Source organism: Macrotis lagotis, chromosome 1 (assembly GCF_037893015.1).
Source record: "Macrotis lagotis isolate mMagLag1 chromosome 1, bilby.v1.9.chrom.fasta, whole genome shotgun sequence".
NCBI classification, from domain to species: domain Eukaryota; kingdom Metazoa; phylum Chordata; class Mammalia; order Peramelemorphia; family Peramelidae; genus Macrotis; species Macrotis lagotis.
Window position 1 is genome coordinate 930,930,624 of NC_133658.1, and position 267,110 is coordinate 931,197,733.

Below are 267,110 nucleotides of genomic sequence, written 5' to 3' on the forward strand. Positions count from 1 at the left end.
ATTCTTTGCCGCCACAAACAGGGCTGCTATGAATATTTTTGTACAAGTGATGTTTTTACCCTTTTACATGATCTCTTCAGGGTGTAGACCCAGTAGTGGTATTGCTGGGTCAAAGGGTATGAACATTTTTGTTGCCCTTTGGGCATAGTTCCAGATAGCTCTCCTGAAAGGTTGGATGAGTTCACAGCTCCACCAGCAATGTAATAGTGCCCCAGATTTCCCACAACCCTTCCAACAATGATCATTACACTTTCTAGTCATATTGGCCAATCTGAGAGGTGTGAGGGGATACCTCAGGGAAGCTTTAATTTGCATTTCTCTAATAATTAATGATTTAGAGCAATTTTTCATATGACTATGGATTGCTTTGATCTCCTAATCTGTAAATTGCTTTTGCATATCCTTTGACCATTTGTCAATTGGGGAATGGCTTTTTGTTTTAAAAATATGACTCAGTTCTCTGTATATTTTAGAAATGAGTCCTTTGTCAGAATCATTAGTTATAAAGATTGTTTCCCAATTTACTACATTTCTTTTGATCTTGGTTACAGTGGGTTTTTCCTGTGTAAAAGCTTTTTAATTTAATGTAATTGAAATCATCTAATTGGTTTTTGGTGATGTTTTCCAACTCTTCCTTAGTCATAAACTGGACCCCTTTCCATAGATCTGACAGGTAAACTAGTCCTTGATCTTCTAATTTGCTTATAGTATTGTTTTTTTATGTCTAAGTCCTGTAACCATTTGGATCTTATCTTGGTAAAGGGTGTGAGGTGTTGGTCTAATCTAAGTTTCTTCCATACTGACTTCCAATTATCTCAGCAGTTTTTTTTATCAAAGAGGGAGTTTTTATCCCAATCACTGGACTCTTTGGGTTTATCAAACAGATTATGATAATCATCTCCTGCTTTTGAACCTAGTCTATTCCACTGGTCCACCACTCTATTTCTTAACCAATACCAAACAGTTTTGATGACTGATACTTTATAATATAATTTGAGATCAGGTAGGGCTAAGTCACCTTCTTTTGTACTTTTTTTCATTAAGCTCCTGGCAGTTCTTGAGTTTTTATTTCTCCATATGAATTTACTTACAATTTTTCTGACTCATTAAAGTAATTTTTTGGAATTTTGATTGGTAGGGCACTAAACAGATAGTTTAGTTTTGGTAGAATAGTCATTTTTATTATATTAGCTCTACCTATCCATGAGCAGTTGATATTTGCCCAGTTATTTAAATCTGATTTAATTTGTGTGAAAAGTGTTTTATAATTGTTTTGAAAATGTTTCTGAGTCTGTCTTGGCAAATAGACTCCCAGGTATTTTATATTGTCTGAGGTTACGTTGAACGGGATTTCTCTTTCTAGCTCTTCCTGCTGTATCTTGCTAGTCACATATACAAAAGTTGAGGATTTATGAGGGTTTATTTTATAACCTGAAACTTTGCTAAAATTGCTAATTGTTTCCAGTAGTTTTTTGGATGATTTCTTGGGATTCTCTAGGTAGACCATCATGTCATCTGCAAAGAGTGAGAGTTTTGTCTCTTCCTTCCCAGTTCTAATTCCTTCAGTTTCTTTTTCTTCTCTAATTGCTGAAGCTAACATTTCTAATACAATATTGAATAGCAGTGGTGATAATGGGCATCCTTGTTTCACCTCTGATCTTATTGGGAATGCCTCTAGCTTCTCCCCATTGAATATAATGCTTGTTGATGGTTTCAGATAGATACTGCTAATTATTCTAAGGAACTATTTATTCCTACACTCTCTAGTATTTTTAGTAGGAACAGATACTGTATTTTGTTAAAAGCTTTTTCAGCATCTATTGATATGATCATATAATTTCTGATAGGTTTGTTGTTGATATAATTGAGTATACTAACAGTTTTCCTAATATTGAGCCAACCCTGCATTCCTGGGATAAATCCTACTTGGTCAAAATGTATTATCCTAGTGATAACTTGTTGTAATCATTTTGCTAAGATTTTATTTAAGATTTTTGCATCTATATTCATCAGGGAGATAGGTCTATAATTTTCTTCCCTGTTTTAACTCTTCCTGGTTTGGATATCAGCACCTTATTGGTGTCATAGAAAGAGTTAGGCAGAGTTCCATCTTTCCCTATTTTTCCAAAGAGTTTATATAGAATTGGAACCAATTGTTCCTTAAATGTTTGGTAGAATTCACTTGTGAATCCATCAGGCCCTGGAGATTTTTTCTTGGGGAGTTCAATGATGGCTTGTTGAATTTCTTTTTCTGAGATAGGATTGTTTAGGTATTTAATCTCCTCTTCATTTAACCTGGGCAACTTATATTTTTGTAAATATTCATCCATTTCACTTAGATTATCAAATTTATTGGCATAGAGCTGGGCAAAATAATTTTGAATTATTACTTGAATTTTCTCCTCGTTGGTGGTGAGTTCACCTTTGTCATTTATGATACTAGCAATTTGATTTTCTTCTTTCTTTTTTTAAATCAAATTGACCAGAGGTTTATCAATTTTACTGGTTTTTTCATACCAACTTTTGGCTTTATTTATTAATTCAATAGTTTTTTTGCTTTCAATTTTGTTAATTTCTCCTTTAATTTTTAGAATTTCTAATTTGGTATTTAATTGGGGATTTTTAATTTGTTATCTAATTTTTTTAGTTGCATATTTAGTTCATTGATTTCCTCTTTTTCCAATTTATTCATGTAAGCATTTAAAGCTATAATATATCCCCTGAGAGCTGCTTTGAGTGAATCCCATAGGTTTCAGTATGTTGGTTCATTATTGTCATTATCTAGGATAAAATAGTTAATTCTTTCTATAATTTGTTTTTTGGTCCACTCATTTTTTAAAATGAGGTTATTCAGTTTCTAATTGGTTCTGGGTCTATATCTCCTTGGCCCACTATTGCATATGACTTTTATTGCATTGTGATCTGAGAAAGATGTATTCACTATTTCTGCCTTTGTGCAGTTGATCATTAGGTTTTTATGTCCTAGTACATGGTCAGTTTTTGTATATGTTCCATGTACTGCAGAGAAAAAGGTATATTCCTTCCTATCTCCATTCAGTTTCTTCCATAAGTCTACCATATCTAGTTTTTCTAACAATCTATTTACCTCCTTAACTTCTTTCTTGTTTATTGTATGATTCGACTTATCTAGATCCAAGAGTGGGAGGTTGAGGTCTCTCACTAGTAGAGTTTTGCTGTCTATGTCTTCCTGTAGTTCTTTCAGCTTCTCCTCTAAGAATTTGGATGCTGTCCCATTGGGTACATATATATTCAGTATTGAAATTACTTTATTGTATATGGGACCTTTTAGAAGGATATAGTTTCCTTCCTTATCTCTTTTAATGCTATCTATTTTTGCTGCTGCTTTGTCTGAGAAAAGGATTACTACCCCTGATTTTTTTACTTCAGCTGAAGCAAAATATATTTTGCTCCAACCTTTTACCTTTACTCTATATGTATCTCTCTGCTTCAAATGAGTTTCTTGTAAGCAGCATATTGCTGGATTCTGGTTTTTAATCCACTCTGCTATTCGCTTACTTTTTTTTTTAGGTTTTTTTTTTCCAAGGCAAACAGGTTAAAGTGGCTTGCCCAAGGCCACACAGTAAGGTAATTATTAAGTGTTTGAGACAAGATTTGAACCCAGGTACTCCTGACTCCAGGGCCGGTGCTTTATCCACTACGCCACTACGCCACCCCTTCGCTTACATTTTAAGGAAGAGTTCATCCCATTCACATTCAAAGTTATGATTACTAATTCTTTATTGCCCTCCATGCTTGCTTCCCTCTGTTTGTATTTTTCCCCACCCCCCACCTTATCTGTATTCCCCAGTATTTTGTTTCTGAATACTACCCCCTTCAGTATGTTTGCCCTCCTATATCACCCCCTCGCTTTCCCTTTTCCCTTCCCTTCCTTTTGTTAGTTCCCCTTTTTTCCCCCACTCCCCTTCACTTTCTCCATCCCCCTCCCCTTTTCTGCTTTAAATACTTAAAAGGTTAGATGTTTTTTAAGTTAACTAAGTATGTGTAAGTTGACTTTAAGCCAAGTCTGATGAGAAGAAGATTCAGGTGTTTCTCATCCCCTTCCTTCTTTCCCCATTACCATAGGTTTTTTGTACCTCTTAGTGTAATGAGATTTACCCCATTCAATCCCTTCCCTCCTCCTGTCTCCTTCCTGTCCCCCTTTTTAAGGAGGTAGTGTTTTTTAGATCATTCTATCTGAGTCATAGAAAATTCTGAGTATCTGTCACTTCTAGCTACTTACATTCTATCTAATAGAGTTAAAATTCTTGAGAGTTATTAGAGTCTTTCTCCCAAGTGGGGTTAAAGCCAGTTACATCACACTGGATAGCAGTCTCATGGATAGGTCATGAATGTCCATCACATTTTTCTAGGTATATCCTATCTGTTGGAGTTACAATTCTCAAGATTTATGAGAATCTTTTTCCCTATGCTGGAATATAGCCAGTTTTAACTTACTGGATAGCAGGTTTTTTTTTCTTTTACTGCCTCCCACCCTTTTTTTTTTTTAACTTTTTCATGTGTCTCTTGAACCTCCTGTTTGATGTCCAAATTTTCTATTTAGCTCTGGTCTTTTCATCAGGAATTTCTGGAATTCTCTTTTGTTAAATGTCCATCTTTTTCACTGGAAGAGAAGGCTCATCTTTGTGGGATAGTGGATTCCTGGCTGAATCCAAGCTCCCTTGCTCTTCAAAATATCCTTTCCAGGCCCTTTGATCTTTTAATGTTGATGCAGCCAGGTCCTGCATAATCCTTACTGTGGCTCCTTGATATTTAAATTGTTTCTTTCTGGCTGTTTGCAGGATTTTCTCTTTTATCTGATAGTTACTGAATTTGGCCACAACATTCCTTGGTGTTTTCATTTTAGGATCTTTTTTCTGGAGGGGATCAATGTATTCTTTCAATAACTACTTTGCACTCCGATTCCATGATATCAGGGCAGTTTTCCATCACTATATTAAGTCCAGGCTTTTTTCCCCTCTTCAACATTTACCGGAAGTCCAATAATTTTCAGGTTGCCCCTCCTTGACCTATTCAGTGGTTTTGCTGATGAGGTATTTTACATTTTTTTCTATTTATTTTTTAATTTTGTGTAACTGGCTCTTGCTGTGTCATGGAGTCATTAGTTTCCGCAGACTCCATTCTTTTTATTGGGGAAGAGTTTTCTTTTTACAACTCCCTTTCCAATTGGTCAATTCTACTTTTTTTTACAATTCTACTTTTGAAAGAGCTTTCCATTTGACCACTTGAGGTTTTGAGAGAATTATTTTCTTTTTGCATTTTAAACTCCTTCATTATTTCTTCAAGGAAGTCTTTCTATGCTGAAGACCAGATCCTGTTCTCCTCAGATGTTCTAGGTCTCTCTGAGTTAGGGTCTTTCCCTTCCAAGAATTTTTCTATGGATCCACATTTCCTCTGACCATTCTTCATTTTGCTAATACCTTGAGTTGGGGAGGGGCTGGTTCAAAGGGACTTGGGATCAATAAAGGCTTTGCTCACTGAGTGCTATTTCTCTGGCTGGCCAGTAGGAGGTGCTGGCTCCTTTCTCTGGAGTGTCTGTGACCTTGATTATGGCTTTCTCCTTTACCTTGAAGGGAGGGGTTGCAGCTAATGAATCCTTTTGCCTTCTATCAATGGAGGGCTTTGCCCTGGCCTGAGGTCTTCTGCTCACACACCTGTGCCTGAGGCAGTAGTCTGCTATTGTTTGTTCTGGGAAGAGGCCTCAGCTGCAATGGAGGCATGGACTCAGAGTTCCTTAGACCAGAGGAGCTGAGGGATCGTGTCCTGCTGCTGTGCTGCACTGGAACTCTCCTCCCCAGCTGTCAGCAAACTCCAGAGGGTCAGCTCACCTCTGTTCCCTAGTTGGCTCAAGCCCTGCCATCTAGCCCCACCACTGATACACCTGATATAGCAGGTCCAGCTCTCGGGCCCTCAGACTTCTTGGCTCCAATTCAGCCTCTAATCTGGCTGATCCAAGGCTGATCTGCCCTCTGCACCCAGACTCACCAGCCCAAATTCATCCAATGCTGCTGAGGTAGTTGTTCTTTTTCCCAGCTTTTCTGGGTTGGATTTCTGTTAAGAGGTTTGTTTCATATGATAGATGGGGAAAGATCAGGAGACTTTAGAACTGTGCCTGTCTTCTCTCTGCCATCTTGCCTGGAAGTCCATAATTCCCCCCTTTTAATATAAGAATTTGGGTTCTACACCTTATTATGATTTCTTTGTTAAATCACAATCCTCCTTATTGACAGGACTACTGACTTTTTCTATTAAGATCTCACTTGCTCATTACCAGACATGGCCCCATCCTGTTTTCCAGGTTTGCCAACTTTCTGCTTATTTCTTTTACTTGCCTAGCATTGTCTATCTTTAGACAGCAACTTGATAGAATCAATTTAACACAAACTCTATCCCCAATCAAAAGATTGTCTAATATAACCTATGTTGACTAACTCTCTCTTGTTTGCATGGCTAAGCCAGCCACAAGTCCAGGGCCCTAGCTTTCTAATTGGTCATTGTTTCCATTACTGCTTAGATTCTAAGCAGGATATTAAATTGGGGTGCCATTGGCCTAAATCCCATCCTGTGCCCAGGTAGCAGTCCCATAAGTCTGGATAACAACTCCCTGACCAATCCTGGGCAGATGGGTATATGCAGGGATAATCACAATTCTCCTTACTTTAATACATCCTGACAAGGGATCCAGATTCCATCATTCCACCTCATGTGAGTCTCAGGCCACCTGTCTCTTTAAGTTGTAGAGTCCAGAATATGTACCCTGCTTCTGGACATAAGTCCCAGACATTTGCTACTCCCTAGGGGGGAAAATAATCTTATCCAGAGTAGTATAAACAATAGTCACCCTGAACTGACAGTCATTTGCCATTGGTCTTTCTGTGCCCTGGATCAGAATCCTGCCACAGCGTACCTCTGAACAGGAATTGAGAATCTAGACCTGACCCAGGGGGACTTGCACCAAGGCCAGTTCTCAAACTGCTGTGGAAATTACTACAAATCCAACAGCCACACCAAAATACTTCCGTAAGCTAGATCCTTCCCCCACCATTACTAGTACCTTGTTTTCTGAATTAGAAATTAGACTCTCCCTAGATGGGAGATACAGACTCATGTAAGATTTAATCATGCCACTCAGTAAACTTGATTTCCTTTTCTGAAACCATAAGTAGATCGTACACCATTTCTGAGCCTCAGACAGGTCTCATTATATTAGCAATACCCCAAGTCTTGGAAATAATGACCTAACAGTAACAAAATGTTTTGGGCACATTTCTGTGATTCCAGAATTGGAAGTTAGACAGGATGTTCCAGGTAATGCTTTATTACTGTATTATAGCACTATAATTATTAGAATAGGATATTTCCATCCATCAATAAGAGAACTCTGTACTGGGAGATGAGATGGACTGTTGTTTACAAGGTAATGAATGGTGACTAGTGTCCATGGATTACAAAGTAGGAAAAAAGGGGAGTACAAGTATTGGAACACTGGAAAAGTATGAAGGAATCAAGTGTACATGTGCCTTAAATATCAAAGAATCTATTCATATTTGTTGATGTAAGAGAAATTTAGATGTTTTATTGTATGGAATGTTTTGTGGGGGTAGTTGTCATGGTCAGACCTGTAATATATTCTTATAAAAATTGAGTGATGAATGAGTAGGAAAACAGGGCAATTTGTAACAGGGAACCTAAGCAGCTATTCAGTACTCGCACTTTGAGGTTGTGAGTGTGATAGTGTGACAACTGCAGATGAGAGGTGGGTGCAACTAATCCACTGGAAATATGAAGGGGCTTAGTCCCAGATCAGATAGCCTGGTGAAAGTAAGGGAGACTTCTAGGAGAGAACTGCTAGGATTCAACCCTAGATAACATGAAGTTAGTAAATAACCATTTCCTGTTCTGATTAGAATGGTAATGAGGTGAGATACAATTTCACTGAAAGTTTATTTCACTTGTACTTCTGGCCAAGATGGCAGAGAAACCAAGCCCTATTTTAAGCTCTCCTAGCTTTCCCTCAGAACAGGAACCAAGCCTCTTAAGAGATACTGGATCCGGAGAACTGAGAGAAGAACTGAGGAGAAAGCATTATTCTTGGAAGATGTTAGAGTAATAGATCATTGCAATAGTTATTCTCTTATACACTAGAAATAACTACTAAAAACATGTGGCCCTATAAAGTTACAACGGCAATTATTTTTGTAAGGGTAAACTTCAAAGCATCCTCCATGACATAATTACTTGAGGATAAATAATTGAAGGCCAACATACCAACATCATAACACTGATGTTGCCATTGCTCATCCTTTTAGAATGACCCAATTTATTAATCCTTTGTTAATGAAAATTTTGTGCTGGTTACTTCAGATTTTTTTTTTATTATTTTATTTTGTTTTTATTAGAAGAATAAGATTTTCTTTTCGAAAAATGTGGTGGAGCACGTAACTCCTCTATATTTCAATTACTACTTGAAAACAGTACTTGTGACAACAAAATAATACAGATGAATAAGACAGAGGTGATTGTTTTCCAAAATTCCAATCCAGTAAGCAACAAAAAAGACACTAAGGCTCTCCAAGTCTTTGTTACTTATTGATGATTTTGGGGTCTCATTGATTGGAAGCACACATCCATGAGACAAGAAATAGGGAAAACTGTGTGGCTGAGCACAGGTTCGTCAGTCATCAATTTCAATATCCTTTTGAGTCATTAATTCCATATCAGGTTTTCTGCAGGCAAAAATAGGATTCCACTTGCCACCTCAATAGAGGTTTTCCTAGCATGGCAAGTTTCTGTTGATTTGGTCAGCAATATCCTAGTAGTTAAGTAAACGAGGATCAAAAAGAAATGTCAAAAGGTAGCGATGGTGATGATTCACAGGAGTGAGGGGTGTTTGTACTGCCATAAAAACTCCAAATTGAATGCAATATAATTCTATTTAACAGCCATATTCACATATTCTATAATCTACAATGATATCACTAACGCTTAGCATCAATGACACTAATATAAAAGAGGTTGTTTGGTGCTATCTTACAAAACTCTTTTTAAAAGATATATTTAGATTCAGATTTCACCTGAAAATTTCTCAAGTCAAGAGATAATGTAGACTCTTCCATAAATGTCTGTCTCTTCTGAGAAAAGGGAAAACGTGACCCAGGGAAGGCAGGTCTGCTGGAAAGGCAATGGGAGGCTCTTAGTTGCAGCACAGTTCAGGTCCCTGCTCAGAAAGGTAGTGGTGCAGCAAGGCAGCACTGAGGTTCCTATACTAGATGAGAAGTCTAGGCCCTCGGGATGCTGTGCAGATGGGACTGGATTGGGAATGAAGATCTGCAGAGGCAAAGCCTTGGCATAAAGGAGGAAACAAAACTCTGCATTAGCAATGCCTGGGAGTCATAGGCAATACTTTGGAATGCAATCAGCCAAGGACTTGATCCTGACCCCAGCACATAAAGCTTGGACTCTGCCCTTTTCTTTGTCAAGAGAAAATTCAGACTAAAGAAAGGTTTGTTTCCCTCAAATGGTATTGATATTGAGACAAACACTGCCTAGAGCATAAGTCCTATTCAATATTAGATAATTTAATAAAGAGTATTTGCAATAAGCTTAGTGGAAATGGATTTAACCTATATTTCCAGGTTTTATTTTGGCTGTTACCATGAGACAATGTCACAGGAGAAAAGGCTTATAAAATTTGATGGTTGTCCTTTCTGGAGGACCAAAATGACATTAGAGACAAGTTGCAATGTATCTGTGCTGATTAGACCAATATAAGTTTGTAATACTCTCAGGTTGTGCACAAAAATTCATGGAAACACCTGGGATGGAATCTCTAAGCATGAGCATCTTGAGCTACGTTTATTTTTGAGCTACTTCTGATCAGATTTTATGACCTTGCCCGAAGAGACGGTTCCCAAAGCATTTGTTTAATTTTCAAAGAACTTCCCAGATTAGAACTTAGAGATTTTTGTTTCTTTTCCAAACAGTAAGTTATTGTTATTATTATTATTTTTGAAGCAAAATATATCCAGTTATTTAGCAATTTTTAAAGTTTAGAACCACATTCTCTACCACTTTGATTCTTCAAATCACAGCATCCAGTTGAAAAGAGGAGTGGATTTGCAGGAGTGGCTGGACTTCAGAAAAGCCTGGAAAGACCTGCATGAACTGAGGGTGAATGAAGGGAGCAGAAGCATTGTATATGTTAACAGCAACACTGGGTGATGATGACCTCTGGTGGCCCCATTTTTTCCCAGCAGTTCAGGGATAAACCACAATCTGTTATGGAAAATGCCATCCATACAGATCCAAAGAAAAAACTATGAATGCAAAACAAGGCATATTTTGTCCTTTTTATTTCTTTTTCATGTCCCTGCCCCCCTTAGTTCACATTTCACAATATGATTCATATGGGCAGTGGTGAGAGGACTGACTTAGGAGAATGGGAGTTCTAATGTGACCTAATGTGACACTTACTAAGCTACATGACCTTGGGCAAGTCACTTAACCCTGATTGCCCAGCATCCAAGGACATCTCCAGTCACCCAGATCCATATCTGGTCATTGGATTCAGATGGCTCCGGGGAAGAAAGTAAGGTTGGTGACTTAGCACAGCCCCCCACTGAAATACAGTTCATGTGTTTGTCATGGCCTCACCTCCCTAATGTCATAGTCTTCTTCAAGAAAGAAGGACAAAGATCATCATCAACAAGGAAGTACTTTAAACATGACTGTACATATACAACCTACATCAGATAGCTCACTGCCATGGGGAAGGGAGGGTGGTGGAGAAATGTGGAATGCAAAAGTTTACAAAAGGATGAATACTGAAAATTATATTTGTATTAAACTGGAAAAAATAAAAAGAAATTGATTTAAAAAAAAGTGGAATTGATTTCCTAAGAAGACAATTGCATCATTCTAAGTAATCATTTTTTAAATTAACAACATTTCTCATAAATACCTCCCAAAATCACAAAGAAAAGGGGCACCTAGGTGCTGCAGTGGATAGAGCACTGGCCCTGGAGTTAGTTAGTACCTGAGTTCCAATCCGGCCTCAGATACTTAATAATTACCTGGCTATGTGGCCTTGGGAAAGCCACTTCACTCCATTTGCCTTGCAAAAACCTAAAAAAAAAAACACAAAGAAAAACCTGAAACATAAAAGCAATATTACAGATTTAAAACAAAACCTATTGCTTTGACAAAACAGATTTGAAACAAAATCTTGCTGCCAATCAGCTCACAGTCCAACTGAATATATTTTTCAAATTATCTTACATAGAAAATACTTAATCCAGCTAACACTTCAGACTAAGCAGTTATATTTATAACTAGAGCTTTTTGTGCCATCAAAGAAACAAAGTTGAGTACCCATCAACTGGTGAATAGCCGAAGGAATGACAATATGTGAATTCAAAGGATTATTACTGAAGAGTAATAAGAAACAACAGGATTTCAAGGGGAAAACCCGACACCTTTAGGGGTTCATACACAGTGTGAAATTTGGAATTACTGATGATTTCTCTTATAATGGGAAATCAGATGAAATCCATAGTAGAGCAAGAGGGCTAATGTTCATATTTAGATCCCTAGGTTTTTCTCCATTGTATAGTCAAGATGAGTTTGAATCCAAGCCAAACCATCCAACAGCACAGTAACAAGTCTGTCTTCTACCCAGTGAAAGCAAGGAGACCAAAGTCTATCTTCCAGTGAAAAGGTCAGAAATGGAGAAGGTTGTATACAATCAGCTTAAATCTGGAACTGGGTGATGGTCTTATTTCAATTTTCAGACTGAAATTGAAGAAGGAAGGAAAACCATCAGATTCTAAAAGATATTATCTAAATAACATTGCTTAGGAATATGAGATAGAAGTGATGAAAAGATTCAAGGGATTAGAATTAGTAGAGAGTGAAGTACAAGGTTAATGTTTGTGAAATTCCTGTATAGAAAGGGGTGCCTGACATCCTTCTGGGCCCTCAGAAATTCCTCAGAAATATAACTTTGGCTAAGTGCCTTTGGGTCTGAAAATATTCTGACAGGACCCAGGGGGGGTCATAGATATACCATAAAATTGTCTAAAGACTTACAAAGCACCCTTGTTAGCCTAATTATCTTGCTTTATCTGTAAGATTCCTGCTTCTTCCTAGGACTGCCTCCCCCTTCCCCAGTAAATTCCTGACTCCCTCCACCTCAGAAAATATATTCAAACATTACACAAAGACCCTGACCCATTCTCACCCCTATCTATATGGAACCCTATGTTTACATATGTATATGTCAAGATAATATATCTAACTGCTGTCTTTGCTTCTCTGTATCTAGCTTGCTTTCAGTACCCCCCCTCTCAAAACACTATAAAAATCCTATCCCCTGAACACTTAAGTACTGTTTGATTAGGGTACTCAATCCCCAGACAGTCCCTGGGAATAAAGATGTCCAACCTTATCAAATTCTGGTCTCCCTCTCTCTCTTTTGTACAACTATAGCATACCTGAAGAATTATCAATTCTAGAAAAGTATTCTACAGGAAGCAGCAACAGAAGCTATTTCAAAGAAAAAGAAGAGTAAGAAAGCAAAATGGTGGTCTGATGAGAATTTACAAATAGCAGAGGAAAGAAGGAAAGGGAAAGGTAAAATTGAAAGGGAGAAGATATACCCAACTGAATTCCAGAGAAGACCAAGGAGAGATTTCTTAAATGAGCAATGAAGAAAAATTGAAGAAAAAAAATAAAATGGGAAAGATAAGAGACCTTTTCAAGAAAATGAGATATGAAAGGAATAGATCCAGTCCAAAAAATGGGCATGAGGACTTCCAGAGCCAAGATGGCAAGGTGAGGCACTAACTGGGTTTTCACAAATTCCCTTCCAATCAACCCTGCAGTAAGACCTCAAAACTAATTTTGGAGCAATGAAGAAAATTACCAACTTAGGACAGCTTAGAGGGTGAACACAAAAGGTCTCTTTAATGATGGTGGGAGGAAGTGTCGTCAAATGAGTGACTCAGTGGCAGGCCCCATCCTAGAGAGCCATGGAATATTTTAGGAGAGCTGTGAGAAACCTTATGATTTCAGGAAAAAAAAAAGGCCAAACCATTTTTAGGACTTTTTGCTTTGAATGTGAAGGCCTTCCCAGAATTCTGAGTTTTAAAAGACTTCTCTTTAGGGTGATTAGTTTGATGTCTAGTGACCTTCATCTTCCAGAGAAGGTGAGACCTCATTAAGTGTTTTATGTCTTCTCTCCATGATGAATCCTTGAGCTAAAAAGATGATCTTAGGCTGAAGGTCTTTCCAACAGCATCCATGTGGAATTTCTTCCTCAGTTTGATGTCTAGTGACCTCCATCTTCCAGAGAAGGTGGGACCTCATTAAGAGTTTTATGTCTTCTCTACATGATGAATCCTTGACGTAAAGAGATGATCTGAGGTGGAAGGTCTTTCCAACACCATACATGTGGAACTTGTTCCTCTGAAGCCTAATAAACTTTGTTCTCCATTTGTATGCCTTTCCACATTCATTACAGGAGTATGATTCCTATCTCATGTGAATTCCTGGATTGGAAATAAGGGAAGACTTTAGTTTGATGATTTTCCATAGTGATGATATCAATGAAGTTTATCCTCCAGAATGAATTCTCTGATAGGAGATCAGAGCTAAAAGGTAAAGAGATTTTAATCTAGGTGAATTTTGGTCCATTGTGTTTTAGTCAGACAGGTTCAAGGGGAAGTGGATTTCACCTTTTCTCTAGATGACCTTATTCAAGAAGGGTCTGGATATAAATTTCGGTGTCTACATTGAGTGATGAGTCACGTCCCCAAACCCTCATTAGAATAGTCATTCTCATAAATTTTGAACTTGTCAGAATTGATCACCACCTTTTGGGAACATCCACTCATCCAAGGGCATATAAGTATTGGGAGGCTTCCATGAGTCATCTCGGGTTCACAAGAGATAAAATTGTCCATTTCATCAATAATTTTTGTTATACTTAATTTGTTATCCATGAATGAAATGAATACCCAGAAACTGTCCCAGGAATTGTCACAGTTGTTTGGTAAGGTGGAAGTGTTTAGGGTAAAGTTTTACATACTAACCCCACTCATAAAGCTTCTCTCCAGTGTGGATTCTCTGATGTCGAGTAAGATGAACGTGTATATTAAAAGCTTTGGAATGTGATCCATACTTCTCAGGTTTCTCACCAGTGTTCATTCTCAGACATGGGGTAAGACTTCCCAAATTGATTACATTCATATATTTCATTCCAGGCTGCATTTTTTGAAACCTACAAATTTGGTTGGGCATCTTAAAAAGCCTTTCCATATTGTTTACATTCATAAGGTTTCTCTCCAATGTGGATTCTCTGATGTACAGCAAGTCCAGAGTTCCGTGTGAAAGTCTTTCCACACTGATTACATTCATAAGGCTTCTCCCCAGTGTGGATTCTCTGATGTACAGCAAGTCCAGAGTTCCGTGTGAAAGTCTTTCCACACTGATTACATTCATAAGGCTTCTTCCCAGTGTGGATTGTCTGATGATGAATAAGAGCGGAGCGTTCTCTGAAAGCCTTTCCACATTGATTATATTCATAAGGTTTCTCTCTAGTATGGATTCTATGATGTACAGAGAGTTGGGAACTTGTTCTGAAAGACTTTCCACACTGATTGCATGCAAAAGGCTTCTCCCCAGTGTGGATTCTCTGATGTACTGCAAGACTGGAGCTCAGTGTGAAAGCCTTTCCACATTGATTACATTCATAAGGTTTCTCTCCAGTATGGATTCTCTGATGTACAGAGAGGTGGGAATTTGTTGTGAAAGACTTTCCACACTGATTGCATGCAAAAGGCTTCTCCCCAGTGTGGATTCTCTGATGTAATGCAAGACCGGAGCTCCGTGTGAAAGCCTTTCCACATTGATTACATTCATAAGGCTTCTCCCCAGTGTGCATTCTCTGATGAACAGCAAGATGGGATCTCATTGTGAAAGTCTTTCCACACTGATTACATTCATAAGGCTTCTCCCCAGTGTGGATTCTCTGATGTACAGCAAGTTCGGAGCTCTTTGTGAAAGTTTTTCCACACTGATTACATTCATAAAGCTGCTTCCCAGTGTGGATTCTCTGATGATAAGTGAGAGAGGAGCGATGTCTGAAAGCCTTTCCACACTGATTACATTCATAAGGCTTTTCCCCAGTGTGGATTCTCTGATGACAAAAAAGAGAGGAGCTCTGTGTGAAAGCCTTTCCACATTGATTACATTCATAAAGCTTCTCCCCAGTGTGGATTCTCTGATGATAAATAAGAGAGGAGCGTTCTCTGAAAGCCTTTCCACATTGATTACATTCATAAGGCTTCTCCCCAGTGTGCATTCTCTGATGAACAGCAAGATAGGAGCTCTTTGTGAAAGTCTTTCCACACTGATTACATTCATAAAGCTTCTCCCCAGTGTGGATTCTCTGATGTACAGCAAGTCCGGAGCTGTTTGTGAAAGTTTGTCCGCACTGATTACATTCATAAGGCTTCTTTCCAGTGTGGATTCTCTGATGATAAGTGAGAGAGGAGCGTAGTCTGAAAGCCTTTCCACATTGATTACATTCATAAGGCTTCTCCCCAGTGTGGATTCTCTGATGATAAATAAGAGAGGAGTGATATCTGAAAGCCTTTCCACATTGATTACATTCATAAGGCTTCTCCGCAGTGTGGATTCTCTGATGTACAGCAAGTCCATAGCTCTGTGTGAAAGTCTTTCCAAGCTGATTACATTCATAAGGCTTCTCCCTGGCGTGCATTCTCTGATGAAGAGCAAGATAGGAGCTCTTTGTGAAAGTCTTTCCACACTGATTACATTCATAAAGCTTCTCCCTAGTGTGGATTCTCTGATGATAAATGAGAGAGGAGTGTAGTCTGAAAGCCTTTCCACATTGATTACATTCATAAGGCTTCTCCCCAGTGTGGATTCTCTGATGATAAATAAGAGAGGAGTTGTCTCTGAAAGCCTTTCCACATTGCTTACATTCATACGGTTTCTCCCCAGTGTGGATTCTCTGATGGACAGTAAGATGGGAGCTCTGTGTGAAAGCCTTTCCACATTGATTACATTCATAAGGCTTCTCCCCAGTGTGAATTCTTTGATGATAAATAAGAAAGGAGTGGTATCTGAAAGCCTTTCCACATTGCTTACATTCAAAAGGTTTCTTCCCAGTATGGATTCTCTGATGGGCAGCAAAACGGGAGCTCTGTGTGAAAGACTTTCCACACTGATTACACTCATAAGTGTTCTCTCCAGTATGGATTCTCTGATGATAAATAAGAGAGGAGTGTTCTCTGAAAGCCTTTCCACATTGATTCCGTACAAAAGGCTTTTCACCAGTATGGATTCTTTGATGGACAGCAAGAAGGGAGCTCTTCGTGAAAGTCTTTCCACACTGATTACATTCATAAGGCTTGTTCCCAGTGTGGATTCTCTGATGTACAGCAAATACAGAGCTCCATCTGAAAGTCTTTCCACACTGATTACATTCATAAGGCTTCTCCCCAGTGTGGATTCTCTGATGGACAGAGAGAGAAGAACTTTTTCTGAATGTCTTTCCACATTGATCACATTTATAAGGTTTGTCCCCAGTGCGGATTCTCTGATGTATAGCAAGTTTGGAGCTAGGAAAGAAATTCTTTCCACATTGATTATACTCATAAGGTTTCTCTTCAGTGTGGATTTTCTGATCTTCAGTGAAACTGTCACTTCTTTGAGAAGTCTTTCCATATGGAGTATACTCATGCTGTTTCTCTACAGTGCAGATAAGCTCATGGTTACCAAGATGAGTTCTCTCTTCACCAGAAGCAGTAAAGCCATTCCAAGGGGTCATTTTCAAATTTGCACTCATCTCAGCACACTTGGTTTCTGCATCTGATGGAAACAAACACACACATATATGTATGAGTATATCCTCTTCCTCCTGGCAGATAGCTTCCCCACTCAAAAGAAAGACTTCAAACTTAAATGAGCAGAATCAATCATTTGAACATACTATAAACTTACACATAAGTCAATTTAATGAACAAAAAGTTCCACACACAAGTGCCATGGATACTCACCACAAACGTGTGACAAATGCAGAGCCACCTTGTCAGTATGTGTTACTTTTCCGGTCATGAGTTGTGAATGGCTGAGTGACCTAACCCAAATCTCAGCACCAGAGGGTAGAACTCCAACCTGGTGAAGGATTATGCTCTGGCCACTGCACTGGACAGATGTTCTTTTTTATTTTCCTTTGCATCAAGAGCATTTGGTTGTTGACAATGCTATTTTTTTATGTTCAGGTAATTGCCCAACTGTTCTGAATGGACCAGTTTTGATGCTTTATCCCTTGGCCATTCTTTGTAAATTTTATGATAACCTGAGAAATAAACTTCCTCTTTTTTACTTGTCCTGTCATAATTTTCAGTTAGATCTGCTTTTCTGATCATTTATTCTGATGCATACATATTATGTCATGGACCTTTTTGCAGCCTTGGATACTGTCAATCACCCACTTTTTGTTGATACTTTTTTCTTTTCTCTAAGTTTCTTGGATATTACTTTCTCTTGGGACTCCTCATTTATTCTTTCCCACCTATCCCATGCTATCTAATGTTCCTGTAATCTTGCTTTGCTACTACTATACAGGACAAAAACCTCACAGTCATTCACGGGCCAAATTAGGTGTCATCCACAACTCATTATCACTCCCACACCCCTGCCCCAACATTGAAGCAGGTGATTTCACCTTTGTAACCTTGCTCAGATACTTCCCTTTCTCCACCATCATTGCCCCTTTTTTGCTTCGGGGTCCAAATGCCCTCATGTTTGAGGTATTAAAAGAACTGATGTCTCTTCCCAGGTCACTCAATCCTCCATCACCTGTTAAATTCATCTTCCTCAAGTTCTTTGCCTGATCATGGCACTCCCTACTTGATTCCAGGGGCTCGAAGACCAAAGACAAAATTCTGGGATAAAATTCATCTTCTGCCCCCTTGTCCATTTCTAGTCTTCTTTCACCTGCCCTACCCTCCACATAGGCTAGGATACAGTGGGGCAGAGGCCTCTTTGTTGCTCCAACAGTGTGAGTTTTCCTTGGCCGGTGCTCCTACCTAGAACTCTTACCCGTGCTTTTCTGAAGTACCACAGATGTTTCTTTAAGACTGTTTCAGGGGGCGGCTAGGTGGCGTAGTGGATAAAGCTTCGGCCTTGGAGTCAGGAGTACCTGGGTTCAAATTCGGTCTCAGACACTTAATAATTACCTAGAAGTGTGCCCTTGGGAAAGCTACTTAACCCCATTTGCCTTGCAAAAACCAAAAAAAAACACAACCAAACAAAAAAAACCTGTTCCAGCCTTCTTTAACCTTAGTGCCTGACCACCATGTCTTAATGGGCTGCAACAGCAGTTGTGTCCATGCTGTCTTTCTCACCAAACTGTGGGATCCTGGAAAGTGTTATGCTTTCAGAGGATGAGCCTTTTACTTCCTTATATACACTTGTCACTTAGCAGATTCATATTGACTTATAAAGAACTCATATTTGACAGCCTAAGCACTCTCTAGAGAGTCAAAGGTCATGCCCCCAAATCCCGAACAAAGACCCCTAATAGGATTACTGAGGCCTCATTAGAAGAAAAATTGAAGGGGAGTTGGGTGGCATAGTAGATAGAGCAGCAGCCCTGGAGTCAGGAGGACCTGAGTTCAAATCTGGACTCAGACACTTAATACTTACTTTAGCTATGTGAGAGTGAGCAATTCACAACCCCATTGTCTTAAAAAAAAAAAAGAAAACTAAAAGAACCAGGACAACATTGTACATTTTAACAAAAACACCATAAAAAGACCAATTATGATGAACTCAGTTCTTCTCAGAATTTCAGAGATCAAATACAATCTTCAAAGGCCTGTGATGGAAAATGGTGTCCAGAATCAGATGAAAAAATATGAAGACTGAATGTAGAGCAAAGCATACTCTCATTAGTTTTTCCAACTTCCTTTATGGTTTTTCTATCTTTATCATGGTCCCCCCCGCCCCCAGTGCCAATGGAAAATACTATGGAAACACGTTAACCTGATTGTACATGTAAAACCATTATCAGATTGCTCATTGCCATAGGGAGCAGGGTGGAAATGGAGGAAGAAAAATGTGGAACTCAAGAGCTTGCAAAAGGATGAATTTTGAAAACTATCTTTGTGAGTAACTGGAAAAAACAAATTTAAAAGAAGGGAACTGAAAGTCCAGGGAATTCAAACCCTCATATTACAGATGAGGATACTGGAATTCAGAGAGCCTTACCCATGATCCCACTGGTGAAAAGTGTCTGAAAAGAAATAACAAGTCAGGTCTTCCTGAGTCTAACCCTTCTTTACTGACACATCCAGAAGCCTCCTGGGATCCAATCCACACCCCTCACTCCTCACTCACCTGGACAGGAGGTCCTTAGACCCTCTTGCTCCAAGTGGGGGATCAAATCTTCTCTGGAAACTGGAAATCCTAGGTAGAGGGGATGAATTAGACATGAGGATGGAAAGAAGTTTGTAATTAATCCTTATTAGGGAAGGCAGGGGTGATGGAAAGCAGAGCGTCATTACTGCAAGTAATTTGGAATCAGAAAATTCCAAATTTGCTTGTCTCCTTCATAGAAAAATGCCCAGTGGGGTGGCTAGGTGGCACAGTGGATAGAGCACCGGCCCTGGAGTCAGGAGTACCTGGGTTCAAATTTGGGTCTCAGACACTTAATAATTACCTAGCTGTTTGGCCTTGGGCAAGGCACTTAATCCCATTTGCCTTGCAAAAACCTAAAAAAAAAAAAAAAAAAAAAAAAAAAAAAAAAGCTATCCACATTTCATATAGCTTCCATGGCCTAGAAATTAGAGGCAATGGGACAAGAATATACTGGGCTGGAGTCAGTATCACTTGACCTCAGACTCTTACTGACCTATGAATTAGTCCCTTAATTTACTGGCCTCAGTTCCCTCAATTATAACATGGGATCATAACAGAAATCCAAGACAAAAGATAACTGTGGGGTGGCTAGGTGGCGTAGTGGATAATGCACACACACACACAAAAGATAATTCTGAGGATCGAGTGGGATTACATGCATGAATAAAGGTCTTAGTACAGGGTTTGGCTCCTAGCAGATGTCTATAAACAATTATTCCCTTCCCTTTCTTTCCCTGCATCTCTACTGGACTTGGGCAGCATATAAAGGAAGGACAAGGGCACTCTTGCTATGCTAGAAATCTATGATTAACACCAAGAGCAGTGAGTTACACATTTGTCCCTAGTAACAAAAAGAACATTCTAATGACCAAACACTTCCCAAAGAGGAAGGGTAGCCTTGGGAGCAAGGGGATCCCGCTCACTGCCCATCTTCAAGGAGAAGCTGCAGGATCAATGTTTGGAGACTTTGCAGACTTGTGTCTAGCTCCCTATCACATGGAACAAACGTCTCTCTTAGGAAAGCTACGTAGCAGAAAACTTGGTCTCTTGCATGCAGGAGGCCATCACTTTGGCCTTTCTAAGAGGTGATCAATGGCCCAAAAATTCCTTTATGGAGAGAGTTGAGGACACTCCTTTTAATGGAAGATTCCCAGTTACCTGGGGAATGGTCCTTACCCAGGAAAAGAAAGTTTTGAGCATTCTCCAGCATGACGTCCTTGTGCAGCTGCTTCTGAGCACTGTCCAACAGGTCCCACTCCTCTGGGGTGAAGTCCACAGCCACGTCCTTGAATGCCACTACCTCCTAAAATATCCACATACAGAGAACTTAGAGTTGAAAAAGGCTTCACAATTGATCCAGGTCAATACTCATCAATGTACAGAAGGAAACTGAAGCAAAGAGAGGAAACTGCCCAAAGGTTGCACCCTTTATAACCAGAGCCAGCACAGGGAACTATAATTTTGGAAAGTCCAAGGAAGCATTGGAAAAAGCAATGGATATTTTCAGTTGAAATAAAACAGAAATATTCTTCTATGGAATGCTAATCTCTTTAGAAGAAGGAAAGTGATGTTCTCTCAGAAAGATATGAGGATTTCTGGGGGCAGCTAGGTGGCGTAGTGGATAAAGCACCGGCCTTGGAGTCAGGAGTACCTGGGTTCAAATCCGGTCTCAGACACTTAATAATTACCTAGCTGGGTGGCCTTGGGTAAGCCACTTAACCCCATTTGCCTTGCAAAAACAACCTAAAAAAAAAAAAGATAATGAGGATTTCTAAAGACAGTTATTTTAACTGTCAGAAATTATTAAGAAAATTCCAGGAAGATCTTGTGAGGGGTAGTTACGTGGAGTAGTGGATAGAGCACTGGCCCTAGAGTCAGGAGGACATGAGTTCAAAGACACTTAATAATTGCCTAGCTGTGTGACCGTGGGCAAGTCACTTAACCCTGTTGCCTTAAATAAATAAAATTTTCCAAAAATGGGTTTGTGAGAAACTGTAGTAAGTGCTGTGTTTTGGTCACTAGAGAGAAAAAAAATCAAGTTGTTTTCCTCAAAGTGAGAAAGTCTGAACAATATGAAAACATGAGGAGGATTATTTTGTTTTTCTTTTTTGGATCTTTGCAAGGCATTAGGGTTAAATGAATTGCCCAAGTTTGCACAGCAGGGAAATTTTATTAAGTGTCTAGGCTGGATATGAATTCAGGTCCTCTTGACCCAGGGCTAGTGCTCTATCCACTGTGCCACCTAGCTGTCCTGAAAGGAGTGTTTTTATTAATTTTTTATTTATATATTTTGGTAACTACAACCAAAGATAGCTTTCAATGATGATTTTTTGTAAGGTTTTGAATTTCATATTTTTCTCCCTCCCTCCCTTCCCTATCCCTCTGATGGACAGAAAACAATCCAATATAGGTTATAATTATGTAATTATGTTAAACATAAATCCATATTAATCATGCTGGGAAAGAGAAATCAAATCAAATATGGAAGGAAAAAACATGAGAGGGGAAAAATCTTAACACATAAAAAATTTTACAAATTGAAAACGGTAAACTTTCATCTGTACGTAGACTTCGTAGTTCCTTCTCCCAAAGCGGATGGAATTTTCCATCACAAGTCCATTGGAATTGTCTTTGAGCACTGCTCTCTGGAAGAGTTGGATCAGTTCACAACTCCACTAACAGAATTAGTATTCAGTTGTCACTCATCCCAACCAACTGGAATCCTTTAACTTTTTAATTGCATTAGCCAATTTGATGTGTGAGGAGTATTGCCTTGTTTTAATATGCATTTCTCTAATCAATTAATGATTTAGAGCATTTTTTCAAATAATTGTAGTGTTAACTTCTTCATCTGAGAACTGCCTGCTCATGTCCTTTGACTATTGATCAATTGGGGAAGAGCTTGTATTCCAATGAATCTGACTCAGTACTCTATAAATTTTAGAAATGAGTCCTTTATCAGGAACACTAGCATTAAAAATCTTTTCCCAACTTACTATGTTTGTTGTAATATAGGTTGCATTTATTTTACTTACACAAAAACTTTTCAATTTAATGTAATTCAAATTATCTATTTTACATTCTGAAATGTTTTCTCTCTTCTTTGATCATAAACTGCTTCCTTCTATTGAACAGAAAGATAAACTATTCTTTGTTGTCCCAATTAGCTAATGGTGTCACCCTTCTTGTCTAAATCCAGTACTGATTTCTACCTTATCTTGGTACAGGATGTGAGAGGTTGATCTATACCTCAGGGTTTTTTTTTTAGTTTTTTTGCAAGGCAAATGGGGTTAAGTGGCTTGCCCAAGGCCATAAAGGTAGGTAGTTATTAAGTGTCTGAGACCGGATTTGAACCCAGGTACTCCTGACTCCAAGGCCGGTGCTTTATCCACTACGCCACCTTACACCCCTTATACCTCAGTTTTTATCAGTGAGTTCTTGTCCTTGAAACTGAAGTCTTTGGGTTTGTCAAAGAGTAGATTACTTTAGGCATTTACTACCATTTCTTTTGTACCCAATCTATCCCATAGATCCACTTCTTTATTTCTTAGCCAGTATCAGGCAGTTCTGATGACGGATACTTTACCATAGAATTTCAGATCTGGTAAACCGAGGTCTCCTTCCTTTGCATTTTTTTCCCCATGAATTCCCTTGATATTGTTGACCTTTTGTTTCTCCATATGAATTTTGTCACTATTATTTCTAGTTCAATAAAGTCATTTTTGATAGCTTGATTTGTAATGCATTGAATAAGTAATTCAATTTAGGTAGCTTGCTGGGCAATCCTGAGCAGGAGCCTCCCATGTTGTGCAATCAATAATAAAATCCTTCAATGAGACCTTCAGGGTGCCTCGGTATCACTTCTTCTGATACCCTTGTGGGCACTTGCCCTGGGTGAGTTCTCCATAAAATAGCTTTTGTTTGGGAAGCATACATGTGGCATCATAACAATGTGTCTGGTCCATCGTAGTTGCATCCTGTGCAGTAATGTTAGAATGCTTGGCAATTTACCTGAGAAAGGACCTCAGGATCTGGAACCTTCTCCTGCCAGGTCATCTTCAGAGTCTTCCTAAGACAATTTAAATGGAAGTGGTTCAGTTTCTTTCCATGGTGCTGGTAGACTGTACAGGAATCACAGGCATATAGCATTGAGCACAATGGCTCTGCAGACCTTCAGTCTGGTGGTCAGTCTACCACCTCTTCTCTCTCTCACATTTTCCTTCAGTCTCCCAAATACCAGGCTAGCTCTGGCAATATCAGTGTCAACCTCATTGTCAATGTGGACCTCCCTGGAAAGACACCATTGGCTTTAATCAGTAATTGAACATCTGGATGGTGTGGTGGGGCTGATGCAGCACCTGGGTGTTCCTGGTGTTCATTGTTAGACCAAAACTAGGACAAGCAGCAGAGAGTATTTCCATACTTGTTGCAGCTCAGCCTCAGAGGCTGCACGGAAGCATCTTCACCTGGAAACAGAAGATCCTGCACCAACCCTGCCTTGTCTTTGGTCTTGGCTTATAGCCTTTAAAAGTAGAAGATATGGGGCAGCTGACTGTGAGGCCGTGTTCATCCTCAGTGAAGGAATGTGATAACATGCCTGAAAACATTGTGCTAAAGAACCTGGGAGCAAGGACAGCCTGGTTTCACTTCATTCATGACCAGATGGGCTCCAATAGTTAGTGAGCTCTTAAAAGGCAGGGATAGTCTTTGCCTCTGTTTGAATACCTCTAGCTCAGCATAGTGATTGGGACAAAGTAGGCTCTTAATAAGTGTTTACTGATGGATTGATTTCAGCTCCCAACAACCTAGAGAGCAGTGGTTCTGTTGCTCCTCATTCTTGAAGATGAGGAAACTGAGACAAAGGTTAAGTGCCTTGGCCCATGTTGGGGTAAGGGAGGCAACTTTTGAACTCAGGTCTTCTGGACTGTAGGACCAGCTCTCTCTAAGACCCACAGAGAATAGACAGAAGGTGTCAGTCCATGGGGAAAGCACTGGCTATTTAAGGATCAGAAAAGGTTCTTAGAAAAGGTGATTTTGACTTAAGACTTGAAGAATTCTTTAGCCTTTCATTCTTATTCTTAACTTGATGAAGATCTTCACAAGGCTGAACATTTCCCTAAGCAGAATAGAGGAGAAAAAGGTCCCAGGTGAAATCATGAGTTGTGATAATGTTGGGTTGGCTTGTTAAAAGTACAGAGTCATTGCTCACATGGCTGCCCCAAACTCCTCCTGGGCATTTTAAATTAAGTTGAACAACTCTCTTATTTGTCTGTTTGCTTGTTTATTTTTGGTGGGGGAAGATTATTCCTTGTTAAAAAAAAGCATGGACTCAGAGAATAGAATCCTAGACCTGGAATCTGGAAGATTTGATTTCAAATCTGATTTCACACACTATGTGTGATCATGGGCAACTTACCTACCCACTCTTTGTCTCAGTTTCCTCACCTGTGAAATAAGGATAATAGCATTTAATTCAAAGGAGTCCTTTAAAGATCATCAAAAGTCGATTTGGAGAAGAGCTTAAACTGCTTCCATTTTATCTGTTATGTCTTGGACATGCCCTGGGGACCTCTTTGGGCAGTTGGTGGTACAGTGGACAGAGAGCAGACCCATGAGTCAGAAGGATGTGAGTTCAATTCCAGACCCAGATACTGCTTAGATGGGTGACCCTGGGCAAGTCATTTCACCTAATTAGCCTCAGTTTCCTCATCTATCAAATGAGTGGAGAAAGGAATGGTCAACCACACCAGTAGCTTTAGCAAGAAAACTCCAAACAGGGTCAAGGGCAAGAGTGAAATAATGGAACTAGAAAAACAAAAAAAAAGGAGTCTTGGAACACTACCTTTCCTCCTGGGACTGAATAATTCCAGAAATTTCCTCTTTCTCCCCAATCTTCTCTAATTAAGCAAGCAGCAGGAGCTTAACAAATGCTGATTAAATAGCATTCTCATAAAGAAGATGCTGATTTGCCTTTGTGATGGTTATGGTTCTGCTAAAGGTCTGGGAACCCTTTAAGCCAGCTCTTCAGGTTTTTTTTTTAATTCTCTTTTTCTGTATCTTTTTTTGCCCAAGGGTCTTGTATTTCAGGGGGTTGTTGGATGTTAACCAAAGCTTCCTGCATGTCCAGCAGCTCAAGAAGAGAGAGAGAGAGAGAGAGAGAGAGAGAGAGAGAGAGAGAGAGAGAGAGACAAAGAGAGACAGACAGAGACAGAGAGACAAAGACAGAGGGAGCTAGAGAAAAAGGGAGAGAAAGAGGTAAAGGGGGGAATACTGAACAAGCATGGAGAGAGCAAACACAGGACCCTACAGAATAGAGAGGAAAGAATGAAGGCGTCATCCCTGCAAATCAGGAAAACAAAAAAAGCGGGGAAGGGGTGGAAATTTGGGGAGAGGGGCCCTGCAGGGACATAGAGCATGAGATGCTAAACTTCTAAAAAATCGGTTTAAAACACAGAAGGAGGGAGCAGGGTAATGCTGTTACTTCTGTATTAAATGTCCTATCTATTTTTGTAAAGAAATGACCCATAGGGGTAGCTAGGTGGCACAGAGGAGGTTCAGCCAGGTGGTGCAATGGATAGAGCCCCAGTCCTGGAGACAGAAGGACAGGAATTCAAGTACTGCCTCAGACAGTTAGTAATTACCTAGCTGTGTGACCTTGGGCAAGTCACTTAACCTCATTGACTCACAAAGGCAACAAAAAAAATTAATTAAAAAAAAGAAATGACCCATAGGCATGGTAATGCCAGCCTCATAGACAATGCTCTAGGTCTAAGGAAATGCTCTCTTAGGCTGAGAATGGACTGCATTCACCTGGGGTGGGGGTCTGGAAATTTTCTGAACTGAACAGGTAGTTTTCAGATAAAGGAATTTAAATTATTCCATAGTCATAAGAAAAAATGCTCCAAATCATTTTTAGTGATATTTTTTTATTTTCTCCAATTTGCCCTGTTCTAAAAGATTTTCAACATTCGTCTATATTTAGAAGTCCCACAAGTTTTGTGCACCCTCCCTTCCCAACAATGTCACCTTAGTAGCAGTCTAGCGAATGCTATATATATTTATGTTTAACATATTTACATATTAGTCATTTTTGATATGAAGAATTAGGATTAAGGGAAAAGAAAGAAAATCATGGGACAGAAGGAAAAACAAAAGAAATTTTAAAAAAGTTAACACAGTGTTCATTCAGATGGACGAGAGAGCAGCTGCTTCCATGAAGGTTGTTTGTCTCACACCCCTGTTGGTAATGTATATACATGTATACACATTGCTCCCTTGGTTCTGTACCCTTTTCTCATCTTCAGATCCTGAAATCCATTCCATGCTTCTATAGAGTTCACGATTCCTGGTTTCTTAAATAATGATACTATTTCATAACATTCATATTCCATGACTTGTTCAGCAATTCCCCAAAGGATGGGCATCCCCTCAATATTTGTTACTAATACAAAAAAAGCTCAAACAAATATTTTGGAACATGGAGGAATTTTCTCATTTTTTATAATTTTCTTCTGGATGTAAGTCTACTATTGGTATTACTAGGTCAAAAGGTATGCTCAGTTTAATGTAATTAATGCTGTCTAGGCATAATTCCATTTTGCTCTCCATAAGGTTTGAATGATGTCACCACTCTAGCAACAGTGCAAGGGGCGGCTAGGTGGCGCAGTGGATAAAGCACCAGCCCTTGAGTCAGGTTCAAATCTGGTCTCACACTTAATAATGACCTAGCTGTGTGGCCTTGTGCAAGCCATGTAACCCCATTTGCCTTGGAAAAAACCTAAAAAAACCAAAAAAAAAATATAAAGGTTTAACAGTGCACTAATGTTCCAATATTCCCACAATCTCTGCAACATTATTTTTCCTTTTCTTATCTTAGCTAATCTGAGAGTTATGAGGTGGCTCATAGTTGTTTTAAACTGCTTTTTCTCTAATCGAGAATGATTTGGAGCATTTTATATTTATAATTATAGATAGCATTAATTTCTTCATTTGAAAACAGCCTGTTCATATCCTTTGACTATTTATCAATGATTTGCACTGTTACAAATTTGGTTCAGTTCCCTGTACATTTTAGATATGAGACCATTCTCAAAACTCCTAGTTGTGAAAATTGTTTCCCAACTTTCTTTTTTTTCCAACCTTGGAAGCATTGGTTTTATTAATGCAAAAACTTCTTAATTCAATAGAGTTATAAAGTCAACCATTTGGCAATTTTTAATGTATTCTTCTTCTTATTTGGTCAAAAATTTCTCCCTTTTCCATTGACCTGACAGAGGATTTCTTAGTCTATTCATTTATCTATGATGTGGCCTTTTATGTCTAAATCCTATATCCGTTTTGACCTTATTTTGGGATAGGCTGTGAGATGTGGGGCTATACCTAGTTTTTGCCATACTATTTTCCAGTATTTCCAAGAGTTCTTGTCAAATAGTGAATTCCCAGGCTAGAAGTGAGTCTTACAATTTCTCAAACAGGAGTCATTTATTAGTTTCTTTTGAACCTATCCTAATCCACGGATTCATTACTCTGTTTTGTAACCAGTAGCAGAAGTTTTGATGACTGCCACTTTATAGTACAATTATAGGTCTGGTAGGGCTAGTCTACCTTCCTTTACACTTTTTTCATCAGTTCCCTCGCTATTTTATAACTTGTCTTACTCCAGATGAATTTTGTGACTACTTTTCTAGTTCAATAAAAGCAATTTGATAGCTTGATGGGTTTGGCACTGAATAAGTATTTTGATTTGGGAAGACGTCATTTTTATTATATTAGCTCGGCCTATCCATGAACAATTAATATTTTTTTCCAATTGTTTAGGACTGACTTTATTTGCATGAAAAGTGTTTATAATTGTGTTCATACAGTTTCTAGATTTGTCTTAGGAGGTAGAATCCAAAGTATTTTATGTTGTCTGCAGTTACTATAAATAGTTCTCATCTCTTGGCCTTCAGCATTGTTGTTCGTATACAGAAATATTGATGACTTATGTGTGACTTACATGTGTTTACTTTATATCCTGTTATTTTACTGAAATTATTATAGTTTTTAGATGGTTTTCTAGGGTTCTCTAAGTATACTGTCATAGGATCTGCAAAATGTAATGTCTTCACATTGCTAAAGCTAACACTTCTAATGCTCTCTCTCTCCATATATATCTATATCTATATCTATGTGTATTTTTTTTTGAAAAGGCAAATGGGGTTAAGCGACTTGCCCAAGGTCACACAATTAGGTAATTATGAAGTGTCTGAGGTTGGATTTGAACTCAGGTCCTCCTGAATTCAGGGCCAATGCTCTATCCACTGCGCCATCACCTAGCTGCCCCTCTAATGCTATACTGAATAATAATGGTGACAATGGGCATCCTTGTATTACTGTTAAACTAACTGGAAATGCTACTTAGCAAATCTCCAACACATACAGTATTTGTTCATGGTTATAGATAGATACTGCTTACTATTTTAAGGAAAACTCCATTTATCCCTATACCCTCTAGAGTTTTTTAATATGAAGGGATCTATTTTGTCAAAGACTTTTTCAGCCTCTGTTGAGATAAGTTTTCTGTTGGTTTTGTTATTAATATATTCAATTTTTAAGTGTTTTCCTAACATTGAACCATTACTGTGTAACTGGTATAAATCTTACCCAATCATGATGCATTATCCTAGTACTAATGTGCTGTAATCTCTTTGCCAAAATTTTAAGATTTTTCCTTTAATGTTCATTAAGGAAATTAGTCCATAATTTTCTTTGTTTTGACTTTTTCTAGTTTAATCAGCACCATAATCGTTTCATAGAAGGAATCTGACAAAACTTCTATTTTTTAAAATAATTTACATAGAATTGGAATTAGTTGTGCCTTAAACGTTTGGTAGAATTCACTTACAAATCCTTCCTAACCTGGAGATTGTTCCTAGGAAATTTACTGATGGTTTCTTTAATTTCTTTTGGTGAAATGGGGTTAAATATTTCATTTCCTCTTTTGTTAATTTGGGTAGTTTGTATTTTTGTAAATATTGAAGAAGTTCCCACAGGGTGTTCAAATGGATTGGCATAAGGTTAGGCAATATAGCCTTGAATTCTCTCTTTAATTTCCTCCTCATTGATGGTAACTTCCCTCTTTTCATTTTTGAAACAGGTGATTCTAGATCGTTATTGAGTAGAGAAATTCAAAATAAAACAACTCTGAGGTATCACCTCACATCTATTATACTGACTAAAATGACAAAAAATGGAAAATGATGACTGTTGGAGAGGATAACTGGGATTCCAATGCTATGTCCAAAGAGCAACAGAACTATTCATAACCTTTCAGCCAAATGTATCATTATTAGGCCTATATCCAGAAGGAATCATGAAAAATGAAAAATCTCAAATACTGAAAAATGTTGATAGCAGCTCTTTTTGTAGTGGCAAAATTTAGAAATTGTGGGGATGCCCATCCACCGGGGAATGGCTGGACAAGATAGGATACGTGAATTTTGTGGAGTATTATAATTCAGTAAGAAATCATAAGTGGTCAGACTTTAGAGAAGCCTTCAAAGATTCGTATGGGGAGATGCTAAGTGAAGGGAGCAGAACCAAATGAACACTGTGTACATTAATAATTAAGAATGGTTCTTGAGGATGGAGGTGGCTCTTCTCAGCTGTCCAATGAACAAGGATCCTCCTGAGAGAACACAACTGTGGAGTCTGCGGGTAGAGCAAAGCAGACCATGTTCATGATTCACAAACTTCTTTTTGATTTTTCCTTTCTACCTCTTTGTTTTTCCCCTTAGTTCTAATTCCTCTTCCACAATAGGACCAATAGGGATATATGTGGGACACAAAGGACCTTGTACAACTTTTACCAGACTCTGAACCTTCCTGGGGAGGGGGAGGGAAAGGAGGGTGGAAGAAAAATTTGGAAGACCTTAAAACAAAAGAAAACAGGAGAGACCAGGGCAAACTTTCTCCTCTACCTCCTCTCCACTTTTGTAAGGAAAGGGTCCTTCAGAAAGGTCCTGCCAGTCTCCTAGACAAGGTGCTCTGTGGCTGGTCTTTTTTAAACCCAAAATTGAAGGGCACTCACCTGGTCTGGGGGGCTGGAGCTCCCAGGGGCCATTCCCTCAAATTCCAGGCTCCCTGCTTGATCCGGCCTGGGTCCTCTGCAGACTGAAATGGAAATGGAAGATCCTAGAGGGGCAGAGGTCTGTCCTTCTCTTCCTGAGCAGGGGTAGACCTAGAGAGAGTTACAGAGTGTGAGACCCCACAAGGGTCAGAGAGAGAGTCCAAGCTAAGGAAGGGAGCAGCAGGTTGGGTCCCCTCTCCCCTTTTTCTCCCCACTCTTCAGGAGACAGAAGCAGTTTTGGGATTCCAGAGGGGATGAGGACAATCAGAGGCCCAGGACTCCTGTCACTGACTTCCTGTAGGCTTTCTATCCCCTCCCCCAACACACCCCACACATATGCAGACACTATGCAGACCACTGCTTGCTTGCTCCAGGAGGGAGGGACAGCTGGCCATTGGGAGGGTTCTGGCCCTCTGGCCCAGGAGTGAACCACAGGAAGCCTGAGACTGAATCCCTCCTGGGAACCAGCTCCTGGAAGGGAGCTGAGGCTCTGGAAGCCGAGAAGGCAGGGACCCAGGAGTCTGGGGAAGGGGAGCAGGGGAAGGGTCTCAGAGGACCCCAGAAGGACATTGATCCTGGGAAAGTTGGAGGACCTTATTCTGAGGTCTGACTAGGAGGTGGGGTAATTCTTGGGACCTCCTGGGAGAACAGAAGCTTGCTCCCTCCAGACACACACCTCTTGGTCAGAACAGTAGGATGAGAACCCAGACCTAAGGGCAGCCAGCAGAGACCAGGAGGTGGGGGTGGGGGGGAAGGGGAGTGGGCTCCAACTCACTTGAGACCTGCACCCTCCCAAAGCTGCTTTCCAGGAGTCAGACCTCAGGTAGAGGAAGGCAGAGAGATCTGGGCTCCAAGGGAAGAGGGCAGAGGTTTCTCAGCCAGACAAGTTCTCTAAGTCCCCAGAGCCCCACTCAGCCCAGGACCTCTCCTCCTCTTCTCCCCAAGCCCTGGCCCCTCCCAATCTTCTGGAAGGCCTTCCTAGAAGTCTCTCCCCACTGGAAGGAGCACTTCTCCACTCCAGACTCCACACATCCTTAAAACTCCACCTAAGACTCCTGGTCTACCTGGACCCACCCACCAACTACCTTGGAGAACTGCTGCATCTGTTCCCCCTTCACTGAGATTTAGACCTTCCTCCTCCTAGTCAGTAGCAGCAATGTCATGATCCCCTTTGGGCAGCAGACTGAGGGGAGGTCTTATAGTCTGAGGGTAAACTGAGGGTCCCTCTGTTACCCTTAGAACTAATGGTCATTTGTCCTCAACTCAATTGGGTGCTGATCTAGTAGGAGTCTTCAATTTTCTGAGCTTAGAGAGGGAGGTCAGAACTGGGTGCAAAATTCACCTAAAATATGATAAGAAGGGTTTTTTTTAAGAAAGTGTAAGAATCCTAAAAGTGTCATTGGAACAAGATGTCCCAGGTCTCTGAATGCCAGGATTGTTGAACTGATCTACACAGGAAGGGATTTTCTATGGATAAAATTTGTAAATACAGGGAAATGAGCAGAAGGGAACTGAAGGCAATCATTTTAGTTCCTGATCCAAATCCAAAGTATTATTCATTTTATGCTCATATGTCTTCCATTTGAAGTTTTCGGAAACTCTTGTGTATAAAATGCTGCTAATGAAAAGCCGATTTCTAGAGGGTGATGCAATGAAGCCCTCACTAAATTAACCTCTTTAGATTTTTGATGCTGTGAAATGGTGAATTTAGCTATTTGAGAGTGTGGTACAATGTTTACAAACTAAGTATATTTTGCTTTAAACCAAATTAGGAAAATTTGTTCTTTGGAAACAGTACCAAAGATCTGTTAAATTCTCAGTATCTAGGAAGTTTATTGTGGGGTTTACAACAGGTTTCTGGGGACTTTCTCTGAGAAAGGTCCTAAAATCTTCCCAAGTCCTTGGGAAGAAGCTCCAATTGTTCAACTCAGATCGAGTAACTCAGTGCCCTCCCAGATCCCAGGGGAGGGGTTAGAAGATTGGTTTGGAGAACTTTGTTTTTAATGAAGAAATGGTTTTGATCTGATAGATCCTCTGGCCATTGATGAATTATAAAATTGAGGAAGGAATAATATTGAAGGAAATGATTATTTTTCCTTATTCATAACCAGTTATTAGTAGTTTAGTTATCAGTAGGTTTTTCCTCTTTTTCCTTCCTCCTTCAAAGACCTCTCCTTGAAGGTCAGGTAGTCTGGAGCTGAGATGGGATTAACCCAGGAAACATTCTCCTGCCTTTTTGGGCAGGACTGACCCACCTGGGAGAGGTGATTTCTGCTGAAATGGGAGAGAATCTACTCCAGATGAGCAGCACTAAAGTGACTTGGAATGTCCCCAGTCATGCTGGAAGGGCCTTCAGGGCAGCTACTGGCCCTTTGTGACCCCTCAAGTTTGGAACCATGCCTGGGCCAGAAGAGTCACCTGAGAAAAGGTGCCTGAGAGGGATTCAGAGAGGAATGCCTGTGGGAAGGCTCCTGTCACATGAGCACAAGCAGGGAGACAAATTTGCCTTGCCTCACTCAGGGACCAGAGCTGGGGCAGCTTCAGGGCTCTCTCTGCTCCAGAGCCCTAGAGGAAGAGACTAAGGGTGAAAAGCCCAAGCTGGTCAAGACACTGGAAGGAGGGAGAAACTCAGAAACAAACCAGGGAGGGAGTAGTGGGTAAGGAGGGAAGAAAAGGTGGAGTACGAAAAACTGACCTCATGTTTCCATCATTTTTATTTCTTTTTTTAGGTATTGTAGAAGTGGTTGACATTTGGAATTTTCTGGCAAATATACAGCTTAGTTACTAGATGAAGAAACTGAGGCAGCTAGTGAGCATCTGAGGTTGGATGTGAACTCAGGAAGATGAGCATTTCTGATTCCAGGCTTGGCCCTTTACTCATTGCTCCTCCTGGCTGCCCTTTGACCACCCAGCTGCCCTGATGCCCCCCAAAACATCAATATTTAACTTCTATTAATTAGCTTCTTAACAGGAAACAGTTTCACAGTCCATTCCTATTTGAGAGATCCCCAACCAAGGTTTATGAACTTTCCTTTCCACTCCTCTCTGAAGTCACTATTCTCGGGTTTACAATTGAGAATCAACTATCCAGAAAAACTGAGCATCCTCTTTCAGGGGAAAAGGTGGACTCGAAATGAAACAAGGGAGTTTCAAACCTCTCTAATGAAACAACCAGAGCTGAAACGAGTTTGATCTTCAAGTATGGGACTCAGTGAACCAGAGAAGGGGTGGAAAAGAAGGACTAATTATGAGAAATGATGTTGAACGGTTTGTATTCCTGCATGGGAAGAAGATGCTGATAACTCACATGAACTTTCTCATTTATCTCTGTTACAAGGGGCATATATAGACAAGGAGCACAAGAAGGAGCTGCTTATAATGGGATAATACAGAATGGTATAATATAGTCGAAAGATGGAGTCAATGGGTGATAAAGGAAAGTGCTGGAAGGAAGGGAAAGGAGAGGAAGAAGGGGCTGAGAGATTTCACATAAGAGTCAAGAAAAAAGCTTTTTCAAGAGAGTGGAAAAGGGGAAGGCAAGGGGGGAATGAGAGAGCCTTCATTCTCATCAGAAATGGCTCAGAGAGGAAATAACATACACACTTAATAGGGTGAGGAAATGTATCTTACCCTAGAGAAAAATGAGAAGAAAGGGAAGATTGTGGCCCTCTCTGATGGGGCCATGCCTTGCCGGGTGGTCCTGTGCCACTCTCCCGGGATCAATCAGTCCCAAGGTTTTTAACAGAGACCTTCCTTCAGAGTGCTCCCATCTCCCTTCTTCTGACCCAGCTGTGGGCAGTTGCCTTGTGTGAGTGCTCCACAGAATGGACTTTCTGGCAAGAATGTGTTGGGCATGTGAACAATGCAGAAGCCTAGCAAGAGCACATTTCGAACCAAGATGATGATATCTGTCCTTTGTTCTTGAAGTAGACCGGGATGTCAGGGAGTGATGCCACGACAACCACATGATTGGATTTGAGTGAGGGGACACTGTGCTATATCACTAGTCTCACTTTTTCTTTTTTGTTTTTACATAAATTATTGCATGTTTTAAAATCTAATTTTTATTTTGCTTTTCCAATTATATGCTATGACAGTTTTTCAACATTCATCCACATGTATATTTATGTTACATGTTTTCTTCCCTTCTTCCTTCCCACCTCCCTCCTTTTAGTGGTGAACAATCCACTAAACATTATCCACATGCATTTGTGTTCAACATGTTTGCATGTAAGTCATTTTCTGCATGAAAATTAGGAACAAGGGAAAAGAAAAAACCACAGAAATAAGAAAAACCATAAGAAGTTTTTAAAAAAAATAACTGAACATAAGTCATTCAGATTCTGTTCAGTTTTTGTTGTTTTGGGCTTGTTTTCTTCATCTGGATCTGGATAGTCTAACTCTGGACTTCTGAGAGGAGTTGCATTCTTCAAAGCTGATCAATTCTCAATGTGGCTGTTAAAGTATAGAATGTTCTACTCCCTTCACTCTGCATCCATTTCTGTAATTCATTCCTTGCTTCTCTAGAGTCCGACCCTTCATAGTTTCTTATAGAACAAGAGAACTCTATAATTCATATACCATAACTCATTTCCCCAATTAATGGGCATTCCTTCAATTTCTAATTCTTTGCCACTACTTAAAAAGCTGCTATGAATATCTTAGAATATGTGGAACTTTTCCCATTTTTATGCTATCTTGTTAATATAATAGGCCTAGCATTATTCTGTCAAAGGGTAGGATCACTTTTATTGCTCTTTGGATATAGTTCCGTACTGCTATCCAGAATGGAAGGACTAGTTCACAAACTCCACCAACAGTGCATTAATATCCCCAAACGCCTACAACCTCTCCAACTTTGGTTAAGATGACAGAAAGGGAAAATGATCAAACTGAGAGGTATAAGGTAGTACCTCATAGCTGTTTTAATTTGCATTGCTCTAATCAATAATGATTTGGCGCATTTTTTCATTTGATTATATATAGCTTTAACTACATCTGAAAACTGCCTGGTCATATCTTTTGATCATTTATCAATTGGAGGTTTTCTTATCTCATCAAATTGATGCAATTCTCTATATACCTTAGAAATGAGACCTTTATCAGAACACCAGCAGTCAAAATTGTTTCCCAGCTTTCTGTTCCCCTTCTAATCTGGGGAGCATTGGTTTCAGAAGTACAAAATCTTAAATGTAGTATAGTCAAAATCATGCATTTTGTAGTTTTTAATGTACTCTCTTCTTTGGACATAACTTTCTCTCCTTTTCATAGATTTGACAGAGTATTTCTTGATCTCTTCAGTGGTCTATGGTATCACCCTTTAGGTCTAAATCCTATGCCCATTTTGAATTTATTATGGCATAGGATGTGTGAGATGTGGGTCTAGGCTGAGTTTTTGTCATACCATTTTCCAGTTTTCTCAACAATTTTTTGTTGAATAGCGAGTTCTTAACCCAGAAGCTAAACATACTATTACAATCTCCTATTCTATTGTATCTTTTGTACCTATGCTACTCCACTGATCCATGAGCCTATTTCTTAACCAGTACCAGGCAGTTTTGATGACTGCCACTTTATAGCAAAGTTTTAAATCTCATAGTTAGGTTACTGTCTTTTATTATTTTTTTCTATCAGTTCCCTTGATATTCTTGAACGTCTCTTACTCCAGATGAATTTTGTGACTATTTATTCTTACTCTGTAAAATAGTTGTTTGGTAGTTTGATTGGAATGGCACTCAATAAGTAATGTCATTTGCGTAGAACTGTCATTTCTGTTACATTACCTTGTCTTAAGCATGAACAATTAACACTTTATTCCAGTTCTTTCGATCTGACTCTATTAGCTGTGTTCCTTCTGGGTCTGTCTTGGGATACAGATTCCCGAGTATTTAATGTCGTCTGTAATAACTTTAAGTGGAATTTCTCTTTCTATCTATTGCTCTTGGACATTGCTGTTCATGCACAGAGAATGCTAATGCCTTATATGGGTATATTTTATATCCTACTACTTTGCTGAATTTGTTCCGTATTTTGAGTAGTTTTTTTAGATGGTTTTCTATACTATCAGATCATGTACAAAGAATGAAAGTTTAGCTTCCTTACTGCTAATTCTAATTTCTTCAATTTCTTTTTTCTTGTGTTGATAAAGCTAACATTTCTAATCCTTTACCGAATAATAGTGATGATAATGGGCATCCTTGGTTCACCCTGATCTTACTGGAAAGGTTTCTAGTTAATCTTCATTACATATGACATTTATTGATGGTTTTAGATAGACCCTCTTTGCTATTTTAAGGAAAACTATTCCTCTACTCTGTAGTGTTTTCTTAAAAATTTCTTTAATTTTATTTATGGCAATGGGGTTAAGTGACTTGCCCAAGGGCACACAGCTAGGTAAGTGTCTGAAGCTGGATTTGAACTCAGGTCCTCCTGACTCCAGGGCCAGTGCTCTATTCACTATACCACCTAGGTGCCCTCTCTATAGAGTTTTTAATAGGAATGGATATAGTATTTCTGTCAAAGGCTTCTTCAGTAACTATTGTGATAACCCTAGGATTTCTGTTGGTTTTATTATTGATATGTTCAATGATGCTGAATGCTTTCCTAATATTGAACCATCCCTGCACACCTAGTATAAATCCTATCTGATCATGGTGTAGTATCCCAGTAACAACTTGCAATAATCGCTTTGCTAAAATTTTCAGAGTTTTGCAACAATGTTCATTAAGGAGAATAGTCTCTCATTTTCTTTCTTTTGACTCTTCCTGGTTTAGGAATCAGCACCATACTGGTATAATCAAAGGAATTTGGCAGAACTCCTCATATTATTAAAAATGATTTATGTAGAATTGGAATGAATGGTTCCTTAAACGTTTGGTAAAGTTCACTTGTGAGTTCATCTGGCTGTGTACAATTTTTTTCCTTAGGGATTTTATTGATGGTTTCTTCAATGTCTTTATCTGAAATGAGGTTAAGTATTCTATTTCCTCTTATTAAACTGTGCAGTTTCTATTTTGTAAATATTCATTTTACTAAGGTTATGAAATGTATTGCCATAGAGTTGGACAAAATAGCTCTGAATCGTCTTTAATATCCTCCTCATTGGTGGGAAGTTTACCCTTTTCATTATTGACACCAGTAATTTAATATTTTTCCTTTTTTTGAAAACATTAACCAAAGTTTTATTTTACTGTTTTTCTCAGAAATCCAACACTTAGTTTTCATTATAAGATCCTTGGGCAGCTTGCTTTCCATTTCATTAATCTCTCCTTTGATTTTCAGAATTTCTGATTTGGTATTGAATAAGGGAACTTCACTTCATTCTTTTTCAGCTCTGTTAGTTGCACACCCAATGCACTGATCACTACTTTCTCCACTTTATTCATGTAAGCATTTAGAGATTAAATTTCCCCTCAAAACCTTTGACTGAACCGATAAAATTTCACGTGTCTCTTTGTTACCATTTTTTTTAGAGAAAATGATTATTTTTATGATTTGCCATTTGAGCAACTCATCCTTTTAAATAAAGGTATTTAATTTCCAAATAATTGTTGGTTTATCTTCCCACGGCCCTTCTTTACAAGCAATTTTTATTGTGTCATGTAGTAAAAAGTAGGCATTTTTTATTCCCGTCTGTCTGCATTTGATTGTAAGGCTTTGATGACCTAGTACATGGTCAATTTTGGCATAAGTACCACATACAGGAGAGAAAAAGGCTTATTCGTTTCTATCCCCATTCAGTTTTCTCCAGATGTCTGTCATATCTAAATTTTCTAAGATTTTATTGACCTTACCTTCCCTGTTAATTTTGTGGAAAAATTTATGTAGCTCTGGTCCCCCACCATTTATAGTATCACTGTCTTTCTCCTTGTAAGCCATTCAGTTCCTCCTATAAGAATTTGGATGCCCCATAAGTAGGTGCATATATGTTTAATAATATTAAAAATTCATTCCCTATAGTGGCTTTTAAGAAGGCTTAATTTCTGTCCTTATTCCTTTTAATGAAATCCATTTTTGCTTTTGCTCTGTGTGAGATGAGGATCTCTATCCCGTAATTTTGGTAATTCTGCAGAAACTTCTGGTATTTTGCCCCAGCTTTTTTGTTTTACACCTGTTTATTTCACCGCTGCAAATGTGTTTCTTTAAAACAACATATTGTAGGATTATCGTTTTTTAATCCAGGCCTTTTGCTTCCATTTTATGGGAGAGTACATCCCATTCACATTTAAGATTACTAATTCTTTTTCTATTATCTTTCCCCCTTGGTAATTTTCCCTGTCCTTTCTTTCCCCTTCAATGTTTTCATTCCTTTCCCCTTTAAGTTTCCTTTGACCTATACCTTTGCCTTCCCTTTTCACAGCCCCCTCTCCCCTCCCCTACTTCCCTGCAGGGCAGGATAGATTTTGGAATCCACTTGGGAACGGATAGGATTCCCTCTCTGGGCCAAATCTATAGAGTAGGAGTTATTTCCTGTTCACACCCTCACTTCCTACCCTCTGTTATAAGAGGTCTCTGTCTTCCACTGGTATCATTTAATCACCAATGCTGAGGATCTTCCTAGGATATTTCTTCTATTTACGACTTGATCGTCTTCACCCTGATCTTCACTTACGTGCCCTTTGTCCAAACACACTGCTTTTATCTGATCCGGTCAAAGCACTCTCTCCAAAGGCTCAGTGATCCAGAAGCAGCACTAGCTATACTCATGTCCTCACACTACAGGTCAAGAACCAAGCATGCCCATATCTTCTAAGCACTAAGTGCTCAACTCTGTTCACACCCGAAGACAAACAGAACTCTCATGACTTACGAGGGTGATTTTTCCTTCCACGTTCTATACAAGTTACAGTCATGGACTCACCTGGTTTTCCTGCTTCCTGTCTGTCCTGTCAGGCGTCTCTTGGGTCTTGTATCCAAACACAGAATTCGGGTCTGTGCAATCAGGAAACCTCGGGAGACGTGGTGCCAACGAACACCGAACTTGGCAGGGCACCACGTTGCTGCCTCTAAAGGAAGGTGCTTTCGCCTGTGGGAGGCAGGGAGGCAGGGACTGAGGGAGGGAGGGAGGGAGGGACGCACGGACGCACGGACGTAAGGAGGCAGGGACGCAGGGACGGAGGGACACAGGGAGGCAGGGACGCCCGGAGGTAGGGACGTAGGGACGTAGGGACGCAGGGACGCAGGGACGCAGGGACGCAGGGACGGAAGGACGCGGGGACGCAGGGACGCACGGACGTAGGGAGGCAGGGACGCAGGGACGGAAGGACGCAGGGACGCACGGACGCAAGGAGGCAGGGACGCAGGGACGCACGGACGCAGGGACGGAAGGACGCACGGACGCACAGACGCAGGGAGGCAGGGAAGCAGGGACGCAAGGACGCAGGGACGCACGGACGCAGGTGGTCGAGATCTTTAAGAAAATGAAGACCATTCACTGGGAAAGAATTTGATTTTTATGCCAAAACAGAAAATAGGAAAAATCACCAATCTCCCACCATGGAAGGTGCACAATCTGCGTGGAACTTTACCCACGTTTTGTGATTTCTTCTGGCCATGGGCCTAGTATTGGTATATCTGGGTCAAAAGGTATAATCAAGTTTATTGCTCTTTGTGCGTGTTTCCATGTTGCTCTCCAGCATGGTTGGATCAGTTCACAACTCCTTGTACAGTACTCTCTTGTCCCCTCCTGGCAGGACCAGCCTCCCAGCATCCTGATCATTGTCCCCCGGAGTTTGTAACTAAGATAAGGTAAGGTACCTAGGAGTCGTCATTTCTTATTAGTTTGGATGAGTACTTTCTAAAGAAGCCTATCTTTTAATCAGAATTATAGTTTTGAGAATCTTATACTCAGGCAGGATATAATTCAATTCGACAAGGCTGGTTGAGGTTAGGCTGGGTACCTCCTGAAGCATGTTGGTATACCTTGGGATCATTGCCAGTAATTGAAGTGTAGGCACATCTAGGAGATATGGGACATTTTTAAGATGTGACCACTACTAAATCTAACGTTCTATTGGATTAGGACCTATGCTTTTCATCCTGCCTGACAAAGTGAGACAGCCTTACAAATCTTGCCCGTCAGAAAGGTATTTATGCTTAGGGAAGGTGCTGTTAATGAGACATTGAATTTATGCACTTTCTGGGAAGAGGATATTACTTCAGGGAGCTAAAGAAAAGCAGAACTTATTCAGTGAAACTGAAAACCAGAAACTTAACCTTTAGGAAAAGCATCCTATCATTAAACTTAATGCAGCAAATAATCCTCCAAAGGTATGTATAGTCCAAATTAGCCACTATTATGTAACCATTGCTAATAAAGCGTCAGTAATCGGTTAATTTTTTCACTTCTCATTCTCAAGTTATGAGTTACCTGTGAATGATGTCATGAAAAGACTTTCTTTCCCAATGGTTTCCCATTTTTTTTCTCATGAGCAGTATTATAGTACTATAATTATAAGAATAGGACATTTCAATCCATCCATAAGGGAAGAACTCTGTACTAGGAAATGAGATGGACTGTTGTTTATAAGGTAATGAATGGTGAATAGTGTCCATGGATTACAAAGTAGAAAAGAGGGGAGTACAAGCATTGGAACACTGGAAAGGTATGAAGGAGTCAAGTGTACACGTGCCTTAAATGCCAAAGAATCTGTTTATATTTGCTGATGTAAGAGACATTTAGATGCTTTATTGTATGGAATGTTTTGTTGGGGTAGTTGACATGATCTGACCTGTAATATAATATAATATTATCAAAAGTAGTGATGAATGAGTAGGGGAACAAGGCGATTTGTAACAGGGAGCCTAAGCAGCTATTCAGTACTCTCAGTTTGAGGTTGTGAGTGTGATAGTGTGACAACTGGCAGATGAGAGAAGGTGGGTGCAACTAATCTAATGGAAATATGAAGTCCCAGATCAGATAACCTGGTGAAAGTAAGGGAGACTTCTAGGAGAGAACTAGTAAGATTCAACCCTAGGTAACATGAAGTTAGTAAATAACCATTTCCAGTTCTGATCAGAATGGTGATGATGTGAAACACAATTTCATTGAAATTATATTTCACTTGTACTTCTGGCCAAGATGGCAGAGAGAAGCCAGTCCCTATTTTAAGCTCTCCTACCTTTCCCTCAGAACTAACTCAAACCAAGCCTCTTAAGAGATATTGGATCCAGAGAAACGAGAGAAGAACTGAGGAGAACATCTACCAACAAGGACTGTCACAGGGGAGGGAGGGTGAGCCAGGGGTGGAGAGCAGAGACATTGCACAGTGGGGTGAGGCTGGGAGTTCACCTGAAAACCAGGGCAGAAGTATTCGCTATGTGCAGGGTGGGCATATAAGAGAAGTCCCACCCTGCAGCCTAGACATCTATCTGGTCAGCTCAGCTGGTCTGGAAGACCCAGGTATCTGGCCCCCCATGTTTTCAGTGGAGTCCCTGTGTTTCCAGCTGAGTCCCCTGGCCAGTTACTCTGAGAGGCCATGAGTCTCTCCAAAACAAAAACACACAGTTGAGTTTAGAAACTTATCTTACCTTTCAAGGATTAAGAGGGAAAAGGGAGAAGGGGGAGAAAAAGTGGAACTGATGGAATGGAAGGAAGAAGGAGCAAGGGGAAAAAGGAAAGAAAGGCGAAAGGGATTGGATAGAAGGGGGCAAACACACTGGTGTTCAGAAGCAAATACTGGGGAATAGGGATAAGGGGAAAAAAGGGGGAAAATACAAATGGAGGGCCAAATAAGGGTTAGTAATTATAATTTTCAATGTGAATGGAATGAACTCTCCTATAAAAGCTCTCCTATAAGTAGATAGCAGAGCAGATTAAAAACTAGAAGCTCAGAATATGCTGCGTACAAGAAATGCATACAGAGTAAAGGTAAAAGGTTGGAGAAAAATATATTATGCTTCAGCTGAAGAGAAAAAGGGGAAGCAATCCTTATCTCAGACAAAGAGATCTCATTACAAGAGAAGGAAGGGAACTATAGCCTCCTAAAAGGTACCGTAGACAACTGAGTAATTTCAGCACTAAATATGTATGCACCAAGTGGCATAGTATCCAAATTCTTAGGGGAGAAGTGGAATGAGTTACAGGAAGAGACTACCAGTAGGAGACCTCAACCTCCCTCTCAGAATTAGATAAATCTAACCATAAACTAAACAAGAAGGAAAGTAAGGGGGCAAATAGAATGTTATAAAACTTAGACACAATAGACCTTTGGAGAAAACTGAAAGGGGAAAGAAAGGAATATAACTTTTTTTTTGGAGTACGTGGCACCTACACAAAAATTGACCATGTACTAGGGCATTAACGACCTCATAAGCAAATGCAGGAATATTGAATACTTCCTTTTTAGACCATAATGCAATTAAAAATCATGTGCAATCATGGGCCATGGAGAGATAGATCTAAAAGAAATGGGAAACTAAATAACCTCATTTTAACGATTGAGTGGATCAAGGAACAAATCATAGAAAGAATTAATGATTTCATCCAAGGGCTAACAACAACAAGACAACACAACAAAGCTTATGAGATTCAGCCAATGCATTTACTAGAGAATATATTATATCCCCTAAATGCTTGCATGAATAAAATAGAGAAAGAGGAAATCAATGAACTCACTATACAACTAAAAAAAGTTATACAAAGCACAAAATAAAAAACCGCCAATTAAATACCAAACTAGAAATTCTAAAAATTAAAGGAGAAATTATTAAATTAAAATTGAATAAAAAAATAAATTATTAAAAGCAAAAGCAAGAAAACCATGGACCAGATAAAACAATCAGTTAAACAGATAAACTTTTTGGTTAATTTGATTTTAAAAAAAAAGAAAGAAGAAAAGAAAATAATAGTCATATTTGGCCATTTTCGCCACCAATGAGAAGGAAATTGGGCTAATAATTCAGAACAATTTTGCCCCACTGTATGGCAATAAAACATCTAACTAAAATAGATGAATATTTATTAGTATAAATTTCCCAGGTTAAATGAAGCAGAAATTTAAAACCTAAACAATCCTATTTCAGAAAAAGAAATTCAACAAGCCACCAATGAGCTTCCTAAGCAACACTCTCAGGGTCAGATGGATTCACAAGTGAATTCTAAAGAATTGGTTCCAATTCTATATAAAGTATCTGGAAAAATAGGTGAAGACAGAACTCTGCCTAATTCCTTCTATGACACCAATATAATGCTGATAGCTAAACCAGGAAGAGTCAAAACAGAAAGAAAATTTTAAACCAATTTCTCTAATGAATATGGATGCCAAAATCTTAAATAAAATTTTAAGGGAAGCAATTATAGCAAGTTATCACTAGTATAACACCCTATGACAAAGCAGGATTTATTCCAGGAATATGGGATTGGTTCAATATTAGAAAAATTGTCAGCATAATTGACTATCTCAATATCAAACCTAACAGAAGTCTTACAATCATCTCAGTTGATGCTGAAAAGACCTTTGACAAAATACAGCATCCATTCCTTCTAAGAAGACTAGAGAACATAGGAATAAATGGATTGTTGCTTAAAATTATAAGCAGTCTCTATCTGGAGATATCAACAAGCATTGTCTAAAATGGGGATAAGACAGAAGCCTTCCCAATAAGATCAGGGGTGAAACAAGGATTCTCATTATCCCCTTGACTATACGATATTGTATTACCAATGTCAGCATTAGCAATATGAGAAGAAAAAGAAATCGAACGAATTAGAATTGTGAAGGAAGAAGAAAAATTCTCAGTCTTTGCAGATGATATACCTGGAGAAACATTAAAAAATCATCCAAAAAGTATGGAAACTATTAGTAACTTTAGCAAAGTCACAGGATATAAAATAGGCTCACATACTCTGGATCATTTCTATATATCACTAGCAAGATTCAGCAGCAAGAGTTGGAAAGATAAATCTAATTTAAATTAATTTCAGACAAAATAAAATACTTGGGAGTCTACCTGCCAAGGCAGACTCAGAAACCCCATGAAAACAACGTTAAAACAGAAATAAAATCAGATCTAAGTAGGCAAATAAAAATTGCTCATAAATGGGCTGAGCTAATATAAAAAAATGACAATTCTACCTCTATTGAATTCTACTTATTTAGTGCCATAGCAATCAAACTTCCAAAGACCTTTAGTGAGCTAGAAAAAATGTAACTAAATTCATATTAAGAAATGAAAAGTCAATAATATCCAGGGATTTCTTGAAAATAATGCAAATTAAGGCAGCTGAGCCTTACCAGAGCTAAAATCAAAACTGGTACCAAATAAGAAATAGAGTGGTGGATCAGTGGAATAGATTAGGTGCAAAAGAGACAGCAGGAAATGATTATAGTAAACCCAGAGAATCCAGCTTCTGGGATAAGAACTTACTTTTTGATAAACTCCTGGAAGAACTGGCAGATAATATGGCAGAAACTAGCATTAGACCACTATTTCACACCCTATACTGATAAAATCAAAATGAGTTCAGGGTTTAGACATTAAAGCAAGATAATTAGGAGAACAAGGAGTAGTTTACCTGTTGGGATCATTTTTGACCAAGGAAGAGATAAAAACACTATAAAATTACATAATTTTGATTACATTAAATTAAAAAGGTTTTGAACAAGCAAAAGGATTGTAGCCAAGATAAAAAGAAATGTAGTAAATTAAGGAAAAAATTTACTACTAGTGTTTCTGACAAAGGACTCATTTCTAAAATATATAAAGAACTGAGTCAAATTTACCCAAAAAGAAGCAATTCCCCAATTGACAATTGATCAAAGGATAGGCAAAGGCACTTTTCAGGTGAGGAAATTAAAGCTCTCGGTAGTCGTATTTAAAAATTGTTCTAAATCATTATTTTTTTTTTAGGTTTTTGCAAGGCAAATGGGGTTAACTGGCTTGCTCAAGGCCACACAACTAGGTAATTATTAAGTGTTTCAGGCTGGATTTGAACTCAGGTACCCCTGACTCCAGGGCTGGTTGTCTATCCACTGCGCCACCTAGCTGCCCCCCCGATAAATCATTATTGATTAAAGAAATACAACTTGAAGCATCAATGTTGGAGGGGATGTGGGAAATCTGGGACACTAATGCATTATTGGTTTAGCTGTGAACTGATCCAACCTTTCTGGAGAGCAAGTTGGTATTATGCCCAAAGGGCAACAAAAATGTGAATGCCCTTTGATCCAACAATACAGGGCCTATATCCTTAAGAGATTATGAAAGAGGGTAAAAATCCCACATACACAAAAATATTCATAGCAACTGTTTTCTAGTGGCAAAGAATTGGTATTTGAGGGGATGTCCATCAATTGGGGAATGGCTGGCCAAATTGTGATACAGACACACACACACACACACACACACACACATACTTTGTCCTGGGGAATGGCTGAACAAATGAAGGATAGGCTTTCAAAAAAAGCCTGGAAAGACTTGTATGTATTGATGCTGAGTGAGTTGAGCAGAACCGAAAGAATATGTTGCACCCTAACAACAACATGATCAAACTTGATGGAGTTGCTCCCTCCATCAGTGCAATCAATGATCAGGGGCAATCTTAGGGGATTCATGATGGAGAAAACCATCCAGAGAAGAAAGTATGGAATTTAAACAAAGACCAAAGATTATTTTCTTTAATTTTTAAAAAGTTGTCTTATGTATTACATAATTTTGCCATCTTCTTCTTTGCTAACTTCTGTTTTCATCGTGGATATGTTTTTTTTATCTCAACTTATTCAGTTTTGATCGATGCATATCATAGAAACAAATGTAAAGACTTTATATCAGATCGCCTTCTTTTGAGGGAAGGGGAGGGAAGAGAGAGGAAAAATGATAGAATTCAAAATCTTGCAAAAATGATTAGTGTGGAAACTATTATTGTATATAACTACATATTGTATATTATTGTATATAACTTTATAAAAAATTTATTTCACTTGTAAGGACATTTCTAAATTCTTCTTTGTGTGGTCAGTATTAAAAGACTAAAATGAAAGGCAGTTGCCAATTCAAAGGTATAAACTTTAATCTTTCAGGTCAACTGGATTCATGACAGAGAAGAAAGGAAAATTATGAAAGAGAATTTTTCCCATCAGTACATCAATAGAAGTTGATGAGAAGCAAAGCTGAAGTGATTCCTGGAAATAAAAGGGTGATGGTGATGGTGGGAGGACTAGGAGCTGTAGAAATAATATTGCTGGGGTGGCAGAAATGAATATTGTTTAAAAGGATTAAGAATGTAAAAGTGATAATGAAAACATGATTAAGAAATGGAGGCAGCAACTTACAAAAGGGTAGTAGTGGTCATGGAGGCAAAGGAAGAGCCCTGAAAATGGACTTGTTTGGATGAGGAAATAATGGAGACCCTGATGTGAACAGATATCTAACCTCAAATATGAGTTAGCTATTTTTTTGAAGACAGTCATATTTCTAGGAGACAGGAGGACATGTTTTAGAATGATGGCATCCCATGGCATACGGTTTAGGATTTATCCATTCCCGAGTGCTCCTATGTGGTCTCAAAAGGATCACATAGCATTTGGGAATGAAATTGCAGACAAGTATGCCACCACTTGAGCTCAAGATGGAGAAGACTTCCACAGCTACCATCGCTTCCCCCTTGGTGCTCTGGTATATGGGCAAAAATGACATCCAGACACTGCAAAACACTAGCATGTGGGAGCCAAGATGGCAACAAGAACGGATTACATCTTAGGCACTCTCTCATAAAACTCATAAGCTAAGGACTCTAAATTTTCGAGAGATAGAACCCACAGAGGGACCCAATGAGGTAGTTCTACTCAAGGTAACCTGGAAAAGAGAAGAAAGGCTCTGCTTCCTGGGGTTGGAGGGGCAGCCCTCCAGAGTGAAAGAACTTCAGCCTTCTGGAGGCAGCCCCAGGGCTTTGGGAGCCACAGCTCACAGCAGCAGGGGAGTTTCCTGAGCTACGCCCTGGGGAGCACCAGGCACAAATTAGGGGAACAGCAGTGGGACCTCGGCCAGAGCCAGCATGTGAAGCCCAGCCCCCCAGGGCACACACAGAGCAGCCTGGCCAGCATAGCCGAGTTCCAGGAAAGAGACAGAAGCCAGTGCATCCAGTAAGCAGGAGCCTCCAGGGCATGAGGCCATTGAACATAGGGAGGAGAGTGAAGAGAGAGAGACTGCCGAGCTCTGTCCTCTACCCCTGGTACAGGAATCTGGGGCTCTGACCACATTCATATCCTGATTGCAATCTAGGCCCCCTCCCCATAGAAGAGCAGCCCCCCCCCACCTCAGACCAGGAGGGAGGACAGAACCTCACACACTGAAATCCTTTTGGGAGTGTTCCCAACAGCTCAGGAAACACCCCCAAAAACCAGACTCAGGCTGGGAAAATAAGCAAGCAGAGAAACAAAAGGAACATCATTGAGAAATATTTTGCATATGAGCCCAAGAAGGATCAAAATACTCAGTCTGAAGATGAAGAAGCACAAGCTACTGCATTTAAAGACTCCAAGAAAAACAAATTGGGCTAAGGCTATGACAGAGCTCAAAAAAGACTTTGAAAATCAAATGAGGGAGTTAGAAGAAAAACTGGGAAAAGAAAGGAGAGAGATGCAGGAAAAACATGAAAATGAAGTCAGCACCCTAGTCAAGGAAATCCAACAAAATGCGGAAGAAAATAGCATGCAAAAAACCAGCTTAGGTCAAATGGATAAAACAGTTCAGAAAGTTATTGAGGAGAAGAATGCTTTAAAAATCAAAATTGGCCAGATGGAAAAAGAGATAAGAAATCTCTCTGAGGAAAACAAATCCTTCAGACAAAGAACAGAACTCAGGGAGATTGCTGAATTTATGAGAAAGCAGGACTCAATACTTCAAAACCAAAAAAAAAAATGAAAAATTAGAAGAAAATGTGAAACATTTCACTGACAAAACAGCTGAAATGCAAAACATACTTAGGAAAGATAACTTAAAAATTATGGAATACCTGAAAGTCATGATCAGGAAAAGAGCCTTGACATCATTTTCAAAGAATTACTACAGTAAAATTGTCCTGATATCCTAGAAGCAGAGGGCAAAAATAGAAATGGAGAGAATCCACCGATCCCCCCGAGAAAGAGATCCCAAAAAACCAACCCCTAGCAATATTATAGCCAAGTTCCAGAACTCCCAAGTCAAAGAGAAAATATTACAAGCAGCCAGAAGGACACAATTCAAATATTGTGGACATAGAGTGAGGATCACACAGGCCTTAGCAACAACTACATTGGAAGCTCGTAGGGCTTAGAATATACCAGAAGGCAAAAGAGCTTATGCAGCCAAGAATGAACTACCCAGCAAGGCTGAATGTCCTCTTCCAGGGAAAAAGATGGACTTTCAATGAACCAGGGGAATTTCAAATGTTCCTGTTGGAATGGCCAGAGCTGAACAGAAGGTTTGATCTTCAGATATAGGACTCAGGTGAAGCATGGAGATTGGAGGAGAAGGGGAAAATATGATGGACTTAATGATGATGAACTGCATGTATTCCTGCATGGAAAAATGACACTGATAATACTCATAGGAACCTTCTCAGTTAATAGAGGAGGTAGAGGGAGCTTTTATAGTTGAAGCACAGGAGAAAGCTGAATTTGAAGATAAAATCTGGTGTAAAAATGGAGTCATTAGAAAAGGGAATTGAAATGGGAGAAAGAAAAAGGAGAGAGGGAATAGGCCAAGATATTTCATATAATAAGATTTTTCTTTATTACAATGAGCTATTGCAATGATATGGAAGGGGGGAAGGCAAGGGGGAATGAGGGAATCTTCACCCTCATCAGACATGGCTGGGAGAGGAAACAGCATATATACTCAAATGGGGTATAGGCATCTGGAGTAAGAAGGGGGGGACGGGGGAACAGGGGTGATGTGAGTGATGGAGGAGAGGATGGACCATGGGGGGAGAGCGGTCAGATATAACACATTTTCTTTTTTACTTCTTGCAAGGTGCTGGGAGTGGAAGGCCTGTCCAGGACCATAGGGCCAGGTGGATTCTGGGCCTAAGGGTTGGTATGGGGGCTCAGGGCCTCTTGGCCCCAGGAACAGGGATATGTCTGCTGCGCCACTCAGCTACTCTACAGCAGAGTCAGAGTGAAAGGAGAGAGAAAATATAGTACATGGTAGTGGAGAAATAAGACAGGAGGGAATTGCGATCAGCAGTGGCAACGGTGGGAAAAATATGGAAGTAAGTTGTGATGGACTTACCATAAAGAATGTGATCCACCCACGACAAAGTTGTTGGTGTTGGAACAAAGACTGAAGCACATATTTTACTATTATTATTTTGGGGGGTGAAGGGCAAATGGGTCTGGGTGCCCTGCCTGGGGCAGCATAGCAGGATGATTGTTGGGTGTCCGAGACTGGATTTGGACCCAGGTGCTCCTGGCTCAAGGGCCAATGCTCTGTCTGCCACCCAGCCACCCCTGCTATTAATACCATTTTATTTTATTTTATTCTGGGTCTTTTTTTTTCTTTTTTTGGTTTTTGCAGGGCAGCGGGGTTTGGGTGGCTTGCATGTCACATGGCTGGGTGATTGTTTGGTGTACAGGGCCGGATATGGGCTCGGGTGCTCATGGCTCCAGGGCTGGTGCTCTGTCCATTTTACAACCTGGCCATAACTTCAGTTATTACTATTATTTTATTTTAAATTTTAATTTTTTTCTCTCCCCTTTATTGCTCAAGAGAGTCTATAGGGAGGGAGGGGGTATTTTGTTTACTCTTAAACAAGAATATTTTATTAATGTATAAAAAACATTTGTACAAAATGAGAATAAATATTAAATAAAAAACAATAGCATGCTAAAAGTGATAAACTTGGTATCATTAAAGGTGTCAGGAAGGTGTCTGGCCAAAAAAGCTACAGTGAAAGTCCCCAGGGCCAAGAACCCCATGTAGCCCAGGATAAAGTAGAAAGCAATGAGTGAACCTGCATTGAACTTCAGGATGATGTGCTCGGGTTCTGAATGAGGGTCTGTGTCTGGGAATAGGGGAGAAACAACAGCCAAATAGCAAAGAATATCACTTCAATCAGGGAGCAGATAAGAATAATAGAAATGGGTGTCTTAGAGCCCATCCATTTTCTGCTCCAGCTCCCTGGTCTTATAACTTTGAAGGTTAGAACTACTGTGATGATTTTAGCCAAAATGGAGGAGACGACCATTGTGAATGTGATTCCAAATAATGTGTGTTGGAGAAGACGTGGCTGAAGTAGGCTTTCCAATGAAGAGCAGTGAAGACAGGAAGCATTGGCTTAGGGAGAAGAGCAAGATGTAGCTAATAATAATGTTGGCTTTCACTATGGGAGTGTCCTGTTACTTCAGAAAGACCCCAATGATCAGAGCTGTCAAGAGACAGACTACCAGAGTTATGCAGGTCATAGTCATGCCCAGAGGTTGCTCAAATGTCAGAAAGATCTCCACCTTGAGGAGGCAACGATTTCTCTCCTTGTTTCAATATCCATCTTCGGGACAGATAATCCATATCTGTAATCGATGAAAACATTCTCAATGTTTGAAGTTGACCCCAATTTTTTTTACCCTGGCGGGAGAGCAATAAAATTTCTCAAACTGAACTTCTTGTCTGCAAAGGGAGGCCCCCCAAGATCTGATTCAGTTTTTCAATTGATATCAGCCTTGCACTAAAGGAGAAGCTCGAATGCATCATCACTGTTAATTCAGACATATGGACCCTTCTAGATCAGAAATAGATTGATATGTAAGATGTCTTCTCTCAGATTTCATGGCTATGAAGATAATAGTTTCTCATGAAATAAGTATGATGTGACAGGTGGCAGTCAAGAAACATTTACTAAATCATTACTAGTAGATACTGTGCTAAGATCTTGGCCTAAGATCAGCATCAAACTGATGACAATCCTTCCCTTCAAGTTACTGTCTGCTGATGTGAAGGGTAAGGGAGAAGGACAATCTTTACAGTAACAATTGTGTAGAGGGGAAGGAGGTGGCATGGTGTCATGCCCTTGGTGGTATGGGGTCCAAGTCTATAGAGTCAAAAGCAAAGCCCCAAGGAGAAGGAATCATGGAGAAGAAAGACACAAATTGAGACCCTGGATGGAATTCATGTATGGTAGCATGTGACTAGCACACCAGAAATCACAGAGAAGAGTTGTGAAAGCCATCTTAGTCAACCTATTTAATGACTCATGTATGGCAATAATATAGGGACCATGCAGGACTTCTTAGTCAAGATGGAGGGCTGAACATGTTCTATAATTCACACAACCTCACATGTCTCCACAGTAATTGTTGCTTGCAAGATATAGAAGTTATTTCTACTTTGTTTATTTGCAAGATATGAAAATCATTTCCACTCCCTTTACTCTTCAGGACAGAAGACCTGAAAAAATCTTGATTGTAACCAGATAAAACCTTTAGCCAAAGAAGTAAAAATACTATACAACATTTGTAATGCACATTTATGATTTTTCTAAGTAAATATACACCAAAATGGTCTGTTTCCCTTAAGGGAAAACCACTGGACTAAGACAAAAAAATTAAAATGTGATGAATGAAAAGTAAACAATCCTTTCTATCTAAAACGTGTTTCTAAAATAGTTTCTGAATTGTGCTGTGTGGTTCTGGGCATGTCACTTAGCCCTCTTTACCTCATTTTCCTCAATCTGAAACTGAAAGTCCAAAGATTCCATAAAGCATTTTGAAGAAAAGCAAAACAAATGAGTTAAATCATGTTTTCTGTAAACTCAAGGATAAAACTGGTAAGATTGAAAAGTTCCTATGGACAACTGAGAGTTCCTGAACTTACAATATAAACACATTGTCAAATATAAAGGAACATTCTCTATCGATATCAGATAGTGAGAACTTTTTTAATGACTCAACTTTCTATTTTAATGTGTTTGGACTTTTAACTCAATTACTTTATTGGTAACTTACGGGCAAGAGGTATTTTCTTCCTGACCTGAAAAGATTTTTATCATTTTATGATCATTTATCTGCATCAACATCACCACCACCACCATAACCACCATTAATCAATCATCACTTAATCAACAGCATCATGAAAAATAGGAAGGAAATGAGCATAAGAGTGGCAGGATATATAAAGATGATGAAACACATAACAAGAGAATGAAGAAGTTTTCTATCATATTCTATAAGTTTAGACCTATATCTCCTGAAAGAATTCATGATTTTGAGAGTGCATCATAATTAAAAAATGACCAGTTGGTCAAACTCTAAGAGAAAATAACAGAGCAATATATTCAAAGAGGAAAATCAAAATATGGACATTAAGAGTTTTGATTCTGTGAAGAAAATGAAGACTTACAAAGGAATAAACAAGTAGACAATGTTTCTATTAAAGCTTTAACAATAAAGGAAAAAGATTTCATGAAGAGAATAAACATCATTTTATTAAAAATACAGAGATGATAAAATATAAACAATCCCCATCATTGATGGGAATAATTGGCAGCAAGAGAAATGAAGAGGTAAGTATGTAAGCAGAAAAAGGATAGAAATGATGACTTCATAAAATGCCAGAATCCTTGGAAACTGTCAGAAACTGGTTCAGGAGCTTGGAAGGGAAGGGTAGGAAGCTGTTGACAATAAGAATGCCTTAACATGTCTAAGTGAAAATAATTGAAAAACCAAAGTCCTATCTTTAATGAAACAGAGTTTTTAAAAAATCCTAATTGGGGAAAGAAAAGAAATATAAACAAATGAATCATGATATAAACAAGAAATCTAAGGTAAAATAGGAAGAGATTAAAAGTTCCAAATTTATATTATATTAGTTTATGCTCCATAGTTTGGGTGATGGTGTTAGCATATGCTCTATTACATTTTTATAATGTATTATACCATATCAAATTACTTTGTAACATTATTTGCATCATATATGTCCTACCTGAGCACCTTAAATTATATCATATTACATTATATATCTTAAATTATAATATGAATGACCTTTTTATAATCAAATGAGCTTAATGAATTAGATTGTTACCCAGAAAGTAAAGAGTAGCATATAGGATAAGGAAATAAAATCTCTCAACCTATTTCTTACAAGAAACATCTATAAAGCAAATACCTCCACGTAATAAAAATGAAGACCTGAAAAAATTATTATACATGAAGCAAATTAAAAATTAGCTACTATCATGTAAGTTTAAGGGAAATTTTGATATAAAATTCTATGAGAAAATAAATGCTGTTATTCTAAAATATGGACAATACAGCAAGATCAAGTCAGTATAAACTTATTTAATAATTTTGCATCTAAGTTCATGAAAGAAATTGTTCCAAATTAATAGCAAAATAGACTGTAATGTCATAATCATGAGAGAATTAAAAATTATTCCCTCTGTTTTGGAAATATGTAACAGAATGATGAACCCAAAAGGACAGAACAAAATTTTGAATAAACTAGAACAAAAGAAGATATAATTTTAATTATTCTATTAAGATTTGCAATTTTTTCAATTATAAATATATATGTATGTACTTAAGTTATGTGTACATTATTGATATATATGTATAATAGACAATATCATAACAAGAAAAAAATACCAAAGCTAACATTCTCCAAAGACAAAACACCAAATGTATTAATGACAACATGAGTATTCCAAATCACTAAAACAGACATTAAAAAATGAAATGAAAACTACCTAAATTTTCTTAGCTGTCCCCAGATCTGAAACACTCCCTATTACTGTTTTGATTACTGAGCTCTGTGGATTCTTTTTAAGATTCAACTAAAATTCTATCTTCTACAGTATACCTTACTTATCACACAATCTGAGTGAAAAATAGAATATGTACAAGGTTTATCATAAAACTAAATGCAAAAAAATAACAAACAAGGATTATTTTAACATAAATGGTTTTTTAAATTTTGTTTTTTTTGGCAAGGTAGTGGGGTTAAGTGGTTGGTCCAAGGCCACACAGGTAGGTAATTATTGTCTGAGGCTGGATTTGAACTTAAGTACTCCTGACTCCAGGATAGAGCAATGGCTCTATCCACTGTGCTACCTAGCCTCCCCTACTATGAATGTTTAAAAAGTTCAAAGAACAAATGTATGGTCCTAATGACAAAATATGAGTGGAAAGTCACAGCCTCCCTTTTGGCAGAGCGATGAGGCCCAAAGATCTAAAAAGAGCTCAGCATTCAGTTTCTGTTTTATTTGGCCTATTGATTTCTTTTACTGGTTTCTCTCTGTTTCTCATTTTCTCATTTTCTTTTACCAGATTTCTCTGAAAATAAACTTTTGTATGATTTTTCAGAATGCACATGTTATAAGCCCTACCCCCAAATTAAGCTGCAATTAAGATCCTTAGCTAGATGGTCAGATTTGTTATGTCCATTGCAACACGAATTGGACATATTGAAGTATAAAATAATAATATAATTCTATCAATATATATAAATAAATATTGACAGTAATGCTTAAAATATACGACAATAAGAATAATAATTCATTATTTGTGTACATGTTGCAGCAGGAAGTATAGATCAAATGGTGATTTCAGCAGGATTGATTGCCTGACTCCAGCCTCTTCATATTACAATGAAGAAGCCATTCAAAGATCATTTGTGCATGGAAATCCATGACACGGAAAATAGGATGGGGAGAAATCAGGGTGAAAAATGTATGATGCCTAGTCTGCAGGAAATTCTGACTTGGGGGAAGAATTCATGGGATAAAATAACTGACAGCTGTGCTGCCAATGCACAATGAGCAGGCCATGTGGACAAGAAGTGGTCATTTAAGAACTCTGTTGCTGGACAGGAGAGATTGGGGCTAATGGTTCTATAGATAATGGATTCACAAGAAATACAGGGTAGAATTTGGGGTTTGGGGAGAGTTGTAACAAAGTTCCAGAAGTGGATGAAATGATTGCATTTGAATAAATTAAAATTTTTTTGTACATGGGGAAAAATAATATCCTTTGAAAATAAATCCCAGTGTATCCTTTGGAGCAAAAAATTAACATAAGACCCAATCTTATTTGGGCGGAAATATAGTATCTTATTAATTAATCATTCACTTAACCCCATTGCTTTTCAAAACCTAAAAAACCAAAATCAGTCTTGTTATACTGAATAACCCATTGGAACAGAAGAATATGATGGATAATGGGAGAAATGTGGTAAATGAATTTATAAAAATACTAACACATCTAAAAGGTTGATGAAGGTTTAAAAATGCATTACTACCCACTTTACAGAGGAGATTGACACACAACCACATTTATATATCTATATCTCTCTACCTTAACTACTGTTTTCTTCACTTTGGGAGAAAATTTCTGCATTCATATATGTTCTTTTATTTGACTTGGGGTTCATGTTTTCATCTTTCTCCTAAGTCTCTCCCAGAACATTAGGGACATAAACATACATTAAAGGCTTTCATCCCCCCCCCCCCAAACTCTCAGGGTCCACATCAGTATTATGATGACACTGATCACTATGAGCTCCTATGCTGGTTTTCCCTACCTCTGGTATTCTTCCACTCATGTCCTCACATTTGCTTCAATTGATTTATGTCCACAGAACCTATGAATCCTCAAGAATCAATTCCAATTATTTATCCAACCCCTGTTAAAAGCCTCTTTCTTGTGTATCTTCCTATACTTAGCAGTCTGGTTGGAAATCTCCCCCTCTGGGCAAGGGATACAGTCAAAGCAACAGATGGCATCTCCTTCTCGGACTGATTTCCAAAATCCAGAGCCACAGCTCTCACTGCACACAGAAGAGGGAGTCTGGACAAGAAGGGAATTCTTTGAAAGGTCTTGGTATTTAGATACTCTAGAAGGTATGAGATTTGAGGATTTTTTTAAGGCATTAAGTATTTTAGAATTTCTAGTGAAGGAATACCTGATCTAGATTTCTGAGGACACATTCAATCAATTAACAGGCTTTTCTAAATTATTTTCTGTAAATCATATGCTATATTAAGTTCTAGAAAATACTAACTTAGGAGCAGCTAAGTGGCTCAGCGTATGGAACAAAGACCCTGGCATCAGTAGGATCTGAGTTCAAATATGCCCTCAGACACTAGATCTTTACTGGCTGTCTGACCTTGGGCAAGTCACTTCACCCCATTGATACACATTTAAAAAAGAGAGAGAAAAAAAGAACCAAAAATACTAAGTAAATGAAATACAATTCTAACTTGGAAAGCACTGCAAGAAAGTCAAATAACGATCAAGAAATCCCAAATGAATTTAAATATAAACTACAGAATGCTAACACAAATAAACATGTCACATTTTTTCTATTTAAGAAACCACATATTTCTATTTCATAGTACATAGGTACAGGGTGTTTGACTAAAGATTTCCCTTGAAATGGTTCCTAAAAGATACTACAGAGCTGACTATTTTCTGAAGGTGCTGCTTTAAGAGTAGTTATAAGCTCTTAGTAACAAAAAAGTACCATCAAGTAACATTTCTTATATAGATTCTTTTAAAATATTAATAACAGGTAGATTTATATAGCACAGGTTTTTAAAACACTTTGCAAACATTAAGTCAAAGCAAACTTGAGAGGTAGGTGCTTTTATTCTCATTTCTAATGAAGTTTAATGGGAGTTCTAATGCCAAAAAATTGTGAGATCCGACAGAGAATTCACTGTAAAATCTTAAAGATGAAGATGACTGGAAAAGAAAAAAGGGAAAAACATGAAGAGAGTCTTTGTTTTGCCTCATAATTATTGGAAACAAAACAGAGTTTTAAAGGTCATTTAGAATTAATGATAAAACAAGATATATATGTAGAGAAAGTTTAGAGAGTGAACCCAAGAGGTGGAGAGAGATATGGTTAGGGTAAGAATTGACATTAAATGACCCAAAAGGATGTTGAATAGATATCTCTAGAGTCTTCTCCCAATTTTACTTTAAGGGAGACTTTAATTACTTCATTAGGGGAAGCAGGAAGTTGGGCTGGGTCATTTTGTTTTCCTTAGAATAAAGAATGCCATGCTGCAGCCTTACTCGAGGTTATGATCACATTCAATCAAAATTCTTAGTACCTGAACTTTCCTTAAATGTCTCCTCTGCTGCACCCTCTTGCAAAATGTACTTTCTGCCTATCAGTGACCCTCAGGGATTTTTCTTGGATCCTCTTGTCTTCTCTCTCTGTCCTACTCACTTGGTGACCTCATCGGCTTCCATGAATTCCATTATTACCTCTATGCTGAATTTCATCCAATCTAACTGTTCTGCTCTAAATCTACTGCTGATCTCCAGTCTTTGATCTCCTATTGCCTTTCAGACATTTCAAATTGGTTGCCCAATAGACATCTGAAACTCATGATGTGAAAAACTATGATTACTATCATTCCCCCTAAACTTAACCCCTCCTATCCCTGAACCTTTGATCACTTGGGAGAAGGAAAGAACAGCCAACCTCGATATCCAAGGCTTGAATGCTTTCACCCTATATATCATTTCCACCATGACCCCCTAGACTGTGAAGCACAAAAAACATAGCAAAAGAGAAATCAGAGAATGTATACAGAGGAGAATATATGGAAGACAAGAAAGAATGAAAGCTTTCCCCTTAAGAATGAGATAATGGGGCGGCTAGGTGGCATAGTGGGGCGGCTAGGTGGCATAGTGGATAAAGCATTGGCCTTGGAGTCAGGAGTACCTGGGTTCAAATCCGGTCTCAGACACTAGCTGTGTGGCCTTGGGCAGGCCACTTAACCCCATTTGCTTTGCAAAAAAACCTAAAAAAAAAAAAAGAATGAGATAACAATGTTTGTCCTTCATTTTTGAAGAATCCCAAGACCTCAGGGAGGTGATGTCAGGACAAGTACATGAACTGGCTTCGAGTGAGTGAGTGATGTGCTAAGTCACCAGTCTCACTTTCTTCTCCAAAATCATCTGGGTCCAGTGAACAGATAGGAACAACGTCAATTGGAGATGGCCCTGGGTGTGAGGCAATCAGGATTAAGTGACATACCCAGAGTCACACAATGAAAGTGGCTAGTGTTTGAGGCTATTTTCAAACTCCAGTCCTCTGGACGCCAAGGCCAGAGCTGCTCCAGAATGAGGTAACAAAAGTTAACCAGAAGAGACTATCCTGGGGCAGCTAGGTGGCATAGTGGATAAAGCACCGGCCTTGGAGTCAGGAGTACCTGGGTTCAAATCGGATCTCAGACACTTAATAACTACCTAGCTGTGTGGCCTTGGGCAAACCAGTTAACCCTATTTGCCTTGCAAAAACCTAAAAAAAAAAAGAGACTGTCCTCATGTCATGCAAGAGGTAATTCCCTATCATCTCTCAAGTGCCAAGTTGAATAAGGACATTGTGCAGATGGCCAGTTCCTTTAAAGTCTTCTCAGAGTATTTTCATTTCAGCAACTTGAAGAAGGGCTTGCACCTTCCATTTCTCAAAGCTAGAAACCAGATGCACTGGAATCTCCTGATCATTTTAGGTCCTAAAAAGGAGCCTTCTTTTTGTAGATATTGTTTTTTGCTTAGGGGAAGGGATAAACAAAGACAGACAGACAGACAGAGCAATAGCCTAATAAACTCCAATTATTTATCATCCCTTCGGGAATTTCAGAATGCTAAATATCACTTCAATGCTCTCCAAATGAATTTACTGAGATTTTTTCCCCTATTTATCCTCACATTTATGGTGGAAGGCAATGAAAAAGTTTGATTTCTATGAGGAGATGGGGGAGAAAGGAGGGAGGGAGAGAAAATGTAAAACTCAAAACCCAGCAAAAAATGATTGGTAAACACGACTGCTGAATCTACTTGGAAAAACAAATAAATGAAACATCTTAATTTTAAAGAAACCAATAAAACTTCTACACAGCTATCTTCTCCTACTTACTTTTTAAATTCCTTTCATGCTAAAAATACCCAGTACATTCACTGGAGTCTAATAAATAATGAATTCAACACTTTTTGTAATCTCCTTTAATTATCTTCTGGACAGACATACATCTTATTTATAGTCATCTTTATGAGTATGAAAACGGAACGCTATGTACCCTTCTTAGCCTTCTAAGTTGAGGGACAGATTTTGACCTGAAGCCTTTCAGTGCTATCCCTGCATGACCTAGGTCTTCTCACAAGTTTTATTTATCCTCAGTCCCATCACCTTAGTGCCCTAAATATATTCCTGCCAGGAAATTCTTATGTCATAGATGCAGTCATGGCAAAGATTACTTTGGATGCCTGGTGAAACCTTTGGTATCCATCTTAGGTAGCTGTGGTACATATTATGAATGGGAACTATCCAGGTCCTGAGTCCTTTCTATTTGAAAACTATCAAATGTGAATATAGCAATAGAGACTGAGTCTGCACAGGCCTTAGGGATCCCTTTTCAATACTCATTATATCATCTCTCTGGATCAATGTAGGAATTAACAGTGAAGCTATATAAACTAGAGTTCAATTTCCCATCACTTCCTGTTGATTTGGTCATGACTGAGAGTGCCCTCTACAACAGCTCTGACCAGCATAACTATAGAAGAAAAATACACACCTGGTTCCTAAGGGATTCTAGTTGAGAAGTCATTTAGTTGAGTGGATCAGTCATTTCTTGCTTTGTACATATAACTATTTCCTAACCTTTCACTCCACAGAAACTCTCTAGTTCTCTCAAGGGAAACTTACCTTCCAGGGATACACTGGACTGCCTTCATCTCTCAGGTATTCCATTTCTGTGCTAGTTGGGAGTAGTTGATGAAGAGCCCAGGCCGCGGCATATGCTGCATTGTAGATATGGTAATTCTGACTTGACATAGACATGTCAAAATACCGCAAAGGGAGCATCTCTAATGAAGCATTGTGTGAACAAATTTCTTGTTTCCATTTTGAAGAGTCAAATGGACATTGAAATGCTGAGTTCCAAAATCTATTAAGGAAAATATCTTCTGGATATTTAGCAGGTTTAACTATCCTTAAGGAAGTTTTGAAACTTGGAATGTCTTTTCTCTGACCAGAAAATATCAGAGCTGCATTGAAACTACTAACGTCCATGTCATGGGGTCTGATGGTGACATCCCAGTGGGAAGTGGTAATCCACACCATGCTCAAGATCAAGTAAGGACTTTGTGCATACTGCAATGTCCTTAGTGAACTGGCATCTCCATAAATAATGATGACATTGGCAGACAATCCAGCGATTTTTGGCATGATTTCACTATGGGAATTAATAGTGTATTTCTCACTGGGAGGAATCCTCTCTATGATATACAGACATCCTTCCTGGTCATTTCTTCTCTTATATCCAAGAGGAATAATCCCCCCCCCCCCCCGTATTAGCTGTGATAACCAGTCCCACCCATGGCCAGTTGAAATGCACCATTAACTGGACCATTCCCAGGGCAAGGAAGGAATCCTTAGGTACCAGTTGATAAACACTTGAAAAATGAACCTTGTCAGTCAGGATGGGATCAAATGGGCCATACGTTATCTGAACAGGAAAGAAAAATTTTCTCTGTTGAAACTGAAGTATGGATCAGAGAAAACCATATAATAACAGACCATGAAGCTACCTATTATCCTAAGATGCCATCATTTTTGTCATATGTTTGCATAGACCAAGCTGCAATCTCACAATTTGCTTTTCTCCTTCCTACTGTATCCCTTTTCATTTTTAAGATCTCATCTCATCTCTAAGGAAATTTCTGGTATCTGTGACTAGGTTTCACATCCTCCAAAAAATTTTCCTCAATGAAACCTCCTTAATTTCTTTCTTTTTTTGATCTACACACTTTTGTGAGATAACTTTTTCTTGGTATCTCACAGCTTCCTTTGTTTAAATGAGATTTTATGATAATTTTGGTGATTTCTTTTAATTTTTTCTCTGTGACATAGTTTGCCAATTCCATTGCTCTGTTCAATTGTGTAATAATCATTTCATATTTAAGAATTCGATAAGTGCTCATTAATTTTGGTTGAAATACATTTCTACATACACATTAATACATAAATACACATTCAAATTCATCTGAAAAATGCACCCACAAAATATTGCAGTAATGCTATAGTAAGTTGTAATGATTACAATAGTGCATAAATTTATATTATTATTTTTCAGTCAAGTCCCTTTCATCACGATTCCATCTGGGTTTTTCTTGTCAAAGATACTGAATGATTTGTCATTTCTTTCTCCAGTCTATTTTACTGATGAGAACCTAGGGACATGTGACTTTTATAAGGTCATAAAACTAATAAGGGTCTGAAGCCAAATTTGATCTCATGAATATGATTATTCATGTTTCTTAATCCAAGTATTTATAGATTGTGCCATCAGGTTTTCCATATAGATTTTTGTATATGTGTAAAATATATGAAAAAGAACATGATACACACACACACACACACATATATAGATAGATAGATAGATAGATAGATAGATAGATAGAGAGAGAGAGAGAGAGAGAGTAGATAAACATCTGCATTCTGCGAGGGGTAAATTCTAATAGAATAGCAATGATGATAACTCATATCAAAAACTTATCTTTGTATATTTCTGGCCCTAAACATCAGCTGAAGAATATTTCCAGAAGATAGGATTTCCCAATGTTTACCATGTCACATATCCAGCTTAAAATCCTTGGGGTTTTTTCCTTCCAGACATCAATGTTTTCCTAACAATGCAGACTGTTTTATCATGATTCTTACCTGTGGAAACTTGTAGAGTCCAAGGAGGGAAGCCATTTGGATGGACAAATCAGAAGAGGCTACTCCAGTGACCGCCAGGGAATTACCCTTCTTCTGAACACAGTGGTAATTTGGAATAGCCACTTCGTGTCCTGACAGCCACCTTAAGAAGCTCTCCAAGGTGTTGGCATCATTGGGAGAGGAGTTATAGATGTGGAAAACTAGAGTATTATTCGGTAACAGATTGGGGTCCCTGTTGATTTCCTCTACAGTAAACACCAAAGCCAGGACTTGATTGTAGTGTTTCTTGTGAAACCTTATCCACAAAGAAGATAGTTGGTTCTCAAAGACAATTTCAAATAGCGATTTTAATTTTAGAGCATATAGTTCATTGTCCTTGGGTGCTATGCCAATCAAACTATCAAAAAATTCCTTTATCATGGTAGAAAAAAAGTAACTAAACTGATGGGAGGAATTAAATGTCAAGAATCTCAGGGGAATTAAGGAAAAATGCAAAAGAAGGTGGTGTATCCAAATGAGATCTGAAATTATATTATAAAGCATCAGTCATCAAAACTCTTCGGTGGATCAATGGAATTGATTTGGAGCAAATAAACAGTTACTGGCTATAGTGATCTGCTCTTTTATAAACCCAAAGATTCAAACTCATGGAATAAAAACTCATTCTTTGAAAGAAACTGGTGGAAAAGTGAAAGTTAGGAGGACAGAAACTAGACACAGATGAATATCTCACCTACAGAGATATGGCTGAAATGGGTTCAAGATCGAGACGTAAACAGTGATATCATAAGCCAATTAGGAAAACATGGAATAGTTTCCCTGTCAGATTTATGAAAAGAAGAAGGTTTTCTGAACAAAAAAATGTAGAGAATATTATAAAATTCATAATGGTTAATTTTGTTACATTAAATTCAAAAGGTTTTGGACCAAAAACCCAGTACAGCCAAGATTAAAAGGATGACATTATGTTGGGAAACAAGTTTTCTAAGTAGTGTTTCTGACAAAGGACACATTTCTAAAGTAGAGAAACCTGAATCCAATTTAAAAGAAATCAGTCCCCAACTGATAAATGATCCAAAGAGATGGACAGGCAATTCTCAGATGATGAAATTAAACCTATCAAGAGGACTATGAAAAAATGCTCTAAATTATTAATGATTAAACAAGCTCTGAGGTACCACCTCACTTTTATGAGATTGATCAACATGACTAAAAAGGAAAATGGTCAATATTGGAGGGAATGTGGGAAAACGAGGACACTAACGGATGGTTGGTGGTTTTGTGAACTGATCCAACCTTTCTGGAAAGCAATTTGGAATTATGCCCACAGGGAACTAAAACTTTTGATACAGAAAAAACACTTCTAAATCTGAATCCCAAAAAGATAACAATAAAGAGTTTGCAAATCCCATATGTACAACAATATTTATAGTAACTCTTCCGATAGTGGTAAAGAACTGGGATTTGAAGGGACGTGCATCAGTTGGGAAATAAGCGAACAAAATGCAGTATATGAATGTGGTGGAATTCTATTGTTGTATAAGAAGTCATGATGAATGGGACTTCATAAAAGCCTGGAAAGCCTTGAAGCAACTAATGCTAAGTGAAGAGAGAAGAAGCTTAAAAACTTATTACACACTGACAGCAATTTGGGGTAATGATCACCTCTGATGGACTTGTTCACTTCAACCATGCATAACTGACAACAATTTCTTAAAGATTTATGATGGAAAATATCATCCATATCCAGAGGAGGACCTGTGCAGTTCAAATGCAGATGACAGCTTACCATCTTCAATTTTTAAAAGTTGTCTTAATTATTATGTTTTTTTCTCTCTCATGTTTTTTTTCCATTTCAATTGGAGTCTCTTTCACAGCATGATTCATATAGATATTTAACAGGGTCACATATGTAACCTATTACTTTCAGTGAGGGAGAGGGGGAGGGAAGAGAGAGGGAGAAAAAATTTAAAGCTTCAAACTTTGGAAAAAATAGCATTAAAACTATTATTGTGATTTATGAGAAAAATTAATAAACCTAAGTAGTCATTATTCAATCAATTCTTAACATACAATGAAAAGATATAGCAAATTTAAATCCCACAAAATGGCCTTATTCCTAATAATACAGAATAAATTTGGTGTGGTATAGGAAGCCATAATGGGGGAAACAGAAAAATATCGAATGAGTTTGATTTATTTCATTATCATGTAATCTCTAAAACTCACCAGACAGTTACATTAATGTGTATTTTTCAGTTCACTGATTTCTTTCGGCCTGGTAACTCTCACTTATTTTATACATTTCTTAAATCATTTTCGGTCAACACCTTATAGATCCACAGTTTCCAAGACACTAACAAATTAAGTGATTTGCCCATGACTATAAAGTAAGGTAGTAGCTATTGGTGGTAGAATTAATACTAAGTCATAACTTCTCCCTTTCCCTCTCTCTTCTTTCCCTCTCTTGCTCTCTTTCTCTCTTGCCCCTTCCTTTTCTCTTTATGACTCTTCTAAGTGTTTCCCTTTCATCCTTTTATCTCTGCTTCTCACTGTCTCTCTCTATATACATAATTCTGTTATTGTTCACTCATTTCTGTTGTGTCTGATTCTTTTGAACCCAGATGGTCTTTTCTTGACAGAGACACTGACAAGGTTTGCCATTTCTTTCTCCAGATCATTTTATAGTTGAGGACCTGAAGCTAAGTGGGTTAAGTGTGTTGCCCAAGCTCACATATCCAGTAATTGTCTGGGATGAGAATTGAACTAAGGAAGATGAACCATCCTGACTGTAGACTGCAACCTATCTGCTTTACCACCTAATTGCCTCACTACTGATACAGAGTGAATGAAAATCAATAGATCTCTATACAGGTAACCAATATAATGAAAATAAGAAGCTACTGCTTTTCTAAATAAAATTAAGGAAATAATATATATTTCAGAAATTCTAATAGAGAACGGAGGAGTTACAGCTCATATGGACCTAAGAGTTCATCTACACCAATGTACTGATTTAACATAAAGTGAGAGTGTAATCTGCAAAATGGTTTGACTTAGCAAGGTGATAGCTGGAGAATTTTGAAAAACAGAGAGCACAAAAGAATGAATCACTCTTTCGAGTAATAGAAAAAACGTAGAAGTTGGACTACAATAAAAAGAACTTAAAAGTCTATAAAAATATAAATATTCTGAAAGAGACTAAGAGCCAGACATTTAAAGAAAAAGCTTTTAAGGATTTCCTATGGGCTAAGGATTGGGGTAAACACAAGAGTTATAAAACAAAATAAAGATCAAAACAGTAAGGTTCTGAATCCCAGTTGCTCACAACATAATGGGAAATATAATAAGAAAAAATAAAAAGAACAAAAATATGTGCAATATTATTATAAAAACAGTTCCTTAAAAATACCACTAACATTAAGCTGACTAACAAAGAATTTCTTGCTGAAGGTTAGATTTTAGGTGGGGCAGGAAGAAATTCAGTGAATTCAAAACATTAGAAGGAGAAGGGAGAGCTTTCTGAGAATGAGAAGCAATCAGTGAAAAGAGAGGACTAGTGAAATGGAAAGTCTTATATGAGGAATGTCACGTGGACTGGGGGAGCTGGGGTCCTAGCATCTATGAAAGTGAACAAGGTATAAGAAGACTATAAAGACAGTAACGTGATGAGTAGTGATGGGCTTTCAATGCAGATGAAGCATTTTATTTTTGATCTTGGACCTAAGGAGGAGGTATAGGAATTCATAGGATGAGTGGGTGACATAAATATGACTTAGGAAGATCATTATAAGAACTGAGAGGAGGATTTGCCAGAATAGGAAAGCAGACCACCTTTAGAAACTTTCATTAAATCTAATTATAAAGAAGGTGGACAAATCAAACATAAAAATGACTTGTAAATTTACAACCAGATGGGAACAAATTTGAAAAGTGAATGATGAGCAGAGACTGGGGAAGCCAAGTGGCACAGAAGATTCATTTTTGAACTTAAACACAAAGCTGGAATTAACATATCATCTCAGACATTATTTTTATGAAATAAAGGATATTTTCCAAAAGCTTTCTGCCTCAGTTTCCTCATCTATGTAAGATGGGGTATAAAAACATTTCTGCCAAGAAAAGTTATGAAGATCAGCTACAATAAAATATATAAAGTAATTCACTAACCTGATGCAGGTCGATTAGGAGAAAATTCTGTCTTAAATTTAATGTGAAAAACAATAATTTTAAAAACATAAAATGTTGAGAATGAATTCAATCTACCAGACTAATTATATCAAAAAATTATTGGCCTTAGCCCTGATAATGGAAGCATGAGTGAGAAACAAGGATATTTATATATATGGATATATATGAATATATATGAATAATGAATATATATATATATATATATATATATATATATATATATATACACAGTGAGAGAAAGAGAGAGAGAGAGAGACAGAGACAAAGACAGAGACAGAGACACAGAGAGACATAGATAGCAGCCTGAACAGAGAATCAGGATAATCTGAGCTAAAAGTCTTGACTGAAAACTCCCAGGTGTCCAACTATCAGCAAGTCATTTTTCCTCTTAGTTCACCAGACAACACTAAGAGATTAAGTTATTGTTATGCTCAGAAAGACATGTCTATTTTTCCTCTGAGACCAGAATTTACATGTCATCTAGAGATATACATTAATGCTATATGTTCACAATAATGATATATAAAATATGGATCACAACTATCATATAGTGTAATTGGGAGATATGTAATCGGTAACAATTATAGCTTTCTGCATATAGCCATAAGATCATCTGCACATACATATAAATCATAAGTGACTCTCTCTCTCTCCATGTATTATAGAGATCAGACGTAATGATGCAGCCATAATGAAAGTCATATATTATGCCTTCCTTAAAAACAATTCATATGGGGCTGAAATAGAGTTAAATGATATATTCAGAGGGAGTTGCCAGATCTTCTCTCAAAACCTTTTATAAATAAAAACATAGGGGGGCGGAGCCAAGATGGCAACAAGAAGGGATGACTTCTTAGGAGCTCTCTGATAAAATTCATCAGCTAAGGACTCTAACTAAACTTTCGAGAGACAGAACCCACAAAGGGACCCAGTGAGGCAGTTCTCCTACTCAAGGTAACCTGGAAAAGAGCAGAAAGTCTCTGCTCCTCCAGATCAGAGAGGCGGCCTGCCAGAGGGGTGGCCCGCCACAGCCAAAGAACTTCAGCCTCCTGGGGGCAGCCCCAGGGTGCTGGGAGTCACAGCTCACAGCAGCGGGAGAGTCTGCTGAGCTGCACCCTGAGGAGCACCAAGCACAAAGTGGGGGAACAGCGGGGGGACCTCTGCCAGAGCGAGCATGTGGAGCCCAGCCCTCAGGGCACACAGTGAGCAGCTTGGTTTTTCAGCAGCCCTGAACCCAAAACAGAAGCAGGCGGAGCCAGTAAGCAGGAGCCCCTAGGGCATGAGCCCATTGAGCTGAGGGAGGGGAGTGAAGAGAGACTGTGAGCTTGGTCCTCTGCCCCTGGAAAAGGACTCTGGGGCTCTGACCACATTCAGATCCTGATCGCAGTCTAGGCCCCCCCATAGAACAGCAGGTCCCCCCACCTCAGCCCCATGGCAGAGGGGGGCGCTTATGGTCATTCACAGACCAGGAGGGAGGACAGAGCCTCACACACTGAGACCCTTGTGGGAGTGTCCCAAAAGCTCAGGAAGCACCCCAAAACCAGGCCCAGGCTGGGAAAATGAGCAAGCAAAGAGCAAAAGGAAGACTATTGAGAAATATTTTGCAAATGAGCCCAAGAAGGATCAAAATACTCAGTCTGAAGATGAAGAAACACAAGCTCCTGCATCTAAAGACTCCAAGAAAAACAGAAATTGGGCTCAGGCTATGACAGAGCTCAAAAAAGACTTTGAAAATCAAGTGAGGGAGACAGAAGAAAAACTGGGAACAGAAATGAGAGAGATGCAGGAAAAACATGAAAATGAAGTCAGCAGCTTAGTCAAGGAAATCCAAAAAAATGCTGAAGAAAATAGCATGCTAAAAACCAGATTAGGTCAAATGGATAAAACAGTTCAAAAAGTTATTGAGGAGAAGAATGCTTTAAAAAGCAAAATTGGCCAGATGGAAAAAGAGATAAGAAAATTCTCTGAGGAGAACAAATCCTTCAGACAAAGAATAGAATTCAGGGAGATTGATGAATTTACCAGAAATCAGGAATCAATACTTCAAAACCAAAAATTGAAAAATTAGAAGAAAATGTGAAATATCTCATTGAAAAAACAACTGATATGGAAAACAGACTTAGGAAAGATAATTTAAAAATTATTGGACTACCTGATAGTCATGATCAGGAAAAGAGCCTTGACATCATTTTCAAAGAATTACTACAGGAAAATTGCCCTGATATTCTAGAAGCAGGGGGCAAAATAGAAATGGAGAGAATCCACCGATCCCCCAGAGAAAGAGATCCCAAAAAACCAACCCCTGGGAATATTATAGCCAAGTTCCAGAACTCCCAAAGTCAAAGAGAAAATATTACAAGCAGCCAGAAGGACACAGTTCAAATATCGTGGAGCTGCAGTCAGGATCACACAGGACTTAGCAGCAGCTACAATGAAAGCTCGTAGGGCTTGGAATACAATATACTGGAAGGCAAAAGAGCTTAGAATGCAGCCAAGAATGAACTACCCAGCAAGGCTGAATGTCCTCTTCCAGGGAAAAAGATGGACTTTCAATGAACCAGGGGAATTTCAAATGTTCCTTTTGGAATGGCCAGAGCTGAACAGGTTTGATCTTCAGATACAGGACTCAGGTGAATCATGGAGATTGGAGGAGAGGGGGGAAATATGAGGGACTTAATGAGGATGAACTGCATAGAAAAATGACACTGATAATACTCATATGAACCTTCTCAGTTAACAGAGCAGGTAGAGAGAGCTTTTATAGTTGAAGCACAGGAGAAAGCTGAATTTGAAGATAAAATATGGTGTAAAAATGGAGTCAATAGGAAAAAAGGGAAATGGAAAGGGAGAAAGAAAAAGGAGAGGGGGAATAGTCCAAGATATTTCACATAAGATTTTTTTTTATTACAATGAGCTTTTGCAATGATATGGAAGTGGGGAGGCAAGGGGGAATGAGGGAACCTTTGCTCTCATCAGAGATGGCTAGGAGAGGAAACAGCATATATACTCAATGGGGTATAGACATCTGGAGTAAGAAGGGGGGGGAGCAGGGGGAAGGGGTGGGGATGTGAATAAAGAAGGAGAGGATGCACCATGGAGGGAGAGTGGTCAAATATAACACATTTTCTTTCTTGCTTCTTGCAAAGGGCTGGGATTGGAAGACCTGCCCAGGACCATAGAGCCAGGTGGATTCTGGGCCTAAGGGGTGGTATGGGGGCTCAGGGCTTCTTGGCCCCAGGACCAGGGATCTGTCTGCTGTGCCACTCAGTGACCCTACAGCAGAGTCAGAGTGAAAGGAGAGAGAAAATAGAGTACATGGTAGTGGAGAAATAAGAAAGGAGGGAGTTGTGATTCGCAATGGCAACGGTGGAAAAATATGGAAGTAACTTTTGTGATGGACTTACCATAAAGAATGTGATCCACCCACGACAGAGTTGTTGGTGTTGGAACAAAGACTCAAGCACATTTTTTGTTATTATTATTTGGGGGAGGGTGCAGGGCAAGTGGGACTGGGTGGCCTTCCTGTGGCCACATAACGGGGTGATCTTTGGGTATCTGGGGCCAGATTTGGACCCAGGTGCTCCTGGCTCAAGGGCCAATGCTCTGTCTGCAACCCAGCCACCCCTACTATTATTACTATTTTATTTTATTTTGGGTCTTTTTTCTTTCTTTTTTTTGGTTTTTGCAGGGCAGTGGGGATCAGGTGGCTTGCATGTCACACGGCTGGGTGATTGTTGGGTTTACGAGGCTGGATATGGTGCTCGTGGCTCCAGGGCTGGTGCTTTGTCCATTGCGCCACCTAGCCATACCTACAATTATCACTATTATTTTTTTTATTTTAATTTTTTCTCTCCCCTTTACTTTTTTCACCCAAGCAAGTCTATCTATATTCATGGGGGAGGAGGGGTATTTTGTTTACTTGTAAACAAGAATATTTTATTAATGTAAAAAAAAATTTGTACAAAATGAGAATAAAAAATAAATTTAAAAAAATGGGGCGGCTAGGTGGCGTAGTGGATAAAGCACCAGCCTTGGAGTCAGGAGTGTCTGGGTTTGAATCCGGTCTTAGGCACTTAAGAATTACTTAGCTGTGTGGCCTTGGGCAAGCCACTTAACCCCATTGCCTTGCAAAAACCTAAAAACAAAAAAACAAAAAAAAAACATAGGAAAGAAACCTGTTTGATTACTCTATAGTTCAGAGAGTGTTTCTATGTGTGGCTTATTGGAGAAAAGTTGCTTCTTATATAAGATTTTAAAGAGAAATCTTGAGACATTAAAGGAAAGGCAAAAACAGTTAATTTCTATGTTGTTCACACAAATGTGTTAAAAGTGACTTTTTAATCAGCCTCTTCTCCCTCCCCTCCCCAAAAATTACTTCTGAAAAAGAAAATTAAAAAAAAAACTTACTGAAACTCATTCAGAAAATACTCAGGAGTGTGGAAATGTATCCCAAGATGTACATGGTCACTTCATATATAATTAAAAGGAAAAATCCTCCCACAATAAGGTCCCCATCTCTATAATGGGTGGGACCCAAATTTCTCTTGAGGAAGCAGAGGGGAGTTTCTTTATGCTCCACAGACTGAAGAAGGTCCAGCATCAGAAAGAGGAAAAAATGCAAGAACACAAGAGACATCTCTCTGAAATGCTTAACAAATAGACAAATAACAGCAAGAGAAAAGTAGGGGTTCACTGCAAACCAGACCTGGTCACATTCATACTAGGATTGTGAAAAACTTCTAAGGTGAAACTGTTCTGCAGGCAAATGTGGATTTCCTCTGCAAAATCTGAATTCCTCTTTTCTTCCTTCACCTGTGAAGACAAATGGAAAATGATTCAAACCCTTGCTCAACACAAGGGCAATGAGAAAGAATCAGGGGACATTCATAAGGATTTGCTAGTGCTTAATTATTGCTATAGGCATCTTTATTTTAAGGATCCTTACCACCTTCCCCTCCCACCCCAAATGGAATCAGAATGAGCCAAGTAAATGGGTGCTCTGAGGCCATCTCTCTTTGGGGCTTGGCAACCACACCTGAGTTCCCTTGTCTCAGTGATAAAGATTTTTTTGCTATTTTCTCTTTCCCTGTTCAGGTATTCTCAGCACAGTGGACTAGAAAGGAAGGGAAGGATGCCAAGGGATTTTTCTTGAGTTGTGCTTGTGTTCAGGACTGTGTGACCCTGTGTCAACAATCTGGGTCCCTGCAATGACTGTGGAATTGATAGAAGTCAGTGTGAGATGACAAAGTCAGAATATCAATGACAATGACAAAGGGGAGGATTTGCTCAGCCCATGCTTCACACATTGTGGCACCAGGAAGCATGGAAATCTTCAAGCTTCAGGGTATTTATCTGCCAAATCCTTTCTTCAATCTAGATCTAATACAGGGACATTTTCAGTTTGTCCACCAGCCCACATAGACTGTTCCAAGTGATGCCTTTCTGAGAAAGAATTCAAATTGACAGACGGCATGAATGGGCCTTTCTCATAATACTTGGATGAGCAGAAGCAGTCTATCTATTGACTTTGTTTTATTATTACTTGTGTCTTAACATCATTAACTTCACCCTTTCCGATTTTAGTTTAAAAGCAAGAATTTTCTTAGCTTTTGGAATCGCTTCTTTCATTTTTTGACTTGATCATAAGTTTATTTTTCACTATTTTTCTCAATCTCTCATATCATTTTTAAGGTCCCTTTTATGCTCTTCTAAATTTCTTTTGGAAATTGAGAGCATTTGACATATTGAAGCTGAAAGTGACTTTTTAAAACTTTACAATCTTCTTCAGAATATGAACCCAGATCTCTCCCAACTGGTCTACCTTTGGTCAGATTGCTTCTCTTTTGTTTACTTATTATGATCAATTTTACGTTGTTATTAAAGTTGGGTTCTGTCCCAAGGTGTGGGAAATTACTTCTCAGGCTCTAAATTGTTCTCATTGCTGCTTTCTGAGCTCTCTCTGTGGTATGAATCTCATACCTTCTTCTCTACCTCTGAGCCATGACTAGGGCCTCCAATCATGTTATCACTGCAAACGCTCTGGCTGCAAGCTTCAGTTCAGTCTTCTCTAGAAACAAAATCAGGGAGTCTACTCTCCTGCAAGGGTCTAGGGCCAAGGGTTTTGTTCCCTGCTGCTACAATACTTACTGGGCATGTGTTCACATCTGCTTGCTTACACCACAGCTCAGGACTATATCTTTTCAGAACTGGCTCTGGAATCTAGTTCCATGCCAGGGGAGGATCGCTCAATCTATCGCTGCTCTGCAGTAGCCAGAGAATCATTACTGGGAGATATAAGGATGAAAAATATTTGCAAGGAGATGTCAGAATGGATTACATTTTCTCATGTGCTGTTCTACTCAGGCCAATAGTATATGTAAATGATATTCTTCAGAGTTTCCAGATTGCTGGGACTAAAATTTTTATTTTTGAATTATTTATTTTAATTTAGAAAGAGAAAGCATTATTCTTGGAAGATGTTAGAGTAATAGACCATTGCAATAGTTATTCCCTGATACACTAGAAATAACCACTAAAAACATCTGATTCCATAAAGTTATGATAGCAATTGTTTTTGTAAGAGGAAACTTTAAAGCACCCTCCATGACATAATTACTTGAGGATAAATAATTGAAGGCCAACACACCAACATCATAACATTGATGTTCCCACCTTTGCTCATCCTTTTAGAATGACCCATTTTATTAATCCTTTATTAATGAAAATTTTGTGCTGGTTACTTCAGATTTCTTTTATTATTTTATTTTGTTTTTATTAGAACAAGAATAAGATGTTTTTCTTTTTGAAAAAATGTGGTAAAGAGAGAGCCTAGCTCCTCCATATTTCAATTAATACTTGAAAATAGTACTTGTGAAAACAAAATAGTGCAGATGAATAAAACAGAGGTGATTGTTTCCCAAAATTCCAATCCAGTAAGCAACAAAAAAGACACTAGGGCTCTCCAAGACTTTGTTATTTATTAAGGATTTTGGGGTCTCTCATTGATTGGGTCCAAGATCTTTCTCAGAATCAGTGATTCTTCTCCTTGGATGAAAGCAACTTTTATGACTTTGAGAGAACACTAAAAATAGAGTGAGGCAGTACATGTCCATGATTGATAGAGACGAGAAATAGGGAAAACTCTTTGGCTGAGCAGAGGTTCATCAGTCATCAATTTCCATATTCTTTTGAGTCATTAATTTGATATCAGGTTTTCAGCAGGCAAAAAAAGGATTCTACTTGTCACCTTAATAGAGGTTTTCCTGGGATGTCAACTTTCTGTTGATTTGGTCAGCAATATCCTAGGAGTTAAATAAATGGTGATCAAAAAGAAATGTCAAAAGGTAGCAATGATGATGATTCACAGGAGTGAGGGGTGTTTGTACTGCCATAAAAAGCTCCAAATTGAATGCAATATAATTCTATTTAACAGCCATATTCACATATTCTATAATCTACAATGATATCACTAACACTTAGCATCAATGACACTAATATAAAAGAGGTTGTTTGGTGCTATCTTACAAAACTCTTTTTAAAAGATATATTTAGATTCAGATTTCACCTGAAAATTTCTTTAAGTCAAGAGATAATGGAGACTCTTCCATAAATGTCTGTCTCTTCTGAGAAAAGGGAAAATGTGACCTAGGGAAGGCAGGTCTGCTGGAAAGGCAATGGGAGGCTCTTAGTCGCAGCACAGTTCAGGTCCCTGCTCAGAAAGGTAGTGGTGCAGCAAGGCAGCACTGAGGTTCCTATACTAGATGAGAAGATGAAGTCTAGGCCCTGAGGATGCTGTGCAGATGGGACTGGATTGGGAATGAAGATCTGCAGAGGCAAAGCCTTGGCATAAAGGAGGAAACAAAACTCTGCATTAGCAATGCCTGGGAGTCATAGGCAACACTTGGGCACGCAATCAGCCAAGGACTCGATCCTGACCCCAGCACATAAAGTGTGGACTCTCCTTTGGTATAGGGGAGTCAAGTTTACTTATCTAAATGAACAAAAAATAAACAAGAAGAATGCCAGTGAAAGAAAGGTACATTCAGATAGAGTCCATAAAATGCTATCTCAGAAGAGAAAAGCAACGACAAATTGAGTTCTTGTGAAGCCTCAAAGGAGTTTGTGGAATATACTCAAATCCAAAACCTTTTGAAAGAGCTCAGAAAGGATTTTAAAAACCAAAGAAAAGAAATGAGAGCACATTTGACACAAATGTATATGTACAATATTCATTAGATTGTCCTTTGCTTGGGGGGGGGGCAGGGGGAAGGTTTAAGAAAATATGCAAGTTGGTTGGTTTTTGTTGTTCTCTATTTTTTTTTTTTTTGGCTTTTGGCACAGCAATGCAGCAATGGGGTTAAGTGGTTTGCCCAAGGCCACACAGCTAGGTAATTATTAAGTGTCTGAGACCAGATTTGAACTCAGGTACTGCTGACTCCAGGGCCAGTGCTCTATCCACTACAACACCTACCCGCCCCACTTGTCGTTCTCTATTTTAGAAGACCACAATGACATCACTATGCTTGAGACAAATTACAGTGTGACCTACAGTGACTTATAAGTTCAATACAAACTCTGAATTCTCTACCACAGGTTGGACACAAATAGTTCATGTGAACACCTGGGGTGGGTAATCTAAACTTACAGATGTCACATATCCTTTGAGCTGCTTCAGTTCTGCCCTCCTCATAGAGTGCAGCCCCCTCACTGATGACGCTGTGCCATGCTGGGAGGTCCTGTGCCAGTTTCCCATGCTGTTCAATCAAGTTTAAAGTTCTTCATGGAGACATTCAGGGTGTCTCGGTATCCCTTCTTCTGACCTCCCCATGTGTGCTTGCCATGTGAGAGTTCTCTATGAAATAGTTTCTTTGAAATCATAAATCAGGGAAAAGTCCTACATGTTCCAAAATATGCATAGTAGCTCTTTTTGTAGTGGCAAAGAATTGGAAATTGAGGGGATGCTCAGTGATTGGGGAATGGCTAATTAAGTTATGGTACATGAATACTATGGGATACTTTTGTTCTATAAGAAACCATAAATGGTCATACTCTAGAGAAGCATGGAACAACTTACAGGATCTGATGCTGAGAGAAGGGAATAGAGTCAAGAGAACAGCGTACACATCAAGAACATTATGAGATGATCAACCTTGATGGAAGCAGCAGTCCAGAGCATTAGGAGAACTGTATTAGATTGGCTAAGGACAATATTGTAGCCATCTAGAGGAAGAAAAAGAAACACACACACACACACACACACACACACACACACACACACACACACACACACACACAAAAACAACCCTTCTGAATCTGATGAACACTTTATGAAAATTATCTCTTATACATCTTTTTCACTTAATCCTAATTCCTCATACTGAAAATTACTGAATTGTAAATACATTTATCAAAATATATATGTACAATGCTAATGTGACTGTTCACCACTGAGGGGAGGGCATGGGAAGGGAGAGTGGAAAGATATTTTGTAACTTAAAATATATATATGAAAATATATATATATATATATGTGCACATGGATGAAAATAAATAAAAAGTTATTAAAAAAGAAAAAATAGAAAAATAGTCTCTTTGGCAAGTGTACATTTGGCATTCTAACATTGTATCCAGTCCATCACAGTTGCACTCTCTCTAGTAGTGTTGGAATGCAAAGCAGTTTAGTTTGAGAAAGGACCCCAGTGTCTGGTATCTTCTCTTGCCAGGCAAGGTGCAGAATCTTCCTAAGACATCTTAAATGGAAGAGACTTAACTTGCTGACATGATGTTGGCAGGCTGAATAGGTTTCACAGGCATATAGCAATGAGGTCAGCACAATGGCTTTGTAGACCTTCAGTTTGGTAGTCAGTCTAATACCTAGACTCTCCCATACTTTCTTTCAGAGCCTCCCCAATATAATGAGCTAGCTCTGGCAATGCAAATGTCAACCTCATTGTCAATGTGAACATACTTGGAAAGGACACTGCCAAGGTAAGTGAATTTGTCCATAGTATTCACAGCTTCATTTGCCGTAATGGATGATTACACATATGGATGGTGTTGTGCAGGCTGATGGAGCACCTATGTTTTCTTGGTGTTCATAGACCAAAAGTAGCAGAAGCAGCAGAGAAATGATCCACACTTTGTTGCATCTAGGCTTGAGAGACTGCACTGAAGGCACAATCACATGCAAACAGAAGATCATGCACCAACTTGATCCAGTCTTATAGCCTTTTCATTTTTACAAATTTTCCATCACCGGTAACTGACCTTGAGGCCCCTTCATCCTCCAAATGAAAGTATTTGATAATATGGTTGAAATCATCATACTAAAAAGTATGAGAGCAATGACGCATCTGGTCCCCCAACAGTGCCCAGAGGTGGTCAGTGCTGAGGGGTGGTCAGTGCTGAGGGGTGGTCAGTGATGAGAGGTGGTCAGTGCTGAGGGGTGGTCAGTGCTGAGGGGTGGTCAGTGATGAGAGGTGGACAGCGATGACAGGTGGACAGGGCTGAGAGGTCGTTAGTAATGAGAAGTAGTCAGGACTGAGAGGTGATCAATGGTCCAAACTTCTGTCTAGGGAGAGAGTTGAGGACACTCCTTTTAATGGAAGATTGCCAGTTACCTGGGGAATGGGCCTTACCCAGGAAAAGCCAGTTCTGAGCATTCTCCAGCCTGATGTGCTTGTGCAGCTGCTTCTGAGCATTGTCCACACTCTCTTGGGGTGAAGTCCACAGCCACATACTTGAATGCCACCACCTCCTAAAACATCCACATGCAGAGAACTTAAGAGTTGAAACAGGCTTCAGAATTGATCCAGGTCAATACTCATCAATGCACAGAAGGAAACTGAAGCAAAGAGAGGAAATTGCCCAAAGGTGACAGCTTTATAAGACTCAGAGCCAGCACAGGGAACTACAATCTCCTAAAGTCCAAGGGAGCATTGGAAAAAGCAATTTTCAATTGAAATAAAATTGGGAAATATTCTTCCATGGAATGCTAACCTCTTTAGAAGGAGGAAAGTGATGTGTTCTCTCAGAAAGATAGGAGGATTTCTGCAGGAAAACTAAGAACTGTCAGAAATGCTAGATTAAGGAAATTCCATGAAGCGCTCATGAGGGGCAGCTAGGTGTTGCAGTGGATAGAGCACTGGCACTGGACTCAGGAGGACCCGACTTCAAATGTGACCTCAGAAACTTAATAATTCACTAGCTGTGTGACCTTGGGCAAGTCACTTAACCCCATAGACTTAAAGAAATAACATTTTCAAAAAAAAGTTTCTGAGAAGCTAAAGCAATGCTGTATTTTATGGGGTTAAAACATTTCCTGTGGTCATTGGAGAGAAAAAAATCAAGTTATTTTCCTCATAGTGAAAAAATTTGAACAAGATAAAAACATGAGGATTCTTTTTTTGTTTGTTTTGGGATTTTTGCAAGGCATCGGTTAAGAGTATTGCCCAAGGTCACACAGCTAGGGAATTATAAAGTGTCTGAGGCCAGATATGAACTCAGGTCCTCTTGACTCCAGGGCTAGTGCTCTATCCACTGTGCCACCTAGCCACCCCATTTGGTGGCTTTCCTGAAGCTAGGTGATGCAGGGAAGAGAATGGAGGGCCTGAAGCTAAAAAGCTCATCTTCCTGAGCTCAACTCTTAGTCTCAGACACTCACTGTTTGCCTCAGTTTCCTCATCTGTAAAATGAGAAAGAGAAGGATATGGCAAACTATTCTGGAATCATTGCCAAGAAAACTCCAAAAGGGGACATGAAGAATTGGATATGATTGAAACAGGTGAACAATAATCAGTTATCAGTATCCCATTTTGAGCTATGAGTTAGAGGCTGGGAGTTTAAACTTGATTTCTACCAAACCCACTTTCTAGTCCCCCCCCCCCCCCCAGGTCTTTTTCAAAAGGAAAATTCTTCCCCTGCATGCTTATTTTCTTGAGTTTATCCAGTTCTGAGTCACTGCATTCACTTGCTTCTGTTATTTTCTTATCTTGTTTGCTCCCTTTCATCTTACAGAACCTGGAGAACCACTTGCAGTATGTATTATCCAAATGCAATGATCACATTAAGGTAAAGATGAAGCAAGCAGCTCAATGAGTAACGATCCCAAACAGCAGGTGTCTCTGGTACAGGACAATGGAGACCTCTCGCATCACCAAGAGACCTTGGGGCCTCACCGCTAGGATGGAAGGTGGTCTCCATTAACCACGGGCTTGTGGGATTGGACTCCTTTTCCTAGTTATTTTTCTTGGTCTAAAGAGAAAATTCAGACCAAAGAAAGGTTTGTTTCCCTGTGAAATGGCATCGATATTAAGACAAACTTTGCCCTATTCGATATTAGATAATTTAAGAAAGAGTATTTGCAATAAGCTTAATGGAAATGGATTTAACCTATATTTCCAGCTTTTCTTTTGGCTGTTACCATGAGACAATGTCACAGGAAAAGAGCCTTATAAAAATTGTTGGTTGTCCTTCTTTCTGGAGGACCAAAATGACATGAGACAAGTAGCAATGTGTCTGCGTTGATTAGACCAATATAAGTTTGGAATACTCTCAGGTTGTGCACAAAAATTCATGCAAACACCTGGGGTGGAATCTCTAAGCGTGAGCATCTTGAGCTACATTTTTTTTGAGCTACTTCTGATCAGATTTTATGACCTTGCCCGAAGAGACGGTTCCCAAAGCATTTGGTTCATTTCCAAAGAACTTCCCAGATTAGAACTTAGAGATTTTTGTTTCTTTTCCAAACAGTAAGTTATTATTAGTATTCTTTTGAAAGCAAAATATATCCAGTTATTCAGCAATTTTTAAAGTTTAGAACCGCATTCTCTACCAGTTCATTCTTCAAATCACAGCATCCAGTTGAAAAGAGGAGTAAATTTCCAGGAGTGGCCGGACTTCAGAAAAGCCTGGAAAGACCTGCATGAACTGAGGCTGAGTGAAGGGAGCAGAACCACTGTATATGTTAACAGCAACACTGGGTGATGATGACCTCTGGTGGCCCCATTTTTTCCCAGCAGTTCAGTGATAAAGGACAATCCTGAGTCTGTTATGGAAAATGCCATCCATACAGATCCAAAGAAAAAACTATGAATGCAAAGCAAAGCATTTTTTGCTCTTTTTATTTCGTTTTATGCCCCACCCCCCCAGTTCAGATTTCACAATATGATTTATATGGGCAGTGGTGAGAGCACTGACTCAGGAGAATGGGAGTTCGAATGTGACCTAATGTGACACTTACTAAGCTACATGACCTTGGGCAAGTCCCTTAACCCGGATTGTCCAGCATCCAAGGACATCTCCAGTCACCCGTGAGGTTGGTGACTTAGCACAGCCCCACCCCCCGCCCCCCACTCAAATACAGTTCATGTGTTTGTCATGGCCTCAACTCCCTAATGTCATAGTCTTCTTCAAGAAAGGACAAGGATCATCATCAATAAGGAAATATTTTAAACATGACTATATATATACACAACCTGTGTCAGATTGCTCACTGCCACGGGGACGGGAGGGTGGTAGACAAATGTGGAACCCAAAAGCTTGCAAAAGGATGAATATTGAAAATTATCTTTGCAAGTAATTGAAAAAAATAAAAAGAAATTAATTAATTAAAAAAAGAGAGGAATTGATTTCCTAAGAAGACACTTGCATCATTCTAACGAATCGGTTTTTTTTTTTACTTTTTGTACAAGGCAATGGGGTGAAGTGGCTTGCCCAAGGCCACACGGCTAGTTAAGTGTCTGAGGCCGGATTGGAACTTAGGTCCTCCTGTGCCACCCTGCCACCCCTAACTAAACATTTTTTAACTTTTACAACATTTCTCATAAATACCTCCCAAGATGACAAGGAAAAGGGGCAGCTAGTTGGTGCAGTGGATAGAGCACCAGCCCTGGAGTCAGGAGGACCTGAGTTCCAATCCGGTCTCAGACACTTCATAATGACCTAGCCGTGTGGCCTTGGGCAAGCCACTTCACCCCAATTGCCTTGCAAAAACCTAAAAAAAAACACAAAGAAAAAACTGAAACATAAAGGGAATATTACAGATTTAAAACAAAACCTATTCTTTTGACAAAACATACTTGAAACAAAATCTTGCTACCAATTATCTTACACAGAAAATACTTCATCCAGCTAACACTTCAGGCTAAGCAGTTATATTTATAACTAGAGCTTTTTGTGCCATCAAAGAAACAAAGTTGAGTACCCATCAACTGGTGAATAGCCGAAGGAACGACAGCATGTGAATCCAAAGGATTGTTACTGGAGAGTAATGAGAAACATCGGGATTTCAAGGGGGAAACCCCGACATTTTTAGGGGTTCCTACTCAGTGTGAAATTTCGGGTGATTAATGAGTTCTCTTATAATGGGAAATCGAATGAAATCCACAGCAGAGCAAGAGGCCTAACGTTGATATTTAGATCCATAAGTTTTATCTCCAGCAAGATCTATCCACTGTATAGTCAAGACGCATTTGAATCCAAGCCAAGCCATCCGACAGCACAGCAACAAGTCTGTCTTCTACCCAGTGAAAGCAAGGAGACCAAAGTCCATCTTCCAGGGGCAGAAGGCAGAGATGGAGAAGGTTGTACAGCCCCCGCCCCGCGTCCTCTCGCTGGTGACGGCGGCAGCGTGGCCTTAGAAGAGCGGGCGGCGCGGGGGCGGAGCCGGCACGGCGGCGGCGGGCGGAGCGGGCGCGGCGCGGGGGCGGCGCGGGGGCGGAGCGGGCGCGGACTCGGCGGCGGTGGGCGGAGCGGGGGCGGTGGGCGGAGCGGGGGCGGAGCGGGCGGCGCGGGGGCGGTGCGGGCGGCGCGGGCGCGGCGCTGCGGAGCGTCCATGGCATCCTCGCGCCCTGGGGCGGAGGCGCGGGGGGCGGCGCGGCAGGAGCCGGGGCGCGCCCCGGCCAAGGGAAGGACTGCCAAAGCCCTGCGGTCTTGCAGTTTGCAAATCCAGGAAAGCAAACTGAATTTACTCCAGAAACTGGTAAGAGAGAAAAGAGGCGGCAAACCAAGGCCACCCATTCAGACAGGCAAGTGATTCCGCCAAAGAGCAAAGTCTATGACAGCCGGGGCCTCCTGACACTCAGTGGAATGATCTCTGCGACGCCTGTCCCAACTGTGGCTCTACCAAGCGTGGAGCCGAGTGTCGCTGGGACAGAAAATGGCTTTATGAGCAGATTGAAATCGAAGGAGGGGAGATTATTCATCATAAGCATGCTGGGTAATGTGAAAGGGTGAATGAGCTACTCTTATTTCCTTATAGGCTCTAAAATTCTACTGTAGATATAGTCAGAATTCACGCATGATAAAAAAAATTGAAAAAAAATGGTATTACGTGAGTGTTTTCTGTTAGATGTTTCAGAATTCATTGTTTTGTATACATTGTAGATGGACTTTTAAAAAAAAGCTTTAGTTTATTGTGGATAAATAAGCAAGTACAGACTCGGGAACAGTGCTTGACACCATACAAGGAAAATCAGTCTTTTTGTACAACTAGGAACCATTTTGGCATCAGTCACTAAATTAGGGGCAAAATCTTGAAAGCACTTTATCAGATGACGTTCCCTTTGAGTAAAGAAACAAAAGAAAATAGAATTTTTTTTTAAAGACTACCCGAAGAATTCTTGCTCCTTTCTATCTATCCAGTTTTTGGTCAAATTAGAGTCTTAATATTTTAAAATTTAAATAGTAGTCCACTAAGTTCTAAACCAATGTAGCCCACTTAATTTTAAGCACCTGGCCTGACCTACTTGGAGCTACAATAATACTCTGTGATGTACATTCACTAGTTTGCACAACCTCTCTCTTCTCCCCACCTCCCACTCCCAGTCCTTTTCCAATTCAAACCAAATAAGTCTCTTCACCGAACAGAATCTAGATTTCCTGTCCTATCAAGAATTGGGCCTGTGTTCCTGTAATCTTTCAAAGTTACAGCAGTACATTCCTTAGGTATAGACAAACATGAGATTTTTTTAGAAGAGATATTTTTCTCAGAACAGTATATCTGAAATCTCAAGTCATACATTGCCTTCATAATTAGCATTGCATTTCAAACATACAAGTGCATTTGCACTTTTGCATCCTTAAGTTGAAAGACTGGTTTTGTAGTTTTATTTGACTTCTTCGGTTTTAATGTTAATTAATAGCTGTACTTCGGCAGTTAATATATTAGTAGAATCTAGTATTAGAGAAACTAGTTGTAATCCCCAAGTCCTTCATGAGACTTTGCATATTAGGGCCCACAGTCCATCCTAATTTTGTTCTGTTGATGTGGGCATGTTCAATTTTGTTGAGACAATCCTTTTTAGCATTTGTGTACAAGTCCTCACTTTCTAATTTCTATTCTGCTGAGCATAGTGTTTATATGAGTAAAATAAGTACTATACACATAGGTATTGTATTTTGTTAGGAGTATATTAAATGTTAAAATATTTTAAGATTGCTGTATACTTCAGGAGGGAGGTGTTGAGTTCTTCCTAGGTGAAGGCTGCAGAAGATTTGTCAGTGTAGTGAAGAGAAACTGGAAGTAGTTATGATGATTTGCAGAGAAAAGAATTACTTTGGTGGGTACAGCTATTGTTCAGGAAGAACTAATTAAAAATTATCTTCATTAGATCATTTGTGTGAGTACTTTATCCATTATATAGATTCTACACATTCTATCTTTGTACACTTTGTCTCTTCCACATAGTGTCTAAACTATACCGTTAACACTAAGGCATAAATACAGTAGGAGCAGTATTTTCTTTGTTAGGCTACTTTAAGATATGTAAAACATTTTGGGGGCCCCAATACAGTGCCCTTGTCCCTTTGTAGTTTTCTTTTACCTACATTTTTACTTTATGTAAAAGTAGCTTAATTTTGATTATATTGTAATATTTTGGCTTTATTTGAATTTTCTAAGTTTTTGATGACAGAATACCACTGAACTATTAGAGCAATTCTGGTTTCCTTTTATAGTTACTTTGCTAAAGGCATTTTGTTCTGTTAAAGCTTGTTTGTAATTTGTTTTTTGCTGAACTACTGGAATTGAAAGAAATAAACCAAACTTCACATCCAAAAAAAAAAAGTTGTATACAATCAGCTAAAATCTGAAACTGGTTGACAGTCTTATTTCAAATTTCAGACTCAAATTGAAAAAGGAAGGAAAACTACCAGACTCTAAAATATATTCTCTAAATAACATTGCTTATGAATATGAAATAGAAGTGATGAAAAGATTCAAGTGATTAGAATTGGTAGATAGTGAAGCACAATGTCAATGTTAGTGAAATTTCTGTATAGAAAGGGGTTCCTGACATCCTTCTGGGCCCTGAGAAATTCCTTAGAAATATAACTTTGGCTAGGTGCCTTTGGGTCTGAAAATATACTGATAGGACCCAAGGGGTCACAGATATACCATAAAATTGTCTAAAGATTTACAAAGCACCCTTGTTAGCCTAATTATCTTGCTTTATCTGTAAGATTCCTGTTTCCTCCCAGGACTGCCTTCCCCTTCCCCTGATGCAGCTGGAACCATAAGATAGTAAATTCCTGACTCCCTCCATCTCAGAAAATGTTCAAACATTATGCAAAGACTCTGACCCCTTCTGACCCCTATCTATATGGAACCCTATGTTTACATATGTATATGTCAAGATAATATATCTGCTGTCTTTGCTTCTCTGTACCTTGCTTACTTTCACTACCCCCCCTCAAAACACTATAAAAACCCTATCCCCTGAACACTTAGGTACTGGCTGATTAGGGTACTCAATCCCCAGACAGTCCCTGGGAATAAAGATCTCCAACCTTATCAAATTCTGGTCTCCATCTCACTCTTTAGGTACAACAATAGCATACCTGAAGAATTATCAATTCTAGAAAAGCATTCTACAGTAAGCAGCAACAGAAGCTATTTCAAAGAAAAAGAAGAGTAAGAAAGCAAAATGGTGGTCTGATGAGAATTTACAAATAGCAGAGGAAAGAAGGAAAGGGAAGGGTAAAAATGAGAGGGAGAAGATTTACCCAACTGAATTCCAGAGAAGACCAAGGAGAGATTTCTTAAATGAGCAATGAAGAAAAATTGAAGAAAAAAATAAAATGGGAAAGATAAGAGACCTTTTCAAGAAAATGAGATATCAAAGGAATAGAACCAGATCAGGAAAGGGGCATGAGGACTTCCAGAGCCAAGATGGCAGGGTGTGGCACTAATTGGGTTTTCCCAAATTCCCTTCCAACCAACCTTGCAGTAAGACCTCAAAACTAATTTTGGAGCAATGAAGATTACCAATTTAGGACAGCTTGGAGGGTGAACACAAAAGGTCTGTTTAATGATGGTGGGAGGAAGTGTTGTCAAATGAGTGAGTCAGTGGCAGGCCCCATCCTAGAGAGCCATGGAATATTTTAGGAGAGCTGTGAGAAATCTTCTGATTTCAGGAAAAAAGTTCAATCCATTTTTAGGACTTCTTGCTTTGGATGTGATAGGTGATATCTAATAAGGTCTGTGCTGAAGGGACAGGCCTTTCCTCATTATTTAGATCCATAAATTTTAACCTCAAGAAGTCTTCTCCACTGTATATACAGTTATAAGATTTGGGCGAAGGCCTTCCCAGAATTCTGACTTTTAAAAGACTTCTTGTTAGTGTGACTAGTTTGATGTCTAGTGACCTCCATCTTCCAAAGAAGGTGGGACCTCATTAAGTGTTTTATGTCTTCTCTCCATGATGAATCCTTGAGGTAAAGAGATGATCTTACGCTGAAGGTCTTTCCAACAGCATCCATGTGGAACTTGTTCCTCGGAAGCCTAATAAACTTTGTTCTCCATTTCAATGCCTTTCCAACTTCATTACAGGAGTATGATTTCTATCTCATGTGAATTCCCTGATCGGGAATAAGGGAAGACTTTAGTCTGATGATTTTCCATAGTGATGATATCAATGAGGTTTATCCTCCAGAATGAATTCTCTGATAGGAGAGAAATGATTATTGTTCTCATATATTAATAACCAGTTACTGAATTAGGGTTAAACTTCTCTTCACATTTTCATTTCCTCATTCAGAAATCAGCCCCCTTAGATTATTTAGTTAGTCTTTAAGGGAGGGCTGATGATGAGATGAAATCTTAGGGCAAGCCTTCCCCAACTTGAAAACTGTAGATCAGAGCTAAAAGGTAAAGAGATTTTAGTCTAGCTGAATTCTGGTCCATTGTGTTTTAAGTCAGACAGGTTCAAGGGAAAGTAGATTTCCCCTATTCTCTAGATGACCCTATTCAGGGATGGTCTGGATATAAATTTCGTTGTCTAGATTGAGAGATGAGTTATGCCTCCCAAATGCTCATTAGAATAGTCATTCTCATAAATTTTGAACCTGTCAGAATTAATCACCACCTTTTGGGAACATCCACTTCATCCAAGGGCATATAAGTGCTGGGAGGCTTCCATGATTCATCTTTGGTTTACAAGAGTTAAAAATGTCCATTCCGTTGATAATTTTTGTTATACTACATTTGTTATCCACGAATGAAATGAATACCCAGAAATTGTCCCAATAATTGTCCCAGTTGTTTGGTAAGGTGTTACATACGAACCCCACTCATAAAGCTTCTCTCCATGAGGATTCTCTGATGTCGAGTAAGATGAACATGTATATTAAAAGCTTTGGAATATAATTGATACTTCTCAGGTTTTTCACCAGTGTTCATTCTCAGACATGGGGAAAGATCTCCCAAATTGATTACATTCATACATTTCACTCCAGAGTGGATTTTCTGATACCTACAAAGTTGGTTGGGCACCTTATAAAGCCTTTTCATATTGTTTATATTCATAAGATTTCTCTCCAGTGTGGATTCTCTGATGTACAGCAAGTCCAGAGCTTCATCTGAAAGTCTTTCCACACAGATTACATTCATTAGGCTTCTCCCCAGTATGGATTGTCTGATGATAAATAAGAAGGGAGCGGTCTCTGAAAGCATTTCCACAATGATTACATTAATAAGGTTTCTCTCCAGTATGGATTCTATGATGTACAGAGAGGTGGGACCTTGTTGTGAAAGTCTTTCCACACTGGTTGCATTCAAAAGGCTTCTCCCCACTGTGGATTCTCTGATGTACAGCAAGTCCGTAGCTCTGTGTGAAAGTCTTTCCACACTGATTACATTCATAAGGCTTCTCCCCAGTGTGCATTCTCTGATGAACAGCAAGTTCGGAGCTCTTTGTAAAAGTCTTTCCATACTCATTACATGTATAAGGTTTCTCCCCAGCATGGATTCTCTGATGTACAGCAAGTCCAGAGTTCTGTGTGAAAGTCTTTCTACACTGATTACATTCATAAGGCTTCTTCCCAGTGTGGACTCTCTGATGATCAATAAGAGAGGAGCGTTCTCTGAAAGCCATTCCACATTGATCACATTCATAAGGCTTCTCCCCAGTGTGGATTCTCTGATGTACAGTAAGACGGGAGCTCTGTGTGAAAGTCTTTCCACACTGATTACATTGATACGGTTTCTCTCCAGTGTGGATTCTCTGATGTACAGCAAGTTTGGAACTATGAAAGAAAGTCTTTCCACATTGATTATACTCATAAGGTTTCTCTTCAGTGTGGATTTTCTGATGTTCAGTGAAACTGTCACTTCTTTGACAAGTCTTTCCATATTGAGTATTATCATACTCTATAGTGCGGATAAGCTCATGGTTACCAAGATGAGTCCTCTCTTCACCAGAAGCAGTAAATTCATTCCAAGAGGTCATTTTCAGATTTGCACTCATCTCATCACACTTGTTCTCTGCATCTGATGGAAACAAACACACACACATATACGTATGAGGATATCCTCTTGCTCCTGCCAGATAGTTTCCCCAGTCAAAGGAAAAAGACTTCAGACTTAAATGAGCAGAATCAATCATTTGAACATACTATAAACTTACACAAAAGACAATTTAATGAACAAAAAGTTCCATGCACAACTGCAATGGGTCCTCACCAGAAACGTGAGACAAGTGCGGAGCCACCTTGTCATTATGTGTTACTCTTCTGGTCATGAGTTTTGAATGGCCAAGTGACCTGACCCAAATCTCAGCACCAGAGAGTAGAACTCCAACCTGGTGAAAGAGTACGCTCTGGCCACTGCACTAGACAGATGTTCTCCTTTTTAGTTTTCTTTGCATCAAGAGCATTTTGTTGCCGACAATGTTATTTTCTTGTGTTCAGTTAAATGCCCAACTGTTCCGAAAGGACCAGTTTTGATGCTTTATCCCATGGTCATTCTTTGTAAATTTTATGATAACCTGAGAAATAAATTTCCTCTTTTTTACTTGTCCTGTCATAATTTTCGGTTAGATCTGCTTCTCTGATCATTTATTCTGATGCAAGGATATTATGTCATGGACCTTTTTGCAGCCTTGGATACTGTCAATCATCTACTTTTTCTTGATACATTTTTTCTTTTTTTTCTAAGTTTCTTGGATATTACTTTCTCTTGGGACTCCTCATTTATTCTTTCCCACCCATCCCACACAACCCAATGTTCCTGTAATTCTCCTCTGCTACAGGACAAAAACCTCGCAGTCATTCATGGGCCAAATTAGGTGTCATCCACTCCCCATTATCACTCCCTCACTCCTGCCCCAAAATTGAAGCTGGTGATTTCACCTTTGTAAACTTTGTCACATACTTCCCTTTCTCCACCATCATTTCCCCTTTTTTGGTTGGGGTTCCAAATGACCTCATGTTTGAGGTATCAAAAGAACTGAATCACGTCTCTTCCAAGGTCACTCAATCCTCCATCACCTGGTATATTCATCTTCCTCAAGTTCTTTACCTGACCATGGAACTCCCTACTTAATTCCAGGGGCTCAAAGACCAAAGATAAAATTCTGGGGTGGGCTCTTCATCTTCTGCCTCCTTGTCTTTTTCTAGTCTTCTTTCACCTGCCTTACCCTCCACATAGGCTAGGATGCAGTGGGGCAGAGAGGCCTCTTTGATGCTCCAAAAGTGTGGGTCTTCCCTGGCTGGTGCTCCTGCCTAGAACTCTTACCCGAGCTTTTCTGAAGTACCACAGATCTGTTTCCTTAAGACTGTTCCAGTCCTCTTTAACCTTAGTGCCTTCCCACTTTTTCTTTTTCTTTTTTTGCAAGGCAATGGGGTTAAGTGGCTTGGCCAAGGCCACACAGGTAATTATTAAGTGTCTGAGGCCAGATTTGAACTCAGATACTCTTGACTCCAGGGCCGGTGCTCTATCTACTGTGCCAACTAGCTGCCCCTGCCCACCTTGTCTTGATGTGCTGCAATAGCAGTTGTGTCCATGCTGTCTTTCTCACCAAACTGTGGGATCGCGGAAAGCCTTATGCTTTCAGAGGATGAGCCTTCTACTTCCTTATATCCACTTGTCACAAAGCAGATTCATATTGATTTAGAAAGAACTCATATATGATAACCTCAGCCCTCTCTAGATAGTCAAAGGAGAGCTTCATGCCCCCAAATTCCCAACAATGACCTCTAATAGGATCGCTGAAGCATCATTAGAAGAAAATTTGAAGGGGAGTTGGGTGGCATAGTAGATAGAGTACCGGCCCTGGAGTCAGGAGGACCTGAGTTCAAATCTGGACTCAGACACTTAATACTTACCTTAGCTATGTGAGAGTGAGCAAGTCACAACCCCATTGTCTTGAAAAAAAAAAGAAGAAAACTAAAAGAACCAGGAGAACATTGTACATTTTAACAGAAACACCACAAGAAAACCAGTTATGATGAACTCAGCTCTTCTAAGAATTTCAGAGACCAAAGACAATCTTCAAAGGCCTGTGATGGAAAATGCTGTCCAGAATCAGAGGAAAAAATATGAAGACTGAATGTAGAGCAAAGCATACTCACATCACTTTTTGCAACTTCCTTTATTGCTTTTCTATCTTTATCATGGTTCTCCCCCCCCCCACCGTGCTAATGGAAACTACTATGGAAACACGTTAACCTGATTGTACGTGTAAAACCATTATCAGATTGCTCATTGCCATAGGGAGCAGGGTGGAAATGGAGGAAGAAAAATGTGCAACTCAAGAGCTTGCAAAAGGATGAATTTTGAAAACTATCTTTGTGAGTAACTGGAAAAAACAAATTTAAAAGAAGGGAACTGAAAGTCCAGGGAATTCAAACCCTCATATTACAGATGAGGATACTGGAATTCAGAGAGCCTTACCCATGATCCCACTGGTGAAAAGTGTCTGAAAAGAAATAACAAGTCAGGTCTTCCTGAGTCTAACCCTTCTTTACTGACACATCCAGAAGCCTCCTGGGATCCAATCCACACCCCTCACTCCTCACTCACCTGGACAGGAGGTCCTTAGACCCTCTTGCTCCAAGTGGGGGATCAAATCTTCTCTGGAAACTGGAAATCCTAGGTAGAGGGGATGAATTAGACATGAGGATGGAAAGAAGTTTGTAATTAATCCTTATTAGGGAAGGGGGGGTGAGGTGAAGCAGAGCCACATTACTGTAAGCAATTTGGAATCAGAAAATTCCAAATTTGCTTGTCTCCTTCATAGAAGGATGTCCACATTTCATAATTTCCATGGCCTAGAAATTAGAGGCATTGCAAGGGGACAGGAGCATACTGGGCTGGAGTCAGGATCACCTGACCTCAGACTCTTACTGACCCAGGAATTAGTCCCTTAATCTATTTACCTCAGTTTCCTCAATTATAACATGGGATAATAACAGAAATCCAAACCAAAAGATAATTGTGAGGATCGAGTGGGATAACATGCATGAAGAAAGTTCTTAGTACACGGTCTGGCTCCCAGCAGATGTCTATAAACACTTATTCCCTTCCTGCATCTCTACTGGACTTGGGGGTCATATGAAGGAAGAACAAGGGCACTCTTGCTATGGCAGAAATCTATGATTAATGCCAAGAGCAGTGAGTTACACATTTGTCCCTAGTAACAAAAAGAACATTGTAATGACCAAACACTTCCCAAAAAGGAAGGGCAGCCTTGGGAGCAAGGGGATCCCTCTCACTGCCCATCTTCAAGCAGAAGCTGCAGGATCAATGTTTGGAGATTTTGCAGACTTGTTTCTAGCTCCCTGTCACATGGAACAAACGTCTCTCTTAGGAAAGCTAGAAAGCAGGAGAACCTAGTCTCTTGGATGCAGGAGGCCATCACTTTGGCCTTTCTAAGAGGTGATCAATGGTCCAAACCTTCTTCTAGGGAGAGAGTTGAGGACACACCTTTTAATGAAAGATTCCCAGTTACCTGGGGAATGGTCCTTACCCAGGAAAAGAAAGTCCTGAGCATTCTCCAGCATGACGTCCTTGTGCAGCTGCTTCTGAGCACTGTCCAACAGGTCCCACTCCTCCGGGGTGAAGTCCACAGCCACATCCTTGAATGCCACCACCTCCTAAAACATCCACATGCAGAGAACTTAGAGTTGAAACAGCCTTCAGAATTGATCCAGGTCAATGCTCATCAATGTACAGAAGGAAACTGAAGCAAAGAGAGGAAATTGCCCAAAGATCGCACCCTTTATAAGAAGTAGCACCAGTACAGGGAACTATAATCTTGCAAAGTCCAAGGGAGCATTGAAAAAAGCAATGGATATTTTCAGTTGAAATAAAACTGAGAAATATTCTTCTATGGAATGCTAATCTTTTTAAAAGAGGGAAAGTAATGTGTTCTCTCAGAAAGATGTGAGGATTTCTGAAGGAAAAATAACTGTCAGAAATGATTAATTAAGAAAATTCCATGAAGACCTGGTGAGGGGCAGCTAGGTGGAGTAGTGGATAGAGAAATGGTCCTGGGGTCAGGAGGACTGGAGTTCCAATGAGTTCCAAGACACTTACTAATTGCCTAGCTGTGTGACCGTGGGCAAGTCACTTAACCTTATTGCCTTAAATAAATAACATTTTCCAAAAATGAGTTCGTGAGAAACTGTAGTAAGTGCTGTGTTTTGGTCACTAGAGAGAAAAAAAATCAAGTTATTTTCCTCAAAGTGAGAAAGTCTGAACAATATGAAAACATGAGGAGGATTATTTTGTTTTTCGTTTTTGGATTTTTGCAAGGCATTGGGGTTAAGATAATTGCCTAAGATTGCACAGTGAGGAAATTATTAAGTGTCTACGCTGGACATGAACTCAGATCCTCTTGACCCAGGGCTAGTGCTCTATCCACTGTGCCACCACCTGCCCCCAAAGGATTGCTTTTATTAATTTTTTATTTATACATTTTGGCAACTAGAAGCAAAGATAGCTTTCAACAATGATTTTTTTGTAAGGTTTTGAATTTCACATTTTTCTCCCTCCCTCCCTTCCCTATCTCTCTGATGGACAGAAAACAATCTAATACAGGTTATACTTGTGTAATTATGTTAAACATAAATCCATATTAATCATGCTGGGAAAGATAAATCAAATCATAAATGGAAGGAATAAACATGAGAGGGGAAAAATCATAATACATAAAAAATTTTACAGATTGAAAACAGTAAACTTTGGTGTGTATGTAGACTCCATAGTTCCTTCTTTGGAAGTGGATGGAATTTTGCATCACAAGTCCATTAGAATTGTCTTTGAGTACTGCTTTCTGGAAGAGTTGGATCAGTTTACAACTCCACTAACAATGTGCTAGTATTCAGTTGTCACTCATCCTATCCAACAGGAATCCTTTAACTTTTTAATCGCATTAGCCAATTTGATTCGTGAGGAGTAGTGCCTCGTTTTCTGAGGTCTCCTTCCTTTGCATTTTTTTTCACCAATTCTCTTGATATTCTTGACCTTTTGTTCCTCCATATGAATTTCGTCACTATTATTTCTAGCTCAATAAAGTCATCTTTGATAGCTTGATTTGTATGACATTGAATAAGTAATTCAATTTAGTCACTTTTATCATATTATGAAGAGGATTCTTGGGGGGTCCATAATTGCAATCTGCATTGAAGTAGTATGAGTCTGTTTCCATCAAAAGACAGAAGTTATATCTATTGTTATATTAAGGGCTTAAAGAGGGTGTGGGGGTGATGTGCCAAAGAAAAAAATCTTATGCCTTGGCTTATTTTTGCTTTATTTTATTAATGATATGTTTTCATTAATTTGGATGTTTATATAGAAATAAGATTGAGTGCAGGGGTCCAGCCTTCGCGGGGTCCTTGGAACTTCACAGGAGGGATAGAGTCGGCGAAATGAGTTGCGTCAATAAGTGGGTAAAGGCAGGAGCAGGTTGACTGACTGTCAGCTGCTTAGATTTATTTTTATAGTCTCAGAATCATATGAAACAAGCAAACTAAAATCATTTCCTTGGTTACAAAAGTATACAATTTTCATCATTAATCACATAGTTCATATGGTTACAAGTTTGATCATGTAGTGGTTACAAGTGTGATTATCAATCATGTAGTTAATTTTCTTGTCCCTGCTCAGACTGTGACGACCTCAACCTGACTGTTGCCTAGTTTGTTGCTGCATAGTAAAGTTATTGATTAAACAGAACTTTCCTTAGAATAATCTTTGATATAATTTGTTTAATGGAATGCTTTTACGTTTTTGTGCCGCATATGTAATGTTTTTCGATATGCTCCCTTGACAACCTGTAGTGAGGATAGCTATGTTTGTCCACCTGTCCGTTGACTGCTTCAATAACTAATTTTCCTTTCAGCCCTTGTTGGTAGATGCTACAGTTTCTATGACTTTTTATTCTTTCCCAATAAACTAAGGCTGTTAGAGTTCACATATTGGTCACCTATACTAACTATTCTCTCACCATCTTTATCATATATTCCTGTGTATGATAAAGGGGGCAAAACTGACAATTTCCCTGGAATTCTATCTGACCCATCTTGTATCTGGTTTCCCTATATATATTCTGACATCTCCCTGGAACTCCCAGTGCTGTGTCTTCCAAAGATTTCATAATGCTGAAGCCTTTTGTATGTCTCAGGGAGAGGCAGTCCTGTTAAATTTGGACAGAGTTCACAATCTGTTTTATTCAAGGAATTTCTCTGAAATCCTTCCTTTATAAGTCATTCCACTATAAGAATGAGTAAGTTTTGCAATCAATAATAGACCTATAAATATGGGTATACATGGAATCCCTATATATATATTGAAGAAGGAAATGTTGTTCTATCAGGCAGTGTGACTGCCCTGAGTTTTCTTGCCGCAACTGTGTCAAACAGCTTAGAGACCCTGGCTCCCAACAAATGAGCACCATGGGGACAGGAAAAGTTCTTTCACACTTCTTTAAAATAATTTATGCCCTATTTGGAACCAATATTTTGTCTTTAACTTCCTTTATTTCTATAAATTCACCACTGAACAGAAACAAATATAATAATCCATTCACACTTTGGGAGATCCCTAAGCTTTTACAAGCTTTCCCTTTACATCAGGGTCTCTTGATTCACTATTCTTCATTGTAGAGTATTTATGTATAATATGTTCATTCAATATAGGATGGAAGTCACTTTTTATTGATTAGCAATTGATTCCAGATTGATCTCTAATGCCAAGAGAAGCCATTTCCAACTTCTTTCCTCCTATATCATTGATCACCCTGAGGCTAGATTGTGATTCCCTACCTCCATTTTAGAAGGAAGCTCAGCTCAGATAGCATTTCATTTGTTACCTGGCTTTAGCATGTGGGAAACTTCTCAGACTCACTTCTCTATCCTCCCTTCCAATTAGACACTTTCTCCTCTCCTCCAGCTTCTGCATTATTGGGGATGTTCTCTTTCATTGCTAGAATGCCAGTTTCTTCAGGTTATGGACTAAATATATCTGTCCATACGGTTGTGCTTAGTTCTTTTTTTAAAATTTTTATTAAAGATATTATTTGAGTTTTACAGTTTTCCCCCAATCTTGCTTCCCTCCCCCCACCCCCACCCCACAGACAGCACTCCGTCAGTCTTTACTTTGTTTCCATGTTGTACCTCGATCCAAATTGGGTGTGATGAGAGAGAAATCATATGCTTAAAGAGAACAGAATTCTCAGAGGTAACCAGATCAGACCATAAGACATCTGGTTATTTTTTCCTGAATTAAAGGGAATAGTCCTTGTACTTTGTTCAAACTCCACAGCTCCTTATCTGGATACAGATGGTACTCTCCTTTGCAGACAGCCCGAAATTGTTCCCAATTGTTGTGCTGATGGAATGAGCAAGTCCTTCAAGGTTGAACATCACTCCCATGTTGCTGTTAGGGTGGACAGTGTTTTTCTGGCTCTGCTCATCTTACTCAGCATCAGTTCATGCAAATCCCCCCAGGTTTCCCTGAAATCCCATCCCTCCTGGTTTCTAATAGAACAATAGTGTTCCATGACATACACATACCACAGTTTGCTAAACCATTCCCCAATTGAAGGACATTTACTGGATTTCCAATTCTTTGCCACCACAAACAGGGCTGCTATAAATATTTTTGTACAAGTAATGTTTTTACCCTTTTTCCTCATCTCTTCAGGGTATAGCCCCAGTAGTGGTATTGCTGGGTCAAAGGGTATGCACATTTTTGTTGCCCTTTGGGCATAGTTCCAAATAGCTCTCCAGAAGGGTTGGATGAGTTCACAGCTCCACCAACTGTGTAATAGTGTCCCAGATTTCCCACATCCCTTCCAACAATGATCACTATCCTTCCTGGTCATACTGGCCAATCTGAGAGGTGTGAGGTGGTACCTCAGAGAAGCTTTAATTTGCATTTCTCTAATAATTAATGATTTAGAGCATTTTTTCATATGGCTATGGATTGCTTTGATCTCCTCATCTGTAAATTGCCTTTGCATATCCTTTGACCATTTGTCAATTGGGGAATGGCTTTTTGTTTTAAAAATATGACTCAGTTCTCTGTATATTTTAGAAATGAGTCCTTTGTCAGAATCATTAGTTGTAAAGATTGTTTCCCAATTTACTACTTTTCTTTTGATCTTGATTACATTGGTTTTATCTGTGCAAAACCTTTTTAATTTAATGTAATCGGAATCATCTAATTGGTTTTTAGTGATATTCTCCAATTCTTCCTTAGTCATAAACTGTTCCCCTTTCCATAGATCTGACAAGTAGACTAGTCCTTGATCTTCTAATTTGCTTATAGTATTGTTTTTTTATGTCTAATTCCTGTAGCCATTTGGATCTTATCTTGGTAAAGGGTGTGAGGTGTTGGTCTAATCTAAGTTTCTTCCATACTAACTTCCAATTATCCCAGCAGTTTTTATCAAAGAGGGAGTTTTTATCCCAGTGGCCTGACTCTTTGCATTTATCAAACAGCAGATTACTATAATCCTCTCCTGCTTTTATACCTAGTCTATCCCACTGGTCCACCACTCTATTTCTTAGCCAATATCAAACAGTTTTGATGACTGATGTTTTAGATCGGGTAGTGCTAAGCCACCTTCGTTTGCATTTTATTTTCATTAAGCTCCTGGCAATTCTTGACTTTTTATTTCTCCATATGAATTTACTTAAAATTTTTTCTAGCTCATTAAAGTAATTTTTTAGAATTTTGATTGGTAGGGCACTAAACAGAAAAAATATGGAATGCTTCACGAATTTGCGTGTCATCCTTGCGCAGGGGCCATGCTGATCTTCTCTGTATCGTTCCAATTTTAGTATATGTGCTGCCGAAGCAAGCACTGTGCTTAGTTCTTAATAAAGATTTAGGTTCACAAATGCCATTTAAGAAATTATTGACTATTGATAATTCCACCCACTCTTATTCAGTTACTTCTTATTATACTTAAAAAGCTGAGACCATTCACATTGAGCCCCTTTTCCTTCCAACTGCCTTTTAGACAGCCTGAACTATGAGGTTAATTCAAGATGTCTTACATTCAACATGGGTACAAATGAACTCATTTTCTTTCCCCTTCTAGTCCCTATTCTGGTCAAGGACCACACCATCCTCCAGGCACTCAGACTCCCAAGTAAGGTGTCGTCCTCCTACCCTCTCATTCTAGCAAATTAATGTTCTCAATATCTCTGAAATATATCACCTTCTCATCACTGATTTTTTTTTGCAAGATAGGGGAATTAAGAGACTTCCCTGAGGTCCCACAGTTAATAAAGTATTACGTAGGGCTAGTGCTCTATCAACTGTGCCACCTAGATGCCCCTCCACTGATGTTTTAGTCTTGATAACACAGACCCTTTTCACCTCACTTGGACTATGGCAATAGCTTGCATGTGGTTTGGTCTGATTCAAGACTGTCCTGTTTCTCTAAAGTTCAATCTAAAATTTATCTCCTTTAGAAAGACTTCCCCAATGTCTCTTACTTGTAGTACCTTCTCTGTTGTTTATTTCCTGGTTATCCAGTATATGACTTACTTTTGTATGTGTTTATATGATGACCCTCCAATAAATTGGTTGGAAATTGTCCTTTGTTATCCAAGAAGACCAAAATAACATTACCCCGTTTGAGGAAAATAGCAGTGTGTCTGTCTGTGATTGACCAGACCAATACGAGCTTGGAATGCCCTACCACAGGTCAGGTACAAACAGTCCATGGGAACACCTGGGGTGGGTATTCTAAACTTGTGGATATCACGTTTTCCTTGAGCTCTTTCCATTCTGCATTCCTCATAGAGGAATCCCCTCAGTGATGAGGTCATGCCATGCCAGGCAGTCCTGAGCAGGGGCCTCCCATGCTGTACAGTCAATTATAAAATCCTTCAATGAGGCCTTCAGGGTGCCTTGGTATCACTTCTTCTGACACCCTTGTGGGCACTTGCCCTGGGTGAGTTCTCCATAAAATAGCTTTTGTTTGGGAAGGGTACATCTGGGTGGCTTGTTAAAAGTACAGAATCATTGCTCACATGTCCGTCCCAAACGCCTCCTGGGCATTGTAAATAAAGTTCAATAACTCTCTTGTTTGTCTGTTTGCTTGTTTATTTTTGGTGGGGACAGATTATTCCCAGTTAAAAGAAAGCAGGGACTCAGTGAATAGAATCCTATACCTGGAATCTGGAAGATCTAAGTTCAAATCTGATTTCACACACTATGTGTGATCATGGGCAACTTACTTACCCACTCTTTGCCTCAGTTTCCTCACCTGTGAAATAAGGATAACAGCATTTAATTCAAAGGAGTCCTTTAAAGATCATCAAAATTGGATTTGGAGAAGAGCTTAAACTCACTCCATTCTATTTGTTCTGTCTTGGACAAGGCCTGGGGACCTCTTTGGGCAGTTGGTGGTACAGTGGACAGAGAGCAGACCCAGGAGTCAGAGGGATGTGAGTTCAATTCCAGCCCCAGATACTGCTTAGATGGGTGATCCTGGGTAAGTCATTTCACCTAATTAGCCTCAGTTTCCTAATCTATCAAATGAATGGATAAAGGAATGGTAAACCACACCAGTAGCTTTAGCAAGAAAACTCCAAAGAGGGTCAAGGGCAAGAGTGAAATGACAAAAGGGGTCTTGGAAGACCACCTTTCCCCTGGGACTCCAAATAATTCCAGAAATTCCCTCTTTCTCCCCAATCTTCTCTAATTAGGCAAGCAGCAGGAGCTTAAGAAATGCTAATTAAATAGCATTCTCATAAAGAAGATGCTGATTCACCTTTGTGATGGTTATGGTTCTGCTAAAGGTCTGGGAACCCTTTAAACTAGTTCTAGGTTTTTTTTTTTTAATTCACTTTTTCTGTATCTTTTTTTGCCCAAGGGTCTTGTTATATTTCAGGGGGTTATTGGATATTAACCAAAACTTCCTGCACATCCAGCAGCTCAAGAAGAGAGACAGACAGACAGACAGACAGACAGACAGACAGACAAAGACAGAGAGAGCTAGAAGGGAGCTAGAGAAAAAGGGAGAGAAAGAGGTAAAGGGGGGGGGGGGATACTGAACAAGCATGGAGAGAGCAAACACAGGACCCTAAAGAATAGAGAGGAAAGAGTGAAGGCGTCATCCATGCAACTCAGTTTTCATGAAAGAAAACAAAAAAAATAGGGAAGGGGTGGAAATTTGGGGAGGGGTCCCTGCAGGGAGATAGAGCATGAGATGCTAAATTTCTAAAAAATCGGTTTAAAATACAGAAGGAGGGAGCAGGGCAATACTGTTACTTCTGTATTAGATGTCCTATCTATTTTTGTAAAGAAAATGACCCATAGGGGTAGCTAGGTGGCACAGGGAGGTTCAGCCAGGTGGTACAATGGATAGAGCCCCAGCCCTGGAGACAGGAGGACAGGAATTCAAGTACTGCCTCAGACACTTAGGAATTATGTAGCTGTGTGACCTTGGGCAAGTCACTTAACCCCATTGCCTCACAAAGGCAACAAAAAAAATTAATTAAAAAAAAGAAATGGCCCATAAGGATGGTAATGCCAGCCTCATAGATAATGCTCTAGGTCTAAGGAAATGCTCTCTTAGGCTGAGAATGGACTGCACTCACCTGGGGTGGGGGTCTGGAAGTTTTCTGAACTGAATAGGCAGTTTTCAGATAAAGGAATTAAAACTATTCCATAGTCATAAGAAAAAATACTCCAAACCATTTTTATTGATATTTTATATTATTTTCTCCAATTTGCCCTGTTACAAAAGATTTTCAACATTCATCTATATTTAGAAGTCCCACAATTTTCGTACACCCTCCCTTTCTACCTCTCTCCCCTGAATGGCAGTCTAGTGAATGCTGTACAAATGTATTTATGTTTAACAGGTTTACATATTCATCATTTTTGATATGCGGAATTAGGATTAAGGGAAAAGAAAGAAAATCATGGGATAGAAGGAAAAACATAAGAGAAATTTTTAAAAAGTGAACAGTGTTCATTCAGATGGACCAGAGAGCAGCTGCTTCCAGCAAGGTTGTTCATCTCACAATGTTGTTGGTGATGTATATACATGTATCTACATTGCTCCCTTGGTTCTGTTCCCTTTTTTCAGTTTCAGATCCTGCAACTCATTCCATGCTTCATGATTCATATTTCTTATAGAACGATACTATTTCATAATGTTCATATTCCATAACTTTTTCAGCCATTCCTCAAAGGATGGGCATCCCTCAATTTCCTATTTTTTACTACTACCAAAAAAGTTCCAACAAATATTTTGGAACATGGAAAAATTTTCCCATTTTTCATAATTTCATAATTTTCTTCTGGATATAGGTCTAGTACTGGTATTACTAAGTCAAAAGGTATGCTCAGTTTAATGTAATTAATGCTCTCTGGGCATAATTCCATTTTGGTCTCCAGAATGGTTGGATGATGTCACAACTCTAGCAACAGTGCACTAATGTTCCAATATTCCCACAATCTCTCTAATGTTATTTTTCCTTTTCTCATCTTAGGTAATCTGAGAGTTATGAGGTCGCTCATAGTTGTTTTAAACTGCTTTTCTCTAACCAAGAATGATTTGGAGCATTTTATCTTATAATTATAGCTTTAATTACTTCATTTGAAAACAGCCTGTTAATATCCTTTGACTATCAATGGTTTGCAATCTTATAAATTTGGTTCAATTCTCTACATATTTTAGAAATGAGACCATTATCAAAACTCCTAGTTGTGAAAATTGTTTCCCACCTTTCTTTTCCTTCCAATCTTGGAAGCATTGGTTTTATTAGTGCAAAAACTTCTTAATACAATAGAGTTAAATTCAACCATTTGGCAATTTTTAATGTATTCTTTTTCTTATTTGGTCAAAAATTTCTCCCCTTTCCATTGAACTGACAGAGGATATCTTAGTCTATTCATTTATCTATGATGTCGCCCTTTATGTCTAAATCCTGTATCCATTTTGCGATAGGCTGTGACATGTGGGGCTATACCTAGTTTTTGCCATACTATTTTCCAGTATTTCCTAGAGTTTTTGTCAAATAGTGAATTCCCAGGCTAGAAGTGAGTCTTTCAATTTCTCAAACAGGAGTCATTTATTAGTTTCTTTTGCACCGATCCTAATCCAGTGATCCATTATGGTTTTGTAACCAGTAGCAGGAAGTCCTGATGACTGCCACTTTAAAGTACAATTATAGGTCTGGTAGGGCTAGTCTACCTTCCTTTACATTTTTCTCATCAGTTCCCTTGCTATTTTAGAATTTTTCTTACTCCAGATGAATTGTGTGACTACTTTTCTGGTTCAATAAAAGCTTTTGGCACTGAATAAGTAATTTAATTTGGGAAGACGTCATTTTCATGATATTAGCTCAGCCTATCCATGAACAATTAATGGTTTTTCCAATTGTTTAGGTCTGACTTTATTTGCATGAAAAGTGTTTATAATTGTGTTCATACGGTTTCTTGGTTTGTCTTAAGAGGTAGATTCCAAAGTATTTTATGTTGTCTGCAGTTAGTTTAAATGGTTCTTCTCATCTCTTGGCCTTTGGCATTGTTGTTCGTATACAGAAATATTGATGACTTATGTGTGTTTATTTTATATCCTGCTATTTTACTGAAATTATTATAGTTTTTAGATGGTTTTCTAGGGTTCTCTAAGTATACTGTCATATCATCTGCAAAATTTTAAAAATTTGTTTCCTCTGTACCTTTAATTTGTCTTCATATTGCTTAAGCTAACACTTCTAATGCTCGCTCTCTCTCTCTCTCTCTCTCTATATATATATATATATATATATATATGTATGTATTTTTTTTTGAAAAGGCAAATTGGGTTAAGCAACTTGCCCAGCATCACACAACTAGGTAATTATGAAGTGTCTGGGGTTGGATTTGAACTCAGGTCCTCCTGAATCCAGGGCCAATGCTCTATCTACTGTACCACCTCCAAGCTGCCCCTCTAATGCTATATTGAATAATAATGGTGACAATGGGCATCCTTGTATTACTGCTAAACTAACTAGAAATGCTACTTAGCAAATACCCAACACCTATAGTATTTGTTCATGGTTTTAGATAGATACTGCTTACTATTTTAAGTTAAATTTCCATTTATTCCTATACTCTCTAGAGTTAAATATGAATGGATTTATTTTGTCAAAGACATTTTCAGCATCTATTGAGATAAGATTTTTGTTGGTTTTGTTATTAATATATTCAATTTTTAAGTGTTTTCCTAACATTGAACTATTCTTGTGTAACTGCTATAAATCTTACCCAATCATGATGCATTATTCTACTACTAATGTGCTGTGATCTCTTTGCCAAAATTTTAAGATTTTTCCTTTAATGTTCATTAAAGAAATTAGTCCATAATTTTCTTTGTTTTGACTCTTCCTACTTTAATCAGCACCATAATCGTTTCATAGAAGGAATTTAATAAAACTTGTATTTTTTAAAATAATTTATACAGAATTGGACATAGTTGTGCCTTAAATGTTTGGTAGAATTCACTTCCAAATCCTTCCTAACCTGGAGATTGTTCCTAGGAAATTTATTGATGGTTTCTTTAATTTCTTTTGCTGAAATGGGGTTAAATATTTTATTTCCTCTTTTGTTAGTCTGGGTAGTTTGTATTTTTGTAAATATTCAAGCAGTTCCCACAGGGTATTCAAATGGATTGGCATAACATTGGGCAATATAGCCCTGAATTTTCTCTTTAATTTCTTCCTCATTGGTGGTAAGTTCCCCCTTTTCATTTTTGAAACAGGTGGTTCCAGATCATTATTGATTAGAGAAATGTTAAATAAAACAACTCTGAGGTATCACCTCACATCTATTATACTGACTAAAATGACAAAAAATGGAAAATGATGACTGTTGGAGAGGATAACTGGGATTCCAATGCTATGTCCAAAGAGCAACAAAACTGTTCCTAACCTTTCAGCCAAATGTACCATTATTAGGCCCATATCCAGAAGAAATCACGAAAAATAGAAAAATCTCACACGTTCAAAAATATTGATAGCAGCTCTTTTTGTAGTGGCAAATTTGGAAATTGTGGGGCTGCCCATACACCGGGGAATGGCTGGACAAGATAGGGTACATGAATGTTGTGGAGTATTATAGTTCTGTAAGAAATCATGAGTGGTCAGACTTTAGAGAAGCCTTCAAATATTCGTATGGGCAGATACTAAGTGAAGGGAGCAGAGCCAAATGAACACTATGCACATTAATAATCATTAATAATGGTCCTTGAGGATGGAGGTGGCTTCTCTCAGCTGTCCAGTGACCAAGGACAGTCGTGAGAGGAAACACTGAGAGGAAACAACTGTGGAGTGTGGGGGCAGAGCAAAGGAGACCATGTTCATGTTTTACAAACTTCTTTTTTGTTTTTACTTTCTACCTCATTGTTTTCCCTTTAGTTCTAATTCCTCTTCCATAATAGGTCCAATATGGAAATATGTGGAACACAAATGACCCTGTACAACTTTTACCAGACTCTGAAGCTTCCTGGGGAGGGGGAGGGAAAGCAGTGTGGTAGAAAAATGTGGAAGACCTTGAAACAAAAGAAAACAGAAGTAGAGACCAGGGCAAAATTACTCCTCTACCTCCTCTCCACTTTTGTAAGGGAAGTCCTGTCAGTCTCCTAGACAAGGTGTTCTATGACTGATCTTGTTTAAACCTGAGATTGGAGGGCACCCACCTGGTCTGGGGGGCTGGGGCTCCCAGGGGCCATTCCCTCAGGTTCCAGGCTCCCTGCTTGGTCCGGCCTGGGTCCTCTGCAGACTGAAATGAAGAGGGAGGATCCTAGAGAGGCAGAGGTCTGTCCTTGTCTTCCTGGGCAGGGGGTTGACCTAGAGGGAGTTACAGAGGGTGAGACCCCACAAGGGTCAGAGAGAGACTCTGGCCTTGCCCTCTGGGAGAGACTCTAAGCTAAGGAAGGGGGCAGCAGGTTGGGCCCCCTCTCCCCTTTTTCTTCCCATTCCTGTGCAGGTGAAAGAGGGAGCTTTGGGATTCCAGAGGGGATGAGGACGATCAGAGGTCCAGGACTACTCCCACTGACTCCCTGGAGGCTTTCCATCCCCTCCCCCAATGCACTGCACATGTGCAGACACCATCCAGACCACTGACTTCTTGCTTGCCCCAGGAGGGAGGGACAGCTGGTCATGGGGAGGGCTCTGGCCCTCTGGCCCAGGAATGACCAGGGGAAGCCTGAGACTAAATCCCTTCTGGGAACAAGCTCCTGGAAGGGAGCTGAGGCTCTGGAAGCCGAGGAGGCAGGGCTCCAGGAGTCTGGGGAAGGGGAGCAGAGGGAGGGTCTCAGAGGCCCCCAGCAGGGACATCAGGATGGCCAGAAGGACTCCAGAGGGACATTGAGCCTGGGAAAGCTGGAGGACCATGTCCTAAGGTCTGACTAGGAGCTGGGAGAACTCCTGGGACCTTCTGGGAGAGCAGAAGCTTGGGGTCCAGGAGCCAGGGCTAGGAGGGGGGCTGCTCCCTCCAGACACTCAGCTCTTGGTCAGATGATCAGGATGAGACCCCAACTCACTTGAGACCTGAACACCCCCCCCCCCCCCCCCAGCTGGTTTCCAGGAGTTGGAGACCTCAGGTCCAGGAAGGCAGAGAGATCTGGGCTCCAAGGGAAGAGGGCAGAGGCTTCTCAACCACACAAGTTCTGGCTTCTTCTCAGGCCACGTTAGAGGGTTCTCCAAGTCCCCAGAGCCCCACTCAGCCCAGGACCCCTCCTCCTCTTCTCCCCAAGCCCTGCCCCCAACCTTGTGGAAGGCCTTCCTAGAAGTCTCTCCACAGTGGAAGGAGCCCTTCTCCACTCCAGACTCCTCCCATCCTTAAAACTCCACCCAAGGCTCCAGGTCTACCTGGACCCAACCACCAACCACCTTCAAGAACTGCTGCATCTGTTCCCCCTTCCCTGAGATTTAGACCCTCCTCCTCCTCAGTAGCAGGAATGTCATGATCCCCTTTGGGCAGCAGACTGAGGGGAGGTTTTATAGTTTGAGGGTCCCTCTGTTACCCTTTAGAACTAATGGTCATTTGTCCTAAACTCAGTTGGGTGTTGATCTAGTAGGAGTCTTCCACTGTCCGACCTCACAGAGAGGGAGGTCACAACTGGGTACAAAATTCACTTAAAATATGATAAGAAGGGGATTTGTTTAGAAAGTGTAAGAATCATAAAAGCGTAATCGGAACAAGATGACCCGGGTCTCTGAATGCCAGGATTGTTGAAGTGATTTAGGCAAGAAAGGATTTTCTATGGATAAAATTTGTAACTGCAGGGAACTGAGCAGAAGGCAACTGAAGGCAATCACTTTAGTTCCTGATCCAAATCCAAAGAATTATTCCATTTATTCTCCTATGTCGTCCATTTGAAGTTTTTGGAAACTCTTGTGTATAAAATGCTGCTAATGAAAAGCTGATTTCAAGAGGGTGATGCAATAATGCCCTCACTAAATTAACCTCTTTAGATTTTGATGCTGTGAAATGACTAATTTAGCTATTTGAGAGTGTGGTCAATGTTTAAAAACTAAGTATATTTTTCTTTAAATCAAATTAGGATAATCTATTCTTTGGCAATAGTACCAAATATCTGTTAAATTCTCAACATCTAGGAAGTTTTTTTGTTGAGTTTACAACAGGTTTCTGGGGACTTTCTCTGAGAAAGGTCCTAAAATCTTCCCAGATCCTTGGGGGAAAAGCTGCAATTGTCCAATTGTCCAATTGAGATTGAGTAATTCAGCCTCCTCCCAGTTCCCAGGGGTGGGGTTAGAGGGCTCTTTTGAGAAGTTTGTTTTTAGTGAAGAAATGACACTGATGACCTGAATTATAAAACTGAGGAAGGAATATTGAAAAGAAGTGATTATTTTTCCTTATTCATAACAAGTTATTAGTAGATTTTTCCTCTTTTTTTCCTTCCTCCTTCAGAGACCTCTCCTTGAAGGTCAGATAGTCTGAAGTTGAGATGGGATTAACCCATGAAACATTCTCCTACATTTTGGGCAGGACCCACCCACATGTGAGAGGAGATTTCTGCTGAAATGGGAGAGAATCTCCTCCAGATGGGCAGCACTAAGCTGACTTGGAATGTCCCCAGTCATGCTGGAAGGGCATCGAGTGCAGGGACTAGTCCTTTGTTGCCCCTGAAGTTTAGAACCATGCCTGGGCCAGAAGAATCATCTGAGAAAAGGTGCCTGAGAGGGATTCAGAGAGGAATGCCTGTGGGAAGGCTCCTGTGACCTGAGCACAAGCAGGGAGACAAATTTGCCTTGCCTCCCTCAGGGACCAGAGCTGGGGCAGCTTCAGGGCTCTCTCTGCTCCAGACGCCTAGAGGAAGAGACAAAGGGTGAAGAGCCCAAGCTGGTCAAGACACTGGAAGGAGGGAGAAACTCAGAAACAAACCAGGGAGGGAGCAGTGGGCAAGGAACGAAGAAAAGGTGCAGTATGAAAAACTGACCTCATGTTTCCATCATTTTTATTTCTTTTTTTTTAGGTATTGCAGAAGTGGTTGACATTTGGAATTTTCTGGCAAACATACAGCTTAGTTACTAGATAAAGAAACTGAGGCATCTAGTGAGCATCTGAGGTTGGGGGTGAACTCAGGAAGATGAGCATTCCTGACTCCAGGCTTGGCCCTCTACTCACTGCTCCTCCTGGCTGCCCTTTGACCACCCAGCTGACCTGATATCCCCAAAACATCAATATTTAACTTCTATTAATTAGCTTCTGAACAGGAAACAGTTTCATAGTCCATTCCTATTTGAGAGATCCCCAACGAAGGCTTTATGAACTTTCCTTTCCACTCCTCTCTCAAGTCACTATTCTCAGTTTCAACTATCTAGAAAAACTGAGCATCCTCTTTCAGGGGAAAAGGTGGACTCGAAATGAAACAAGGGAGTTTCAAACCTCTCTAATGAAACAACCAGAGCTGAAACGAGTTTGATCTTCAAGTATGGGACTCAGTGAACCAGAGAAGGGGTGGACAAGAAGGACTAATTATGAGAATTGATGTTGAACTGTTTGTATTCCTGCATGGGAAGAAGATGCTGATAACTCATATGAACTTTCTCATTTATCTCTGTTACAAGGGGCATATATAGACAAGGAGCACAGGAAGGAGCTGCCTACATAGGATAATACAGAATGGTATAATATAGTCAAAAGATGGAGTCAATGGGTGATAAAGGAAAGTGCTGGAAGGAAGGGAAAGGAGAGGAAGAAGGGGCAGAGAGATTTCACATAAGAGTCAAGAGAAAGCTTTTTCAATGGAGTGGAAAGGGGGAAGGCAAGGGGGAATGAGTGAGCCTTCATTCTCATCAGAAATGGCTCAGAGAGGAAATAACATACACACTTAATTGGGTGAGGTAATCTATCTTACCCTAGAGAAAAATGAGGGAAGATTGTGGAGAGAATACTCAGATACAAGACACTTCTGAACAGGGCCAGGATGAAAGGAGACAGAGAACAGAATGAATGATAGGGGGGGAGGACTAAAGTGGAGGGAAGTACAGCTAGTAATAAAAACTGGGAAACAATATTGAAGCAACTTCTCTAGTAGCCTTATTAGGCTTTTTTTTTTTGTTTTTGCAAGGCAATGGGCTCAAGTGGCTTGCCCTAGGCCACACAGGTAGGTAATCATTAAGCATCTGAGGCTGGATTTGAACTCACTCCAGGGCCAGTGCTCTATCCACTGCACCACCTAGCCAACCTTCTATGGTAGACTTATGATAAAGAAGACATCTCATCCCAGAGAGAGAGCCATTGGAAGCTGAACATAGACTGAAGAAGACTTTTGTTCTCCTCTCTCACTATTCTTCAGGTTTCTCATCTTAGGGGTGGGGGAAGATTTATGTTTACTCTCACAACAAGATTATTTCAATAATATAAAATAAAAATGAAAGAATGAACAAAAGAAATGAATATGAAAATCATAATGAAAATTTATAATTTAAGAATTGATGCAGCAACTGGCAAAAGGGTAGTGGTGGGATAGAGGTAAAGGAAGACTCCTGACAAAGGACTTGTTCAGATGAGGAGATAATGGAGACCCTGATGAGAACAGATATCTAACCTAAAACATGACATTTTTAGGAGACCAGAGCTCATGTTTTAGAATGATGGCATCCCCTGGCAGAGGGTTTAAGATTTGCACATTCTTGAGTGTTCCACTGTGGTTTCAAAAGGATCACAAAGCATTTGGGAATGAAGATGCAGACAAGTAAGCCACCACTAGACCTCAAGATGGAGAAGACTTCCACAGCTACCATTGCTTTCCCCTTGGTGCTCTGGTATGTGGGTAAAAATGAGATGCAGACACCGCAGTACACTAGCATGCTAAAAGTTTCATTAAAGGTGTCGGGAAGGTTTCTGGCCAAAAAAGCTATAATGAATGTCCCCAGGGCCAGGAACCCCATGAAGCCCAGGACAAAGTAGAAAGCAATGAGTGAACCTGCATTACACTTCAGGATGATGTGCTCGGGTTCTGAGTGTGGGTCTGTATCTGGGAATGGGGGAGAAACCAACAGCCAAAAACCACAGAGTATCACTTGAATTATGGAGCAGATAAAAAGTAACAGAAATGGGTGTCTTAGAGCCCATCCATTTTCTGCTCCTGCCCCCGGTCTTGTAGGTTTGAAGGCTAGAACTACTGTGATTGTTTTAGCCAAAATGGAGGGGATGGCCATTGTGAATGTGATTCCAAATCATGTCTGTTGGAGAAGACATGTGGCTGAGGTAAGCTTTCCAGTGAAGAGCAGTGAAGACAGGAAGCATTGGCTTAGGGAGAAGAGCAAGATGTAGCTAATAACAATATTGTTGGCTTTCACTATGGGAGTGTCCTGATACTTCACAAAGACCCCAATGATCAGCAATGTTAAGAGACAGAATATTAGAGTTATGCAGGTCATAGTCATGCCCAGAGGATCCACAAATGTCAGAAAGAGATCTACCTTGGGGAGGCAACAATTTCTCTCCTTGTTTGAACATTCATCTTTGGAACACGCAATGCACTATTCCGTATCTGTAAAGAATGAAAACATTCTCAATGTTTGAAGTTGAGCCAAATTTTATTAACCCTTGCGGGGCAACAGTAAAATTTCTCAAACTGAATTTCTTATCTTCAAAGGGCCCCTCATGATCTGATTCAATTCTTCAAGAGAGATCAGTTTTTCACTAATTAAGATCTCAATTTCATTATCACTAATTATTTAGACACCTAGACCCTTCTAGGTCATAAATAGATGGATTTTTAAAGAGTCATGTCTTAGATTTCATGGCCACAAAGAGAATAGTTTCTCATGAAATAAGTATGATGTTACAGGAGACAGTCAAGAAACATCAACTAAATACTTACATGATAGATATTGTGCTAAGATCTTGGCCTACACATAGTAGCGTAATGATGACAATCCTTACCTTCAAATTACTGACTCCAAATGTGAAGGGTAAGGGAGAAGAACACCCAAGGTGGTTGAAAGTAAAGGTTGGGTGGAGGGGAAGTAAAGGAAAGGAGGGGGTTTGGTGTCATGCTACCCCCTTGCTGGAAAGGGCTCAAAGCCTATGGAGTCAAAAGCAAAACCCTAAGGAGAAGGAATCATCGATAAGAAACACACAAATTGAGGGCCTGGAAGACATTCACATAGGGGAACATGAGGCTAGAATATAGTAGAAGGCCTGAAAAAGTCGAAAAAGCAAAGTGATGCTTTAGTATAAGAAAATGACCTTGTCCTGATGGCAAATTCCAGAGAAGAGATATAGTAGATGTCCTAGTCAACTGATTTAATGACTCACAGATGTTAATAATACCAGCACTCTGCCAGACTTCTTGTTCGAGATGGAGAGCTGAACATTTTCTCTAAATCAGAGCCTCACAGACTGCTCCATAGTAATTATTATTTGCAGGATATAAAAGTCATTGCCACTCTCATAACTCTTCAAGACCTATACAAATCTTGGATGTAGCCTGAACCAGATAAAAATTTAAGCAAAAGAAATAATATAAATTAAAATTTATAATGCCTATTAATAATTTTCTAAGTAAAGATGTATCACAAAATGATCTGTTTTTGCTTCAAAGGAAAACCACTGGGCTAAGACACCACATACCTAAACAAAATTAAAGTGAGATGAATAAAGAGTAAACAAGGGTCATCCCCTGTTTCTGAAATGTTTGCTCAGCTCCTCTTCCCCCATTTTGGGCAACTGTACTTTTGCCCTAATTAGCACTTTTTATTAGGCCATTTTGTTCTTGTTTCTGAATAGTCTTAGCTGTGTGTGCACACACTAGCTGTGTGCTTCTGGTTAAGTCACTTCACCCTTTTTGCTTCATTTTCCTCATCTGTAACATGAGATGGAGAAGGAAATGGTAGGCCACCCTGGTGTGTCTTTGGGAATAAAACCCCTTGTGGGATCACACAAAAAAAATGTGAGTGGAACAAGTGGACTTAACATTGTTATTTTTACTTTATCTAAAATCATGTTTGTTCCCTCCGTCTTTTTAGAAATGTAACTGAAGTGTATTAAGACTGTGTGGCTGCTCTTTACTTTAAGAGTGTGTGTCTGTCAACTTTTAGTACCCCTCTTTTAAGCCACATTTTATGGAGTTCTGTTTTCTCATCTATTTGACTTTTCACTTTTGTTTATGCATTTGCCTATCCAAAAAAATAACCAGGAAAACATAAAGGCAGAAATACAGGGATGGCCTAGGTGCTGTAGTGGATAGAGCACCGGCCCTGGAGTCAGGAGGATCCGAGTTCAAATTTGGCCTCAGACACTTCATAATGACTTAGTTGTGTGGCCTTGGGCAAGCTACTTAACCCTATCTCATTGCAAAGAAACCTAAAAAAATAAAATAAAATAAAAACAGAAATACACTTGAACTAAATTAATTCAACATAACCCAATATTAAAAAAACGAATCTCTCATGCAAAGTGGACACCAACTTCCCGAGGGCTCCTGTAACTGCTAGAAGTTGATTCCCATTTAAGGGAGAAATAAGAATCATGATACTTGAATTTATGTTTGTCAAAGGAAGAAATAGTTGGAAACAAAGAAAAAGTCTGAATTTGCAGTGATATATTTCAGTGAAGACACTAAAGAGAATAACTTATTAGATAAAGAGATATAAAGAAACAAGTAATAATGTTACAAAAATTCATGATCTCTATTCAGTCAAGACATTTTAATTTCCAATTTAAAATGTATCCATGCAATTTCCCCCAGAATAACATTACATACCAAAATCTGAATAATTTAATGCAAAAAATAAACCAAAACTACCATGCAGTATGTCAAAACACAAGAAGAAATTGAAAGTCAAAGCACAAACAAGTTCAATCATGTTTTACTATAAACTCAGACAAAAACTAATATTTTTAAAATTCCAATGGCCAACAGGAAGTTTACAAATTTAGAATATAAAGAAATTGTCACATATAAAAGAAAGAGGCTCTACAGATATTAGATATTGAGAACTATTTTAAATAACTCATCTTTCTATTATGATGTATTTTGACTTTTATCTCAATGACTTTTTGGTAACTTATGGAGCAAGAGGTAGTCTCTTCATGACTTGCATAGATTTATTATCATTTTATGATCATTTATCTGCAGCAACACCTCCACCACCATCACCATCATCACTGACTCCAATCATCACATAATCGTCAGCATCATGAAAAATAGGAAAGAAATGATCAAGAGATTGGCAGTTGCAAGTATGAAACACATAATGAGAGAAGGAAAAAATTTTCCCTTATATTCTAAAATTTTACCTATATGTCTCCTGAAAGAATTCATCATTTGACAGTGAGTCATAATTTAAGAAAAAAAGGATCAAGTAGTCCAAATCTAAAAGAAAGTAACAGCAATATTTTCAAAGAGGAGAATCAAAATATGGACATTATCAGTTTTGATTCTGTGAAGACCATGAAGAAAAGGAATAATGCAAGCAGAAAGACAATGCTTCTATAAAATATTTACAATAAAGGAAAAAGGAGATTTCAAGAAGAGAATTTAAATCATTTTGGTAAAAATACAGAGATGATAAAACAAACAATTCCCATCAATTGATAGGAATAATGGTCAGTGAAATTTTATTAAATATTTTACTGGATGAGAGAAATGAAGAGGTAAATACATAATTAGAAAAAGGATAAAATGATAATGACAATAAAATTCCAAAATCTTTGGAAATGTGAGAAACTGCTTAAGATGCTCGGAAGGGTAGGGGAGGAAGCCTTTGGCAACAAGATTGCCTTAACATGTTTAAGTAAAAAGAATTGAAAGACTAAAGTTCTATCTTTAATGAGACTTTTGTTAAAAAAGAATCCTAATTGGGATAAGAAAAGAATTAAAAACAAATGAATCATGATACAAACAAGAAATCTAACTTAACATAGTAATTGATTGAATAATCTAGGTATATCTATATCTATATCTATATAGATATATTTTCTTATGCAGCATTACTTTGTATTACACTGTTAGTTTGTACTACATTCTATTACTTTCATGTATTATATCATATTAAATTACCTTCTTACTTTGTGTCATCGTATCATATACCATGTAATAGCATCTTGTATATCACATATTACATTATTTAATTTTAAATTCTGTTAGGTATTACCTTGTTATAATTAAAGAAGCTCAATTAATGAGATTGTTATTCAGAAAAAAAGTGTGGCATGTTGGATAAGGAAAAATAAATCTGTTGATCTATTTCAGGAGGATGTGACTTCAAATCTGGCCTCAGACACCTAATAATTAATTACCTAGCTGTGTGACCTTGGGCAAGTCACTTAACCCAATTGCCTTAAATTCACATACTTATCTGTCTGATTGGAGATCTCCCCCACTGGGCAGGGGATACAGTCAAAGCAACAAATGCGCTCTCCTTCACAGAATGATTTCTGAAATCTAGAGCCACATCTCTCATTCCACACAGAGCTGGGAGTCTGAACAAGAAAGAAACTCATTGAAAGATCTTGGTATTCAATCAGTCTAGAAGGTCCATAGAGGTACAGGGATTGAGGATATCGTGAGGCTTTAAATAATGTAGAATTTCTAGTGAAGTAGGTTTCTGGGGATGCAGTTGATCAATTGACAAATTTTCCTAAATTACTTTCTGTAAATCACATACTGTACCAAGTTCTACAAAATGCTAAATTGGGCACAGCTAAGTGGCTCAGTGTACAGAGCACTGGTCTTGGGGTCAGTAGGACCTGAGTTCAAATGTGGACTTCGACACATGATACTAACTGTGAGACCTTGGGCAAGTCACTTAAACCTATTGTCCCCTCCCTCAAAAAAAAGAAAGACCAAAAAGAACAGAAAATATTAAGTGAATGAAAAGCAATTCTACCTTGGAAAACACATCCAAAAAGTCAAATGACAATCAGAATTTCCAAATGAATTTAAATATAAAAACAACAGACACACTTACACAGAAGATACACTTATGTGTCAATTTGAATATATAAGTAAACACATATTTCTGTTTCTTAGATCATAGGTACAGCCTGTGTGGCTATCTAGAGATTTTCCTTGAAATGGTTCCTACAACAGAAGGCAGAGTTGGGCAGTTTTTGAAGCTGCCTGCATTAGGATTACTTCTATCTAACCACTCACAAAAATCACAGCTTTAGTCAAGTAGCAAATTGTCCAGGTCTTCATAGACTCTTTTGAAATACTAATTTTAGGCAGTTTTATATAGATATGTGTGTCAAACATTGTCATTTTATCCTCACAACAACCTTGAGAGCTAAGAGCTATTTTCTTATTTTTAACGTAGTTAAGGGCTATTCTAATGCCCCAAAATTATGAGACCTAGCCAAGAGAATTCATAGTAAAAAATTAAAGATGAAGTTGATTAAAAAAGAACAAAAGGGCGGAAAAAACCCTTTAGAGAGTCTTCCTTTTGCCTAATAATCACCGTAAACACGACAGATTCAAACCGCTTCAACGTTATGAAATCTCTGGAAAACCCAACACGGAGAATTCCAAGGAGATGTCAGAATATATACAGGAAAAACAGATACAAGATGGGTCAGCTAGAATTCCGGGGAAATTAATAGTTTTGCCCCCTTACCATACTCAGGAATATATGAAAAAGATGGTGAAAGACGTTAGTATCGGTGACTGATATGTGAACTCTAGCAGCCTTAGTTTCATGGGAAAGAATAAAAAAAGATCACAGTAACCATGGTTTCTACCAACAAGGGCTGAAAGGAAATTTGGTTATTGTAAGACTTAACAGATGGGTGGGCAAGCAAAACAACCCTCACTATAGATTATTAAGGGAGTGTATAAAAGGACATTACTTACACAGAAAATATAAAAAGACTTTTCATTAAATGAATTGCTTATTTAATAACTGTAAATGAATTAACAATTATACAATGTAGTAATAAACTAGGTAACAGGTTGAGGTCATCATGGTCTGAGTAGAGATTAAAAAAATCAATTAACTACATGACTGATAATTAAACTTGTAATCACATGATTAAACTTTTAACCAAATGAATTATATGATTGATAATGAAAATTGTACACTTACATAACCAAGGATATGATCTTAGCTTGCTTGCTTGATGCTTACATGATTCTGAGACTATAAAAATAAATCTGAGCAGCTGACAGTCAGTTAACCCCACAAAATCCAAATTATTTAAATTTTTAAAAATAATCCTTTACACACCTATCATTCATCTTCCCCCCTAAGTACAGCTTTAACTCCCTTCATGCTAAAAATACCCAGTATATTCATTCAAGCCTAATAAATCATGAAACTAAGACTTTTTAACAATATCCTTTATACTTTTCTGTACCACATACATCTTATTTCTATTGAGCTTTATTTATGTGTATGAAAAGTGAACATCATGTACCCTTCTTAGCCTCCTAACTATACAAAATCAATGAAGGGGCAGATTTGACCCTCAAGTCTTTGAGTTGTGTCCCTTCCTAACCTGGGTCTTCCCCCAACTTTTATTGATCCTTAGTCCCATCAGCACATATCACTGTCAGGAAATTCTTGCGTCATACACGTAGCCATGTCAGAGATCCCTTTGGCAGCCAGGTGAAGCTTATGGTGCTCATCAGCCAGCTGTGGCACATTTTGTGAATGGGAACTAACTAGGTCTTGAGTGATTTAAATTTGAAAACTATCAAATGTGGATAAAGTAGCAGAGACCGCGTCTGCACAGACTTCAGGATCCTTCTTCAAAACTCATTTGTTATTCTCTCTTGAGCAATCTAGGAATGAAAACTAAAGCTATATAAGCTAGGGTTCAATTTGCCATCTCTTTCTATTGATTTGGTCATGATTGAGAGTACCCTCTAGAACAGCTCTGATCAGCATAATTATAGAAGAAAAATACACACCTGGTTCCTAAGGGATTCTAGTTGAGAAGTCTTTTAGCTGAGTGGATCAGTCATTTCTTGCTTTCTACATATAACTTTTTCCTAACCTTTCACATCAGACAAGGCACTCCATGGGAACTCTCTAGTTCTCTCAAGGGAAACTTATCTTCCAGGGATACACTGGACTGCCTTCATCTCTCAGGTATTCCATTTCTGCTCTAGTTGGGAGTAGTTGATGGAGAGCCCAGGCCATGGCATATGCTGCATTGTAGATATGGTAACTCTGACTAGACATAGACATGTCCAAATACCGCAAAGGGAGCATCTCTAATGAAGCATTGTGTGAACAAATTTCTTGTTTCCATTTTGAAGAGTCCAATGGACACTGAAACGCTGAGTTCCAAAATCTATTAAGGAAAATATGTTCTGGATATTTAGCAGGTTTAACTGTCCTTAAGAAAGTTTGGAAATTTGGAATTTCTTTTCTCTGACCAGAAAATATCAGAGCTCCATTGAAACTACTAACATCCATGCCGTGGGGTCTGATGGTGAAATCCCAGTGGGAAGTGGTAATCCACACTTTGTTCCATAGCATGTAAGGACTTTGTGCATACTGCATTGTCCTTAGTTAATTGGCATCTCCATAAATAACGATTACATTGGCAGAAAAATCCATCAGTTTTTTTTCATAATTTCATTATGGGAATTAATAGTGTATTTCTCACTGGGAGCAATCTTCTCTATGGAGGCCACACAGAAACCCTTCCTGGTCATCTCTTCTCTTATATCTAGGAGGAATGTTTCACCCCTATTATCTGCAATAATCAGTGCCACCCATGTCCAGTTGAAATGCACCATTAACTGGACCATTCCCAGGGCAAGGGTAGAATCCTTAAGGGTCAATTGATAAACACTTGGATAATGGGCCTTGCCAGTCAGGATGGAATCAAATGGGCCATAGCTGATCTGATCAACAAAGCAAAATTCTTTTTGTTGAAACTGAGGTATGGATCAGAGAAAACCATATAATAACAGACCATGAATCTACCTAATTATCCTAACGTATCATCATTTTTGCCATGATTGCATAGACCAAGTTGCAGACTCAGAATCTGAGCCTCCACCTACTTTCCTACTTATTGCATCACTTTTTAAGGACTCATCCAATCTCTAAGCAAGTTTCTGGTACCTGTGACTTGGTTCCATATCTCCCAAAATCTTGACCTAATGTAACTGGCAGAGTTTCTTTCTTTTTTTTGATCCACAGACTTTTGTTAGATAACTTTTTCTTGCTACCTCACATTAATTTCACTTGAGATTTTATGATACTTTTGGAGGTTTTTTTTTAACTTTGTCTCTGTCACATCAGCTTGGCAATTATAATATTGAATACAATTGAGTAAGAATTATTTCACGTTTAAAGATTGTATAAGTGCCCAGTTTGGTTGAATTACATTTCTACATATACATTTCTACAGATATACACAATATAAATTCATGGGTAAAATGTGTGCATATATGTTATAATAAATGTATGCATTTTACATATATATAAATAACTACAATAATATAATCGTAGTTTGTAATTATGATTCCATTTGGGATTTTCTTTGTCAAACATACTGCGTGATTTGCCATTTGTTCCTTTAGTTCATTTTACTGAGGAGAAACTTGGATCAAGTGACTTGCACAAGGTCACAAAGCTAATAAGGGTCTGAAGTTGGTATTCATGAATGTGAGTATTCATGCTTCCTAATCCAGCCATTTATTCAGCGTTCCATCTAGCTTTCCATTTATATATTTGTATCCATGTAAAATATAGTTCCACTTAGACATTTATATAGAACATGGAAATACTATGATGAATGCAATCATTGAAATGTAATGTAATGTTTCCATTAATGAAATAGAATATGATCTAGATAGAGAGATGGATGCTAGAGAGATAAAGCAGTTAGAGCCATCACTGCATTCTGGCAGGGTAAATTCTAATAGAACAACAATGATGATAACTCATATCAATATCTTATCTCTTTATAGTCCTTGCCTTAAGCATCAGGTGAAGAATAATTCCAGAAGATAAGATTTCTCAATGTTGACCATGTCACATATCCAGATCATCCCCTCCAGGCATGAACAGTTCCCTAACAGTGCTGGCTGTTTTTCTCATGATTCTTACCTGTGGAAACTTGTAGGGTTCAAGGAGGGAAGCCATTTGGACGGACAAATCAGAAGAAGCTCCTCCAGTGACAACCAAGGATTTGCCCTGCTTCTCACAGTGGTAATTCGGAATGGCCACTTCTTGTCTGGACAGCCACCTTAAGGAGCTCTCCAAGGTACTGACATCATGGGGATAGGAGTTATACATCTGGAAAGCTAGGGTAACATCGGATAACAGAGTGGGGTCCTTGTTGATTTCCTCTACAGCAAACACCAAGGCCAGCACTTGATGGTAGTGTTTCTCCTGAAACCTCAACTGAAATGTCAGGACTCAGAAAATTGTTTTATCTGTAAAGAAGATAGAAATTATCTTTGCAATTGAATTTTTAGTGTTTTTAATTTTAGAGTCTATAGTTCATGGTACTTAGTTTAATTCTCTTTGCTAACTCTCAAGTTCTCATTAAAATACTACTTTATGGTCTTCTGGTAATATCACCCTCATTCTTGCTTATATTTATACACATAATATATACATGTATGTTCAATTTAAATATATATATACATTATATATACTTCAATTTGGATACATATATAAGTATATATATATATATATATATAAATATTCTCATTATGATACTATTTTACCCTCTTCTAGCAATATCAACCTCATAGTACCTTATATAAACATCTATATTTGACATTCTATATATTTGTGTAGTTATTTACATATCTAACTCTTTATCATCCAACCCTAGATATTACCAAATCCACTAAACTTTGACAAGAAAAATACATTAAAAAGGTGAATTGTGTGTCATATCAGTCGACTTTTTATTCCACAAATTCAAGAATTGTTATCTAAGTCTTAAAGAGCCAGGTCATGTACACTTTTGCATCAAGAAAGTATAACATGTAATGCTGACAAGCAGGACTGGAAATTGGGTAGCAAGGGGCTAGTTTGATTTTAAAGCTTAGGGGGAAGTATCATTATAATGGTGTCCATTTCTATACTACCAACAAGAAAGCATACAACTTACCTTGTGAAGAGAGGCAACTACAAATCAAGATCAAAATTCCTGGACCTGATAGACTTGAATTCAATGATCTACATTCTTCCCAACAACCACCAATCCTGCTAAGCAGTGGCTAGAATGATAACGGTACCTTCTTTGAAGGTCAATCCAGAAGGTAAACTTGCTTTTTTGTGCTTGCCTTTATATGATTTCTTAAGAGGATATTTTTTTCATCCTTTAAACAGTTTCCATAGCCTGCTTTTGTTGAATATTATTAGTGAATATAACTGTCCTGTGTTGCACCGGACATCAATAAGTATTTATTAATTGTTTTTCCACTTGATACTGTGCCGACCCAGAAATGTGAAAGAGTGTGTTGGTATCTAGCTTGATATGTAGGAAACAGAAGATTAGATCATGGGATTATACACCTATTCTAAAGCAAGATAGGGTTTGTCCTGACTCTGAAAGGATTCTATCACATGAAATTTGAAATCTCAGGCCCAGAGTTTCAAGAAGTCATTAAAAGGGTTGGTTCAAAATTTGAAAAGCATTAGCTTAATAGAGTAAATTAATAACAAACCTAACAGAAAACATGATTGTTTCAATGGGTGTTAAACAATCTTTTGTCAAATTATAGCACCCATTCCTATTAAAAGCACTAGAGAGCATAGGAATAAATGTAGTATCTAAAGCCATCAATATGCATGATCTGTAATGGGGATAAGTAACAAGCATTCACAGTATGATACAGGGCAAAACAAGAATGCACATTATCACCATTATTAATCAATATTGTAGTGAAAATGTTAACTTTAGCAACAAGAGAAGAAAAATAAATAGAAGGAATTAGAATAGCTAATTAGGAATCAAAACTCTTACTTTTCATAGAAGATATGAAGGTATATTTAGCCAGCCCTAAAAAATCATCTACAAAACTACTTCAAGCCAATAACTTGAGCAAAGTTGCAGGATAGAAGATAAGCCCATATTAAAAAAAACAGTCTTCCTATATATTACTGATGAGACACAGCAATAAAAGATAGAGAAATTCCCTTTAAAGAAACTGTAGGAAAACTGAAACACTTGCAAGCCTACCTGCAAACTCAAAATATATATGAAAACAACTATAAAACATTTTTCACACAAATAAAAGCAATTTTAAGTTACTGGGCAAATGTCAGTTGCTCGGTTCTGGTAATGTAATAAAATTCAATTACTTATGCAGTGCTGTACCATTCAAGCTACCAAAAATGACTTCATGGGTAGAAAAAATAGTAACTCAATTCAAAAGAAGGAACAAAAGGTCAAGAATACCAAGGGAATTAATGAAAACATGCAAAAGAAGATGGTGTAGCCATAGAAGATCTACAAGTATGGTATAATGTGTCAGTCAGCAAAACTGTTTGAGACTAAGAAATAGAGTGGCGGATGAGTGGAACAGACAGGAGGAAAACAGCAGTAAATGACTACAGGAATCTGTTGTTATATAAAACCAAAGATCCCAGCTTCTGGGATAAGATACCACTCTGACAAAAAAACCTGCTGGGCTAGCTGGAAGACAGAAGGGCAGAAACTAGGCATAGACGAATATCTCAGATTCTCTACCTAGAGAAGTTCAAAATGTTCACAGAATTTTGACATAAAAAGTGATACCATAAGTCTTTTAGGAGAACATGGAAGAGTGTACTTGTCAGCTCTACACAAAAGGGAGACATTCATGAACAAAAAGGAGGTGGAGAATATTATAAAATGCAAATTGGATGATTTTGATTACACTGAAATGATAAGTATTTTACCAAAAGCCCACAACTTGAGAAACAATTTTTACAATTAGAGTTTCTGACAAAGGACTAATTTCTAAAGTATATAGAGAGTTGAGTCAAAGTTATAGGAAGCCATTCCCCAGTTGTTAAATGATCAGAAGATATGAACAGGCAACCTTCAGATGATGAAATTCAAGTTACAGAGGATGATGATAAAAGGCTCTAAATCATTAGTGATTAGAGGAAAGTAAATTAAAACACCTCTAAGGTTCCACCTCACTAGTATCAGATTAGTGAATATAGACTAAAAAGGAAAATGTTCACTGTTGGAGGGGACATGGGAAAATTAGGACACTAATGCATTGTTGGTGCTTTAGTGAACTGATCCAACCTTTCTGAAAAACAATTTGGAATTATGCCCACAGAGCAATCAAACTTTTGATCCAACAAAACCAATACTAGTTCCGAATCCCCAAGTGATCCCAAAATAGGGTTAAAAACTCATTTGTACAACAATACTTACAGCAGCTCTTTTCATCATGGTAAAGAAATGGGCATTGAGGGGATGCCCTTCAATTGGGAAATGAGTAAACAAACTGTGGTATGTGAATGGGATGGAATACTATTTTTGTATAAGAAACCATGATGGATGGGATTTCCTAGTAGTGTGGAAAGCCTTGCATGAACTAAAGCTGAGAGAAGTGAGCAGAACCCAAAAAACAATATACACATTCACAGCAACTTTGGGCAATGATCAACTATGATGAACTTGCTCACTTCAGCAGTGCATCAAAGACATTTCTTAAAGACTTAGGATAGAAAATTCCATCCAGAGAAGGAACTGTGGAGAGTTCAGATGCAGAACAAAGGTTACTAACTTCAACTTTTAAAACTTGTCCTAAGTATCAGCTTTTTGCTCACTAAGATTTTTTACAATTCAATTTGATTCTTCTTTCACATGATTGTGTTGATGCAGCCAGGTCCTGCATAATAATCCTTACTGTGGCTCCTTGATATTTAAATTGTTTCTTTCTGGCTGTTTGCAGGATTTTCTCTTTTATCTGATAGTTACTGAATTTGGCCACAACATTCCTTGGTGTTTTCATTTTAGGATCTTTTTTCTGGAGGGGATCAATGTATTCTTTCAATAACTACTTTGCACTCCGATTCCATGATATCAGGGCAGTTTTCCATCACTATATTAAGTCCAGGCTTTTTTCCCCTCTTCAACATTTACCGGAAGTCCAATAATTTTCAGGTTGCCCCTCCTTGACCTATTCAGTGGTTTTGCTGATGAGGTATTTTACATTTTTTTCTATTTATTTTTTAATTTTGTGTAACTGGCTCTTGCTGTGTCATGGAGTCATTAGTTTCCGCAGACTCCATTCTTTTTATTGGGGAAGAGTTTTCTTTTTACAACTCCCTTTCCAATTGGTCAATTCTACTTTTTTTTACAATTCTACTTTTGAAAGAGCTTTCCATTTGGCCAATTGAGGTTTTGAGAGAATTATTTTCTTTTTGCATTTTAAACTCCTTCATTATTTCTTCAAGGAAGTCTTTCTATGCTGAAGACCAGATCCTGTTCTCCTCAGAGGTTCCAGGTCTCTCTGAGTTAGGGTCTTTCCCTTCCAAGAATTTTTCTATGGATCCACATTTCCTCTGACCATTCTTCATTTTGCTAATACCTTGAGTTGGGGAGGGGCTGGTTCAAAGGGACTTGGGATCAATAAAGGCTTTGCTCACTGAGTGCTATTTCTCTGGCTGGCCAGTAGGAGGTGCTGGCTCCTTTCTCTGGAGTGTCTGTGACCTTGATTATGGCTTTCTCCTTTACCTTGAAGGGAGGGGTTGCAGCTAATGAATCCTTTTGCCTTCAATCAATGGAGGGCTTTGCCCTGGCCTGAGGTCTTCTGCTCACACACCTGTGCCTGAGGCAGTAGTCTGCTATTGTTTGTTCTGGGAAGAGGCCTCAGCTGCAATGGAGGCGTGGACTCAGAGTTCCTTAGACCAGAGGAGCTGAGGGATGGTGTCCTGCTGCTGTGCTGCACTGGAACTCTCCTCCCCAGCTGTCAGCAAACTCCAGAGGGTCAGCTCACCTCTGTTCCCTAGTTGGCTCAAGCCCTGCCATCTAGCCCCACCACTGATACACCTGATATAGCAGGTCCAGCTCTCAGGCCCTCAGACTTCTTGGCTCCAATTCAGCCTCTAATCTGGCTGATCCAAGGCTGATCTGCCCTCTGCACCCAGACTCACCAGCCCAAATTCATCCAATGCTGCTGAGGTAGTTGTTCTTTTTCCCAGCTTTTCTGGGTTGGATTTCTGTTAAGAGGTTTGTTTCATATGATAGATGGGGAAAGATCAGGAGACTTTAGAACTGTGCCTGTCTTCTCTCTGCCATCTTGCCTGGAAGTCCATAATTCCCCCCTTTTAATATAAGAATTTGGGTTCTACACCTTATTATGATTTCTTTGTTAAATCACAATCCTCCTTATTGACAGGACTACTGACTTTTTCTATTAAGATCTCACTTGCTCATTACCAGACATGGCCCCATCCTGTTTTCCAGGTTTGCCAACTTTCTGCTTATTTCTTTTACTTGCCTAGCATTGTCTATCTTTAGACAGCAACTTGATAGAATCAGTTTAACACAAACTCTATCCCCAATCAAAAGATTGTCTAATATAACCTATGTTGACTAACTCTCTCTTGTTTGCATGGCTAAGCCAGCCACAAGTCCAGGGCCCTAGCTTTCTAATTGGTCATTGTTTCCATTACTGCTTAGATTCTAAGCAGGATATTAAATTGGGGTGCCATTGGCCTAAATCCCATCCTGTGCCCAGGTAGCAGTCCCATAAGTCTGGATAACAACTCCCTGACCAATCCTGGGCAGATGGGTATATGCAGGGATAATCACAATTCTCCTTGCTTTAATACATCCTGACAAGGGATCCAGATTCCATCATTCCACCTCATGTGAGTCTCAGGCCACCTGTCTCTTTAAGTTGTAGAGTCCAGAATATGTACCCTGCTTCTGGACATAAGTCCCAGACATTTGCTACTCCCTAGGGGAAAATATTTTATCCAGAGTAGTATAAAGAATAGTCACCCTGAACTGACTCAGTCATTTGCCATTGGTCTTTCTGTCCCCTGGACCAGAATCTTGCCACAGTGTGCCTCTGACCAGGAATTGAGAATCTAGACTTGACCCAGGGGACTGGCACCAAGGCCAGTTCTCAAAATGCTGTGGATCACCACAAATCCAACAGCCACACCAAAATACTTGTGTCAGCTAGATTCTTCCCCCACCATTACTAATACACTGTTTTCTGAATTGGAAATTAGACTCTCCCTAGATGGGATATACAGACTCATGTAAGATTTAATCATGCCACTCAATAAACTTGATCTCCTTTTCTGAAACCATAAGTAGATCGCACACCATTTAGCAATACCCCAAGCCTTCGAAATAATGACCTAAAAGTAACAAAAGTTTTGGGCATATTTCTGTGATTCCAGAATTGAAAGTTAGACATGATGTTCCAGGTAATGCTTTATTACTATAATATTATTGTACTATAATTATTAGAATAGGATATTTCCATCCATCCATAAGAGAAGAAATCTGTGTTGGGAGATGAGATGGACTGTTGTTTATAAGGTAATGAATGGCGACTAGCGTCCGTGGATTACAAAGTAGAAAAAAAGGGGGCGTACAAGTATTGGAACACTGGAAAGGTATGAAGGAGTCAAGTGTACATGTGCCTTAAATATCAAAGAATCTATTTATATTGGTTGATGTAAGAGAAATTTAGGTGTTTCATTGTATGGAATGTTTTGTGGGGGTAGTTGTCATGGTCAGACCTGTAATGTAACATAATCTTATAAAAAATTGAGTGATGAATGTGTAGGAGAACAGGGCAATTTGTAACAGGGAACCTAAGCAGCTATTCAGTACTCGCACTTTGAGGTTGTGAGTGTGATAGTGTGACAACTGCAGATGAGAGAAGGTGGGTGCAACTAATCCACTGGAAATATGAAGGGGCTTAGTCCCAGATCAGATAACCTGGTGAAAGTAAGGGAGACTTCTAGGAGAGAACTGCTAGGATTCAACCCTAGATAACATGACGTTAATAAATAACCATTTCCTGTTCTGATTAGAATTGTAATGAGGTGAGACACAATTTCACTGAAAGTGTATTTTACTTGTACTTCTGGGCAAGATGGCAGAGAGAAACCAAGCCTTATTTTAAGCTCTCCTAGCTTTCCCTCAGAACAGGAACCAAGCCTCTTAAGAGATACTGGATCCAGAGAACTGAGAGAAGAACTGAGGAGAAAGCATTATTCTCAGAAGATGTTAGAGTAATAGATCATTGCAATAGTTATTCTCTTACACACTAGAAATAACCACTAAAAACATCTGGCCCCATAAAGTTACGACAGCAATTCTTTTTGTAAGGGTAAACTTTAAAGCATCCTCCATGACATAATTACTTGAGGATAAATAATTGAAGGCCAACATACCATCATAACACTGATTTTCCCATCGCACATCATTTTAGAATGACCCAATTTATTAATCCTTTATTAATGAAAATTTTGTGCTGGTTACTTCATATTTTTTTATTATTTTATTTTGTTTTTATTAGAAGAATAAGATATTCTTTTTGAAAAATGTGGTGGAGCACGTAACTCCTCTATATTTCAATTACTACTTGAAAACAGTACTTGTGACAACAAAATAATACAGATGAATAAGACAGAGGTGATTGTTTTCCAAAATTCCAATCCAGTAAGCAACAAAAAAGACACTAAGGCTCTCCAAGTCTTTGTTAGTTATTAATGATTTTGGGGTCTCATTGATTGGAAGCAACTTTTATGCCTTTGAGAGAGCACTAAAAATAGAGTGAGGCAGGACACATCCATGAGACAAGAAATAGGGAAAACTCTGTGTGGCTGAGCAGAGGTTCATCAGTCATCAATTTCCATATTCTTTTGAGTCATTAATTTGATATCAGGTTTTCTGCAGGCAAAAAAAAAGGATTCTACTTGCCACCTTAATAGAGGTTTTCCTGGAATGTCAACTTTCTGTTGATTTGGTCAGCAATATCCTAGGAGTTAAATAAATGGTGATCAAAAAGAAATGTCAAAAGGTAGCGATGGTGATGATTCACAGGAGTGAGGGGTGTTTGTACTGCCATAAAAAAACTCCAAAATGAATGCAATATAATTCTATATAATAGCCATATTCATATATTCTATAATCTACAATGATATCACTAATACTTAGCATCAATGACACTAATATAAAGGAGGTTGTTTGGTGCTATCTTAGAAAACTCTTTTTAAAAAGATATATTTAGATTCAGAGTTCACCTGGAAAAGGGCAATAAAAAACTCTCAAGTCAAGAGATAATGAAGACTCTTCCATAAAGATCTGTCTCTTCTGAGGAAAGGGAAAACACGGCCCAGGGAAGGCAGGTCTGCTGGAAAGGCAATGGGAGGCTCTTAGTCACAGCACAGTTCAGGTCCCTGCTCAGTAAGTTAGTGGTGCAGGAAGCCAGGACTGAGGTTCCTATACTAGATGAGAAGATAAAGTCTGGGCCCTGGGGATGCTGTGCAGATGTGACTGGACTGGGAATGAAGATTTGCAGAGGCAAAGCCTTGCCATAAAGGAGGAAACAAAACTCTGCATTAGCAATGCCTGGGAGTCATAGGCAACACTTTGGCACACAACGAGCCAAGGACTCAATCCTGACCCTAGCACATAGAGCTTGGACTCTGCCTTTTTCTTTGTCAAGAGAAAATTCAGACTAAAGAAAGGTTTGTTTGCCTCTGAAATGGCATTGATATTAAGACAAACACTGCCTAGAGCATAAGTCCTATTCAATATAAGATAATTTAATAAAGAGTATTTGCAATAAGCTTAGTGGAAATGGATTTAACCTATAATTCCAGGTTTTATTTTGGCTGTTACCCTGAGACAATGTCACAGGAAAAAGGCTTATGAAAATTGGTGGTTGTCAGACAAGTAGCAATGTGTCTGCACTGATTAGACCAATATAAGTTTGTAATACTCTCACGCTGTGCACAAAAATTCATGCAAACACCTGGGGTGGAATCTTGAAGCCTGAGCACCTTGAGCTACATTTTTTTGGGTCTACTTCTGATCAGATTTTATGACCTTGCCCAAAGAGAAGGTTCCCAAAGCATTTGGTTCATTTCCAAAGAACTTCCCAGATTACAACTTAGAGATTTTTGTTTCTTTTCCAAACAGTAAGTTATTGTTATTATTATTATTTTTGAAGCAAAATATATCCAGTTATTTAGCAATTTTTAAAGTTTAGAACCACATTCTCTACCACTTTGATTCTTCAAATCACAGCATCCAGTTGAAAAGAAGAGTGGATTCGCAGGAGTGGCTGGACTTCAGAAAAGCCTGGAAAGACCTGCATGAACTAAGGGTGAGTGAAGGGAGCAGAACTATTGTATATGTTAACAGCAACACTGGGTGATGATGACCTCTGGTGGCCACATTTTTTTCCCAGCAGTTCAGTGATAAAGCACAATCTGTTATGGAAAATGCCATCCATACAGATCCAAAGAAAAAACTATGAATGAAAAACAAAGCATATTTTGTCCTTTTTCTTTTTCATGCCCCCCCCCCCAGTTCAGATTTCACAATATGATTAATATGGGCAGTGGCAAGAGCACTGACTTCCATATCTGGTCATTGGATTCAAATGGCTCTGGGGAAGAAAGTGAGGTTGGTGACTTAGCACAGCCACCCTGCCCCCCACTCAAATAGAGTTCATGTTTTTGTCATGGCCTCAACTCCCTAATATCATAGTCTTCTTCAAGAAAGAAGGAGAAAGATCATCATCAATAAGGAAGTACTTTAAACATGACTGTACATATACAACCTTCATGAGATAGCTCACTGCCATGGGGAAGGGAGGGTGGTGGAGAAATGTGGAATGCAAAAGTTTACAAAAGGATGAATATTGAAAATTATCTTTGTATTAAATTGGAAAAAATAAAAAGAAATTAATTGATTAAAAAAAGTGGAATTGATTTCCTAAGAAGACAATTGCATCATTCTAACTAATCATTTTTTAAATTAACAGCATTTCTCATAAATATCTCCCAAAATCACAAAGAAAAGGGGCAGCTAGGTGGTGCAGTGGATAGAGCACCGGCCCTGGAGTCAGGAGTACCTGAGTTCCAATCCGGCCTCAGACACTTAATAATTACCTGGCTGTGTGGCCTTGGGCAAGCCACTTAACCCCACTTGCCTTGAAAAAACCTAAAAAAAGAAAAATCACAAAGAAAAACCTGAAACATAAAAGCAATATTACATATTTAAAACAAAACCTATTGTTTTGACAAAACTGATTTGAAACAAAATCTTGTGGCCAATCAGCTGACAGTCCAACTGAATATATTTTTCAAATTATCTTACATAGAAAATACTTAATCCAGCTAACACTTCAGGCTAAGCAGTTATATTTATAACTAGAGCTTTTTGTGCCATCAAAGAAACAAAGTTGAGTACCCATCAACTGGTGAATAGCCAAAGAAATGACAGCATGTGAATTCACAGGATTATTACTGAAGAGTAATGAGAAACATTAGGATTTCAAGGGGAAAACCTGACACCTTTAGGGGTTCATACACAGTGTGAAATATGGAATCACTGATGACTTCTCCTATAATGGGAAATCGAATGAAATTCATAGTAGAGCAAGAGGGCTAATGTGGATATTTAGATCCCTAGGTTTTTCTCCATTGTATAGTCAAGATGAGTTTGAATCCAAGGCAAACCATCCGACAGCTCAGTAACAAGTCTGTCTTCTACCCACTGGAGCCAAAGAGACCAAAGTCTATAAGTCAGAGATGGAGAAGGTTGTATATAATTAGCTTAAATCTGGAACTGGGTGACAGTCTTATTTCAATTTTCAGACTCAAATTGAAAAAGGAAGGAAAACCATCTAAAAGGAAGGAAAACCACTCTAAAAGATATCATCTAAATAACACTGCTTATGAATATGAAGTAGAAATGACGAAAAGATTCAAGGGATTAGAATTGGTAGATAGTGAAGTACAATGTCAATGTTTGTGAAATTCCTGTATAGCAAGGGGTCCCTGACATCCTTCTGGGCCCTGAGAAGTTCCTTAGAAATATAACTTTGGCTAGGTGCCTTTGGGTCTGAAAATATTCTGATAGGACCCAGGGGGGTCATAGATATACCATAAAATTGTCTAAAGATTTACAAAGCACCCTTGTTAGCCTAATTTTCTTGCTTTATCTGTAAGATTCCTGCTTCCTCCTAAGACTGCCTCCCCCCTCCCCAGATGCAGCTGGAACCATAAGATAGTAAATTCCTGACTCCCTCCATCTCAGAAAATATGTTCAAACATTACACAAAGACCCTGACCCATTCTCACCCCTATCTATATGGAACCCTATGTTTACATATGTATATGTCAAGATAATATATCTAACTGCTGTCTTTGCTTCTCTGTATCTTGCTTGCTTTCAGTACCCCCCCCCCCCCCCAAACACTATAAAAACCCTATCCCTGGAACACTTAGGTACTGTTTGATTAGGGTACTCAATCCCCAGACAGTCCCTGGGAATAAAGATGTCCAACCTTATCAAATTCTGGTCTCCCTCTCTCTCTTTTGTACAACTATAGCATACCTGAAGAATTATCAATTCTAGAAAAGTATTCTACAGGAAGCAGCAACAGAAGCTATTTCAAAGAAAAAGAAGAGTAAGAAAGCAAAATGGTGGTCTGATGAGAATTTACAAATAGCAGAGGAAAGAAGGAAAGGGAAAGGTAAAATTGAAAGGGAGAAGATACACCCAACTGAATTCCAGAGAAGACTAAGGAGAGATTTCTTAAATGAGCAATGAAAAAAATTGAAGAAAAAAATAAAATGGGAAAGATAAGAGACCTTTTCAAGAAAATGAGATCTGAAAGGAATAGATCCAGTCCAAAAAATGGGCATGAGGACTTCCAGAGCCAAGATGGCAAGGTGAGGCACTAACTGGGTTTTCAAAAATTCTCTTCCAATCAACCTTGTAGTAAGACATAAAAACTAATTTTGGAGCAATGAAGGAAATTACCAACTTAGGACAGCTTGGAGGGTGAACAGAAAAGGTCTGTTTAATGATGGTGGGAGGAAATGTCATCAAATGAGTGAGTCAGTGGCAGGCCCCATCCTAGAGAGCCATGGAATATTTTAGGAGAGCTATGAGAAACCTTATGATTTCAGGGGAAAAAAAAGGTCAAACCATTTTTAGGACTTTTTGCTTTGAATATGAGAGGTGATATCTAATAAAGTCTGTGCTGCAGGGTCAGGCCTTTCCTCATTAATTAGATCCATAAATTTTAACCTCAGGAAGTCTTCTCCATTGTATATAGAGTTATAAGATTTGGGTGAAGGCCTTCCCAGAATTCTGACTTTTAAAAGACTTCTTGTTAGTGTGACTAGTTTGATGTCTAGTGACCTCCATCTTCCAGAGAAGGTGGAACCTCATTAAGTGTTTTATGTCTTCTCTCCATGATGAATCCTTTATGCAAAGAAATGATCTTAGGCTGAAGGTCCTTCCAACAGCACCCATGTGGAACTTGTTCTTCACTTTGATGTGTAATGACCTCCATCTTCCAGAGAACGTGGGACCACATTAAGAGTTTTATGTCTTCTCTCCATGATGAATCCTTGATGTAAAGAGATGATCTGAGGCTGAAGGTCTTTCCAACACCATACATGTGGAACTTGTTCCTCTGAAGCCTAATAAACTTTGTTCTCCATTTGTATGCCTTTCCACATTCATTACAGGAGTATGATTTCTATCTTATGTGAATTCCTGGACTGGAAAAAAGGGAAGACTTTAGTCCGATGATTTTCCATAGTGATGATATAAATGAAGTTTATCCTCCAGAATGAATTCTATGATAGGAGATCAGAGCTAAAAAGTAAAGAGATTTTAGTCTAACTGAATTTTGGTCCATTGTGTTTTAGTCAGGTTCAAGGGGAAGTGGATTTCCCCTTTTCTCTAGATGACCCTATTCAGGGACAGTCTGGATATAAATTCATTAGAATAGTCATTCTCATAAATTTTGAACCTGTCAGAATCAATCACCACCTTTTCGGAACATCCACTCATCCAAGGGCATATAAGTACTGAGAGGCTTCCATGAGTCATCTCAGGTTCACAAGAGATAAAATTGTCCATTTCATCAATAATTTTTGTTATACTAAATTTGTTATCCATGAATGAAATGAATACCCAAAATTTGTCCCAGGAATTGTCACAGATGTTTGGTAAGGTGGAAGTGTTTAGGGTAAAGCTTTACATACTAACCCCATACATAAAGATTCTCTCCAGTGTGGATTCTCTGATGTCAAGTAAGATGAACGTGTATTTTAAAAGTTTTGGAATGTAATCCATACTTCTCAGGTTTCTCACCAGTGTTCATTCTCAGACATGGGGCAAGATTTCCCAAATTGATTACATTCATATATTTCACTCCAGGGTGGATTTTCTGATACCTACAAAGTTGGTTGGGCATCTTAAAAAGCCTTACCATACTGTTTACATTCATAAGGTTTCTCTCCAATGTGGATTCTCTGATGTACAGCAAGTCCAGAGTTCCGTGTGAAAGTCTTTCCACACTGATTACATTCATAAGGCTTCTCCCCAGTATGGATTGTCTGATGATGAATAAGAGGGGAGCGTTCTCTGAAAGCCTTTCCACATTGATTACATTCATAAGGTTTCTCTCCAGTATGGATTCTACGATGTACAGAGAGGTGGGAACTTGTTGTGAAAGACTTTCCACACTGATTGCATGCAAAAGGCTTCTCCCCAGTGTGGATTCTCTGATGTACTGCAAGACTGGAACTCCGTGTGAAAGCCTTTCCACATTGATTACATTCATAAGGCTTCTCCCCAGTGTGGATTCTCTGATGTACAGCAAGTCCGTAGCTCTGTGTGAAAGCCTTTCCACACTGATTACATTCATAAGGCTTCTCCCCAGTGTGGATTCTCTGATGTCCAGCAAGATGGGAGCTCCTTGTGAAAGTCTTTCCACACTGATTACATTCATAAGGCTTCTCCCCAGTGTGGATTCTCTGATGTACAGCAAGTCCGGAGCTCCGTGTGAAAGTTTTTCCACACTGATTACATTCATAAGGCTTCTTCCCAGTGTGGATTCTCTGATGATAAATGAGAGAGGAGCGTTGTCTGAAAGCCTTTCCACATTGATTACATTCATAAGGCTTCTCCCCAGTGTGGATTCTCTGATGATAAATAAGAGAGGAGCGATCTCTGAAAGCCTTTCCACATTGATTACATTCATAAGGCTTCTCCCCAGTGTGGATTCTCTGATGATAAGTAAGAGAGAAGCGTTCTCTGAAAGCCTTTCCACATTGATTGCATTCATAAGCCTTCTCCCCAGTGTGGATTCTCTGATGATGAATAAGAGAGGAGTGTTCTCTGAAAGCCTTTCCACATTGATTGCATTCAAAAGATTTCTCCGCAATGTGGATTCTCTGATGTACAGCAAGTCCAGAGCTCCGTGTGAAAGTCTTTCCACACTGATTACATTCATGAGGCTTCTTCCCAGTGTGGATTCTCTGATGATGAATAAGAGAGGAGTGTTTTCTGAAAGCCTTTCCACATTGCTTACATTCAAAAGGTTTCTCTGCAATGTGGATTCTCTGATGTACAGCAAGTCCAGAGTTCCGTGTGAAAGTCTTTCCACACTGATCACATTCATAAGGCTTCTCCCCAGTGTGGATTCTCTGATGACAAGTAAGAGAGGAGTGTGCTCTGAAAGCCTTTCCACACTGATTACATTCAAAAGCCTTCTCCCCAGTATGGATTGTCTGATGTACTGCAAGACTGGAGCTCCGTGTGAAAGCCTTTCCACACTGTTTACATTCATAAGCCTTCTCCCCAGTGTGGATTCTCTGATGTACAACAAGTCCGGACCTCTTTGTGAAAGTCTTTCCACACTGATTACATTCATAAGGCTTCTCCCCAGTGTGGATTCTCTGATGTTCAGCAAGATGGGAGCTCTTTATGAAAGCCTTTCCACACTGATTACATTCATAAGGTTTCTCCCCAGTGTGGATTCTCTGATGGACAGTAAGACTGGAACCACGAAAGAAAGTCTTTCCACACTGATTACATTCATAAGGCTTCTCCCCAGTGTGGATTCTTTGATGATAAATAAGAGAGGAGCGTTCTCTGAAAGCCTTTCCACACTGCTTACATTCAAAAGGTTTCTCCCCAGTATGGATTCTCTGATGGACAGCAAGATGGGAGCTCTGTGTGAAAGTCTTTCCACACTGATTACATTCATAAGTCTTCTCTCCAGTGTGGATTTTCTGATGATAAATAAGAGAGGAGTTTTCTTTGAAAGCCTTTCCACATTGATTCTGTAGAAAAGGCTTCTCACCAGTATGGATTCTCTGATGGACAGCAAGATGGGAGCTCTTTGTGAAAGTCTTTCCACATTGATTACATTCATAAGGTTTCTCCCCAGTGTGGATTCTCTGATGTACAGCAAGATGGGAGCTCTTTCTGAAAGTCTTTCCACACTTACTACATTCATAAGGCTTGTTCCCAGTGTGGATTCTCTGATGTACAGCAAATCCAGAGCTCCATCTGAAAGTCTTCCCACACTGATTACATTCATAAGGCTTCTCCCCAGTGTGGATTCTCTGATGATAAGTAAGAGAGGAGTGGTCTCTGAAAGTCTTTCCACATTGCTTACATTCAAAAGGTTTCTCCCCAGTGTGGATTCTCTGATGTACAACAAGATTGGAGCTCTTTGTGAAAGCCTTTCCACACTGATTACATTTATAAGGTTTCTCCCCAGTGTGGATTCTCTGATGTACAGCAAGTGCAGAGTTTCGTGGGAATGTCTTTCCACAATGATTACATTCATAAGCCTTCTCAGTGTGGATTCTCTGATGATAAATAAGAGAGGAGCGTTCTCTGAAAGCCTTTCCACATTGATTACATTCATAAGGTTTCTCCCCAGTGTGGATTCTCTGATGGACAGAAAGAGAAGAACTTTTTCTGAATGTCTTTCCACACTGATCACATTTATAAGGTTTGTCCCCAGTGTGGAATCTCTGATGTACAGCAAGTTTGGAGCTAGGAAAGAAAGTCTTTCCACATTGATTATACTCATAAGGTTTCTCTTCAGTGTGGATTTTCTGATGTTCAGTGAAACTGTCACTTTTTTGACAAGTCTTTCCATATGGAGTATATTCATACTGTTTCTCTATAGTGCGGATAAGCTCATGGTTACCAAGATGAGTCCTCTCTTCACCAGAAGCAGTAAAGCCATTCCAAGGGGTCATTTTCAAATTTGCACTCATCTCATCACGCTTCGTTTCTGCATCTGATGGAAACAAACACACACATATATGTATGAGTATATCCTCTTCCTCCTGGCAGATAGCTTCCCCAGTCAAAAGAAAAAGACTTCAAACTTAAATGAGCAGAATCAATCATTTGATGCTTTATCCCATGGCCATTCTTTGTAAATTTTATGATAACCTGTGAAATAAATTTCCTTTTTTTTTTACTTGTCCTGTCATAATTTTCAGTTAGATCTGCTCTTCTGATCATTCATTCTGATGCACAGATATTATGTCATGGACCTTTTTGCAGGCTTGGATACTGTCAATCACCTACTTTTTCTTGCTATTTTTTCTTTTCTCTAAGTTTCTTGGATATTACTTTCTCTTGGGACTCCTCATTTATTCTTTCCCACCCATCCCACACAACCCAATGTTCCTGTAATCCTCCTTTGCTACTACTATACAGGACAAAAACCTCTCAGTCATTCATGGGCCAAATTAGGTGTCATCCACTCCTCATTATCAGTCCCACACCCCTGCAAACATTGAAGCCAGTAATTTCAACTTTGTAAACTTTCTCAAATACTTCCCTTTCTCCACCATCATTGCCCCTTTTTTGATTGGGGTTCCAAATGACCTCATGTTTGAGGTATTAAAAGAACGGAATCATGTCTCTTCCCAGGTCACTCCATCCTCCATCACCTGTTAAATTCATCTTCCTCAAGTTCTTTGCCTGATCATGGCACTCCCTACTTAATTCTAGGGGCTTGAAGACCAAAGACAAAATTCTGGGATAAAATTCATCTTCTGCCCCCTTGTCCATTTCTAGTCTTCTTTCACCTGCCTTACCCTCCACAAAGGCTAGTATACAGTGGGGCAGAGGCCTCTTCGTTGCTCCAACAGTGTGGGTTTTCCTTGGCTGGTGCTCCTGCCTAGAACTCATACCTGAGCTTTTCTGAAGTACCACAGATGTTTCCTTAAGACTGTTCCAGGGGGCAGGCTAGGTGGAGTAGTGGATAAAGCACTAGCCTTGGAGTCAGGAGTACCTGGGTTCAAATCCTGTCTGACACTTAATAATTACCTAGCTGTGTGGCCTTGGGCAAGCCACTTAACCCCATTTGCCTTGCAAAAAGCTAAAACAAACAAACAAACAAAAAAACTTGTTCCAGCCTTCTTTAACCTTAGTGCCTGCCCACCTTGTCTTGATGTGCTGCAATAGCAGTTGTGTCCATGCTGTCTTTCTCACCAAACTGTGGGATCCTGGAAAGCCTTATGCTTTCAGAGGATGAGCCTTGTACTTCCTTATATCCACTTGTCACTTAGCAGATTCATATTGACTTAGAAAGAACTCATATTTGAAAGCCTCAGCACTCTCTAGAGTCAAAGGTCATGCCCCCAAATTCCCAACAAAGACCTCTAATAGGATTACTGAAGCATCATTAGAAGAAAAATTGAAGGGGAGTTGGTTGGCATAGCAGATAAAGCACCGGCCCTGGAGTCAGGAGGACCTGAGTTCAAATCTTGCCTCAAACCCCTAGCTATGTGACTGTGAGCAAGTCACAACCCCATTGTCTTAAAAAAAGAGAAGAAAACTAAAAGAACTAGGAGAACATTGTACATTTTAACAGAAACACCATAAAAAGACCAATTATGATGAACTCAGCTCTTCTCAGAATTTCAGAGATTAAAGACAATCTTCAAAGGCCTGTGATGGAAAAAGCTGTCCAGAATCAGAGGAAAAAATATGAAAACTGAATGCAGAGCAAAGCATACTCTCATCACTTTTTGCAACTTCCTTTATGGTTTTTCTATCTTTATCATGGTCCCCCCCTCCACCCAGTGCTAATGGAAAATACTGTGGAACCATTAACATGAATGTACTTGTAAAACCATTATCAGATTGCTCATTGCCATAGGGAGCAGGGTGGAAAGGGAGGGAGGAAGAAAAATGCGGAATCAAGAGCTTACAAAAGGATGAATTTTGAAAACTATCTTTGTGAGTAACTGGAAAAACAATTTAAAAGAAGGGAACTGAAAGCCCAGGGAATTCAAACCCTCATATTACAGATGAGGATACTGGAACTCAGAGAGCCTTACCCAGGATCCCACTGGTGAAAAGTGTCTGAAAAGAAGTAACAAGTCAGGTCTTCCTGAGTCTAACACTTCTTTACTGACACATCCAGAAGCCTCCTGGGATCCAACCCACACCCCTCACTCCTCACTCACCTGGACAGGAGGTCCTTAGACCCTCTTCCTCCAAGTGGGGGTTCAAATCTTCTCTGGAAACCGGAAATCCTGGGGAGAGGTGATGAACTGGGCATGAGGATTGAGAGAAGGTTATAATTAATCCTTATTAGGGAAGGCAGGGTGATGCAAAGCAGAGCCTCATTATTGCAAGTAATTTGGAATCAGAAAATTCCAAATTTGCTTGTCTCCTTCATAGAAGAATGCCCAGTGGGGTGGCTAGGTGGCACAGTGGATAAAGCACTGGCCCTGGAGTCAGGAGTACCTGGGTTCAAATCTGGTCTCAGACACTTAATAATTACCTAGCTGTTTGGTCTTGGGCAAGGCACTTAATCCCATTTTCCTTGCAAAAACCTAAAAAAAATAAAAAAATAAAAATAAAAAAAAGGATGTCCACATTTCATAGCTTCCATGGCCTAGAAATTAGAGGCAATGGGAGAAGAGCATACTGGGCTAGAGTCAGTATCACTTGACCTCAGACCCTTACTGACTTATGAATTACTCCCTTAATCTATTTGCCTCAGTTTCCTCAATTATAACATGGGATAATAACAGAAATCCCAACCAAAAGGTAATTGTGGGGCAGCTAGGTGGCGCAGTGGATAAGGCACAAAAAAAAAAAAGACAATTCTGAGGATCGAGTGGGATTACATGCATGAAGAAAGGTCTTAGTACAGGGTCTGGCTCCCAGCAGATGTCTATAAACAATTAATCCCTTCCCTTTCTTTCCCTCCATCTCTACTGGACTTGGGCGGCGTATAAAGGAAGGAGAAGGACACTCTTGCTATGCTAGAAATCTATGATTAACACCAAGAGCAGTGAGTTACACATTTGTCCCTAGTAACAAAAAGAACATTCTAATGATCAAACACTTCCCAAAGAGGAAGGGCAGCCTTGGGAGCAAGGGGATCCCCCTCACTGCCCATCTTCAAGGAGAAGCTGCAGGATCAATGTTTGGAGATTTTGCAGACTTGTGTCTAGCTCCCTATCACATGGAACAAACATCTCTCTTAGGAAAGCTAGAAAGCAGGAGAACCCAATCTCTTGCATGCAGGAGGCCATCACTTTGGCCTTTCTAAGAGGTGATCAATGGTCCAAACCTTCTTCTAGGGAGAGAGTTGAGGACACTCCTTTTAATGGAAGATTGCCAGTTACCTGGGGAATGGTCCTTACCCAGGAAAAGAAAGTTCTGAGCATTCTCCAGCATGACGTCCTTGTGCAGCTGCTTCTGAGCACTGTCCAACAGGTCCCATTCCTCCGGGGTAAAGTCCACAGCCACATCCTTGAATGCCACCACCTCCTAAAACATTCACATGCAGGAAACTTAAGAGTTGAAAGAGGCTTCAGAATTGATCCAGGTCAATGCTCATCAGTGTACAGAAGGAAACTGAAGCAAAGAGAGGAAATTGCCCAAAGGTTGCACCCTTTATAAGAAGCAGCTCCAGCACAGGGAACTATAATCTTGGAAAGTCCAAGGGAGTATTGGAAAAAGCAATGGATATTTTCAGTTGAAATAAAACTGAGAAATATTCTTCTATAGAAGGCTAATCTCTTTAGAAGAGGGAAAGTGATATATTCTCTCAGAAAGATATGAGGATTTCTAGAGGAAAGTGTCTAGGCCGGATATGAATTCAGGTCCTCTTGACCCAGGGCTAGTGCTCTATCCACTGTGCCACCTAGTTTTCCTGAAAGGAGTGTTTTTATCAATTTTTTATTTATCTATTTTAGTAACTACAAGCAATGATAGCTTTCAACGATGATTTTTTTGTAAGGTTTTGAATTTCACATTTTTTCTCCCTCCCTCCCTTCCCTATCCCTCTGATGTACAGAAAACAATCTAATACAGGTTATACTTGTGTAATTATGTTAAACATAAATCCATATTAATCATGCTGGGAAAGATAAATCAAATCAAATATGGAAGGAAAAAACATGAGAGGGGAAAAAATCGTGATACATAAAAAATTTTACAAATTGAAAACAGTAAACTTTCATCTATATGTAGACTGCATAGTTCCTTCTCTGGAAGTGGATGGAACTTTCCATCACAAGTCCATTAGAATTGTCTTTGAGCACTGCTCTCTGGAAGAGTTGGATCAGTTCACAACTCCACTGAAAGCATTAGTATTCAGTTGTCACTCATCCCATCCAACAGGAATCCTTTAACTTTTTAATTGCATTAGCCAATTTGATGTGTGAGGAGTATTGCCTTGTTTTAATTTGCATTTCTCTAATCAATCAATGTTTTAGAGCATTTTTTTCAAATAATTGTACAGTGTTAACTTCTTCATCTGAGAACTGCCTGCTCATGTCCTTTGACTATTGATCAATTGGGGAAGAGCTTGTATTCCAATGAATCTGACTCAGTACTCTATAAATTTTAGAAATGAGTCCTTTATCAGGGACACTCACATTAAAAATTCTTTCCTAACTTAACTATGTTTGTTGTAATATAGGTTGCACTGATTTTACTTTCCCTACCTCCATTTTAGAAAGAAGCTCAGCTCAGATAGCATTTCATTTGTTACCTGGCTACAGCATGTGGGAACCTTCTCTGACTCACTTCTCTATCCTCCCTTCCAATTAGACACATTCTCCTCTCCTCCAGCTTCTACATTTTGGGGGATGTTCTCTTAGAAATCAGTGAGTATTGCTAATTCCACCCAATCATTCTTATATGGGCACCTCTTACTATACTTTAAAAGCTGAAACCATTCCAGTTGAGCCCCTTTTGCTTCCAACTGCCTTTTAGACAACCTGAACTATGAGGTTAATTCAAGATCTCTTACATTCAACATGGGTACAAATGAACTCATTTTCTTTCCCCTTCTAGTCCTTATTCTGCTCAAGGACCACACCATCCTCCAGGCTCTCAGACTCCTAAGAACGGTGTCATCCTCCTCCTACCCTCTCATTCTACTACATTAATGTTCTCAGTATCTCTGAAATATATCCCCTTCTCATCACTGATTTTTTTTTTTGCAAGAAAGGGGAGTTAAGAGACTTGCCCGAGGTCCCAGTTAAATAAGTATTACGTGTGTGAGGTTGATTGGAACTCAGGTCCTCCTGACTCCAGGGCCAGTGCTCGAGGGCCTATCTACTGTGCCACCTGGCTTCCCCTCCACTGATGTTTTAGTCTTGATAGCACAGACCCTTCTCACTTCACTTGGACTATGGCAATAGCTTGTATGTTGTTTGTTCTGATTCAAGACTGTCCTGTTTCTCTGAAATTCATACTAAATTTTACCTCCTTTAGAAGGACTTTCCAATGTCTCCTACTTTTAGTGCCTTCTCTGTTGTTTATTTCCTGGTTATCTAGTATATGACTTACTTTTGTATGTGTTTACATGATGACCCTCCCACAAATTGGTTGGTTATTGTCCTTTGTTATCCAATAAGACCAAAATAACATCACCACGTTTGAGACAAATAGCAGTGTGTGTGTCTGTGATTGATCAGACCAATACAAGCTTGGAATGCTCTACCACAGGTCAGCTACAAATAGTCTATGGAAACTACTGGGGTGGGTACTCTAAACTTGTAGTTACCATGTTTTCCTTGAGCTGCTTCCATTCTCCCTTCCTCATAGAGGAATACTCTCAGTGATGAGGTCATGCCATGCCGGGCAGTCCTGAGGAGGAGCATCCCATGCTGTACAATCAATTATAAAATCCTTCAATAGACCTTCAGGGTGCCTCAGTATCACTTCTGACACCCTTGTGGGCACTTGCCTGGGTAAATTCTCCATAAAATAGCTTTTGTTTGGGAAGCTTACATCTGGCATTCTAACAAGGTGGCTAGTCCATCATAGTTGCATTCTCTGCAGTAATGTTGGAATGCTTGGAAATTTACCTGAGAAAGGACCTCAGGATCTGGAAACTTCTCCTGCCAGCTCATCTTCAGAGTCTTCCTAAGGTAATTTAGATGGAAGTGGTTCAGTTTCTTTCCATGGTGCTGGTAGACTGTACAGGAATCACAGGCATATAACATTGAGCACAACAGCTTTGCAGACCTTCAGTCTGGTGGTCAGTCTACCACCTCTTCTCTCTCTCACATTTTCTTTCAGTCTCCTAAATACCAGGCTAGCTCTGGCAATATCAGTGTCAACCTCATTGTCAATGTGAACCTCCCTGGAAAGACACCATTGGCTTTAATCAGTAATTGAACATCTGGATGGTGTGGTGGGGCTGATGCAGCACCTGGGTGTTCCTGGTGTTCACTGTTAGATCAAAACTAGGACAAGCAGCAAGAATATTTCCATATTTGTTGCAGCTCAGCCTCAGAGGCTGCACTGAAGCATCTTCACCTGGAAACAGAAGATCCTGACCCAACCCTCCCTTATCTTTGATCTTGGTTTGTAGCCTTTACAAGTTGAAGATATGGGGCAGCTGACTAAGAGGCCATGTTCACCTTCAGTGAAGGAATGTGATAACATGCCTGAAAACATTGTGCTAAAGAGCCTGGGAACAGGGACAGCCTTGTTTCACTTCATTCATGACCAGATGGGCTCCAATAATTAGTGAGCTCTTCAAAGGGAGGGACCATCTTTGCCTCTGTTTGAATCCCTCTTGCTCAGCATAGTGATTGGGACAAAGTAGGCTCTCAATAAGTGTTTACTGATGGATTGATTTCAGCTCCCAACAACCCAGAGAGCAGTGGTTCTGTTGCTCATCATTCTTGAAGATGAGGAAACTGAGACAAAGTTTAAGTGACTTGGACCATGTTGGGGCAAGGGAGGCAACTTTTGAACTGAGGTGTTCTGGACTGTAAGACCAGCTCTCTCTAGGACCCACAGAGAACAGACAGAAGGTGTCAGTCCATGGGGAAAGGCACTGGCTATTTAAGGATCAGAAAAGGTTCTTAGAAAAAGTGATTTTGACTTAAGACTTGAAGAATTCTTTAGCCTTTCATTCTTATTCTTAACTTGATGAAGATCTTTACAAGACTGAACATTTCCCTAAGCAGGATAGAAGAGAAAAAAGGTTTGATCCCGGGTGAAATCATGAGTTGTGATCATGTCTGGGTGGCTTGTTAAAAGTACAGAGTCATTGCTCACATGTCCATCCCAAACTCCTCCTGGGCATTTTAAATTAAGTTCAATAACTCTCTTATTTGTCTGTTCCTTTGTTTATTTCTGGTGGGGGAAGATTATTCCTTGTTAAAAGAAAGCATGGACTCAGAGAATAGAAGCCTAGACCTGGAATCTGGAAGATTTGAGTTCAAATCTGATTTCACACACTATGTGTGATCATGGGCAACTTACCTACCCACTCTTTGTCTCAGTTTCCTCACCTGTGAAATAAGGATAATAGCATTTGATTCAAAGGAATCCTTTAAAGATCATCAAAAGTGGATTTGGAGAAGAGCTTAAACTCCTTCCATTTTATTTGTTCTGTCTTGGCCATGCCCTGGGGACCTCTCTGGGCAGTTGGTAGTACAGTGGACAGAGAGCAGACCCAGAAGTCAGCAGGATGTGAGTTCAATTCCAGCCCCAGATACTGCTTAGATGGATAACCCTGGGCAAGTCATTTCACCTAATTAGCCTCAGTTTCCTCATCTATCAAATGAGTGGAGAAAGGAATTGTCAACTACACCAGTAGCTTTAGTAAGAAAACTCCAAAGAGGGTCAAGGGCAAGAGTGAAATAATTGAACCAGAAAAACAAAAAAAAGGAGTCTTGGAACACTACCTTTCCTCCTGGGACTGAATAATTCCAGAAATTCCCTCTTTCTCCCCAATCTTCTCTAATTAGGCAAGCAGCAGGAGCTTAACAAATGCTGATTAAATAGCATTCTCATAAAGAAGATGCTGATTTGCCTTTGTGATGGTTATGGTTCTGCTAAAGGTCTGGGAACCCTTTAAGCCAGCTGTTCAGGTTTTTTTTTTTTAAATTCACTTTTTCTGTATCTTTTTTTGCCCAAGGGTCTTCTTGTATTTCAGGGGTTATTGGATGTTAACCAAAACTTCCTGCATGTCCAGCAGTTCAAGGAGAGAGAGAGAGAGAGAGAGAGAGAGAGAGAGAGAGAGAGAGAGAGAGAGAGAGAAACAGAGAGACAAAGACAGAGGGAGCTAGAGAAAAAGGGAGAGAAAGAGGTAAAGGCAGGGAATACTGAACAAGCATGGAGAGAGCGAACACAGGACCCTACAGAATACAGAGGAAAGAGTGAAGGCGTCATCCATGCAACTCAGTTTTCATGAAGGAAAACTGAAAAAAAAAAAAGCAGGGAAGGGGTGGAAATTTGGGGAGGGGGGCCCTGCAGGGACATAGAGCATGAGATGCTAAACTTCTAAAAAATCGGTTTAAAACACAGAAGAAGGGAGCAGGGCAATGGTGTTACTTCTGTATTAGATGTCCTATCTATTTTTGTAAAGAAATGACCCATAGGGGTAGCTAGGTGGCACAGGGGAGGTTCAGCCAGGTGGTGCAATGGATAGAGCCCCAGCCCTGGAGACAGAAGGACAGGAATTCAAGTACTGCCTCAGACACTTAGTAATTACCTAGCTGTGTGACCTTGGGCAAGTCACTTAACCCCACTGACTCACAAAGGCAACAAAAAAAATTAATTAAAAAAAAATGGCCCATAGGCATGGTAATGCCAGCCTCATAGACAATGCTCTAGGTCTAAGGAAATGCTCTCTTAGGCTGAGAATGGATTGCACTCACCTGGGGTGGGGGTCTGGAAGTTTTCTGAACTGAACAGGTAGTTTTGAGATAAAGAAATTTAAACTATTCCATAGTCATAAGAAAAAAATGCTCCAAATCATTTTTATTGATATTTTATATTATTTTCTCCAATTTGCCCTGTTCTAAAAGATTTTCAACATTCCTCTATATTTAGAAGTCCCACAAGTTTCGTGCACCCTCCCTTCCCACCTATCTCACCTCAGTGGCAGTCTAGTGAATGCTGTATATATTTATGTTTAACATATTTACATATTAGTCATTTTTGATATGAAGAATTAGGATTAAGGGAAAAGAAAGAAAATCATGGGATAGAAGGAAAAACAAAAGAAATTTTAAAAAAGTTAACACAGTGTTCATTCAGATGGATGAGAGAGCAGCTGCTTCCATGAAGGTTGTTTGTCTCACACCCCTGTTGGTAATGTATATACATGTATACACATTGCTCCTTTGTTTCTGTACCCTTTTCTCAGCTTCAGATCCTGAAACCCATTCCATGCTTCTATAGAGTTCACGATTCCTGGTTTTTTAAATAACGATACTATTTCATAACATTCATATTCCATGACTTGTTCAGACATTCCCCAAAGGATGGGCATCCCCTCAAGATCCTATTTGTTACTAATATGAAAAAAGCTCAAACAAATATTTTGGAACATGGAGAAATTTTCTCATTTTTTCATAATTTTCTTCTGGATATAGGTCTAGTACTGGTATTACTAAGTCAAAAGGTATGCTCAGTTTAATGTAATTAATGCTCTCTAGTCATAATTCCATTTTGTTCTCCAGAAGGGTTGGATGATGTCACAAATCTAGCAACAGTGCAAGGGGCAGCTAGGTGGCACAGTGGATAAAGCACCAGCCCTTGAGTCAGGAGTACCTGGGTTCAAATCCGGTCTCATACACTTAATAATGACCTTGCTGTGTGGCCTTGGGCAAGCCACATAACCCCATTTGCCTTGGAAAAAAACCTAAAAAAAAATAAAGTTTTAACAGTGTACTAATGTTCCAATATTCCCACAATCTCCAAAACATTATTTTTCCTTTTCTCATCTTAGCTAATCTGAGAGTTATGAGGTGGCTCATAGGTGTTTTAAATTGCTTTTTCTCTAATCAAGAATGATTTGGAGCATTTTATATTTATAATTATAGATAGCTTTAATTTCTTCATTTGAAAACAGGCTGTTCATATCCTTTGACTATTTATCAATGATTTGCACTGCTACAAATTTGGTTCAGTTCTCTATATACTTTAGATATGAGACCATTATCGAAACTCCTAGTTGTGAAAATTGTTTCCCAACTTTCTTTTCCTTCCAATCTTGGATGCATTGGTTTTATTAATGCCAAAACTTCTTAATTCAATAGAGTTAAAGTCAACCATTTGGCAATTTTTAATGTATTCTTCTTCTTATTTGGTCAAAAATTTCTCCCTTTTCCATTGACCTGACAGAGGATTTCTTAGTCCATTCATTTATTTATGATGTTACTCTTTATGTCTAAATCCTGTATCCATTTTGACCTTATTTTGGGATAGGCTGTGAGATGTGGGGCTATACCAAGTTTTTGCCATACTATTTTCCAGTATTTCCAAGAGTTCTTGTCAAATAGTGAATTCCAAGGCTAGAAGTGAGTCTTACAATTTCTCAAACAGGAGTCATTTATTAGTTTCTTTTGAACCTATCCTAATCCACGGATCCATTACTCTGTTTTGTAACCAGTAGCAGAAGTTTTGATGACTGCCACTTTATAGTTCAAAAATATTGATAGCATGTTTTGTAGTGGCAAAATTTGGAAATTGTGGGGATGCCCATCCACCGGGGAATGGCTGGACAAGATAGGGTACGTGAATGTTGTGGAGTATTATAGTTCTGTAAGAAATCATAAGCCTTCAAAGATTCATATGGGGAGAAGCTAAGTGAAGGGAGCAGAATCAAATGAACACTGTGTACATTAATAATCATTAAGAATGGTTCTTGAGGATGGAGGTGGGTCCTCTCAGCTGTCCAGTGAACAAGGATGATCCTGAGAGAACACAACTGTGGAGTCTGGGGGCAGAGCAAAGCAGACCATGTTTATGTTTCACAAACTTCTTTTTGGTTTTTCCTTTCTATCTCATTGTTTTTCCCCCTTACTTCTAATTCTTCTTCCATAATAGGACCAATATGGATATATGTGGAACACAAAGGACCTTGTACAACTTTTACCAGACTATGAACCTTCCTGGGGAGGGGGAGGGAAAGGAGGGTGGAAGAAAAATTTGGAAGACCTTCAAACAAAAGAAAACAGGAGAGACCAGGGCAAAATTGCTCCTCTACCTCCTCTCCACTTTTGTAAGGAAAGGGCCCATCAGGAAGGTCCTGCCAGTCTCCTAGACAAGGTGCTCTGTGGCTGGTCTTGTTTAAACCCAAAATTGAAGGGCACTCACCTGGTCTGGGGGGCTGGGGCTCCCAGGGGCCATTCCCTCAGATTCCAGGCTCCCTGCTTGGTCTGGCCTGGGTCCTCTACAGACTGAAATGGAAATGGAAGATCCTAGAGGGCAGAGGTCTGTCCTTCTCTTCCTGAGCAGGGGTAGACCTAGAGAGAGTTACAGAGTGTGAGACCCCACAAGGGTCAGAGAGAGAGTCCAAGCTAAGGAAGGGAGCAGCAGGTTGGGTCCCCTCTCCCCTTTTTCTCCCCACTCCCCTTCAAGAGACAGAGGGAGCTCTGGGATTCCAGAGGGGATGAGGACAATCAGAGGCCCAGGACTCCTCCCACTGAATTCCTGGAGGCTTTCCATCCCCTCCCTCAACACCCCACACACAAGTGCAGACACTATGCAGATCACTGACTTCTTGCTTACTCCAGGAGGGAGGGACAGCTGGCCATGGGCAGGGCTCGGGCCCTCTGGCCCAGGAAGCCTGAGACTAAATCCCTCCTGGGAACCAGCTCCTGGAAGGGAGCTGAGGCTCTGGAAGCTGAGGGGGAGGCAGGGCCCCAGGAGTCTGGGGAAGGGGAGCACAGGGAGGGTCTCAGAGGCCCCCAGAGGGACACTGATCCTGGGAAAGTTGGAGGAACTCCTGGGACCTTCTGGGAGAGCAGAAGCTTGCTCCCTCCAGACACACACCTCTTGGTCAGAAGAGTAGGATGAGAACCCAAAGGGCAGCCAGCAGACACCAGGAGGTGGGGGTGGGGGGGGAAGGGGAGTGGGCTCCAACTCACTTGAGACCTGCACCCCCCCAAAGCTGCTTTCCAGGAGTCAGAGACCTCAGGTCAAGGAAGGCAGAGAGATCTGGGCTCCAAGGCAGGAAAGCAGAGAGATCTGGGCTCCAAGGAAAGAGGGCAGAAGTTTCTCAGCTAGACAAGTTCTCTAAGTCCCTAGAGCCCCACTCAGTCCAGGACCCCGCCTCCTCTTCTCCCCAAGCCCTGACCCCCAAACTTGTGGAAGGTCTTCCTAGAAGTCTCTCCCTACTGGAAAGAGCACTTCTCCACTCCAGACTCCACCCATGCTTAAAACTCCACCCAAGGCTTCAGGTCTACCTGGACCCACCCACCAACCACCTTCCAGAACTGCTGCATCTGTTCCCCCTTCACTGAGATTTAGACTTTCCTCCTCCTCCTCAGTAGCAGGAAAGTCATGATCCCCTTTGGGCAGCATACTGAGGGGAGGTCTTATAGTTTGTGGGTAAACTGAGGGTCCCTCTGTTACCCTTAGAACTAATGGTCATTTGTTCTAAACTCAACTGGGTGCTGATCTAGTAGGAGTCTTCAATTTTCTGAGCTTAGAGAGGGAGGTCAGAACTGGGTGCAAAATTCACTTAAAATATGATAAGAAGGGGATTTGTTTAGAAAGTGTAAGAATCATAAAAGTGTCATTGGAACAAGATGACCCAGGTCTCTGAATGCCAGGATTGTTGAACTGATCTACACAGGAAGGGATTTTCTATAGATAAAATTTGTAAATACAGGGAAATGAGCAGAAGGGAACTGAAGGCAATCATTTTAGTTCCTGATCCAAATCCAAAGTATTATTCATTTTATGCTCATATGTCTTCCATTTGAAGTTTTTGGAAACTTTTGTGTATAAAATGCTGCTAATGAAAAGCCGATTTCTAGAGGGTGATGCAATGAAGCCCTCACTAAATTAACCTCTTTAGATTTTTGATGCTGTGAAATGGTGAATTTAGCTATTTGAGAGTGTGGTACAATGTTTACAAACTAAGTATATTTTGCTTTAAACCAAATTAGGAAAATTTGTTCTTTGGAAACAGTACCAAAGATCTGTTAAATTCTCAGTATCTAGGAAGTTTATTGTGGGGTTTACAACAGGTTTCTGGGGACTTTCTCTGAGAAAGGTCCTAAAATCTTCCCAAGTCCTTGGGAAGAAGCTCCAATTGTTCAACTCAGATTGAGTAACTCAGTGCCCTCCCAGATCCCAGGGGAGGGGTTAGAAGATTGGTTTGGAGAACTTTGTTTTTAATGAAGAAATGGTTTTGATCTGATAGATCCTCTGGCCATTGATGAATTATAAAATTGAGAAAGGAATTATATTGAAGGAAATGATTATTTTTCCTTATTCATAACCAGTTATTAGTAGTTTAGTTATCAGTAGGTTTTTCCTCTTTTTCCTTCCTCCTTCAAAGACCCAAAGGAGGGAGAAACTCAGAAACAAATCAGGGAGGGAGTAGTGGGCAAGGAGGGAAGAAAAGGTGGAGTATGAAAAACTGACCTCATGTTTCCATCATTTTTATTTTTTTTTTTAGGTATTGCAGAAGTGGTTGACATTTGGAATTTTCTGGGAAATATAAAGTTTAGTTACTAGATGAAGAAACTGAGGCAGCTAGTGAGTATCTGAGGCCGGGTGTGAACTCAGGAAGATGACCATTCCTGACTACACAGTTGGCCCTCTACTCACAGCTCCTCCTGACTGCCCTTTGACCACCTAGTAGTTTCCCTGCTGTTCTGGAAACATCAATATTTAACTTCTATTAATTAGCTTCTGAACAGGAAACAGTTTTGCAGTCCATTCCTATTTGAGATAACCCCAACCAAGGCTTTATGAACTTTCCTTTCCACTCCTCTTTCAAGTCACTATTCTCAGGTTTACAACTGAGAATCAACTATCCAGAAAAACTGAGCATACTCTTTCAGGGGAAAAGGCTGACTTACAATGAAGCAGGGGACTTTCAAACCTCTTTAATGAAACAGCCAGAGCTGAACCGAGTATGATCTTCAAGTATGGGACTTGGTGAACCAGAGAAGGGGTGGACAAGAAGGACTAATTATGAGAATTGATGTTGAACTGTTTGTATTCCTGCATGGGAAGAAGATGCTGATAACTCATGTGAACTTTCTCATTTATCTCTGTTACAAGGGGCATATATAGACAAGGAGCACAAGAAGGAGCTGCTTATAATGGGATAAAACAGAATGGTATAAAATAGTTGAAAGATGGAGTCAATGGGTGATAAAGGAAAGTGCTGGAAGGAAGGGAAAGGAGAGGAAGAAGGGGCTGAGAGATTTCACATAAGAGTCAAGAAAAAAAGCTTTTTCAATAGAGTGGAAAGGGGGAAGGGAAGGGAGAATGAGTGAGCCTTCATTCTCATCAGAAATGGCTCAGAGAGGAAAAAACATACACACTTAATAGGGTGAGGAAATGTATCTTACCCTAGAGAAAAATGAGAAGAAAGGGAAGATTGTGGAGAGAATACTCAGACACAACACACTTCTGAACAGGGCCAGGATGAAAGGAGAGAGAATAGAATAAATGAGAGATGGGGAGGAATAAAGTGGAGGGAAATACAGCTAGTAATAAAAAGTGTGGGGAAAAATTATAGAAGCAACTTCTCTAGTATCCTTATTAGGCTTTTATTTTTATTTTTTTTTGCAACACCATGGGGTTAAGTGGCTTGCCCAAGTCCACACAGCTAGGTAATTATTAAGCATCTGAGGCTGGATTTGAACTCAGCTATTCCTGACTCCAGGACCAGTGCTCTATCCACTACACCATCTAGTCACCCCTCTCTGGTAGACTTATGATAAAGACAACTCATCCCAGAGACAGAACCATTGGAAGCTGAACACAGACTGAAGACGACTTTTGTTCTTCTCTCTCACTATTCTTTAGGTTTCTCATCTTTGGGGTGGGGGGAGATTTATGTTTACTCTCACAACAAGATTATTTCAATAATATAAAATAAAAATGAAAGAATGAACAAAAGAAATGAATGTGAAAATCATAATGAAAATTTATAATTTAAGAATTAATGCAGCAACTGGCAAAAGGCTAGTGGTGGGATAGAGGTAAAGGAAGAGTCCTGACAAAGGACTTGTTCAGATGAGGAGATAATGAAGACCCTGATGAGAACAGATATCTAACCAAAACATGACTTAGTTATTTTTTCCCGATATTCATAACATTTTTAGGAGACCAGAGCTCATGTTTTAGAATGATGGCATCCCCGGTAGAGGGTTTATGATTTGCCCATTCTTGAGTGTTCTACTGTGGCTTCAAAAGGATCATAAAGCATTTGGGAATGAAGATGCAGACAAGTAAGCCACCATTAGACCTCAAGACGGAGAAGACTTCCATAGCTACCATTGCTTTCCCCTTGGCGCTCTGGTATGGGGGCAAAAGTGAGATGCAGACATTACAGAAAACTTGCATGCTAAAAGTGATCAACTTGGTTTCATTAAAGGTGTCAGGAAGGTTTCTGGCCAAAAAAGCTATAATGAATGTCCCCAGGGCCAAGAACCCATGAAGCCCAGGACAAAGTACAAAGCAATGAGTGAACCTACATTGCACCTCAGGATAATGAGCTTGGGTTCTGAGTGTGGGTCTGTATCTGGGAATGGGGGAGAAACCAACATCCAAACACCACAGAATATCACTTGAATCAGGGAGCAGATAAAAATAACAGAAATGGGTGTCCTAGAGCCCATTCATTTTCTGCTCCTGCTCCCTGTCTTATAGCTTTGAAGGCTAGAACTACTGTGATGGTTTTAGCCAAAATGGAGGGGATGGCCATTGTGAATGTGATTCCAAATAATGTTTGTTGGAGAAGACATGTGGCTGAGGTAGGCTTTCCAATGAAGAGCAGAGAAGACAAGAAGCATTGGCTTAGGGAGAAGAGCAATATGTAGTTAATAACAATATTGTTGGCTTTCACTATGGGAGTGTTCTGATACTTCACAAAGACCCCAATCATCAGAGATGTCAAGAGACAGAAGACCAGCATTATGCAGGTCATAGTCATGCCCAGAGGATCCACAAATGTCAGAAAGATATCCACCTTGGGCAGGCAATGATTTCTCTCCTTGTTTGAATATTCATCATTGGGACAGGCAATTCACTATTCCATATCTATAAAGAATGAAAACCTTCTCAGTGTTTGAAGTTGAGCCAAATTTTATTAGCCCTTGCAGGGAAACTGTAAAATTCTCAAACTGACCTTCTTGTTTTCAAAGGGCCCCTCATGATCCGATTCTATAAAGAATGAAAACCTTCTCAGTGTTTGAAGTTGAGCCAAATTTTATTAGCCCTTGCAGGGAAACTGTAAAATTCTCAAACTGACCTTCTTGTTTTCAAAGGGCCCCTCATGATCCGATTCAATTCTTTAAGAGAGATAAGTCACTAATTAAGATCTTGATTTCATTATCACTAATAATTCAGATACCTAGACCCTTCTAGGTCATAAATAGAAGGACTTTTAAAGATTCATATCTCAGATTTCATGGCCACAAAAAGAATAGTTTGTCATGAAGTAAGTATGATGTTACAGGAGACAGTCAAGAAACATCAACTAAATACTTACATGATAGATACCGTGCTAAAATCTCGGCCTACACATAGCAACGTAATGGTGACAATCCTTCCCTTCAAATTACTGCCTCCTAATGTGAAGGACAAGGGAGACAAATACCAATAGTGGTTGAAAAGTAAAGGTTGGGTGGAGGGGAAGTAAAGGAAAGGAGGGGGTACCGTGTCATGCTACCCCCTTGCTGGAATGGGCTCAAAGCCTATGGAGTCAAAAGCAAAACCCTAAGGAGAAGGAATCATCGATAAGAAACACACAAATTGAGGGCCTGGAAGACATTCCCATAGGGAACATGGGGCTAGAATAGTAGAAGGACTGAAAAAGTTGAAAAAACAAAGTGATGCTTTAGCATAAGAAAATGATCTTGTCCTGATGGGAAATTACAAAGAAGACATATAGAAGATGTCCCAGTCAACCAATTTAATGACTCACAGATGTTAATAATACTGGGACTCTGCCAGATTTCTTGTTCGAAACGGAGAGCTGAATATTTTCTCTAAATCAGCACCTCACAGACTGCTCCACAGTAATAATTATTTGCAAGATATAAAAGTCATTTCCACTCTTGTAACTCTACAAGACCTGTAAAAATCTTGGATGTAGCCTGAACCAGATAAAAACTTAAGCAAAAGAAATAATATAAATTAAAATTTATAATGCCTATTAATAATTTTCTAAGTAAAGATGTATCACAAAATGATCTGTTTTTGCTTCAAAGGAAAACCACTGGGCTAAGACACCACATACTTAAACAAAATTAAAGTGAGATGAATAAAGAGTAAACAAGGGTCATCCCCTGTTTCTGAAATGTTTGCTCAGCTCCTCTTCCCCCATTTTGGGCAACTGTACTTTTGCCCTAATTAGCACTTTTTATTAGGCCATTTTGTTCTTGTTTCTGTATAGTCTTAGCTGTGTGTGCACACACTAGCTGTGTGCTTCTGATTAAGTCACTTCACCCTTTTTGCTTCATTTTCCTCATCTGTAACATGAGATGGAGAAGGAAATGGTAGGCCACCCTGGTGTCTTTGGGAATAAAACCCCTTGTGGGATCACAAAAAAAAATGTGACTGGACTTAACATTGGTATTTTTACTTTATCTAAAATCATGTTTGCTCCCTCTGTCTTTTTAGAAATGTAACTGAAGTGTATAAGACTGCAGGGCTGCTCTTTACTTTTTCTGTGAGCATCTTTCAACTTCTAGTGCCCCTCATTTAAGCCATATTTTAAGAAGTTCTGTTTTCTCATCTATTTGACTTTTCACTTTTGTCTATGCATTTGCCTATCCAATAAATAATCCGGAAAACATAAAGGCAGAAATACAGGGATGTCTAGGTGACAGAGTGGATAGAACACCAGCCTTGGAGTCAGGAGTACCTGAGTTCAAATTCGGCCTCAGACACTTCATAATGACCTAGCTGTGTGGCCTTGGGCAAGCCACTTAACCCCATGTCCTTGCAAAGAAACGTAAATAAAAAAAATAAAAGCAGAAATACACATGAACCAAATAAATTCAACATAGCCCAATATTAAAAAAAAAACTAATCTCTCATGCAAAGTGGACACCAACTTCCTGAGGGCTCCTGTAACCTCTAGAAGTTGATTCCCATTTAAGAGAGAAATAAGAATCCTGATACTAGAATTTATATTTCTCAAAGGAAGAAATAGTTGGAACCAAGGGAAAAGTCTGAATTTACAGTGATGTATTTCACTGAAGACAGCAAAAAGAATAACTTAGTAGATTAACAGATATAAAGAAAAAAGCAATAATGTTACAAAAATTCATGATCTCTATTCAATCAAAAACATTTTGATTTCCAATTTAAGATGTATCAATGTAGGGTGGCTAGGTGGCGTAGTGGATAAAACACCAGCCCTGGAGTCAGGAGTACCTGGGGGTTCAAATCCGGTCTCAGACACTTAACAATTACCTAGATGTATGGCCTTGGGTAAGCTACTTAACCCTTTTGGCCTTGCAAAAACCTAAAAAAAAAAAAACAACCCAAAACTTAAAATGTATCAATGCAATTTCCCCCAGAATAGCATTACAAAACAAAATATGAATAATTTAATGCAAAAAAATAAACCAAGACTACTATGCAGTATGTCAAAACACAAGAAGAAATTCAAAGTCAAATCAAAACAAATTCAATCCTGTTTTACTGTAAACTCAAAGACAAAAACTGTAAAATTTTAAAACTCCAATGGCCAACAGAAAGTTTAGGAATTTAGAATATAAAGATATTGTCCCATAAAAAGGAAAGAGGCTCTACAGATATAGAGAAATCTTTTTTAATGACTCGTCTTGCTATTACGATGTATTTTGACTTTTACCTCAATGACTTTTTTTTTAGTAACTTATGGGGCAAGAGGTAGTCTCTTCATGACTTGCATAGATTTTTAGTATTATTTTATGATCATTTATCTGCAGCAACACCTCCACCACCATCACCATCATCACTGACTCCAATCATCACATAATCATCAGCATCAGGAAAAATAGGAAAGAAATGATCATGAGATTGGCAGTTGTAAATATGAAACACATGAGAGAAGGACAAAATTTTCCCTTATATTCTAAAATTTTACCTATGTCTCCTGAAAGTATTCATCATTTGACAGTGAGTCATAATTTAAGAAAAAAAAAAGGATTAAGTGGTCCAAATCTAAAAGAAAGTAACAGCAATATTTTCAAAGAGGAGAATCAAAATATGGACATTATAAGTTTTGATTCTGTGAAGACCACGAAGAAAAGGAATAATGCAAGCAGAAAGACAATGCTTCTATAGAAAAATATTTACAATAAAGGAAAAAGGAGATTTCAAGAAGAGAATTTAAATCATTTTGGTAAAAATACAGAGATGATAAAACAAACAATTCCCATCAATTGATAGGAATAATAGTCAGTGAAATTTTATTAAATATTTTACTGGATGAGAGAAATGAAGAGGTAAATTCAGCATGCCACCTAAGTGGCCCTCATTCTCATAACTTTTGAGAACTGTAACTCTATTAGAGAGAAAATACTTAACCAGAAGTAATGGACACTCATGGCTTGTCCATGACTCTGAAAGAATGATAGAAAAATAATATTCTCCTTAAACAGGGAGATACTGTAAATAGACAGGAAGTTGGAGGAGATTGAATGGGGTAAATGACATCACAGGAGAGGTACAAAGGAATTATTCCAATAGAGGGGAAGAAGGGAAAAGGTGAGAACTGCCTGAATCTTACTCTCATCAAATTTGGCTCAAAGAATGATACACACACACACACACACACACACACACTTGAGTTTAGAAACTTATCTTACCACTCAAATATTAAGAGGGGAAACGGAGAGTGAGGGGAGAAAGAGGAACTGATACAAGGGAGGGAAGAAGGAAGGGCCAAAGGGAAAGGTGAAAGAAAGGGGAGGGGGGTTGGATATAAGGGGTCAAACACACTGGAGGAAGTAGTATTCAGAAGCAAAATAGTGAGCAATAGGGATGTTAGAAAGGGGAAAATACCAACAGATGGAAGAAAGCATGGAGTGGAATCAAGAGTTATTATTATAACTTTGCATATGAATGGGATGAACTCTCCCATAAAAACTTAAGTGGATAGCAGAGTGCATTAAAAACTAGAATCTTACAATGTATTCTTTACAAGAAACTCATTTGATATAAAGAGATACAGAGTAAAGGTAAAAGGTTGGAACAGAATATATATATATATATATATATATATATATATATATATATATATATATATATATATATATATATTCTGCTTCAGTTGAAGTGAGAAAGGCATGGGGTAGTAATCCATGTGTCAGGCAAAGCAGCTGCAAAAATAGATCTCAATAAAAGAGATAAGGAAGGAAACAATATCCTCCTAAAAGGTTACATAGAAAATGCACAATTTCAACACTAAATATGTCTCCAGAAAGCAGTATAGCACCCACATTATTAGAGGAGAAGATGGATGAGTTACAGGAAGACATAGATAGTAAATTAACTCTACTGATGGGAGACCTCAACTTCCCTCTCTCAGAATTAGATAAATCTAACCATAAAATAAAGAAGAAGGAAGGTAAGGAGGCAAATTGAATGTTAGAAAACTGAGACATGATAGACCTTTATAGAAAATTGAATGGAGATAGACAGGTGCCATGAAGTACATGGCACCTACAGAAAAATGGACTATGCACTAGGTCATAAAAACCTCATAATCAAATGCAGAAAGGTAGAAAAACTGAATGCATCCTTTTCTGATTATGATGCAAGAAAATCACTTCTAATAATGGATCATGAAGACATAAACCTAAATCTAACTGAAAAATAAATAACCTCATTTTAAAGACTGAATGGATCAAACAACAAATTACAGACAGAATTAATGATTTCATCCTAGACAATGTCAATAATGAGACAACATACGAAACTTATGGGATCCATTCAAAGCAGTTATTAGGGGATATATTATATCTCTAAATGCTTACATGAATTAAATGGAGAAAGCGGAATTAATGGCCTAAGCATGCAACCAAAAATTTAGAAAAACAACAAATTAACCCCCCCAATTAAATACCAATTAGAAATTCTGAAAATTAAAGGGGAAATAAAATCAAAAGCAAGATAACTATTGAACTAATAAATAAAATCAAGAGTTGATTCTATGAAATAAACAATGAAATAGATAAGCCTTTGGTTCATTTGATTAAAAAAGAAGAAAATCAAATTACCAGTATCATAGTATCATAAATGAAGAAGGTGAACTCACCACCGAAGAGGGGGAAAAGAAAGCAATAATTCTAACTATTTTGTTCAACTCTATGCCAATAAATTTGATAATCTGAGTGAAATGGATGAATATTTACAAAAATATAAGTTGCCCAGGTTAACTGAAGAGGAAATTAAATAACTAAATAACCCTATCTCAGAAAAATAAATTCAACAAGCCATCAAAGAATTCCCTAAGAAAAAATCTCCAGGGCTAGATGGATTCACGAGTGAATTCAATTAAACATTTAAGGCACAATTGGTTCCAATTCTATATAAACTATTTGGAAAACCAGATGAAGACAGAACTGTGCCTAATTCTTCCTATGACACCACTGTGATGATGATACCTAAACAAGGAAGAGTCAAAACTGAGAAAGAAAATTATAGACCATTATGAATATGGACCCAAAAATCTTAAATAAAATCCCAGCAGCGCAATTACAGCATGTTATTAGTAGGATAATACACTATGAGCAAGCAGAATTTGTTCCAGGAATTCAGGGTTGGTTCAATATGAGGAAAACTGTCCACACCATTGAATATATCATGAAAAACCTAACAGAAATCTTTTGGTTATCTCAATAGATATTTCTTTTTTGTAAGGCAATGGGGTTAAGTGGCTACTTACCAACTTAGCCAGAAGTAATAGACATTGAGTGTCTGAGTCCACATTTGAACTCAGGTCCTCCTGACTACAAGGCCAGTGCTCTATCCACTGTGCCACCTAGCCACCCCATCTCAATAGATACTTATAAAGCCTTTGACAAAATACAGCAGCCATTCCTACTAAAAAACACTAGAGTGCAGGAATAAGTGGATTGTTCCTTAGAATGATAAACAATAACTATTTGAAGCCATGAACAAATACCATATGCAATGGGGTTAACCTAGAGGCATTCCCAATAAGATCAGGGGTCAAACAAGGATTCCCATTATCACTGCTATTATTCAATAGTATATTAGAAATTTCAGCTTCAGCAAGAAGAGAAGAAAAAGAAATTGAAGGAATTAGAATTGGGAAGGAAGAAACAAAACTCTGACTCTTTACAGATGACAGGATGGCATACCCAGAGAATCCTAAAAAACTACTTTAAAACTACTGGAAACAATTAGCAACTTCAGCAAAGTCACAAGATATAAAATAAACCCACATAAATTGTTAGCATTCCAATATGTTTCTAGCAAAATACAGTAGAAAGGGCTAGAAAGAGAAATACCATTTCAAATAACTTCAGAGACCATAAAATGCTTGGGATTCTACCTGCCAAGGTAGACTCAGAAACTTTAAGGAAACAACTATAACATAGTTTTCACAAAAATAAAAGCACTTCTAAATGAAAGTGAAAATATCAACTGTTCATGGATACCCCAAGGTAATACAATAAAAATGAAAATTCTACCTTAATTATATTATTTTAGTGCCACACTCATCAAACTGCCAAAAAATTACTTTAATGAGCTAGAAAAAATTGTAACTAAATTCATGTGGAGAAACAAAAAGTCAAGAATATCTAGGGATTTAAGGGGAAAAATGCAAATTGAGGTGGCTGACCCTTACCAGATCTGAATTACAGTATAAAGCATCAGTCATCAAAACTGTTTGGTGTTGACTGAGAAATAGAGTGGTAGACCTGTGGAATAGACTAGGTACAAAAGAGATAACAATACTGACAGAAACTTGGATTAGACCAACACCTCACACCCTATACGAAGACAAGATGAAAATGTATGCATGATTTAGACATAAAAGACAATATTACATGCAAACTAGGAGACAAGGAATAGTTTACCTGTCAGATTGATGGAAAGGGGATCAATTTATGACCAAGAAAGAGATGGAGAACATCATTAAAAACAAACTGGAAATTGTCAAGTCCAGAGGAGGGAACTCAGGCCGACATCAATATGATGCATAAACTGGTTCGTTTATTGATCACAGGATACATAGTTTTATACTCTACATTTACGTAACCAATTACATAAGCGTTTTAGCAAGCATTTTTTTCACATGCATACCTTGTATATATCTTAGGTGATTGTTTTGAGAACCAAACAGTGTTCTGCTAAACAGAGAAGATTGTTTTGAGAACCAAACAGTGATTTGATAAACAAAGTGCAGAAGGTAATTATCTCAGAATGCACTATCTATCTGAGCCTGGGAATGTATCTCCTTACTCCTTAGCTCAGACATGCAGCTACTCCCTTGTCTAAGCTCTGAAGCACATCTTGCTTGTTAAAGCACATAACTATTTCTGTGTTAACCCTTCGTAGCTCTTAGCCTGGAATACATATGACACAACAGGAAATTTTGATTACATCAAATTAAAACTTTTGCAGAAGCAAAACCACTGTAACCAAGTTCAAAAGAAATGTAGTAAACTGGGAAACAATTTTTACAATCTGTGTTTCTGACAAAGGAGTCATTTCTAAAATATAAAGAGAATTGAGTCAAATTTGTAAAAAAAATTGAGAAAAAACCAAACAATATGGAAAGATAATTTGCAGATGAGGAAATCAAAGCTATAGTCATAAAAAAATGCTCTAAATCATTACTAATGAGAGAAATGCAAATTAAAGCATCTCAGAGATACAACCTCACACTTCTATGATTAGCCAATATGACCAGAAAGAAAAATGATCTATGTGAGAAATCTGGGATACTAATGCATTGTTGGTGTAACTGTGAACTGATTCAACTTTTCTGGAGAGAAATTTGGAATTATGCCCAAAGGGTAGTAAAAATGTTCCTACCCTTTGATCCAGCAATACCACTACAGGGTCTATACCCTAAAAAGATCATTGTAGGGTTGGTTCAATATTAGGAAAACTATCAGCATAATTGACCTTTAATAAGAAAACCCACAGAAATCATATGATTATCTCAATAGATGCTGAATGTCTTTAACAAAATACAATATCCATTCCTAATAAAAAATACTAGAGCATAGGAATAAATGGAAGGAGCCCTAAAGCCATAAGCAGTTATCTAAAGCATCAACAAGTATTATATGTGATGGGAAGAAGCTAGAAACATTCCCACTAAGTTCAGGGATGAAAAAAGGATGTCGATTATCACCACTAATTTTCAACATAGTATGAGAAATGTTAGCCTTAGCAATGAGAGAAGAAAAAGAATTTGAAGAAATTAGAATAGCTCTGTAGACCTGTAGATCATGTGATGGTATATTTAGAGAACCTTAGAAAAATCAACCAAAAAACGCCTTGAAACAATGAGCCAAGATGCTGGATAAACCAACAAAATAAACCCACAAAAATGATGATCAATTCTATATATTACTAGCAAGACACAGTAGCAAAAGAAAGAAAAATCCATTCAAAGTAACTGTAAACAACATAAAATACTTAGGAATCTACCTGCCAAGTAAGATTCAGAAGGAAAACACTGTTCACACAAATAAAACCAGATCTAAGTAACTGGGCAAATGTCATTTCTTCATGGGTCAGCCGACGTAATATAATAAAAATGACAATTAAGTGTTAATTCAGTTACTTATGTTCAAGGCCATAACAATCAAAATACCAAAAATTTACTTTACTAGAAAAAACAGTAGCTTTGGAAGAATATATGGAAGAATAAAGGCCAAGAATATCATGGGAATTAATAAAAAATAATGCAAAGGAAGAAAGCCTAGCTATACCAGATCAAAAATTATATTATAAAGCACCAGTCAACAAAAATATCTGGTTCTGGCTAAGAAACAGAGTAGTAGATGAATGGAATAAAGTAGGTACAAAATAAAGAGCTGTGAATGACTCTAGCAATCTCAAACTCCAAGATTCCAGCATCTGGGATAAGAACTCATTGTTTGATAAAAACTGCTGGGAAAACTGGAAGACAGTGTGGCAGAAACTAGGCAAAAACCAATATCACACACTCTATATCAAGATAAGATCAAAATAGGATTTAGACATAAAAGTTGGTATCATAAGTCAATTGGGTCAAAGAAGATTTTATCTATTAGAGCTATGGAAATAGGACCAATTTAGGACCAAAGAAGAGAGAGGAATGTTGTAAAAGGCAAGATGGATATTTTGGATTACATTAAGTTGACAAGTTATTGCACAAGCAAAACCACTGCAACCAGGATTAAAAGGAATGCATCAAATTGGAAAACAATTTTTATAAGTAGTGTATCTGACAAAGGATTCATTTCTAAAATATTTAGAGATCTCAATCAAATTTAAAAGAAAACAAGTCAATCTCTAATTGATAAATGGTCAATGGAGATGGAAAGGCAATTCTCAGTTAAAGACAGGAAATCTATCTTCTACACTCATATGACCAATCTGATTAAAGGAAAATAATCAGTGTTGTAGGGAATATGTAAAACCTTGAACTCTTAACACACTGTTGGTGGATTTATTAACTGATTCCATCTTTCTGGAGATTAAACTAAAACTATTCCTAAAAAGAAATAAAAACTGATCGTATTCTTTGACCCAGCAATACCACTACTAGATCTGTATCCCAAAGAGATAACACAACAAGGGGGGAAAAAACACATGTAAAAATGTTTCTAACAGTTCATTTTTGTAGAGGCAAAAATCGGAAATTTAGGGGATGCCCTCAATTGGGGAATGTCTGAACAAACTGTAACATATGAATGTGATAGAATACTATATCATTCTATAAAAAATCATGAGGGATGGGGCTTCAGAATAGCCTGGAATGACTTTTATAGAATGACACTGAGTGAAGTGAGAAAATGAGAATAACACTGCACACACTAAGAGCTACATTGTGTGGTGATGATCAACTATGAAAAACTTGGTCATCATGTTGTATGATACTCCAAGGCAATTCTATGACTTGTGATGAAAAATACCTCCAGTTTCTGTTGGGGGGGGGACTATGAAGCTTAAATGCCGATCAAAACTTACTATCTTCAATTTTTAAAAATCACCTTGGGTATTATGTTTCTTCTCCCAAATTTTTGCTATTTTGATTTTATTCAAACACACCATGACTGATATGATTTATATTTAGCATGGTTATACATGGATAATCTATGTTAGATTGCATTCTGTCAGGGAGATGGATGGCAAAGGATGGAAGGAGAATAAGGTGAAATAAAACCATGCAATGTTTTGATTGTTGAAAACTACCACTGCATGAATTTGGAAAGATAAATAAATGATTTTTAAAAATTGTAGTAGAATTGCTAGCTATTCAGGTACAAAAAAGAAATACAAAGAATTAGAATGGACAATCAGGAAACAAAACACTCTTTGCAGATGACATAATTCCATATTAAAAAATACCACTTGCAACAATTAACTCTTTATCAATATTGCAAAATGTAAAATAAAGTCACAGGAATCATCAGCTTTCCATCAGTGCAACATTCAGGGACAATTTGGGGCTTCCTGCAATGGAGAATACCATCTGTATCCAGATAAAGAACCATGTAGTTTGAACAAAGACCAAGGACTAGTACCTTTCATTTAGTCTGATCTTGCTATCTCTTATACTTTACATTTCTTCCTTAAGGATATGATTTCTCTCTCAGCACATTCAATTTGGATCAATGTAGACCATGGAAACAATGTAAAGACTAGCAGATTGTCTTCTGTGGGGCATGCAGGGGCGGGGGGGAGGGGGAGAAGCATGATTGGGGGAAATTGTAAAAACTCAAAATAAATAAAATTCTTATAATAATGAAAAGAAAAGGAATCATCAGCATTTCTGTACATTACCAACAAAGAAAAAGGAAGAGAAAAATCATTTAAAGTAATTGTAGACAACATAAACTATTTCTGGGCCAACACAAACCAAGAAAGCATATGAAAACTATTACAAAACACTTACCACCAAAAAATCTGATATAAACAATCGGAAAACTATCACTTGTTTATGGGTAAACAAAGGCGATATAATAAAAATGACAATCCTACCTACATCATATTACTAATTCAGTGCCAAACCAACCAAAAAATAGTAACAAAATTGAACTGGAAGAACAAAAGATCAAGAATATGAAAGGAATTCATGAAATAAAATGAAAAGGTAGGTGACCTAGCTCTGGCAGATGAAAAATCTTAAATGTAAAACAGCCGTGATCATACTCATTTCTTACTGGCTTAGAAATAGAGAAATGTATTGGGGAATAGATTAGGTACAACAGAAACGTCAGAAACAGCCCTATAGAAATCTACACTTTGTTAACATCAGCAACCTCCATGTTCTCAACCAAGCACTCACTATTTCACAAAAAATGTTTGCAAACTGGAAAAGAGTATGACAGAAGCTAAGCATTGACCAACATCCTACACACTGTAGCAAGAAAAGTCAAAATGAATATAGAATTTAAACACAGAAAGTGATGCCATAAGCCCTTTAGAAGAGACAGAAATAGTATATTCTTCGTATTGTTGGAAAGGGAGGGGGATTTAGAACCATGCAAGAATTAGGGGACAATATAAAATGCAACATGGCCATTGGATTATAATAAAAAAGTTTTGTATAAAAACAAAATCAATAGAAGCAAGGCTCGAAGGAATGCAGAAATCTGGGAAATAGTTTTTTGCAGCTAGTGTTTTCCATTAATTGGTGAATGGCTGAACAAATCACAGTATATGGATATGATGGAGTGCTATTGTCATGTAGGAAATCATTAATGGTCAGTCATCAGAAAAACCTGGAAAGAGTTACCTAAACTGATGATGAGTGAAGTGAGCTGAACCAGGAAAACATACTACACATGTATAGCAAACTTTTGCAATGATCGAGCACAACAGACTTAGCTCTTCTCAGCGGTACAATTATCAAAAACAATTCTAATGAATTTGAGATGGAAAATAGAAGTTGAAGGCAAAGAATGAACTGAGGAATTCTGAATGAAGACTAAAGCATATTATTTTCAATTTTTAAAAACATTTGTTTTATTTTTCCCTTTCATATTTCTTTTTCCTTCTGTTCTGATTCTTTTTACAAAAACATGACTCATAGGGAATTATGTCTAACATACTATTCATGTAGAAATCATATTGCTCATTGTTAAGCAGAGGGAGGAGGTAAAATAGGGAGGAGAAAAATGTGCAATTCAAAATATGAGAAAAATGAATATTAACAACTATTTTTGCATGCAGTTGGAAAAATGAACAAATAATTTTATAAAAATAATATTTGGGGTGGCTAGGTGGCACAGTGGATAGAACACCAGCCCTGGAGTCAGGAGTACCTAAATCTGGCCTCAGACACTTAATAATTACCTAGCTGTATGGCCTTGGGCAAGCAACTTAACCCAATTGCCTTGCAAAAAATTAAAAAAAAAATTAATTAAAATAAAAATAACATTTCAGGGGACTTCTGGCCAAGATGGTGGAGAGAAGCCAGGCACTGTTTTAAGTTCTCCTGGCATTCCCCCAGAACCTACATGAATCAAGCTACTTGACAGATTCTGGTTCAACAAAAGAACAGAGGGGATCATCTTCCTGGCAAGGTCTGTCATGGGGAAATTGTGAGCATGCCCAGGGCAGAGCAGAGACCCCACGCATAGGCAACAGGGTGAGGTGGGGACTATCCTGAGCAGCTCAGTGATGGGAGCACAAGCCGTTGTGGTGGGTACAGTGGGTAGACTGGAAGAGATAACCTTAAGCAGGGGTAGTTAAGACTTGGACCTTCAGGGAAAAGGAGTACAGATGGGGAGCTGAAATATGCTTAAGGGAGGAAAATAAAATTTCTGCAAACATTGTAAACCTTACACTAGTTTAGACATCTTAATAGCTTTAAGACTATAAGAAACCATTTGACCCAGATGTGAATATGAATTTCCTTTAATCACGACAGTCTAGTTTTACAGGATAAGTCCTGTATTTGGACATGCACTTAGTAAAGATTATATTAATCATGCTCAACCTTCAGTCCTTATATAGAATCTAGAAGTAACTACCATTGTTTATACTTGATGATACTGATATAAATCTCTGATTTGGCAGGATGCTGGCTTTGTTCTAGGCCCCTAAAAATGTACAGGTTAGAGGGAAGAACAGGCGACAGTAGCCAGCAGAGCAGGCAGGGTGGACAGCAGATCAAGGGGGTGGAAAAGATGGATATGAAGTGAACCAGACAAGGAGGAGACGCACACTAGAACCTCACAATGCCAAGGCTGTACAATAAAAAGGTATAAATTCCTCCAAGTCTCCTCAGCATTCCTTTGGTCTCTCTGAATAAAGAACCTGCAAAGCCCTATGGATGGGATTTTCTTTTGAAACATCCTGCTCCCCTCGATTAGAAAAGGACTTGCATTTGGCATCATGAACAGAGTCTGACTAAAATTTGTCAGAAGTTTTGATGGGATTTGACTGGATTTACATCAAGAAAAGTTGAATTGATTTGATTTACATTTGGTTCTGATCAACAGGATTGATCTGCCTGACATTTACCTCAAGTTGGTAGGATTTGACTTACAAAGGATTAATTTTGTTTCAAGATCAACCAGTTTAGATCAGTCAAAAGAGCCCCAGTAGGGGCCAATGTAATTTAGGGCCATCTTTAGTTATAGCATCACTGGCAATACTGACCATAGATTCTGATCCATGCCCAATTTGGAGGTACCCAGAGAAGTGTACTTCCCAGAGTAGTGCAGAGAAGTGCCTTCCCAAGTAATGCATGGCCTTCACTACCAGAGCAAGCTAAACCAAGGAGATCAGCCAACCAGTTATTAGTCTGAGGTTATTAGAGCCAGAAAGGGGGACAGTCTTTCAAGGTTGTGATTCTAGGTAAATATCTATAGCACCCCAACCCACTGTCAGGGGAGAAGAAAAGTCTGGCTTGCCAATTTTCTACTCAGTGTCTCTGCAACAATAATGTTGATCTTTGTGAATTTGACCTTAATAATTAAACTATTATGTGTTAACCTCCAGAGGTTGTCCTAATAAGGAACAAACAAAACCTGGCTAACATGTTAACCCCGAGAGTTTGGTCTTAAGAAAGAACAAATGGAATTAGGTTAACATAGGTGTTTATTAGTTCTCTAAGTCTGTGGTTGGCTCCTAGAGATTTGACTCCCAGCATGGTGGGCGCTGATTGGATCTCCCCCCTGCCCCCCAAATGTATGGTCTTTGACTCATCCTGTTCTTGGACAGCACTCCTAAATGGAGCTCCTGTGCAGAGATAACTCTAAGCTTATAACCTCATTGTGTTTTTCTTTTTTTAGCAGAACTCTGAGGTGAACAGGCTCCAAGTCTCTTTGACTTCAGGTCAGATGCTTTCACACTGAACAAACTGACAATCTACCATTTAAACATTCTGTCAGTGTTTATAGGAAGATAATGGCTAAGGCCTATAGAACACTGAGGTTGGCAAAGATCTGATAATTATCTCATTTGTTCCTCACTTTGCCCCTGGGAGATAGGAGCTATTATTATCCCCATTTTATAAATGGAGAAACTGAGGCCAAGTTCAGCTAAGTGATTTGTACAGGATCACAATGCAAGTAAGTATATGAGGATGGATTTAAACTCAGATCTTCCCAATTCCAGGCTCAGCACTCTATCTACCTCACTGTCTCATAGCTTTAGAGCACACCCTGGGGTTCACCAACTCCAAACCCAAGGGCCTTGTCTCCTAGACTCTACAGCCTTTGAAGCTGAAAGAAATGGACTCTTTTTGAGAAAAGTACAGAACATTAAAGTTGCCGCAATCTTGAGTGACAATCATTTAGAAATAGCACTTATAATAACACAGTAATTATCATCTACAGCCCTATGGTCCTGCTGTCCATATGGAGAGACAGCCTAGAATGGCTTTTCTCTCAGGACAGACTTTAAGGTTCCCTGCACTGTAAGAAGATAAGATATGCATCCCATGGTTATAACAAGAGGGTGCTGATGCTCACCATGTCAATGCCATGGTCTCCTGTAACTCATTCTAATCCTCCTGGTGACCAAACACAAAGGTCTAGGTCCCAGTCCACTGCATGCTCCAGAGAGTTCCCCAACAGCCACATGCTCAAGCTTAGAGAGAGGTCCCCCTACATTTCACAGGTCCATTCCCCAGAACTGTTATGACTGGTAAGCCATTGGAGGGCAACCATTATATCACTGGCATACCCCTAGCCATTCTGGTGGGATCAGCTGAGTTGTTTCATCCCCCAAGGACCCAGAACATCACACTTCTAGACTTTCACAGGTTATCAGTCTTGATTAGACTCTCGACAGCATGGCTAGAAGAAAGGACCCTGTCCTTGGTTTCAGTGATCCCTTAAATTGAGGCTGCAACAGCAGAGTAGGGAGAGAGCTGGACCTCCTAGCAGCAGAATCCTTTGTCAGAATGCTGACTGACCTTACTTACCTCAACTAGATGGCATCCCTGGCTTCTTAAAGGCTCCACTCAAATAGTCTCCTCTACAGAAAGCTTTCCCAGGTCCCCCCAGCTGCTAGGGCCTTCCCCTTGAGGTTGGCTGGTAGCTACTTCATCATCACAAAGACTCAGAACAAAAACATACTTCTACATTTCACATTACATGGCATGGATTTATATGGAAAGGGATAGATACTTCAAATTGATTGTTCTGGGTTATCAAGTCCAACCTACTCTATTCAGAATAAAGGAGAATGAAAAGACAAAGAAATCACTTGCTCAAAGTTAGTGATGGAACCAGGAAGAGAGTGTTAGTCTCCAGACCAGAGCCAGAACAGAATCATACCGAAGTCTAGACCCACAAACTTGGCCAGGGCACAATGGCAGGTGTTAAGGCAGGACAGGAGAGCCTAAAAAAAGGCTCACACCAGTATGAAACAACCTGAAGTCTCAGGTCCTTCTCAGTAGGCATCCAGGGGCAGGGAGATATTTTGGACTCTATAGACTCTTGTCTGTGGATAAGGTCCATCAAGCATCACCATTTTACTAAGAAAAAAATAAGAACGTTTTCAACTCAGAAACTGAATAGATGGCAGGCAACTTTACTGAGTCTTTCCAGGACCCATATCCCTTCCAAAATGTGGACCTGGTATCTTTCAACCACCAGCTCCCAATATGGCCCAGTCAGCCTGGACATGGCCAAGTCAGGGCACTGAGCTATCCCTTACACTCTCCAGCTAAGGATCCTCCAGGTCCAGAATCTTCTTTATGCCTTTAGGCCAACTCTGCAGTCTGCAGAAAGATGGCATAAATATTTGTTTTCACACGAGTCACCCACGGTATTTGTTCTAAAGCACCCTCCCACCCCTCACCCCAAAATACCAGCCTAGAAAGTGACCTGAGGAAAGCACAGAAAGAGCCCTGGAGTCCTCTTTCCTTTTGGCAGCCTCCAGTGATAGACAAGTACATCAGTGGGGAACATTCCAGGAAGGGGAGAAAAGACCCCCAGAGCATCTGTGAAAGTCCAGAAAAATTGACTTAGTCACCAGCAAAAGAGATTCAGAGCCAGAGGCTCCAGGCCAGCCAGCTGAAAGATTAGTCCACCTTTTGGTGAATGAAATCTTAGAAAACTTAGATATGATAGACCTCTGGAGAAAACTTGATGAGGATAGAAAAGAATATATCTTTTTCTTGGCAGTACATGGCAACTATACCAAAACTGGGATACAAAAACCTTACAATCAAATGCAGAAGGGCAGAAATAATAACAACATACTTCACAGACCAAGATGAAAAAAAAATTACACATAATAAAAGGTCAGGGAAAGATAAACCAAAATCTAATTGGAAATTAAATAACTTGGGTGGCTAGGTGGCACAGTGGATAAAGTACCAGCCCTGGAGTCAGGAGCACCTCGGTTCAAATTTGTCCCAGACACTTAATAATTACCTAGCTGTGTAGCCTTGGGCAAGCCACTTAACCCCATTTGCCTTGCAAAAAAACCTAAAAAAAAATTAAATAGCTTTATCTTAAATTATGGGTGTATCAAATAGCAAATAACAGAAATAATCAATAATTATATACAAGAAAATGATACTAATAAGGCATCATGCCAAAATTTATGGGATTCAGTCAAGGCAGTTTTGAGGGAAATCTTTCTATCTCTAAATGCCTATATAAATAAAATAGAGAAAGAGGAAATAGATGAATTGGGTATGTAACTAAAAAAGTTAGAAAAAGGACCAATTAAAGATTCCCAATTAAATACCAAATTAGAAATTCTGAAAATCAAGGGAGAGATTAATAAAATAGAAAGAAAAACAATTATTTCATAAATAAAATTAAGGGTTAATTTAATGAAAAAGCCAATAAAATAGACAAACCTTTGGTTAACCTGACTAAAAAAAAAAAAGAAGATAACCAAATTATCAGTATCACAAGGGTGAACTAACCACCAATGAGAAAGAAATTAAAGAGATAATTTGGAGCTACTTAGCTTAACTGTATGCCAATAAATTGAATGAAATGGATGAATATTTACAGAAATACAAACTGCCCAGATTAACAGAAGAGGAAATAAATTACTTAAATAACCTCATTTCAGAAAAAAGAAATTGATAAATAAGACAATAAAAAATACCTGAGAGTCTACCTGCCAAGGCAAACTCAGAAACTCTATGAAAACATTTAAGGAACAATTAATTTGTATTCCATATAAACTATTTTAAAAAACAGGAGAAGGATGCATTCTACCAAACTCCTTTCATGACACCTACACGTTGCTAATATCTAAACCAGGAAGAACTAAAACAAAGAAAATTATAGACCAATCTCCCTGATGAATACTGATGCAAAAATCTTAAGTAAAATTTTAGCAATGAGACCTACAACAAATTATTACTAGGATAATATACCATGATCAGGTAGGATTTATAGCAGGTAAGCAGGGATGGTTCAATATTAGGAAAACACCCAACATAATTAAATACATCAATAGCAAAACCAACAGAAATCATATGATTATCTCAATAGATGCTGAAAAAGCCTTTGATAAAATACAAATCCATTCCTATTAAAATAGAAAGTTTAGGAATATAGTTTTCCCTAAAATAATAAATAATATCTATCTAAAACGATCAACACATATTACATGTAATAGGAATAAACTTGGAGCATTTCCAATAAAATCGGGGTGAAACAAGGATGCCCATTATCACCAGTACTATTCAATATAATATTAGAAATGCTAGTTGTAGCAATAAGAAAAAGAAATTGAAGGAACATGGTTTGACAATGAGGAAGCAAAGTTTTCACTCTTTGCAGATGATTTGAGGGTATTACTTAGAGAACCTGAGAAAATCATCTAAAAAACTTCTTGGAACAATTAACAAATTCAGCAAAGTAGCAGGATATAAAAAAATGCACATAAATCATCAGTATTTCTATATATGAACATCAAAGCCCAAGAGCAGGAGATCGACAGGGTAATTCCATTTAAAGTAATTATATTCAACAACACTTGAGAATCTGCCTCCCAAGACAAACCCAGAAATTGTATGAACACAATCATAAAGCTTTCCTCATCCAAATAAAGTTAGTTCTAAATAAGTGGAGAAATGTCAATTTCTCACGATTAGGTCAAACTAATATAATAAAAACGACAATTTTACCCAAATTAAATTACTTCCTCAGTGCCATACCAATCAAACTACCAAATAGCTACTTTACCAAGTTAGAAAAAAATGGATCCAACCATTCTGGAGAGCAATATGGAACTATGCCCAAAGAGTAATAAAAACTTTCATTCCCGTTGACCCAACAATTCCAATTCTGGGCCTATACCTATATACAGAAGAAATCATAAAAAAATAGGAAATGTCCCACATATTCCAGAATATTCAAAGTAGCTTTTTTTTTGTAGTGGCAAAGAATTGAAAATTGAGGGGATGCCCATCAATTGGGGAATGGTACACGAAACGAGTTATAGTACATGAATACTTTGGAAAATTATTGTTCTTCTGTAAGAAACCATAAATTGTTGGACCCTAGAGAAGCATGGAATGACTTGACAGATCTGATGCTGACGGAAGGGAACAGAGCCAAGAGAACAATATACACATTAACAACAACATTGTGAGACTATCTATCAACCTTGATGGATGCAGCTCCTCTCAGCATTTCAGAGAGCTAGGACAAAAGTATTAGACTGGCAATGGACTGTGTTATTCCCATCCAGAGGAAGAAAAAAAAAAACAAAAACAAAAAACTCTCCTACATTTTCTTCTTTCTTCATCTTCCTTCTTCATCTTTCTTCTCTCCTCCCTTCTCCTTTCTCTTACTCTTCTTCCACTTCTTCCTTTCTTTTTCTATCATCTTCTTCTCTGTTCTTTCCTCTTCTCTCTTCTTCACCTTCATTTTCTCTCCTTCCTCCCCTTCTTCCTCTCTTCTTTTTCTTCTTCTCTTTTCTTTTGCTTCTCTTTCCTTCATGTCTCCCTCCTCCTCCTCCATGAACACTTTATAAAAATTATTTCTTATGTATCTCTTTCCCTTGATTCTAATCCTTCATGCCAAAAAAGAATAATCTGTAAACATGTACATCAAAAATACGTATATACATACAAAGCTAACTTGACTGTATGCTGCTGAGGGGAGGGAGGTGAGGAGGGTGGAAGGAAATTTTGTAACTTAAAAATATACATGTGTAGGGGCGGCTAGGTGGTGTAGTGGATAAAGCACCGGCCCTGGAGTCAGGAATACCTGGGTTCAAATCAGGTCTCAGACACTTCATGACCTAGATGTGTTGGCCTTGGGCAAGCCACTTAACCCCATTTGCCTTGCAAAAACCTAAATATATACATGTGCATATGGATGAAATCAAAATCAAAATCAATATAAATAAATAAAAGAGTTTGGTCTAAAGACAAATAAGACAATAAAAAATACCTGAGAGTCTACCTGCCAAGGCAAACTCAGAAACTCTATGAAAACAACCATAAAACATTTTTTGCACAAATAAAATTAGATTTACTGCTCATAGGCCAAGCTAATATAATAAAAATGATAATTCTACCCAAATTAAATTACTTATATAGTACCTTACATCTAATTTCCAAAAAATTACTTTAGAGCCAGAAAAAATTTTAACTAAATTCATATAAACAAAAAGTCAAGAATATTAAGGTATTTCATGAAAAAGAGTGCAAAAGAAAGTAGCTTAGCCCTACCAAATCTAAAATCACATTATAAAGCATCAGTCATCAAAACTGTCTGACACTGGCTAAGAAATAGAGTGGTAGATCAGTGGAACAGACTAGGTGCAATAGCAGGAAACGATTATATAGTAATCTGTTGTTTGATAAACCCAAGCAGCCCAGCTTCTGGGATAAGAACTTTCTCTTTGATAACTGTTGGAAAAATTGGAAGTTAGTATGGCAGAAACTTGGATTGGACCAATATCTCACAATATCTCAAAAATGGGTGCAGAATTTAGACATAAAAGACAATATAATAAGCAAACTAGAAGATCAAGGAAGTTTGCCTGTCAGACCTATGGAAAGGGAAGCAGTTTATGACCAAGGAAGAGATGGAGAACATCATTAAAAAAGAAACTGGATAATTTTGATTACATTAAGTTAAAAAGCTTTTTGCACAAACAAAATGACTGTAACCAAGATCAAAAGAAATGTAGTAAATTGGGAAATTATTTTTACAACTATTATTTCTAACAAAGGATTCACTTTTAAAATATATTGAGAATTGAGTCAAATTTATAAAAAAAAAACAAGCCATTCCCTAACTGACAAATGGTCAAAGGATAAGCAAAGGCAATTTACAGATGAGGAAATCAAAGCTATCCATAATCATATGAAAAATTGCTCCAAATCACTACTTATTAAATACAAATTAAAGCATCTCTGAGGTACTACCTCACACCTCTCAGACTGGCCAATATGACCAGAAAGGACAATGTTCAATGTTGGAAGGGATGTGGGGAAAATCGGGACCACTGATACATTGTTGATGGAACTGTGAACTCATCCAACCTTTCTGGAGAGCAATCTGGAACTGGGCAACAAAAATGTGCATCCCTTTGATCCAGCAATACCACTACTGGGTCTATACCTTGAAGAGGTTATCAAAAAGGTTAAAACATCACTTGTACAAAAATATTCATAGAAACCCTGTTTGTGGTGGCAAAGAATTGGAAATCAAGTGAATGTCCTTCAATTGGGGAATGGCTTAATAAACGGTGGTATATATGATTGTAATATTCCCTCTTAAGAGTTAATATTCCTAGTGAAGTCCTCTCAGGGTTAAAAATCATTAAAACATAGAGAGACTATTACTCTTAGATTAGTCTTAGAAGAAAGAGGGAGAAAGACCTTGCATTCCCAACCAGACAGCCTCCTGATTCTTTTAGGGAAGGAAATCATGGACTACTTCCAGAGAAGAGACTTTGCATTTTTAGTTAGCCACCTATTTGATGGCAGGCTGAGAGAACAGTAGCCTGCCTCCTCTTGTTTGATAAGTGCTAAAGAAGACTTTGCATACTCAGACATTAATTCATTTATATAGACAACAAAAGGTCATTAGAAATCTTCTGATACCCTTGCCATCTGGTTGGTGAGGTGACAGTCTGTGAAAACCTTTTATTCCTCTCTTTGTTACAGGGTAGATTTTTCCATAAAGATTTTAACTCTGTAAACCTTAACTAATCAGGTTGGAAGAGGAGGGGGCTAGGGAGAGGGGAATCATGCTGGGCCATATAATCTTGCTTGACTGTCACCTCAGGGTAGCTCGTAGTTCTTCACTACCTTTGTGAAACTTGCCGTGTGCCCTTTTCTCAAGAAAAGCCAAAATAAACTTTCTCTTTTGCTCAGAGGAGTCTCTGTATTTTTTAAGTGGATTTTTATCCCACACATATGCATGTGATGGAACACCACTGTTCTATTAGAAACCAGAAGGAATTTTCCTGAGATCCTAGAAGCAGAGGGTAAAATAGAAATTGAGAGAATTCACTGGTCACCTCCTGAAAGAGATCCCCAAAGAAAAACTTTGAGGAATATTATAGCCAAATTCCAAAGCTCCCAAATCAAAGAGATAATTCTAAAATCTACCAGAAACAAACAATTCAACTACCAAGGCTCCATAGTAAGGATTACACAGGATCTGTCAGCATCTACATTAAGGACTCATAGGGAGTGGAATATGATATTCTGGAAGGCAAAAGATCTTGGTTTACGACCAAGAATCAACTACCCAGCAAAACTGAACAGCCTCTTTCAGGAGAAAAGATGGACTTTCAAACTTTCTAATGAGAAGACCAGAGCTGAAAAAAATAGTTTGATCTCCAAGCACAGGACTCTGGATAACCATAGATGGAGTGGAAGAGAGGGACTAACTATGTGGAACTTAATGATATTGAACTGTTTGTATTCCTGCATGGGGAAAAAGACACTGATAACTCATATGAACTTTCTCATTGATAAGAGCTGTTAGAAGGAGCACAGATAGACAGGACACAGGAAGGAGCAGAATATAAAGGTATAATACAGTACAAACATGGAGTCAATGGGTGATAAAGGGAAATACTGAGAGGAAGAGAAAGGATATAAAGATGAAACTATGAAATTTCACATAAGAGTCAAGAAAAAGCTTTTTCAATGGAGTGGGGGGGAGGTGAGGGGGGGATGAGTGAGCCTTCATTCTCATCAGAGATGGCTCAGAGAGGAAATAACATACACACTTACTAGGGTGAGGAAATCTATCTTACCCTAGAGAAAAATGAGAATGGATAGGATAAGGGGGAATCGGGGGAGGGAAGAGGAGAGTGGGTGATAGACGGGAGGGAAGATCATGGGAGAGGTTCCTCAGATGCAACACACTTTTGGACAGGGCCAGGATGAGAGGACAGAGAGAATAGAATATATGAGAGTGGGGAGGAATAGAGTGGAGGGAAATACAGCTAGTTGATAGCAACTGTGGGAAAGATATTGAAGCAACTTCTCTGGTAGACTTATTGATAAAGAAAGCAACTCACCCAGAGACAGAGCCATTGGAATCTGGACACAGACTAACGTATAATTTTTCTCTCTCTCACTATTCTTGAAGTTTCTCATCTTTTGGGGGGGAGGGGAGGGGTTTATGTTATTTCTTATAACACAGTCAATTTACATCAATGTATGGCATGGAAACAACGAAGAGACTATCAGACAGCCTTCTGTGAGGGGGGAAGGGAAGGTGGGGGAAAAATTGAACAGAGAGCCTTGCAAAAATGATGGATACATATTACTATTGTATATAACTGGAAAACACGTAAAATGTTAAAATAAAGAGGCAGAAGAATAAAGAACCTTCTAGGCATGGAAGACAGCTGGGACAAAGGAACTGAACTGGGAACTTCTATTATCAGAGGCAATATAAGGTGATGTGTTTGGCCGGAAAGGAGCGCACAGGAAAGGGAATAATGGATCAGGAATCTGGAAAAGGGGGGCTGGGGGCAGCTTGTAAAGTGCTGGTCAAAGTCAAATAAAAGATTCTTAATCAAAAAAAAGAAAAAAGAAAGAGAAGAAAGCAGGAGGGAGGGGAATTCCGGGGGGGCCGCGGGGGGGGGGGGTCTGGCGGGCTGATGCTGGGCGGGGGCAGAACCAGGGGCTGCGGCTCCGAGATGGAGAAGCCCTTCGGACCAGCACCTTCAACCTGAACTTCTCCGGCTCCGGGGCTTGCTCCGGCCTCAAGGCCGCCGTCGGGGTGGGGGGCCCGGGAGGAAGGTGGGTGCCGACGCGCTAACCCGCGGAGAATGGCCCACGACTGGGCCCCCAGACCTGGGGCCCCGGGGCCCATCGGGGACGCCCCCTGGGCACGAGGCGAGGACATTCCCGCCTCCGGCATCACGCCCCCAAGGGACAAGAGGGAGCCGAGGCCCGGGCCCTCCGGGAGGGAAGCGGGGTCCTACCAGGGGGCCACGAGCCAGCCGGATGGGGGTCCCGGGCAGCGCCCCCTCCTCACAGAAGCCAAGGAAACGCACTGAGTTACCCGATCAATGAACCAAGCTGAACAATGTTCAAGAAGCTCCTAGAACTCGTCAGTCTTCCCCGAATGCCAAGCAGACCCCAGCAGGAGGAAATAGAAAAGCAAATGACATTTCAAATAACTTCCGATAAAACACAACACCTGGAAGTTCCCTGTCAGTACAAACCCAGGACCCAGGGGAACAACACTGCAAAATACTTCTCCCGCAAATAAAACCAAAGAAAAGCCATCGTTCGCATGGAAATGGCTCAGTGTCCTGGGCTCTGGGCCTTCATCCCTGAAGAAGAGTCAGCTGCACAAGACAGAAAAGGACCGTCTGGGCGTCCGGCTGTGGGGGCTCAGGTTCTGGGAGTCAGATGACTCTACGAGTTGGGCACAAATCCTTCATGTCAACATTTCCCTGGGCTGCTTCAATTCACCCTAATAGAGCCCGGCACCCTCTCTGATAGGGCCATGCCTTGTCGGGTGGTCCTGTGCCACTCTCCCGGGATCAATCAGTCCCAAGGTTCTTAACAGAGACCTTCCTTCAGAGTGCTCCCATCTCCCTTCTTCTGACCCAGCTGTGGGCAGTTGCCTTGTGTGAGTGCTCCACAGAATGGTCTTTCTGGCAAGAATGTGTTGGGCATGTGAACAATGTAGAAGCCGAGCAAGAGCAGATTTCAAACCAAGATGATGATATCTGTCCTTTGTTCTTGAAGTAGACCAGGATGTCAGGGAGGTGATGCCATGACAAGCACATGATTGGATTTGAGTGAGGGGACACTGTGCTATATCACTAGTCTCACTTTTTCTTTTTATCTTTTTTTGTTTTTACATAAATTATTGCATGTTTTAAAATCTAATTTTTATTTTGCTTTTCCAATTATATGCTATGACAGTTTTTCAACATTCATCCACATGTATATTTATGTTACATGTTTTCTTCCCTTCTTCCTTCCCACCTCCCTCCTTTTAGTGGTGAACAATCCACTAAACATTATCCACATGCATTTGTGTTCAACATGTTTGCATGTAAGTCATTTTCTGCATGAAAATTAGGAACAAGGGAAAAGAAAAAACCACAGAAAGAAGAAAAACCATAAGAAGTTTTAAAAAAAACTGAACATAAGTCATTTAGATTCTGTTCAGTTTTTGTTGTTTTGGGCTTGTTTTCTTCATCTGGATCTGGATAGTCTAACTCTGGACTTCTGAGAGGAGTTGCATTCTTCAAAGCTGATCAATTCTCAATGTGGCTGTTAAAGTATAGAATGTTCTACTCCCTTCACTCTACATCCATTTCTGTAATTCATTCCTTGCTTCTCTAGAGTCCGACCCTTCATAGTTTCTTATAGAACAAGAGAACTCCATAATTCATATACCATAACTCATTTCCCCAATTAATGGGCATCCCTTCAATTTCTAATTCTTTGCCACTACTTAAAAAGCTGCTATGAATATCTTAGAACATGTGGAACTTTTCCTATTTTTATGCTATCTTCTTAATATAATAGGCCTAGCATTATTCTGTCAAAGGATAGGATCACTTTTATTGCTCTTTGGATATAGTTCTGTACTGCTCTCCAGAATGGGAGGACTAGTTCACAAACTCCACCAACAGTGCATTAATATCCCAAAACTCCTACAACCTCTCCAACTTTGGTTATGACAGAAAGGGAAAATTTGCATTGCTCTAATCAATAATGATTTGGAGCATTTTCTCATTTGATTATATATATATATATATATATATATATATATATATATATATATATATATATATATATATATATAGCTTTAACTACATCTGAAAACTGCCGGTTCATATCTTTTGTTCATTTATCAATTGGAGGTTTTCTTATCTCATCAAATTGATGCAATTCTCTATATACCTTAGAAATGAGACCTTTATCAGAACTCCAGCAGTCAAAATTGTTTCCCAGCTTTCTATTCCCCATCTAATCTGGGGAGCATTGGCTTCAGAAGTACAAAATCTTTTAAATTTAATATAGTCAAAATCATGCATTTTGTAGTTTTTAATGTACTCTCTTCTTTGGACATAACTTTCTCTCCTTTTCATAGATTTGACAGAGTATTTCTTATGACTCACCATTTCCTTTATTTGTACAAAATAGTGAATAATCATCCCCTCTCGGGGGGGGGGGGGGGGGAGGTGGTTTAGGATTTAAACAAGTTCTCAGGTAATAATGCATCTATTTTGAAGGTTTGGGACTGGCCGTTTTACCTCCAGCATCTTTGGGTTTGGACTCAGCAGGCTTAGCAGCCTTAGCATCAGACTTGGTTACCTTGGTGACAGACTTGGCAGCCTTGGGATCAGACTTACTGGCCTTGTTGGTGGGCTTGGCAGCCTTGGGGTCAGTGGGCTTGGCAGCCTTGGCGTCAGTGGTTCTGGCAACCTTAGAGTCAGGCTTAGTGATCCTGGGGCCTGGACGCTTGGTGGCCATCTTGTGACCAGCACGCCGGGCACTGGCCTTGGGGATCTTGGACCTGAGGAACTTGGCCTTGGAGGCCTTGGTGCTCAGGGCCTTGATAGCCTCTGCTCGGGCCTGGATGGCTTTGGCGTTGTTGGCCTGCATCTTCTTCAAACCTTTATTGTTGTGTTTCTTCGCAAAGTGCATGTTTCTCAGAAACTTGGGATCAACCCCTTTCAGAGACTCGTATCTCTGTGATCTAGGTTTCTTGATGCCATTTCTGTGACACTTTCGTGATTGATTACGGGTGGTATGATTCTTAGACTTGGCCATCTTTACACCGCAGCTGGCGCTAGCAGGCACTCCACTGACCGGAAGAGGCCAAAAGCGTGAAAGGGAGGAAGGACAGAGTATTTCTTGATCTGTTCAGTGGTCTATGGTATCACCCTTTAGGTCTAAATCCTATGACCATTTTGAATTTATTATGGCATAGGATGTGTGAGATGTGTGTCTAGGCTGAGTTTTTGTCATACTATTTTCCAGTTTTCTCAACAATTTTTTGTTGAATAGCGAGTTCTTAACCCAGAAGCTAAACATACTATTACAATTTCCTATTCTATTGTATCTTTTGTACCTATGCTACTCCACTGATCCATGAGCCTATTTCTTAACCAGTACCAGGCAGTTTTGATGACTGCCACTTTATAGCAAAGTTTTAAATCTCATAGTTAGGTTACTGTCTTTTATTATTTTTTTTCTATCAGTTCCCTTGATATTCTTGAACCTCTGTTTCTCCAGATGAATTTTGTGACTATTTTTTCTAACTCTGTAAAATAGTAATTTGGTAGTTTGATTGGAATGACACTCAATAAGTAATGTCATTTGCATAGAACTGTCATTTCTGTTACATTACCTTGTCTTAAGCATGAACAATTAACATTTTATTCCAGTTCTTTCAATCTGACTCTATTAGTTGTGTTCCTTCTGGGTCTTTTTTGGATACAGATTCCCGAGTATTTAATGTTGTTTGTAATAACTTTAAGTGGAATTTCTCTTTCTATCACTTGCTCTTGGACATTGCTGTTGATGCACAGAGAATGCTAATGCCTTATATGGGTATATTTTATAGCCTACTACTTTGCTGAATTTGTTCCATATTTCGAGTAGATTTTTAGATGATTTGCTAGGGTTTTCAATACTATCAGATCATGTACAAAGAATGAAAGTTGGGCTTCCTTACTGCTAATTCTAATTTCTTCAATTTCTTTTGTCTTGTGTTGATAAAGCTAACATTTGTAATCCTTTACCGAATAATAGTGATGATAATGGGCATCTTTGGTTCACCTTGATCTTACTGGAAAGATTTCTAGTTAATCTCCATTACATATGACATTTATTGATGGTTTTAGATAGACCCTCTTTACTATTTTAAGGAAAACTATTCCTCTACGCTGTAGTGTTTTCTTAAAAATTTCTTTAATTTTATTTATGTCAATAGGGTTAAGTGACTTGCCCAAGGGCACACAGCTAGGTAAGTGTCTGAAGCTGGATTTGAACTCAGGTCCTCCTGACTCCAGGGCCAATGCTCTATTCACTATACTACCTAGGTGCCCCCTCTGTAGAGTTTTTAATAGGAGTGGATGTAGTATTTCTGTGAAAGCCTTTTTCAGTAACTATTGCGATAACCCTAGGATTTCTGTTGGTTTTATTATTGATATGTTCAATGATGCTGAATGCTTTCCTAATATTGAACCATCCCTGCACACCTAGTATAAATCCTATCTGATCATGGTGTAGTATCCCACTAATAACTTGAAATAATCTCTTTGCTAAAATTTTCAGAGTTTTGCAACAATGTTCATCAGGGAGAATAGTCTCTCATTTTCTTTCTTTTGACTCTTCCTGGTTTAGGAATCAGCACCATACTGGTATAATCAAAGGAATTTGGCATAACTCCACATATTATTAAAAATGATGTATGTAGAATTGGAATGAATGGTTCCTTAAATGTTTAGTAAAGTTCACTTGAAAATTCATCTGGCTGTGTACAATTTTTTCCTTAGGGATTTTATTGATGGTTTCTTCAATGTCTTTATCTGAAATGATGTTAAGTATTCTATTTTGTCTTATTAAACTGAACAGTTTCTATTTTGTAAATATTCATTTTGCTAAGGTTATGAAATGTATTGCCATAGAGCTGGACAAAATAGCTCTGAATTGTCTTTAATATCCTCCTCATTGGTGGGAAGTTTACCCTTTTCATTATTGACACCAGTAATTTAATATTTTTCCTTTTTTTGAAAACATTAACCAAAGTTTTATTTTACTGTTTTTCTCATAAATCCAACACTTAGTTTTCATTATAAGATCCTTGGGCAGCTTGCTTTGCATTTCATTAATCTCTCCTTTGATTTTTAGAATTTCTGATTTGGTATTGAATAAGGGAACTTCACTTTATTCTTTTTCAGCTGTTAGTTGCACACCCAATGCACTGATCACTACTTTCTCTTTATTCATGTAAGCATTTAGAGATTAAATTTCCCCTCAAAACCTTTGACTGAACCGATAAAATTTCACATGTCTCTTTGTTACCATTTTTTTAGAGAAAATGATTATTTTTATGATTTGTCATTTGAGCAACTCATCCTTTTAAATAAAGGTATTTAATTTCCAAATAATTGTTGGTTTATCTTCCCACGGCCCTTCTTTACAAGCAATTTTTATTGTGTCATGTAGTAAAAAGTAGGCATTTTTTATTCCCGTCTGTCTGCATTTGATTGTAAGGCTTTGATGACCTAGTACATGGTCAATTTTGGCATAGGTACCACATAGAGGAGAGAAAAAGGCTTATTCGTTTCTATCCCCATTCAGTTTTCTCCAGATGTCTGTCATATCTAAATTTTCTAAGATTTTATTGACCTTAACTTCCCTGTTAATTTTGTGGGAAAATTTATGTAGCTCTGGTCCCCCACCATTTATAGTATCACTGTCTTTCTCCTTGTAAGCCATTCAGTTCCTCCTATAAGAATTTGGATGCCCCATAAGTAGGTGCATAAATGTTTAATAATATTAAAAATTCATTCCCTATAGTGGCTTTTAAGAAGGCTTAATTTCTGTCCTTATTCCTTTTAATGAAATCCATTTTTGCTTTTGCTCTGTGTGAGATGAGGATCTCTATCCCGTAATTTTGGTAATTCTGCAGAAACTTGAGGTATTTTGCCCCAGCTTTTTTGTTTTACACCTGTTTATTTCACCGCTGCAAATGTGTTTCTTTAAAACAACATATTGTAGGATTATCGTTTTTTAATCCAGGCCTTTTGCTTCCATTTTATGGGAGAGTTCATCCCATTCACATTTAAGATTACTAATTCTTTTTCTATTATCTTTCCCCCTTGTTAATTTCCCCTGTCCCTTCTTTCCCCTTCAATGTTTTCATTCCTTTCCCCTTTAAGTTTCCTTTGACCTATACCTTTGCCTTCCCTTTTCACAGCCCCCTCTCCCCTCCCCTACTTCCCTGCAGGGCAGGATAGATTTTGGAATCCACTTGGGAACGGATAGGATTCCCTCTCTGGGACAAATCTATAGAGTAGGAGTTATTTCCTGTTCACACCCTCACTTCCTACCCTCGGTTATAAGAGGTCTCTGTCTTCCACTGGTATCATTTAATCACCAATGCTGAGGATCTTCCTAGGATATTCCTTCTATTTACGACTTGATCGTCTTCACCCTGATCTTCACTTATGTGCCCTTTGTCCAAACACACTGCTTTTATCTGATCCGGTCAAAGCACTCTTCCCAAAGGCTCAGTGATCCAGAAGCAGCACTAGCTATACTCATGTCCTCACACTACAGGTCAAGAACCAAGCATGCCCATATCTTCTAAGCACTAAGTGCTCAACTCTGTTCACACCCGAAGACAAACAGAACTCTCATGACTTACGAGGGTGATTTTTCCTTCCACGTTCTATACAAGTTACAGTCATGGACTCACCTGGTTTTCCTGCTTCCTGTCTGTCCTGTCAGGCGTCTCTTGGGTCTTGTATCCAAACACAGAATTCGGGTCTGTGCAATCAGGAAACCTCGGGAGACGTGGTGCCAACGAACACCGAACTTGGCAGGGCACCACGTTGCTGCCTGTAAAGGAAGGTGCTTTTGCCTGTGGGAGGCAGGGAGGCAGGGACTGAGGGAGGCAGGGACTGAGGGAGGGACGCACGGACGCACGGACGTAGGGACGCACGGACTAAGGGACGAAGGGACGCAGGGACGCAGGGACGCAGGGTCGCAGGGACGGAGGGACGCCCGGAGGCAGGGACGCAGGGACGTAGGGACGCAGGGACGTAGGGACGCAGGGACGTAGGGACGCAGGGACGCAGGGACGTAGGGACGCAGGGACGTAGGGAGGCACGGACGTAGGGAGGCAGGGACGCACGGACGTACGGACGCACGGACGAAGGGACGCAGGGACGTAGGGACGCAGGGACGTAGGGACGCACGGACGTAGGGAGGCAGGGACGCAGGGACGAAGGGAGGCACGGAATGAGGAACCCACTGAGGCAGGGACGCATGGATGTAGGGAATCACGGACGCAGGTGGTCGAGGTCATTAACAAAATGAAGACCATTCACTGGGAAAGAATTGGATTTTTATGCCAAAACAGAAAATAGGGAAAATCGTTAATCTCCCACCATGGAAGGTGCACAATCTGCGTGGAACTTTACCCACGTTTTGTGATTTCTTCTGGCCATGGGCCTAGTATTGGTATTTCTGGGTCAAAAGGTATAATCAAGTTTATTGCTCTTTGTGCGTGTTTCCATGTTGCTCTCCAGCATGGTTGGATCAGTTCACAACTCCTTGTACAGTACTCTCTTGTCCCCTCCTGGCAGGACCAGCCTCCCAGCATCCTGATCATTGTCCTCCGGAGTTTGTAACTAAGATAAGGTAAGGTACTTAGGAGTCGTCATTTCTTATGAGTTTGGATGAGTACTTTCTAAAGAAATCTATCTTTTAATCAGAATTATAGTTTTGAGAATCTTATACTCAGGCAGGATATAATTCAATTCGACAAGGCTGGTTGAGGTTAGGCTGGGTACCTCCTGAAGCATGTTGGTATACCTTGGGATCATTGCCAGTAATTGAAGTGTGGGCACATCTAGGAGATATGGGACATTTCTAAGATGTGACCACTACTAAATCTAATATTCTATTGGATTAGGACCTATTCCTTTCACCCTGCCTGACAAGGTGAGATAGCCTTACAAATCTTGTCCTTTAGAAAGGTATTTATGCTTAGGAAAGGTGCTGTTAATGAGACATTGAATTTGTGCAGTTTCTGGGAAGAGGAACTTACATCAGGGACCTAAAGAAAAGCAGAACTTATCCAGTGAAACTGAAAACCAGAAACTTAACATTTAGGAAAATTAAGCTTAATGCAGCAAATAATCCTCCAAAGATATATATAATCCAAGTTAGCCACTATTAAGTTACCATTGGTAATAAAGCGTCAGTAATCGGTTAATTCTTTCACTTCTCATTCTCAAGTTATGAGTTACTTGCGAATGATGTCTTGAAAAGATTTTCTTTCCCAATGGTTTCCCATTTCTTTTCTCATGAGCAGTATTATAGTACTATAATTATAAGAATAGGACATTTCAATCCATCCATAAGGGAAGAACTCTGTAGTAGGAGATGAGATGGACTGTTGTTTATAAGGTAATGAATGGTGAATAGTGTCCATGGATTACAAAGTAGAAAAATGGGGAGTACAAGTATTGGAACACTGGAAAGGTATGAAGGAGTCAAGTGTACATGTGCCTTAAATGTCAAAGAATCTTTCTATTTGCTGATGTAAGAGAAATTTAGATGCTTTATTGTATGGAATGTTTTGTTGGGGTAGTTGACATGGTCAGACCTGTAATGTATTATAATCTTATAAAAAATTGAATCATGAATCAGTAGGAGAACAGGGTGATTTGTAACAGGGAGCCTAAGCAGCTATTCAGTACTCTCAGTTTGAGTTTGTGAGTGTGATAGTGTGTGCAACTAATCTAATGGAAATATGAAGTCCCAGATCAGATAACCTAGTGAAAGTAAGGGAGACTTCTAGGAGAGAACTACTAAGATTCAACCCTAGGTAACATGAAGTTGGTAAATAACCATTTCCTGTTCTGATTAGAATGGTGATGATGTGAAACACAATTTCATTGAAATTTTATTTCACTTGTACTTCTGGCCAAGATGGCAGAGAGAAGCCAGGCTTTATTTTAAGCTCTCCTACCTTTCCCTCAGAACTAACACAAACCAAGCCTCTTAAGAGATATTGGATCCAGAGAGCCAAGAGAAGAACTGAGGAGAACATCTACCAACAAGGACTGTCACAGGGGAGGGAGGGTGAGCCAGAGATGGAGAGCAGAGACATTGCACAGTGGGGTGAGGCTGGGAGTTCACCTGAAAACCAGGGCAGAAGTATTCGCTGCGTGAAGGGTGGGCATATAGGAGAGGTCCCACCCTGCAGCCTAGACATCTATTTGGTCAGCTCAGCTGGTCTGGAAGACCCAGGTATGCGGCCACCCATGTTTTCAGTGGAGTCCCTGTGTTTCCAGCTGATTCCCCTGGCCAGTTACTCTGAGAGGCCATGAGTCTCTCCAAAACAAACAAAAACACAAAGTTGAGTTTAGAAACTTATCTTACCTTTCAAGTATTAAGAGGGAAAAGGGAGAGGGGGGAGAAAAAGTGGAACTGATGGAATGGAAGGAAGAAGGAGCAAGGGGAAAAAGGAAAGAAAGGGGAAAGGGATTGCATTGAAGGGGGCAAACACACTGGTGTTCAGAAGCAAATACTGGGGAATAGGGATAAGGGGAAAAAGGGGGGGAAATACAAATGGAGGGCCAAATAAGGGTTAGTAATTATAACTTTCAATGTGAATGGTATGAACTCTCCTATAAAAACTCTCCTATAAGTAGATAGCAGAGCAGATTAAAAACTAGAGGCTCAGAATATGCTGCGTACAAGAAATGCATACAGAGTAAAGGTAAAAGGTTGGAGAAGAATTTATTATGCTTCAGCTGAAGAGAAAAATGCAGGGGAAGAAATGCTTATCTCAGATGAAGAGATCTCATTAAAAGAGAAGGAAGGGAACTGTAACCTCCTAAAAGGTACCATAGACAACTGAGTAATTTCAACACTAAATATGTATGCACCAAGTGGCATAGTGTCCAGATTCTTAGAGGAGAAGTGGAATGAGTTACAGGAAGAGACTACCAGTAGGAGAACTCAACCTCCCTCTCAGAATTAGATAAATCTAATCATAAACTAAACAAGAAGGAAATTAAGGGGGTAAATAGAATGTTAGAAAACTTAGACACAATACACCTTTGGAGAAAACTGAAAGGGGAAAGAAAGGAATATACCTTTTTTTTGGAGTACATGGCACCTACACAAAATTGACCATGTACTAGGGCATTAACGACCTCACAAGTAAATGCAGAAATATTGAATACTTCCTTTTTAGACCATAATGCAATTAAAAATCATGTGCAATCATGGGCCATGGAGAGATAGACCTAAAAGAAATGGGGAACTAAATAACCTCATTTTAAAGAATGAGTGGATCAAGCAACAAATCATAGAATTAATGATTTCATCCAAGGGCTGACAACAACAAGACAACACACCAACACAACAAAACTTATGAGATTCAGCCAATGCATTTACTAGCAAATATATTATATCCCCTAAATGCTTGCATGAATAAAATAGAGAAAGAGGAAATCAATGAACTGACTATACAAATAAAAAAAGTTATAGAAAGCACAAAATAAAAAACCGCCAATGAAACACCAAACTAGAAATTCTAAAAATTAAAGGAGAAATTATTAAATTAAAATTAAATAAAAAATAAATTATTAAAAGCAAAAGCAAGAAAACCATGGACCAGATAAAACAATCAGTTAAATGGATAAACTTTTTGGTTAATTTGATTTTTTTTAAATCAAAAAGAAAGAAGAAAAGAAAATAATAGTCACATTTGGTCATTTTCACCTCATTCAGAACAATTTTGCCCCACTGTATGGCAATAAAACATTTAAGTAAAATGGATGAATATTTATTAATATATAAATTTCCCAGGTTAAATGAAGCAGAAATTTAAAACCTAAATAATCCTATTTCAGAAAAAGAAATTCAATGAGCCACCAATGAGCTTCCTAAGCAACACTCTCAGGGCCAGATGGATTCACAAGTGAAGTCTAAAGAATAGGTTCCAATTCTATATAAACTATCTGGAAAAATAGGTGAAGACAGAACTCTGCTTAATTCCTTCTATATACACCAATATCATGCTGATAGCGAAACCAGGAAGAGTCAAAACAAAGAAAGAAAATTTTAAACCAATTTCTCTAATGAATATGGATGCCAAAATCTTAAAATTTTAAGGGAAGCAATTATAGCAAGTTATCACTAGGATAACACCCTATGACAAAGCAGGATTTATTCCAGGAATATGGGATTGGTTCAATATTAGAAAAATTGTCAGCATAATTGACTATCTGAATAGCAAGCCTAACAGAAGTCTTACAATCATCTCAGTTGATGCTGAAAATACCTTTGACAAAATACAGCATCCATTCCTTCTAAGAAGACTAGAGAGCATAGGAATAAATGAATTGTTCCTTAAAATGATAAGCAGTCTCTATCTGGAGATGTTAACAAACATTGTCTAAAATGGAGATAAGACAGAAGCCTTCCCAATAAGATCAGGGGTGAAACAAGGATTCCCATTATCACCTCGACTATACGATATTGTATTACCAATGTCAGCATTAGCAATAAGAGAAGAAAAAGAAATCAAAGGAATTAAAATTGTGAAGGAAGAAGAAAACTTCTCAAGTCTTTGCAGATAGTATACCTGGAGAAACATTAAAAAATCATCCAAAAAGTATGGAAACTATTAGCAACTTTAGCAAAGTCACAGGATATAAAATAGACTCACTTAGCAAAGTCGCAGGATATAAAATAGACTCACATACTCTGGATCATTTCTATATATCACTAGCAAGATTCAACAGCAAGAGTTGGAAAGATAAATCTAATTTAAAATAATTTCAGACAAAATAAAATACTTGGGAGTCTACCTGCCAAGGCAGACTCAGAAACCCCATGAAAACAACTTTAAAACACAAATAAAATCAGATCTAAATAGGCAAATAAAAATTGCTCATAAATGAGCTGAGCTAATATAAAAAAATGACAATTCTACCTCTATTAAATTCTACTTTAGTGCCATAGCAATCAAACTTCCAAAGAACTTTAGTGAGCTAGAAAAAATGTAACTAAATTCATATTGAGAAATGAAAAGTCAACAATATCCAGGGATTTCATGAAAATAATGCAAATTAAGGCAGCTGAGCCTTACCAGAGCTAAAATCAAAACTGGTACCAAATAAGAAATAGAGTGGTGGATCAGTGGAATAGATTAGGTGCAAAAGAGACAGCAGGAAATGATTATAGTAAACCCAGAGAATCCAGCTTCTGGGATAAGAACTTACTTTTTGATAAACTCCCGGAAGAACTGGCAGATAATATGGCAGAAACTAGCATTAGACCACTATTTCACACCCTATACTGATAAAATCAAAATGAGTTCAGGGTTTAGACATTAAAGCAAGATAATTAGGAGAACAAGGAGTAGTTTACCTGTTGGGATCATTTATGACCAAGGAAGAAATAAAAACACTATAAAATTACATAATTTTGATTACATTAAATTAAAAAGGTTTTGAACAAGCAAAAGGATTGTAGCCAAGATAAAAAGAAATTTAGTAAATTAAGGAAAAAAATTTACTACTAGTGTTTCTGACAAAGGACTCATTTCTAAAATATATAAAGAACTGAGTCAAATTTACCCAAAAAGAAGCAATTCCCCAATTGACAATTGATCAAAGGCTAGGCAAAGGCACTTTTCAGGTGAGGAAATTAAAGTTCTCGATAGTCGTATTTAAAAATTGTTCTAAGTCATTTTTTTTTAGGTTTTTGCAAGGCAAATGGGGTTAACTAGCTTGCCGAAGGCCACACAGCTAGGTAATTATTAAATGTCCAAGGCTGGATTTGAACTCAGATACCCCTGACTCCAGGGCTGGTGCTCTATCCACTGCGTCACCTAGCTGCCCCCGCTAAATCATTATTGATTAAAGAAATACAAGTTGAAGCATCGATGTTGGAGGGGATGTGGGAAATCTGGGACACTAATGCATTATTGGTTTAGCTGTAAACTGATCCAACCTTTCTGGAGAGCAATTTGGTTTTATGCCCCAAGGGCAACAAAAATGTGAATGCCCTTTGATCCAACAATACAGGGCCTATATCCTTAAGAGATTATGAAAGCGGGTAAAAATCCCACATACACAAAAATATTCATAGCAACTGTTTTCTAGTGGCAAAGAATTGGTATTTGAGGGGATGTCCATCAATTGGGGAATGGCTGACCAAATTGTGATATACATACACATACACACACACACACACACACACACACACACACACACTCACTCACTCACTCACGCACATACTTTGTCCTGAGAAATGGCTGACCAAATGAAGGATGGGCTTTCAAAAAAAGCCTGGAAAGACTTGTATGTATTGATGCTGAGTGAGTTGAGCAGAACCAAAAGAACATGTTGCACCCTAACAACAACATGATCCTTGGAACACAGGTAATATTGGGGAGAACTGGCTATTCTCACAGTTTTGACTCTAATTAAAGTTAAACCTTGCTGCCCCCTATAGCATTCCTCTGAAGTCATAAAACTTGTAGACTTCCCTATATTTCTGTCAAAGAACTCAGGAATCCTTCCCAACTGAATTGGCAACAAGCCTTCTTTGTTCTCCACTAATAAATATCCTGAGGCTCTGAGCATTCTCAGGAATCTCACCCATGGAGAATATCTTCTGCCTGGGGCTCTCTCTCTCTCTCTCTCTCTCTCTCTCTCTCTCTCTCTCTCTCTCTCTCTTTCCCATTCCGGACTCAACTGGCTGTTGTTGAATTGAATCCGGATTCCCCCAGCCAAAGACTGTTAAGAGTTGGTGTTCCCCTGAATTGGTGATGTTTTCTTTATCTTTTTCTTCTACTTTGATTATAGTATTAATAATTCTTTGTCTTATGTATTATCTGCTGTATTGGATGTTATTGTAATCAATCTATTCCTTGCATTGTGTAATTAAAATACTTTCATTTTTACTGGTGTCAGCGAGAGTGTAATTTACAGGAATGAATCCGAACCTCATTAAAATCACAATACACTTGCATAGATTTTTATTATTATTTTATGATCATTTATCTGCCGTAACACCTCCACCACCATCACCATCATCACTGACTCCAATCATGACATAATCATCAGCACCAGGAAAAATAGGAAAGAAATTATCATGAGATTGGCAGTTGCAAGTATGAAACACATAATGAGAGAAGGAAAAAATTTTCTCATATATTCTAAAATTTTACCTATATGTCTCCTGAAAGAATTCATCATTTGAGAGCAAGTCATAATTTAAAAAAAAGGGGATCAAGTGTTCCAAATCTAAAAGAAAGTAACAGCAATATTTTCAAAGAGGAGAATCAAAATATGGACATTATCAGTTTTGATTCTGTGAAGATCATGAAGAAAAGGAATAATGCAAGCAGAAAGACAATGCTTCTATAAAAATATTTACAATAAAGGAAAAAGGAGATTTCAAGAAGAGAATTTGAATCATTTTGTTAAAAATACAGAGATGATAAAACAAACAATTCTCATCAATTGATAGGAATAATGGTCAGTGAAATTTTATTAAATATTTTACTGGATGAGAGAAATGAAGAGATAAATACATAATTAGAAAAAGGATAAAATGATCATGACAATAAAATTCCAAAATCTTTGGAAATGTGAGAAACTGCTTAAGATGCTTGGAAGGGTAGGGGAGGAAGCCTTTGGCAATGAGATTGCCTTAACATGTCTAAGTAAAAAGAATTGAAAGACTAAAGTTCTATTTTTAATGAGACTTGTTAAAAAAAAATCCTAATTGGGATAAGAAAAGAATTAAAAACAAATGAATCATGATACAAACAAGAAATCTAACAACATAGTAACTGACTGAATAGTCTAGATAGATATATTTGCTTATGCAGCATTACTTTGGATTATCATATTAGTTTGTGCTATATTATATTACTTTAATGTATTATATTAAATTACCTTCTAACTTTGTGTCATTATATCATATACATGTAACAGCATCTTGTATATCACATATTACATTATTTAATTTTAAATTCTATTAGGTATTACCTTGTTATAATTAAAGAAGCTTAATTAATGAGATTGTTATTCAGAAAAAAAGTGTGGCATGTTAGATAAGGAAAAATAAATCCGTTGATCTATTTCAGGAGTGCATGACTTCAAATCCAGTATCTGGGATAAGAACTCACTGTTTGATAAAAACTGCTGGGAAAACTGGAAGACAGTGTGGCAGAAACTAGGCAAAAACCAATATCTCACACTCTATACCAAGATAAGGTCAAAATAGGATTTAGACCTAAAAGTTGGTATCATGAGTCAATTGGGTCAGAGACAATTTTATCTATTAGTGCTATGGAAAGAGGACCAATTTAGAACCAAAGAAGAGAGAGGAATGTTGTAAAAGACAAGATGGATATTTTGGATTACATTAAGTTGAAAAATTATTGCACAAGCAAAACCACTGCAACCAGGATTAAAAGGAATGCATCAAATTGGAAAACAATTTTTATAAGTAGCATATCTAAAAAAGGGTTCATTTTGAAAATATTTAGAGATCTCAATCAAATTTAAAAGAAAACAAGTCATCCTCTAATTGATAAATGGTCAAAGAATATGCAAAAGTAATTCTCAGTTAAAGAAAGGAAATCTATCTTCTGCAGTCATTATGAAGAAATCTTCTAAATCATTATAGATTAGAGAAATCATTATTGATTGAAACAATTCTGAGGTGTCACCTCACACCTATTACACTGACCAATCTAATTAAAGGAAAATAATCAGTGTTGTAGGGAATATGTAAAACCTTGGACTCTTAACACATTGTTGGATTTGTGAACTGATTCAATCTTTCTGGAGATTAAACTGAAACTATTCCTAAAAAGAAATAAAAACTGATCATATTCTGTGACCCAGCAATACCACTACTAGATCTGTATCCCAAAGAGATAACACAACAAGGGGAAAAAAACCACATGTAAAAATGTTTCTAGGGGCGGCTAGGTGGTGCAGTGGATAAAGCACCAGCCCTGGAGTCAGGAGTACCTGGGTTCAAATCCGGTCTCAGACACTTAATAATTACCTAGCTGTGTGGCCTTGGGCAAGCCACTTAACCCCATTTGCCTTGCAAAAACCTAAAAATAATGTTTCTAACAGTTCATTTTTGTAGAGGCAAAAATTGGAAATTTAGGGGATGCCCTCAATTGGGGAATGTCTGAACAAATTGTAACATATGAATGTGACAGAATACTATCATTCTATAAAAAATCATGAGGGATGGGGCTTCAGAATAGCCTGGAAGGACTTTTATAGAATGACACTGAGTGAAGTGAGAAAAACAAGAATAACATTGCACACACTAAGAGCAACATTGAGTGGTGATGATCAACTATGAAGAACTTGGTCATCATATTGTATGATACTCCAAGGCAATTCTATGACTTGTGATGGAAAATACCTCCAGTACCACTAGAGGGGGACTATGGAGCTTAAATGCTGACCAAAGCTTACTATCTTCAGTTTTTAAAAATCACCTTGGGTATTATGTTTCTTCTCCCAAATTTTTGCCATTTTGATTTTATTCTCATTTCACACCATGACTGATATGATTTAAATTTAGCATGGTTATACATGGATAATCTATGTTAGATTGCTTTCTGTCAGGGAGATGAATGGCAAAGGATGGAAGGAGAATAAGGTGAAATAAAACCTTGCAAAGTTTTGATTGTTGAAAATTAGCACTGCATGAAATTGGAAAGATAAATAAACAATTTTTAAAAATTCTAGTAGAAATGCTAGCTATTCAGGAACAAAAAAGAAACACAAAGAATTAGAATGGACTATCAGGAAACAAAACACTCTTTGCAGATGACATGATTCCATATTAAAAAATACCACTTGCAACAATTAACTCTTTATCAATATTGCAAAATGTAAAATAAAGTCAGAGGAATCATCAGCTTTCCATCAGTGCAACAATCAGGGACATTGCTGCCTGCAATGGAGAATATTATCTGTATCCAGAGAGAGAATTGTGGAGTTTGAACAAAGACCAAGGACTAGTACCTTTAATTTAGGGGGGGAAACACCTGATATCTTATTGTCTGATCTTGCTATCTCTTATACTTTATGTTTCTTCCTTATGGATATGATTTCTCTCTCATCCCATTCAATTTGGATCAATGTAGACCATGGAAACAATGTAGAGACTGGCAAATCGCTTTCTGTGGGGAGTGGGGGGGGTGGGGGGGTGAGGGAAGTATGATTAGGGGGAAAATTGTAAAAACTCAAAATAAATAAAATCCTTATAATAATGAAAAAAAGAAATCATCAGCATTTCTGTACATTACCAATAAAGCAAAGCAGCAAGAAAAAGGAAGAGAAAAATCATTTAAAGTAATTGTAGACAACATAAAATATTTCTGGGCCAACACAAACCAAGAAAGCATATGAAAACTATTACAAAACACTTACCACCAAAAAATCTGATATAAGCAATCAGAAAACTATCAATTGTTTATGGGTAAATAAAGGCGATATAATAAAAAATGACAATTCTACCTACATCATATTACTAATTCAGTGCCAAACCAACCAAAAAATAGTAAATATATTGAACTGGAAGAACAAAAGATTAAGAATATGAAAGGAATTCATGAAATAAAATGAAAAGGTAGGTGACCTAGCTCTGGCAGATGAAAAATTTTAAATGTAAAACAGCCGTGATCATAGTTGTTTCTTACTGGCTTAGAAATAGAGAAATGTATTGGGGGATAGATTAGGTACAACAGAAATATCAGAAACAGCACTATAGAAATCTACACTTTGTTAAAGTCAGCAACCTCCATGTTCTCAACCAAGCACTCACTATTTCACAAAAAATGTTTGCAAACTGGAAAAGAGTATGACAGAAGCTAAGCATTGACCAACATCCTACACACTGTAGCAAGAAAAGTCAAAATGAGTATAGAATTTAAAGATAAAAAGTGATGCCGTAAGCCCTTTAGAAGAGACAAGAATAGTATATGCATCATATTGTTGAAAAGGGAGGGGGATTTACAACCATGCAAGAATTAGGGGACAGTATAAAATGCAACATGGCCATTTGGTTATAATAAAAAAAGTTTTGTATAAAAACAAAATCAATAGAAGCAAGACTTGAAGGGATGCATAAAGCTGGGAAACAGTTTTTTACAGCTAGTGCTTTCCATTAATTGGTAAATGGCTGAACAAATCACAGTATCCATTTTCTGCTCCTGCTCCTTGGTCTTATGACTTTGGAGACTGAAACTACCATGATAGCTTTAGCCAAAATGGAAGAGATGGCCATTATGAATATGATTATAAATATTGTCTGATGAAGGAGATGTGTGACTGAGGTAGGCTTACCAATGAAGATAGGAAGCATTGGCCTAAGGAGAAGATCATGGTGTAGTTGATAGTTATATTACTGCTTTTCACTGCGAGTATCTCTTGAAGCTTAGCAAAGATCCCTGTGATCAGAAAGATCAGAGTTGTGCTGGTCAAATCATGGCCAGAGTTTCCTCAAATGTCAGAAAGATCTACACCTTGTAGAAGCAGTGATTTATCTCCTTGTTTGAATGTTCATCTTCATGATACGCAATGCACTGTTCAAATCTATAAAGTACAATAGCATTCTCAGTATTTCAAATTGAACTAAATTTTATTAGCCCTGGAAGACAGCAATGGAATTTCTCAAGCTGAACTTCTTGTCTGCAAAGGGCCTCTCATGAACTGGTTCAATTCTTCAAGAGATAATAGTCTTTCACACATAGAGCATCTCTAATTCATTATCACTGCTATTTCAAATACATAGATCCTTCTCATCTGAAACAGATACTTAAAAAGTCTTCTTTTTAAAAGTTTCTTTTTAAATAAGCTTGATGTGATAGGAGGTAATCAAGAAATATTTATTTGAGATATACATATATATATGTATATATATATACATATATATATATATATAGTGATAAGACCTTGGCCTACAGATAGGAGCGAATTTATGACAATTCTTCCCTTCAAGTTATCACATCCTAATGTGAAGAGTTAGTGGAGAAGAGCACAAATAAGGTAGCTGAAAAGTAATAGTTGGGTAGAGGGAAGTAAAGGGAAGGAGGCTGCTATTGTGTCAAGCTATCCCTTGGTGTTAGGGTGTCAAAGCCTATAGAGTCAAAAGCAAAGGCCTGAGAAGAAGGAAGCATGGATAACAGACACAAATTGAGGCCCTGGAAGGAATTCACATATAGGAACATGTGACTACCAAAGCACAAGAATATTCTGTTGAAAAAAGATTCTATGTAAGTATAAGAAAATGACCTCGTCATGATGACAAATTACAGAAGAGACATAGAAGTCACTGTCAATAGTGAAAAATTACTACAAATTAGACTTCCTATCAATGACATTTAAAATGCATTTCTAAAGGTATTCAACCTATTAAAGACATACATATGTTAATAATAATTTGGGATTATCCAAGACTTCTTGGTCAAAGTGGAGGACTGGACATTTTCTCTAAATCTTTAAACATTCCAGACTTCTCTACAATAATTCTTCGCAGGATGTAAAAATCATTCCCATTCTCTTAACATTTCAAGACAGAAAACCTACAAAAATCTGAAGTGTAACCTGATTTGTAGTTTTAGCAAAAAAAAAAAGTAAAATTGTTATAACAGCAATTATAATGCATTTTTATAATTTTCTAAGTAAATTCACAACACAAATGTATCTGTTTCTACTTCAATTGAAAATGACTGGATCAAGACACCACATACCCTTACAAAATTAAAATATGATGAATGAAGAGTAAACAAGAATCATCCCTTGTTTCTAAAATGCTTGCTTTTTTCCCCAATTTTTGCAAAATGTTCTTTCTCTTATTATCAGTTTTTATTAGATCAAAATTTTCTTTGTGGATTGTACTACCTGTGTGTGCACACACTAGCTGGGTTGTTCTGAGCAAATCACTTAACCCTTTTTTGCCTCATTTTCCTCATTTGTAACATGAGTAGGAGAAGGAAATGGCAGGCCATTCTGATGACCTTGCCAAGAAAATCACAAATGGAATCATAGAGAAGTAGACATACCTGAAATAAATGGAGAAAACTAATTTTTACTTTGACTTTATCTAAGATCATGTTTACTACACCTTCCTTTTTCAAAATTACCTGAAGTGTATTAGATTTTGCTCCTGCCCCTTTATCTCATTTATTCATTCTGCAAGGCAATGGGGTTAAGTGACTTGCCCAAGGTCACACAGTTAGATAATTATTAAGTGTCTGAAGCTGGATTTGAACTCAGGTCCTCCTGACTCCAGGACCAGTGCTCTAACTACTGTGCAACCTGCCCCTAGTGTATCTTTTTTAAACAATGTATTGTTGAATTCTGGTTTTCATTCATTTGGTTACCCACTTTCTTTTATTTATTTATTTATTTTTATTTTTTTCCCATTTTCTTTTAGTAATAAATTGATTTGATTAGTATGGCACTGAATAAGTAATTTAATTTGGGTAGATTTGTCATTTTTTATTATATAAATATAGGGGGAAATGAAATAAGTAAATAAAGAGGAAAACAGGAAAACAGAAGTAAATTTGCAGTAAATTAGTTCAACAAAACCAAATATTGCAAGAACAATTCATTTGTTGTCACATGAAAAGTGGACACTGAATTCCTGAGAGATCCTGTAATGACTATGTGTTGTTTTTCATTCAATAGAGAAATAAGAATCATAACCTTTGACTTTATGTTCATAAAGGAAGAAGTAATTAGAAGTGGGGGGGGAATGATGACTAGATGCTGAAAAAAGCCTTTGACATAATATATCATCCATTCTTATTTAAAAATTTAGAGAAAATAGGAATAAATGGATTTTTTCATAAAATAACAAGCAATATTTATCTCAAATCATCAATAAATATATTAATGGGAATAAAGTAAGAGCATTTCCATAAAGCTTGGGGTAAAAAAAAATGTTTCATCATTACAATTCCTCAGGATAGTATTAGAAATGTTAGTTTTAGCAATAAAAGAAGAAAAAGGAATTGAGTAATCAGAATTGGCAATGAGGAAACAAAGCTTTCACTCTGCAGATAAAATGATGGTATACAAAAAGAACCTGAGAAAATAATCTAAAAAACTACTTGAAAGAATTAATAAATTCATCAGAGTAACAGGATATAAAATAAATCCACATAAATCATCAGCATTTCTATACATGAACAGCAAAACCCAAGAGCAAGAGATAGCGAAATACCATTTAAAGTGACTTCAGACATTATTAAATACTTGGGTATTTACCTCTCAAGACAAACCCAGAAACTGAATAGACACAATTACAAAATACTTTTCACACAAAGAGAGTCAGATCTAAACAACTGGAAAAGTGTCAATTGCTCTTGATTAGGTCGAACTAATATGATAAAAATGACAAATCGATCCAAATTAAATTACTTATTCAGTGCCATACCAATCACACTACTAAATAACTATCTTACCAAGCTAGAAAAAAATAGTAACAAAATTCACTTGGAGCAGTACAAGGTGAAGAATATGAAGGGAAATGTTGAAAAGAAGGTAAAGGAAAGTGGCCTTGCTCCAGACAGGTCACCCAATCCCACCATCATGCAAATAGAAAAAAAAAACAAACCAATGTGTTGTTTTTGACTACCCTCTCCCATGATCTACCCTTTCCTCTATCACCTACAATTCCCCTCTTCTCCCCCTGTCCCCTTTCTCCCATCCCTTTTCTTTTTTTGCAAGGCAGTAGGGTTAAGTGACTTGCCCAAGGTCACACAGCTAGGTAATTATTGTGTCTGAGTTAACATTTGAATTCAGGTCCTCCTGACTCCAGGATCTATCCACTGTACCACTTAGCTGTCCCTCTCACCCCTTTCAATCCTTTTTCCTCCAGATTTCTATACCCTATTATGTATGTTGTTTCCTCTCTGAGTCATTTACGTTGAGAATCTTCATTGCCTCATTCCCCCTCACTTTCCCTCCTTCCATCCCATTCCAAAATCTTATTCTTGACTCTTTTACATGAAATATCCCATTCTACCTCTCCTTTTCCTTTTCTCCTAGTATATTTCCTTTTCACCCATTGATTCCATTTTAAAAAATATATTAATCTTCAAATTTGGCTCTCTCCTGTGTCTTGAATATAAAAGTTTCTAACTGCTCTAATAAATGAGATTGATATAAGTATTATCCATCTCATCTACCCATGCAGGAATACATGCAATTCATCATCATTTCATCCCTCAAAATTTACCCTTCTTGTCCACTCTCTCTATGCTTCACCTGAGTCCAGTACTTGAAGATCAAATTTTCTGTTTAGCTCTGGTCATTTCAACAGGAACATTTAAATTTCCTCTATTTCACTGATTGTTCATCTTTTCCCCTGGAAGAGGATGTTTAGTTTTCCTGGGTAGTTGATTCTTTGTTTATAATCCAAATTATTTTGCCTTCCAGAATATTATACTCCAAGCCCTATGAGCCCTTAATGTGGATGTTGCTAAATCATGTGTAATCCTGATTGTAGCTCCATATTATTTGAATTGTTTTGTTCTGGCTGGTTGTAATATTTTCTCTTTGACTTGGCAGTTCTGAAATTTGGCTATAATATTCCTAGGGATTATTTTTGGAGGGAGCTCTTTCAGGAGATCAGTGGATTCTCTCAATTTTATTTTGCCCTCTGTTTCTAGGGTATCATGACAATTTTTCCTGTAGAAATTCTCTAAAAATGAAATCAAGGGGCATCTAAGTGGCATAGTGAATCAAATGCCAACCCTGGAGTCAGGAGGACCTGGGTTCAATTCTGAACTCAGACACTTGAACAAAAATTGCCTAGCTATGTGACCTTGGACATTTCACTTAACCCCATTGCCTGAAAAAAAAAAACAAAAATGAAGCTAAGGTTCCTTTCCTGATGACTTTCAGGTAGCCCAATAATTTTTAAATTATTTCTTCTGGATCTGTTCTCTAGGTCAATGAGCTATTTCATATTTTCTATTTTTTCATTGTTTTGATTCGTTTTATTTCTTGATTCCTTTCAAAGTCATCAGCTTCCTTTAACTCCATTCTACATTCTTCTAAGATCTTTCTTATCTCCTTTCCCATTTGGTGAATTCTGCTTTTTTTTTTAGGTTTTTGCAAGGCAACGGGGTTAAGTGGCTTGCCCAAGGCCACACAGCTGAGTAATCATTAAGTATCTGAGGCCAGATTTGAACTCAGGTACTCCTGACTCCAGAGCCGAAGCTCTATCCACTGTGCCACCTAGCCACCCTAGAATTCTGCTTTTTAAAGTATTTTTCTCCTCATTAACTTTTTGGACTGCTTTTTCCAATTGACCTAAGCTTTTAACATGTTTTCTTCAACAATTTTTTGGATCTCCTTGACTAAGCTGCTGACTTGATTTTCATGATTTTCCTACATCTTTCTCATTTATCTTCCCAATTTTTCTTTTACCTCCCTTACTTGATTTTCAAAAATCTTTTTTAAGTTCTGCCATAGTCTGAGTCCAATTCTGATTTTTCTTAGAGGCTTTGGATACAGAAGCTTAGACTTTGTCACCTTCTGAGTGTGTATTTGGATCCTCTAAGGGATCATAGTAATTGTCTATGGTCAGGTTCTTTTTTCTGTTTACTCATTTCCCCAGCCTGTCCTTGTTTTTAGGTGCTTCCCAAGCCTTTGCGTTGTTATTGGGAAACCCCTGCAAGGATCTCTGTTCCTTTGATGTCTTATGAGAGAGTCTGACTGCTCTCCTGACCTGAGCTCTGGTTTGTGGATGACCACAAGCACTCCCCTCTGCCCTGGAACTGTGAGGAGTGTTCCTGCTCTATGGCAATGGTGGGGGGTGCCCAGAATGAAACCAGGGTCCGTGTGGACAAAGCACCAGAGTCCTTTCCTAGGGACAGAGGAGAGACCTAGACAGTCTCCCCTACTCCCTTACCTTCCCTGGACTAAGTGATCTGGGAGCAGCTGCCAGGTGGCTCTATGGGCCTGCTTCCATTTCCTGGGATCCGGGCCATGCTAGCTTCCTACTGACTGGCAGAGGTTTCCCCACTGATTTTCCAATTTGTATATGGTTTTTCCTGAGCTGGTCACAAGTTGGTGCTCCCACGGTCCCACGCCTGTGGGCTGTTCCTGGAAAGCTAGAGGTCTTTTTCTTCTGCCCAGTGATCCTAGCTGCACTGCCACCCCCTACAACCCCATGGAACAGAGCCTTTCCATGATCTTCCAGGTTACCTGGGCTAGAGAATTGCCTCACTGGATATTTCTGTGGGTTCTGTTTCTTAAAAATTTATACTCATAATTTTAAGGTTTTTGTATTTTGGAAGAGAATTTCTGGGAAAGCCTGTTCTCATGCCACCATCTTGGCTCCACCCAAATGTCCTAATATTAAGAAATATTGATAAATGATTATAACAGATAGGATTACTATTAAGGACAGATTATCTCAATAACTAGTTGAGAATTTAAAATATTATTGCTGACAACAAATAGAATGAATGAATTCAGTCAATATAAGTGAAATAAATCTCTTATGTATGTTTCACTGCTTACTGTAGCTCCATTGAAACTAAAATAATAACCGTATCCAGCCCTAAGTTGTAATCAGTGACATTTAGCATTTGGGACTGCAACTGACCATATGTGAGATAATCACGTCCGTTTTCTTCTCAAATGGAAACATCTGTGTCGGTTTACCCCACTAAATGGAACAATTATTGCCTGGAACAAAGGCCATGATATTATCATCTATATTTCTATTCAAAAGGAAACTTATTACAGGTTATTTTAGTTATGGTTTGTTTATAACATTCTTTAAATTATTAATTGAATTATAAAGAAAATCTTGTAATCCCAAAAAAGGGATTTTTAGAGACACCTAGTTATAAATCCTTATCAAGAATTTTTCTATAATGAAACTTTGTACAAAATTTAGGTATACTTTAGTTTGTTTGTTAAGAATACAGCTAGATGAAGCAGTGGACAGCACACTGGTCATGGAGTCTGGAGGACTTGAGTTCATTCAAATGTGACCATAGATACTTGATACTGACTGTGTGACCTTGACAAGTCACTTAACTCCATTGCCTAACCCCCCCAAAATACTTCACATCAATTTGAGTATGATAAATTTAATTTTTAATGATTTGTTTTTAACCTTTAAGATTAAATAAGCATGAGAAAATTTTCACAACTAGTTTAAGTTTTCTATGTGATTTTAATTTTTCAACCTGTAAGCAAATTCAGTACAATAATCTGATATTAACAACTATGTGTCCAACTTATTTCATTAATGGAGTCTTAGAGATCCTGTATATTTGAAGAATCCTATTATTAGATTTTGCTATAGATTTTTGCTATGGAGATTTTATATATATATATATATTTAGTGATGAAAGGATATGGCTTACCTCTATGTAAGTAGAGATCTTTTAGCATAACTGATTAAAGGACCCCAGCTGAAGTTAATTGTTGAAAATAATTCTTTTGTTCTCAGTGAATATGACTCAAAATAATTTGGAATTCCCTTTTGATCCAAACTTCTGTAATGAAGTGTGCCTTTGAATGCTTCTGTTGGAGTTTTCCTAGGTCTTATCTACCAGATTAGCTAAATCCCTGCTTATAATTCCTATAAATTATTCTATTCTGTTCTACCCTACCCTACCCTATCTTGTCTAAATCTAACCTCAGACACTTGTAACTTCTCAGCTGTGTGATTTTAGGCAAATCACTTAACCCCACTGTTTCACCAGAAAAAAAAATAATTATGACAATGTGTTGAATTTATCACAAGTGCATAATTCATTGTTCAAAGTTACTTAGGCCAGTGTAATATGAATGCAAATTTCTCAAGTCAATTTTTGAAGAATCTCATTTATTTTGTCAAATTTATTGGCATAGAGTTGGGCAAAATAATTCTTTTTTTTTTTTTTGCAAGGCAATGGGGTTAAGTGGCTTGCCCAAGGCCACACAGCTAGGTAATTATTAAGTGTAACTCAGGTACTCCTGACTCCACGGCTGGTGCTCTATCCACTGCGTCACCTAGCTGCCCCTAGGCAAAATAATTCTGAATTATAACTTTAATTTCCTCCTTATTGGTGGTGAGTTCACCTTTTTCATTTATGATACTAGCAATCTGGTTAAATACCAAATTAGAAATTCTAAAAATTAAAAGAGAAATTAATAAAATTGAAAGCAAGGAAAGTCTTGAATGAATGAATAAAGTCTTATTTTCTTAAAGCAAAACAAAGCAACAAAAAGGTTTCTTAACTTTAAACTTATCTTAATGGATTTTGCACTTTTGCTTTACAACTTTATTTGCCACCACTCAAATATGGTCATATAATTCTCAAAAAGAAAATGATATTCTTCAGGAATTTAATCTTACAGAGATGATAGTTTTAAAACACTCATTCCTCTTTCTCTTAACTATCATGGGCGATTATCCTATTAAATCTTTAAATTAACCAACATCTCTTAATATTAGAAAATTTAGGAATATCACAATATATCATGATCACAATTGTGTACTTTAAAACTTCTCAAGTTAATATAAAATATTTTTTAGTAATGTACAGAAAATCAACCTATATATGGCTATCTAATTAAAAAAAATGATTGTATAACTTTAATATACTTCTTAATTTAGGTAGTCCTGCTCCTTTTCCCTACAGAACTAAATTTTGAATTAAATCAAACCAAATCTAGATTTAAAGGTCCTTAACTCCTGAGGTATATATTCCTCTTTTTTCCTACAAAACAAAACAAAATTAAAAAATAAAAAAACCTTTTCTTTGTGCAGTTTATAACTGAGAAACAGTTAATACCAGAATAGGATTTTCAGCTTCCATTCTTCTGAAATCACACTTATTTCATGAGAACACAACAAACGAGCACAGTTTCATAAAGCTAGGATTCAATCCTAAACCATTTCAAATCTGGGTTCCACAATCCTAGAAATATTGTTATTTATTATTTTTACACATACAGGAACACATACACACACACACACACACACACACATTTTTTAAAAATTTACTCATACTTTCCTTCACATGTTTAAGACCATTTTTCCTGCTAAATGTACCTCTTATGGTCTTTTAAAAAAAAACCCAACCTGTCATTCAAGGAAGGGTCTCTTTCTGAATCAAGACTGGGGTTTGAGCAGACTGAGTTGTCTCAACATGTGGAACTGTCATACTTAAAATTCCAAGCAGATTTCTTTATAGAGGGAGTTCTTTTATTCAGTTAGATGTAAATTAATTCAATTTAAATCCAGTAAATCCATATTCCTCATAGTTGTAAATTAGTTTGTTCTTTATCTTGTAAACCTACATTCCTCAGCACATGGCTTTTGATTATAAATCAATCCACTTTATACTTTTTCCTTCAGCCTCCCTAGCTATTATTTTGTGAGACATAGACTCCTTTCCTCAGTTATAACTAAAGTAGAAATGAAAATTACTCACTTATTACAATTCTTTCATTGGGAGAGGTCAGAGGAATTGAGAAGCAAGTTCCAGTTCATAAATCATGACAGTCACAATTCTGGGGCTCTGGACCCCCAGTTGCTGATCACAGCATACTGAGAAGTAAAGCTGGGCAGGGGCAGAAAGGGGCCCCAGCACCAAGGTTCTTGATCCTTAGGTTAAGAAGGAGCCACAGACATCATCCACTTCCATATCCACCTTGGACAAGAAGGCTAAACAGCCAATCAGTCAGTAAGCATTAATTAAGCATCTACTAGGTGGTGTGCAATTCATAGGTACTAGGAAGGCCTGAGTTCAAATCCAGTCTCACTAGCTGTGTAACCCTAAATCTCTTAATCCTATTTGCCTCAGTCTCCTCACATGCAAAATGAGCTGGAGGAGTTGGCAAACAATTCTAGGAACTTTGCCAAGAGACAAAAGAGACCCCAGGAGTCAGGCATGACTGAAACATTTTAAAACAACAAAATAATATCTTCAATGTGAGTTAAGACCAATGAAACTTCTTGGAGCAATTCTGGAAATAGGCCAGTTCTAGGGAGAGAGGAGGAGGGTATTTTATGTTGGTTCATTAAAAGATGGGAATAGAGAATAACCGGAAGGCCAGAGAAAGCCCTCCAGGGAAGCACAGATTAGAGGGGAGGGGAGAATAGACTCCATGGGAGTCTCATCAGCCTGGGGGAAGGCTGGTGGTTGCAGTGAGGATGCCTTCAGGTACCTACAATGGATTAGAAGACTTCTCTCCATTCAGGATGGGCCAAGCAGGGCCTGGAGGGGGGCAGTGGGTTGCCCTAGGCAGGAGGAAAAGGATACTGAGGAGGGTCAGAGATGTCTCCCAGACTGGAGTCCATATGTGTAGGGGCTGGAGTTACAAGGAACCTCCCAAACATCCCAACAAAATTTCCTTCCACCCTTCCTCCCCTCAGCTGTGAACAGTTAGATTAGCATTGCACATACATTTTTGATAAACATGTTTACAGATTATTCATTTTTGGAATGAGGAATTGTGATTAAGGGAAAGAGATATATAAGAGATTTTTTTTTTAATAAACTGTTCATCAGATTCTGAAGCGTTGGCTTTTTTTGTATGTTTTGTTTTTCTTCCTCTGGATGGGGATAACATTGTCAGAACCAGTATTATACAGTTGTCCTAGCTCTCTAAACTGCTGAGAGGAGCTGCTTCCATTATGGTTGAACATCTCACAGTGTTCTCTAGGTTTCTTGGTCCATATCTATGGTGTCGCCCTTTATGTCTAAATCCTATACCCATTTTTGACCTTAATTTGGTATAGACTGTGAGATGTGGGTCTATGCTTAGCCTTTGCCAGACTATTTTCAAGTTTTCCCAATAATTTGTGTCAAATAGTGAATTCTTATCCCAGTGACTGATGTCTTTGGGTTTGCCAAACAGTAGATTGCTGTAGTTGTTTACTGAGGTTTCTTTTGAACCCATCCTAATCCACTGATGCATTGTGCTATTTCTTAAGCAGTACCAGGCAGTTTTGATGACTCCCACTTTATAGTATACTTGTAGACCTGGTAAAGTTGGGCCACCTTCCTTTACATTTTTTTAAATCAGTTCCTTTGCTATTCTTGACCTTTTGTTGTTCCAGATGAATTCTATTACTATTTTTTCATTACAAGACAAAACATTCTGGAACTTATTACAATTTAGATTTTGCCTTACTCACTGTCATGATGTCAACACAATAAACTTCCATAAGTTTCACTATATGAGTGAGTGAACTGATGCAAATTGCCAAGTTAATTTGAGCTTGTAACATATATATTTGACAATCATTTCACTAGAAAGATATTTAACAAATGAATTACAAATAAAACAGTCTTAATCTTCTGCTCTCATTACAATAATGGCTCAAACAACTTTAGCCAAAATGAATTTTTCTTCCCAAAATATTTGAAAATATACCAAACATTTCCTTTACTCTGATACACTTGGCTGACTCACATTCCTTTGCTTAAACTAGAACTTGAAACCTGAAGTTGTACAGGTTCATATCTTTAGATCCTATTCTTCCCATTCTTCACACCTCAATATTCCCTTTAACATAAAAATTAAGAGGTCTTAATTTTTATCAAAACATATAGTTGACAATAGTTGCTAGAGTCACACACTTAACCTATCTGGCTATTAAATCCAATTGACTCATAACTTCTTTATCAGCAGCTTATAAAGATCTAGGACATCAAAGGAAAATTCCTTTATAGATATAATTCTGAACATCAGTATCCAGGCAGAAGTCATATGGGTTAGTCAAATGCCTTAAGACAGATTTAACCTGCCAGGTGACACATGACTCAAACATCACATTTGGGAAATCGAGTTAGAGAGGATCCAACCTTGGACCACACTTAAAAGCCACCCCTTCAACTGTTCATCCCTGTCACCTGTGGTCTTCAGGACCCATTGGACTTCCTGGCTCCAGAAAAACATTGATCCACCATCACATCCTTTTTTGCTGACCATTCCTGGTATCAGACACAGAATAGAAATTCAATTAAAAGTCCCAAGATCTAAAAATATAATTTTACTGAAATAGAACTTCAAGCGAGGCCACTTTACTAAATTCCAATTATAATTTTGATGCGGTCCCAATTAATGAGCCCCCTCTCCAAAACTCATTTCTTCTCCAAATGTCCTTCCAGGGTCCTTGCTAAAACCAGAAATTCTATCTATGACTGGCTCTACAGCCCCTATCTCCTACCTCCTGTTCAAGGCCTTAACTCTCCAGTTTCTTTTTTTCAGACTGTTTGCAAAGATCAGTCAAGCTCTGCCAGCAGCTGGAACATTACAAAAACCCCTTTCACAGGCATATGCCAGAATTCAACTGAAAGCTCTGTCTTTCTGGTGGCACTAACTTTTGACCCCCCAGACCCACATCCCATTGTCTGAAATTATATCTGTTCTATCCCCGTATGAAGATGGTATATCAGATGCCTCTTGGCTAGAGACCCCTTCTTCTAGCCCACTGTATTACATAGTAAAAACAGGTATTATATAGTAAATAAACACCTCCTTTGGCTAGGAGATTGCTAATCATCTCCTGAATTCCCATAGATCTACACCAAATGCAATGCATAGTTATAAATTTCAGAATCTCAGAGGGGGGGTCATAATTTTTAAGAAATTTTATTTATTTAAGGCAATGGGGTTAAGAGTGACTTGCCCAAGGTCATAGAGCCATGTGATTATTATTCAGTGTCTCAGGTCAAATTTGAACTCAGGTTTTCCTGACTCTAGGGCCAGTGCTTTATCCACTGTGCCACCTAGCTGCCTTTGGGGTCATAATTTTTGATATTCCCCTTCAAAGCAAACAAGTGTTAATTATAGGTGTTAACGTAATACACTAACTTCAAATAATTCATTTTTTACAATGGACAACAAAATAACTGTCTTATTTATCAATAGGATACCTTACAAGGGGCTTCACAAATTTTTTAAGTTGCCTAACCATACTTCAGAGTACCCCCTCGCCCCTAAACCAGCAGAAAACACCTGAAGCTCCAGTGTCCTATTCACCAACCCTCTGAGTCTGCAGTTACTATGAGGGAAGAAATCCACAATCTTGACTTCTTTAACCAAATGACAAAAAGGTTTCCTCAATAAGATAAACCTTATTACTGAATATCCCAATATCTTTTAAATTTTTTGTTTTCCAAGCTTCTTTACCAGCATCCCTCAAGAATTCAATCTCATACATGATACATTTAAAACTCCAAAGTAATTCTTATTTATCTCATGATTCACATAGCAAAGCTTTACAAATTGTGAAATGGATGAATATTTACAAAAATAGAAGTTGCCCAGGTTAAATGAAGAGGAGATTAAATACCTAAATAACCCTTTCTCAGAAAAAGAAATTCAACAAACCATTATTGAACTCCCTAAGAAAAAATCTCGAGGGCCAGATGAATTCACAAGTAAGTTCTATCAAACATTTAAGGAACAATTGGTTCCAATTCTATATAAACTATTTGGAAAACTAGATGAAGACGGAACTGTTCCTAACTCTTTCTATGACACCAATATGGTGCTGATACCTAAACCAGGAAGAGTTAAAACAGAGAAAGAAAATTATAGACCTATCTCCCTGATGAATATAGATGCAAAAATCTTAAGTAAAATCTTAGCAAAATGATTACAACAAGTTATCACGAGGATATATGTTATAATCAAGTAGGATTAATCCCAGGGATGCAGGGTTGGTTCAGTATTAGGAAAACTGTCAGTATAATTAATTATATCGATAGCAAACCTATCAGAAATCATAGTTATATCAATAGATACTGAAAAAGCTTTTGATAAAAGATAGCACCCATTCCTTCTAAAAAACACAGAGAGTGTAGGAATAAATGGATTATTCCTTAGAATAATAAGCAGTATCCATCTGAAACAATACCTGGGAGTCTACCTGCCAAGGCAAACTCAGAAACTTTTTGAAAACAATTGCAAAACATTTCTCACAAAAATAAAATCAAATTTTAAACAACTGGGCAATTATGAACTGCTCATGGATAGGCCAAGCTAATATAATAAAAATGACAATTCTACCAAAATTAAACTACTTGTTTAGTGCCTTACCAATCAAAATCCCAATAAATTACTTTAATGAATTAGAAAAAGTTGTAAGTAAATTCATATGGAGATATAAAACTTGAGAATCTCCAGGGATTTAATGAAAAAAAGTGCAAAAGAAGGTGGCTTAGCCTTACCAGATCTAAAATTATAATATAAAGCATCAGTTATCAAAACTGGTATTGGCTAAGAAACAGAGTGGTGGATCAGTGGAATAGATGAGATGCCATAGCAGGAACTGATTATAGTAATCTGCTTTTTGATAAACACAGTGTCCAATTATTGGGATAAAAACTGTTGGGAAAATTGGAAGTTAGTATGGCAGAAACATAGGTTAGACCAACATCTTGCATCCTATACTAAGATAAGATCAAAATGGATATAGAATTTAGACATAAAAAATAATATTATAAGGGGCGGCTAGGTGTTGCAGTGGATAGAGCACCGGCCCTGGAGTCAGGAGTACCTGAGATCAAATCCAGCCTCAGACACTTAATAATTACTTAGCCGTGTGGCCTTGGGCAAGCCACTTAATCCTATTGCCTTACATATAATTAATAATAATAATAATAATAATAATATTTTAAGAAAACTAGGAGATCTAGGAATAGTTTACCTATCAGACCTATGGAAAGGGAAATGGTTTATGTATGACCAAGGAAGAGATGGGGAACATCATCAAAAATAAACAAGACAATTTTGATTACATTAAATTAAAAAGCTTTTGCACAGACAAAACCACTGTAACCAATATCAAAAGAAATGTAATAAATTGGGAAACAATTTTTACAACTAGTATTTCTGACAAAGGACTTATTTCTAAAATATACAGAGAACTGAGCCAAATTTTGAAAAAGACAAGCCATTCCTCAATTGACAAATGGCCAAAGGATATGCAAAGGTAATTTACAGATGAGGAAATCAAAGTAATCCATAGTTATATGAAAAATTGCTTTAAATCACTAATCTTTAGAGAAATGCAAATTAAAACATCTTTGAGGTACCACCTCACACCTCTCAGATTGGCCAATATGACCAGATAGGACAATGAATAATGTTGGAAGGGATGTGGGAAATCAGGGTCACTAATACATTGTTGGTGGAGCTGTGAACTCATCCAACCTTTCTGGAGAGCAATTTGGAACTATGCCCAAAGGGCAACAAAAATGTGCATACACTTTGATCCAGCAATACCACTTCTGGGTCTATACCCTGAAGAAATGATGAAAAAGGGGAAAAAATATCACTTGTACAAAAATATTCATAGCAGCCCTGTTTGTGGTGGCAAAGGATTGGAAATCAAGTAAATGTCCTTCAATTGGGGAATGGCTTAGCAAATTGTTATATGTATGTCATAGAACACTATTAGAAACCAGGAGGGATGGGAATTCAGGGAAGCCTGGAAGGATTGGCATGAACTGATGCTGAGCAAAATGAGCAGAAGCACAGGAACATTGTACACCTTAACAGCAACATGGGGGTCATGGTCAATTTTAATGGACTTGTTCATTCCATCAGTATAGCAATCAGGCACAATTTGGGGTATCTGTGATGGAGAATATCATCTGTGTCCAGAGAAAGAATTCTGGATTTTGAACAAAGACCAAAGAATATTACTTTCAGGGGTGGCTAGGTGGTACAGTGGATAAAGCAGCCGCTCTGGAGTCAGGAGTACCTGGGTTCAAATCCGGTCTCAGACACTTAATAATTACCTTAGCTGTGTGGCCTTGGGTAAGCCACTTAACCCCATTTGCCTGGCAAAAACCAAAAAAAAAAAGAATATTACCTTCAATTTAATAAAAAAAATTATCTTATGTAATTTTGCCATCTCTTATACCTTATGTTTCTTCCTTAAGGATATGATTTCTCTCTCATCACATTCAACTTAGATCAATGTACAACAAGGAAACAAAGTAAAGACTAACAGACTGCCTTCTGTGGGGGTGGGGGGAGGGAAGTAAGATGGGGAGGGAATTGTAAAATCCAAAATAAATAAAATCATTCTTAAAAATAAAATAAAATAAAATAACCAAGCAGTATAAAATACTTGGGAGCTCCTTTGTCAAGGTAAATTCAGAAACTCTATGAAAACAACTAAAAAAACACTTTTCACACCAATAAAGTCATATCCAAATAATTGGACAAATATTAATTGCTCATGTGCAGGTCGAGTCAATATAATAATAATGACCAATCTATCTAAATTAGATTATTGGTTTAATACCATAACAATCAAACTTCCAAAAAAATTACTTTGTGTGAGCTAGAAAAACAGTAAATAAATTCATGAACAAAGGTCAAGAATATCAAGGAAATTAATGAGAAAAAATGTAAAGGAAGCTGGCCTAGCCATACCAGATCTAAAATTATATTATAAAACATCAGTTATTAAAACTGTCTGTCTTGGGCAAAGAATTGGAAATTAAGCGCATGTCCTTCAGTTGGGGAATGGCTTAACAAACTGTGGTATATGTATGTCATGGTACACTATTGTTCTATTAGAAACCAGGAGGGATGGGAATTCTGGGAAGCCTGGAGGGATTTTCATGAACTGATGCTGAGTGAGATGAGCAGAACCAGAAAAACACTGTACACCCTAACAGCAGCATGGGAGTGATGATCAACCTTAATGGACTTGCTCATTCCATCAGTGCAACAATCAGGGACAATTTGGGGCTGTCTGCGATGGAGAATACCATCCATATCCAGAGAAAGAACTGTAGAGTTTGAACAAAGACCAAAAACTATTACCTTCAAATTAGGAAAAAATCCATTATCTTATGTAATTTTACTATCTCATACTTTATTTTTCTTCCTTAAGGATATGATTTCTCTGTCATCACTTGAGAGCAATGTATACCATGGAACCAATATAAAGACTAACAGAATGCCTTCTGTGTGTGGTGGGGGAAGGGAAGCAAGAATGGGGGGAAAATTGTAAAGCTCAAAATAAATACTATCTTTCTAAAAAAAAAAAAAGAAATTATACTTGAAGATCATCAGTGACATCCCTCCTTCCAATCAGCCTACTGAACCTTTGAATACATCTGATCTTTTTCCTTATAGTAAACAAAAATCTGTCTGTGCAAAAAAAAAAGAATGGTGGGAAAATTGTAAAACTTAAAATAAATAAAATCTGTCTTAAAAAACTGTCTATTACCTTCAGTCCAGGCTCCCGGGATACGGGGAGTGGTCAGAATTGCTATTTGTTTGAACTGATTGAGAAAACCATTGGAATCTGGAGTACATAGAAAGGGGGAGCATTAAGATTCTTATCTTGGATGCCCAGTGATCAAGGACCAGGCAATGGGGAAGAACAAAGGGAAAGGGCAGAAAATCAAGAATGTATTTCATATTGCCAGCAAGAATTTGAAGGCCAAAAATAAAGCAAAACCAGTTACCACAAATCTTAAGAAGATAAACATTGTGAATGAAGAAAAAGTTAGAACTGTAAATAAGGCATTCATTGATATCCAAAAAGAACTTGCACACTTCTCAAAAGGACTGTCATTTGAACCACTACCGAATGATCTGGTTTCTCAGTGCTCTGAAGGTGAAACAATCAGTGTGGATGATGCTACAAGATTAATGGCTCAGTTGTAATATATTAGAAGTATTTGGATTCTAAAAAATGGACCAAGAAAACTTGTGTTTGTACAGTTTTTTTAAAAATTGTTAATGTACAGGCATTGGCAGATTTTAATGTAAACTACATACAGAGAGCTTTCCTAAAATCTAGGAAAGTGGAATGTCAAGGAAGTCAACAAAACATGAAAAACTTAAAGTGCTAAAACAGAAGGCACTTCACAAAATATGTTCACTGAAACAATTCATGTGTCATTTTATATCCTTCATTTTGCAAATGGCAGTGAAAAACTAATTGGACTAGAAGGATATAAAGAAAAATAGGGACAGCTGATGGCAGTAATGGTATAAAATATTTTAAATGATAAGAGACCCGAGATCAATTATTTTGTAGTGACCTTAAAAATACCTGCTTAGTATTAACTTCCCTCCCACAGAAGGGAAAAATAAGAGATGTTGGGATGATAACAACAACAATAATATGAAAATCATCCCCCCTACCCCCTCTATCTCCTCCAATAACAATCTTGTGGCTAATTTTGTTCTGGGGAACAAAACAACCAAATCATAAAACTTACAAAGTCACTTTGCCCTGAAGAGATCAAACTCCCTTTTGTTCTTTTGGGTACAGTTTTGTGAAGTAATTAATTAAACAAAAGGAAAAATAAAAAAAACTGTCTGTCTTGGCTAAGAATAGTTAGCAGAACAACCGGAGTCATTTACTGTTTGATAAACCCAGATTATAGCTTCTGGAATAAGAACTCATTCTTCAGTAAAACTTAGTGGGAAAACTGGAAGATACTATGGTAGAAACTAGGATTAGTACAACAGCTTATATCTTGTATCAAGATAAAGTCAAAATGGGGGCAGAATTTAAGCAATAAAGGTAATATTCAGCCCCAGGTACTTAACTGCCTAGCTGTTAGACCTTGTACAAGACAAATTACCTGCCATTGCCTTGCAAAAACTAGAATATATATGTGTGTGTGTGTGTGTGTGTGTGTGTGTGTGTGTGTGTGTACACATATCTCTATATATACACACATATATGCATATACATATTTTGTATACCTATAAACATATATATGTATGTATTATTATAAGCTAATTAGGAGAACAAGGAATAGTTTCCTTGTGAGATCAATTGGAAAGAGGAGCAGTTTGTGACCAAAGAAGAGATAGAGAACATTATAAAAAACAAACTGGTTCAACTTTGATTACATGAAATTAAAAAGATTTTGCACACATGATCACCTTTTTAATTAGAGAAACATATATAGGTTGACTTTTTATGTAATATTAAATATTTATATTAAATTTGATAAGTTTTTAAGTTGAAAAATACATTTCAATGATCATATTGTGATGTTCATGAATGTTCCAATATTAAGAAATATTCATCAATAATTGGGAGTTTTACACTTGAGCTATAAACATATTGAATGAATTAAGAAAATTAAATCTCATGTATTATTATTATTATTATTGCTTACTGTAACCAAAGTTTTTTTTTTGGTTTGCTTGTTTATTTTTGACTATGAAATGCATTTCTTAAGATTGTTAAGTACAAAGAAAACCTTGTAATCATAAAAAAGGATATTTGGAACCATCTGGTCATAAATCTTTATCAAGAATTTTGTTTAAGGAATTCTCATGGCCATTTAACAGTTTTAGCCATCTGATTTTGACAATTTTAATTAACTTAATTACTAATTAGTGGATTAATCATGCAATGTTACTCTTTAAAGACGATCTTTGATAGGAATTTGATAAAGGTCTGTCTTTATGAAAAATTGTGAATGTTAATTTGAGTTATTGGAGAATATAGAATATGGAAAATATGTTTAAATTGTTCCCTCTATACTTAACTTATAACTTGTATTGATAAAGGAAATGAACACCCCATCCCCTTCCATTTTTCATGTTCTTGAGATGAGGTCAATCAACTTTTAGTTCCTTATCTCTGTACTGAGTTCTTGAGGCTTCTATAGGGGGAATAGAATAGGAATTCTAATCCTGTTGCAAGAGTATCAGTGTTGTAAAATTCTGGCAAAATCCTTGCACAGAATGAGGAGTAACTGTGTAATTTAAATTGTCTAATGAGTTCAATCTAAGAATATGCTTATAAAAGTTAAAATAGAAGATAAACAGTAAATATGTCAGTACTATTCAAATAAATCCATGTGACCAAAGAAAAACTGTATTTGAGAAAATCTTACTGACTTAGTAACCATTGTCATTTGTGATAATTTTATTAGTTATATTCTTCCTGAACCTTCCGAGAGTTCAAGGAAGGTGGCACTTAGAAGTTCTATGGTAATTGGGATTTGTTGCATGTGAAAAATTTTGTGGGATTAATTTATGCATGAAAATAAGCGTTATACCAAATTATGTTTGATAAATTTGATAAATTCCAAATTTAAGATTTATTTTTGCTTTAAGATTAAATGAGAGATGTCTATCATTTTACAAGTACACAATTTATGTATTGTCCTTTTTAACTTCAGGAATTGTTTATCATAAAAAGACTTTTGTAAAAGTTTATTTTATGTGATTTCTATAAGGTCTACTAAATTTTCAAATCTGGGGTGGCTAGGTGGTGTAGTGGATAAAGCACCGGCCCTGGAGTCAAGAGTACCTGGGTTCAAATCTGGCCTCAGACACTTAATAATTACCTAGCTGTGTGGCCTTGGGCAAACCACTTAACTCCATTTGCCTTGCAAAAACCTAAAAAAAAATTTAAATCTGTAAGCTAATTTATTGTAATAATGTGATGATATTTCTTATAGTTGTCATAGAAATTTCTATTTTTTCAAGGTTATTCTTCGTGAAACAATTAGCTTTTGGGTTAATATTAAAAGCACTTAAAGTTTGCAAATAGAAAAGGTTTTGCTGTTTTGATCTAAATTTGTTGTTCTTCCATGGCATAAAAAAAAGAGTTCCATTACTGCTCTGTGATTATTGTATTTAAGATTAAATTTCTGAGGAATGTCATTTTCTTTTTAGGTTTGGTATAAGAATTGCTATGATTTTAGTTATAATTTTTATAACAGTAGTTTTGTTTCTTAATCTACATCAATAGTAATTCTGTGATAATCAAATATATTATTATTAATGATGTTCTCCAATTTATATAGAAATTGGGGTTGCTATACTTTAAAACAATTTGTGTTTCTTTCTTTCATGACTTATTTTGTTCTTTTTCTCTCCATTTTCAGTGAAGATATCTAGATATTGTGATTGTATAAATTGCTTTTATACATCTCAGATTAAGAATATCTGTAGAAATCTATGAAAGTGTTGAAGAATCAGCTTTTAAAAGGATTCTGAAAGTTATAGTTATTATGTTTATTTGGACATGGATAATAAGTGAGCATATTAATAGAGAAAAATTGCTTTTTACAAAATTTATTTCTACATGTTATATGTTTCCATATCTTTTGTTGTAAAATCACTTGTGCAACATGGATAACATAATTGTGATTTTTTTCCTGTGTTTTTCTTATTAACAGTGAAAAATTTTATAATTTCACTATGTTGCATTTTATGATCATTTAGATTATAAAGTTAGAGTTGAATCTCTGACTGATTATAGGAAATTGCTTTTAAAGACTTTAAGAAACAGAAAAGTGGCCTTCTATCTTGAATCTGAAATCCAGATATCAAAGAAATACTAGAAGGCCATAGTCTATAGAAGCCAGAAAACACAACAGGGGACTGAAAGTGAAAGGCTCCTTGGGATAAGATTTGAAAGAGTCATTTTCAAAAAGTTCTGAGATTGAACTTTCTGACTCCCCAAATGTTGGAACTTTCTGACTCCCCAAATGTTGGAAAAGTCTCACCTGGCAGATTTATAGTCTGATTTAAGTCATTTGGCCACCTACATGACCTCGGCCTGGAACAGATATCTAAATATATAAGGGAACAGGTCCTTTTATGTTCCTTGATTTTTATGGAAAATGCTAAAATCATGTCAAGTGATCCATATTAAAATTAGGTAGAGGAATGTAAGTCATTTGGACTACATTAATCTAAATTCTTACAGCCAGTCTAGTGTGAGATTTTAGCATCTCTTTTGCAATAGAATATTCATCATTATAGAAGTTTATTTTGGTAAGTGGAATAGCTTAGGGGAATAACAATAAAAATAATAATGAAAATTAATATCCATTTGTAATTGAATTTTCTGTTAATATCAACAAGGTAATTGGCATATCAAATTGTAAATCATTATGATCTAAAGGATTCCAGAATTTCATTTTCTAGTAATAAAATCATTGGTTTTGACTTGTTCAAAATATTTTCTAAAATTCTTTTATCAGAAAGGAAAATCTGCAAATAACCTAGACTGAAATCTCTGAAACAATATCTGAAGCCATAGAACTGCCCCCAGATGACTCCAGAAGAAATGAATCTAAATTTCTCTTTGCTTTTTTTTTTTTGATCTTTTTATCAAGCAAAATGGGACTGAACTTTTAAAATCTCTGTAATTTCCCTTTTGTTTTGTTTTTGGTTTTATTTTTAGGTTTTTGCAAGGCAAATGGGGTTAAGTGGCTTGCCCAAGGCCACACAGCTAGGTCATTATTAAGTGTCTGAGGCCGGATTTGAACCCAGGTACTCCTGACTCCAAGGCCGGTGCTTTATCCACTATGCCACCTACCCACCCCAATTTGCCTTTTTTATTAACACTGTAATTGAATTACCCACTTTATGTACTGTTTTGGACCTTGCACTGTCTGCTCTTGTCTCTTGACAAAACTGGGTCCCAAAGATATGCCATTCTCCCTCCAATATGCCCACCAATCTCCCTAAATATTTATTTGATTGATCTACAGAGGAAAATAAAGACTCATAGATTAGAATGGAGAAATGTCTAAGTCTGATCCTTTAAATTCTATATTTCTGATCAAAAACTGTTTTAGCAGCCACTAATTGAGGTTTGGAAGTCTGAATGTTAGTCTCTGCCTTTCACAAATCTGTGCCTCTCCAGTTATAGATCTGAAGACAGGTTCTGACTATGTGAAACAGCCTAGTCCTCCTTTAATTGCATTTGCAAATTTGGACTTTTACTATTGTGTAAACAATCAGATGGGGGCGGCTAGGTGGCACAGTGGACAGAGCACCGGCTCTGGAGTCAGGAGTACCTGAGTTCAAATGCGGCCTCAGACACTTAGTAATTACCTAGCTTAGCTGTGTGGTCTTGGGCAAGCCACTTCACTTCATTTGCCTTGCAAAAACCTTAAAAAAAAATCAGAGTAAAGATCATCCTGAAAAGGCAGGATACTGGTCAGGTTATCTTTATAAATGACTGATACTTACAACATTTTGGAAAGGGAGAAATCCCAGTGTTTCATGTCTATGTTATATCTAATAGCAACGAAAAATAGCAAGTCAGAAGAGGAGATGGTAGTCCTGTTGCTAATTGGATCCTTGTCAGTTTTAACATCAAACAGTTCTTATGGATGGATTAGAGAATCATAAAGTAATCAATGACACATCTATGTACTAATATGTAACCTGATTGGTTGACCAACAAAATTTTGCAATCCTTTGTGAAATTTCTATAAATATTGTTTAATCATTGGTTGTTACCTTTATGGATTTGGTAAGATCCTGGAGAATAAAACTACATGGATAAAGGTAACTTTTTGCTATTTTATTTTTAGCCTAGGAAAATTATTTTAACAAAATGAACCATCTCTTTGGGATTATATCTAATGATATAGGTAAAGATGAGAATGGATCAAGCAAATTTTTTAAATTTGGTAAAAATTTTGTAATAGGAGGTATTTTTCCTTCCTGGCTTAGAAAACTGAATCACCTTAAAAACTTTAACCTCCTTATTTTGACCTACAGAAAGTGATACTTGGAAACTTTGAAAAGTTTGTAAAAGTCCCTTTCAGTTAAAAATTTTCATGTGTAAATTAATTCATTATAATATAAATTTTATATTGATGATGAATTGTATCCAATTTACTTTAATTGAATCAGAGACAGGAAACACTGCATATTTTCATTTTCTTGCTTTTTTTTCCATTTTTTAATTTAATATTTATTCTCATTTTGTACAAATAATTTTTTATTCATTAATAAAATATTCTTGTTTAAGAGTAAATGAAATACCCCTCCCCCCCATAAATAGACTCACTTGAGTGATAAAGTAAAGGGGAGAGGAAAAAAATTAAAATTAAAAAAATAATAGTAATAATTGTAGGTATGGCCAAGTGGCACAATGGACGGAGCACCAGCCCTGGAGCCATGAGCACCCAAACCCACATCCAGCCCTATATACCCAACAATCACCCAGCCATGTGACATGCAAGCCACCTGAACCCCACTGCTCTGCAAAAACCAAAAAAAAAAAAAAAGACCCAAAATAAAATAAAATAGTAATAATAGTAGGGGTGGCTGGGTGGTGGACAGAGCATTGGCCCTTAAGCCAGGAGCACCTGGGTCCAAATCCGGCCTCAGACACCCAATGATCACCCTGCTATGCAGCCCCAGGCAGGCCACCCAGCCCCATTTGCCCTGCATCCCCCTCCAGAAAACAATAATAATAATAAAAAATGTGCTTCAGTCTTCGTTCCAACACCAACAACTCAGTCGTGGGTGGATCACATTCTTTATGATAAGTCCATCGCAAAAGTTACTTCCATATTTTTTCACCGTTGCCATTGCTGATTGCAACTCCCTCCTTTCGTATTTCTCTACTACAATGTACTATATTTTCTCTCTCCTTTCACTCTGACTTTGCTGTAGGGTAGCTGAGTGGCACAGCAGACAGATCCCTGGTCCTGGGGCCAAGAAGCCCTGAGCTCCCATACCACCCCTTAGGCCTAGCATCCACCTGGCCCTATGGTCCCGGACAGGCCTTCCAATCTCAGCCCCTTGCAAGAAGTAAAAAAGGAAATGTGTTACATCTGACCACTCTCCCCCCATGGTCCATCCTCTCCTCCTTTATTAACATCCCCCCCTCCCCCCCCCCGCTCCCCCTTCTTTCTTACTCCGGTTATCTATACCCCATTGAGTATATATGCTGTTTCCTCTCCTAACTACCTCTGATGAGAGTGAAGATTCCCTCATTCCCCCTTGCCTCCCCCCCTTCTATATCATTGCAATAGCTCATTGTAATAAAGAAAAACCTTATATGAAATATCTTGGCCTATTCCCCTTCTCCTTTTTCTTTCTCCCACTACATTTCCCTTTTTTCTATTGACTCCATTTTACACCATATTTTATCTTCAAATTCAGCTTTCTCTTGTGCTTCAACTATAAAAGCTCCCTCTACCTGCTCTATTAGCTGAGAAGGTTCATATGAGTATTATCAGTGTCATTTGTCTATGCAGGAATACATGCAGTTCATCATCACTAAGTCCCTCATATTTTCCCCCTCTCCTCCAATCTCCATGCTTCACCTGAGTCCTGTATTTGAAGATCAAACCTTCTGTTCAGCTCTGGCCATTCCAACAGGAACATTTGAAATTCCCCTGGTTCAAAGGATAATGATCATTGTTGGAAGGGATGTGGGAAATTTGGGACACTATTACACTGTTGGTGGAGCTGTGAACTCATCCAACCCTTCTGGAGAGCTATTTGGAACTATGCTCAAAGGGCAACAAAAATGTGCATACCCTTTGACCCAGCAATACCACTACTGGGTCTATACCCTGAAGAGATGAGGAAAAAGGGTAAAAACATTACTTGTACAAAAATATTTATAGCAGCCCTGTTTGTAGTGGCAAAGAATTGGAAATCCAGTAAATCCTTCAATTGGGGAATGGCTTAGCAAACTGAGGTATATGTATGTCATGGAACACTATTGTTCTATTAGAAACCAGGAGGGATGGGATTTCAGGGAAACCTGGAGGGATTTGCATGAACTGATGCTGAGTGAGATGAGCAGAACCAGAAAAACACTGTACACCCTAACAGCAACATGGGAGTGATGTTCAACCTTGAAGGACTTGCTCATTCCAGCAGTGCAACAATCAGGAACAATTTTGGGCTATCTGCAAAGGAGAGTACCATCTGTACCCAGATAAGGAGCTGTGGAGTTTGAACAAAGTGCAAGGACTATTACCCTTTATTTAGGAAAAAACCAGATAGCTTATTGTCTGATCTTGTTACCTCTTAGACTTCTCTTCTCTTTAAGGATATGATTTCTCTCTCATCACACCCAATTTGGATCAAGGTACAACATGGAAACAAAGTAAAGACTGACGGAGTGCTATCTGTGGGGTGGGGGTGGGGGGAGGGAAGCAAGATTGGGGGGAAATTGCAAAACTCAAATAATATCTTTAATAAAAATAAAAAAAATTTAAAAATTAAAAAAAAAAAGAAATTCCCCTGGTTCATTGAAAGTCCATCTTTTTTTCCCTGGAAGAGGACATTCAGCCTTGCTGGGTAGTTGATTCTTGGCTGCATTCTAAGCTCTTTTGCCTTCCGGTATATTATATTCCAAGCCCTATGAGCTTCCAATGTAGTTGCTGTTAAGGCCCGTGTGATCCTGACTGCAGCTCCACGATATTTGAACTGTGTCCTTCTGGCTGCTTGTAATATTTTCTCTTTGACTTGGGAGTTCTGGAACTTGGCTATAATATTGCTAGGGGTTGGTTTTTTGGGATCTCTTTCTCGGGGGGATTGGTGGATTCTCTCCATTTCTATTTTGCCCTCTGCTTCTAGGATAGCAGGGCAATTTTCCTGTAGTAATTCTTTGAAAATGATGTCAAGGCTCTTTTCCTGATCATGACTTTCAGGTATTCCAATAATTTTTAAATTATCTTTCCTAAGTCTGTTTTCCATATCAGTTGTTTTTTTCAAAGAGATGTTTCACATTTTCTTCTAATTTTTCATTTTTTTTTGTTTTGAAGTATTGAGTCCTGGTTTCTCATAAAATCAGCAATCTCCCTGAGTTCTATTCTTTGTCTGAAGGATTTGTTTTCCTCAGAGAGTTTTCTTATCTCTTTTTCCATCTGGCCCATTCTGCTTTTTAAAGCATTCTTCTCCTCAATAACTTTTTGAACTGTTTTATCCATTTGACCTAAGCTGGTTTTTAGCATGTTATTTTCTTCAGCATTTTTTTGGATTTCCTTGACTAAGCTGCTGACTTCATTTTCATGTTTTTCCTGTATCTCTCTCATTTCTTTTCCCAGTTTTTCTTCTAACTCCCTCATTTGATTTTCAAAGTCTTTTTTGAGCTCTGTCATAGCCTGAGCCCAATTTCTGTTTTTCTTGGAGTCTTTAGATGCAGGAGCTTGTGCTTCCTCATCTTCAGACTGAGTATTTTGATCCTTCTTGGGCTCATATGCAAAATATTTCTCAATGATGTTCCTCTTGTTTCTTTGCTTGTTCATTTTCCCAGCCTGAGCCTGGTTTTGGGGTGTTTCCTGAGCTTTTGGGACACTCCCACAAGGGTCTCAGTGTGTGAGGCTCTGTCCTCCCTCCTGGTCTGTGAATGACCATACGCGCCCCCCTCTGCCATGGGGCTGAGATGTGGGGGGGCCCTGCTGTTCTATGCGGGGGCCTAGACTGTGATCAGGATCTGAATGTGGTCAGAACCCCAGAGTCCTGTTCCAGGGGCAGGGATTGGCAGTCTCTCTCTTCACTCCCCTCCCTCAGCTCAATGGGCTCATGCCCTGGGGGCTCCTGCTTACCAGCTCTGCCTACTTCTGTTCCTGGATCTGGGCTACCTTGGCCATGCTGCTTTCTGTGTGCCCTGAGGGCTGGGCTTCATGTGCTGTTCTGGCAGAGGTCCCCCACTGTTCCCCCAATTTGTGCCAGGTGCTCCCCGGGGTGCAGTTCAGGAGGTTCCCCGGCTGCTGTGAGCCCGGGCTCCCAGCACCCTGGGGCTGCCTCTGGGAGGCTGAAGTTCTTTCACTCTGGAGGGCCGCCCCTCCAACCCCAGGGAGCAGAGCCTTTCTTCTCTTTTCCAGGTTACCTTGAGTAGAACTGCTTCATTGGGTCCCTCTGTGGGTTCTGTCTCTCAAAAATTTAGAGTCCTTAGCTTATAAGTTTTATGAGTGCCTACGACATGATACATTCTTGTTGCCATCTTGGCTCCGTCCCCTTTCTTGCTGTTTTGATGCAGATTTTTTTACTTAACTGAAGTTGATTGTTGATAATAATTCTACTCTCGGGGAACATAATTCAGAAAAACTTGGAATTCCCTTTTAATCCAAACTACAGTAGTGAAGCGAACCTTGAATGTTTCTGTTAGAGTTTTCCTAGATCTTGTTCAACTAATTAAGCTTTCTCCCTGCTTATAGCTGTCATCAAATTCAATAACATCAAGGAGAAAAGATCCCGCTGTCTTTATTTAAATTTGTTGCCATTACATGGCCTAAGCAAAAGTTATATAGGTATTTTGGAAATTATCCTACATATAATTTATTTTTTTAAGATTTGCTTATTTTTATTTTGTACAAATGATGTTTTTTTATACATTACTAAAATATTCTTGTTTAAAAGTAAACATAATATCCCCTCCCCCCTCCAAAAAATATAGACCCTCATGAGAAATAAAGTAAAGGAAAGAGAGAAGAAATGTGCTTCAGTCTGTGTTCCAACACCACCAGCTCTGTCGAGGGTAGATCACATTCTTTATGATAAGTCCATCACAAAAGCTACTTCCATATTTTTCCACCATTGCTGTTGCTCATTGCAACTCCCTCCATTCATACCTCCCCACTACTATATACTATATTTTCTCTCTCCTTTCATTCTGTCCCTCTTCTAAAATGTGCTGTAGGGTAGCTGAATAGTGCAGTGGACTGATCACTGGCCCTGGGGCCAAAGGGCCCAGAGCCCCAATACCACTCCTAAAGCCCAGCAACCACCTGGCCCCATGGTCCTGGAAAGGCCACCCAATCCCAGCCCCTTGCAAGAAGTAAAAAAAGAAAATGTGTTATATCTGACCACTCTCCCCAAAGGTCCACCCTCTCCTCCATCACTCACATCCTCCTCCTTCCCCCTGTCCTCCTTCTCTAGATCTTACATATAATTTAAACTCCTGAAGAATCTCATTGTCCTTTTGAGAATTAAATAAGTACATTTGGGTAGAACTTATAAGGCAACATTTATAAAATTAAAAAAAACAAAAAGAAACCTATGAAGTTTTAAATTTTTTTTATTTATTTAAGGCAATGGAATTAAGTGACTTGCCCAAGGTCACACAGCTAGGCAATTATTAAATGACTGAGGGCAGATTTGAACTCAGGTCCTTGTGACTCCAGGGCTGATGCTCTATCCACTGTGCCACCTCACTGCCCTGCTTTTCAATTAGAAGAGAACAACTCTTTGGAAGCCTCCAGGAAGGAATAGATTCTTAACCATACAAATTTGAGAGCCAGTTACCAAGATAGAATCAATCATTTTGAATCCATGAAATAGAAAAAATTTTGTAGAGGCAACATGCAAACAAAAAAGGATAAGGAGGGAAGCATCCGGTACTTATCCCTCTGCCTCTAGAGGTAGAGTTTGAAGCTGTCCTTTCATAGAAAGGTCTTTGTTACAACAAGGGAAGGGATCAAAACAGAAATTTGCTTTTGGTCAACAGAGGGCACCAAATTCAAATCTTTGTCTGGTAGTCACCTTCAATGTGTGATACCTGCAATCTTTCACCTTGCCAATGCCAGCTCTTTGAAGAGTGATAGCAGAGAACACGGTACCTTGTGGGCAAAACTGAAAACCACCCACTTAATCCTAAGAGATTCATGGAACAAAGAATGGGGTTCCCTCCAGTTCCATTCTGACTCCTGGACAGAAACACCTGTTGCTCTGGGCCCTACCGAGAGGGGGAATTTAAAATCCAAAGATGACCTGTAGATGGCATGCTCTCTACACATTAGTGAAGGTCTTGAGACAGTAGTAAACCTTAGAATGGGGGGCAGAGCTATCTCAATGTGTCATCAAGATGCTGGGATTCAACCTAGAAAGGCATAAGAAGGTGTTAGAAGAATTTTAATTGTATAGATGGTTGGGGGGGTAACATCCCAGAGGAAGTCTTACACATCAATGACAGTCCCAGAAGCAGGAGCCAGTGGAAGGTTCCCAGGTGTTTATTTACCCCTCTAAAGCAAGCATTAACCTGGGTCCTAAGGCCCCCATAAACCCAGGGATTCAAGGATAGATGTCATGAATATAGAAGCAGTGACTGGGAATCCTATTTTTATTAAACTGCAATTCTCTTTCTATGTAGATCTATGTGTCTTTTTGATGTATTTAAAAGCCTTATTTCCAGAAAGGGTACAGGCTTTGCATGATTTGAAAAAGGAGGTACTGAGCTAAGTCACCACTTTCTCCTCCAGAGATCTGTGACTCTAGTGGCCAGATATGACTGGGAATGACCCTGGATGTGAGGCAATTAGGGTTAAGTGACTTATCTAAAGTCACATAGTAAGTTGTGAACAGTTTGTGGCCAGATTTGAACTTCTGTCCACCTGATTCCAAGGTCAGAGATCTTTCTACTCTGCCACCTAGATTCCCTCTAAATTTTATCCTACAGCTGAAGGGGACCAGGACAGAAAAGCCATTAAACACTCTCATGAACTACCCCCCCCCCCCCACACACACACACAGTCCCTCCTTCCTCTTACTCAAGGCAAGTAAAATTCTAAGGTTTGGGGCATGGACAGTTCTCAGCTTAGAAAGGAAAGCCTGAAGTTCTTTTTCTTGGTATAGGAACATTCTTTGACCAGGTAGCAACCAGTGATGTTTCAGTATTAGCTAGAGGATGCAATGAGCAGAGAGCTGACCCTGAAGTCAGGAGGACCTTAGTTCAAATCTTGCCTGCACTACAAGATTCTCTTTCCATCATTCATCATCCTTGAAAAAGGTGGTCAGCACCATGGAGACCACCTTAGAATCTACTCAGAGATAATCTCTGGGGAGGACCTTCCCACTCTGAATTCATAAATGGTTTGCATCCAGAGAGAATTTTCTCCTAATGCACTCCATTTGAAAGATCTTTCTCATTCATTCAGTGATTTCTGTCTATCCAGCATGATTTATCTGAAGGGAAATAAGGGCTGAATTTGGCCTGCTGAATTTATCACATTGATTAATACAGTTTTAACAATTATAACATTAAAAAGATTTCTCTCCAGTGTGGATTCTCTAATGAACAGCAAGACTGGTGCCTCTTATAAAAGTCCTTCCACACTGATTATATTCATAAAGTTTCTTTAAAGTGTAGATTCTCTGATGTACAGCAAGATGCAAGTTCTGTGTGAAAATCTTTCCACACTGATTACATTCATAAGGTTTGTCACCAGTGTGGATTCTCTCATGTACAGAAAGACTGGTGATTGCTGTGAAAGTCCTTCCACATCGACTGCATTCATAAGGTTTCTCCCCAGTGCAGATTCTCTGATGAATAGCAAGATTCGTGCTTGTGTGAAAGTCCTTCCACATAAGGTTTCTTCCTAGCGTGCATTCTCTGAAATATAACAAGATGGGAGCTCCATTCGAAAGCCTTTCCACACTAATTACAATTGTAATTACAATTGTAATACAATTGTAAGATTTGTCCCCAGTATGGTTTCCTTGATGAACAGCAAGATGGAAGTTCTATCTGAAAGTCTATCTACATTGTTTATATTCATAATGTTTCTCCCTAGTTGTGGACTCTCTTATGTACAGTAAGACTGGACTTACGTCTGAAAGTCTTTCCACACTGATTACATTCATAAGATTTCTCTCTAGCATGGATTCTTTGATGTACACCAAAACTGGAGCTTGTTCTGAATGTCTTTCCACACTGATTACATTCATAAGGTTTGTCACCAGTGTGGATTCTCTGATGTACAGCCAGACTAAAGCCCAATCTGAAAGTCTTTCCACATTGATTACATTCATAAGGTTTCTCCCCAGTATGGATTCTCTGATGTGCAGTAAGACTGGAGCGCTGTGTGAAAGTCTTTCCACAATGATTACATTCATAAGGTTTCTCCCCAGTGTGGATTCTCTGATGTACAGAAAGACTGGTGATTGCTGTGAAAGTCCTTCCACATCGACTGCATTCATAAGGTTTCTCCCCAGTGTGGATTCTCTGATGTATGGCAAGACTGGAGTTTCGTGCAAAAATCTTTCCACACTGATTACATGTATAAACTTTCTCCCCACTATGAATTCTCTGATGTATAGCAAGATAGGAGCTTGTTTTATAAGTCTTTCCACACTGGTTACATTCATAAGGTTTCTCTCCAGTGTGGATTCTCTGATGTAAAGCTAGGTAGGAGCTTGCTGCAAAAGTCTTTCCACATTGATTACATTCATAAGGTTTTTCTCCTGTGTGGATTTTACGATGGTCAGAAAGACAATAGCTTTTTCTAAAAGTCTTTCCGCACTGATTACACTCATAAGGTTTCTCCCCAGTGTGAATTTTCTGATGTACAACAAGTTTATTGTGCTGTGTGTAAGTCTTCCCACACTGATTACATTCATAAGGTTTCACTCCAGTGTGAATTCTCTGATGAACAGAAAGATTGGAGTTCCATCTGAAAGTCTTTCCACACTGATTACATTCATAAGGTTTGTCCCCAGTGTGGATTCTCTGATGTTTAGCAAGATAGGAGCTTGTTCTGAAAGTCTTTCCACACTGATTACATTCATAGGGTTTCTCCCCAGTGTGGATTCTCTGATGTATGGCAAGAGTGGTGCTCTCTCTGAAAGTTTTTCCACACTGATTACATTCATAAGGTTTCTCCTCAGTGTGGATTCTTTGATGTACATAAAGACTGGAGCTCTGTGTGAAAACCTTTCCACACTGCTTACATTTATAAGGTTTCTCTCCAGTGTGGATTCTCTGATGTACAGCAAGACTCGTGCTTCTTGTGAAAGTCCTTCCACATTCACTACATACATAAGATTTTCCCCCAGTATGAATTCTCTGATGTTCAGCAAGACTGGAGCCCAGTCTGAAAATCTTCCCACCCTGATTACATTCATATTGTTTCTTTTCGATGTGGATTCTCTGATGTACAGCAAGACTTGTGCATGTTTTGAAAGTCTTTCCACACTGATTACATACATAAGTTTTTTTCTCAGTGTGGGTTCTCTGATGTACAGCAAGAAGAGAGCTCCATCTGAATGTCTTTCCACAATGATTACATGTATAAGATTTTTCTGCAGTATTAGTTCTCTGATTAACAGTAAGGTTGACCCTCCTTGTAAAAGTCTTTCCATGTGGATGACATACATAAAGTTTGTCCCTAGAATGTAATCTCTGATGTTTAGGAAGTTTATCTTTTTTTTGGAAAGCTTTTCCACATTGATTAGATTCATATGGTTTCTCTCCAGTGGTAATTCTCTGACATAAAGCAGAGATTTTTCTCCAAGTGTAGTTGTAAGGATTGTCATTCTTGAATTTTTGCTTGTGAGTTTTTTCCTCTGAAAGACTTATCTCTGAAGCAGTCTCTTTGATCTCAAATCTGATCTCTCCTTCTAAAAGACACAAATATTAAATATACATTCACAGCTACATATACACACACACACACACACACACACACACACACACACACATATAATTCTATCACTTTCCCTGCACTGGCAGAATGAAAACTGTTTTATGTTGTTTCCCCAAGCAAAGAGAAAACTCTTCAAACTTAACAGTCAGAATCAATCATTTGAAAAAGTCATTAGCTCACATTTGATCCAAATAATGATTTCCTATCACATTGGATCCACAAAATAAACCTGTTGTGACATAGGCAGGGCTGACATTCTCATTACATTCACATCCCAGGCCCTGAGTTCAAATTAACTGACTTCACCGAAATATCAGCAGCTGAGACTGGAACTTAAACACTGTTCCTGGGCATTTTCTGTCCACAGTACTAGACACATTGTCTCCACTTTGAATCTTGGTGCCTCATTTTCACATTCACTATCTGTACTTTTAATCTTTTCCTTTTAAACAATATGTTTCATGAACAAATATTAAACATATCTATAATTTCACAACCTAGCTTATCTGAAAGCATAATGAAATTTCCTTGGTTAGCAATTTCAATCTTATTTATTCTGTTTCAGTATCTAGGATTCAGGTGAAAGATAGCATTATTTTTTGTATATACCTGAGCCATACGAAATTTTGCTTGGAATCATTATAGTATTTGTCCTAGACTTTTATTTCTTTACAAAAAATTATCTTTAAATGCCTAAAAAATAGACATTTAAAAAATAATTTCCCTATACTAAACACAACTTCAAAAGTACATCTCTTTTCTCATGTCTGAAAATATGTCTCATAAAGGAATTTGAGTCCATCGTCAATTTTTTTTCAAGATTTTATTTATTTTGAGTTTTACAATTTTTGCCCTAATCTTACTTTCCTCTCCCCACCCCCCCCCCCGAAGGCAATTTGCGAGTCTTTATATTGTTTCCCACCATCATCTATTTATAAGGAAATAGACGGTATAACTCTCTAATGAGTCCTCTTACAAATCTTTCACTCAGTGGCTCACAAAACAATTGGAGGGTTTAGATGGTGGACCAGGGGGTTATTGCTAAAAAATTTGTTACTGGAAACTTAAGCAGAAAATAAAAGCCCAATTTTGTTACAAAGACATTTTTTCTTTCTGATAACAAGTATGGTTTCCACCATAATAGTATTCTGTCTGCAGAGAATCCAAATCATTACAATCAGACCAGTAATGCTTTTGGCAATATGAATTAATGACATCATACTCTACTTTAAGCTATACTTTCATCTTCATATCAGATTATTTCCAAATTTTCCAAACTTTGCATGCAAATTGTCACTGATATGCACAGACCTTCTTTACTGGAATGTATCATGCACTTTAATAACTATTTGTCTCCCTGTTAATCTTTTTAAGAAATTGTTTGGCAATACAGATTAGCCATTCAGTAGAGTTTCAGTAAGAGTGGAGCTGCATTACCAACAGGAGAAAAGAAAAAATGAAGTCCAACAAAATTCTATCTTTACAAATATGGTTTTAAAGATAAATATTGTTTGAAAAAAACAACAAAGTAACATGTGAAATTGACCTTCCAGGCCACTGAGTGTTATCAATACACTATTTGTCATGAGCCAGGATAAAAAAATCTTTGATACAGTAACCAGCAATTCATTGTATTGACTGGTTAGGGAACTAAAAACAAAATCAAAAAGACAGCAAGCATTTCCATTCCTAATCAAGACTTGCCCACATCTTCTTCCATTTTCCACCCAGGCATGGGTAGCTAAAAATCAGAATACCACTGATTGTACAAAGAATTGCATGCTGGACCTTAAGATAAGAAGACTCAAATTTTCTAGTTCTATGACACTGGTGAAAGACCTCTGTGCTTTTGTTTCTTCACTTGTTCTATGGGCCTAATATTACCACTTAACTCCTATTTTTATTATAAGGATTTAATGAGATAATATTTATAAAATGCATGGCACATGACCTCCCTCCTTACTTCCCTACCTATGTAAATACTGGCTAGATGGTAGAGTGGATGGAGCACCAGGCCTGAAATCAGGAAGACTCAGCTTCCTTACTTTAGATCACTTAACCTTTTTCATGAACTCATCTGTAAAATGAGTTACAAAGGAAATGGCAAACCACTCCAGTATCTTTGCCAAAAATCTCTAAATGGTGTCACAAAGAGTAAAAACTGACTGAAAACTGACTGAACAACAACAAAATATGTGTGCTGTTATTATCATTTGTTGATTTCTGTTCTTTCCTCCCCAATTTTGCTCACATTCTTAAACTCCTCTTTCCTTATGTCCAAGTTGTATTAAAAGCATTTCCATCTGGAAGAGCTAAGTGTGAGGTATACTATTTTTTGCTTCTTCTCAAACCATCTAAATGTCTGTATAGTAGACTGTGAGCTCAGTGAGAGTAGCAATTGGTTTTTGTCTTCCTTTGCATGTTCAGGGTCAGCACAATGGGTAGAAGATAGAAGGTGCTTATTCAATGATAGATGAACTGACTGGGTCCAGGGCTGACACCAAGTCCCAGACTCTAACTTAATCTCTGCCCTCTATTCTCTCCTCCAGGTGTCAAAGACAAGTTCTGTCATCTATCATCAATCTATCTCTAACACCTAATCACCTTTATCAGGTTGTAACCCAAGTAGAACCTGACCAGACCCAGCACTAAAGTGGCACTCTCCCTTCTGGCTCACTTGCACCCCTCTTCCTCTCTCCATACATTATCACTTGAGAACCTGGTCTCATAATTCACAGAAAAACTGAACCTCCTTTCTATTCCATGAACAGGACATTCCACCTCCTGACTCTTGAGATTTTTTCCTCTCTATCTCTTTTGCCCAGAATTTTTGCCATGGCTTTCCTGAAACTTCAGCTAAATCCCACCTTCTACAATCAACCTTTTCCAGTCCTCCTTAACTTTAGGGTCTATCCTCTCTTGACCAGTTCCAATTTATTCTCTCTATATTACATTTTTTTTAGGATTTTGCAAGGCAAATGGGGTTAAATGGTTTGCCCAAGGCCACACAGCTAGGTAATTATCCATATTACATTTTTACAAAGATATTTATGTGCTGTATGCTCCTCCAGATTGTGAATTCCAAGATAGCAGGGAAAGGCTCTTGCCTTTCATTTTGCCCCCCAGTGCTTAGGGAATGGCAAGTAGAAGACAATTAAATGTTTGTTCATTTGAAGAAAACCTAAGATAGAGCTGTATAACCTATATTATTTAGCCTAAGCCTTAGCTTCATTTCCCCAAATTCTAATGATTTTTAATAAGATCATAGATTAATCACCAGAAAAGAAATGAAAGGCTATGGTCTACTCCCTCATTTTACCAAATGGGAAAAATGAGGCTTACTCACTGGTTCAGGGACTTGCCCAAGAAGCCACTGAAAAAAGAAAATCTGAAAAAAAGAATTCCAAGGTAGGTTTTCCTGCTCTTCTAAATCTAGCCCTTGCTTCACCACAACATAGAGAAGTCTTTTGTAATCACAGCTCTCATATTCTGCTTTCACTACACTCACCTAGGCAGCAACTCCACAGGCCTTCTTGCTCCAGCAAACAGAGTGTTTCCCTTTGCTCAAAATAGGAGATCACATCTTCTTTGGAAACTGGAAGCCCTGGACATGAAGAATAAATTAGGGATGAGCTTGGAGAGAAAGTTGTAATTTAGTTATCTTTAGGGAAAGGGTTGTGCATATGGTCATCAAACATATCTATCTGTTCTCCCCATCAGTGCTGATAATCCAAGAAGTGATTAGACTAAGTAACCTTTAGATTAGTTCCATGCTGATTTGATCTTTGACCTGAAGGAACCTAAACTTCTGAAGCAACAAAGGAAACCCTGAGGTTCCTATCTTATACCATTTACAGGACAATGGTCAGCAATAAGACCATTACACAAGTATGGTTAATACATAAGCTATAAGATTTTCCATGGTAAGACCTTACAGTTTAGCTACCGAGAATTACTGACCTCAAATTTACCTCTAGTATGCAAAGAATTACTGACCCCTAATTCACCCCTGATGTACTGGGAGCAGAAATGAGCAGGATTGATCTTATGCATATTTTTAAAACAGTTTGAGCACTTAAAAGAATCAGTGAATGTCCTTGACTAGTTCTGGCCAGACTCCCAAGACCATATTTGATTAATACTGTCTATCTCTTCAGGAACCAGCCATTCCCAAATATAAAAACCATAATTCTTGGGGTTCGGGGGGGATGGCTCCCTCCTCAGAAAATTTAGTTTTATTCCACAAAAAAAAAAATGGGCAAGAAGCCTTGTTTTCAAGCTGTTTGAGATCTAATTAGACCCTAGCCTAATTGGTAAGCCCATGGTAAGGACACTTTGCCTGGGAGCTTACTGATCTGTATGGAGGCTGTACTCTGCGACTCTCCAGCCACTGTTGATTCAGATATTGAAGTTCCCCAGAATTGGTGATGTTTTCTCTTAATATTTATATTTATGTAGGCTTTGTTCTTGTTTTTGTTATATTAGGACTTATTGGTTACTTCTGCCATAAAACTGAATTCTTTTTACCTGTTTTATAATCATTTTATGAAATATACTTTTTAGTTTTGTTGGTGTGAATGTCATTTTGTAGGAGCGAATTGAAACCAAAACTCATTAATCAAAAACTTTGTCTCTTAGACACTGGAGACCAACATTTTTCTCTTTCTCATAATTGATAATTCCTCCAAACCCCAGGGAATAGAGGCTCAGAGTTATAAGGGGAAGCATCCTTACCCACAGAGAGCATGTTCCACACATTCTCCAACATGACCTCTTTGCAGAGCTCCTTCTGAGGATGGTCTAAGAGACCCCATTCCTCCTGGGTGAAATCCACAGTCACATCTTCGAATGTCACCAATTCCTAAATTATCAAAAGTATAGAATGTAGAGTTAGAAGATACTTCAGAATTCCCTAGACTAACCATCATCCATTTAGGAGGAAACTGAAGCACAGCAAAGGGACTTGAACAAAAGCTACATCCTTATGAGTGGCAAAGTCAGCACTTGAAACCATCATCATGAATAGACTAATGATTATTTGGGAAGGAAAGCTGAGAAATGTCTTCCTATGAGATCAGGGAGAAAGTTTATCTATAGGGGAGAAAGGGAGAAAATAATGATATAACTTATATCTTATTTTAAAAAATCCATGATGCATTTATGAGAAGTTGACCAATACTGGGTATTCTGGGGGTGAGTGGAAAGTTTGATGTGATCACTTAAAAGATTGCTTCCTGAACTGTAGAAACAATATCTGGATGAATACATTCAGTTGATTGCAAAGAGATACTACTAATCAGAATCTGTATTGCACTGTATGATATGAGATGGTTCCCAGGCAAGTGAAGAAGAGCGATCTGTTTGTTTCATAGAGGACTTGAGGTCATTCTGGGGATGGTTGCTTTCATTTCTCTGAGCAATATATATATATTTTAGGTTTTTGCAAGGCAATGGGGTTAAGTGGCTTGCCCAAGGCCACACAGCTAGGTCATTATTAAGTGTCTGAGGCCGGATTTGAACTCAGGTCCTCCTGACTCCAGGGCCCAGTGCTCTATCCACTGCACCACCTATCCATTAATTAATAAAGCATTAATTAAGTCCCTTGGATTTTGTTTGAACAAATTCATCAGAAAAATGTTGCCAAGTTCTTGTGAGAAATTCATGATCTAAATATTCCCCTAGAGGTGTAGAACTTCAGGAGAACAGGATTCAAAAGAATAAGTTAAGATGCCAAATGATGGGGTGGCTCGGTAGCACAGTGGATAGAGCACCAGCCCTGGAGTCAGGAGGACCTGAGTTCAAATCTGGTCTCAGACACTATTAGCTGTGTGGCCTTTGGCAAGCCACTTAACCCCAATGCCTTGCAAAAACCTTTAAAAAAAAAGAGGCCAACTGATGGGCCATATATAGGAAAGGTAGGCCACATCTAAAATACCCTGAGATATGAGAGGGATCATCTCTATTTCCCAAGTGCTACCCCTCTATCAAAAGTCTTCCCAATGGGCTTAGAATTGATGGTCTTTCATTTCATTTTCTTCCATTACAAGTATTGGATTCACTTTATCAGAGATTCTGATGTTTGTGAATCAGTCTCCATCTATCCATAAAATTATCTTTTCTTATTCATTGTAGTGATTTTTTCTTTAAAAAAAAAACTCACTGGCAATCCTAATACTATACAATAATATAGTATTATAAATGTTAGCTTTAGCAATAAGAGAAAAAAATTGAATGAATTAGAATTGGCAATGAAGAAACAAAGCTTTTACTCTGCAGATGATGGTAGTATAGTCAAAGGACACAAAAAAATCATTTAAAAACATATGAAATAAATAATAAATTCAGCAAAGTAATAGGATTATAATACAAACCCACATAAATCAATAGCATTTCTGTATATGAAAAATAAAAATCTAAAAGCAAAAGATAGAATGAGAAATTCAGTTAAAGTAACTAGGCAACATAAAAAACTTGGCAATCTGTCTCCTGTCTTCAAGACAAACCAGAAACTGAATGAACACAATTATAATGCAGTTTTCACACAAATAAAGTAAGATCTAAACAATTGGAAAAATGTCAATTGCTCATTGTCGGGTTGAGCTAATGTAATAAAAAATGACAATTCTATCCAAGTTAAATTACTTATTCAATGCCTGACAAAGCAAAATACCAAATAACTATTTTAATGAGCTAGAAAAAAAAGCAACAAAATTCATATGGAGCAGCAAGAATATCAAGGGAATTGGTGAAAAAATGTAAAGGAAGGTGACAATTCTCTACTAGATCTAAAACTACACTATAAAGAGGAAGTCATCAAAACTGCCTGGTACTTGTTAAGAAATAGAGTATTGGATCAGTGAATCAGAATAGATTCAAAAGAAACAGTAGTAAATAACTTCAGTACTCTATTGTTTGGTAAACCCAAAGACATTAGTTTCTGGGATAGGAACTCACCATTTGACAAAAATTGTTATGAAAATTGGAAAAATAGTTTGACAAAAACTAAGCATGGGGCAGCTAGGTGGCCCAGTGGATACAACACTGGTCCTGGAGTCAGGAGGACCTGAGTTCAAATGCAGACTCAGACACTTAATAATTATCTAGCTGTGTGACCACAGGCAAGTCATTTAACCCCATTGCCTTAACCCCCCACCAAAACAAAATAAATCAAAACAAAAAATTAAGCATAGACCCACATCTTACACCCTATACCAGAATAAGGTCAAAATGGGTACAGGATTTAGACCTAATGAGCAGATCATGAAATATTCTATACATCTGATCTATGGAATGGAAGAGAAATTTATGACCATGCAAGAAATAGTACAATATAAATTGTAAAATGGATAATTTTGAGTAGATTAAATTTTTTTTTTCCACTAATAAAACCAATGCTGCCAAGATTAGAAGGAAAACAGAAAGCTAGGAAACAATTTTCACAGCTAGGGGCTCTGATAAAGGTCTCATTTCTAAAATATATGGAGAATTGCATCAAATTTAAATATCATTTCCCTTTAGCTAAGTGGTCAACAGATAAGAACAGGCAATTTTCAAATGAAGAAATTAAAGCTATATATCATCATTGGAAAAAATGTTCCAAATCATTACTAATTAGAGAAATGCAAATTATAAGAACTCTGAGGTTCTACCTCACACCCATCAGATTGGCTAGGATGACAAAGAGAGAAAACCATCAATGTTGGAGAGATTGTTGAAGAATTGGGGCATTAATACATTGTTGGTGGAGTTGTAAACTGATCCAACCATTCTGAAGAGCATTATGGATCTTTACTCAAAAAGCAATAAAATAATACCATTTGACCCAACAATACCAATATTAGGTTTATATCCAGAAATCATAAAACATAGGAAAAGTCCCACATGTTCCAAAATATTCATAGAAACTCTTTTTGCTAATGGCAAAGAATTGGAAACTGAGGGAATGTCCATCAACTTGGGAATGGCTGAACAATTCATGATAGGTGAATGTTATGAAGTACTATTATGTTATGGAGTACTATCTATAAGAAACCATGAATGGTTGGACTCTAGAGAAGCATGGGACAAATTACAGAACCTGATGCTTATTGAAGGGAGTAGAACTAAGAGAACATTGTACACATTAACAACATTGTGAGTGGATCAGCCTCGATGGATGCAGCTCCTCTCAGCAGGTCAGAGAACTAGGACAACCCTAGGTGATCTGCAAAGGATGATGTTATCCACATCCAGAGAAAGCAAAACAAAACGAGGCCAAAAACAATCTACAGAATCTGAATGAACCCCACATTCACTGTTGGAAAATTTCCCGCTTCTGTCTCCTATCTCATGGTTTTCTTTCTTTTCCCTTAATTAAAATTCCTCATTCAGAAAAGGGCTACTGTAGAACAGGTTAAGCACAGATGTGCGTGTACAGGATTCACCAGACTATTTGCCTCTGGTGGAAGGGATGTGGGAAGGGAAATTAGCTGGAATGAGAATTTAAAAATAAAACACAGGAAAGGGGAGCAATTTGGAGTGAGAGGGGTCAGTGCTGGAGATGCCTTGTACTAATGACAGTTTGAACCCCAAAAGCAGACAGCAGGGCGGGGGGCGGTTCCTATTGGATTCACTCCCATGCCTATTTGTATAAGGAAATGATCCATACATGAGGCACTGCCAGCTTCCAAGAGACTCCTCTGTATCTAGGGATGTGGCTTGGAGATGGCTGATGTTGGTCAGTTTGGGAGGGACTGCACTCACCTGGGTTGGGGGGCTGGGGTTCCTGGGGGTCATTCTCTCCAGGTTTCCTACTTGGTCCAGACCTTGGTCCTCTGCAGACTGAACTGGGGAGGAAGAACTGAGGGGCAGAGTCTTTTCTTTCTCTTCCTGGGCAGGAGGCTGGCCTAAAAGAATGGATGGAGGGTGAGGTCCCAAGGAGATTAGACTAGACAGACCCAGGCCCATTCCTCAGGGCAGAGACCTCCACCCTACAGAGTCAGAGTCCAGCTGGGAAACAGGAAAACCTCCCCCGCTTCCTTTTGCCTCCTCCTTTCTCCATCCTCCAACAGTCCCCAGAGGTAGAAGGGGCTTTGGGGTCTCAGACGGATGACAGCCCTCAGAGCCCCAGGGGCTCCTGGGGCAGCGCCCCCCTCCCAACATCCCCTCTCCCCAACTAACACCCAGGTTGTCTAGACTCCAGCTGAGTCTGGCGGGGGAGGCTGGGGAGGGCTCTGGGAGGGAGCCCGGGGCTGGGAGGCGCCACCTGGCCTGGGATTCGGCCCTGAGGGTCGGGGAGCCGAGGGGCCCGTCCGGGACCCTGGACAGGGACGGGACTCCAGGCTGCCCCCGGGGACCCCCCGGAAGAGCTGAGCTTGGAACCCCGAAAGGGAGACTGCAGCCGGGGAGCCGGGGCCTGGGGCTGATGGGAAGCGGGCCAAGAGCCGGGGACCCCCGGGCCGGGGCCAGGTGGGGGGCCGGAAGGCGGGGACCCCCGGGCCGGGGCCAGGTGGGGGCGGGTGAAAGCAGGCCCGCGGGGCCCGTGGGCAGAGTCTGAAGTTCGGGGCAAGCCGGGGGGCGGCGCCCCGCGTGCGAAGTGATGGGGGGCCGGGGGGCAGGAGGGGGAGCAGGGGAAGGGGGCGCCCCAGGCCCGGGGGGGCTCAGGCCTACCGGGAGCTGCAGCCCGGCGTGGCCCGGGAGGCGGAGAGAGGCCGAAGTCCGTTAGGGGAGGCCCGGGAGCTCCGCCCACCCCGGCCCGGCCCGGCCCCCAGGAGCCGTTTCCTCCAATCACAGACACGGGTTGGCCCTCAGGACCCGCCTCCCTGCGGCCACGCCCCCGCGGGGGGCACTTCATTGACCAATGGGATGAGGCTCTGCTGCTCCGGGCTCCGCCCCGCCCCGTCCCTCCCTCCAACCCTGGGCTCGGGCTAGTCCCGGAGGGAGGTGCCTCCCCTCCCCCTCCCCCGTCCGCCTCCTTCCGGGGCTCGGGGCCTCCGGGGGACTGTGGGGGAGCACGGGCGCCCCGCGGCGCTGAGGTGCGCAGAAACGCCTGTCATCCGCCCCTCGGGCCGACACCCCGGCATTGGCCCACTGTCTCATGTCAAATGTGGACCCTGAGCCCCCGAGGCTTCACCTAGGCCCAGGCCCGGGTGCGGTGCCCGGGAAGGGGGTCACCTCTTACCCCCTGGATGACAGGTAAGCCAGGAGGCCTGAGCCGGGCCCTTCTGTTATCTCCCTGTCGGTCTCTCTCTCTCTCTCTCTGTCTCTCTCTGTCTCTCTGTCTCTGTCTCTGTCTCTCTCTCTTTCTCTCTGTCTCTCTGTCTCTGTCTCTCTCTGTCTCTCTCTGTCGGTCTCTCTGTCTCTCTCTCTCTCTCTCTGTCTCTCTCTCTCTGTCTCTCTGTCTCTCTCTCTCTCTCTCTGTCTCTCTGTCTCTGTCTCTCTCTGTCGGTCTCTCTGTCTCTCTCTGTCTCTCTGTCTCTCTCTCTCTCTCTCTCTCTCTCTGTCTCTGTCTCTCTGTCTCTGTCTCTCTGTCTCTGTCTCTCTCTCTCATTAGGCTTTTCATTTTACTCCTCTTAGAGGCATCAAGCTCTAAAACAAATACAAAACAACAAAGTGAGGACACATCAATATAAAGGGGAAGTTTGCATGGTCTAGACAGGTCAACTGAAAATTCGGTTCAATATGTTCCATCCTTAATACTGCTTAAAAACACCAAAGAATATTTACATCAATAAAATTATGTATTAGTGATGGAATTAGAAAATCTAATATGCATTCCATGCAATTTATTATATTTTTTTTTGCTCTTGAAAATTAAAATCCTCAGAAAGACTGCACAAAATCATACTGTGAGCTGCATTCATCATATTTTGGACAGCCCTGATCTAAGGACCATTCCAAAGGACTCATGTTGAAAAATACTATCTTTCGGAGAAAGAATTTATCATGTGTGAATACAGAACAAAGGCATCCTATTTTTCATTTCCATTCTTTATTATGTTTTAGTTAAATATTTCTTCTATAAATTGACTAATTAAGAAATATACTTTCATATGATTGCACAGGTATCACCTATCTCATAGTGCTCACCATCTGTGGAATGGAAGAATTGACATTCAAAATTTAAAAGAAAAAATAAAATGTTTTATATTTTTATATGGAATTGTAGAAAACAAATATTTTTAAAGATTTTATTTATTTTGAGTTTTACAATTTTCTCCTAATCTTACTTCCATCCCCCACCCCCACAGAAAGCAATTTGCCAGTCTTTCCATTGTTTCCATGTTGTACATTGATCCAAATTGAATGTGATGAGAGAGAAATCATATCCTTAAGGAAGAAACATATAAGGTATAAGAGATAACAAGATCAGACAATAAGATATCAGGGTTTTTTTTTTTTCTAAATTAAAGGTAATAGTCTTGGTCTTTGTTCAAACTCCATAGTTCTTTGTCTGGATACAGACGGTATTCTCCATTGCAGACAGCCCCAAATTGTTCCTGATTGTTGTACTGATGGAATGTGCAAGTCCATCAAGGTTGATCATTGTCCCCATGTTGCTGTTAGGGTGGACAATGAATATTTTTTTTAAAAAACTGTTAGATAGATGTCATAGTAGATAGAGCTACAGATCAGGAATCAAGAGGATCTGAGTTCAAATTCAGCCTCAGACACTTCTTAATATGTTGCAGGAGGATTCATTAGTTTCCCATGAAGAACCTAGGACTCTAATCCTGGAGGGGTTGCAAAAGAAAACACACATTTATTGAAAAGTCATTACACCACAAAAGAAAGTGAGAGATAGATAAGTTTCTTTTTTAAAAGAATTTTTTAGATTTTTCAAGGAAATGGGGTTAAGTGGTTTGCCCAAGGCCACACAGCTAGGTAATTATTGTCTGAGGTTGGATTTGAACCCAGGTACTCCTGACTCCTGACTCCAAGGCCAGTGCTCTATTCACTGCGCCACCTGGCCGCCCCCAGATAAGAGTTTCTTAAAGGCCAAATGGTTTGGGGCATAACAGTTTAACCAGTCAGGCTAGCTGATTTAACTCATACATTTGGAAAGTGAACCCTAAAATTGTAAGACCCTCAAAAGCATAGATTTAAACAAACAATAGAAAAATGTAAATTAGACATAAGTTTTATACCACACAAAACCTGTAAGTAATAGAGACCATCACATGATGGTCACAAGAAAACTTGGAAATAAAAGGGATTCTTATACCATTTGAGAAGGGGGGAAATAATTGACCTCCTCAGTGGTGTGTACCTAGGAATTTGCACAATATCTCTACCCACTGGTAAACTGATCTTACAAAGATGATCATCTCTGTTCTTTTTCCTGAATTGTTCTCTTGTTTTTTCTAAGATCATCTCCTTATGTCCTGAGCATTGTTCTCCTAAATTTGTATTTAACATAGGGAGCTTTATTTCTACCTAGAGAGAAAGTGATCTGATACAAGTCTAGTATTCTCTTATGGGAATTAATTTAGTTATGAGAAATTATTATTGCTTTCACAGTAAATTAGCGACCCTAATATTAAGCCAGTTAAAGTTGGACACCATGAGACAAAAGCTTAAGAAAGAGTTCTTTCAAGGCCATGTGGTTTTGGGCACAGCAATTTAACCAGGCAGTTCAGTGGCTACTTAACACAGGCATCAAAAGTAAGGTAAGGGCAGTAAGAGAGAAAGAATGGCTCCACTTCCTCCTTAAATCCCTCAATCAAAATTCATGGGAGAGGTGGTGTTTGGGAATGGTCCAGGTCTTGTATTCAAGAGGTTGCTGTACAATGAGCCCTACTTGGTTTAATGTGACATACAATAATGTGTGTGTAATCTAGCCTCTAACTTGACCCACTGATGAGTACAAGGCCAGGGTCAAAGTAAAGGTCAAGTGCAGAAAAAGATAACAAAATGTATTTCCAATTTTCCTCTTATGCTCATAATTCCTACATCAATGTAACCCTAGGTTAGTCACTTCTGTATTCAATTTCCTTTCCTAGTGTTTGTTAAGCACAATTTTCTTTAGGCTAAAAATAAAATAACAAAATGTTCGTTTTATCCCTGAATTTTTATTCTCTGGTGATTCTTTAAATTTCTAATATACACTCTGCTTCTAGGATAGCAGCTCAATTTTCCTGGATTACCTCTTTTTTTTTCTTTTTTTAAAATTTTTAATTAAAGGCAATGGGGTTAAGTAACTTGTCCAAGGTGACACAGCTAGGCAATCATTAAGTGTCTGAGGCAGGATTTGAACTCAGGTGCTCCTGACTTGAGCTCTATTCACTAAGCTACCTTACAAGACCTTACAAAAAATCTAAAAAAACCCTACTATTGTATTTAATTGGAAAACAAATAAAATATTAATAAAAAAGAAAATAATTCCTTCATAATTTCATAATCATAATTTCAGGTAGTCCAATAATTTTTATCTCTCCTGGATCTGTTTTCCAGGTCAGTTGTTTTTCCAATAAGATATTTCATATTTTCTTCTAGTTTCTCCGTTCTTTTAGTTTTGTTTAATTATTTCTTGATTTCTCACAAAGTCATCAACTTCCTTTAGTTCCATCATACATTTGAAGGAATTATTTTCTTTTTTATTAATATTTTATTTGTTTTCCAATTAAATACAATAGTAGGGTTTTTTAAAGATTTTTTTTTGTAAGGTTTTGAATTTTATAATTTCCCCCCACCCTTGCTTCCCTCCCCATCCCCTCTCAGAAGGCAGTTTGACAATTCTTTACATTGTTTCTATGTTATACATTGATCAAAATTGAATGTGTTGAGAGAGAAATCATATCCTTAGGGTCAAAATAAAATATTAGAGATAGCAAAATTTTGTAGTACAAATTTTTTTTAAATTGAAGGTAATAGACTTCGGTCATTATTTAAACTCCACAATTCTTTCTCTGGTTACAAATAGTATTCTCCCATGCAGGTACTCTAAAATTGTCCCTGATTATTACATTGATGGAATGAGCAAGTCCATTAAGGTTGGTTACCACCCCCATGTTGCTTGTTAGGGTGTACAATGTTTTTCTGGCTCTCCTCATCTTACTCAATATCAATCATGCAAATCCCTCCAGGCTTCCCTGAATTACCATTCCTCCTGGTTTCTAATAGAGCAATAGTGTTCCATGACTTACATATACCACAGTTTGTTAAGCCATTCCCCAATTGATGGACATTCATGTGATTTCCAATTCTCTGCCACCACAAACAGGGCTGCTATGAATACTTTTGTACAAGTGATGTTTTTACCCTTTTTCATCATCTCTTCAGGGTATAGATGCAGAAGTAATATTGCTGGATCAAAGAATATGCACATTTTAATTGCCCTTTAGGCATAATTCCAGATTGTTCTCCAGAAAGGATGGATGAAGTTCATAGCTCCCCAATAATATATGTGTCCCAGATTTCCCACATGACTTCTAACATTGAATATTGTCCTTTCTGGTCATATTTGCCAATCTGATAGGTGTGAGATGGTACCTCAGAGGTGCTTTAATTTGCATTTCTCTAATCAGTAATGATTTAGAGCAATTATTCATATGACTATGGATAGCTTTGATTTCCTCATCTGTAATTTTCCCTTGCATATTTTTTGACCATTTGTCAATTGGGAAATGGCTTGTTTTTTTTTTTTATAAATCTGACATATACATATATATATATATATATGTATATTAGAAATGAGTCCTTTGTCAGAAATACAAGTTGTAAAAATTGTTTCCAATTTTACTACATTTCTTTTGATCTTGTTACAGTGGATTTTTTGGTTGTAAAGCTTGTTAATAGAATGTAATCAAAATTATCTAATTTGTTTTTAATGATGTTCTCCATCTCTTCCTTGATCATAAACTGCTTCTCTTTCCATAGATCTGATAGGTTAACTACTCCTTGATCTCCTAGTTTGCTTATAATGTTGTCTTTTATCTCTAAATCCTGTACCCATTTTGACTTTACCTTGGTATAGGTGTGAGATATTGGTCTAATCAAAGTTTCTGTCATACTAACTTCCAATTTTCCTAACAGTTTTTATTGAAGAGAGAGTTCTTATCCCAGAAGCTGGGCTCTTTCAGATTGTCAAACAGCAGATTACTATAATCATTTCCTGCGGCTTCTTTTGCACCTAATCCATTCCACTGATCCACTGCTCTGTTTCTTTTTTTTTTAATTTTAGAAAGGTTTTATTTATTTTGAGTTTTACAATTTTTTTCCCCAATCTTGCTTCCCTTCCCGCACTCCCCCACAGAAGGCAGTTTGTTAGTCTTTCCCATAGTAGGCATTGATCTAAGTTGAATGTGATGAGGGAGAAATCATTTGGTCAAACTCCACATTTCTTTCTCTGGATATAGATGGTATTCTCCATTGCACATAGCCCAAAATTGTCCCTGATTCTTGCACTGATGGAATGAGCAAGTTCATTAAGGTTGATCGCCACTACCATGTTGCTGTTACAATGTTCTGGTTTCACTCATCTTGCTCAGCATCAGTTTGTGCAAATGCTTCCAAGCTTCCCTAAATTCCCATCCCTCCTGGGTTCTAATAGAACAATAGTGTTCCATCACATGCCCAAAGGATATGCACATTTTTTTTTGCCTTTTGGGCATAATTCCAAATTGCTGTCCAGAAAGGTTAGATGAGTTCACAGCTCCACCAACAATGTATTAGTATCCCAGATTTCCCACATCCCTTCCAACATTGATCATTGCCTTTTCTGGTCATATTGGCCAGTGTGAGAGGTATGTGGTCGTACCTCAGAGATGTTTTAATTTGCATTTCTCTAATAATTAGAGATTTAGGGCAATTTTTCATATGACTATAGATTGCTTTGATTTCCTCATTTGTAAATTGCCTTTGTATATCCTCTGACCATTTGTCAATTGGGGAATGACTTCTTTTTAAAAAAAAATTTAACTCATTTCTCTGTATATTTTACAGATGAGTCATTTGTCAGAAACACTAGTCATAAAAATTGTTTCTCACTTTACTATACTTCTTTTGATCTTGGTTATAGTGGTTTTATCTGTGCAAAAGCTTTTTAATTTAATGTAATTAAATTTTCTAATTTATTTTTAATGATGTTCTCCATCTGTTTCTTGGTCACAAATTGCTTCCTTTTCCATAGATCTGACAGGTAAACTATTCCTTGTTCTCCTAGATTGCTTTTAATATTTTTTTTTATGTCTGAATCATGTATCCATTTTGATCTTATGTTGGTATAGGATGTGAGGTGTTGGTCTAATCCAAGTTTCTTCCATATTAACTTCCAATTTTCCCAACAGTTTATATCCCAATAGCTAGACTCTTTGGGTTTATCAAACAGCAGATTACTATAATCATTTCCTGCTATTGCTCTAATCTATTCCATGGATTCACCAATCTCTTTCTTAGTCAATACCAGACAGATTGGATGACTGATGCTTTATAATATAATTTTAGATCTGGTAGGGCTAAGCCACCTTGTTTTGCACTTTTTATCCATTAAATCCCTAGAGTTTCTTGACTTTTTATTTCTCCATATGAGTTTGCTTACATTTTTTTTAACTCATTAAAGTAATTTTTTGGAATTTTGGTTGGTAGGGCACTAGACAAGTAGTTTAATTTTTGGTAGAATTGTCATTTTTATTACCTTTGCTTGGCCTATCCATGGGCAGTTGATATTTGACCAGTTATTTAAGTCAGATTTTATTTGTTTGAGAAGTGTTTTCAAATCCTGTGCAATATTGGGCCAGGGTGATATAGAACCAAAACTAATTGGAAACTGAATAACCTCATTTTGTTTTGCAAGGCAATGGGGTTAAGTGGCTTGCCCAAGGCCACACAGCTAGGTAATTATTAAGTGTTTGAGGCTGGATTTGAACCCAGGTACTCCTGACTCCAGGGCCGGTGCTCTATCCATTGCACCACCTAGCTGCCCCTGAATAACCTCATTTTAAAGAATGAGTGGATCCAACAACGAATTATAGAAAGAATTAAGTACTTCATCCTAGATAATGACAATAATGAAACAATATACCAAAACCTATGGGATACATTCAAGGCAGCTATCAGGGGATATATTTTATCTTTAAATGCTTAGATGAATAAATTAGAGACAGAGGAAATCAATTAACTAAATATGCAACTAAAAAAATTAGAGAAAGAACAAATGAAAAACAGACAGTATAAAATACTTGGGAGTCTACCTGCCAAGGTAGACTCAGAAACTTTTTGAAAACAATTACAATCTACCACTCTATTTCTTAGCCAAAACCAGTCAGCTTTGATGACTGAAATTTATAATAAAATTTTAGATCTGGTAAGGCTAAGCCACCTTCTTTTGCACTTTTTTCATTAAACCCATGGGTATTCTTGACTTTTTGTTTCTCCATATGAATTAAGTTACCATTTTTTTCTAGCTCCTTAAAGTAATTTTTTTTTGCAAGTTCAATTAGTAAGGAACTAAATAAGTTTACTTTAGGTAGAATTGTCATTTTTATTATATTAGCTCATTGCTAACAAGCAGTTGATTTTATTTGTATGAAGAGTTTTTTATAGTTGTTTTCATAGAGTTTCTGAGTCTGCCTTGGCAAGTAGACTACTAAGTATTTTATATTGTCTGAAGTTACTTTAAATTGAATTTCTCTTTCTGGCTCTTGCTGCTATATCTTGCCAGTAATATATAGAAATGCTGAGTATTTCTGTGGGTTTTATTTTATATCCTGTAACTTTGCTAAAGTTGCTGTTTCTAATAGTTTTTAAGATGTTTTTAGGATTCTCTAGGTACAGCATCATGTCATCTGCAAAGAGTAAGAGTTTTGTCTCTTCCTTCCCAATTCTACTTCCTTCAATTTATTTTTCCTTTCTTATTGCTGAAGCTAAGATTTGAAAGAATTATTTACTTCAGAGAACTTTTGTATCTCCTTTTCCATCTGGTCAGTTCTGCCTTTTTATGACAATCTTTTCCTCATTGACCTTTTTTCATTTGATCCAAACTGCTTTTTAAGATATTTTCTTCAGTATTTTTTTGTAATTCCTTCACCAAGCTACTAACTTGGTTTTCTTGATTTTCCCACATTGCTCTCATTTTTTGTCCCAGTTTTTCCTCTATGACCCTTATCTGATTTTCAGTATCTTTAGTGAGCTCTTCTATAGCCTGAGACCAATTCATATTTTTCTTGAAGGTTGTAGAGACAGAAACTTTGACTTTATTATCTTCTGAGTTGTATTTTGATTCTCCATAGCACCAAAGTAATTGTCTATGGTCAGATTTTTTTTCTTTTGTTGTTTTGCTCATTTCCAAAGCCTATGACTTGATTTTGACTCTTTGTTAAGGTGGGTGAAGGATGCAATGATCTAAGCTTTTGAGGTTTTTTTCAGTTGTTTTCATGGACACCCCCCAGGGCCCTCAGTTCTTCCAAGTTCTTATGAGGGGCTTTGACTACTCATGTACCTGTGCTCTGGTCTGTAGATGATCCAAAGCATTCCTTTCTGCCCAGGAACTGTGAGAAGAGTCCCTGTTCTGCTATCACAGTAAAGTTCTTTTTCCTGAGACTGAGGCCCCAGACTAGATCTTAATATGGGCAAAGCAACACAGTTCTGTCTCAAGGACAGCAAAGAGACCTCTGCAATCTCTTCCATCCCTCTACTGTCCTTGGACTGAGAAACCAATTTTTTAAACTGGAAATATTGAACAAGACATAGACATCTCCTCATATTGATCAAAGATACACTTTAGTGTCATCTGTAGATCAATCTGATAAAGAGTTAGGGGGTGATGGGTATATTGGAGGAAGAATGGCATATTTTGGGGGCCTAGTTTTGTCAGGAGATATGGGCAGTCAATATAAGGTCCATAACTGTACATAAAAGTGGGTGATACAATTACAGCATCAAATGGCAAATTACATAGATCCAAAGGGGACAGTCACTTTTGATTATATAGGCCATACAGTTAAGAAGTACAAAACAACAAAGAGAGAAGTTTAGGTCCATTTCTTCTGGAGACATATGGTGCAATTCTATGGTTTGGCTGTTGTTTCAGAGATTACTCTTCGATGCAGGTTACTTGGAGAGATTTTCCTTTCTGATGAAGAGGAGACTAAATGTAAAAAAGGTGAGTTTTCTTTTCTCCCTATAGTAGCAAGTGGTCTCCCTGGATAGACCCAGATGTTATAATTACAGGGGATCAGTTCCAGACTTCCTAAAGGAACTCCAGAAATGTGATTTGCTGCTGAGACCATGTGAAGGAATTTGCAAAATATCTCTAAGTGAAATCGATTCTCAAAGATTATCATCTTCCTTTCTCTTTCTGATTTCTTCTCTCGTCTCTTCCTGGTAGGGTGGTCTCCTTAAATCCTAAGCATTTCACTCTTAGGTTTGTGATTAACATGGGTAGAGATACTTTTGGTGAGTTAATCTTTAAAGGGTGCAAGGTTACTCATATGATGCATAGAGCTATCTAAATGGAATCAAAGTTCTATCACAATTGAGGTATGAGAAATTATTCGTTCAAACTGCTAATCGACATTAAATATATTAAAGCTAGACAATTGATCTTTTATGCATGACTAAAATTAACAAGTTTTGCAATTTTTGATAGGCACACTTTTGATTATGGTATTTTGAGTATTCCAAATGTTATAATATTAAGAAATATTGGTAAATATAACAACTAGAATTATTAATATAGGTCAGATTCTCAAATAAATTGTACAGTTGAGAATTTAAAAATTGTGATCTTGACCACATTTTATCTGACTTTAAGGTTATGACCTCTATTGAATTTTCCCTGACCTGTCTTATATGACTTGATCTCATAGAAATTTAAAACCGTCTCGCTTCCTCAGAGTGGCCAGTTATTATTGCATTTCACAGTAGCATAGGCCAGGATGAGACACCTAGAACTCTTTGCAAGGAGAATCCTCTGGGTTTAAAAAAATAGAGATTTAGTAAAGCAATGTTTTTAAAAGTAGAGTGTGGAATTCTTCTATTAAAGCTCTTGTGCAAAAATGATGCTAAGTTGAAAGTATCATTATATTAGGTAACATCATTTGTATGTTTTTTTAACCAAGTTATCTGATTTGTAAAAAGATCATAAATTGAATTTCCACAATAGCTGGGAAATCTAGGTATAATTTATCTTGATCTTATTTTTAAGTGAAATTTAGTCTAAGATATCTGATTTTTATTATCTCTTCAATTAAATGAAAATCCTTCAAACTTTAAGCCACTTGATTCTTGATTCATTCAGTATTTTAATTAATTTAATTGCTAATGAATTGTTTTATTAGTCTCTTAAAAACTGAGGTTTATAAGTCTGAATGTTAGCCTCTGCCCTCCATAAAGTCTGTGTCTCTCCAGTTAGAAATCTGAAGACAGAATCAACAGTCAAATCCCCCTCTAATTGTATCTGCAAGTTTTGACTTTCATAATTGTATAAACAATCCATCTTGAGACAGCAGGAAAGTGGTCAGGTTATCTCTTTAAGTAACTGAATAAATTCACACACACATATAAACATTTTGGAAAAAGAGAAATTCAATTGTTTTATATTCTATATTATGTCTGATAACATCATAAAATATCAAGACAGAAGAGGAGATAGTGGTTTGTCCCTATTTGGATCTTTGCCAGGTCTGTCATAGAAGATATCTTATGGATGAGCTAGAGAATCATGAGTAATCAATGACACCTTTATGTACTAATGTATAACCTGATTGATTGTCTCCAGAATTTTACAATCCATTGTGAAATTTCTATAAATATCATATTCTCATTGAGTTCTTGGTTGGTATCTTTAGTGATACCATTCACCCATTGGTTTGGTCAGATCCTAGAGAATAGAACTTTATGAATAAACTAGCTTTTTGTTGTTTCATTTTTAGTCTAAGAAACTATATTTAACAATAATGATGCTGCTGTGGATTCAAATGGAATTTTGATGAGGGCCAGGTCTCTGGATTCAGACATGTTCCTTTGAAGGAAAGAGCTCTGCAAATCAGGCTCTTAGTCTGAAGTCAGATGTGCTTCTTGGGAGAAAAGAGGTCTGTAACTTTTAAAATACCAACTCTATTCTGAATTGGTATTTTAAGTTGACAGATGTGGATTTAGACAATTTTGTCTTTAAAGGGAATAGACTTTCCACCTGGAAAATATCATAAGGAAGGGATTCTTGGAAGGCTGGTATAGATGTTGAGCCTGACTTAATAGAGTGGCTTGTCTGAAGGTGAGATTTTAACTTTTCAAATCAAATTGTTCTAGTTTTGAACTGTTCTTTTCTTTTTTGTTTGTTTTTTTTTTAGGTTTTTGCAAGGCAAATGGGGTTAAGTGGCTTGCCCAAGGCCACACAGCTAGGGAATTATTAAGTGTCTGAGACTGGATTTGAACCCAGGTACTCCTGACTCCAAGGCTGGTGCTTTTATTCACTACGCCACCTAGCCGCCCCTGAACTGTTCTTTTCTTTGAAGCTGAAGTTCCTCTGGGATTTTACCTCTGGGTTGGGGGTTTCTCATAGATAAGGAGAAAGCTTATCTCACACTGGAGATTTTCTCTCTGGCATCTCACAATTCTGCCTCTCTATAAAATCTAAGAAGATACCTACTATTCTGAACTTAAAGTTTGTTTAAAAGAACAGAGAAATATTTTAACTGGGCATTTTAAAGGTTACAAATTATGGATTATTTTACGTATAATGTTCTGCTGATTAAATAGGTGTATTATGGACATTTAGAATTTGGATACAAATTATATGAAGGTAAAACACATTTTTAATTCTGCCTTTTGAATTTAAATTTAAAAACAAATTGATAACTTGAAAATATTTTGTTGCTGGATTGTGAGCAGTTTAAAGGGTTAAAAATAAGGATATCTGAGTTCTACCAAAGAAAAAATTCTCATGATAGAGAGATCTAAATATTTAATTACTGGTTACAATTTCAAAAACTACCAAAAGCAATTAGCAACTATAGCAAAGTCACAGGATATAAAATAAACCCACATAAATTCTCAGCATTTCTATATATTGCTAACAAGATATAGCAACAAGAGATAGAAAGACATATCCCATTTAAAATAACCAGACACTTGGGAGTCCACCTGTCAAGGCAGACTCAGAAACTATGAAAATAACCATAAAACACTTTTCACACAAATAAAGTCAGATCTTAATGACTGGGAAAATATAAATTGCTCATGGGTAGGCCAAGTCAATATAATAATAATAATAATAATAATAATAATAATAATAATATTAATGATGACGATGACAAACCTATCTAAATTAGATTATTTATTTAGTGCTATACCAATCAAGCTTCCAAAAATTACTTTGGTGAGCTAGGAAAAATGGTAACTAAATTCATGAACAAAATGTCAAGAATATCAAGGAAATTAATGAAAAAAATGCAAAGGGGATGGCTAGGTGGCGCAGTAGATAGAGCACCGGCCCTGGAGTCAGGATACCTGGGTTCAAATCCAGCCTCAGTCACTTAATACTTACCTAGCTGGGTGACCTTGGGCAAGCCACTTAACCCCATTGCCTTGCAAAAGCCTAAAATAATAATCATAATCATAATCATAATAATAGCAAAGGAAAGTGGCCTAGACATACCAGATTTAAAATTATTTTATTAAAACATCAGTTATTAAAACTGTCTATATTGTCTAAGAAATAGAGTGGTGAATCAGTGGAAGAGATTAGCAGGAGACAGCAGTAAACAACTAGTCATTTACCCATTATATATACTGTTATGGGCCTTACATTGTCTGCTCTTCTCTCTTGACAAGACTGGGTCCCAAAGATATGTCATTCTCCCTCCAATATGCCCATCATTTCCCTAAATCTTTATTTGATTGATCTACAGATGAAAATACTCATAGATTAAAATGAGGAAATGTCTGTCTGATCCTTTAAATTCTATATTTCTGATCAAAAATTGTTTTAGCAGCCACTAATTAAGATTTAGAAGTTTGAATGTTAGTCTCTGCTTTTCACAAATCTGTGCCTCTCCAATTATAAATCTGAAGACAGACTGTCTATGTGAGACAGCCTAGTTCCCCTCTAATTGCATTTGCAAGTTTGGACTTTTACTACTGTGTAAACAATCAGAGTAAAGATCATCCTGAAAAGGTCAGGTTATCTTTATAAATGACCGAACTTTTATACTTGACATTTTGGAAAAGGAGAAATCCCAATGTTTCATGTCTATATGTCTGATAACAATGAAAAATATCAAGTCAGAAGAGGAAATGGTAGTCCTGTTGCTAATTGGATCTTTGTCAGTTCTACCATAAAACAGGCCTTATAGATAGATGAAGAGAATCATAATCAATGATACATCTATATACTAATAGGTAACTTGATTGGTTGACCAACACAATTTTGAAATGCATTGTGAAATTTCTATAAATATTTTCTATATATATATAGAGAGAGATATAGATATGTAGATATAGTCTATAGCTAAACATTCTATTAATATTTCCCCATTATATCTTGGTTGGTACCTTTATGGGTTTGGTAAGATCCTAGAGGGTAAAACTACATGGATAAAACTAACTTTTTGCTATTTCATTTTTAGCCTAAGAATATTGTTAATAAAATGAACCGTCTTTTGGGGATTATTTCTAATGATGTAGCTAAAGTTAAGAGTGTATCGAGTAAATTTAAAAAATTTTGTGATACAGTGTTTGATGTATAGGAGGTGCTTCATAAATGCTTGCTGGAGGGGCAGCTAGGTGGCGCATGGATGGAGCACTCTGCCCTGGAGTCAGGAGGACCTGAGTCCAAATCTGACCTCAGACATTTAATTACCTAGCTGTGTGACCTTGTGGGAGTCACTAAACCCCATTGCTTTAAATAAAATTTTTTAAAAGATTTTGTGATAATAGGGAGATATTTTTCCTCTCTGGCTTAGAAAACAGAATCACTTTACTTTGTCAACATCCTTACTTTGACCTAGAGAAAGTGATACTTGGAAACTTTAAAAAGTTTGTAAAAATCCCTTTCAGTTAAAAATTTTCACCTTTAAGTTAATTCATTATAATATAAATTTGATATTGCTGATAAGAGCTGTATCTAATTTAATTAAATCAGAGACCAGAAACATTGCATATTTTCATTTTGCTGCTGTTTTGATGCAGAATTTTTTACTTAACTGAAGTTAATTGTTGATAACAATTCTGCTGGTCTCAGGGAACATGATTTAGTCCAACTTGGAATTCCCTTTTCATTTCAAATTACAGTAGTGAAGAGATGTCCCTAGATCTTGGCAATCTGGTTACACTTTCTCCCTGCTTATAGCTGTCATCAAATTCAACAGTTTCAAGGAGAAAAGATCCCGCTGTCTTTATTTAAATTTGTTGCCATTACATGGCCTAAGCAAAAGTTATATAGGTATTTTGAAATTATCCTACATATAATTTAAACTCCTGAAGAATTTCATTGTCCTTTGGAGAATTAAATGAGCACATTTGGGTAGAACTTATAAAGCAGTAAATATGAAGTCATTATATTTATAAAATTAAAAAAACAACAAAAAAGGAACCTATGCAGTTTTCTAAAAAAATTATTTAAGAAATATATTCTCAACCATACAAAGCTGAGTCAGTTACCAAGATAGAATCAATTATTTTGATCTTTTGAAAAAAATGTTGTAGAGGTAATATGCAAACAAAAAGGATAAGGAGGGAAGTGTCCTGTACTTTTTTCCCCTACCTCTGGAGGTAGAGCTTGAAGCTGCCCTTTCATAGAAAGGTCTTTGTTACAACAGGGGAAGGGATCAAAACAGTAATTGAACTTGGGTCAGTAGAGGACACCAAATTCAAATCTTTGTCTGGTAGTCACCTTCAATGTGTGATACCTGCAATCTTTCACCTCGCAAATGCCAGTTCTTTGAAGTGATAGCAGAGAACACGGGTGCCCTGTGGGCAAAACTGAAAACCATCCACCTATTCCTAAGAGAATTCATGGAACCAAGAATGGGGCTCTCTCCAGTTCCATTCTGACTCCTGGACAGAAATGCCTGTTGCTCTGGGCCCTACTGAAGGAAGGGTGGAGGACCACAAGACCATATAGATGTGACAAGTAAAGCTATGAGAAAGGGAATTGAAAAATCCAAAGATGGCCTGTAGATGGCATGCTCTGTACACATTAGTGAAGGCCTTGAGACACTAAATCTCAGACTGGGGCAGAGGTATCTCTCAATGTATTATCAGGATGCTGGGATTCAACCTGGAAAGGCATAAGGAGATGTTAGAAGAATTTTAATTGTGTAGATGGTGGTGGAGTAATATCCCAGAGGAAGTTTTACACATCAATGACAAGTCCTAGGAGCAGGAGCCAGTGGAAGGTTCCCAGGTGCTTATTTACCCCCATCAACCCAAGGATTCGAGGATGGATATCATGAATATAGAAGGAGTGGCCTGGAATCTTATTTTTATTAAACTGTAATTATCTTTCTATGTAATTCTATGTGTCTTTTTGATGTATTTAAAAGCCTTATTTCTAGAAAGGGTACTTGGACTTTATATGATTTGAATAAGGGAGTACTGAGCTAAGTCATCAGACACACTTTCTCCTCCAGAGATCTCTCATTCCAGTGTCTAGATATGACTAGGTTGGACCCTGGATGTGAGGCAATTAGTGTTAAATGACTTCTCGAAAGACAGAAAGCACATTGTCAATAGTTTTTGGCTGCATTTGAATTCCTGTCCACCTGATCTGAAGGTCAGAGCCCTTTCTTTCCACTGTGCCACCTAACTTCCCCCAAACTTTATCCTACAGCTGAAGGGGTCCAGGACATAAAAAGCCATTAAAATCTCTCATGAACTCCTCCCCCAGCAGTTCCTCCTTCCTCTTACTCAGGGCAAGTAAAATTCTAAGGTATTAGGCATGGACAGTTCTCAGCTTAGAGAAAAAGCCTGAAGTTCTTTTTCTTGGTATAGGAACATTCTCTGACCAGGTAGCAATCAGTAACATTTCAGCAACAGCTAGAGGATGCAATGAGTAGAGAGCTGACCCTGAAGTCAGGAGGATCTTAGTTCAAACCTTGCTTACACTGTAAGATTCGCTTTCCTTAATCATCCTTGAAAAGGTGAATAGTGCCATGGAGAGTACCTTAGAATCTACTCAGAGATAATCTCTGGGAAAGGCTTTCCCACTGAATCCATAAATAGTTTGTATCCTGAGAATTTTCTGCTAATGTACACCATTTGAAAGATCTTTCTCATTCATTCAGTGGTGATATCTGTATATCCAGCATGAATTCTCTGAAGGGAAATAAGGGCTGAATATGGCCTCCTGAATTTATCACATTGATTAATATAGTTTTAACACTGATTACATTCATAAGATTTCTCTCCAGTGTGGATTTTCTGATGAACAGCAAGACTCGTGCTTGTTGTGAAAATCCTTCCACATTGATTAGGTTCATAAGGTTTCTTCCTAGTGTGCATTCTCTGATATATAACAAGTTGAAGTTCTGTTTGAAATTCTTTTCACACTAATTACAATCATAAGATTTGTCCCCAGTATGGTTTCCATGATGTCAGCAAGAGGGAAGCTCTGTTTGAAAGTCCTTCAACAATGATTATATTCATAAGGTTTCTCCCCAGTTGTGGACTCTCTTATGTACAGCAAGACTGGAGTTACATCTGAAAGTCTTTCCACACTGATTACATTCATAAAATCTCTCTCTAGTGTGGATTCTTTGATGTACACCAAGACTGGAGCTTGTTCTGAAGGTCTTTCCACACTGATTACATTCATAGGGTTTGTCCCCAGTGTGGATTCTCTGATGTACAGCAAGATTGGATCCCAGTCTGAAAGTCTTTCCACACTGATTACATTCATAAGGTTTCTCCCCAGTGTGGATACTCTGATGTTCAGCAAGACTGGAGTTACATCTGAAAGTCTTTCCACATTGATTACATTCATAAGGTTTCTCCCCAGTGTGGATTCTCTGATGTTCAGCAAGAATGGAGTTCTGTCTGAAAGTCTTTCCACACTGAATGCATTCATAAGGTTTTTCTCCAGTGTGAATTCTTTGATGTATAACAAGACTGCAGCTCCAGCTGAAAGTCTTTTCACACTGATTACATTCATAAGGTTTCTCCCTACTGTGAATTCTCTGATGCACAACAAGTTTGGAGCTACATCTGAAAGTCTTTCCACACTGACCACATTCATAAGGTTTCTCGCCAGTGTGGATTCTGTGATGTGCAGTAAGGCTGGAGCGCTGTGTGAAGGTCTTTCCACACTGATTACATTCAAATGGTTTCTCTCCAGTGTGGATTCGCTGATGAACAGCAAGACTGGTGTTTGTTGTGAAAGTTCTTCCACATTGACTGCATTCATAAGGTTTTTCTCCAGTGTGGATTCTTTGATGTACAGCAAGATGGGAGCTGGTTGTGAAAGTCTTTCCACAGTGATTGCATTCATAAGGTTTCTCCCCAGTGTGAATTCTCTGGTGTATAGCAAGATAGGAGCTTGTTTTATAAGTCTTTCCACACTGATTACATTCATAAGGTCTTACTGCAGTGTGAATTCTCTGATATATAGCAAGATTGGAGCCCAGTCTGAAAGTCTTTCCACACTGATTACATTCATAAGGTTTCTCCCCAGTATGGATTCTCTGATGTTCAGCAAGACTGGAGTTACATCTGAAAGTCTTTTCACACTGATTACATTCATAAGGTTTATCCCCATTGTGGATTTTCTGATGTGTAGCAAGACCAGAGCTCTCGGTGAAAATCTTTCCAAATTGATTACATTCATAAGGTTTCTCTCCAGTGTGTATTCTCTGATGTACAGTAAGATCACAATGCTGTGTGAAAATCTTTCTACACAGATTACATTCACAAAGTTTCTCTTCAATGTGGATTCTCTGATGTATAGCAAGACTTGTGCATGTTTTGAAAGTCTTACCACATTGATTACATCCATAAGTTTTTTTCTCAGTGTGGGTTTTCTGATGTACAGCAAGAAGGGAACTCCATCTGAATGTCTTTCCACAATGATTACATGTATAAAGTTTCTCTGTAGTATCTATTCTCTGATGAACAGTAACGTTAACCCTCCTTGTAAAAGTCTTTCCATGTGAATGACATACATAAAGTTTGTCCCTAGAATGTAATCTCTGATGTTTAGGAAGTTTATCTTTTTTTTGGAAAGCTTTTCCACATTGATTAGATTCATATGGTTTCTCTCCAGTGGGAATTCTCTGACATAAAGCAGAGATTTTTCTCCAAGTGTAGTCATAAGGGATATCATTCATGAGTCTCTGCTTGTGAGTTTTTTCCTCTGAAAGGCTCATCTCTGAAGCAGTCTCTTTGATTTCAAGTCTGATCTCTCCTTCTAAAAGACACAAATATACACACATGTATAATTATATCACCTTCCCTTCACTGGCAGAAAAACCAGTTCATTTACATTGTTAACCCAGGCAAAGAGAAAACTTCAAACTTAAATGGTCAGAGTCAATCATTTGAAAAAGTCATTAGCTCACATTTGATTAAAATGATGATTTCCAAACACATTTGCAACCACAAAATAAACCAGTTATGACATAGACCAGGCTGGCATTCTCATTACATTCACATCTCAAGCTATTAGTTCATATTAGCTGATTGACTTGACCAAAATATCAGTAACTGAGACTGGAACTTAAACATTGTGACTGGGCAGAAAATTGTCCACAATACTAGACAGATTTTCTCCACTTTGAATCTTGGTGCCTCATTTTCATATTCACTTTTAATCTTTTCTTTTTAAACAATATAATGTTTCATGAACAAATATTAACAATATATTAACAAATATCTATAATTTCATAACCTAGCTTATCTGAAAGCATGATGAAATTTCCTTGGTTAGTAATTTCAATCTTATTTATTTGGTTTCAGTGTCTAGGATTCAGATCAATGACAGCATTATTTTTTTGTATATACCAGAGCCATAAGAAATTTTGTTTGGACTAGACAGTTAATATTTCTTTACAAAAAATTACCTTTAAATGTCTAAAAAATAATTTAAAAACAATACCCCTAGGGGAGACTAGGTGGCACAGTAGATAGAGCACCAGCCCTGGAGTCAGAAGTGCCTGAGTTCAAATTCAACCTCAGACACTTAATAATTACCTAGCTGTGTGGCCTTGGGCAAGCCACTTAAGCCTTGCAAAAAAAAAAAAAAAAATCTAAAAACAAAAAAAAAACTAATTCCCCTGTACTAAACACTACTTCAAAAATACATTTTTCATGTATTTATACATGTATTTCATGTCTGAAAATATGTCTCATAAAGGAATGAGTCCATCATCTATTTAAAAGGAAATGGACAGTATAGCTCTCTAAGAGTCCTCTTGCGGACTTTCAATTCAGTGGCTGACAAAGCCATTGGAGGTTCCAGACAGTGGACCAAGAGGTTAGTGCTGGAACCTTAAACAGTAAATAAGGGCCCGATTTTATTACAAAGACATTTTTTCTTTCTGATAGCAAGTATGGTTTCCTCCATAATAAGATTCTGCCTGCAGAGATTCCAAACCATTACAATCAGACTTGTAATGCTTTCGGCAATATGAATAATGACACCATACTTTACTTCAGGCTATACTTTCAACTTCATATCAGATTGTTTCCAAACTTCACATGCAAATTGTCACTGATATGCACAGACCCTCTTTACTGGAAGCTATCATCCTTTTTTTTTTAGGGTTTTGCAAGGCAAACAGGGTTAAGTGAGTTACCCAAGGCCACACAGCTAGGTAATTATTAAGTGTCTGAGACCGGATTTGAACCCAGGTACTCCTGACTCCAGGGCCGGTGCTTTATCCACTACGCCACCTAGCCACCCCTTATCATCCACTTCAATGATTATTTATCTCCCTGGTAATCTCTTTAAGAAATTGTTTGGCAATATGGATTAGCCCTTCAGTAGAGTTTCAGTAAGAGTGGAGCTGCACTACCAACAGGAGAAAAGAAAGTCCAAAGAAATTCTATCCTTAAAAATATGGTTTTAAGAGTAAATATTGTTTGAAAAAACAACGAAATAACATATGAAATTGACCTTCCAGGCCACTTAGTGTTATCAATACACTATTTGTCATGAGTCTGGTTAAAAAAAAACCTTTAATATAGTAACCAGCAATTCATTGTATTGACTGGTTAGGGAACTAAAAACAAAATCAAAAAGACAGCAAGCATTTCCATTCCTAATCAAGAGCTTGCCCAGTTCTTCCATTTTCTACCTACTATGGGTGGCTAAAAATCAGAATACCATTGGTCATAAAAAGAAGTTCATGCTGGACCTTAAAGTCAGGAAGACTCAAATTTTCTAGTCCTATGACACTGGTAAAAGACCTCTGTCTTCTAGTTTCTTCATTTGTTGTATGCGCCTAATATTAGCACATAACTCCTAATTTTATTGTGAGGATTCAATGATAATATGTATAAAACGCATGGCACATGACCTCCTTCCTTACTTCCCTCCCTATGAAAATAGTAGTTAAGATAGTACAGTAGATGGAGCACCAGGCCTAAAATCAGAAGACTCAGCTTCCTTACTTCAAATCACTTAACCCTTTTAATTAACTCATTTGTAAAATGAGCTGGAAAGGAAATAGCAAACCACTCCAGTATCTCTGCCAAAGATACTCTAAATGGGGTCACAAAGAGTAAAAGCTGACTGAACAACAACAAAATATGTGCATTGTTATTATTATCATTTGTTGATTTCTGCTCTTTCCTCCCCAATTTTGCTCACATTCTTAAACCCTTCATTTCTTATGTCCAAGTTGTCTGCAAAGCATTTCCATCTGCAAGAGCTAAGTGTGAGGTTCATTACTTTTTGCTTCTTCTCAAACCATCTCCATGCTTGAATAGTAGACTGCAAGCTCAGTGAGATAGCAATTGGTTTTTGTCTCCCTTTGCATGCTCAGGAGTAGCACAGTGGATAGAACCAAGTCACAGACTCTAACGCAATCTCTACCTTCTTTTCTCTCCCTTAGTTGTCAAAGGCAAGTTCTGTCTTCTATCATCAATCTGTCTCTTACCTTTATCAGGTTCTAACCCAGGTAGAACCTGACTAGACCCAGTACTAAAGTGATATTCTCCCTTCTGGTTAACCTATACTTCTCTTTCTCTCTCCATATATTATCACTTGAGAATATGGTCTCATCATTCACAGAATACTGGAACTCCTTTCTGTTCCATGAACAGGACATTCCACCTCCTGACTCTGAGACTTTTTCTCGCTTTCTCCTTTGGCCAGAATGCTTGCCATGGTTTTCCCAAAACCTCAGCTAAATCCCACCTTCTACAATCAATCCTCTCTTGACTAGTTCCAATTTATCCTCTCCATATTAAATTCTTACAAAGATATTTATGTGCTGTATGCTCCTCCTGACTGTGAATTCCAAGAGAGCAGGGAAAGGCCCTTGCCTTTCATTTTATGCCCAGTGCTTAGGGCATGACAAGTAGAAGACACTTAAATGTTTGTTCACTTGAAGACCTCAGATAGAGCTGTATAACCTATACTGTTTAGCCTAAGACTTAGTTTCATGTCCCCAAATTCTAATGACTTTTTATAGGATCATAGATTAATCACTAGAAAGGAGCTGAAAGGCTACAGTCCAATCCAGCATTTTTACCAGAGGGGAAAAGTGAGGCTACTCACTGGTTCAGAGACTTGCCCAGGAAGCCACTATTAAAAGAAAATCTGAAAAAGGATTCCAAGGCAGGTTTTCCTGTCCTTCTAAATCTAACCCTTGCTTCACCATAACATAGAAAAACCTTTTGTAATCACAGCTCTCATTTGTTGCTTTCACCACACTCACCTAGGCAGCAACTCCACAAGCCTTCTTGCTCCAGCAACCAGAATGGTTCCCTTTGCTCAACATAAGAGATCACATCTTATCTGGAAACCGGAAGCCCTGGACATGAAGAATAAATTAGGGATGAGCTTAGAGAGAAACTTGTAATTTAATTCTCTTTAGGGAAAGGGCTATGCATATGGTCATCAAACATATCTTTCTGTTCTCACCATCAGTGCTGATAATCTAAGAAGTGATTAGACTAAGTAACCTCTAGATTAGTTCCATGATGATTTGATCTTTGACCTGAAGCAATCTAGAGCTTCAGAAGCAACAAAAGAAACCCTGAGGTTCCCATCACTTACCATTTACAGGGCAATAGACAGCAAGAAGACCTTGTCTCTTAGACACTGGAGACCAGCATTTTTCTCGTTCTCATAAGTGATAATTCCTCCAAATCCCAGGGAATAGAGGCTCAGAGTTATAAGGGGAAGCATCCTTACCCACAGAGAGCATGTTCCACACATTCTCCAACATGACCTCTTTGTACAACTTCTTCTGAGGATAGTCTAAAAGAGCCCATTCTTCCTTAATGAAATCCACAGCCACATCTTTGAATGTCACCAATTCCTAAATTATCAAAAATATAGAATGTAGAGTTAGAAGATACTTCAGAATTCCCTAGACTAACCAACATCAATTTAGGAGGAAACTGAAGCACAGCAAAGGGATTTGAATAAAAGCCACATCCTTATGAGTGGCAAAGTCAATGCTTGAAGCCATAGTCATGAATAGCCTAATGATTATTTGGGGGAAAAAAGCTGAGAAATGTGAAGATCAGAGAGAAAGTATGTGAAATAGGTTTATCTATAGGGGAGAAAGGGAGAAATAATGATATAAGTGATATCTTATAAAAAATCAGCTGTGATGAATTTGTGAGAAGGTGACCAATACTGGGTATTCTGGGAGGGGGGAATGTAAAGTTTGATGTGATCACTTAAAAGATTGCTTCGTGGATGGCAGAAATGATATCTGGATAAATACATTCACAGGATTTTAAAGAGCTACTATTAATCAAAAACTGGAATACACTAAGTGATATGAAATGGTTCCCAGGCAAGTGAAGAAGAGTGATCTGTTTGTTTCATAGAGGGCTTGGTCATGAACAAATTCATCAGAAAAATGTTGCCAATTTCTTGTGCGAAGTGCATGATCTAAATGAACATTCCCCTAGAAGTGTAGAACTTCAGGAGAACAGGATTCAAGAGAATGAGTTAAGCCAACTGAGGGGCCATATATAGGAGAGGTAGGCCACATCTAAAATACCCTGAGATCTGAGAGGGATCATCTCAAGTGCTACATGTCCATCAAAAGTCTTCCCAATGGGCTTAGAATTGATGGTCTTTCATTTTATTTTCTTCCATCACAAGTATTGGATTCACTTTATCAGAGATTCTGTTGTTTGAGAACGAGTCTCCAACTATCCATAAAATTATCTTTTCTTATTCATTATAGTAGTTTTTTCCTTGAAAAAAATCTCACTGGCATTCCTAATACTATATTGTAATATAGTATTATAAATGTTAGCATTAGCAATAAGAAAAAGAAATTGAATGAATCAGAATTGGCAATGTAGAAGCAAAACTTTCACTCTTTGAAGATGATTTGATGGTATAGTCAAAGGACACAAAAAATCATCTAAAAAAATGTGAAACAAATAAATTCAGCAAAGTAGTAGGATATAATACAAACCCACATAAATCAATAGCATTTCTATATATGAACAACAAAGTCCAAGAGCAAAAGATAGAAGGAGAAATTCAGTTTAAGTAACTAGACAACATAAAAAAACTTGGCAATCTGTCCCCCAAGACATTCAGTTTCTACTGAATGAACACAATTATAAAGCACTTTTCACACAAATAAAGTTAGATCTCAACAACTGTAAAAATGTTAATTGCTCATGGTTAGGTTGAGCTAATATAATAAAAATGACAATTTTATCCAAATTAAATTACTTGTTCAGTGCCAGACCAAGCAAAGGACCAAATAACTATTTTATTGAGTTAGACAACATAACAACAAAATTCATAAGGAGCAACAAAAGGTGAAGAATATCAAGGGAATTGATGGAAAAAAAAGGAAAGGAAGGTGACAATTCTCTACTAGATCTCAAACTATACTACAAAGAAGAAATAATCAAAACTGCCTGGTACTGGTTAAGAAATAGAGTATTGGATCAGTGAATCAGAATAGATTAGAAAGAAACAGTAGTAAATAACTTCAGTAATCTATTGTTTGATAAACTCAAAGATATTAGTTTTTGGGATAGGAACCCACTATTTGACAAAAATTGTTAGGAAAACTGGAAAATAGGGTGACAAAAACTAAGCATAGGGGTAGCTAGGTGGCCCAGTGGATAGAATACTGGCTCTGGAGTCAGGAGGAGGACCTGAATTCAAGTCTGACCTCAGACACACTAGCTATGTGACCATGAGCAAGTCACTAAACCCCATTGTTTTGCAACCTCCCCCCCCCCAACAAAAGAAAACAAAATAAAAAATTAAGCATAGACCCACATCTTACACACTATACCAGAATAAGGTCACAATGGGTATGGGATTTAGTCCTAAAGGGAGATACAATAGACCAATAAGCAGATCAAGAAATACTCTCTATGTCAGATCTATGGAATGGAGAGAAATTTATGACCAAGTAAGAACCAATACAATATAAATTGCAAAATAAACTATTTTGAGTAGATTACATTAAAAAGTTTTTTTTTCACTAATAAAAGCAATGCTGCCAATATTAGAAGGAAAACAGAAAATTGGGAAACAATTTGCACGGCTAGGGGCTCTGATAAAGGTCTCATTTCTAAATATATGGAGAATTGCATCATATTTATAAGATGCAATTTTATTGTATATAATAATTGCATAATAAACAAATTTACAAGGTTAATTATTTCCCAATAGGTAAATTGTAAAAGGATATGAACAGTTTTCAAATGAAGAAATTAAAGCTACATATAATCATTTGAAGAAATGCTCCAAATCATTACCAATTAAAGAAAGGTAAATTATAACAACTATGAGGTTCCACCTCATACCTATCATATTGTCTAGGATGGCACAGAGGGAAAACTATGAATGTTGGAGAGGTCTTCAGAGAACTGGGACATTAATACATTGTTGGTGGAGTTGTGAACTGATCCAAACATTCTGAAGAACATTATGGAACTATGCTCAAAGAGCAATAAAATGATACCTTTTGATCCAGCAATACCAATATTAGGTCTATATCTAGAAGAAATCATAAAAAATGTGAAAAGTCCCACATGATCCAAAATATACATAGCAGCTCTTTTTGTAGTGGCAAAGAACTGGAATTGAGGGGATGTCCTTCAATTTGGGAATGGCTGAACAATTTATGGTAGGTGAATGGTTGGACTCTAGAGAAGCATGGGACAAATTACAGAACCTGATGCTTATTGAAGGGAGTAGAACTAAGAGAACATTGTACACATTAACAACATTGTGAGTGGATCAGCCTCGATGGATGCAGCTCCTCTCAGCAGGTCAGAGAACTAGGACAACCCTAGGTGATCTGCAAAGGATGATGTTATCCACATCCAGAGAAAGCAAAACAAAACGAGGCCAAAAACAATCTACAGAATCTGAATGAACCCCACATTCACTGTTGGAAAATTTCCCGCTTCTGTCTCCTATCTCATGGTTTTCTTTCTTTTCCCTTAATTAAAATTCCTCATTCAGAAAAGGGCTACTGTAGAACAGGTTAAGCACAGATGTGCGTGTACAGGATTCACCAGACTATTTGCCTCTGGTGGAAGGGATGTGGGAAGGGAAATTAGCTGGAATGAGAATTTAAAAATAAAACACAGGAAAGGGGAGCAATTTGGAGTGAGAGGGGTCAGTGCTGGAGATGCCTTGTACTAATGACAGTTTGAACCCCAAAAGCAGACAGCAGGGCGGGGGGCGGTTCCTACTGGATTCACTCCCATGCCTATTTGTATAAGGAAATGATCCATACATGAGGCACTGCCAGCTTCCAAGAGACTCCTCTGTATCTAGGGATGTGGCTTGGAGATGGCTGATGTTGGTCAGTTTGGGAGGGACTGCACTCACCTGGGTTGGGGGGCTGGGGTTCCTGGGGGTCATTCTCTCCAGGTTTCCTACTTGGTCCAGACCTTGGTCCTCTGCAGACTGAACTGGGGAGGAAGAACTGAGGGGCAGAGTCTTTTCTTTCTCTTCCTGGGCAGGAGGCTGGCCTAAAAGAATGGATGGAGGGTGAGGTCCCAAGGAGATTAGACTAGACAGACCCAGGCCCATTCCTCAGGGCAGAGACCTCCACCCTACAGAGTCAGAGTCCAGCTGGGAAACAGGAAAACCTCCCCCGCTTCCTTTTGCCTCCTCCTTTCTCCATCCTCCAACAGTCCCCAGAGGTAGAAGGGGCTTTGGGGTCTCAGACGGATGACGGCCCTCAGAGCCCCAGGGGCTCCTGGGGCAGCGCCCCCCTCCCAACATCCCCTCTCCCCAACTAACACCCAGGTTGTCTAGACTCCAGCTGAGTCTGGCGGGGGAGGCTGGGGAGGGCTCTGGGAGGGAGCCCGGGGCTGGGAGGCGCCACCTGGCCTGGGATTCGGCCCTGAGGGTCGGGGAGCCGAGGGGCCCGTCCGGGACCCTGGACAGGGACGGGACTCCAGGCTGCCCCCGGGGACCCCCCGGAAGAGCTGAGCTTGGAACCCCGAAAGGGAGACTGCAGCCGGGGAGCCGGGGCCTGGGGCTGATGGGAAGCGGGCCAAGAGCCGGGGACCCCCGGGCCGGGGCCAGGTGGGGGGCCGGAAGGCGGGGACCCCCGGGCCGGGGCCAGGTGGGGGCGGGTGAAAGCAGGCCCGCGGGGCCCGTGGGCAGAGTCTGAAGTTCGGGGCAAGCCGGGGGGCGGCGCCCCGCGTGCGAAGTGATGGGGGGCCGGGGGGCAGGAGGGGGAGCAGGGGAAGGGGGCGCCCCAGGCCCGGGGGGGCTCAGGCCTACCGGGAGCTGCAGCCCGGCGTGGCCCGGGAGGCGGAGAGAGGCCGAAGTCCGTTAGGGGAGGCCCGGGAGCTCCGCCCACCCCGGCCCGGCCCGGCCCGGCCCCCAGGAGCCGTGTCCTCCAATCACAGACGCGGGTTGGCCCTCAGGACCCGCCTCCCTGCGGCCACGCCCCCTCGGGGGGCACTTCATTGACCAATGGGATGAGGCTCTGCTGCCCCGGGCTCCGCCCCCAGGGCTGGAGTTCCATTCACCTGGCACAGGCACCGGGGAGGCGCCTCCCTCACCTGCCCCGTCCCCGCCCCTTCCAGAGCCCAGGGGGTTTGAGCTCCGAGGGGCTGGCAGCAAGGCCCCTTGGGCAAATGGCAGCGGAAGAGGGCATGTAGCTGGCACTGCGGGGGCCATGGGCCTGGGAGCTCCTGATCGAGTTTCTGGAAAGTCTCCTATTGAGAACTGGCACCTTTGGGCCTCAGATGGGATCTTCAGGCTGAAGCGGTGACGCCGAAGGGACAGGCGCTGGCAGGAGGAGGGCTCTGGGAACCCGGCTGCGGAGGCCTCCTCTGCTCAGAGACTTTGCTGGGAACCGAGGAAGTTGGAGCATCTGATAAATCTGGAACATGGCTTCTGGGACCATCAGGCTCTTCGTTTTACTCCCATTGGGATTTCTCCAACAGAGAAGATTTGCTGGACTGCCTGACCATGGATTATGAAAAGTATCAAGTCCCACCTGGAATAGTATGTAGAGGAGCCCTCCCTCCCTCCTTCCCTCCCTCCCTCCCCCCTCCCTCCTTCCCTCCCTCCTTCCTTCCTTCCTTCCTTCCCTCCCTCCCTCCTTCCTTCCTTCCTTCCTTGGCAGGAGGTGATGTCATATCTAGAAATCCAAAAACTAAGAAACTGCCCCAAATTCTTTTGAACTGAGGACACAAGTTACTTCAAGAAGTATTTATTATGCAATCAGTTGACTATGAACCAGATGTAGGCTAAGAAAGAGTTGAGAGTCCCTCCTCTCCAGGAGGAACTACCTGGCACAGTGGATCACTGGACTTGTATTAGCCAGATTCATTGTTGTGAGTTCAAATTTGAACTCAGATACTTGCTGGCTGTGGGACTCTGGCCTAGGCATTTATCTTTGTTCCTCTTTTCTAAAATGAACTGGAGGACGAAATAGCAAAATACTCTAGGACCTCTGCCAAGAAAATGCCAAATGGGACCACAGAGTCCGACAAGACTGAAATGACCCAAAAACAGCCCCACAGGAAATACACATTCTAAAGGACTGAGTCAAGTGAAGGATTTATTAAACATCTAGTGCAGTGAGATTCAGGGACTTTGGGACCTACAATGATCAAGAATGGAAAAAGAAAAGCGAGATAGAATTTGAAAACCACTAAATATCTAAACACATTTCTATACACCAATATACATACATAGACCCAGGCTTTCTAAGGAACTCGTTTATGATCTGCTTGATTTCTTTTTCCAAAATAGATCTACATAGCAATTATATTTCCTCTTCTTTCAATAGAGGTAATTAATATTTTTGTAAAATTCTTCCATTTCATTTAAATTGTTGTATTTATTTTTGGGGGGATTGGGCAAAAATGACTCCTTATAGTTGTTCAAATTTCATCTTTGTTACTGGTACATTCACCTTTTAATTTTTGATACTGCTGGTTTGGTTTTCTTCTATTTTGAAAAATGAAATGAACTAATTGTTTAATTAGCTTTTTCATGAAAGCAAATCCTAATTTTAGTTATTCAATATTTTACACTCAACTTTGTAATCTCAAATTTAATCTTTTTGGATTTCCAATTTAAAGTTTAATTGGGGATGTTTCATTTTATTTTTTAGGTTTTTTTAGTTGCATATCCAATTCTTGGTATACCCTTTTGATAATTTATTGATGTAGCATTCAGAGATATAAATTTCCTCCTTATCACAGCCTGTGCTGTATCCCATAAATTCTGATATGTCTTCTCAATATTACCAATCTCAGTAATAAAATTAGTGTTTCTAGAATTTGTTTTTTAATCCACTCATCTTTTAAGCCTGGGTTATTTACATTTGTCTTTTCTTTATACAGCCTTTCTTCCAGAGAACACCTATTTGCCTAATTACACTGCATTAGGATCAATTCAAAGATGACCTAGAAGTTAGTCGTATATTTGATTAACTAGTTCAGTAATCTCTTAGGTTGGTTTTTCCCCATGTGTATGGTTTTAAAAAACTGAAATATGTTCAAATAACATGGGTAAAGACCAATAAAATCAAGGAAAATATTGAAGTTCAACTCCATTATTTTTGGAACTGCTTATTACAAAAAAGGTTGTGGAGGCCATATAGCCCCACTAACCTCCTTGGGAATAATGTGCAGTACATTGGCATAAAGAGTATAACTTAAGATAGCAGGGATATTCACATGTCTGCTCTTTCTGCCTTGTTCCTCAGTTTGGTTAAGTACCAATTTCTGTACTGGTGAATGGTGGTATTTAGTTGTGGGAAAGTGTCATAGCCAATTTGACAATTTATTAAACACAAAATAACAATAAATCTCTAGCTTTTACACTACAAAAAAAAAAAGACTGGATTAATCTTCAGGGCAGCTAAGTGGAGCAGTGGATAATGCACTGTCCTTGGAGTCAGGAGGATGGCAGTTCAAATCCAGCCTCAGATATTTGACATTAATGAGTTGTGTGTTCTTGGGCAAATCATTTAAACCTGATTGTCTGCCATCCAGGGCCATCTCTAGTCATCATGAAGATCTGGCCACTGGACCCAGATAGCTCTGGAGGAGAAAATGAGAATGATGAATTGGCACAGCACTCTCACTCAAATCAATTCATGTGCTTGTCATGATATCACCTCTCTGATGTCATGGTCATCTTTGAGAATAAAGGAGAAACATCATTTAAACTTCAATTAGTTTTTAATTCTTATTTCTTTGATCCCTTATTAAGTATAATATTAATACATTATGATCTGAAAATAATGCTGTTAATATTTTTATTTTTCAACTTTTAACTATAATATTTTTATGTACTAATATAAAGTGAACCACTGAGAAAAAGTGTATTCTTCTCTATTTCCATTCCATCCAATTCTCTTCAGATATCTACCATATTAAATTTATCTAAAATTCTATCTACTTCCTTCACTTCTTTCCTATTTATTTTTGGTTTTGGTTTATCTAGGTCTGAGAGGGGAAGATTAAAGTCTGCTATTATGTCTGCTAGTCTTTCCACATGTAATTCATTTAACTTTTCTTTTAAAAATTTATATACTAGGGCAGCTAGATGGTACAGTGGATAGGGTACTAGTCCTGGAGTGAGGAGGACCTGAGTTCAAATCTGGCCTTAGACCCTTAATAACTGCCTAACTATGTGACCTTAGGCAAGTCACTTAAAACCCCATTGCCCTAAATAAATAAATCTTTAAAAAAAATAAAAATTTAGATACTCTAGTATTTAGTGTATATAGGTTCATTATTGATATTCCTTCATTGCCTATGGTACCTTTATATCAAAATTTTGTTATCATGTTTATTTCTTTTAATTAAATTATTTTAGTTAAAATTTTGAGATCATAAAAATATGAGATCATAATGGCTACCCCTTCCCTTTTTACACCAGCTGATGCACAATAAATTCTATTCTAATCTTCTGTTTCAGATGTGTCTATCTCTCATTCTTAAAAGCATTTCTTGTAAACAGCATATTGTTGGATTCTGAATTTTAATCCATTCTGCTATCCATTTCCATTTTGTGGGCGAGTTCATCCCATTTACAGTCTAAGTTATGATAACTATTTGTGAATTTCTATCCACCTTATTCTTACTCACTATTTTTCTTGTCTCTCTTTTTACCCTCTCTCTCTCTGTTAGCTTACCTTTCTTGTTATTCTCTTATTCTTTATTTTACCAGTTCCTCCAAAAACTACCTCTTCTTTTCTTTCCCCACCCTCTTAATATTTTTCTATAAATCCTATTAAAATTCCCTGCCCCTCATCCCTCAGTTTTCTCTCCTCTCTAGAAATTCAGATTTCTAAACCTCTTCAGATGCACACTTTATTTATTCTTCATCTCAGATAAGAGAAGTTTCCAACATTACCAAGTCTCCATCCCCACCTTTCATACCCTGTTTTAATGAAATAATTACTCCTTTCATCTTTTCCTTCCCAATTTTGCTTTTAGAATTATCCCTTCATATACAATTCATCCACAACCTTTCCTTCAAACTATCTTAGTAAGAAGTTTTAACCATACTGATAATATTTTCAGAAATCATGAGTCCAACCTTTATCTCTGCCTTATAATTAATCTTTAACAATTTCCTTATATTTCTTCTATATCTTTTACATCAAAATTTCCATTGAGCTTTCCTCCTTGTCAAAAACACCTGAAATCAGTTTATGAAATGTTCTTTTGGTAAAAAAAAATTCATGATTATTCTCAATTTTCCCAGATAAGTCATTCTTGGATGTAACCCCACCTCCTTTGTTCCTTGAAATATAATGTTACTATCTATATCTATATCTATATCTATATCTATATCTATATCTATATCTATATCTATATCTATATCTATATCTATATCTATATCTATATACATACACACAGTCTTTTAGTGAAGAAAATGCTAAGTCTTGTTTCTTGCAAGATTTTCTCTTTAAAGTAGGAAATCTGACATTCCAGTATGTTTTCTTCCTGGGAGCTCTTTCAGGTGGTGATTGGTGAATTCTTTCTAATTTTTCTTTACCTTTTTCTTCTAGAAATTTCCAGGCAATTTTTGAATAATTTCTTGTGATATTTTATTCAACTTTTTTTTAAAAAAAAATATAACTTTCAGGTAGTCCAACAATTCTGGGCATAGTAACACAATGTTGGGAGAGCTAGGAAATGGTAGAAGATGTTAACCATAATTTCCTTAGGCTAAAAATGAAACAACAAAGTTAGTTTTATAAATGAACTTTAATTCTCTAGGATCTTACCAAAACCCACAGGTGGATGGCAGCCTTGAAAATTACCAACAACCGAACTAACTGAATAATCAATTTTTATAGAATTTTGACAAAGGATCATAAAATTTTGGCAGCCAATCAGATTACACATTTGTTCATAATGTGTCATTGATTACTTTATGATTCTCTAACTCATCCATGAGGTCTGTCCCATGTCAGAACTGACAAAGATCCAATTAGCCCAGGACTACTGTCTCCTGACATGATATTTTATGTTGTAATCAGATATGATATTGACATATAAAACATTGGCTTTTCTTCTTTTCAAAAATATCATAAGTCCAAGAATTTATTCAAGTTCTCATTTAGGTCACCAGAGCAGATTCCTGCCATCTCAGGATGGTCCTTAACTGATTGTTTATACAGCTTGTGCAGTAAAACTTGCAGAGGCAATTAGAGGAGCATTAGGCTGTTCACACAGAAAAAGCCTCCTTTCAGATTAATAACTAGAGATACAGACCTTGTGGAGGGGCAGAGGAGAAAATCCCAAACCTACAGACCTCAATTAGAGGTTGATAGAACAACTATTGATCAGAAATTTTCGATCAATTTATTTCTAAATCAAAGAATATCAGATTAGAGAAAGAACATGAAGATTTGAGTTCAAATCCAGCCTCAGACACTTCCTAGCTATGTTACCATGGGAAGTCATTTAACCTGTGCCTCACTTTTCTGAACTGAAGTTAAGGTAATAAGAAACCTCCCTCTCAGGGTGGTTGTAAAGATGGTCAAAAGTAGATTTGGGGAGAGAAACAAAGTCAGTCTATTGTATGTTAAAATTCTTTTCTTTTGAGTCTATTGAATGTTTCCTTCATGTTCCCCTTTCCCACCTTGGAGAAGAAAATTCCCAAGACATTGAGAAGCTCTCCAAACTCAGTCCTTGCCCTAAATCCTATCTAATAAGGGAAGTCCTGGCCCCGAACAAAATGCTAATTAACTCACAGATTAGGAAAGTGCTCAAATAACTTGCCTAAGGTCCCTTGAACAAGGGAATGTGAGTGAGAAACCAATTTAACTGGTTTTTCTAGTCTTCTCCATTCTCCTCCAGATACCCAAGAAGAAGAAGGTGCTTGGGATCTCAGACGGGATGAGACCAGTCATGGTCTCAATGTCCCTTGAGTCAAAGTTCCCCTTCCAGTTGGTACAGTCAGAAACAATAACACCATTAGAATAGAAACCCATAAGTCAATTATTCCAAAGTGGGGACACCTGGCTCC

General features: G+C 38.4%; 6 protein-coding genes, 1 long non-coding RNA gene, 1 other non-coding gene and 2 pseudogenes across 21 annotated transcripts; 2 read left to right on the forward strand and 8 right to left on the reverse strand.

Moving 5' to 3' along the window:
- Positions 1-5,367: 5,367 nt before the first annotated feature.
- LOC141511925 (uncharacterized) lies at positions 5,368-39,661 on the reverse strand. Of its 3 annotated transcripts, none has more exons than XM_074220905.1 (5): positions 30,563-30,686; positions 20,668-20,794; positions 19,471-19,539; positions 14,356-16,935; positions 5,368-14,207 (listed from the first exon to the last, which is right to left on the reverse strand). In XM_074220905.1, the coding sequence occupies exons 1-5, from the start codon at positions 30,593-30,595 to the stop codon at positions 14,125-14,127; spliced, it is 2,892 nt and encodes a 963-aa protein (XP_074077006.1). In that variant the 5' UTR covers positions 30,596-30,686; the 3' UTR covers positions 5,368-14,124. The 3 variants fall into 3 exon arrangements, with proteins under 3 accessions (XP_074077006.1, XP_074077003.1, XP_074076999.1); XM_074220902.1 differs by adding an exon at positions 39,462-39,661 and having other exon boundaries at positions 14,156-16,935; positions 30,563-30,712; XM_074220898.1 differs by adding an exon at positions 23,078-23,780 and having other exon boundaries at positions 14,156-16,935; positions 30,563-30,630.
- On the reverse strand, positions 30,947-57,777 carry LOC141510409 (vomeronasal type-2 receptor 26-like; annotated as a pseudogene).
- A 2,386-nt stretch (positions 57,778-60,163) lies between these two features.
- LOC141510425 (vomeronasal type-2 receptor 26-like) lies at positions 60,164-62,668 on the reverse strand. Its single transcript, XM_074220258.1, is given in 4 exon segments — positions 60,164-60,807; positions 60,810-60,870; positions 60,873-61,034; positions 62,249-62,668. Coding segments are annotated over 4 exon segments (1,233 nt in total). The 3' UTR covers positions 60,164-60,217.
- Positions 62,669-64,927: 2,259 nt separating this feature from the next.
- On the forward strand, positions 64,928-78,877 carry LOC141512500 (uncharacterized). Its single transcript, XR_012475520.1, has 3 exons — positions 64,928-65,122; positions 76,339-76,426; positions 78,455-78,877. It is a non-coding gene; the product is annotated as an uncharacterized LOC141512500 (long non-coding RNA).
- A 5,157-nt stretch (positions 78,878-84,034) lies between these two features.
- LOC141512344 (uncharacterized) lies at positions 84,035-119,967 on the reverse strand. Of its 2 annotated transcripts, XM_074221207.1 has the most exons (6): positions 116,723-119,967; positions 108,128-108,198; positions 102,871-103,021; positions 90,685-90,811; positions 89,739-89,807; positions 84,035-87,206 (listed from the first exon to the last, which is right to left on the reverse strand). In XM_074221207.1, exons 1-6 carry the CDS (start codon positions 116,909-116,911, stop codon positions 86,407-86,409), a joined length of 1,407 nt encoding a protein of 468 aa, XP_074077308.1. In that variant the 5' UTR covers positions 116,912-119,967; the 3' UTR covers positions 84,035-86,406. The 2 variants fall into 2 exon arrangements, with proteins under 2 accessions (XP_074077308.1, XP_074077315.1); XM_074221214.1 differs by lacking the exon at positions 108,128-108,198 and having other exon boundaries at positions 116,723-116,803.
- LOC141510309 (U6 spliceosomal RNA) lies at positions 95,922-96,028 on the reverse strand. Its single transcript, XR_012474813.1, has one exon. It is a non-coding gene; the product is annotated as a U6 spliceosomal RNA (small nuclear RNA).
- Positions 108,206-115,551, reverse strand: LOC141510277 (vomeronasal type-2 receptor 26-like; annotated as a pseudogene).
- Positions 119,968-128,030: 8,063 nt separating the features above from the next.
- LOC141511716 (uncharacterized) lies at positions 128,031-233,765 on the reverse strand. Of its 11 annotated transcripts, XM_074220819.1 has the most exons (8): positions 233,705-233,765; positions 232,799-232,941; positions 228,791-228,917; positions 227,565-227,660; positions 144,222-144,370; positions 136,286-136,412; positions 135,095-135,181; positions 128,031-132,906 (listed from the first exon to the last, which is right to left on the reverse strand). In XM_074220819.1, the coding sequence occupies exons 2-8, from the start codon at positions 232,829-232,831 to the stop codon at positions 130,061-130,063; spliced, it is 3,465 nt and encodes a 1,154-aa protein (XP_074076920.1). In that variant the 5' UTR covers positions 232,832-232,941; positions 233,705-233,765; the 3' UTR covers positions 128,031-130,060. The 11 variants fall into 11 exon arrangements, with proteins under 11 accessions (XP_074076920.1, XP_074076895.1, XP_074076890.1 ...); XM_074220794.1 differs by lacking the exon at positions 233,705-233,765 and having other exon boundaries at positions 135,095-135,163; positions 232,799-233,017; XM_074220789.1 differs by lacking the exon at positions 233,705-233,765 and having other exon boundaries at positions 232,799-233,017.
- On the forward strand, positions 208,260-208,631 carry LOC141512440 (ribosomal biogenesis factor-like). Its single transcript, XM_074221381.1, has one exon. The coding sequence runs from the start codon at positions 208,311-208,313 to the stop codon at positions 208,605-208,607; it is 297 nt and encodes a 98-aa protein (XP_074077482.1). The 5' UTR covers positions 208,260-208,310; the 3' UTR covers positions 208,608-208,631.
- A 16,714-nt stretch (positions 233,766-250,479) lies between the features above and the next one.
- LOC141512055 (uncharacterized) lies at positions 250,480-260,232 on the reverse strand. The gene is given in 5 exon segments (XM_074220961.1): positions 250,480-250,634; positions 250,636-252,374; positions 255,850-255,945; positions 256,329-256,455; positions 259,974-260,232. Coding segments are annotated over 5 exon segments (2,202 nt in total). The 5' UTR covers positions 260,178-260,232; the 3' UTR covers positions 250,480-250,598.
- Positions 260,233-267,110: the final 6,878 nt, after the last annotated feature.

What these genes read in the sequence shown, in the direction of transcription:
- LOC141511716 (XM_074220789.1), bottom strand. Translation starts at nt 233,002, where the DNA reads ATGGGCCTGGGTCTGTCTAGTCTAATCTCCTTGGGACCTCACCCTCCA. An exon ending in ACCCCAGCCCCCCAACCCAG is followed by an intron (nt 228,918 to 232,798) that starts GTGAGTGCAGTC and finishes TTGATAATTTAG; the next exon opens with GAATTGGTGACATTCGAAGA. An exon ending in TCTAAGGACCTCCTGTCCAG is followed by an intron (nt 132,907 to 135,094) that starts GTGAGTGAGGAG and finishes TGTTTCCATCAG; the next exon opens with ATGCAGAAACGAAGCGTGAT.
- LOC141512344 (XM_074221207.1), bottom strand. Translation starts at nt 116,911, where the DNA reads ATGTATAACTCCTATCCCCATGATGTCAGTACCTTGGAGAGCTCCTTA. An exon ending in GCCCCAGCCCCCCAGACCAG is followed by an intron (nt 90,812 to 102,870) that starts GTGGGTGCCCTC and finishes TGGATGTTTTAG; the next exon opens with GAGGTGGTGGCATTCAAGGA. An exon ending in TCTAAGGACCTCCTGTCCAG is followed by an intron (nt 87,207 to 89,738) that starts GTGAGTGAGGAG and finishes TGTTTCCATCAG; the next exon opens with ATGCAGAGAACAAGTGTGAT.
- LOC141512440 (XM_074221381.1), top strand. Translation starts at nt 208,311, where the DNA reads ATGGGGAAGAACAAAGGGAAAGGGCAGAAAATCAAGAATGTATTTCAT.
- LOC141511925 (XM_074220905.1), bottom strand. Translation starts at nt 30,595, where the DNA reads ATGGCCCCTGGGAGCTCCAGCCCCCCAGACCAG. An exon ending in TCAAAACTTTCTTTTCCTGG is followed by an intron (nt 19,540 to 20,667) that starts GTAAGGACCATT and finishes CCCTCTACCTAG; the next exon opens with GATTTCCAGTTTCCAGAGAA. An exon ending in TCTAAGGACCTCCTGTCCAG is followed by an intron (nt 16,936 to 19,470) that starts GTGAGTGAGGAG and finishes TGTTTCCATCAG; the next exon opens with ATGCAGAAACCAAGTGTGCT.